Source organism: Dermacentor albipictus, chromosome 10 (assembly GCF_038994185.2).
Source record: "Dermacentor albipictus isolate Rhodes 1998 colony chromosome 10, USDA_Dalb.pri_finalv2, whole genome shotgun sequence".
Taxonomy (NCBI): Eukaryota; Metazoa; Arthropoda; class Arachnida; order Ixodida; family Ixodidae; genus Dermacentor; species Dermacentor albipictus.
The window spans coordinates 10,977,621-11,224,452 of record NC_091830.1 but is presented as its reverse complement, the minus strand read 5'-3'; the positions used below and the strand labels follow the sequence as shown (position 1 = coordinate 11,224,452).

The 246,832-nt window shown below is 45.4% G+C and overlaps 7 protein-coding genes and 3 long non-coding RNA genes across 18 annotated transcripts; 6 read left to right on the top strand and 4 right to left on the bottom strand.

The window, feature by feature from the left end:
* Positions 1–5,328: 5,328 nt before the first annotated feature.
* Positions 5,329–19,004, bottom strand: LOC135917855 (uncharacterized). 3 transcript variants are annotated; one of them, XM_070527397.1, is made up of 4 exons: positions 18,675–19,004; positions 16,916–17,494; positions 12,722–12,940; positions 5,329–7,696 (listed from the first exon to the last, which is right to left on the bottom strand). In XM_070527397.1, exons 2-4 carry the CDS (start codon positions 17,477–17,479, stop codon positions 6,992–6,994), a joined length of 1,488 nt encoding a protein of 495 aa, XP_070383498.1. In that variant the 5' UTR covers positions 17,480–17,494; positions 18,675–19,004; the 3' UTR covers positions 5,329–6,991. The 3 variants fall into 3 exon arrangements, with proteins under 3 accessions (XP_070383498.1, XP_070383497.1, XP_065307514.2); XM_070527396.1 differs by having other exon boundaries at positions 18,759–19,004; XM_065451442.2 differs by having other exon boundaries at positions 16,916–17,489; positions 18,759–19,003.
* A 130-nt stretch (positions 19,005–19,134) lies between these two features.
* Positions 19,135–27,944, top strand: LOC139050721 (uncharacterized). 2 transcript variants are annotated; one of them, XR_011509049.1, is made up of 4 exons: positions 19,135–19,235; positions 19,377–20,374; positions 20,513–20,801; positions 27,836–27,944. It is a non-coding gene; the product is annotated as an uncharacterized lncRNA (long non-coding RNA). The 2 variants fall into 2 exon arrangements; XR_011509050.1 differs by lacking the exon at positions 27,836–27,944 and adding an exon at positions 26,477–27,753.
* Positions 27,945–45,041: 17,097 nt separating this feature from the next.
* LOC135917861 (uncharacterized) lies at positions 45,042–63,401 on the bottom strand. 2 transcript variants are annotated; one of them, XM_065451463.2, is made up of 5 exons: positions 63,174–63,401; positions 61,058–61,433; positions 57,736–57,952; positions 55,646–55,864; positions 45,042–51,345 (listed from the first exon to the last, which is right to left on the bottom strand). In XM_065451463.2, exons 2-5 carry the CDS (start codon positions 61,384–61,386, stop codon positions 50,629–50,631), a joined length of 1,482 nt encoding a protein of 493 aa, XP_065307535.2. In that variant the 5' UTR covers positions 61,387–61,433; positions 63,174–63,401; the 3' UTR covers positions 45,042–50,628. The 2 variants fall into 2 exon arrangements, with proteins under 2 accessions (XP_065307535.2, XP_070384031.1); XM_070527930.1 differs by lacking the exon at positions 63,174–63,401 and adding an exon at positions 62,526–62,648.
* A 339-nt stretch (positions 63,402–63,740) lies between these two features.
* LOC135917872 (THAP domain-containing protein 1 A-like) lies at positions 63,741–74,424 on the top strand. 2 transcript variants are annotated; one of them, XM_065451483.2, is made up of 4 exons: positions 63,741–64,237; positions 68,340–68,427; positions 71,775–71,915; positions 71,983–74,424. In XM_065451483.2, the coding sequence occupies exons 1-4, from the start codon at positions 63,908–63,910 to the stop codon at positions 72,081–72,083; spliced, it is 660 nt and encodes a 219-aa protein (XP_065307555.2). In that variant the 5' UTR covers positions 63,741–63,907; the 3' UTR covers positions 72,084–74,424. The 2 variants fall into 2 exon arrangements, with proteins under 2 accessions (XP_065307555.2, XP_065307556.2); XM_065451484.2 differs by having other exon boundaries at positions 63,744–64,237; positions 71,808–71,915.
* Positions 74,425–75,575: 1,151 nt separating this feature from the next.
* On the bottom strand, positions 75,576–96,459 carry LOC135917885 (streptococcal hemagglutinin-like). Of its 2 annotated transcripts, none has more exons than XM_070527100.1 (3): positions 96,325–96,459; positions 86,755–88,306; positions 75,576–80,304 (listed from the first exon to the last, which is right to left on the bottom strand). In XM_070527100.1, exons 1-3 carry the CDS (start codon positions 96,422–96,424, stop codon positions 77,799–77,801), a joined length of 4,158 nt encoding a protein of 1,385 aa, XP_070383201.1. In that variant the 5' UTR covers positions 96,425–96,459; the 3' UTR covers positions 75,576–77,798. The 2 variants fall into 2 exon arrangements, with proteins under 2 accessions (XP_070383201.1, XP_065307571.2); XM_065451499.2 differs by lacking the exon at positions 96,325–96,459 and adding an exon at positions 96,078–96,211.
* Positions 96,460–102,728: 6,269 nt separating this feature from the next.
* Positions 102,729–112,980, top strand: LOC135917877 (uncharacterized). The gene is made up of 3 exons (XM_065451490.2): positions 102,729–103,540; positions 105,746–105,840; positions 111,540–112,980. Exons 1-2 carry the CDS (start codon positions 102,904–102,906, stop codon positions 105,787–105,789), a joined length of 681 nt encoding a protein of 226 aa, XP_065307562.2. The 5' UTR covers positions 102,729–102,903; the 3' UTR covers positions 105,790–105,840; positions 111,540–112,980.
* Positions 112,981–121,740: 8,760 nt separating this feature from the next.
* LOC135917909 (uncharacterized) lies at positions 121,741–157,041 on the top strand. Its single transcript, XM_070527595.1, has 11 exons — positions 121,741–121,955; positions 130,133–130,302; positions 131,779–131,852; positions 132,886–132,960; positions 134,434–134,610; positions 136,592–136,674; positions 143,256–143,399; positions 152,267–152,436; positions 154,000–154,073; positions 155,300–155,374; positions 156,859–157,041. The coding sequence occupies exons 1-11, from the start codon at positions 121,824–121,826 to the stop codon at positions 157,035–157,037; spliced, it is 1,353 nt and encodes a 450-aa protein (XP_070383696.1). The 5' UTR covers positions 121,741–121,823; the 3' UTR covers positions 157,038–157,041.
* A 14,059-nt stretch (positions 157,042–171,100) lies between these two features.
* On the bottom strand, positions 171,101–178,922 carry LOC135917888 (juvenile hormone acid O-methyltransferase-like). 3 transcript variants are annotated; one of them, XM_070526943.1, is made up of 5 exons: positions 178,768–178,922; positions 176,675–176,767; positions 174,736–175,328; positions 173,211–173,370; positions 171,101–171,375 (listed from the first exon to the last, which is right to left on the bottom strand). In XM_070526943.1, exons 2-5 carry the CDS (start codon positions 176,742–176,744, stop codon positions 171,143–171,145), a joined length of 1,056 nt encoding a protein of 351 aa, XP_070383044.1. In that variant the 5' UTR covers positions 176,745–176,767; positions 178,768–178,922; the 3' UTR covers positions 171,101–171,142. The 3 variants fall into 3 exon arrangements, with proteins under 3 accessions (XP_070383044.1, XP_065307574.2, XP_065307575.2); XM_065451502.2 differs by having other exon boundaries at positions 178,725–178,905; XM_065451503.2 differs by having other exon boundaries at positions 171,101–171,403; positions 178,725–178,902.
* A 3,298-nt stretch (positions 178,923–182,220) lies between these two features.
* On the top strand, positions 182,221–186,264 carry LOC135917915 (uncharacterized). The gene is made up of 4 exons (XR_010569453.2): positions 182,221–182,424; positions 182,578–182,652; positions 183,464–183,558; positions 185,600–186,264. It is a non-coding gene; the product is annotated as an uncharacterized lncRNA (long non-coding RNA).
* A 36,001-nt stretch (positions 186,265–222,265) lies between these two features.
* LOC139050404 (uncharacterized) lies at positions 222,266–230,592 on the top strand. The gene is made up of 3 exons (XR_011508859.1): positions 222,266–222,408; positions 226,161–226,243; positions 230,505–230,592. It is a non-coding gene; the product is annotated as an uncharacterized lncRNA (long non-coding RNA).
* The last annotated feature ends 16,240 nt before the right edge of the window (positions 230,593–246,832 follow it).

Genomic DNA, 246,832 nt, shown 5'->3' with positions numbered 1-246,832 from the left:
TTCTTGCACCCGGCTGCAGAGAAACAGGGTAGGCTTAAGTTCAAGGTACGGTACAGTACATTGCTGCTATTCCTCAAAAATAAACGCCGTGCAAATGTGTCCAGTGCGCAACTTAGGCAGGGCGTGCAGAAGCAGAGTTGCATTAATTAAAGCGCACCACAGGGTCCAGGAGACACTATGGAGGTGGTCGACCATCAAATCAACACTTCTGTGCCCGCCACATTGGCTTTGCGGCTATGGCATTGCTAGAGGTCATGGATTTGATCTCAAACACGGCAGCCACATTTCGACAGGGGCGAAATATAACACGCACGTGCACTTAGATTTTGGGACACATTAAAGAACATCATATGGTGTCAAAATTAATACGGAGTCCGCCACTACGGCTTGCCTCATAATGCGGGTGTGGCTTTGGCATGTCCAGCCCCATAATCTAATTCAAGCTTAATACTTCTGTCACAATGCGACGTGCCACGTGAGAAAACGACAACGCCCAACCCTCTCAGAGGCAATAAAATATGGCGCACAACAATGCCTCAAGCAAACACCTCTCCCTGTGTGTTCTGTGTACTACGCAGACAAACAGCAGTGGTGCACGCAAGGTAACCTTTAACATCAAAGCACCACTCTCGTGTTAGACTAAATATTGAAGAAATTAAGCTTTAGCTGTGAACATCACCGCTAATTATCGTCAATCAAAGCATCCAACACGGAAAGCTTCGCTTGCCTTGATGCCCGCATTGCATGGGATCTGCAGAATTCTTTTGTTTATACCTCTACCTATTTACTCATTCTCAGGAACCTATTTAAGGAAATTCCTGTGGGTATCTAGGAAGAAGCACATCAGAAAAGCTTGACATATACAGCTGTGAGGAGTAGACTTGACAGTACAATGGACAGAATGGCACCACATAAATTTCTGTGCTGCTGCTGGATATTTACAGTTGGTCACAGAAAACACAAGGCACATACTCGTCTTTTTAGTGCTGGTATAACCATGAGTGAAGGCCTGGGTACAGTACAGTTCACATTTATAGGTAGCACGCAGATACTGAGCTACCAAATGAAACTGAAATATGGCATTAATCCCCATATTCTAGAACGTCCCTCCACTCAACTCGACTCAAGAAAATGGATAGCAACGCCACCCTTTGAGAGGAGTGATCACTGCAGTTCATTGACAAACTATAACAATTACCGATAATCACAGCGTCTTCATTTGAGGTGTTGCGCTGTGCTCAACACGGTGGAGTGGAGAACTTCGAGTCAAGGATTGTTCAAGAATACGGGTCTAAGGCACACAATTTTTCTATTGCACAGATGCGATTCCAATGCTTATTATAAGCCATTCGTCTCTTTCACCAAAGTGTCTTGAATTACATTGACTTTATCACCAACTATGGGTCCCTTTAACAGTAGACTGTAATGTACACTTCGGATTCGATTCTTGCCAAGTGGTTACTCGAAATGAAGCATCTCTACTGCAAATGTCTGCCATTCTAGTTGTTACATAAGAGCATGTCGTTATGAAACACCGCAACAGGAAACTAATTCCTAAAGCACAGTATAAAAACTAATTTACAATGAGCATGGTAGCAGGCAGATCTCCGGCTAACTGCCCGTCAAAATCTAACGCAACTTCAGTCATCTGCACGTCTAAGCTGGTGAGCAGTGGCGCACCAAATGCCATTTCTAAGCAGTATGCCAATTTCGGTGCATGCTGAGCAAAATTCTGCTGACTGTTGCAATCTTGTACTTTTTCCTTCTCTATCCTTCACCACATACAGCAGCACCAGAAAAAGAATATCGCAAGTGAACAGCCATAAGACTGGCAAAATCACGATAGACAGCACTGCAGATGACAGGAGGATAATAAAATGGGTATCAGGTCATTCCCACTCCTGACACTTGCAGGTAGTTCTGTAGGCAGTTGTGGTTTGACAAAAATTAACCATTATTTTGACAGTTGGTAGCATCACAAACATGTCACGGAGTCGCTATGACAACTCACCATCACTCAAATGCTCTATTAACTGCCGACTTCCTCCATAATGCAAAAATATGACGAGCCCAGCACTGTTGCTATTTGCCGATTTCTGCACAGAAGTGCCGCATATCGCTATACCACCAGCAAGGTCACCAGTCACCAGTTTTGTCTCTTTGACACTGCACATACAACAGTGCTAACATTCTGCCTGCCCTTGCTTTATGCAGTCTATTTTGGCAGGCTTTCTTTTCAACACAGAAGGATTTTCGTCTAGTCATACCCCCATCAACATCACACCAAAATTCTTGAAACAATTCAACCCCTGTACACTCCTTTCAATCCTTTGCATCAAGTCCTGTGCATCCACCACTATTTTATTCATAAATCCTTTATAATTTCTAATCCAAAATCTTTTCACATGCACATTCCCCAACAACTCACTGTCAAAACATGCAACAGAGCTAGCATCACCACTACCACAAATCTTACTCTTCTCATTTTCATCAGCACTGTTCAAATACTTCATAGTGTGTCGTGGCAGTCAGTGTGCTCATAGCTCCTGCACCCAAGTAGTATTTGGTTTCAACTTCACCCACTTGCAAATATCAGCTAGTGCTTGCATATGCTCACGTCACTCTTACTGCTGACGAAGAAAATTGGGACCAAAGGCAACTCTGTTGAGAAGAAATATTAGACAAGCACTCAAAATGATCACTGAAACGTAGTACTTGTCTGTCGCTTCTTCCTAGGTGAATTGTCTTTTGTTTGCACTAATTTTTCTCATCAGCAATGCAAGACCAACTAGCCCAATAATTATTTGTTCTACAGTACATCATTCTTATTGATGTTGCTATTCTCACACTTATTCTTATTAATAACCAAAAGTTGAAATGTTGAGTACCCAAAAGCTGCGGCTTCTCCCTGACCATTTGGGCTACAATTATTCCTACCACAACCTCCTGTATATCCTAATGCCTGCCCAGTGATGCTAAAGTCGATGATCACTTTGAGGGTATCAATTTCCCCAGTGTTACAGTATACAGAGAACAGTTAAGGGTCACAGCAACTGCGGTTGCATGTTATGCAGAAGTAAACAAATGGACATGGAGCGACAGCATTGCCTGGATAAGTTGCCATGCCTTAGCAACAGCAGATGCAAAATGTCTGAGTATGTGACGCTGCCACAGTGGACCATTGGCTCCTTTTCCATTGCAGTGACAAGAGGTGGTGCTGTACGTAACTTGGCGGAGTTGAGGAAAAGGTTCAAAGCTTTACAATAGTAACTATGATAGAGAAAAAAATGTCATCCACCCGAATGTAGCACAAAGCTACAAAGGAAACTCCACATGGGTTTCTCGGAAAGAACGCTTTCACAGTTGAGGAAAAACTAGTCCTGATTCAGGAATTTTTCCTCAAATGTGAAGCGTTCCTTCCGAAAAAAATAAAATGAAATTACAGGGTTTTAAGTGCCAAAACCACTTTCTGATTATGAGGCACGCCGTAGTGGAGGACTCCGGCAATTTCGACCACCTCGGATTCTTTAACGTGCACCTACATCTAAGTACACGGGTGTTTTCGCATTTAGCCTCCTTCGAAATGCGGCCGCCGTGGCCAGGATTTGATCCCGCGACCTCGTGCTCAGCAGCCCAACACCATGGCCACTGAGCAACCACAGCAGGCTTACGTTCTTTCCGAGGAACCTGTATGGAGAAAACAATTTTTCCTTTTTAGGACACTTCCTCCACCTTGTGGGATTCTGCAGAAGTGATTTGTTAAAACAGTGACTTTGCATGACTGCTGCAAGGCAAGGCTCCAGAAATAAATTTGCTTCACATTTTCAGTTAACACCACTTTAAGTGCTTCTATGTGGTGAACCCATGTTGTGGCTTCGAGGCAATTTGCAGACCATTTATAAATAGTCTGCCTTCAGGTGCACTCAACATACACATGTTACTGCAAACACACACACACACAAAAACGAGAACCCTAGGTACCACTTTACCACAATGTAAAGTATCGCAGAAAGGCTGCATCTGAAGTCAAGAAATGCCCTTTCCGGAAGCCCAAGGGTGGGACTGCCCAAAGTCATTTTGGGGCAATTTTCGGAACAATTTTCGGAGCAAGCAAAACTGCATTTCAGAGCAGCTTGGAGGTGACAAAGTAGCATTTTGGAGCAGCTTGGACCAGGCCAATGTGAATTTCGGTGGAATAACAGAATACAAAAAATGGCAGCACACTTCAAAACCACAATGAAATACAGAACAAACCAACATGAGAGCTGTACTGAAACAGTCTTAAGCAACATCTTAAGGTAAATTGTGAAGCTGATTACTCTGATACTGAAACCATCTAGTGCACACAAATTTTGGCAATAGTGCTTCTATATTTTTAATTAGCGGTAGCAATCACAAAAAGACATGCATTCTGCAATAGTGAGTCCGAAATTTCGAGAGGTAGGCCAAGACATTTTTTACAGATACATTTTTCTTTAATGTATTGACAGTGCAGGAGAAGTGCCTCGAAATGCACTTCACCAACAGACCATACCAAGAAGCCAGAGTTGTGAACAACTCTGGTTTATTGAAAGCCATTTCTACATAATATATCAGGGAAATTCCAAAGCACCTAATGCTTAATTTTGTGGTACTATAACACAAAACTATTCCCGTCTGATTTTATTCAAAATCTGCCATTAGCCCCTAGTGATAGGTCAGAATGGCCCAGGCCTCGTCTATAGGGGCATAAAAACAGACTGGAATAGTTTTACGTTATACTGACCCTGAGGACAGAGAAGCTGGCTGCTGAACCCCCTGCAGCACATGCCTCCCTAACCTCTAGCTCGCTCGCAGCACCCTCAGCCTATTTTTCCTTGTTTTGCATCTCAGCTAGGGAGCGCTGTGCCACTCAGCCCACTTAAACGTATTCTATTACACTTTAAATACAGCCACCCTGGCCATTCCCACAGTAGCGATGACAGTCGAAAGTGGCCTTGCGCGTGCCAGCCACTTGCTGCAAGCACCGAAAAATCCACTGATACAATTGTGAAAATTGCTAGAAACTGAGCAGGAGGCACCATCACGCGGTGTGTGGAATGTGAACGGCTGTACTCCTTTTCAGAGAATTATACGCTCGCTGTACACGCATGGCCAAGCCATTCTGGCACAGTGTGGCGTAATTTTAGACAATATTCTGTGGTTGGCGCAGTTTGTTGCAGTAATTTGCGTTTGTATCAAGATGGCGCAAATGGCACAGGAGTCGCACCCCTGTGGAATTTGAACATGCTTAAAATATAATATACTACTCTTCAGTGACACAAATGAAAAAAAAAAAAGAAGCACTAGTAGGTGTAAGGAGCAGGTTTACTTTCAGAAGTTGACACAACATTCGCGAATGCACCCAGCACTAATCATTCTCATAGTTACTTTTTCAGCTCAAAGCACATAAATTATGAATTATGTATCAATTGAAGTAATTCATAAGGACAAGCTTAGCACTAATCACCTTTATACAGCAATTCAAAATCACTTAATTTATAAGCATAGATATTATTTAAAGTTATCCATAACAAATCTGCACAAACAAAAAAAGGCACTCCTACACAGCAGGCACACTTTGAGACATGACATCATCTGGGGTACATCATTGTGCACAAGCTTCTCTGGTCTGTGTTGCCCGTCTTGGAAATGACTACGATTACAACAAATAGCTCACAGTGAGTGCCGTCTAGCACTTGAGATTCAATCAACTCCAACTCATTTCTAACATCTCGATGTTCCACCCCATGACAGCAAATGTGTCAATGCAAATAACAGTCTGTTTACAATGACAGAACTTGCAATAACCAGTTGTAACAAATTGTGCCATTTACTGCATCACTTTCTGAAGGTGCATAATGTTAGCCCACATACTACAGCGTGTGCTTACAATTATCTAGTTTTCTTATCATCATCATTGTAATACAGCATTGTCAAAATAGCAAAAACTACCTTGCAAGTCCACCAGTACACTATCAACAGCCTAGCACGAAGGCAGTGTGCAAGTATGCAAATGCCACGTGCAGTGCTTCAACACCTTACCGTCAACCAGCCTTCCACTGCACCGATCTTGATATTAGCAGCAAACAGGGACACCATGTCACTGTCACATCAACAAATGATTGCCATAGAAACAACACACATATAGCTGAGAGAACAAGTGCATGAGTGCCACACCTGCAAAGCAGTTATTTCCAGCTATGGGCACTATTATAAGGTAAATGTCTGCCTGCCAAAAAAACGAACAGGTGCAACACAAGCATTAGGTATGCTCTAGCCGCCAGGCACATTGGCGCCAGGCACATTAGACTTTCAAATGACAGTCTAAAAAATGAATGTCTCATGTTTCTCAGCTCTTTTAGTTAGAGACATCCTCACAGCCCCGGACAAAATCCTTGCTACCGCTTCACCTTGACAACTTGACAAGCACAACAATCCTGCTGCAAGAACACTGTGCACCTCACCATAGCAAGAAAGTTGGCATAGAACATAGCGTGCTCAGTATCAGTTCAACATCTGGTACCAGTTCAATGCCACCACTGGCAGGCAGCTTGGAAGAGCCACAAGTAAAAGTTGTCAGGGGCCATGTATTTTTGTGCAGGCAGTGGTGCTTGTTCAGGAAGATGTATCACTGCTGGTTAGGAGTACTGCTGGCACTAGCTGCCTGGTAACAGGCACCAGCTGCACACAAGGCACAACTGTGACCAAGATGAGTCCTAGTTCACAAGAGGAACAGTAGCTTTGCAGTTTGCCAGGACTGAGGTGGCCAAGCCAATGTCTTTTAGCCAGCAGGCAATCTGTTGCACTGACCAAGTACACTGTGGTCGGAGATAACACCAGAGTTCTATCACAAGCAAGATGCCGTGGGGCTGGAGCAGCTTGTGTCCAAGAAACAGCTGTGTCTGGCCAGGACACAAGCGATTGCTACTTTGCACCATTTTTGACCAGGGACGCAAGTTGACCTCACCATTCACCTCCCCCGCTTGATCGGTGTCACTGCCTTTTGCCAAAACTCCCTCTGAGTCTCATCAACACGTGGAAATTCAGCAGCACAGGTCGTACATTGGCCCCAGCCAAGTGTCACCCATGGCATGTAGTTTTCAAAAAACACTCGCAGGTCATAGCTGTCGGTTGCCACATACTGGAGCGCGGGCAATGCCTTGATCAGGTACCGCAAGTCATTTCCAGTTAAGATCAGCGCTGGCAGCGATTGCTTGGTGCCGAGCACGAGGCGTTCGAGCCTTGGCAATGAGCCAAGCGAACTTCGGATAACAAACGATGTCACTAGGAGGTTCCCTTCAAGGCGCAGCGAAACAAGCCGTCGCGTCGCCCCCAGCAGCGCCTCGAGTGAGCGGATCGTAATTTCTGATCCCAATCGCAGCTTGACAAGTCCCGCAAATGATCCTGGCAAAATGTCATCGATATCGTAGTCGACAACGGAGCACTCGGCGAGAGACAGTGTCTGCAGGCGTGGCCAGTGCTCGGCAACAGCGAGAAGGCTGATGTCCTTGACAAACTTGAGCGACAGGTGCTTGAGCTGGAGGCGCTTGAGCGTGTTCTCAACTAGCCCTTGGAATGAGCACAATGTGCCTTGTGCAATGAACATTAACGAGACATCAGTAAGCTGTTCAAAGATACCGATGGCTGCAATAGTCTGGCTGTGGGTTGTGGTCACCTGCACCAAAAAAAATATGAATTTCAGACCCTTTCTGGCAGAAAAGCTTAATTGCATCACTGCAGCCAATTTCATTGAAGGGAAGATGCTACTATGTGCCACATCGTTTGTCATGGACCCACAAAATTCCAGTCCCCCCAGCATGAGCACCAATATGACATGTGGAAGGCATGTCATATGACATGAAGCCATATCATCCTAACCTAATAAAAAATTTAAACTAGCCATTCCATGCAGAACCGTCACTTGAGCACATGGAAACACTTTAAAACAATCTGCTAGTTTCAGGTAGCATTATTGCATTGTTAAAGCATGACTAGTGCTTTTAACATTAGCTGCTACAACCTGCAACTTAATTAGAATACAGGGTGGCTCATGTTTCTGATGCAGGGCATTTCAAAACTGACATGAGATAAATGGGCCATTTTTATAAAAACGAGCAGGAACAGCTGTCAGCCTTGAAACCAGCCTTCAGAAAAATTTGTTTTGCATGTTCAGTCATCATCACTCTTACCCCTCTGAATGCTGCTCTCTGGTATACGTGATGCCTCTTACTACAAATATCACATTAACAAACTGTTCAGATTATCAATTTGTTCAATTTCTCTACTGCTTCAGAATACCAAACTTTTCAGCATAACAATCGTTATTCAGTTTAATGAAGGGAAAATCAGACATCCACCCGTTCGTAGCAATTGCTACAAAGGAAACCTTTGCTACAAAGGTTTCCTTTGTAGCAATTGCTACATGGATGTCTGATTTTCCCTTCATTAATTACTTCTCTCCACCTTGCGGGTTTCCGCAGAACTACTACGTTATTCAGTTTCTGCCTGTCTACTACGAATAATTATTCAAAAATCTGGGGATTGTTAGATTTTCATGTTTGCTTCAGGGCACAGTAGGATGGCAGACAACAAGGCACAGAAAGTGGAAGCTGCAGCGCATGGGTTTGGAAAGCATTAAAAGGCGCGAAGGAGAAAAACGTGGGAAGGGACTTTCTTTTCAGGTGTGAAGGTGAAAATGCATCGGGTTTTGTGATTGCATGCTCTGCCCAGACAAGCGGTGCCTAGCAACAAAGGCACGTCTTTTTCTCTTCTTTTCTTCGTGCTTCTTTCTGCGGCCGTACTAGCCACATGTGGAGAAATGTATGTAATCTTCATGCTTGCAGGGATGCTATATAATCACACGTTCTAGATGGTGTTGTTTACATGTGCTTGACTTCGGAATAGCTCATGTATCCGCTGGCTCGAGCGAGACAGCTGCGGTGCCCGTGGCAAGGAATGTGAAAACAAACAAACAAAAAGAAACAATGCACTCTGGAGCCAACATGTAGCTTGCTGTTGGTGATTTTCTCGATGGCAACACATTCCTTACAGGGCAATCCATATATTTTGGGGATACATATTGACGTCTCGTCCACTATAAATTCTGTGAAATATGCCATTGCATCATCGAGAGGAAGTGTACAGATATCATCCCAGGTTAAATCTGTGAGCTCCCTGTATCATGTCCAGTTGGCACAATCGAATTTCCACCGGGGGACATGTGGAGAGCAGTCATCACCTTTTGTTAGTTTTATAACAAAGGGGAAATGGTCACTCCCATACAAATTCTTAAACACGTTCTACTCCAAATGCAGCACAAGTGTACTCGATGCAATGCTTAAATCTATAGATGAGAATGTTTTGTTTGCGACACTGTAGAATGTAGGCTCTTTCCCTCTGTCGTCACAATTAAAATCTCCCCAAAGGGTGTTGTGTGCATTAGTATCTCCTACAACAATACAAGCTTTGGACAGTTTATAGATAAAGCCGTGAAATTCCGTTTTTGAAAGATGGTCACTCGGGAGGATGTATAGGGAGGTAATTGCGACCAGCTTGATAAGAAACACTGTACAGACCGCAACTGCCTCTAGGGTCGTTTTAAGCTGTAATTACCGGCAAGCAACAACCTTATCTACTACTATGGCAACATCGCCTGACGAGGCAAAGGCGTCGTTGCGGTCTTTTCAGTAAATGGCATACTGCCAGAGAAAGTTCATGTGTGAAGGATTAAGATGTGTTTCTTGGACACACAGCACCCTTGGATTGTACTATGTAGGAATACCTTAATGTTGTCTAGACTGTGGAGTAAACCCCTGACATTCCATTGTAATACCTGTGTATCTATGTTATATGTGTTTTTGTGCTGTGTGTCTATATAGATTAAGCTAGCTTACAAGAGCTCTCCAGGCCCTGTGATATGGGATTTTTCTTTCTTCTCGGCACGCTCAAGGGAGCAGTGCCATTGCTTTGGCGACTGAGATGTCGAAGCTGTGCTCGTTGTATTCATCCCCTCGTCTGATGCCGTGGATAGTGCCCACTCAGTAGGCACGTTCGTGGGCGTTTTGGGCCTACATACATGGCAGTGGCCCTGGGTCTGGCAGGCCCTGAAGTCTGCTGGCCCTCCTTGGCAGGGGCAGAACAGAGATAGCTCCTCCAGCCAGGAGAGCTGATGGCGTGACTGCCGCCACACTTCGTGTGACTTGGGCAGCTGCCGAATGATGTGGCCCTGCCCTCCAGCACCACATCAGTGTAGGAAGGACTGGACTGATAGTGTGAGTAGAAACGCTTACATGCCTCTGGAAAAGATAGACTTAGTTTGACTTTCAGTTCCGTTAGTATTTGTTTTTCTTTTTTTCACGAGGGGCAGGATCGCGAGTAGGCAGGATGGTCTCCTCCTTCACAATTGGCACAGTGGGTTGCTGAGTTGCAGACGTCAGAAGAGTGTTCAGTGGAGCTACATTTAGCAAAACTTAACACCCTCTGCAGCTTTGTGACCCATGCCCAAAACACTGACACTTGAAACATCAACACAGATTTGGGATGTATGGTCTGACACGAAGCTCACAGTTAACGGTCTCATTGATTCGGGATGGTTGCCGATTCCAAAAGTAATGATTACACGTATATGCCCAGTTGGTATTTCCTCATCATCTCTCCTTATTTTTATCCTTTGCACCTTGACAACGTTCTGGCCTTGCCATCCTTAATAAAGTAGTTCACTTTCACTAAGTTCAAGAAAGTCATCTTCCAAGATGACACTGCGCACTTTGTTCATCTATCTATGAGGGTCCACTGAAATCAGAGTGTCCCCAAACGCTGTGAGTTTCGAGAGCTTGTCATAATGTGGTTTGTCGCGAACTTCGAGAAGATTGCCACTTCGTATCTTCGTTACTTTATAACCTCGGCCGATTGCTTCAGTGAAAAATTAGGCTGCAAGAAATAGCGAGATCATTCTGACTGTGGACAAGGTGGTACTTAGGAAAAGACTTTCGTTTGTGTAAAAAAATTTAACCGCAGAGGTGGCTACAGCTGCCAGCGGATGAATGGGTGGCTGGATGGATGGATGTTACGAGTGTCCCCTTTGGAACGGGGCGATGGGTTGCGCCACTAAGCTCTTGCTATTGTACTGTCAAATGTGCTACCTAGGCTAAAAAAGAAAAAGGGAAAAGGGGGGAAAAGAAAAGTCACTATGAATTCTCATAACCAAAATTTCCTGACCCCCTATTGTGAACTTTGTTTTTGTACGTCTCCGTTTTTTTTTTTTCGTTTCCCTACTTTTCTTGTACTATTCTTCCAATCGCCTCTTACTAATCCCTATTGCGGACATGTTTACTTTCCTCCTGCTGTCGCTGAATCCAAGGGCTTCAAGGCACATATTTTCACATTCTAATAAAACCTGCTCCATTGTTTCCCTAGCTTTACCACAGCAAGCACATCCTTCTTCTTCCGTCTTATATCTCGCTTTATATGCGTGTGTTCTAAGGCACCCCGATCTTGCTTCGATAAGTAATGAGCTTCCCTTTGAGTTATCATAAAATCTTTCCCGATTTCATTTTTCCTCTTAAGTAGCTACTCATGGTATGTTTCTGTTCTATTGCCACCACCCATGAGATTATTTCAGCCTCTGTGACTTTCCACTTGACGTTCTTTGTTGCTGTGTTGCTTACCCTACAGGTCGCATACTTGCTGGTAAGCTTCCTAGTTCTCGCATGTGGATCTGCTTGCGAGAGCATCATTTTGAGGCGGCAAGGTAATCAAAATGGCGGCGGTGGTGGTTTTGATTAATGCCGGTTCGGACCTGCGGTCACGGCAAAAAGTCAGGAAAATTGGGCGGCGAAGGGTGCTTGCGTACAAAATTTCAGATGTTCTTATATAGCACAATGACTCTATGAGGTATGTGGTGGTGCCGCGAAGATGTCCGAATAATCGGGTGTCCACAAAGTCAGTCGTTGACTGTACACTGGCAATTCCTCCATTCGACAACACGGCGGCAAAGGCAATTCGTTTCGTTTCCTCTCTGTTACCTGAGCCCGCATTACCGCAACTTTCGTTCCCTTTCAATAATATTACAGCTAATTTCCCCTGACAGAAGCGCAAGTTCCCCAAGTTTTCCCCGAGTATTTCCAGACTATTCAAAATCCCCGAGAATTCCCGGTTTTCCCAGTTGGTAGCCACCATGTTACACAAATTGGATATTGTCAGCAGTTTGCTTGTCAACACTATATTTGTCTTCTGATGTAGAAGATGTTGACATAGCTTTCTCGACAAAAAACCATATGCAAGAGACAAGATCAAGCCTGTGCAGCTAACGCTCTGTCTTCATTTGAACCATGATAGGTGCTGCAACAGCTGGACAAATTCAGAATGCGGAGAGGAGCACTTGCAAATTAGGAAAGGAACATATTGGCTGCAACATCCTGCAAAAGCTCTTTGAGTTGGGACACATCTGTCCCATCTCAAGCGTTTTGGTAGACAATAAGTTAAGTATACATCTGCGCTTAACCCATTGGCTACCAAAACCGGCAGAGTCCGGGTGAAACAGCGGGGGCCATATTGTCAAAGCCACCGATTTGCTGATTTGCCACGCATATTTAGTAGCCAATGGGCTAATAGCAACTATATAGCGAAGCCAGCATTAAGTACACAAGTAAATAAACAACATAAACCCAAAACCAGGAAGTGAAGAGGTGGAAAGTCGAACCTCAATGCGCCGCAGGCTGCGGAAGAACATGTTGGCCTGGACCATGTGTCCTGGCGTGATATCCCAGACGACACCGGTCGTGCCATCCAGCCGCTCCACGTCTGCCCCGAGAATAAGGTTCCATGTCGTGAGGAGGGAGGGGCGCGCCGCCAGCAGCATGCTCACCAGTGGATTGGCTGGGCTCAGGATCTCGTGCATCGACGTCTGCAGCTCGCACAGCTGTAGAAAAGAAAACAAGATTCACCAGCAGCTCACCTTCGATTTTTTTTTTTACCAACAATGGCGCATGCCTGTTCATTTCTACCTATGAGCTTTGGATAAAATTTCAGGAAGGGGGAATGTTAAGAGGTATTCACATGAGCGAGAAATCTGCCTGCTCACTGCAAGAAAGGTGCATCAAATGACGCCATGCCTTTGTCAGGCAGTGAAGCTCGTGGATCTCCTTGCGAGCACAGGGGAGTGTTTCTTCCCATGCTAGAAACGCTCCATATGGCCGGGCAGGCAGAAGTGGGCAACGTTCACGCTTGCATCTCTGTGGCAGAAGTATGCAACCTTTGTAGCTCTGGAGGTGTTAGGGGGAAAATGGGGTGAGAGGAAGCTCACAGGGATGAACTTACGAATAATCCCTCCCTACATCCCCAGGAGAAGTACCCTGTGCAAACCATACTTGCTAACCACCTGTGAACTGTTGAATTTGTAAAGCCGCAGACGATAAATGGGGGTGGGGGGAGTGTTCAATGTATTTTGCAATTAGCACTCTTTCGATTGATTAGTATAATTAGCATTCGATTTGCATCACAATTTGTTATATACATATTTTGCAATCTTGCTCTGCCCCTTCCATTAACATCATTTAAAGCTTCCTTTCATGAACAGATTGTTTTTCACAAAACTTCATGCAAAATCTGTGAAATTATAGAATGATGCCAAATATGTACCTTCATGAAAAAAATTTGGGAGAGGGGGCAGGTATAGGTGTTCCCTTTATAGCCAAGGTTTCATATTGAAGTTTCATTCAGTAACTCGAATTTTATGTTAATAGCTTTAAACAGTCTTGTGTTACTGCTCATTTGTTTTTCCTCAATTTTCCCAACAAGATCCCTAAAAAATTTTGGGTAGGAGGGGGTCCACAGAGCTTAACAATATGCTTGGTAGTACATCTCTTTGCCTGGACATGAAAAAATCACCGTCATACATGAACACCACCACTGCAGAATGTTGCACAAGATCGGGGAAATGTGGCTCGTATACATTTTAAAGGCCTGGTGTCCTGGGCCACGCCATGATATGGTAGATAACATTTAGATTACCAGTGCCATTCTTTTTAAAGGGGCCCGAAAACTAATCATAGCATAGTCTCATAATAAAAGCGTGCTGTTTCACGAATCTCATGCTGGAAAAAATTTCTAGAATCCTTCAACTATAAGTGGAGTTATTACACCCGATACCTGGCTTTCTCTCCCTTTTTGTCTCTGCTATCTCTGGAAGCTACACAGGGCAAAAGTTTAGTGTCACAGTGGTGAAAGGGCTTGTTACGGCACCCCACGGCACCCACAGTAGTCTACGCTGCACAGCCCGGCGCTACCATCTTGAAGGCCATGCACAGCAGACGCAGCTATGCACAGTGCAAAGATAAAATACTTTTTCTATCTTTTTGATATCACAGACATACATATTTTTCATTTACTTACGTCAAAACTATCAATATTGTATTACTGGGAATGCTCTCATGATCATGAAATCAGCCAATAGCATTGGTTGGCCAGCTGCTTTCGATGTTATGGCATCGCGGAAGCAAGCGCAAGTGATTTTTCGCTGTGCTTGACACAAGACTGTAAAGTGCTGGCTGCATGCAGTGCAGTAATATCTAACTCGCAAGTTCACAGCAGCCTCTACTACAGGTTGGCAATGTTTTTTTACTCTGTTTGAAAATTGTTTCAGGGCCCCTTCAAGTATAGTCGACCAGTTTATTTATTTTAACAGAACAGTAACAATAAAAATGTTTAGGCCTTCATTCATTAAAAACTACATTTTTTTTGTAGCTTGCGTGCCTAGGTTGCATAGATGCCTTGGGTGCTGGACATTTACTTTGGATTATTGTATGCCATTTTGCTTGCAACGTAATAGTCAAATTCATTATGAAACTGCAGTGCACACAACAAATAAGGCACAAGACAATGATAACCACTCACACTTAACAAACCACTGCAAAAGCTGTCATTGTGAACCTCTCCTTTGTGATACGATTTTGTTTGCTCTTAAAAACAAACTAACATGCAAAATAACCGAGGCCTTTCATATCAAAAAGCGTGTCAATATCTGCATAAGCAAGCCATCTCTAGTACTAATGACAAGGGATTTGCCTTTTTGAGCACCGCGTGATTCTGATTTTTTTTAGTATATGTACAAGCTGTTTTTTTATATGTCTTATACCATATTTAGTCACATAATAATCGCACTCGCGTAATGATTGCACCCCTGAATTTTGTCGTCAAAATGATTTTTTCTTCCCCATGTAATGATCGCACCCTGCACTTGTTGCAGCGATATGTCGTGTGCCAAGTCTAGCTAATGATGATCACGCTTACCATCTGTCGAATGATATGTGAAGACTCTTGAAGACATGCCAAGCGGTCTGCACACACTCAACATTTTTATGCAGATGCCCCATTTCATTCCTTTCATCTCTTTCCGCACTTCCACGAAAAGAAAAAGCTACAACCAAACTTGCCTGGGCTTTATTACTTGTTGGCTTCATGATGGTTTTGGTCAACAACAACATAAAGGGCGCCTTTCGATTCTTCTCGTCTGCACTCATGGGCACGCAATCAATCACAATCAGCAACGATAGTGGCCACGTTTACACTGATACATTAAAAGTGTACCCTATTCATACGCCGACACTTGTAACGCAGCTACGATATTCGCTCACCCTTAGCGGAAACGTGCCGTATTAGGATAGCAGTGAAAACAAATGCCACAGTTGCCGCAGCACACCCACCATGTGTTTTTGTGTCACTGGCAGCTAAGCGCGTCCATCTCTGTTTCTGTCCCCTTGAAGGGGACATGGCTACGTTATAGTCGCAAACTTGCCGATATTAATGATAACATTCATTACTGATATGGAAGAAAATGTTTCCATGTGCGTAACATACTCACAAGAAAAAAAAAAATCGCGTTCGGCTTGCTCCTCCGGCCGCCATTTTTGTTTTGGCGTCTCACACTGACGGCGGCAGCCGCCTGCTTCTCAACCCGCAGCAAATGCGGGATGAAAAAAGAAATTTTTTTTTTTAGGGGAATTTAAGCCGCGTAATGATCGCACCCTTGAATTAGCGTCAATTTTTTTTTTGTCAAGAAAGTCCAATCATTATGCGAGTAAATACGGTATTTTATTTTTATCCTGAATGCTCTTATACATGCTCAGTTTATTTAGCCTGGATATATATACATATTATAATATGTAACTTCCTCTCCAAAAGTAGACTGAGTTGCAAGTCAGTGCTTGTGTTACCTTTGCCTGGTGTCTCGTTTGTTTTGCGTGCCGCAGTTTCATAGTGAATGGCTACCAACTCACCCAACTTTCACTACGTTTATAATAGTCCTAAGCAAGCACAACAAATGTGCACTCGCAAGATTCTGTTTCACAACACATATTCTTTCACATGTTTCTGTTTGACAGATGGCATGGAACAAATGAATCTAATTTCTTATTTTCCCTTCATGTTTACTTTTTTCATACTATGTAGTGCCATATTCTTACACCACACTTTATCTATTTATGATATCCTTGTTCTATCACTATCATGTTTTCCGAATTCTACACTGTGCTTTCTTGGTGCATGTTTTACACAAAGAACTTGCGCGAGTCCAGCACCTCTGAAAATTATTTTAGTGCAAAGCAATTATATTCTGCCTTCTGACAACCTGCAAACATCCAGACAAAAGTACTGAAGCATTCTAGAGAATTCAACCACCCCCAACACGATGCTGGTTCTGGAGATTGTACACTCGACCAGAGCTTCAAGAACAGAGGAAAGTTTTCTGAAATAAATCAATATGCATTAGTTGCCAGGAGTGCTTTTTCTGTGCGGCATTGAAAGCACGAAATAGTTCTTGACCAGAACGAATGAGAAATGGGTAAAAACGCTTGAACACTCCATCCACTGTTTAACCAGCCAAAGTTGTGCAACTCACATAGGGGCAGTCACCAAGCAGGCCGCAGATAGTCGCCGCACTCAGGAAAAGGTTGTGCGCCCCCAACGCCGGCGTGCTGCCGATGAGGCGCTTCAGCTGCGGGGGAGCACCGCCAATGTCACCCCACTCGTCCTCTGGCATCTGCAGCCGCATGTCATGGTGCAGGACAAGCACCTCCACCGAGCGGAACAAGTCGACCAGGGTGCGCACAAAATCCCGGTTGTGGACAATCACGAGCGTTTGAACGTCGGAGAGCACAGCATGCGCAGCAGCACCCAGCGGTCTGCATTCGTCAAACGAGGCACAACCAGCAAACAGTGCTCCAACTACACGGTGCTCACAGAGGAAACTACGGTTCTCCACGAAGGCGTCAGAAGTGGTGGTGATAAGACAGCCATCGCCGTTAAGGGACAGGCCCTTCGGGAGTTGTGGCAGTGTCGAAGATGACGATGAGGACGTCGAAGTCGGCCACGGATTCTTGAGCTTGAGCACAATATGCTCCTCGTGACCGCATACGTTGTCAGGGTCTTCGCCCAGTTCGCGGATGATGTCTGTGGTCATCATGTTGAACAAGCTGCACTAGAACAGATAGTTATCAAAGTGATATTAAAGGAGATAAGTCAAGCTAGGTGAATAGGCTACAGAAGCTGCAACAAGGCAGAGGGGTATAAAAGCTACACTGAATCGAGCTATGTTGGCCGAATTACACTCACGACGTAACAGATAAACCACTTTTACTGAACATACAACTTCAGTAGAAGTTCAGTTCAGAGATTCGAAGATGGTGCCACCGGCAAATTTCTTAAGCAGTAATCTATGACACAGAAGATTTTGGCGACAATAGGTTGAGGGAAGGATTTCATAAAGATTAAATTTTTCATTTATTTAATAAAACATTACATCTGAAAGTCTAGGAAAGGAACCTGGACATTCATATCCTTTTCAGCTCAACAAAGAGCCCAATTAACTAACAGACAATATTTTCAGTGCCTCTATCAGTCGCCAATTGGCTTGAAGTATCAGGGTGCACAAGCAGGAAGCTGAGGCACAGTTGCAAAACTATATTCATCGGTTGCTACTAGTATCGCACACGTAGGCCCAACACATTAACAAGATTGTGATGCATAATTATTCATGGCATACATACACTGTTATACTGTTAGCCATTTCCATCTCTATGATTGCTGCTGACAATGTGTGCGTTTTTATTTTACTGACTGTCAGTCACTGCAAATGACAGACGTTTTGTTGCGACAGCTAACTAACAATAACAAAACGAAAACAAGAGAGAAAGGTTGACCAGAAGCTAGGGGCTTGAAGTTGTTAACAGTACTAGAAAAAGGAATGTCGCTGAAGCCAATGTTTCGACAAGGGCTTCTTCATCGGGGCAGCAACTGCCTGTTTAATTGCTGCCCTGATAAAGACAAGTCCCCTTGTCGAAACGTTGGTTAGAGCGACATTCCTTGTTCGGACACTGTCAATCGCAAACAAAATGAAGCGCACATAAACGAAATGGTAACAAGGAATGTTCTCAAATACTGACTAGTTTCATTCACTTCGTTCGCAGCCACACACACACGGGGTTTACGAAAAGGTTCATGCCAACATCGTCAAACAGTTATATTCGTTCATTCATTCGGTTCGCGCTAAACGGGCTTTTTAGCTCTTTTTCCTTTTTCGTCTTCTGTATTTTTAAACCAGAAAACATTTGTGGCACTCTCTACACCGGCAACGACATCCCAACATAACCAGGACTCACGTCAATTTGAAAAATCGATCAGCCAAGCGAGCCACCAAGGCACATTTTGGAATAAGCACGCCCCTGGATGCGACGAAAACTCACACGTGTATCTGCAGGGCCCTGCAGGGCTCCAAGGGGGCTGGACGCGTGGGCTACGACACTTCAGCACTTCCAACAGTGAAGTTCTCCACTGACGCTTTGCGCAGCGAGAAGACTTCGTTTATCAGCGACAATGTGATAGCTTCGCGGCATTTTATTTCGCTTTAAATAGCATATGCGACCGCTTAATATCCTTCGTTGCAGCTCTAGCACGGCTGTACAACCAAGCAGAGCGTAGCGGCATGTATCGTCCGCGTCATGCGGCAAAAAAGAAAAAGCAAGAAAGTGTCTGCGTTCACCCGGTGAACGCAGCGCAAGCGTTAGGTTCACCCAAACGTCACGTCCGGGACGCCACATCCGGTCTTTGTTTTTTTACGTCCGTGATGTCACATTCGGCCTTTTTGGCGGCATAATATGGCATATGGCAGGCTCGGAGTGCACGAAGCGGTGGATCGCTTATTTTTCGGGCTTTTGCTTCTCGTAAGTATACTTAGTCTTTGCGTTTGATGTGCATCTACTACGCGTAGCTAATCTTTCGACTGCATGATGCCGTATATAGGTGTTCTGTGATGATACTTTATAGCCAGGTTCCTCACGAGCTTTTTTTGTGATGCATTGCAGGGACCGCCACACCGGCCAGCCAGTGCTACAGTGTCCTAATGCAGAGAACGTATATTACACGGAACTGCGCTCCTTCAGAGTTATTTAGAGTCTTTGTCAGAAGCACGTAACAGTAACATTACTTGGTTACGGTGCTGCTACATGGCAGAATATTTGAATGGCAGATGTCCCGAGTGCGGCATGTAAGTACGTACGTACGCGCGCTTGTTTAGCCTAAATAAGAGTTTCTATTGTTCCCCAATGGAAATGCACATTCCTGATGCATGGTTCAGATCTGCCGGCTAAGGGCGGTAGTGAATAAAGTCACCAAATTGCGGCCTCGTTGCGGTCTCGCATTGCGGCCTCATTGCACGGTCGGGAAAAATTGCTTTAGAACCAAAATTTCGCTGCGCTGTCAGTAGCCATTCACTGATAAGCTTTCTCCGCAGCGTAATGCTCAGTGCAGATGTGATGGGGGTTGTGTGTGCGGTCGGAATGTGACCGATATTCCTGAACGCAGTGTCATTCAGCGATGTGCACAGCTGTGGCTGATTGTAGAATGTGGGCTGTGACAGGAGTGATGGGGACCATGCTCCTGCCTCGGCCAAGGTTGCAGCGATTTCAGAGCTGCAGGGAGCGCCCAGGCAGAACCTAATCTCGGCCCTATGCTGCAGCTCCAGCTTCTTGAGACGGGCACGTGGTAGTGCCACGAGTGGGAGGACGTACCGCAGGCGTGAGGTGGCTACTGCATGGTACAGCCGCAGAGCCCACCTAGTGGTGCAGCTCTGTCCTCGGGCAACAAGCTGGGAGACTGCCTTGTGGACCCGGAGGACCTGGACATGCAGGGTCTTGACAGCAGGCAGCCAGGTCAGCCGGTGATGAACGTGTAGCCCCGGGTACGTCACTGCCGGGCTTCAAGGTCGCCTTCCAGTTGCAGCTGTGCAGCGGGCGGTTGCTCTTGGGTGGAGCAGCATGGCCTCCGTCTTCCTTGCCGAGATGGCAAGGCCAATGCAGCTCAGGTAAGCAGCGGCGGTGTCGAGGGCTCTTTGCACAGCCGAGCGCGCACTGCTGTGGCTGTGTGGTGGATTTCGCACACATAGGGCGATGTGGTCCGCGTTGATGGAGGTATTCACGTGGTTGTTGGGGTCACTCTGCAGGACAGCAGGCAGTCGGGCCAGGTTGAACAGGAAAGGGCTCACCACTGATCCTTGTGGGACGCCCTCTACCAAATAGGTCCAGGGCCTGCTGAACGACTGGATAGGGCAGGGCGTCAAAGGCCCCCTTCATGCCGATAAGCACCAGGAGCACGGCGTCACCGCAGGCCTTGGCCTCTTCCAGCGTGGAGACCACGTCCACGATGGAGTCCGCACTGCATCAGCTCCGCCGGAAGCCTATCTGCTCATCGGCCAGAAAGCAATGGCCTCCATCAGCTTGCAAGCAGCAGAGGTGAGTGAGACTGGCCAATAGGAGCTCACGTTTTTCAGCCGGCCTTCAGGATGGGGGCCACGTAGGCTGTGCGCCATGACTCCGGCACCTGCCCTGACTGCCAGATGTTTAAGCAGTCAAGCAGGTGCAGCTGCTCGCTGGCGGCCAGGTTGCGAAGCATTTGGGTTCCTGGTGCACTGGGCTCCTGGTGCACTGCGATGCTTGGAGCTCGTGCAGCGTCAGCGGGTCCTGGTAGATAGCCATAACCTGGCTCGATGGCCACCTTGGGTGGTGAGAGAGAAGGGAAGACGGAAAGGCAGGGAGGTTAACCAGGCTGAGTCCAGTTTGCTACCCTACACGTGGGGAGGGGAATGGGGAGTGAAAGAGGAAGAGAGAGAACTTAAGTGTAGGATGTCTATAGTCGGGCACTCAAGTCTGTTGCCCTCAGGCAGCGAAAAAGCGCTCGGACTGCTTTCTGGGCCAATGAACTGTGAGGCCAGGCTCCCAAGACTGGATGACAGGCCATTTACAGAAGCGAAGACCCTGTGTGGTGGTTGTGCAGGCAGCTAGGCAGGCTGACGGAAGGCTGCCCTACCTTCAGGATGGCTGCAATGCGTGGTACAGCCAGTGCAAACTGGTTGGCGAGGAGCTCCGCAAGGGCCTCTTCGCTGATGCTCAGCGTGATGGCCACGGCGAGTACAGGTTGTAGGCTTCCTCTCCTGCTGGTGAGGGATTTGAGCAGTCTCCAAGCCAGGGGTCCCCTGGACCTGCCCTCGATGGCAGAGCAGAGGCTCCTCCTGCGCCGGGCTTGGCGACTGCAGCGGGCATCTGCACGTCTGTACTCGGTCCAATGCTCTGCCTTGCCCGTCCGGATTGCTCCACGCTCCATACGGCGCCTGGAGGCACGAATGTTGAGCAGGTGGAGGTCCGGAGCGGGGGTATCTGGTTGGGTAGAGCACTGAACGGTGGCAGCCTGAGCACAATCCACGATGGTGCTCAGAAAGTCACGGCCATCGTCCAACTTGCTGCAGTGCTTCCGGAACAGGGACCAGTCTGTGACGTAAGTTCTTGACCTAGGCCTTCTCCCAGACCTGGGGCTGATCACAATAGGGAAGTGGTCAGACCCCCATTTGTCCGAAGTTGTGGCCCAGGAGTAGGAGCACTGCTCAGTGTTGAGAGAGAGGTCAATGGCCGTGCGAGCTCTGCGGTAGACGTAGGTGGGCTCCCTGGTGTTCCAAGGTCAGCAGGCCAGCTCAGCTGATGGCATCTGTGAGGCCTTTGCCTCAGCGGGTGCAGCTGCCGCTTCCCCAATCCGTGTGGTGTGCGTTGAAGTCACTGCACAGGACTGCATGCCCACCAAGGCGAACAGCCAGCTGGATGAGGCTGGAGGGATCCCACGGCTTTCCTGGACGGATGCAGATGCTCGCCACAGCCGTGTCCTGGCTGCCAAGGCGTACCACAACGGCGCATGACTCCAAGGGGCCACCGGCGATGTCAGCAACAGGTAGAACAGCACGCGCCAGGGTGCTGCGGACATAAATTGCCGTGCGTGGCTTTCCTGGCTTATGGACTCCATCTAGGCAGGGTGCCGCAGTGCAACTGCGTGTGGCACAGGTGGTGGCACCCGAGTAGTCGGGAAGCCGTAGGTTCTCGGCCACGGCATGTCTCCAGCAGTGCGAGTACCGTATAGTGCAGAATATAGGTTGAGGTTTTTTCCCAAAAATATTACTAAAAGTTCACCCCTTGACTTACATACCGGCCCTTGGCACAGCATGAATAGTCGTCTGGCAGCATGTCTGGAGCGCAGACCTTTCGGCATCCACATTGTTATCGCCCCCTTGGTGACGGACGCGGCCCAACTCGCGGGCGCTGCGCGGTTCTTTATTCTGACGAAGTTCTTTATTCTATGGCGCAGTGCACCCGGAGCTCAAAGACAGGGTGGCGGATTCTGTCCGCGAGCATCGTGCCAGATCTTTGCCAGTCACAGCAGAACTCATCTGCATCAAAGCTATTGAGATCGCCCGAGAATCCGGACTGCCCAAGGAACAATTCAAGGGCTCCATTTATTGGGTTCGTCGCTTCATGCAACGCAAGGGATTTGCACTTCGACAGCGCAAATCAATCTGGCAGAAGCAGCCAGGGGCATACGAGGACGAGTTGGTCGAATTCCAGCGCTATGTTATCCGTCTCCGGCAGCAGCATGGCTACATGTTGGTACAGATCGGCAATGCTGATGAAATGCCGCTGTGGTTCGACATGCCGTCGCTCACCACAGTGTGCGAACGCGGCACAAAAGAAGTCGAGCTTCTTTCTACGGGGAACGAGCATTCACGGTGATGCTCGCGTGTACTGCAGATGGCAGAAAGCTGCCCCCATACATAATATTCAAGAGGAAGACGCTGCCGAAAGAGGCTTTCCCACGGGATGTCGTTCGCGTGAATGAAAAGGGCTATATGGACGAGGCCCTCATGCTCAATTGGATTAAGACCGTCTGGAATCGGCAACCAGGGGCACTCTTGCGGTGTCCGAGCATGCTCGTCTTGGATGCCTTTCGCGGGCACTTGACCGCAGGATTGAAGCTGGCACTCCGCGACGGGAGGACGGAACTCGCCGTCATTCCGGGAGGCATGACGTCAACACTTCAGCCACTGGACGTCGTGCTCAACAAGCCTGTTAAAGAACGTGTCCGTGAACAATATAATCAGTGGATGGCCGGCGACAACCTGATGACCCCAACCGGCCAGCTGCGCAGGCCGCCTCTCGTCACTGTGGCCACATGGGTGTCGCAGGTTGTGCTCGCTGCCCGACGATACGGTGGTGTGGGCATTCAAGAAGTGTTGCATAAGCAAGAAGTGTTGCAAAATTTTTTGCATAAGCCAGGAACGCACACAGGAGTCCAAAGAACTTTGTCACCAGGAGAAAAAGTTACAGCACAGTGGGTCGAGTCGTAACGAAACTTGCAAGCGTCCTGGGAGACGTCGGTGTTAAGCGGGGCGAGGCGTCTGCACTCTGCGAGGCGAGACACAAACTGTTCCAAGAAAGGAACTGATGGGGGTACAGGAGTCGAAAGGAATGATACATCAAGAATGAAACTTGGTGAACAGCCATAGATGAAGAAAAAATGTTAAAATCCAGTGGTACGTTGCGTAGCCATGTTATAGGCGAATGTCATGCACGACAGGATTGCATCCCCGTTCGTGTGGCCAGAGTAGATGTACAGTCGCATGCAATATGACTTGCAACACTCTTGTTCATTGTTGAAGGGGCTCCACGGCTGCGCAGCAGCTCTGACATTCGAAATAGCGGTTTAATAGACACCACTAATTGAAGCTGTGTTTCGGTCTGGAACTTACCATGTGTCTGCACAGCCGTACAGCCTTGGAACCCCTTCGACCATGGGCACCGGTGTTGCAATTCATATTGCACGTGACTGTACATCGCAATCATCAAGCTGTTGGTCTGCGGATGGTAACTGGAAGTCGTCTTGCGAATTGTGTTAGAGGCGCACAGAACTTCGGTAAGGATAGAAGAGAGGAAGACTGCTGCGGTCACTGAGGAGAACGCGCGGAGCGCTGCGGTGTAAGATAATGTTGTGTAGAAAGAAATCGGCGACTTCAGCAGCAGTCCAGGATGGTAGAGATGCTGTCTCCGCATAGCGTGTTGGATGGTCTATGGCCGTTGCAATCCAACGATTTCCATGTGAGGTCATGGGAAGAGGACCGTACAAGTCTATTCCAACTACTTCAAAAGGCGAAGCGGGACAAGGCAGAGGTTGTAAAGAGCCAGAAGGAGCTGTTGGGTTTGCTTTGACAATGAACGCAGGGTGCAACATACTTCGCAACGGCTGAAGATGGGCCAGGCCGGGAGCAGCAACTTCATATTCTGTTGCAAGTCTTGTGGTAGCCTAGAGGACCAGTCGTCGCATGATCGTGAAAGGCTTCAAGCACCTCACATTGCAGAGAACATGGTATGACCGGGACCCATTTGTTGCCATCGATGTGATAAATGTTGCGATGTAAAACCCCATTGTGCAGCTTGAATTGATTAAGTTGTCGACGAAGTCAGGCATTTGGAGGTGACGAAGAATCTTCCATGCGTTGGAGAATAGTTCAGCAGTATGGGTCGATGCGTTAGTGGGACACAAGGACAGATGGGCTGTTGTGTCTTAGCCATTCGAGGGCTACAATGGGTAAAGCCGATGAAGAGGACTCAGGACGTACACAATCGCGGAGAGGTTATGGTGAATCGTCATGATTCGGCAGAGGGTAGCAAGAGAGAGCATTGGTGTCTTGATGCTTCTTTGCAGCCCTGTAGGTGACATTGAAATCGTACTCCTGTAGGTGAAGCACACAGCAACCCAGGTGACCTGATAAATTCTTTAGCGATGAAAGCCAGCACAGTGTGTTATGGTCGGTAACAACTGTGAAATGGCGGCCATGAAGACATGGGTGAAATTTTTGCACGGCCCAACAGCAAAGCACTCCTGCTTGGTTATGGTGTAGTAATTTTCTGCACTGGTTAGTGCACGACTAGCCTAAGCAATTACTCGTTTGTGGAATGTGTTGTCGCATTGTAGTAGAATGGCACCGAGACTGACTGCTAGCGTCGGTGTGAAAGATGGTGGGCGCGGTTGGATCAAAGTGGCGCAGTACTGGGTCTGACGTCAGGGCATGTTGCAAAAGCAGGAAAGCATGTTCACATTCGTCGGACGAAACAAAGGGTGCATTACTGGGGAGGAGTTGATGGAGCGGGGACGTAAGTGTAGCGAAGTTGCATATGAAGTGCCGGAAGAAGCAAGTCCAAGAAAACTGTGCATGTCTTTTTGACGCAGTGGACACAAAATTCGAGGATGGCAGTAAGCTTCTCGGGGTCCGGACGAATACCTTCTTTGCAGACTATGTGCCCCAGAACTTTGATGGCCTTGCTGGCCAAACTGCATTTGTGTGTGTGTGTGTGTGTGTGTGTGTGTGTGTGTGTGTGTGTGTGTGTGTGTGTGTGTGTGTGTGTGTGTGTGTGTGTGTGCGTGTGTGTGTGTGCGCGCGTGTGCGTGTGTTGAGCTGCAAACCAGCATTTGCAAGACAGGCAAGGACTTCATCAAGATGTTGCAAATGTTGTGAGAACATGGTTGAAAACACAATGTCGTCGAGATAGCACAGACAGGTTTTCCATTTCAAGCCGCACAAGACTTATCGATCATGCGTTCGAATGTGGCAGGCACATTGCAGAGTCCAAAAGGCATCGCACTGAACTCGTAGAGCACATCAGGGGTAGCAAATGTCGTTTTTGCTTTGTCGGATTTGGACATCGGTATTTGCCAGTAGCCTGGTCTAAAGTCAAGGCTAGAAAAATACTCAGCACCATGGAGTGAATCTAGTGCATCATCCATCCGTGACACGGGGTGAACATCTTTGCGCACGATTTTGTTCAGCGCACGGTAACAGACGCAAGAACACACTGAGCTGTCTTCGTGACAATTGCAACGACATGAGTGTCAACAGCTCAAGTGACAGTTGATCCACGAGGCAACAGTTGGGGTTCGATTTGGTTTATTGCAGTAAGCAATGCAGACCCCTCAGAGAAGCGAATAAGGCCAGGGGTAATCAGAATTGCTTGAGATAGGGTATGGTCATAGGGTAGAATGAATACGCCGCCATCCACAATGTTACAGGAGTTGACACCTATAATCTTTTCTCTAGGTGGCCAAAGAACGTAATCGGAAGAGGTGACGAGACGAATGCATTCTTCGTGGTTAGGAAGAGAATTGCCAGTGGCATCATCCAGTTGTGTGAGGTGCTGACGACAAGAGATAGAAGCAAACGCCAAAGATAAGAAGTCCCACCCCAAGATGAGTTCATGGGTCACTCACGAAATACCGCAAAAACAATGTGGTGAAGAATTTAGTCTATGGACACACGAACAGGACACGGTGCGATTGGACGAATAATAACCTTGGCCGCTGCACAAAGAGAAAGGCCGGAGTAAGGCAATTCTTGTGTTTTATAGAGTCCCAAACAGTCACATGGCAATAATCGCCAAGCGTCTTGTAACATGGAGCCACCTCAGAATTGCGCCAAACAAAGATGATGGATGCAGCCAGTCTTGCCAGATAACTACATTTTGACTATTCTGTATTGTTTGCATTTTTTGTGTAAAAGGAATTGTCGCAGAGAGTTTTATCTTCAGTGGCCTTCATTTGACGTCATCTGCTACAACTAGCACATAAGTTAACTCCATAGCACCACTAGGATGGAGACATTGTGTCGTGGGGTGCTTCCTTAAAAGTGGACAAGAAGATTCTAAAGGAAAAGTGTGAGATGGTCACAGTAATAACCAAGGCATTTGGCATGGGAATGACCCAGCTATGAAAGTATTATCAGATGTGGACAAGCATATAATACTAAATGGCACCTTGCACGAGTCCCAAGTGTCAAATGTAATGAGTATTGTGCATTGAAAGGGCCAAAAATGTTTTGTACATGCAAGGGAACACTATGGGCATTTGATAACAGTTGCTTAGATGTACTACATTAACAGGAACCAAACGAACTCCCTTAGACATAAGCATGCAGCAAATTCAAGGACTAGATGAAGCTTCAAAGAAGTAACTGCATTTCATGTAGGATAGGTGTGAATGACCTTTGTGCACGAGATCAGTGACAAAAACACTAAATGAATGCAGTACAGTGTCTGTATCATATCTTGTGCAGACCAAACTAGCCTGGAGTTTCAGCGTTCCTTGTCAGTTCATTTAAATAGGCACTACATTGTTCAAAGTGCAATATTGTTCTACAAAACATAATATGCAAGATGTAGCATGCTAACCCTCGTGGCTCAACAACTACTGAACCGAAACCTCAATGAGCTGTGAAGCTTCCTTGTAATTTTCATCGTAACCATACTTTCGCTCTTGAAAGTGAACCTCTTTAGTGAATTTGCTTGTGTATTAATTTTTCTTTAGGCAAGTATTTTTTATACATGTTAATGTCTCAATCCTGCTTTTTCTTTCCGGGGCTAAAACAAAATGCCTCTTATTTCACTTTTATCTTTTGACCTAGGAAGCCATCTGGTGCTGTGTACAGCAAGCACATGCTTCGGGCAAGGAGGGAGCCAGCACCATATCTACATCAGCAAGAACCTCGGTGCTCAAAATAAACATTTTCTGTGCAAATACCTGTCTTTTTATACTTCCAGCATGAATTAATAAGTTTCTTTTGCCTTCACATGCAGGAAGGTTTATAGGAATAAATAGTGACTGTTGAATGCCCAGGAAAAGCCTTGAAGCCATTCTACTTGTACAGTGATAAAGTACATGTGTACTTGAACTTGATAGTACAGAAACGAAAGGCAAAGTAACAGGCAAAATGCTCGGGGCAGCAGTCGTATAAATGGTAGATGAACACAGCTAATTGTGCTGTCCAGTTTCATTCAGTTTGACCAAATGTTGCAAGAATTGCCTTCAATATGAATCATTCAGTTTAGCCAGCTAAAGTCGAACTCTTACAAACTTTGGAATGTCTGCTGGGAATTTTAGCATAAATGGTATGTGTGCATCCTTCAGCAGCACCACAAGCCCAGTAAGGTTTTTGCGTTACTGTCCCCCCTCCCTTGGGGTTATTGCAGTGTCTACTTCAAGTGCTTGAGGGTATAATGGAAAATGACTCCATTCTCCAATGAGAAGGCTATATAAATATGCAGGACAAGAGCTTGTAGGCCTGGTTATAAGCATGAATTAGATATGTATAGACCAAAGGCAATATGAATACAATATGTTAAATTGCATCCATATGGGAACTGCCCACATCAAAGGAAAGAAAGTGCAATACTTGCAACCTACCAACATAAACATCAGTCTAGGGAAGGATTCTGTAAGAATCCACTAAGTGGACTGTTTCAGCACACACTGATTAGGTAGAGCTATAAGCTGGTAGAGCATGTGGCAATCATCACCATGGGCTCTCGTGCTCTATTCATTCAGCGTGTACTGGAATGGACAGTCCACTTAGTCAACACTTACAGACTAGCCCCGTAGGGCTGTGGAAGCACGCAGTATATTAAGCTTAAGTCTGGAGTGCTACCTTCTGCTTATGTGGCAAGTCCTCCTGTTTACCTGTTCCTTTCAACTGAGAGCTGAGCACTGCCTAGGTTAAGTCAGAAAAAGCAACCAGCATCCATAGAATTCAAACTATTACTATTTGCCCTATATAAGGGGACAGTGAGGCCTAAAATGACACTTGACTTGGGCCATATTTTTCGCGATATGCCCGAGAATATTGGGATTTCCCATCAATTTTACCCTTCCTACATCACATAGTGAACAACCTGAAAACTTAACACTGTTGCGCAGAGCGATAAAAAGTCAGGATTTGAGCGAGAAAACAACACATGACACCTGAGCGCAAACTATGAACTGGTTTATTTTTCTGCAAGTGAAGCGTACATAAAGCCTACACGCATGCACAGGAGTCCTCTTCCCGGCCTACCTACACCCTCTATTGTCAGTGATTATGCTAATCTCTTTATTGCTGAGTGAATTAGACGGCGGGCTGACACATGAGCCCTGTGGGTCCACCTTGAGGTTGTATGCTTCCACGACTTGTCTTTTCCTTTGGTTCCTACTTTTCAGCAGAATCATTGCCTTGTGATAATCACCAGTTGATAGTTTGTGCTCAGGTGTCTATTGTTTTCTCGCTCAAGTCCTGTCCCTTCGTCACTCCGCACAACAGTGTTAAGTATGTTGAACCAACTAGCACACTGCACAATTTTCCTGATCTTGAAAACAATTGTAAACTAAAGTCCGTGAGAAACAAAGTGTTCTGTCATGACATACAGATTTATGCATGATCACTTTGCTATAAAAAAATACAATTTTAGCCAATGTTAACGAAGAGCTTCACTTCTGGAGTTCACTTAAATAATGTCTGTGATGCATTGTGACAGTACGAGGTCCTGGAGATCCTACTGTGGAGATATGTCAACATTGAGCCTATTCCTGTTTAATGTATGGATAGATGCCTTCACGAAGAGTTGGAGAAACTGCACAATACAATGTTTTATATCACATGTAATAATTATGCTGTGATAAAGTGTACACGCTGAGCTTAATGTTTTAGAAAAGCTCAAGAAAAGGCTCCAGAATAGGTATGATGGATAGGCAACCTTTTATTTGGCTCTCTTCATAGTGAAATCTAGACGCATCACCTCAGCCACACTTAGTAAAATCTGTGGGCTCATACTGCCCATGCCTTTACTGCACAAGTTGCCTTGGTGCTCCCAGTCTTGACAGGTAACACTTAAGCACACTCTCATGCACGTGTTTGTTCCAAAGCTACAGCTGCTAACTAAAGTAACTCCCACATGCGATTCTGTAACTCTAGACCTAACTGCAAAAACGCATGCAGCACTACGAGTTTGGCATGGAGTCCACATGACATGTGCACAACTTCAAATTTCGTATAGGCAACAGATAACTGGTAACCTGTTAGAGTAACAAAATGGATGCCAAAGAAAATTCACCCAAAGCCTTAGGCAGGAAAATGAGGTGTTGTGATGAGATAAATAGCAATCGCATTTGATCGACTGACTAAAAGCTGGCAGGGGTATTGCATTTGACATGATTGAAATGAGCTGCAGCATGGCATGGTAACTGTGGCAGCCTTTACAATGCCGCGCTCTCTGAATTACACTTATGTGCATCCATATGCTGCAGCGACCAACTGTTTTTATTCAAGAAAGCCAGGTTTGTGGTTCAGCACACATCATACGCTGGCAAACTCACTGATGAGTCAACTCCCTGAGATCATCCCATGAGTCTGAGTGAGCCCAGCTGAGCAGTATTTTGGCGAGTTTGAGCCCGAGTGAGCTCGGCTGAGTCAACGTTAGGCTGAGTGGTATATTCTTATGAGTTCAAGTGAGCAGCTAATTATAATTTTGGCGAGTCTAAATAGTGAGTTCCGATTATTTTGCCAACATATATATGGTCCGTGTACTTTCGAAATTCAGCTACGACACTTGCGCATAGGTTGGAAAATAAGCTTCTCGCCAAGTGACTACTGCATAAATGTTCATAGAGCTAGCGAAGAACGATACGCCTTAATGATGCAGCGTGCCGCGCGGGATCCATGTGTGCAGCGTGCCAGTGGATGGGTGCGTGTTTGGGAAATTAGGGGGTTTCCACCCATCCACAGATAATTTACATAATACCTTTCTCCATAGTGTATTATTGCGATAGCAATTTTTGGACACCCTAAGCGAATTTTCGCCATCGCTCTGATGTTTGGTTTAAAGTCCAAGTGTGACAAAAATTATAGTGCTCCGTTGCATCCCACATGCTGGGGTTAATTGCGAATGAAAGGGTGCGATTGTGAGCCGAGAAGGATGGCAGCTTTATGCGCGCTGTCCACGTCCCGTGATCAAGTGCGCGCTAGGGTCAGAGAGCGCGCGACGTCTCTTGCCTGGCCGTGCCCGTGCATATGGCTGTCCGCGCGCAGCAGAGTGCATATACACGGCCCGCGCGTGCCACATTTTTTAAAAGTAATTTGCGGCCGGTGTAAAGGCGGCAAGCCGACGTGGCTGCTGGTTTCACGAGTGTCAATTGGAAGTAGCGATATCTAAGTTTCGGGCGAAACTTAGAGAACAGTGACTTCCTTAGAGGGGCCAAAATTTTGGGGCGCATGAGCGGCACGTATAGTAGAATGCAGTGTTCCATTGTAAAAAAAAAAATTGATGTAACAAAATAGAGTGCTGAGTGTTACGTCTTTGTTACATCAAGGTTCAACAAAAATTAAGCGCTGGAAATCAGCACTGGACGCACATGCAACTCCTTACTCCACACTGAAAACATTTGAGAAAACATTTTTTTTAATACTTTGTACATTTGTATAAATACCTGCGGATATTCCTCTGGTTTAGCCTAATTATGTGCTGCCTACTTAACTTACTGACGCAGCATACGTATCATTGCGAAATTTATAATTTTTCGCTTTTAGAAAATGCATCAAGTTATTGAATTTTGCGAACAGAAAAAAAATTGCAACTTCCAATATAGCGCGCTTCCTAGGCTATTAAATAGCTACAATGTTCAAGGAACGTACTGTTTCCATGAGTGGTTTACTCATGCAGTAAGATGTACTGCTCCTACACCTTGTAATAAAAAGCATATGCATCGACACATAGCAGCTGATATTCTTGCTTATTTTCTCATCACAGAGGTAGATGGGGCACATGAACCAATATGCTCACACAAATCAACGTGACCAACTACTGCGGAGACATGGCAACGAATTCTTTGTTTACCTTGTACACCACAAGTGCGAGGTTTGCGCATTAATTTGACTTCATGAAACCCTATTTATACAGCAGGCTTTACGGCAATGCTTGCATGCAGTGCGGTGAAGCGCTCGACGAAACTGCACATATTATATGATTTGTTTGATATTAACTCGAGATGCAAACGTTTGTGCAGGCAGGCAAGCAATGTTTCCATTCACGCAGCGCACCAAAATAGCGAGGTATATGCATTGATCTGGTTTCATGACATCGTACTTTTGCCACTAGCTTTACGGCAGTGCTTGTGTATAGTGCTGCGAAGCACGACGGAACTGCACGTTATTATACGGTGTGCTTGAAATCCACTCGAGATGCAAACGTTTGCGCAGGCAGGAAACGAATGATTTAATTCACGTAGCACAACACGAGAGCGCGCTCTATGCAGTCCTTTGATTGAATAAAACTCTATTTCTGCCACAGGCTTCACAGCAATGCTTGTGTAGAGGGCTGTGAAGCTCGACGCAGCTGTAACAACATCCCACAGTACACCCGATTTTTACCGAGTTTGTTTTAAAGGGCCCCTCACAGGCTACATAACAAATTTTGGTTATACACTGAAAGTTGTTACGTGCCCTCTAAGAAGTGTTCTACCGCAAGCATTTTTCAAATTGGTTCATTAACAGCAGATAGAGAATGATTGAAGTGCCGCGAACGCATGATTTCAGGAGGCGAGCGTCGCCGCCTATATAAACACTCTCTCGACATTCCCCGTTTCGCCTGTGTAAGCAAATTTCCTTCACTGCGTTCTCCCATACCGGAGCCGAGGGGTCGCGGCGGGTATACCCTGCCGTCTTCTTTTTTTCACCGTCACCGGCACACTTCCGGTGACGGTGTCGCGCGAGCTGTTGCGCTTGTCTCGTTTCCTGTAGCGGACGATAGTGCGCGCTCTACACGAGAACACGTGATTAGCGGTATAAGTCAGTGCCCCAGCACTGAGGCAAACGCGAGAGGATAAAAGAGCATTCATGATCGCAATGCTGGAACACATGTAGACAATGACGTATAGTTTCGTTCTCTGCGCGCGTGCAAACGTCGGGAAAAGGAGACGAAACGGAAATTCATCTCTCTTGCTACAGTGCGAAGTAAAACAAAAGCACCCAGACATTTGGGTTGTATTTTTCATTATTTCTCTAAACTTTAATTAGTTCACTGCAGCAACAGATTCAACAAATAACTGATGCTGCCTTGAATCTAAGTCACGTGTCACTCTGAGTGCCATCACAGCACAGCCTGTGCTCCTATGCAGCAGCAAAGTTACGGGCATTCATCTGCTTGCTGCTGCGATAACATTATGACACTTTAACTCAGAGGTACGATTTTTGTTGTGTGAGATTATAGATAGCCAGTAGACTACTTGTCTGATGTTAAATGCTATGACCCACTGGCAATCCACGATGCACTCAACGAAAACGTTTTTATGCTGTGTGTGGCGTGACTCACCAGTGACCCACACACAAGAATTCTTGCTCTTGTGTTGCCATCTGAGGTTTGAAATTGCAACTAATATATATTTTTATTGCATTGGACATGGGGTGGCATGTTTGTTTTGGAGAGTGGAGTGGCGGCGCATTTCTCAGTTGGGTTTCTTGCAAACTTTCGCAGCAGTCTTTGAAATACGTGCCATTGGAATAAGTACCTGCATTTTTCTTGCTACTCCCAAACTTTTCAGCGTGTCATTAGATAGATCCTCATGCCCCTTACGGATGAAAAAAAAGAAGCACAATGCAGAGGAAACAAATAAACTTAGTTTTGGGCCAGAAGAATGCACCAGCAACTTCGCGATCACCAGCGGATGAGTCAAGTGCTTCAGTGTCAGATGTTCAGCAGTGGAGAGACAGTGAAATCAGTGAGAAAGATAGTGTTTACGAACCATCACAGACCTCAGCCAGCATGTCGAATGGAGAGTCAGACCTGACTGATGATTCTGAGGTGAATGATTCAGGATACAATGCTCTCATTTCTCTCAGCCCATCCCTAGAGAAATGGACACCGGCAACAACCACTTCGCCTAGTGTGACACCACACGTACTCTAGGCCGCCCACTATTATTCAGTTGCCATCTAGCCGTTATGCCCCATCTTTATGTTCACTGTTTATTACGGATGACATTTGGCAAATGATGGTCAATGAAACAAACAGGTTCACACAAGTGTTGAAGTCAACTACTCCTAAATCTAAATCACGCTTGAAAAATTGGACGGAAACCAATGCCAAAAAAATTAAAGCATTTATTCAAATACTGATTTGTATTGGTCTCCTCCGTCTTCCTACTCCCAAATCTAAATCAAAGTTGAAAAATTAGATGGAAACCAATCTCCAACAAACGAAAGCATTTGTTGGAATACCAATTTGTATTAATCTCGTCCATCTTCCTATCCGAGTCACTACTGGGCAAAAAGTAACCTGTATGGTGTTGAACTCATTAATCAAAATATGAGCCGTGACCGCCTTCTCCCTACTTTTGAGGTTCCGGCATTTTGCGGACAATTAACTGGTTGCAGAGTTGCAGGATCATGCTTTAAGATCCATCCTCTGGTAGAGAAATTGAACCAAAATTTTTGCCACTGTGCTTGAGCCAGGAAAGGAGGTTGTGATAGATGAAACAATAGTGCCATGGTGTGGCAGACTTTCGTTCTTACAGAGTCAGGCTGTTCAAGGCATGTACCAAAGACGGTTACAGGCTAAAGGTTGATGTATATGCCGGAAAGTGTGACTGAACAATTGGCAACCGTCATGCCGAAGATGTATGCTTGAAATTCCTGCAAAATTACAAGGAAGTTGTGTGCCCGCTGTCCGTAGACAACTTCTACATGAGCTTGCCGCTCACTTTTCGCCTTCTAAAGGAAGACACTTTCATTCGTGGCACAGTTCGCTCAGTGAGGAAAGGGCTGCCAAAAGATCTCACTGAAGTAAAGGTTGCAAATGGCAGTGTTACCGAACTTCAGTCCAAAAATGGAGTGAAGGCACTGAAGTGGATGGACAAGAGGCCTGTTCTGATACTCACATCTGTCGCCAAATATGAAGCAACTTTGGTGGACAGTGGGAAGAAAACAAGGGACGGTGCACCAATCATGAAACATCAGGCCGGTCTCGATTACAATGCAGCAAAAAAGGGCGTCGACTATAGTGACCAAATGACGTTATACCACAACTGCCTTAGAAAAGGACTCAAGTGGTACAGAAAGGTAGCTGTTGAGTTGCTTGTTGGATGTGTCATCATAAATGCGTGGAACATTCGTGGCATGCTTGAAGGAAACTCTACGCCAATTATAAAATTTCAAGATGAACTGGCTCATTCACTGTTTGGCCCTCGTCAAGACAACATCGAAGAAACTCGTGGGAGAAGTGTCCACATGCTAAGAAAAACTGGCACATCGGCACACGACACTCAGTGGCTCTGCACTGGCTGCTATGCGGCCAACAGTACCAGCAGTAGCCCAAACTCTATGGAGAGAGTGAGAAAAGTGACCACTTTCTGTGAATAACGCCCCGGCAAGCCATTCATCTGTTTGTTGTGCTTTAATTCTAAGCACAAGTAACCTGAGAAGCAAGCTAGCTTCAACTGTAAAATGAGTAGGATGAAAACTTCAAGACATGGCTAATGTTCATACTAAATTTTAGCCTTTCTCTAACTAATAAATATTTCTAACACAGGAACTGACTTCTTGTCTTTTTTAATGGCAAGCACTTTGTAGTTCAACATAGGTTTCTAGCATCTTGAATCCATTGAGGGGCTACAGAATGTATTAAAGAAAGCTAAAAATGCATAATGTTGTGCTGAATGTGATCAAGACACATGTACAAGAAACTATAGTCATTAGTTCGATGAGGACAGTAATGTGCTTTAGAAGTTAGAACTTTGTTACCAACTTGCCCACATTCACATCTTAACAGATTTAACAATGTTTCCACTACGTGGAGAACCTTGATCTACAGTGCTTTTATCATACTGAAGAAGGTTGGTGTTCCTATTATAACAAGTGTACTTAAGAAGCTCAATCTCTGAGGATTTCATGTTGTTTTACTTGACATAAGCTTACGAGGCTTACAGATTACGTGCTCGTATCTCAACGTAAACACTTACTTCCTTTTCAATGATTTTCATTTCTGTAAAAGCACAGTAAATTTCGTCAGACGAGAAGTGCAAATGTGTTTTTTATTCTTTCATACTTGGTGCTTGCTATTATACAACTTACTTATATCAACTTGCTTGTTTAGAAAACTCATAAAAAACACTCCTCCCACCTTCTTCTTTCTTCTTTTACTTTCCATTGACTCTGACTTTCATTATGCTAATAAACTTCAGAAGAGCTTGCTCTCAGGCTAGTTTGTACACACTGCTAAGAATGAAAAAATGGAGAGAAAACGGGACAAGAAAGAAAGGCCTACAGAATGCTGATTTGCGCGCGGCAATCTATATCAAGGACGGGGTGCTGGACCAGGGAAGCTAAGAAGCCGCCACAACAAACTATGGGAGCTAGGTGAATGGCTTCGATGTCCACACAGAAACATAAATATAGGAATGTTATAGAATGCTGTGTCATTCAACAACCCCGTGAATGTTGAAAAGTGGGACAGTGATTAGCTGAAAAGAGTTTCAGAGAGCTCCAGGGAGTGGGGAGGATGATACAGTAAGGGGGCTAGGGTAGTGACACGCATTAAGGGCATCAAGAATGAAGTGAAAAATTGATTGTCTCATCACTGCTCGATCGCTCAACACCAGATAGCTGTGGCCAGTTGCCTTAGCTGAGATTCACCTACCCTGTCATAGCATGTGCTGTGCTTGCTGCTTTGCAGTCTTTAGAATAGGCAGGTGTCAGGGAAGCATGCCCATAATGCCTGCAATTAAGTAATAGGCGACTTGCAAAGTAGTGCCCGCTCTCTTCCATACACAACCATGGCTGAACCACTCACTAGCAAATCTGGTAAGAAAATAACGCTGACCTTCACTGTTACTTGGGCTGCAACAAGTCTGGGCTGCAAACAAGAAGACACAAGACAGAGCGCTGTCATGTTTTTAGCACAGTTCACTTTCCTAAGTAATGTACCAACAAGGTCATAATATACATTATATAAATACATCAATTTGTAAACAAAATGTTATTTTTAATATAGTCATTTTTAAAAACAGCACAAGGATGATAGCGTAATTTTAGGCGTAGTCTTAGCAATGAAAAACTTTTGTCAGAAGTTAAGCAAAGTTTTGGCAACGTAAAAATGTGCATCCTCATTGCTAAAGCATTCCTGTCCGGGGAGTGCTAGGAGTTTGTCTTGGTGTGATGTAAAACCCTCCACACATTTATATAGTGCTAGAGAGAGAGGTGATGGGGGAGTGGCAGTGACCAGTGGAGAATCCTTCCCTGAAATGAATTTCTGGCTACGTCACTGAATGTCTGCAATGCCTTGTAATAGCAATAGGTCTTGGATGGAAACACTATAGATGATACCAGTGAACCTATTGAGCCTATTCCTGTTTAGTGAGGTGATGTATGTTTTCCCAAAGAATTATAGAAACTGTACAATGGAATGTTTTGTACCACCTGTAATAACCATGCTGTAAGAAAACAGAAAGGCTGAGCTTAGATGTTGTAGGAAATCTCTTAAGAGGCTCAAGGATCGGTAAAGATGACTAACTTCTGTATTCTCCACTCAACCCTCCACCTGGATTCAAATGCACAGCAGCCCCACTCCTTGACACAGGCGGTTGCTTAGCTTTAATTAAACTTCATGTCAATTACTGTGAAACACAGCGTCGTCTTCAGTCAAGGGGTGGCACTGCGCTCATCTCAGTGGAATGAAGCTTCCAGTCATAGATGGTTTCAGAATACAGGGTAAGTGACCTCACATTTTACTCTCTTCGTCGTGAAATCTAGACACCAAAGCCTCGGTTTGAACAAGTAATGCTTTAAGCGCTCTCTCATGCATATGTTTGCTTTAAGGCAGAGTCAGCTTACTATTTCCTGCTTCTGCCACATGCAAACGACACAAAAATATCTCAATAAAATGATTGTGATTTAAGTGGTACACACTCTCTGCAATGTGATTAAATGTTTGTAATAAAAGAAGCACTATCATGTGCTGGTCAGCATCTGCAGCATTATGTTCACCAAGATAGCTTTTTTGTCTCAATATATTCAATATTGTTGCAAATTTAAGAGGTTTTGCAGCTAACATGTAGCTGTCAACTTGTGTCTCGAGAACATACAGCTGTAGTTGAGAGGAGCGCTATATTGCATGAGACAAAGGAGCATTTTTAGACTGCTTGTTTTATTTATGTGTGAAAAACAATTGTGAAGGTTTTAATAGCAAAGTAATACAGTAGGTGTTGGCAACGCGAACAAGCCATGCAAAGTGTATGCATTAGAAATGAACTATCCAGATGAGGACCCCCCACCCCACTGATATATGTCAATGCTATAATATCAAATGCTGTGACATTTAACACATATGGTGACTAAAAAAAAAGGATAACTAAAGCAAGAGCAGCATTAATAAAACAACAATATCAACTGCAAAATTTATACAATTTTTCTCAAAACTTTTATCTTCGCATAAACTGTGGCCTCACACACTGTGGGCACTTTTGCTAACAACCTTCACATTTCACTAGTGCTAATTCTAGCTTCCCTTTAGCTTCTAGCTTGATTCTAGCTTCCAGCTCAACTGCAATGTTTTGAACGTCAGGGCATGTGCAAGTGAAAATTAGTTTGTGATGGCCATGTGGATCTGTTTCTCTGCCTGAATAATAGGGAGAGGAGGGCAATATAATTGCCTTGAGAACTATTAAGCAGAAGCGGCATGGTGGATGAGGAGCAGTGGCCGGAATAAAACATTTCAGGAGTTCAATGTAGTAAGGATAAAGGAGTCATATGATTAACTTCGCAAGAATATGAGGCCATTATAACACTAAGGGAAACAGACTGGCCCATCACATTGAATTTTCAAATATCCTAACTGGTCTAGAACACCTTGCACAGCTGCTGTAATTAGGAAAAAAAAAATGTAGCATTGTCGTAAAAAGACAGCTTTTTTGTTTGTTTACTCTGCTATGTTACTGTACACATTATTACTATTACTTTTTTTTCTTTTGGAACAGAAAGTCACCATATGCCTGGAGGTTTTAGATCACCTTCTTGGTGTGCTCCCGATATATGAACAGCTCGAAAACATTAACATTGTTGCTTGGTTTATTGCCCAAGTAGAGCGGCACGTAACGACTGACTACGGAACCAGGCGTGTGAATATGCACACCCTGTATCCAATCAACCCCTATATCAATCAATTTTGTACAATTAGACCTCCATATATTGAACTTTAATGTAACAAACCGTTTTACTTTGCAGAACTTATTTGGTGTGCATATAGAAATCTTCAATTTATTGAATTCTGTTTATCTGCAATTTCAATTTACGGAAACTATAAATTCTTCTAAAATTTAAATGAGGATATGTGTTGCATTTGAACTGTAAATTCTATGGACGTACAAGCGCTTTCCGGGAGTAAAGCTTCACGATTTCCTTCCAAAGTTTATTCGACTTAAGGACAAAATTCTGCAGCAAAGTTATAAACGACCACAGGTGACAAGCAGCTGAATGCGAGGTATCTGGTACAGACCCACGGGGGAAAACTTAAAAACCACAATAGCACACATTCAGGCGAGTATGTAAACAGGCGAACTAAGCAGGGAACAAACACAACACAGCACTGCTTTCATAGGTCCCGAATGATCAGAGTTTCGTCAGAGTTGGTGCAAGCACGCATCCGCAGATAAAACGGGCTCCCACCGTGCATTGACGAATACTTCGAGAGCTGACTCCTACACAATAACCGGGGTAGGTTACAGCACTTGTTTGCGACAACGCAAGTACTTGCAATAGGGGCGACGACCTTCCACAACTCCAGAACATCACAAAAGACCGTTTGCACATGTACTAACCAGCCAAACAAACTAACCACGGCAGCGAAGACCACTTAAATCGAACATACAACGCAGAAGCACCTCGTAAAGTTTTCACCATAGAGAAAGGTTACACCTTGTTGCACAGACGCTCACAAGAAATTCAAGAAATGTCCAAAGCGCACTACCGCCGCCTTTTAAAAATCCAACGGGAGCCAAGCTAAATCAGTAATAAGTTGGCTATTTAGGTGAACGCAACGTACCCGTTAGAACCACCGGGTACGCCCAACGCACTCGTTCGAACCACCGGGTACGCCCAACGCCGGCCGGCAAAAAATGAGCGCAAGAAGCTCTGACTACGGATTGATTTTGGATTCTACGAAGTCAAAAACAGCTAAAGCACGTAAGGAAGGAAAAGAATCCTCCACGGTGTAGTGTGGAATCCTATGCAATCTCCCTAACAGAGTTAATATAATCCCATTAACATCACATTCTTCAAACCACGGTTCAAACAACGCCGTGGCTCAAGCCTGAATCAAACTTCCGGCGAATCGATCGGGCTGGCCCATGCGGGCAGCGCGAAATTTAAATTGCACTCGTGATTAGCAAGTGTGAGGAACTATTTTTAATCTCACAGAGATAACCCGCGCGCCGGGCTAAGTGTTTATTAGATCTAACCACGGCCATGACTCCTTGGGCAAAGTAACGCTGGGTGCTCCAGAATGAACATGACACATTTCGCTATTTCGCGAAATGCATGTTTCACATTCGTGTAATGGTCATTTCCTTTGGAAGATCGATTACCTTACTACAAGAAAACTATCCGCATATGCTTGAAATATCAGTTGAGTTGGTCTAGGTGTCGGCGCAGAGCTAGGCAGGGATGTAAATCTCACGGGAGATTTGTTGTAGTATTGACAACGGACAAGATGGCGCGCAGCTCTGTGTAGAGCAAGTATCCATCCATCGTGGAGTAGAGCGATCAGGCTCAATCAAGAAATGCAAGCGAAATATAATATGCGTATGCGTGGGCGTACACGCGCGCCTTTGTGACTGGTGATCACTGGAATACGATTCCCAGGCCGTTGGCTACCTCTTTCCTCACATAAGGCGGACTCCGCGTGGTTGTAGAGACACACAGTTACATCGGTAACCACCGGACCTAATAACATTCGATCATGTGTCGCGATATAGCTCACGCTGATACACCGCGCCTTCGGATACACGTGGCCAGGTACGGACGAGGGGACGCATGTGTAGCCACATCCGAATCATACAGCGTAAAATATTACGTACATCTAACGTTTATCAACCAACAAAGGATGAATGTATATCCAGTCGAGCGTGTCTGCAACCAAATGACCTGAACGGATAATGTTGTCCCAGTTCAATTGGGAGCTATGCAGTGCGCGACCATTATACAGCGATGCGACCTGATTACGAATTATTTCGAATACCCTAAGCACTTCGTTACAAAGGCGTTCGGCTAGTAATTCTCTTGCATATGCAACGCAAACCCGCAGTAAAATCCCATATTATCATGTACTTGGTTTAGACAAATATAGTCAGCTGGGCTAAATATAACTTAACAATTTGCGCCCTAACGGCCAGAGGAACGCTATCACCAATTCCTTACATATTCATGTCTGTCTCGAATAACTGGGCGAGAAGCGTATTAGTACACAACAGAGGAACGCTGTTTGTTTTACGAAACAATACTGATGTATTTATATATAGGCATTTAATTATGTGCCGATGCCTTACGATGCAAAACAAACAAAAAAGAACATTCAGCAACCAATTGAAGGCCACCCTTAAAACGCCTTGAGCTTCGTTTGCAGCGCTGTTCTCGGTCACCTGCATGTCACCATGGTCATCGAACCCGGACACGGATATAAACGGGAAACTCACACGTTTCAAATGCGAATCGCAAGTCCCGTCAAACTGCCTTTCGTGGCAACATAACGGTATCCGCCGGAAACTGCTACAAGGAAATGTATTCACGTCAGCTGCCAAAATAACTACACGACGAACAGGCAGCTGTAGAGCCTGAAGTGTGTTTGGCAATCTCATTATTGTCTCACCACTGGCGTTTCAGAAGTCTGGTCGGCGTTCTTATCACCATACTAACAAGTGACGGGGTGCATTCAACCTCGAAGACACTACAGACATTGCTGCATGTCTACGGTATCTAGTAGCTGGATCGTCAAGAAATACGCGGCGGTATCTTGTCCAGTACATGTCCAGGTGCGATATGAGACCCACATCAATCCTACCCACATCGGTTGAACATGCTGTCCTAACGGGCGCATTGCTTTGACGAACGACGTATGTTGTTCGCACTCGTAAAGGCAGCTAGACGACCGGATTGCAGTCGCCGTAGGTCCAACTGTGAGTCGGCGGCACTTTGCATTCTGTGTGCGGCACTCGCAGGATTGCTGCGGGACACTGGACAGCAAGCTTGGGTGACGCGATCGCCGGGTGCCAGCCTGTCAACCAGGTCGCGTCCTGCCCTTGAGCCGCTGGATCAGGACGTTGGAGTTGTCGAAGCATAACAAGAACGCGACGACAGTCATGGCCCACATCATGACGCCGATCGTGATACCGTAGAGAATGAGGCGCGTCTTCATCGTGACTCGGCGGCCGTTTCGTTTCGCTTCGTCTTCGTTCTCGTTCGTAGCGCGCGCGGCCGTGAACGCGACGCGTCGAAGAAACTGAAGTCGAATTATAGCCTCCGAGACTGCAGAAGCACTAGCTTGCGCACTTCCAGTTCTCGAAGGTCATAGTGCAACACGTGCGCGAAAAAATAAATAAGAAAAGTAAAGAGCAAATAGAAAGAACTCGCCAATTTCTGGCCAGTCCCCCATAGTTGGTATGAACTAACTAGAAAGGCAAACCAACCAACCAAGAGTGATTTTATTGTCCCGCGAGACCAGGGACCAGGGCGAGACCAGGACCAGTGCAGGGCCCTGTCTCACAGAGGAAAAATATTTATTGAGTGGAGAAGTTGGTCGGATGGTCCTGAAGACCTTCTTTTTCGTATTTGGAGGAGCACAAATCTAGTATGCTACTCCCCATTGGGGTAAAAGGGAAGGGGGAAAACAGAAAAGTTAAGGATGGTGGGGAGTGATGATGGGAAAATATACCATGTGATAATTCATATTTTCCATGTTTGATTTATTTCCCCTACAACAAATTATAAAATTCAAATAGCAAAAATACAAACTCACAATAATTACATTTATTCAAAATTTAATATGCTTTACGTCAACCATATACTTTAGGTATTTAAGTTCTTGTTACTCTACCTGTTTATGCAAGGCGGACTACCTCATTACCATTTCATCGCACTCACTCGTAGTTCCTTTTTTGACAGGTAAGTGAGCGATCTCAAGCAATTTCGGTTTTAAGCAGTACTACCGTTTAGTACATACTTTTTCCAAGCTCTGGCCAACTATGGTTTAACGAGGTTTCAATGTACATTCTGTGGGGATGCGCGACTCTCACGCATCCCCTGGCATCTTGTTTTCCCGCATAGCTCCCGTCTCCTGCAGTGCGGCTTCGCCGCGTGGCCTGGCGCCCGCGGCGGTCGGAGTGGTTGAAGCGCAGTGCGAGAGATGGCGCGAGTGTTGCACAGCTAACGCCGCCTCACGGCGGGGTTACTTGGGTGCGGGTAATAGACGGCGCTTCCTCTTTGGTTCGGTACGGAAAGCAGCGCGGACAGGCCGCGCGTGCGCCAATCCATGCTTGTGCGAGACCGTCTCGCGTGGCCGTCTTCGAACGCGCCACCGTACACGCGAACGACCAGGCGTTGGGATCCAGCATGGGGCGAACATATTCGCTCGCTATCTGGTCACGGTTGTCGCGCGCCCATCGGCATGTTTTGTGGATAGCAACTCGACTAGCAGGCATTTATCTATGAAAGGTGCAATAAATGCCCTTGTGATTGTTTGCACAACTGTGTTGTTCCTTTGTCCCAAGAGAATGGGTGTGAGAACCCCACAATTCATGCAATGCCAAATGTGTCAGAGCATCAACTATACAAGCGAAAGCCAGTTCGTGACACACTGTGAACTATGTCACACCTTAGACTGGTGGTGTGGCAAATGTGCAGGTGTGAGTAAAGGGATGCACTACAATACAATATGTGACGGCACTCTACATGTACAAGTCAGTCCAGAGGAGGCACTGGAGAGAATCATGCCACATCGATGCAAAAGCTGTAGGGAGTCACCCAAGATGTGGCTCTAGGGTGCACTTCTTGGCAGAAGCACACCACGCCTGTCAGTAAGACAGTCAACCAAAGCAAGGCATGGAATAAATTAACAGAGTGCAAAGAACACACAGAAAGAACAGAACAGCACAAGTGCTCACTAACAACTGATGTATTCCAGGAAAAAGTAAAGTTCATAGTCTTCCTGAAATACAGTAGTTGTTAGGGAATGCCTGTGCTTGTCCCTGTCCTGCCTGTTCCTTTTTAGTACTCTTTGAACATGTTCCCTGCGACATGGACCACGAGTGGTTCACAGCAGTTATTCCTCCTGGTGCGGATGTACAGGGCTTTCCTGCACTGCGAAAGCAACATCTTTGCTAGAAATCGATAGAGTAAAAATTCTTGTTGGTTCTGTTTGAAGTGTTGAGGCACCATCTAAAAAAATGATTATGAGGTTTTACGTGCCAAAGCCACAATCTGATTATGAGGGAGCCTTAGTAGGGGACTCCGGAAGTTTGGACCACCTGTTTTTTTTTTTTATGTGCACCTAAATCGAAGTACACAGGTGTTTTTGCATTTCGCCCCCGTTGAAATGTGGCCACCGTGGCCGGGATTCGATCCCGCGACCTCGTGCTTAGCAGCCCAGCACCATAGGCACTAAGCAACCATGGCGGGTGTTGTGGCGCCAACTCTCTGCACCTTGAGGAAGTTTCAAAGGAGCGTAACTTCCTGGTGGCTTACTGGTCTGTCATGACGCACCACATGAATATGACATGTGACTCGCGAGTAGGTCATCGCGCACAGGAATCGAGACATTAAGAAGTGATGCCGCAGTGAATGTGTCCGTTTATTCCGTATCATAAACCAACTGGCCAAACAATACACCTTGCAAAGAAAGGCACCAGCATGCCAGTCAATCATAAATATTGACCAAGCCAAGGCACTAACATGCCAGCCAATCACAACTCAACCGTGGAAAGGTACCAGCATGTCTACCAATCCCAACAGTCCAACATGTTCCGACAGAACGAAGTTCCAACATTTTAAAATAGCCCAACTTGCAACTAAATGCATGTGCATATCATTATTCAATTTAGTATTCAAATATGTATGCATATTCAATTTGTATTAGAAAATTCTAACGCAATAGCCTTAAAGGCCCCGTGTTGCAGAAAATCCATTGTCTGCAGAGTTGTTCGTGGGTGAAAATTTCCGTATATAGTAAAACCTCGTTAATTTGAACTCACGGATAATTCGAAGGTTTTCAGCGGTCCTGTATTTTCCAATGTAAATTTGACCGGATAATTCGAAACGGCGGCCTAGGTGAACCCAGTTAACTTGAAGATTTGGGGTGCTATGCGGCAATTTCTGATCCCCATTTCACCGCAAACCCAACGAAACGACGGCCATTCGGCGCCGCGAGGAGATGCCACATAGCAGTCTCTTGATTATTTATAGACGAAGCGCCTGACCCGTAGTACTGCTAGCACAAAAATCAGTCCACGGTATGGCCCGCGCACTGCCGAAATGCGCGCTTGAAGAGGAGAAGACGTGCTTCACTGCAATGCAGCGGGCATACGGTTTTTGTCACGTGCTCTCTTCCCCTACTCCACACACTCCTCGCAGTCGCAGCGATCCCAGCGTCAGTGCGCGTTCCGTGCCGCTGCCACTGGCTGCTGTTCACTCATCCTCTCTCCGCGCCTGCGGCGACGTGTGTGCATGCAACGCCGGTCTGCGCCATTTCTTTGTGGAAGGTGGTTAGGGGGTGTTGCACCTAGCGTGGCGTTTTTTTTTTTCTGAACTATGCAGAAGTACCAGTGAGCGAAGATGCCAAAGTATAAGACTTTGACGCTGCAGCAGAAGTTCTGCTTGATCCAAGAAGCGGGTAAGAACACGTGTTCTAAGACTGAATTGGCTGAAAGGCACAGCGTGCCCCTTTCGATGTTGACCACAATTGAACAAGTCGAAGGTACTGGAGGCCTACCGCAAGACATTCTTCGTAGCAGTCGTGAGTACAGGCTCCCATGTACCAAGATGTCGAATCAGCTTTACTTCGCTGGCTGCGGAAAGCAAACGCAGCCCACCTTCCCATCAGTGGAACAATACTGCAGGAGAAGGCCAACGACTTGGCTCTACAACTTAGGCATGAAGAGTTCAAGTGTAGCAATGGATGGTTCAGCCATTTTAAAGAGTGCAATTATTTGACCTTCGTAGCCATCTGTGGCGAGAGTGGCAGCGCAAACGAGAGTGTCATCGACGACTGAAAGAAACACACATTGGCTCCGTTGCTTAGAGAGTACGGTGCAGACGATGTGTACAACCTTGGCGAGGCAGCCCTTTTTTACAAGATGATGCCCACAAAAATGTTCGCAGCGAAGGACACCGCGGTCAAGGGTTGAAAGCAGGGCAAGCAAAGAATTACCATTCTGTTCGGTACAAACATGTGCGGAAACACAAGCTGCCGCTACTTGTAGTTGGAAAGAGAGAAGAAACAGTGAACAACCCTTTCCGAACAAAGACTTCGAATGACGTGGTGCAGTTCTTGCTTGGGAACAAGGATGTAGGTTTGGCTTTTCTGTTGATGTTGAAGATTTATTTTATTCAGTTCCACAGTGTGAACTCCTGTCTTCGGTACATGAATGTATTGAATATAGTGGTACGATCTCGTTCCAGAATCATGCCGGACTTTCACTGGATAATTTTTAAAGTCTTTTAGAATATTACCTTCGAGCTACTTTTATTGTTTTTAATGACCAACCATATGTACAACGGAATGGTATTTGTATGGATCATGTGTTGCTCCCGTCCTGGTGGATATTTTTTTGTCTAGTGCGGATCATTCTTTAGACTATTCTTTTATTGAGTGGAAAGTTTTAAAAGTCTTTAGGTATGTTGATGATTTTTTGGTATTTTTACCGCTTGACTCGTCCTACCAGGATACGATCAATAAGGTTTTAGCGGATTTTAAGGTACATGGACAAGGTCTTGTGTTTACTCACGAGAGTCCACAGAACAATATAGTATTGCAGTTCTTGGAACTGAAGCTTGAATTCTGTGAATGCCATGGGTGTTGGGCGTATCAAGCCCACGCGAAAAAGGAACTGTTGTCCTTCAGGTCTGTGCACTCCAAGATTGTGAAAAGAGGTATTGCTCCGTCATGTATAGAATTGGCTCCTAAGGGTTCGTGTGTGCACAAGATGCAAGAAAGTTTTGATAATCAGATCAGCCAACTTTTGGCAGCTGGGTTCCTATGTCGCTTTTGACTGCCGTGGTTGAAGCTCTGATCCAGAGAAGAAAAGTCACAAAAAGGCCGGTCGTCGAACGTGAAATGCGAAGGCCTGCGGTGGTCCCTTATATGCATAAGGTGACCCATCAACTCAAGAAAGTTGCTTGCAGGCATGGTGTTCCTTTGGCAATTTTTGCGCCAAATAAGCTTTCAAAGCTATGTTCCCGCACCTGCGGAGAGAGCAGAGGAGGATGCCAAATTCGGCATGGTGCCTCATACATGTCGTGCGCTGTCGGCGTGGTTTATGGCATTCCACTCTCATGTGGTAAGCCACATGTTGGCCAGACAGGGCGTTGCGTCAATGAGTATCTCAGGGAACATGCGCGAAAAGTAAACAAAAATGTAGATAAAGGAGCGCACCTTGTTGCGCATATAAACTCTTGCAGCAATTGTGAGGCGCGACTTCATCGGACATTAATTCTTGGAAAAAGCAAGAATGAACATGCACGGCTTACCTTAGAGGCCTACCACATAAAAAGACAAGGCAATAATTGCATTAGTGACACATCTTTGTCCCTGCACCCATTAGAATTTTAATTCCTATATTTGCGTATACGATAAGCTGGCAGATGTCAGTAATGTATTCTCTGCACCTGCGCAGTTGTGTGGCCTGGGTATATATATGCATCGATGACGAAAGAAAAAAAAGAAGTTGTCAGTCAGCGCCAGTGTGTGTCCTGTCTTTCTTTTTGTGGATCATCTTAGGTGTTTGCGCTGTAACGTTAAGGTGGAAATAGTGGGAAGCTTCGCTGCTTTAAAAATGCACGGCTGCCGCCAAGGGATGAGCCTATCTACCGGCACAACAAGAAAGCCTGGGTCACAGGGGCAATATTTGAAGGTTGCGTTTGGCAGCTTGACCGCAAGTTCCCAGCCACAGGAGGAATGTACTCCTCATTGTTGATAATTGCCTGGTGCATGGTGACATCTCACACCTGAAAGCTATCAGGATTTACTCCTCCGAACACCACGTTGATCTCACAGCCAATGGGCCAAGGTGATCTTCCCCACACGAGGAAGATTTAGGAAGATTTACCGCCACCACCTGCTCAAGCGCATGCTCCTTTGCTACGACAACGTCAAGGAGTACTCCATCGACCTCCTCGGAGCCATATGTCTCATTGTGTATGCATGGAAGCAAGCGGAACCCATTTTGATAATGCAGTGTTTTGAGCACGCTGGCTTCTCGAAGGAAAGCTCCGTCGATGTTGATGCTGACTATTCGTTTGCACTTGATGAAGAAGGAGCCGAGGATGGCGACCCCATCAATGTACTCTGCACAGAGGATAGCGAATCCGGTGCAGCCGGCTTCGCCACGTATCTGAACTTTGAAAACGATCAACGAACGTGCCACTCAGACTTGGAGAGTGAAGCTACTGCTGATGCGACCATGTGCGATGACAGCGACGACAGCAACGAGCCCTCCTGAGCATCTACTCTCAAGGAAGTTATTAGATTGCTGAACAATTGCAGTTTTGTTGAGTGCCACGGTGGAGATTCTCATATGGTGCACATAGTTGGCCAATTAGAAAACATGGACCCTCGGAGCCTCGAACTACAGGACGTGGCAAAACAGCATCTCTGATTACATTAAGTAATCCAAAGATCACCGAATAAAGGTAGCACATTCCTGAAGCAAAATGTTTTGCCTAGGTTGCATTTTTTGGCGTGTTAGGCTAATTCGAAAATCTGCTTAATTTGAAGATTTTTTGCGGTCCCAATGACTTCGAATTAATGAGCTTTTACTGTATATATTTAGGTATACGTACATGCCACGCCTTGCTATATGACATGAAGTATATGCGGGTTATATATTGTCGTACCATTCTATCACTAAAGTTGCTCATACCTTGTCTTACATTTTTGACGAAGTTATCCCACGGCATATTGAGAATGACAGGCCACAAACAAATGTCGTGAAACAGAACACCAAATGCGCATGCCTTTTATGTTAAATTTTCCAAGACTTAAACATTAAAAGTGCAAAACAATAACAGAAACCTGAAGAGTATGTAATTTTTTTTGTGCTGCTGTGCACTACATTTGGGATCCACCCATGCAAGAGGCCGCATTTCTACCAGAAAGCTTGCCTTCGTGCACAGCATTTGCTGCCAGCGTTTCCCAGTAAACATTACGGTTACATAAGCTGCAGTTGCAGGGAAGCATGAGAAGCAGTTGGGAATCTTTGAATGCTATCGCGTTCCACTCTTAAAGGCAAAGATTAAAACGTCCTCCAAATTTTTGCTACGTGCACACCCCTGCAAATTATAATTGGTCACTAGTGGCTCTGGGAATTTGATCAAGTTACATTCCACACTGTGTCAGCCTTTCACACATCATCAGTAATTTATGCAAGATTGTGTAGTTTCTTCCTGCTGGTTATAAGTGTCATTTTTGAGAGTGACATTGCAGAGAACTTGGCTTGCAACTAGGGACAAAGACTACAGAGTTTCGGGTGGAGGAATTAATGCTCTTCTCTGCTACTATGCACTGACAATGTGATCTGGTAAATGTTCTGTGCACCAGCCTCTGGGAACACCTTGTGCGAGCAGGCCATGTAGGATATCAGGTTTTTGTTGGGCATCCCCCCCCCCTCCTCCTCCTCAATGTTGGACAGTCGTTACACTTTCTGTGTTGAAGCAGTTTAGTACATCCTGCAATATGCCTTTCGGAAGCAACTATATGGCCACTTGCCAAAATGGTGCACAATTCCTTGATTCTGGTAGCCATCCTGAAGAAGAGCAACTCCCACACTTTCAAAGCACATGCTTGTTTTACAGTGTCATGAAGAGTATCTTTTGTTTTCACTTCCTTGGCCTGTGGATCAGATCTCTGTCTTGTACTGTGCTGCTGTTTCGAGCACCGTCAGCAGTTTGCATCAATGGTGCAACGCCCATGTTTAAGCACACAGAGGCTTTTCACATGAATGGACACTAGAAGACTTCAGAGGGGCGTTCATCGGTACCCTGTTTGCTTGCTTACTGTGCGCTACACATGATATCATTCTGTATTGCACCAAGCATCTGTGTACTGATGTGGAGGTGTTTGCCTGCCCAATGATCAGCAGTGCTCCTGTGACGCTGTTTGTTGTCTTTGTCGATAGAAACGAAGAGTGCAGAGCTTTTCACGGCTACTTTTTTTCTTCATCTTCCTCGTCGCAGTGCGCTATAAGCCAGATCTCATGCTGCATTATGCCAATCTTTGGGAACTCCGCCGTGCAGGTCGTGCACGTCGTCCATGCCACCGTCACGCGTGGGTAGTAGTTCTGCACGCACAGGCGGATGTCGTAGCTGTCCGTGCTCAGGCGCTTGAGCACCGGCATCGACTCCACCAACCTGCGCACTTCCTCGGGCACCACACACAATTGTGGCAGCGTCCAGTTTGTGACGAGGGTGAGCTGCTCCATGGCTGGATGGATGGGCCGCCGGTGCGACGTGTCGGGCGGCCCGCCGACATACGCCGAGATGATCCACTCACCATCGAGGTAAAGGTTGGTCAAGCCCTCGGTGACATTCAGGAGAGTGAAGAATGCGTCATCCATGATGGAGTCGCTGATCTCGAGCGATTTCAGTTTCGAAAACATGCCGGATTGAATCTTCTCATTACAGATGTTGCAGCCCAACAGGGAGAGGCACTCGAGGTTTTTGCAGGTACGGGCAATGGTTGAAAGATGTGCCCCTTCGAAGTACTTCAGCGTCAGGTGTGTCAGGGACAGCGCTTGCAGCATCTTGGTGATGTAAGGGTCGAAAGGGCACATTCCACCTTGAGCGGCGTACATTATGTTAATGCGCTTCAGCCTAGAGAACTCTGTGATGCGGGTAAGGACCTTCCGGGATGTCGTTGTTACCTGCGCAAGAGGTTAGAATAAATTGTGGCACTTAAACGGACACTAGAGGCAAATACCGTATTTTCTCGCATATAACCCACACCAAAAATTGAAATATATATATATATATATAATTTTGTTTAAAAAGTGGGGGTGCGGATTATCCGAGAATATTCGAGAATGTAGGGGGGATTGCTTCACGACAACACACATACGTGAAGCGGCTATATGCCCAGTGGATGACTGACAGTCTTTACACACTCAAAGCGACGGGACGTGTGTGAAGGCCAGGTATTGCACTGCCGTGGCAGTGGATCATAGATGCGGGGGTTATCCCGGCCGACATGGTGCACAAAAGCTTCAAGAAATGTGCCATAAGCAACAGCTTAGATGGTTCCGAAGATTATTACGTCTTTGAAAGCGGTGATGAAGCCTCGGATGGCAGCAGTGAGAGCAGCGACGATTGACAGAATCGTATTAAAGAGCTCACAACATTGTGGCGGTAGTTTTGAAATAAATCTGCTTTGAAGAAATGACTCTAAAGTTGTCACTTCCTATTCCTCATTTTTTTCAGGTAAGTGTGCAGATTATATGTGATAATATTCTTTCTTTTTGTTTTTTGGACTTCAAAGTTAGTCATGTCGGTTACATGCAAGGGCAAGTTATACACACGAAAATACACTACTAAGTCAAGCTAAAGTGACAGATTAGTGCTCGAGAATGTCTAAGGCGTTGGTATTATCGTGACTAGAGCCTTAGTAATTGAAAAGTTTAGGTAAATGCACAACACAATTTCAGACCCCACTGGGACATTCAAGTACCAGCCCGATGACGTAGCAACTCCTCATTATAGTTCTGGCACTAGTACTCGACCACACGTAAGAAAAAGAGTGACTGATTTATTGATTGAAAGCTCTAGTTGCTCTGTCACAGTACAGTGTAAAAGGAGGTGGAGTGAAAAGCCAATCAAATGACGGCATGAGGAGTCTTTTGCCCCTTTTGTCAACTATGACAGCAGCAGCTGAAAGACACAGCACAATATCACAGCATTGAGTTTTTTAAGTTGCACATTGTTTTAAATAATGATCGAGCCATAAAAAGAAAACTGAAAAACATAGCTTATAAAACAAACAAAGCCGCTATAATCTCCTACACTTAAATAAAACACAACCTAGTTTATACAAAAAAGCTACCAAGTCCTGCTGCACTTAAATAAGTTATTACATAGTTTGTACAATAAATAGAGCTGCTAGTGCTGCTACACTTAAATGGGACCCATCTATTCCTATGGCATCGCAATGATTTAGAATGTGGAGGAATATACTGAAGCATTTGAAAGCTATATTTAGTAAAGAAATAAGGAACTTTCCACATTTCTCTTTTTCTTGTTTCATAGACCTTTTTCGTTAAGCAACGATTAACCATCTCCCTGAACAGAAAGTGTGAGCTATTGCAGTTAGGACAGTACTCTCATAATAGTCTCTAGTAATAGCGGTTGTTCACTCTGATTATCTGATCATTGCATTGCTTTATAAGATGGAAGAAAATGCTAATTGTTTACTACTATTCATTTCTTAACGTGCAGCAGTGGTGTAAAGGTAGAGCACCCGCCTCGCGTGCAAGAGGATCGTGATTGCGACGAATCCCAGTGCCATGCAATTTTCCACCAAACTTTAAAAAAAAATATGCATGTTGCTAAAATTGCATAAACAGGCCTGGAATGCAGCCTGATCCCGGTGACCAGAACCGGTAACGCACTCCAGCACCAGAGCAGGATTGGCCAACCTGGTACAGTACTTGGCCACAACCTCCTATATGAATACAACAATCAAACCCCAGCCCTCAGTCTCCAGCAGCTGCGAAGCAAATGACCACGGCCTAGTGACATACAAGCTCCGCTGAGGTATCGCTTTGCTGGCCCCAAAAGGCGTCCTTTAAAAAAATGCGGGAACGGCAGCATCTTGGCTTGAGAAATGCAGAGGAGACACTGTGACGTGATTGCCACAGGCACCTTGCCACGTACTTGGAACTGGCTTGTACAAGTAAACTGCATGTCCGTCAGCCTTGCCTGCTTTACGCGAAGCTTGCAGACATCCTTCTCCGAGGCATCCAGCTGCTCCATGTAGTGAAGCAAAAGGTCCCTTGCAAAAACTTGCCTACGAGGGCATGAATCATCTACAGGACCTCCCGCGGGGACAATGTTGAGGCAACCTGCCCTACCGTGTCCGCGCTGTCGTCATGGCTGCCACTGTTGCTATCCGATGCAAGCATGTTTGTGACAATTGCCTCATCAGTTAGAAGCACTTCATTTCCAAATCTATAGCAGTGTGATTTCTTTTCCCTGGCAACGTCGTGCATTGCCGATGATCAGCGGGCAGATCAGCCATCTTCTGTTTCAGTGGCGAGTCAAAGGAGGCTGAGAAACAATGTGGCCAGGAACGATTTGGTCAGGAACGACATGGCCAGGAACAAAGACAAGCACGAGCGACTTAATCTGTTAGCAGAATTGCAAAAAATAAGGGCTGTAGAACAAAGAACCAACTGTGAGGGCCCAGCGAGCAATTTGGAAGCAGCGCCGGCAGCGTTGTTGGCGCAGTTGGCGTGGTCCATTTGTATTTTTGGAGGGTGGCGTGGCAGAGAGCTATGGGTGCTGACCATTCGTGTTCGGAGGGGTGGAAAGGCAACGAGAGAGATGCACACGAGGCTGGTGTGCATCTCTCATGGAGAGAAGCACGCGGCAGCAGTTGGGGTGGCGTGCAATTGTGCAGCGGCCCGCATTTCAGGTTTTCTATTTTCTTTTCAAGGATTTCGCATTCCACTACCTTTCAGCACAGACACCCAACAGCCAGACTTCATCATTATAAACGATAACACGGCATGGGGACATTGTAGTAAGTGGGTTATTTCCCCATTTGATGGTGCAGCATCCTTTCACTGTTATAACCAATATATTGTTAAAACCGGTATGGTTATAAGTGGGTTCGACTGTAGATGAATTATCGAGGAAAAGGTCCAATTTGAATTGTGATTGTGCGAACTGAGTACAGCATAGACTACTTATAGCATAGTCGCTTACAGTGCAGTCGTGTGATACGAAATACTGGTTATAATGCGGGAAAACTTCACACGCAAGTGTGGGAGCGATTGCACTTGGGAGAGTGACAAGGGCAATGCGAAGGAGAGGGAGGAGATGTGGAGCAAACAAACAAGGAACAAAAAAAAAAGTAGAGGCATTGTGATGCGTGTGCGTGGAGATTGCCTAGGCAATGGAGAAGCCTTTGCTCAGCTGCTTATCAGCGGCGCGCCTTCCAGACCGAACATGTGCGCGTTGTCTCTCCTTGGCACCTTTGGCTCTTCAGCTAGCCAGTCGCGATATGTGTTGTCGTCAAGTGCAGATATTGCACATGCAACGTTGACTGCTGTCAGTTTAAGCTGTGTTCCACAAATTTATTTCAGAGCTTTTAGGTTTTACATTCATATGCAAGCTTTCACCGTTCCTACCGGTATGCGCACCTACAAGCATGGCAGGCGTTTGCAGTAGTTGCCGCCTGAGAAACCAAACTGTGCTTCACACGAGCTGCTGTCAGTTCAGCTCGTGTATTGGCTGGTAAGGACCAACTAGCACGCCTCGCCAGGAGTAGCCGACCGAAGTTTCTGTTTGGTGCCGAGTTAACAAAACATGTCCCCGTGCCTCTACATGATTTGGAAAGTCGAGGAATCATCTCGACAATGAAAGTGTGCGCACGGGCAGCACAGGCAACACTCGAATGGTGGCCACTTGATTCACGGTCCCCGTGTTTTTGATATCGTGGATTGCGGCACCCGGATCAGCCGGAGAAATTGAACGAGACACTGTATGGCGCTTGAAATTTTGGTCGCCGTTCTACATTAGTTTTGTGGAGTTGGTGGTGGTGCCGTGGGGAAATTTGAGTAAGCGAGTGGGTCTGAAAATTTTGTCCGCGAATTCCTTCCCTCATCTAGTTTTATTGTGTGTTATTTTGTCTGCTTTATGCGAAGACTGCGCGTTCTCAGAACAAACTTTCAATGCTCGTAAATTTAAACAGATGCAAAGATCCCGATAGCATGCTTTGATTCTCAGATACATGCAGCTGCTTAGCCTACATATTTTGCATGTGTGCAACTATTAAAAATGTTTTGGTTATGGTACACTACGGCTAATAGTGTGACTGGTGACTTGCACTATAGGCAGTCTATGCACTATTTTCACTGTCTGATGCCAAGAATTAAAAATAAAAAGGAAATCTATGAAACAGGAATGCACCAGCAAGGTTCTGGCTGAGGCTGACTGAGGCACACTTACCTGCAGCTGCTCGAGGTGCGGATACCGTTCGAGTGCCTTTTCTATGCAAGCCAGGCTTGCATCGTCCATCATTATGGCATTGCGGTTCGGCCGTAGGAAGTGGGAGCCCAGCATCAGCTCCCGGCATTCACTGAGCAGGGGTGGCGGATGTGGCGACTGTATCCGAAACCGGTCCGCGAGCATCACAATCTCGTCCAGTGGTGCCTGGATTTCTGACAGCTGCGATAATGAGGTGAGAGAAAAGAGCAAGAAATGTTTAGAGGAAGACTAAAGGCAAATATTAGGTCATGCTAAAGCGATATATTAGCGCTCGAGAACATATAAGACGTCAATATTATCATGAACAGAGCTTTAGTAATCGAGAAGTTGGGGCTATGCTGGATACAATTACAGACTCCCCGAATACATTCAAGTACTAGGCCAATTACGAAGGCACTCCTTGTTATATCTCTGTTACTATTACTCAACCACTCATAATAAAAAGGTAGCTGTATTGCTTTATAAGACGGAAAAAAATGCTGCTGGTCCAGTTCTATTTGGTTTCTAGAAAAAAGTAATCATTGACTTTACCCTTGACAACATCACGGGCAGTCGAAAGGTTTCGTTCTGTTTACCCTGTGCCACCCGCGTTTTCACGATTCAGTGGTTGCATTATAGCGTAGTGCTGCGCTGGTTTTGCTGGCTCGCAAAACTCGCAAAAACTGCAAGTAGCAGAGAATGCCATGTCAATGTGATGTTGCGAGATTCCCGAACGGTTCACGCCACATGACCAGGAGCAGCTACTGTGGCGAATCTAATGCTCTGTCTCGGTTCTCCATGGCCGCGCATTTCCATTTTGCATAGAAAACCGCAGCGCCGTCTGTCGAGTACAGTTTTACTCACCGACAGCAGTAAAGGACAGCGATGGTGTATGCAATGGCACCACTCCCCGCTCGGGGGAGGGTGATTTGAACTGCGTTAAAGGAACGCGGACCTTTCCAAAGGAACTTTCTCGTAAGCTAAGTCTTTTCTTGGCTTGAAACAAGCGCAGCGAGGTTTCTGGAATGGTATTTGAACAGTCCACGTCAACTTAGCATTTGCCTTTAGTGTCCCTTTAAGGGGCAGTTTTACATTTGAAACTCCTATAAAGGAAAAACAAAATACAAAAAACATCAATGGTGATTTTGCAGCAAATGCGAAAGCTATGCATCAGCATTAGGTCACACAACTTTGATGTCCTGGATCAATGATTTAAACATTCTCCCTCATGTTTCAAAGTTTTCAGGAGCTCTCTACACATGTCCTGCCTCTTCGAGGAACAAAGTGCAACTGATAGTGGCGCAACTGACAATGCTGGCGTGATGAAGAGAGGCAGCAGCGGCAAGCGAATTCCCCTTCAAGCTGCCTATCACTTCAATGTGAACTAGGAACACGAGAACACAGCGCACACGAAGCCGTCAGCTACATCAGAACAACTAAACTTCAAAGCCCAGCGCAGATATTTCCCTCCAAGAGAGGACGCGTGCGGCTGCACTCAGCCACCGCAGCTGGAGTAGAAGTCGAGATGTGCACTAACATGCTCCCTCCTGCTCCTCCTCCCAGTGTGTGAACATCTCCCCACTCCCCCTCTTGCATATATGAGAAGACAGTGAACCCTCTCCCCACCTTCCTGCCTTGCAAGTGTGTGAAGACACCGCCGCAACAAGCCAGCCTCCTAATCGGCTCACCCTCGCAAGGTTTCACTTGCACCTACAGAATATGGCGTGCGGCCGTAGTGTTACTGCATTTGGACTTTATAGGAACGCCATGGTGATGCCAACGGCGGGCAATAGGGCGTGTGGGCTGCATACGCACTCAGCCGTGCTGACGGCCCTGTGCAGCCACAGCCAGGCTAAAGTAGGAGACCCGTGCTCACCTGCCTCCCTCAGCACGTGCTTGTTCACATTCTGCACCGGAGAATCAAGAGCTGTGGTGCAGCGCATCACGAATTGGTGCATGTGGTGCAGTGAACCATGTGCGAACTGAACAGACCCACTGGCTTGGATCAGTATTCAATATCACTATGTGATCCATATTCCGTAGAAGGCATCCACGCGAAAGATCATTCTTACCATGGGACAGTTTGCAACCAGTGTAGTGAGCGTCAGAGGGCAAAGGAAGAGCTCTTCGGTGCCGACTGCTGGTGTGGTGCCCCAGACCTGGCAGAGGCGTGACGTGTGTGCCATCTCCCGCACGTGACTTGAGCTCTCCATCTGCAGCATCAGGTCGTGGTACAGGATCAACCTAGTCACCTTGGAGAACCAGGACATCAGGTCTGCTACCAGGTCCCTGCATGGACCTAGCTGTTTAACACTGGGCAGGAACACTGTGCTCAAGAGGAAGGTTTACCATGGGGCCACCTTCTATGTCCTCATTCAGGTACATGTAAAAAGCTAAACTGTTCTCATTACACAACCAGTAAACTGATTGCAATGAAATTTGTTACATTTAAGGGAGAAAGCTAAATTCTACCAACTTTAAGAAGCAGAATTTAGGGCTTCAATAAAAGAACTGCCGAAGATCGACCACTACAAAAAAACTGAAGCACAAAGTTTGCAAATCCCTAACTCAGTATCAGCAACAGCCATTGCAGTTGTGTAAACTGCATCTGTTAGAGCATTTGAATTTAACTAATCTGATATATGGGTTAGCCAAATTGTTACAACACTTATGAGGGATTTGCAAAAGCTCCATCACGATCAGTGGTGTACAATACATTAATTTTTTTCAAATTAGATGTCTCCATATAAGTGCATGTTTCTTGCTGCCAAGTAAGAGTTCTGAGCTTGTCACTGGAGCTTTTTCGTATCTTGTGATACTAAAATTTAAAAATAACAAACCTGATGGACTATTAAAGTTATGCCCTTGCCCTATATGTTATATGCCCTACATATATATATATATAGAACGCTCCCATGTATTTAAAGAAACACACCTGAGGTAAAGCTCCCTCGTTCAACAGACATTCAGGTGTTGCACCATGAATTGTGTGCCTTCTTAACCATACTTGATGAAATGAGCGCTACGAAGACGCGGACGAAAGAACACATGTACGACAGACAAGGCGCTTTGTCTGTCGTACATGTGTTCTTTCGTCCACGTCTTCGTAGCGCTCATTTCATCAAGTATGCATAAACTCACCCACATCAAGCTTCTGCTCCTTCTTAACCAGGTGGCAGTAAGCGAGCTAGCTAAGACTGGCCTCGTTAAGTCATGTGGTGACATCACGTCATGTGTATGAACAGGCAAGCGTGAAATAAAGAGAGTTACATTTAGTCTGTTGTTTCATCAAGTTACTTCAGTCACTGCTGCCTCGGCGGCTGTGGCACAGTTCAGCTGGCCGAGCATGCCTGTTCACCGGCAACACATCAGGGTGTCCCTTTGAGGCGTAATAAATAACGTCACAAGAATGCTCGAAGCCACAAGTATGAAGATTAGACCAATCCTTGTACTATCACATTCAATATGAGCTGCAGTTTATGAGCTGTGGACGGAGTGGTGCTCTCGAGAAAAATAGTGGAAAGGGTTCATCATTCCAGTGGCATGTATAGCCCCGTGCTTCCTGTCATCTGCTTTCTTCATGAAGCAATGATATACTGGCCCACCGAGCAGTGAGGAAGTCCTTAGCCCTTAATTTCAGTGTGCTTCATCATGGCACATTGCTGCGGTATCCTCGTAATTGCTCTCGTATTTTTAAGCAAAGCTTTCTCTGCCCTTTTCTTTGATTTTCCTGCTACTGCTGGCCGCCTTCTTGCTGAATACTGGGCCATACTGAAAGTAATATCATAATCACACCATTGTCGACATAGCATTGTCGTCCCTGTTGGCTCCTAGTCACAGTTTTGAATGACTGGCAGGTACCGGATGCAGTGCAAACAAACACTGGATTTACTACAAATTAAGGCAGCCCGATTGGCCGGTACCAGACATAGTGCAAACAAGAACCAGATATAGCATGAATTAATGTGGCTTGTGATGGCAAGTGACACACATGAGCACAGATGTGAGCTGCAACACCAACACACCATAGCTGTCATGCTGACAATGTCATTTCGTTGCCTTCATGCCATTGTGATCATTCCCTTGCTGTCATGTCATCATCTTTCCACCGTTTCCACTCTGTCGTTGCCACTGAGTTATATTGTTGTCATCACACTGCCATCATCAATATGTCGCCAGCATTCCGTTAATGTCATACATTGTCATCATCACAGGGTTGCCATTGAGGTCGTTCTATCATCATTATTTCGTCGTAGTGATTCCATTGTCATTCCAGCTCTGTCACTCCCTTAGTCGCACCATTGTCGCCATAACATCAGCATTATGTTATTGTCACGCTGTTGTCACTTTAGCATCATCCCATGGGTGGTGCACCGTTGTCACACCATCGTCGTCCTCCGGTTAAGTCATCCCCATCAGACCCTCATCGTCATCTCATGGTCGACATGCAACTGTCGTCACACCATTGCCACACCAGTGTCGTCATGCTGTGGTCATCACACCATCATCGTCACTCCAGCATTGCTATCCTATGGTCAGTGCCACACCATTGTCAATGCGTCACTGCTGCCATTCCGTTGTTGGTGCACCATTGTCGTGAAACCATTGTTGTCACTTGAGCCTCGTCATCTTATGATTGTGATGCAATCATCATCATACTATCATCACCACTCCACCACCATCTCATGGTCATCATAACTGGCTGTCACACAGTCGTCATCATGCTCTTGTGGCTGTTCCATTGTAGTCATTTTGTCATAGTAATTTTAGTGTAGCTATGCTGTTCTTGTCATGCCATCATCATCTTTTTCTTGTCAGCGTAGTGTTGTCAAATGTGTCAGGTGCATGATCGAGCACAACACGTTTATGTTGACGAATGTGGTTCCCTGTGGAAATGTCCACGTGGGTTGTGTGGTCTCAACTTTCACACAGTCACCAAGCAGCAGCACCATTCTTCAGGAAAACTAATGAAAGCTTCCCTTAAACCAATTCTCACAGCGTGTGGAATCATGATGCAGCAATAGCTGCTCGGTGGGCGAGTTTATTATTGCTCCACTAAGAAAGCAGACGACGGAAAGAAGGGAGTATGTGGATCATTGTAATAGCAAAACCCTGTTGCATTGCTGTGGCTTGCACATTGAGACTCATATTGAATGCAACAGTACTACCCTTTACTCCCACGACAGCTGAACAACTGCCGTGTCAGGGTTCCCTTGCGTAATTTTTGCAGGAAACCTTATGGTGAGCACGGAGCACCAGCAGCACTCGGTGAAAGCTGTCCACATTCTAGCAACGACAGGTATAAAATGCCTGGGAGCCTGGCGTCACCAGAGTGCACGAGTGGAGCGACTCAACAGGCGCTGTAAAAGTAAGAGATGCCATGGCTGAGCTTGCCTGTTGTGCACAATAATCAGCTCCTGTGCCTTCCCGACGATGTCCTTTGCAGCGGCGAGGAATCCCTTCGTTGACTTCAGCGCGGGTAAACCGGCAAAGAGCACTGTGGAATAGCACTGCTTAATAAGAAAGCTTCGGCAGCCTGTAAGGCCTTCCTGGTCTGTTGTGAGCACAGAGCGGCTGGCGTTGGCTGTCACTTGTTGGGGGATGGTACGGCCACTTGGTAACGGCTTCTCAAGCTTCAACATAACAAGGTCTTCCCTGTTGGCAAGCTCATCGGGGTCCCCCATCTCCCCAACAGCTCGCATCATGTCCTCCCAACAGCTCATGGCTGGTAAGTTGGTTCCAAGTCGAAGTTGGAGACCAACTCTGATTTCTGCGAGGAAAAAAAACGAGAGGTATAATCTTAAAAATGTACTGGCACACATTTCCAATATTGTAAAGAATCTACTATGTGCTTTTTGCATGTAAGAGGATGACATTTAGCAGGCATTTTGGTTGGGAAACATAAAAGCTGTTCTAAATTGATACTAAAGTTGGTCTCTAGATGCTGGAGCAGGCATCTGCTAAAATCTCATGAAAAATTTTAGAGTTATGCCTTAATGAGATGGTGGAACTGGATGCACCACTCGTAACTAAGAAAATAGCAGAAACCATCTCACGATGACTGTCGATGGTAATGCGTTTAGCATTCAATAAATACAGTGACACAATGTACAGCTACCATAAAAATGAGTTACGTAAAAGGGGTGCACTGCAGCACAACTTTTCTTTTACACTTCCCTAAGGACACTCGGTGCCATCTAGCGCTGCTGCTGTGAAGTCTGCACGTGGCCTTCGAAATGCTTAGTGCGCGAGTGCTAGTGAACGCTTAGAAATGAGTAATGCAGCGACCGGGCTCCACTCTCTGCATCTTTTTGGACATGCTGCACCACCTAGTGGCACTGCCGTGAAGTTCTGGCGTGACCTCTGAGATTAGAAGCGTGGCATGCTGGCACCTGCAAACGCCGAGAATTGTTCCCTTGCTTTTCGCACACTCAGTGACCCAAGTTGGCCAGAGATTCAGTGAAGAGTGGCACGTACCGAGTACACTCATGGCAGATCTCTCTAAGGCATTGGCGTGACAGACATTCAGTGATAAGAGGCACATGCATAGCATAGTGCATTTGGGGCACACCTTCTAAAGCATCGTGTTGCCGTCCTTGAGGAACCCTTGTGACGTGAGCTAAATTCCGCTAAGAATGGGAGAAATTTAAGGGCTCTTTTTGGTCATTGTAGAGCGGCACATAACTATTTACCCAAGTTAGCATCAAAAACGCTTATTGAACAGTGGCACACACCTACTTGCACATGCCCAGTAACCCAATTTGTTCTCAAAGAGATTCAGTGAAGACCGGCACAGACCGCGTGGCATATATGCAGTGCTCTAAGTCGGCGTGAAAGACGTTTTTCGAACAGCGGTACCAACCCATATTCCCGCATCCACTGTGACCCATGTCGGCACGAAAGATGTTCGTTGAAGAGTGGCACATGTATACACATTGCCACATATTCAGTAACCCAAAACGAACCCCATTTTATCCTCACCACAGCCCGATGCGCTACCAATTCGACCATGAACAACCTAGTGACAACCTAGTGACCCAGGTAAGTGGGAATACAGTTACATACATTACATCACACTCATACATATTTGGCCCCCGGAATCTGCGAAAAATAATAATTTATTTGTGTTCAGAAATGTGCCAGGCATACAGGGCCGCGGAATGCATAACTGCCCATGCTGGAGTGGCTTACGTGAGGGCCATTTTCTCCGAATGCCACGATAAGATTACACTAAGGAAATACGAGTAAAAAAGAAAAAAAAAGAATACAGTCCACGCAAATGCGTGCACGGCTGCGACAATGTACTTTTAACTTTTTTTTCTTCGGAATGTCATTCTTGTTGGTAAAATACACCGCCAAGGGGGAATATCACACTCATTTTAAATCAAGCTCAAAAGTACGCAGCCACCAGTGATCGAGGCGTGTGAACGCGTAACTTGGGACTACAACCCCCGCTGTTGGGTCTTCACACCAAAATATATGAGCTAAGCTGAGCAAGTAACAAACTTACTCCGCACAGACACAAAATTGCTAGCCTTGCTGTCGACTTGATGACCGACACTGTTAGAAAATCCGCTTTAACGATTCGCGTCGAGCAGTGGAAGACTGCGGGCTACTTTCGTATACTATAATTTTAACTACGCCGCACGAACCGCGTGGTTCTTTGGCGTGCAAACTGCAGTTGGCCTGCGTGTATCCGCGGTCACGCTGCCACACCACTTCCGCGCCATGCTGCAAACCGCGCTTGTCAGATTTGATTGATGATTGGCTTGGATGCGCGCGATATTTGTGTGGCTTGCGAGATTGCTCTAAACATTAGGTCACTAAATAAATATTTACGTAAAAACGATACTTTATAAAATTCAATACTTTGCGCAGAAGAAGAATGGCTGAATCTGTATTTTAGGCACGTGTTAAAACTAGATGACACATACCAAAAGAGGGCATCGCTTGTGTACGCTTTTTTTTTTGTGCTACAAATACTGGCTTGACACGTAATTTTTTAATACAACAACCTTATGAACTTTATGTACGGCGGGTAGGGTTACAATGCTCTAGCTATTGCTGTAGCATGATGGATATCAGCAGCAGACGACACGAGCACCTAGCGGAAATTAGCGTCAACAGCGGCGCCCCGTCAGATGTGACGCATTGATGGGATTACGTTCAGGAGGCGTCTGTGTTGTTCTTAAGTGACAGCTAGCCGGGCGGGCCTTGTTTCAAGTACTCACTGAATATAGCGCCATGTGTACGACCTGTTCTGCGGTTGGGTGCAGGAACATGCCTCCGATGCCCGGAGTGAGCTTCCACACGTTCCCCAAGTGTCCCAAGCTGCGCAGGCTGTGGGTGCTGGCCATGAAGCGCGATTGCTGGCAGCCCACACCGAGCAGCAGACTCTGCTCGGCGCACTTCAGGGACGAGGACTACGTCCACGACCCGAGCATCGCCCTGCGAATGGGGTTCCAACCATTCACGAAGCTTCTGAAGCCCGGCGCCGTTCCCTCTGTGTTCGACCACAACCGCAAAAAGGAGCACAAGATTCGAGGAGCTTTCGAAAAACGCCAGCGAAAGGAGGTGCGTATGTCGGTGTACAGAGTGAAAGCGCGAGCTTCTTTTCAACCCTGTTTGATGCCCAAACACAGTTGTGCATCAAGGAAAACTGGAACAAATTATTCGCCTAAGTTTCTAGCCATGGAGAGTACATCTGCATTAATAAACGACAGAATGTTATTGTTGATTTTAAACTTAATCTGTGTAGTAAAATTAGCAATTGAATTGTTTACTAAGTTGCAGAAACTTCACTCTGGCGTATGAAAAAGCTAACTGTGGGCTTTGCGTTAAGTTTTACACGCTTAAGTCAGAATATTGAGGCATCAAACTCAGGTTAGCATATGTGATAGGCGGGGCATTACAAGGTTAAAGAATCTTAGAGAGGATTGACTGGCAGTGCACATAAGATGCTTCTCCAGATATGATGAGAAATAAAATAAGCATGGTGCACATTGCGAAGACACAGCATGCACAAAACATACCACAACGTGCAACATACAAACTAATTAGTGCATCCCACTAAGACCAGCGTCTTCAGAGTAAAGGGACCGACAACCAATTTTTAAAGACCTAGTTTTTTTATGGCGCAACGCAATGCTCACGCTCGGTAGTGTTGCACCTGCAGCAGTTACTTACAAAAGCATGTGGATTGAAAAATTCTGCTTCCACGTGCTTACTTCCACGATTTTACTATCTCAGCAGCCTCTAAAAGAAGTAAGAGTCCCTCCTCCAACAACGCTGAGAAGTGAGAGCAATGTCGATAGCCTGGCTCGCAAATTGTGATATCCACCCAGCGTTATGCTTTCACAGGAGTGAGTGTAACTGTGGTTAACCATCTGCATTTTGATCTTTTCAACCACTTTTCGAAATAAAAAGTTGGTACAAAAAGTTTGCGTTGTTGTGCAGACATTTCCTATATTTGTACCCTGTTTTTGTCTATGTATAGGCCTATGTCATGTGGCTGGCCGGCCCCTGTCGTCGTTTTGTTGATAGACGAGCCAAGCCAACCTATCGAAAACAAAGCTGAAGGCAGTGCCTCTTTTCTACTCACTGCAAATGAAGGCCTGTCTGCACATTGTAAGTTAGAAAAAGTGGTAGGCGACCCTAATCTTTGACTTAGGTGTCTCTTAGTGGCCCTTGCACCTTGGCATTGGTGTTCTTTAAGTTAAGTGAGCGAACGCCTTCTTCCTGGCAAGATATACGGGCGAGGAGCGAGGGAGGGCGAGGAGGAAGCACAGCATGTGCCACCTGGCTGGTCATAGCCCCCTAGTGAGCGGTGCATGAAGTGCACCTTATGCGCCTTCCCCGGTGGTGATGTCGGAGCATGTAACAAGCGCGCATGTGCAGCTGTTGTGAGCGAGCGAGCAGGTGAGCACGGGGAGAACAGAAAGCGACGTCACATCCGCTCTGCTAGGCAGATGTTCAATCTATGCCAGGCAACTATTTTCCATGAATTAGCCGGTTAAATATCATGTCACCTTCTTTTGTGTGATGTCATCAGTGACGTCACTATGCCCACTTTCTACTTCGGGTTTCCAGGAATTTCGCCAAATTTGTGCTCATGGGGCGGGTCTCTAAAGGCTATGATTCTGTGATTCGGTTTGCGGTAATCAGTGATTTCTAATTAGTTCTAATTATTCCAGACACTTAAGTAACTGAACTTCTAACTAAAGTTATGCTCTGATATATGTATAATGAAACCCATGAATTTTGTACTGGGCTATTATTTTTTCTATTTCTTCCTGATTTATTTTGGATTTTGTTCCCAATCATCTTGGGGGGTGAATCAGAAGTGCTGCGCGAGAAACAAGAGTCACTTGCTGCTTGCACCAATAAAAAAACTTATAACAGAAAAAAGTGTACTGCATTTCAATACTAATTAAAAGGACAGGAACTGCATATTTTAATAAAAGGTCACGTGATAGGCCTCTTATGCACCATGTTTTTACAGTATGGGGTGCCAAAGGTCATTTTTCACGACCGTCAGTGAAGAATAAAAAATATAAATCCACCTTCAATGAGAAAAACGTGATTCATTTTAGCCACTACAATACGCAATCTTTCCATCAGTGAGGTTATCTCGATTCATGTTCTGAGCTGTTGTTTGTTGCTTTAAATGTGCCCAGTGTTAAAATTAAAAGGCTGTGAATCATGTCAGTTCCTTTGACATAAGCAGTCACAAAACTGCACTCATAAATTAGACTACAGATATTTTGAACCAGCCACCATGACACACAGAAGACCATACAGGCTGGCATCCAGACATGTTGCCCAACTTGCAGCTATGCAATAAGCATACGTTGGTAATTAAATGTGGTACAAGTGATAGTGCAGGTTCAACAGAAAGATGAAAGCCCATGCCACTCTAAACTAACCCACGCGTTCTTAGTAATCATATTAGCATGCTGAGAACGAAGGAAAGCTGTCAGCTTACCTGACTTGAGTGACCTGATTCTGGTGTGGTTTTGAGCCAGCTACATGTTTGAAATGCTGTGCGATTGTGCAGCTTCCTGGCCTCCTGGTGTGTAAGTCTCACGACATGGTTTGTGTGACCATCATGAAAAGCGTACTGCTGCAGAACAGATTAACAATTTTCAATTCTCCAGTGAGTTTGTCACATTTACAGGATGTGAACGCCATTTGAGCACCATGTACAGGAGTGCCAGATACAAGAAAATGAACTACTTCGTGTCTAGCATGCTTGGAAAGAACCCACCCAACCACTTAGAAATATGTGTGCTGGATGTGGAACATTGTACAATCCATAAAAAAAGTGAACCTGCTACATGATGACATACTGATACTAGGGCTATTTTTTTTACCTGCGCTTCGTGCAGGCTCGTGTAGACGAGTGTAGTGCCGGACAGAGGTTATTACGTTATGCCCTGCAGAAGGCTTACTGATCCGTAGCCAATCAGAGCAGGCTATGCGTCGTCTTCTGCATCAGCAGACGAAAAGAGCCTGACTCCACACTTTGCCTCATTTTGCACTTACTGGCTGTGTAAATGCCCTTGCCTGAAAATAAATGCCCATGTGCGAGTTTCGTTTCATGAACAAATCTGGACAAACTGCAGCTGAATACATTGTGAATTCTAATTAAATAATAAAGATGAGGTCACCTTCCTCTCTGACACGTGGTCACGCCAGCACTTCGCTACCGTCTTTGTAGCGAATATTCACTATTGTCGCTATATCAGTGCCGACACTATGAGACAGAATGGCGCCATGTGTTTGCAGTGCCAACCTGCTTGCCTGTTGTCTGCTGCCTATGACTGTTGGAACTGCAGTGCAGATGGTGTAGCTTTCATGCTACACTGCAGTTATAAGAAAGTGGCTTTGTATAGGTGAGCGAAGCTACACTTTTGTACACCAAGTAAAAAAAATGGTGACTTTGTACACTAGCTATGCTCGTGTAGCCAGTGTAGGTAAAAAAATAGCCCTACTGAGAGCGAACATTCAAACGTCTGACCTCCACCTAATTTTACGATAGCACCTTACACATATTATTCACTCTTGCAGCTCAGGCCCGATCATAACTTTTTCAAGATGCTTCCGACAAACTTTAAATGTCATTACCTTCATCAGTGCATCAGGAGGAGCATACACTATCTTGGCTTGCACAGCTGTGCACACAGAGCCTGGAGGGGTCATCCACTGTTTTGTGAGAGCTGCTTGTTCACTTAAATGCCATACTTCAAAAACAAGATGCGGACCAGAAAGAGTTAATGGAATCCAGCGTTTCACTGAATTCCATATGGTTGAGAAGAGGCATGCTAAAGAAAGAGACAAAAAAAAAAAGAAGAAAAAATCCACACATCTTTTTTTCTGGTCTAGGTCATCAAAAAGCTGTACATATCAGAGTGTTGTCTATTCCTGTAAGAGTACACTGGGCCACATGTCTTATATACACTGGGCTGCGATTCTGTAGTAATGCCTTTTCTCGATGCTGATGCCTTTTGTGCTTTTCGCCTTCGTGGATGCTTAAACTGGGGCGGAGCGTCAGACGTGGCCACTCACTAACACGAAAAGCACTGAAATGCATTAGCATCGGGAAAAGGCATAGCTACAAAATCGTGGCCCTGGTTATCATCAGAAGAAAGCAAATGTTTTTACTATTTCTCTTTAGATCGTCAAGGAGGCCTTGGCAGCTTACGAATCGTCACCTGCAGCACTTCGAAGCACCACGTCACACTTGTGCCAGAAGCATATGAAATGTATGTCATTGACTATTATTTATTTATTTACGTGTTTATTTGTCTGATATCTAGATACAAATGTCTTAAGGACCCTGCAGAAGGTACTGCACAATGGGGGGTACAAAACACGTAATCATACAAATGCATATGAGAAACAGCATAGATTACGAAGAAGGCAAGTGCATATGAAAACAATCTAAATTATTTATGCAAACAATATGCATTGCGCAAAGCTTTATCGCATGACCTAATTGCAATAAGAAGAAAAATGAAGCCTGTGTACTTATTTGTCCTGGCAAAAGTCAAGAATAATTTAAATTCATGGTCAGCAAGGGCAGGTAGGACACAGAACATTAGGACAAAAGTAATGTAACCCATGGCACAATCTGAAGAAATTGAAAAGCAATGACGTGTCTTGGCATTTCACATTTTGGATGGTCAAAGTGGAGTGCAATTTCTGTAACACTGCCATACCTATAAACTTTCAGGGTGAGCTGGGATCCTGTAATATTCTAGGGTGTCAAGGAATTGGGATATGTGGCAGCTATGAGGATTACAAACAATAGAGGTGTATTTTAACTGTGTTCTCACAAATGTTGTGTATACAGTAAACCTCAACATTGACCACGTACAGTGTTTTATGCAAAAGTCCCCAAGTTTTTTGTGCATGATGTGTCTAATGTGTGTAATGATGATGTATTTATTGCGTGTAATCTGTGATAAGAAAAGGAAATTATAAAGTTTAACTAAAGCAATTGCTCTCACCTGTGAAAGCCTCGGTGTTTTTTCTTTGCTGAAATGTGACTTAGCTGCTGCACGAATTCTGACTGGAAGCAGCATGTCTCGTCCCCCAATTTAAATCAGGCAGGAATGCATGTGGAGTTGTGCTATCCTTGCCAAATATTGGCACATTATGCGATGCCTGTGCTACATAGGCAAAATGATGAGCAAAACAAGAACAAGGTGAAAGCAGGAGCCAACGTTTCAACAAGTGGGCTTTTCTTAAAGGCGACATATGCTTTCCTCGCCATAGTATATATAAGGTGGAGTTCTTTTAAAGAGGAGAGGGCGTAAGATGGGTGGGTGTGGCAACGAGCGAAGGTGTGTTAGCGGCGAGGGTGTAGAATTCAGAATAAAGGAGTGCTGTGCACAAGGCCAATGACACGGCCGTCTGTCAATCACGTGTCAACAGCTGTGTGTCGCATATGTTGCCTTGAAGAAGACAAGTCCACTTGTCGAAACGTTGGCTCCTCCTTTCACTTTGTTCCCAATTTGCTCATTGTCTTGAATTTTCATCTTCCGCCTTCCCTGTGTTTTCCCTGGACATGGCAAAATGTCACTCAATATGGACATTTGCAGTTGATGCTGTAAGTTGACTTAAGTAACTGGAAAGTGATAGTCGACACTAATATTACTACACATTATATTTGTATGACTCCCAGTATAGTTCACTGGTGTCATAAAGGGGTGCCGAAGGCAGACGTTGACGTTGATCAATATAGATTTGTTAGATCACCCTCCAGGAAGTGCTTTAAACTGGACATATTATAATTTACTTGCAGGCAATATATGTGCTATGATTATTTGTACTGTAATTTTAGCAGGACAGCTGTGTGTTGTGAATGTCGAAAAAGAAAGAAAACTACTATAATTTTGCATGACTTGGCATCCTTTCTAATTTCATTTGTGCAAGCAATGCTAAGCCAATTCACTCCCTTTTGCACTGTCATTCTTTACTGAGCAGATTAACAGTTGGTTTTGACAAAGCACGATAACTTTTTCAATATTCTGGGCCCCTTTACTGGCAGAATCAGCTTGAAGGACGTCGCCATGCACTGGAGAGTGTTTACTTTTGAGATTGAGATATTCTCACAGAGTCTGGTTTGCACTTTCTCGTGAGAGACAGCTTATTGTAGTATGTGTTGGAATGCACCGGTACAACAGAAAGCAGCCACATTCACGTGAACAGTGGCAATTACATGCACTTCTGTGTAAGCTAACACATGGAAGTGTGCAAGGCCAGTCAGGAGACAGCAATAGACAATAAACATTGTACATTTTTCACTTGTTCGTTAGCCATTATAAGTGGGCAGCACTGCCCACTTATGCCAATATTTGGCAAGGATAGCTTAATTCCCCATACACTTCTGCCTGATTTAAATTCGGGGATGAGACATGCTGCTTTCAGTCAGAATTTGTGCAGCAGCTCCTTCAGCAGGCGTCGGTGTGTTGAATTCGAAATATTTAAGTCTTGATTACCACACATCAGCTTTTATTCTTTAATTTGTATCCACTTTTGCTTCTTGAAGCCGAGGATGTTTCCAAGAGCTCTGGCCAACGACCCTTCATGTGTAAAGTGTGGAGGTTAACTTGCAGTTAAGGACTACTGACATGAAATTTTTGATGTCATATTCTGTGTGTTACTATATCTTCTACGAAGCTCCAAATCCCTCTAAACTCTGGAAAAAATACCTGCTTGCAAATTAAATAGTTTACTGTAATACTTCATCCTACGAACGATTTTTGGCTTTGGTACAGTAGAGGTAGACGAGTAACAATATTGTTACACACCTGTCCACATTGTTTTGGTGATTGCTGTGGCTGCCATAGATGAGCATAGCCAGAAACACAATGTGCACTGCCCGTTTGTTTACTACTTTATTAATACCATCATCAGGGCTGGCCCTTATCACCACAGGTCAGCAAATTTTGAGGTGTCGTGATGTCAAGATAATTGCAACAATGCCAGGTGGGGCATTTCGAAAGCATCTATATTATCAGATGAAGATATTCTTCAGGTGTTCAACTTTAATAGTTGCTGTCATCGTTTCATATGCGAAAAGCTTCTACAAATTTGAAAATGTGCCAGTACTTGTAAGTTGCGAGGTCTTACGAGCTCTTCGAATAGTCGAACCATGATATAATGAACACAAATATAACAAATTATTGGTAATCATCGTCATTGCGATAATGATAAATAATTGGATATAAACGAAGTAAATGAAAATTGTCCCACTGCTATTACAGTGCAAGAGACACATGCCTAAAACAAATATCGGATATAGTGAAGCTATTTTTGTGTCAGATGAGACTTTGTGAAGTTTGACGTGTATTTAGAATGACTCTACTCAGTTATAGCCATAGGCATATCATATTGACCGCAAATAAAGACGGGGACAGAGGGAGACACACATAAACAGCACAGGCGGTATGCTGTTTATGTGTGTCTCCCTCTGTCCCCGTCTTTATTTGCGGTCAATATGATATGCAGTAAATACCAACTAGGCCAAAGTGAAGTTCTTCTATAGCCATAGGAGTGAGGAGCATTCTTGTATTGATACTTGCGTTTTGCTCATGCTTCACAGACATCACACATACAAAAAGCGTGAATTCTGCAGGCTGTGACAAAGTGAACCAAAAAGAGTCCATCTCCATTGGAACAAACACACACCACCCAAAGCGCAACCAAGGCCTGATGACAGAGAGGCCCATGCTTCGGAATGCAGGTAACGGTGTCTAGCATCTCGTGTTTTTGATTGCATCCACTGCAAAGTGCCTCTTTATTCCTTGCAGCCGTGCAGACTGGCAAACAAGTCATTTCGACGACGACCTTGTGTGGCATCCAGCTCACACATAAAAGAAAAGGAAAAAGAGGGCATGTGCAAAGGAGATAGAAACTGAATGGTTAACCTGGTCTAACGATAAAAGGTTCATACGTGTTTCTTTTGAAGTGTGCTGCAAATGCCCCCTTCCAACTGTAAGTGGTGATAGACTGTGTGAAAGTCTACCATTACATAAGCATTTGTCACACATGTGACACATTTATCAAAGATAAGCATGTTGATGTATGACATAAATCTGTCAAAGGTGTATAATTTTGTTGCAAGGCATTCATATTCTATTAAAATAAAGTAAGTGTGACAAGATAATGCCTTGTGCACCTTCTAGTGTGTCATTGTAATTACATAGCAATGCTATATCAATTTAGCATACTGTAAATCAGGTAACTTTTGCTTATAAAAATAATTGAGTTTACGACCCAGACATGTCCACAAGTTAGTTATTAGCTGCAGACATTATGAGAAATGAAGAACTGTTCATTCATCATTGGTGATGAAAGTAATCAAACATGGCAATGGTTTAAGTAAAATGGTCATGTGAAACAATACTTTGCGCATTTAAGTAGAATGAGGTCATATTGCATATGTACGAAGTTCAGTTTATGTGCATCTTATTATCTGTGAATTTTAATGCATTAGGTTTAGGAGAGTCAAAGTGGGAAAAATATGTGTGCGAAATGTGGGAAGGCGGTCATGTGGTAGAGGTAGAGAGGAGTGTATTAGAATGTCAGAACTGGTTTGGGGCCCTTGACGCTATCCAGAAACATGAATGAAATAAGATACCTTGACAAGCAGGGCTTCAGTCAGTGAAACCAATCTTTATTTTTTATCCCCACAAGAACTATACAGATTGTAGATCTGCCCACATGATATGACAAAAAATAGACTGATGAGTTCGCCTTGTCATCTGTTTGCAAGGGGTCGACAACCTTTCACTTCTGGCCAAGCAGTAGCGCGATCGTCAAGTCATCAGTACAAGCAACAGGAGAGGAGTGGTTGCTTAATAAGGGTGTTCATTTCAACAGAAACATGTATTCTAAAGACAATGGAATCATTCTTAACACTGTAATAACAGCTGTATGTTATGAATACAATCAACACTTTATCTCTTTCCTTTTCCTAACACTGTAGCCTTTCCGATGATATAATAATTGTAACAGTGCTTGATGAGTGCACGGGTGCTTTTATAATATAATCAATGCAATAGGAGGAGTGTGCTCTATCTTGACATTCCACAGTTGTGCGTATAGAGCCTGGAGCGGTCATGCAATGTTTTGCGACAGTTTGTTCACTTCATTGCGGCACTTCAAAAACAAAATGTGCACCGGAAAGAGTTAGTTAAATCCGGGATAAGTCGCCACTTAATTGTTTACCTTCCCGCCACTGGGAACAACTGCCTGTAAAACAAGTTGAGTACTCAAATGTTATATCGATTATACACGTTACACATCACCATCCTGGACTTCTACCCCGACGAGGCATCCCCTTCATGTGGTGACACTCGCACGCATGTTCTGGGAGTGTAAAAACACTTCGCCTGGCTCTACCTCAGACAAGTGGGAGAAGACCCTACGAAGCTTGCTACTCCGACCAGCAATGGGCCGTCTAGAAGGCCTGTGCAGTGGCTGCTAGGTACTCCCCGTCGGTCCCTGCGTGGGAGATGCCCAATGCATGCCGACGCGCATCCTGCAAGAACTTTAATAAAGTTCATACAATCCAATACTCAAACGTGTACACATCTATGGAAGGTATGCACATTGTCACATAGTATATAAGAATTGTATTTGGGCACCCAACCTGTGTGGTTCTCTTGTCAATCTGAGCTTTTCTTTTCTTATTGAATTCCATTAAGCTTACCTTGCTCCACCTTGACAAGCTGCATTACTCAAGACTGTAGCACATGTTCTAGTGAAACGGTAAGCCTAATTTGTGGGAAAATGAGATTCGGTATGTGTTGTACTATTCCACAACATTCTGTTGCGCGCATGTGACGGTCAGTGCTAGCTATCTTTGATTAATGAAGTTAGGGGCTCAAATGTGGATTCGAGCCCCTTCTGGGATCTTCACTATGCTTGGAACTACACTTTTGTTAAATTGTTTTGGTGTGCCAAAATCTTCTTTACAGCAATAGCAGGATGAGACACACCTAGTGGTGGTATGCTGTTGGCTGAACATTATAGCTTATTGTCAGCTACTCTAAAAATACGAGAAAAAGGAAACTATGAAGGTTGTTGTGGAAACTATCGGACTAAAACTGAAATCCCATAGTGAACACCAGTGAGTTAACCCATGTTGCACAAGAAATGTGTGCTCCTTTTGCTTTCTTTTTCTTCTTTAATGCAGACTCTGGAATTGAAGCTATTGCCCTTCAAAATAAAAGGATGTTGCTAGTCACTGTGCAGTTTTCCTTTCTTAAATCTGCCGTCTGCCAGTCGGACTACAAGCAGCGACATCTGTGAAAATTCAAATAAAGATATACCGCACCCCATGTAGTCCTGTGTTTGTACAGCATGCATCATGGTCGGCTGGAGTTGGTCCACCAAAATTAAATGAAATGATCTTCCAAGCTATGGTAATGGTAGTGTTTTGTATGTTAAATGAAAGTGCGTATTTCATTTTTTTTAAAATTGAGCAGGAACCATTGGAGAAACAATTACCCTCCGGGACGCTTATTGTACAAGTCAAGCAATAGCTTCCTGTTCTACTGAGATATCCTACTGGGACACTTCTTGGTTAACCCTTTATCGAAAAGTGTTGCCTATAGGCAACAGACCAGAAATAGCCTCCCCCCCTTTCTTCTTCTTTTGCGGTGTTTCAGTATTAAGTAGTTTTTTTTTTGCTAAATGCCTTCTGCCAACACTGAATCACATCATTTAGTGGTTCAGAGAAAGAACACGGTATGAGGAAGAAGCAGCTTGGCACGCAGCTCGCCTTCTTTTGAAAGCAAAGGGGACAGACTAGTGCAGTCTCCGACTACAGTGGCGGTGTACACATGTGATGTAAAGCTAATGAAATGTATACGTATGGATCACGCAAGACGAGAACTGGCTGTGCAAATTCCTGACAAAGTCATAGGTGACTCAGGGTGAAGCCTGTTGTGTCGTCGCCCTTTAGGTGAAATGTGTAGTGGCGCTCCATCACTGAGGTCCTGAATTGTATCCGAGATAGTATGCACGTGCCTATGTGTGCGTCTCCGTAATGTCACTGATTAGTAGCTCTGTATGGGTATATAAGACAGCCACATAAGTACCTTGGGGTTCTTTCCATTGCATTGCAAGTGGCAATAAATGTGTTCTAGCAAGTCGGCTACTGCGTACTTGAAGGCACAACAAAGCCCACTTCTGCTTTCCTCCCTGGTGTTTCCCTCTATTGCTAAAAGTTTTTCTGCAAAATATATTTTTTTTTCTTTTCCTTGATTATGCTCATCCTACATGTATTTTGCACACGCTAGTGGTTGCTGTGATGTATCGGCATGTCGGAGTGAAAGCTGAAAATAGTCTTCAACCTTACCATACGGCGTGATGAGACATCAGACTGATACACTCATTTTTCCCACACCTGTTGGTCATTTTATTTCAGCATCAATGCCACTTGGTGGGTACAGAAGAAATGCCATCTATCAGGCTTGATAGGATCTGCAGCCCTGAACATTGGCAACACAAGCAAAATAAACTGCATTAAGAGTGTATAGAAGCCAGAAGTTGAAAAGATCTTAAATCGGTTAACAATTCCTGTAATACGGGTCAAAAAGGGAGCATATTAACGATTTGTTGTGCAGGTATTCCTTGTACAATGAAACAAGTTCACACAAGTACACAGACAACATACTGAATTGCAGATTGTTTTGCAATGCGATAAAAAAAAATGATGCCATGGAAACTTGTATCATCACAGAAGGACACAGAAGTGTTACATGTAGAGCTCAGAGTTATTAAGCAGTGCAGGAAACTAAAGTTTTAATTAAAAATTGGCTGTTAATTAAACATAAACTACGGCTGGCATGGGACAGGAGCCACAGTTGATGGCTTTTGCTGGTGTTATGACATAGGTCCGTGAATACTGCTGGGGCAGCACAGGAATTGGAGTCCGCCACTGCCATGGAATTAGTCCACAGCTCCACTACCCCAAAGACTTAACGAGTAAGGATGAATAAACTTTTGCACACCTTACAACACAACGTGTGATAAATTGGACTTTGATTACATGACCATGTGCTAATTTTGTCACCGAGTTGAGTAGAAATAGTGATATTTTCATTTTGATATGTCACAGGCGTAGTCATCAGCCATATCGCCAGTGCCTCCTCAATACCAAACCTAGCAAAGCCTTGTATATATAGTAGCTGCCAATGAAGATTCTGAGCATGTGATTGACTGTGCTTTCGCATATCTGTAGCAACGTCATGACAATGGTCGAGATACAGGCCACGATTTTGTAGCGTTGCCTTCTGCCCAGTTATATGCTGCTCCTATCTACTGTTAATGGACAGCTGATTCCAATGATAACGTTTGCGGAACACCACTCTGGCCACTGCATGAAAAACAACAAGTGTGAAAAAACAGCATAAAAGACATTGCCGGAAAATCATGGCCATGGACAGTCGAGGCCTAAAGGAAGCACATGTGGGTGCATCAACACACATTGACGAACTTGCAATGTATAACTGGATGACCACTTTGGAAAGTACTTTCAGCTTCGTAATATTTCACATGACTAGAATCAGACAGGCTGGCAGGTGGCAGCGTTTCCACGCTGTGATAAGACTGCATCCTTGGCAATGCCAAGAATGCCATTGCTCGCAGTTGCTGATATGTCTTGTGCTAGTCACACGAAAGTGAATTTATCTCCAAAAGTGACGATTAGAGATTACAGCACACCATTTTTGGCCGGTTATAGAATAATGTCACTTATGTTTGAGTGGATCCGGTATTTCAGACCCAATTATTTGACTTTTTGTCGAGTCCAAATTGAGTACCTATTGCAAAGCGTCTGGAATGAGGCAAAGAATGCTTCAAATTAAAGAAATCCTTCACAGTTGCATGCCAATCTGACAAATGATACATTAAAGACACCTAAGCTGTATAATCAAGTTCCAGTAATGTTGGAGAATGCAAGTCTGACCTACAGACTTGCAAGTCCATAGGTCCACGAGATTCAGCTTACGTGTCCGATAAACATTGAATGCCAACAGTACAGCCATATGCACAGAGGCTCCCGTCTGCATCTCTACTGGTCCCAGTTTAATCGCTGTGCAACACAATGCTTCCTCAATGCACGTTCGTTTGACTACTGCTACAATTGAAGCACCTTTATGCTAGCCTTTATTGCAGAAGTGCGAGGACCACCATAACAATTCTGCATACACGTGTAATGCAACAAATTCTTGTTTGAATGTAACAAGAAGCTCCACAACATGATACAAAGAAGGAAGATTCCTATGCACAGTTTACAAAATGCTTCTATATGCAGGCACAACCACAACGTTCGGAATACTGATGATGTAAATGTGTTCCAAAGACAGAACAAGCACACACATTAATAACAATAAATATTTCAACAAACAGGCACACACAAGCACTCCAGTCACGTTTAGCAATGTCCACAAACAACAAAAGGCACCTGCAACATGTCAATGCTTCTGGCTTTGGCTTCGTTTATTGGCCATGGAGCACTACATGTGCTACGAGCTGTTCCGTTACTGTTTCTACATGGCCGTTTCTTCCTTTTTACTTGTGCTTGAACCAGACTGTAAACTTAAGGCACTTGATACTATGGGTTGGTGCCTCTTGTGGGAACCCAGACAACTGTGCACAAAACAGCGCTCGAGCCAAGTTCATCTCCGTCTTGCAAGACTTCTTTCTTAAGACTGTACCTGCCTTGGGAAGGATCAAACAGATGACTTGCAGTGGCAGAATTTGTCGGTTTACTCTTCCCTGCTTCTTCAGTACTGTTGCCACCAGGCAAGTCTGTAGGGTGCCTCACATTGGCTGAGCAAGATGCACTGGGTCCCTTTGAAACTTTTGGACAGTTTTTTCCATCTACTGCAGCTTTCGAAACAGGCACATTGAAGGCATGGCTCGAGACAAGTCCGTCACCCCTTTGAACATCATAACCATAGCTCTGCGAAGAAAACTCAGGCAGCCCTCTTTTACACATGTTGTCCTGTTTATTTCTGTTCATTTCACTGTTGCTTGAATTGACAAGGTTACTGAGATTATGGCTCAGCACAGCTACATTAGAGACTGTGACTTCTTTTTGAAACAGTGGCTTTGCTGGTACATCTAATGTGTGACAGACCTTGGCAGCTGTGCGGAAAGCAGTGATGGAAGCATCGTTTCTATGACTGCTTTCAATATGATGAGGAGGATCAAGATTGTGTCTTTCAGTGGTGACTTTCATTCCCTCTTTGTCAATTTGGTCACTGCTGGTATCAACAAGCTTACTCGTAGAACACATCTGTGCAGACATAGAGGACGCTATAGCATCTTTCGATACTTGTGGGGGTGTCTCTAAGTCAATTTCTAATTTGCCGACCATGGCATCTGCTGTCTCATTGTCAGTAACTAAAACAGGTGGAGTCAAAGCACTGCACATTTCCTTAGGAACAGACTTCACCAGCCCACACACATCTGCATTGACATCAGAGTCATGGCTGCCTTCCTGGCTTGCACAATGGCTAACAGTAGTGCTGCTGCCTGTATCATCAACAGGACCACAAGTAACCAAAGAACAGGAAATATCTTGCTTCTGTTGCTCCAGCTCATTCCACACATTGGTGGCCTGCATGGAAACTGATTCGAGGGCACATTTCTCCGACTGAGTGCCTGAGGGCAGAGGTTCGCAGGTTCCAGTGTTTGTATCTTCTGTCTGAAGAGGGGACACTGTGACGACCATGGGACAGTACTTGGCTGCTTCCTCAAGACTCCCTGTATTTACTGATACTACACTAGCACAAACATTGTCCTTGTTCTGCTGTCCTGCCCCTGAATTGTCCCCTATCAACTCTGTTGAAGCTTGGAAAGTGGGCCCCAATTCAGCTGCAGATCTTGAGTTACTGTCTGATGCTAATTCCGGTGCAGAGGTGATAGCATTTGAACAGTGCGGTTCTGAGTTCGTGCCAGCAGCAGTCATGGTCTGTGATTCCTGTGCTGTGCCAACAATAGATATAGGCTCAGATTCCTTTTCTGTGCCACTCATGGATTGAGATCCATAGTTCATTGCAACCACAGTCACTGACTCTAGCTCATTTCCCCCATCAGCGGCTGTAGTGGTCTGTGATCCATGTCCCATGTCAATGGAAATTGTGGACTCTAATTCCTGTGCTGCTTCAGCAGCTGTCATGGTCTGCGATTCCTGTGCTGTGCCAACAATTGACATAGGCTCAGATTCCTTTCCTGTGCCAGTTGTGGATTGAGATCCGTGGTTCATTGCAACCACAGTTGTTGACTGTACCTCATTTCCTCCGTCAGTGGCTGTAGTTGACTGTGATACACATCCCGTGTCAATGGAATTTGCGGACTCTAATTCCTGTGCTGCTTCAGCAGCTGTCATGGTCTGCAATTCCTGTGCTGCGCCAACAATAGACATAGGCTCAGATTCCTTCCCAGTGCCAGTTGTGGATCGAGATCCGTGGTTCATTGCAACTACAGTTGTTGACTGTAGCTCATTTACTCTGTCAGTGGCTGTAGTGGACCGTGATCCACGTCCTGTGTCAATGAAATTTGCAGACTCTAATTCCTGTGCTGCTTCAGCAGCTGTCATGGCCTGCGATTCCTGTGCTGTGCCAACAATAGACATAGGCTCAGATTCCTTCCCAGTGCCAGTTGTGGATTGAGATCCGTGGTTCATTGCAACCACAGTTGTTGACTGTAGCTCATTAACTCCGTCAGTGGCTGTAGTGGACCGTGATCCACATCCTGTGTCAATGGAATTTGCGGACTCTAATTCCTGTGCTGCGTCAGTAGAGGTCATGGATTGCCTATGGTGGCACTTTCGTGGCATTTTGGAGGGGACAGCATTAGGCTTGAGTCCAACTAAACGTTTGCTTGCCAAAACAAAGTCCTTATGTTGGTCAAAGTGCTTGAAGCACACGCGGGGGCTCAGGGGCCTGTTGATACTGAAGTCAACAGGCATGCTTTGTAGCCATGCAGAATGCAGTGATGGCTCATCTTGTTTGTCGGGGATTGGGAAGAGCCAGAAGCCAACAAGACCCTCGTCACGTGTGTGCGGGCATCCTGTCACGGAGCACTTGTATTGACTGTCCTTCCTCTTGGTACTGCAGTGAGAGTAAACAAAATGAGCAAAGTGGTTGTGTTAAATCACAGCATGGTGTACGTACAACATGGACACTACTGACAGTCTACCGTAACTGTAGGCGTCAGCCAAATGATGATAACTGTAGGACAAATCCATTTTCCAACTTGTAGTTAGTACAAGTTTTGGATAGAAATACAGCAGATTTCCTTTAATATGAACTTGAAGGTACCAGAAAAATTTGTTAGTCTAATCAGAAGTTTGGCTTATCAGAACTGTCCCTCCAAAAAGTGGCATCATGCCAGGTGCATCCAAATATCTGTTACTTGAAATAGGAACTGCGGTAGCCTTACAATGGGGAGGTAATTACAAAAGAGCATTTATTTCGGCTTGCACATTTGAAAACAGTGGCTTCAAGCACTGTTGCTCAGTTTAATCGAAACTGTAATTCTTGCCCGCTGCTGCGCAAACTGGCATGCTGTCACAAATGAAGTCATTTCTCGTAGTGAATTTAAAAACGCATTGGTGTCTTTATGCTACTGAAGAAAGTGTACTAAAGAATTTTGGCAGGTTTCTGCGTCACATGTCATTGGTGCAGGTGCCACGCTGTTGTCATTGTCATCAGCAGCATCCTCTAAGCACCTCTTCAATGAGTGTGCTTATGGTGTCAGCTCTGCAGGTTGCTATGTCTTCGTCCACGCAGACATAGGCACTCATGTCTACAAAACACTTTTATTGCCCAGTTTCGAAACCAGACTTGCCTCGTTTATGTCGTCATCACAATGATCCTGTGCCGAGTGGCCAGGCACCACAAACCCCGCATGGTGAAACAAATTAACGACGGTTGTTTCGATCATTTGGCTCCAAGCATTCGTTAGCAGGTGCAGAGCATTGAGGAGGTCAACTGTGCACACACTACCACTCTACATGCAAAGCAGCATTCTCCGTAGAAGTGATAGGCAAAAGCGCTCCTTCAAGCTGCTATCGCTCCTTGATCCATTGGTACGAGCTTCGCAATGGAGTTCATGGGCAGGAACTCTACACGGATGGCGTGAAGTCTGTTGACGTGACAATGCTCAGGGCAGTTGTCGACCAAGAAAACGACCTTACCCTTCTCTCTCAGGAAATGGCAATTCCCGTCCCACTGCCACTGCTAAAGGAATGACTGCATCATCCACCATTTGGCATTACCCATGTACAAAGTTGCCTCATAAGTTATCAGCAGCATTTGCATGTTTTTGAAGCACTGCAGTGCTTTAGCCTTGCTGATAACTAGCAGCTTCATAATTAAAACTGTTGCACAATGCGACAGGACATAAGCAAGAAAAGAAAATGCGACACCCGAGCATAAACTATCAACTGCTTGTGCTCGGCTACCGTGTTTTGTCTTCTCGCAGTCCTGTGCCTTCGTCAGTTTGGGCAACAGTTTTAATTACCTAGCCAACTAGTCAACTGTGGATTTTTCCTTAGCAGCTTCAGCTTATCTGTTCCAGACACATTCACGCCAACCAGAAGGGTAATTCTAACCTTGCTATGCTTCCCCCTGTGCAGCTGTCACCAGCAAATGCAAGCGTTTTTTGGGGAAGCAGGTGACAGAAAGGGCGGTCCCGTACACATTGTAAATGTTGTCCAGGTCTGCTGCTGCAGGCCACTTCGTTGACAGCGGCAGCCTCACAGACAATAGACTGAAAAACCAGTGCATACCTTTTGCACAAATGGTTGAGTCATCCATCGTTGCATGAAAATTCAACATTGAAGTGGAGTGCAACTCCCTCTGCCTTGGCTTTCAAAACAATGCCATTGAGAGGTAGACTGGTACTTCGAGCTCATTGCGTCCAGGTGAGACAAAGGTCTTCTAAGTGCTTGTGAATAGCTGTTCGCATCTTCTTCCCCTTTGGTGCATAATCGCCATTATTATCGTGGTTACCTGAACCTCATCCTTTATGATACTTGTTAGTGTACAATTAGGTATTCCAAACTTGAGAGCTATTTCAGTCTTTGATAACTTGCTGGCAGTCACCTCAAACAATACTTCCGCCTTCTTTGAAAGTGAAATGGCTTTCTTTGAATGCTCGACTGACCAGACATGGCTGCCCTTATGAGGAGAACACACTGCACAGTGCACCTTCAAGGGACGGCAAGCATGGCACATACAAAGAAGCTTATTTTATCAGGAATTATGGGAAAGCATTTGCTGCGGGATGAAAGCTGGACAACCAATCTGTGGCAGCTGCTGCCGCTCTGTGGGACATCAGAACAAAAAAGGCAGCTGATGGAGTGATGCTAGTAATGCTGCACATTATTTCATTTGACTTCTGAGTACTACATTATGCCCATTTAAACAGTGTCTTCTTCATCAGCAAGGATGATACTGACATAAGTGAGTTACTTGATTCGTGGCATTAACGTAGCCAGGTCCCCTTTGAGAATATAGAAGCCAAGATGGCCATGCTGGGCTACCGCTGGACCATGGCAACAATTGCAGACCCATGGGGAAATTTTAATAACCCGATAGAATACAGTATGTTCCCGCAGAATAAACGAAGCATAAATTTATTCAAGCTGACAAATTAGGAATTTGAAGGAATGTAGCCAACACCTGAGGAGGCTACATGAGGCTCTCTCTTTTTTTTTTGCAAGCTCTTTTGAAGAGAGCTTGCAGAGGCCGTAACAGCTCTTCGAGCATTCTTTTCCCTCACTTCTCTCGCTCCCGCCCTCCATGGAGCGAATTTGCCTTGCACCTGGAAGTGTTCTTTTTTTCTTTCCCTCCAGTACCACAGATGCCCCGCCAAGACTTCAATCAGTCGCAGAGTCGCCATTGTTGATGGTCATTGCGAAAGTACGCTTTAACCGAACAGTATACGCGAAGTTGTTTGCACTAAGTGGATTTTTTTGTTTTGTTAAGTCAATGGAAATGCCAATCAAATGTCCCCACATTGTTCGGCATATCTGAAAATTCTGCTTAACCAACTTCATCTTTACAAGAGTTTACTGTATTGCAAGTAATTGGATAATATGAATCTAAATAATATATGGTTTAAAACAATACAAGCTACTATATGAACATACACACGTGCATGCAGACACAAAAGTTGCACATCCTTCTTGCAAACTTTACAGGTAATATGGTACATAATAAAATAGAAATAATATATAAACATAAAATAATAATAATTGATGTATAACGAGAAAGGAGAGTCTCTGAGCACGTACATTTAGGAAATTGGACACATGAATAAGTCAACGAGATGTAGATGGCTGCTATTGCGTATGTAACCTGTTAGTCAACATACGCAGTAGCCTGAATATCCCAACACGGGCAAGTTTTCATCATTGACATTACTGACAAAAGCACCCACTCACCATCTGTTTTTGCCATGTCACTCTACCCGAGGAACCAAACCAAAAAAAGTTAATATGCCTGTCACTCTTTTACCTCCTTTACCACAGCAGCCTACCGCTAAAGATTATACCCACGTGGCACCTCACATTTCAGCGTGTGCCTATAATGCGTGTAAGCAAAACACATCTTTGCATGAACAAAAATGTTCCAGAACTATCCCCTTGAATTGTCCATTGACAAATGGAACCTGTTATTGGCAAATACAGTCACAATGACTGACATCTCCTAATACCAAAGGCATTTCGTGACATACTAGCATGATGAAATGAAATGTGAACAGTGTAATGCGCAGCTTTCGGTAGATGATACACCAACCAATAGGGGCAATGTTGAAGTGCCGCACATGTGCAGTTAAGTTAGACTTCATAGCTGTGCGTCCTGCTCTGATCTCCTCGAACGTTTGCCAACTTGTTAGCATTTGGATAACATGCCATCAGTGCTCTGCAAGCCTCTGCTTTACAATGTTCGCCAGAGGATGAAATCTTGGGCAAGAGAGTGCAAGAGAAAAAAAGAAAATGAAGCAGATCCCACACACCGAATTGATGTTATGCGAGTCATTTTTCTGGTCATTATGTCATTATGCAACGCATTACCATGTGGACCAATACGTTTGTGTAAGACAAGCAGCTATGTGTCTGATGCAAGCGGGTGCATGACAATAGCAGCAGAATGACGGTGACAACGATTGTGTTTTGCCGATAGCATGATTTTTGCTTTGCCGTTAGACATGAGCTTATGTCACGTCTATTATTGATGGGTTCTGCATAGGTACCTGAAGCTTAATTGAGATAATGCATACTTCCCTTGTGCCAATACCGCACAGCTCTTTCAGAATATTGCAGAGCACGTCTGTGTGGATGCACATGCACACAGGATGGCATCCATTTGGCTACAGTTGCTAGACATGCAAATAGTAAGTCAACTTTACCACTGCCTTTTGCATTATTTTTTCCTTCGAAGAACATCCAACATTGCCTTTGTCGTCATGACATCACTGTGTCGAGGTCTAGCAGTCTGTGCTTGCATGAACTGCTGTCTCTGCATTTTTGCGTAGCTTGCAAACAAACGGTAAGGATTGCATGACAACAAAGTCGGGACCTATGCAGTGTATAAACACTGCATGAGAGTCAAGTTGCAAAGAATGAAAATAAAACCCAATTTTACCCATCTAATTTAGCTTTGCAGCATTCAATTACCCACTTCATAAAAGCTTCGTTTAACGTAAATTCCAACAGCTGCGCTAAATCTACATAATCTTTCCTTTTTTAAGTTTTACGGGTAGCTTTCCGGGTATTGGCACAACACACCATATATTCCGTCCTTTCCAGTGCTAATAATGAGCTGTTACACCATCACAAGGTAGTGTTTGCCAAATGTGCTCTAACCTCATGTTAACCTGTTTGCTTGTTAAAATCTGCATCTGCTGTAAACTGCTTAACTAGATAACTACTCCAACTCATTAAATACTTCCTGTTATAGAGTTTCGAACAAAGTTTACTAGACAGCACCCTTGTGCCAGTGTGTTATAGGAGCTGTAAAGATGGTGGTTCTGCAAGTCTGCAAACGTGGGGTATAGAGCACAGACTTGCCTAAACCTCGTCCTTTAGGCATCGGCTGGCTTTGTGCCTTAGCAAACTGATTATGTGCAACAAAATATTAAGGGAAAAATGTCATCCACCCTAGTGCAGCACAAGGCTACCTTGGCATTTCCGCAGAAGTTATTTGTGAACAAGATATTGCATTATGAATGCAATTCGCAACTGATGCATGTGTGAAAAGACTTGTTACCTTGCCATATTTATAATGGTATAATTTCTTGAGAATTTAGAAAGATAAAGTGTTATAGTTAATGCTACAAGAACATACAGTCACAAGCACAGAGATGAGACAAATTCATGTATTGACCATTATTCCAATGGCAGCTGAGTGATGAGCGGCGTTCATGTTGTCCACTTCTCTACTCTTGTGTCCTGTCTGCACGCCTCACTTCTATTTTGCATAATGAATCCTTACCAACTAGCTCAGCTATCTGTCGTTCTGAGTGATAGCAGTCACAGAGTTCCCTCTGATAATTTTTGCAGTAAACTCCATGCTTCTGTCCAGCTCACAGTTATGTCCATACGCTGAATGAAAGCTGACTGGTCCTGATAATCTCGGGTCATTTGCTGGCCAAATGTGGTAAGCACTGGCCATATCCGATAGCACTGTACTAGAAAACAGACAAGTCTGTATCAGGCAAAATCAGCGAGAAGCCACAAATTGCTGAGAATCACTGAGTAGCCAAGTGCACTTTTACAGGGCTAAATGTGAAATATTCAGGTTAGGTCATGGCAGACAGCTTGAAACAAGTTGGTTATGTGCTCAAAGCGAATCGAGCTGCATGCACAGTTCACTAGCATGCAGCAAAACAGTGTTTAGCAGCTCTAACTACATCTGTAACCTTTAGTATTGCATGAAGAATAATTGGGAGGCTTCTTTAGCAAGGACCCTTTAGTTTTTTAATATTAGTAATGGTAACAATCAACCGATGCTAGGAGTACAGACCAACCTGGTCCTGACCCTAGAATCAGTGTTTTCTGAAATGTTTTCAAATGGCACTAGTTTGACACACCTTTGATTTCATGTTTATGAAAGCATGCTATCCTGAGAGAGATATTCCGGCACCTTTGAAGGCTTTGGTGTCCCTTTAATGTATGTTGCGCCTGTCTATCAACTTGACGGCACATGGGTGCAGCTAACAGACCCTCTCAAAACAGTAAGGCAGCTTTCCTGCAGCACATCATTACCTGTCATCATGGTGACCTGCACAGTGTTGAAATGATGATTACATGGGCAACATCCAACTTTTGCATCAGTTATCAGTGCTACAGCTGTCAAAGCTTAGAAAGCCAACTTTACATTTTTGTATTACTGCACTGACAGCTGGATCAAGAGACAATCAAATCCTTCCAAATAACTGCAAGATGAAGGTACCAGCAGTCATTTCTATTTTCTCATGTTTATGTGTCCTGTTAGACAGTTCATGAACCAAGCTGCAACAGCGTAATCCCAAATCTTATATCAACTTACATGGGTTTCCTAAACTTTGGCGGCCCAATGGAAGTCATTCTTCTAATGTGCTGGATACCAGCACGGGCTGCAACCCGCTTGTCTGCTTGCTGGGTGATGCCTGAACTGCTACTGATTGGCTTGAATGTTGCCTCATGAATTTTGCTAGCTTGTGCCTTTTCTCCTAGGCTGTCTTTATATTTCAGGAAAGTGTTCTGTGGCTCTTTCAGCGGCCCAGCAAGCCTGCTGGCTCTCTTAAGGTCCACCTTCCAAGGCTGTCTTATTTGCATGCCAGGATTGGATCTGGCATTCGACCTGAGTGTAGGTTTTCGTGGCAGCACCTGATCATGCGGTTCCTCTGATGTTAACTTCTTGTGGTAGGTTGGGTCATCAACGTCATCAGAGTCTTCAGTGTCTGACATGAGCATGGGTTTCTGTTGCACCGTATTGCGTAGTTTCTGTAACTTTGCCTTCTTGCTTTGGGCCAGGTCATCAGCATCATCAGAGCCTTTGGCGTCTATCTTGAGCATGGGTTTACATGGCACATTATCAGGCGATTCCTGGCTTCTTGTTTCGGTCTCTGGCTTCTTGCTTTCGGTCAAGTCATCAACATTATCAGGGTCTTCGGTATCTGACTCGAGCACGGGTTTCTGTGGCCCTCTATCACGTGATTTTTGTAACTTTGGCTTTTTGCTCTTGGCCAGGTCATCAACACCATCAAAGTCTTCTGTGTCTGACTTGAGTATGAGTTTCCGTGGCCCCCTATCATGTGATTTTTGTAACTTTGTCTTCTTGCTGTGGTTTGGGTCGTCAATGTCATCAGAGTCTTTGGTGTCCGACTTGAGCATGGGTTTCCGTGGCACCCTATCAGGTGATTTCTGTAACTTTGGCTTTTTGCTCTTGGCCAGGTCATCAACACCATCAAAGTCTTCTGCGCCTGACTTGAGTATGGGTTTCTGTGGCCCCCTATCATGTGATTTTTGTAACTTTGTCTTCTTGCTGTGGTTTGGGTCGTCAATGTTATCAGAGTCTTCCGTGTCTGACTTGAGCATGGGTTTCCGTGGCCCCCTATCACGTGATTTTTGTAACGTCGTCTTCTTGCTGTGGGTTGGGTTGTCAACATCATCAGAGTCTTCGGTATCTGACTTCAACATGGGTTTCCGTGGCCCCCTATCACGTGATTTTTGTAACGTCGTCTTCTTGCTGTGGGTTGGGTTGTCAACATCATCAGAGTCTTCGGTATCTGACTTCAACATGGGTTGCCGTGGCACCCTATCAGGGGATTCCTGCGACTTTGGCTTCTTGCCGCTTTGGGCAGGGACATCAATATTATCACCAGGGTTTTTGAGATGACTTCCAATGGTCTTGGGACCTCTCCGAGTGGAGGTATCACCAGTGGGTCTTGGTACCTTATGCGTGGCATGTTGCAAGTTTGAAGGCTGGGACACACCTCTCTGGCTGGAAAGATCTTCGCTGCTCGGCTGCTGCGAGCGTTTGAACAGCAACTTATACTTGAGGCTTGACTGCTTGCTCGTGGAAGTCGCAAGTTGCACCGCTCGTTTGGGAACCTTCACTGGACAGGAAAAAAGGATTCAGAATGTGAGGGATTGATTTCTTGATAAAGAGAATCAAACATTAACACACTATCTCCTCTACTTCCGTAGGCGAGTCTGTCACTCACTCTTTAGTTCCAAAGAATAACTGTAATGTGTACTGAAAAGACTGTAAGCTCTCTGTGCAAAAGGGACAGAGAAAACATGCAATAAATACGCTGGTCTGGGAGCACTGCCATCTTAGAGCCTAATTTGTAACCCGTCATATGCACAAAGTTGACCATATTTTGAGACAAGGGTACTGAAATTCCACAGGAGGCCTTGCCCCAGCTTACAACCATGATGCACTTTTACCACTTCTTACTACTTGGTCAATGTGGGAACTTGTGCATTATTTATTGGAATTTTGTTTTACAGTGAAGATTTCTTTGCCAACCCTCAAAAACATTCCTGGCAGTGGCTGCTGGGAGCTGCTGCCATCTTGCTGAATAGCTCACACTTGAAAAGAAAATTGAATTACGCACTCTATGGTGGGATCGAACTTCAGTCCCCCAGCACCGCAGCCAACTATTGGGTTACAATCACATGTATACTTCCATTGAGTCAGTGCCAACTAGCTCTCTGAGATGATTGCCGAGTATGTCGCATTGTGTAGCACAGGTGCACGAGAGCACATACACACGTCAGTTTTCTTTACACTAATGACGCAAGAATGAAATGGGCAAATTTATAGCATTTGATTAATCGCTTCACGATAGCTTGGCTTCACAATGATTCCAAGATGTTCACTGGATCTGCATAATTTTTTACATTTGCAGTTGCCTCTTCCCCTTCTATTGATGACAGTGTTACCTTTTTACTCTGAAGCATAAATTAAACACTAATCTGAGGAATTGTCGTAAACTTCTTTAGCATGATTATATCTCATCTTGACAAAGTTCAGTACGAAAGTGCTGTGACACAACTTGCATATTTTTTCTTTTGTATTTTGTATGTCCATTGAATACAGTTTAACCCTGATTCTACGTAGCTGACGGGGAGTGGTCAAACCTTTGTAAAATCGGGAAGCTCGTAAAATCAAAAAGTACAAGAGCACCGAGATGAAAGGACCAATTTATTTCTAGCAAAAAATTCAGTTATTTTGGCTTGCCTACGCTTCTTTAGTAAGGCAATCACGCAGCTCTCGTAGCTCACAAGAGCGCGACGAGTCTGTTCGCCTCCTTCTTCAGACCCAGCAAATTGCTTGAGGAAGCTGACAACATCCATGGCCTCACTAACTGTCAGCACATGGTCTATGTTTGCCTCCTTGTCGTCCTCTTCTGACACTTTTTTTTGCGTCGGCAGCAAGCTTCACAAGGTCCTCGTCATCCAAATTTTCTGTTGCGTCCATGTCTGTGCTGATCAAGTGCTTATGCAGTCAGCAAAATTCATGCCATGCAGGATAGCATCAAGCCGGCTGAGCTGTTCCCAGAAGCTGGCAGCCGACTCTTCAACCTGCTGCTCGGGGCTGGCATTGTCGTGGTACCTTGATTCCACCATTCCAAAACTGGCATGCCTAAAGCTTTGTTCGATTCCAGGCTGCCACATGCAGAGATCCTTGTGCCATCCCTTAGCTGTTTTTCTGCCCATTTTATTCGGGGCTGCTTCGTAAAATCGGGAGCAACGGTTAATTTCTTTCATAAAAAAATCTGTAAATACATTATACTCAAGGAAAAAACATTGGGAATATTAAATTTTTTCATAAATATAAAAAAATTCGTAACATCAGGGTCACAAAATTGGGGTCAAACTGTACTTTGCATACTACAGAATTAATTATGATAGGCAAATATAGCAACTGTGTAGCTAAATGTTGTGCAGTATAAATTAATATTAGAAAGTGGCCAGCCATACCAGTAAGTAAGGTTGCAAATCTGTATGCATTATATTAATGCAACGTTTTGTATGTATGTACTACAGACTTAAACTACAATTGAACCCCATTAAACGAAATAATAGGTATAACGAGGTAAATAAGATTTCTTTTGAAATCATCCATAGGGATCTATGTATTTAAAGCCTTCTGCTAACAAAGTGAAATTCTTCTGCCAGTGAATAGAACGAACTACACTCATCTCCGAAGCAAAAAAAATACCCGACTGTTGCATGCCGCATATATCGCTTTCTGCAGGATTCTGCACTCATTCGCTGCAGCCGTTCAAAACTCCTGTGCCCCGCGTCCAATACGTCATCAAGCAACACTTGTCTTTCTCACCGCCGCACATAGCTGCACACCAGTGAACAAGCAGCTTACTATTGCACTTATCCACAGACCTCTCTCTCTTGCGTGCGCCTGGCTGCGCGAGCTGTGCCACACTGTGTGGTGGCGCGAAAGATGAGTGGATTCACTGCTGTGCACCGCGCTGCGCAGGCAGGTGCAGTTGGGCGTGGCCCCAGAGATCTCCCCGGCACAACCTCAGGGGTCACGGCTAGGCCATACATTCGCGCGCCGCGCGGGCAAGCTGGCATGGCGAACTTCGCTTGCCTCCTCGATCACACCACGGAGTGCTGTGCTGTGTGCCACATGCTGCTCGAAACTGACGAGCCAAATGAAAAGCGGATGTGGAAGCCATCGCAATGGAACAAAAGGCAGCTATGTAAAGGCTGTCGTGTCAGGTGTGAAGTCATGCATTGCAGAGATGGAAATTATTTTTGTTATATTCAAATTTCATCACAAGACTGGCTGTGTAGCAGTTTTATGGGCCGCAAAGCCGTATTCTTAGTTTTATATTTACAATTGTGCACCCCATTGGGCACAAACTGCAGTAAATGTCAATAATGGATGCAACGAAGTAACGGATATAAAGAATTTCAACCCTTCTTCCAACTTCATTATAACGAGGTTCGAGTGTATTCAATACTCTCTTTAATATTGTTATGCGAAGGACGAATCAATAAGACGAGCAACTATTTACAGGGTATATTTACAAAAGCGGTTGCAGCGCTGACCGGTTATATTAACAGTGTGAGCCCAGTTTGTTCTTCCTCCTCTTTTCTCGAGTGATGGTGCACACGCGCCTCGTTCAAACAAGCAAATATCAACCGCTTGTAGCATAATCCCCTGGAGGCAGAAGAGACATCCCAGAGCGTCTAAATGTCATGACTGAGAGGGTGATACTGCTTCAGTTGTGTAACATGCACGATATCACTGGACTGGGAAGCAGATGGGGCGTCAAGTGCGATCTCATAGGTGATGGGAGTCACGGCACGAAGCACTCAGTATGGGCCTGTGTAACGAGACAGCAGTTTTTTTGACAGGCCGACCTGATGCGACGGAGACCACAGAAGCACCAAAGAACCAGGCGGGAAGTGCACGTCTTGGCGATATAGGTGATATAGGGCGGCTGCTTGGTCAGATGCGAGGTCTGGAGCGACCATGGGACGTAATAGGCTGTCGAGGTTCAAGGCATCCTGCGGGTAATCAGGAGGATCTGGAGACGCGTCGGCTGCAAAAGCAGTGGCGTGGTCGTCTGTCACTGACCCGAGCGTGGCCACTGCTAGGCCTTCAGGTAACACTTGCTTCGTCAAGCCAAAATTTATAACGGGGAGACACATCCTATTAGTGGCAAGGGTTACGACGGATTGTGGCACAGAGATGTCGAGCGCCAGGAGGACATCATGAATAGGTGCGACGACATAGTCGCCATCAGGCACGGTTGTCATTGAGGCCAATTCGACGAAGGTTAGGGCTTTTGGAGGTAAGTGAACAAACGCTGTAGTGCAGAGGGTGTTCTGTTGTTTGGGGCGAACGTCTGAAAGAAGAGGAAACTCTAGGCACAACATGCCAGTGGTACAGTCGATGAGGGCTGAATGCGACGTCAGAAAGTCGAGCTGTAAGATTAGGTCATGAGGGCAACTGGTCAGCACGGTGAACAGGACTGGAACTTGGCGGCCAGCAGTTCCTAGGCGAGCAGTGCACATACCCCCGACGGCAACAGTGGCACCATTGGCGATGCGTACGGCTCGAGTGATGGCAGGCGTAAGAACTTTTTTTAGGCAACAGCATAGGTTAGTGCTCATTATGGACACTTGGGCTCCAGTATCAATTAATGCCATCAACGGAAAACCATCTACGTCTACTTCAATTAGGTTCGTGTTGGTGAGGAGCATCAATGGAGGATTTGGACAGGACGAACGTGATGCAGCACTACCTCCAAGAGCTGCACGGCCTAGTTTTTCGTCGGCCGGTTTGGCGAAGAAAAGTGGCGAGGCTGGGGTGATGGGGAGCGATGGCAATGAGGTGATGATCATCACATGGATGAGTGGCTGTCAGGGGTGTCAGAAGCAGGGTACAGACGGTGAGGTGAGTAACGGCACGCGTCGGTGTATGGGTGAGGAGCAGGGAATGAACTCCAGTACGGCGGTATCCAGGTGGTGCGGCAGTGCTGGGATACATGACCGACGCGGTGGCAGTGGAAGCAGATGGGTTTGTCGTCTGGGGTTCGCCATCCGGCAGGATTGTGTGGTCTGGGAGCGAAATATTGGTCATTACAGGTTTTGGACATGGGAATGGGTGCCGAATCAGGTCAGGAGACAGAGCAGGCAGTAGGAATGCCAAGGTTTGCAATTTCTTGCCGCACGACTGCTTGGATAACGGAAATAGTGGGGGCCGCTTGGTCAAAGGTACCTTCAGGGGGTCGTGGACGAAGGGGGGGCCGGACTCGCCACTTAAATCTCACAGCGAACGATATGGGTGACGTTCTTTTGAAATGGCCATGTGGTGGTAAGAGCGGAGTAAGAGGACGTGGCAGGGGTTTTGGGAGCCGGGAAAAGTGTAGGACGACGCGGCACCTCTTGGCTACCTCGAAGCGGCGGCATTCTTTGACGATGGCGTCGACGGTAGAAACGTCGTTATAGACTAGCAAATTGAAGGCGTCGTCTGTGATGCCTTTTAGGATATGGCCCACCTTGTCAACCTCGGTCATGTGCTTTTCGACTTTCTGGCAAAGTGCGAGCACTTCCTGTATGTAGGAGACATACGATTTGGTCGATGACTGCACACGGGTGGCAAGCTCTTTTCGCACAGCCTGTAGGCGACCTGACGAGTTGCCAAATAGGTTGCGAAGCCGCTCTTTGAAAATGTCCCAGCTGGAGAGCTTGTCCTCATGGGTGCGAAATCAGACATGTAGTGTCCCGTCCAGATAAGAGATCACATTGGCAAGCATGATGGTAGGTCCCAGTGGTGGCTTTGGCTAACATGCTCATACATGCTGAGCCAGTTGTCGACGTCAACGTCAGTTTGGGCAGAGAATGTCCCAGGATCACGGAGACTAGGAACCGTAACGTATGTTGTGGTAGGCGCTGCAGGTGTAGGTGGCGACGGGGTGGCTCCATCGGAAGCCATGGCTGAGAAGACGACGGTGCGGGCACTTCGGTGTTCCGTGGTGAGGACGGGGAACGTTCCACCTCCACCACAATGTTACGCGAAGGACGAGTCAGTAAGATGAACAACTATTTACAGGGTATATTTAAAACAGCAGTTGCAGCACTGACCGGTTAGATTCACAGAGCGACCCCAGTTTGTTCTTCCTCCTCTTTTCTCGAGTGATGGCGCCCATGCGCCACATTCAAACAAGCAAATATCACATGCGTGGAGCAATATGTTCTGCTTAGGTTATTTTTTCTTGCATCAAAATGTGCTGGTTTAGATGTGATTGTTACAAAAGTGCCCATACTGGCCAGCATACAGCTAGCCTGCACAGCATACTTGAAGCAAAGGCCTCTGTCAGGCTCTCAGCCTTTTGCTTTTGCTCCAGTTTCTGTTCCTGTACAGAACGAAACAAAGAATCTCAGATTCATCACCATCATCAATCCATTTTGCATCCACTGTAGGTCGAAGGTCTTTCACAGTGATCGCCGGTAACCCATGTTGTGCGTTAGTGCCATGCCATCCTATCCAGGTCAATTTCATCTCATCAGACCACCTCACCACATGCCATGCTTTAACGGCATTTCCGTTTCCTTGGCCCTTATCCTGTTAGTCTTGAAAACTAGCGCTTACTTGTTCTGTGCATTGAGCTGCCAATTTTACTGCTTTCTATTTATCTCACCTAGTATTCCAGCCACACCCACTTGCTGTATAATCTATGCTACTGTCTTCCTGTCTTTTCAAGGCAAGACACTCCTCGAAACAATTTTTTTTACTTGTACTAGAGGTTTCAAAGTTCGGACAATTATAGAGTTTTCTATGCAGATTTCAGCTCTGTCATTACTTTCTGTGCAGCTGTTAAAGTTTTTGAGTTATGTGATGTACAATGGTAAAATATAGTCATCTTTGTGGCACTTGTTTATGTACTAAATTTTCACAAAAGCATCATGCTGTAATGGTAATTTATACAAGCCTGTCACAGGTTGCTGTGAAGATACCACATTGTATCATTTGGAGACACTGAATATGAAACATCAAGGACTATCTTCTGGTAGACACTATCCATGGCATAACCCCAATGAAGAGTTCATTACTTTCATTGTTCAATAGATGCCCCCAACCTCAGTTTTCAAGGAATTCATGCAGCACCTTTATTTTTAAGGGCTTTTAAGGGCCCTTGAATCTCTTTGTTTTTGTGAATTTAAGGGTGTTCAAGTATTTCAAGTTCAAGAAGGCGTACGAAGCACGCAACCCATTCTTATTCATTTAGGGATTTAGTTCCTGTGATGGGCGTCACCTCCACGTACTTAGCCTAGATTAACATATCCCTACACAGCTTGGAGGGGCTAACTATTGAGCACAAACCTGTTTGTTTACCAAGCTATTGAACATTGCCGATATGCTAAGCGTAGAAAATATGAGCTTTCTAGAAGATTGGTGGTGAAAGATTTGAGGCACACAGGTTGTGGCAACACAACAATGACAATATAGGAATACGATCACAGCAAGACACGAGTATACGCTAAAATGGCGCGGGCACGCACTCACACGCAAAATATATATATCTATATGAAGAAAATAATATAAAAACAAGATGGGCTAACATTCCACTTGCAGTTCATCGTTTACATGGCAGGCAACATCTTATCAGCAAACTAACACAAAATAATACCCATTCGCACGGGGCATTTTCGACCACGATCGAGCAATTCTATACATATCGGATGTAGTGGATGTTATAGTTATCTTTACGCTTTTGTGGTGGAACGTATACATGTCACTGTGTGAGGGGCTCAATTAGCTATATTAAAGCCCCGTTACCGAGTTTATCTGCAGACTCCAGCAACGGCTCTGTGATTGCATGTATCAGGCCAAAAATGGCTGGCACTAATCCTCTTCAATCCGTACTGATTGCCAAATCAGTATCAATTTTTAACATATTGGATTCAAGTTAGCTGTTTGCATCTTTATATCGCGTTATATCGGCGTACACGCCACAGACACTTCTTGTGAGGTTCTACGCACCGTTTCATGCGAAACGCAATAACTTTAGTGCAGACGAACACCAGTTTGTTTCTTTTCAAGCTACACAAATTTTAACGGGGCGCACCACAAAAAAAGACGGCAGCCTGCTACATGGCTCCAGCTTTACATCGTAACAACCAGGTATTCCGGCGCCGCCTTTAGGTAGCACACGTGTCACGCGTTTTGGTTACTTTTGGTAACACAACGGGACGTTTGACACGGGCAGCTTTTTTTTTTTTTTTTTTTTCCAGGCCCACGGAAAGCGACCACAACGTGCTGCGCAGAATGGACGTAGCACTGCAACCAACTACCCCTCGGCACTCAGTCTAGCGTCATAAGCGAAAACGTTCGCAATTTACCTGTGCTGCGCAGGGAAGGGGCCATGTCACATTGTTTTACGACCAAAAGTTCAAAACACGAGCGCACCAAGTACGACCGGTACAACACCACAAACAAGGCAAACGCACAGAGATGGCACAGAAACCATGGATTCCGTGACTATATTTACTGGAGGCACCACACACCATGCTACTACCGAAGCAAAAAAAGAACACTCTGGAGTAAGAAAGCCATTGCATAGCTGAAGCAAGATTAACGCTATCTTACCAGGGGCGAAAAAAAAAGGACTATGGCGACAGGCAGAAAGCACAGAAAGCGCCTTGTTAACGTTTAATGTGGATTTGATTAGAAAAACATCTGGCCGCATGCACTTTGTCAGGCATCGAGCTTTCTGAGAATAAGGTTTCAGGTGATATAATAAATATAAGAGGAAATAGATGAATAAATGAATGGACGTTTATGAGCGTCCCCTTTGGAACGGGGCGGTGGGTTGCGCCACCAAGCTCTTGCAATTATACTACTCAATGTCCTACCTAGGTTAAACAATAAAAAAATGAAAACGCTATGAACTCCCCACAACCAAATTTTCTTATCCTCTATTGCGAACTGTGCTTTTGTACGTCTCCGTTTTTTGTCGTTTCCCTACTTTTCTTCCACCAATTCAACAGCCGCGGACATTCACTACTTTTCCACTGCTCTCGCTGAACCCAAGGGTTTCAAGGAGGCCAGTGGTACCTAAATCGACTGCTGGGTAGACGTCTTCACATTCTAATAAAACGTGCTCCATAGTTTGCCTAGCTTTACGGCAGCAAGTACATGTTTCTTCTTCCTTCCTTTATCTCGCTCTATAGGTGCGTGTTCTAAGGCATCCCGATCTCGCTTCGAAAAGTAATGAGCTTCCCTCTGAGTTATCATAAATTGTTTCTTTCCTGATTTTTCGTTTTTTCCTCGTAAGTAGTTACTCATGGCAGGTTTCTTTTCCATTGTCGCCACCCATGAGATTATTTCGGCCTCTCTGTCTTTCCGCTTGACGTTCTCTGTTGATGTGTTGCCCACCCTACAGCCGCATACTTGCTGGTAAGCTTCCTAGTTATTTCCCTTCATTGTGAATCAATGTTTTTCCTGTACAGAAACCTCAACACTCTCCCAGCCCATTTACTTTCTTCCATATTCCTCAGATCGTTCTTTACACTCAATTTTATTTCGAGTTTCCCTCACTTCAGAACTAGTCCAGCCCATATATCACCCTGCACAGCTTCATTTGTAGTCTTCCCATGAGCGCCCAATGCGAGGCGACCCACTGACCTTGGGTTCCCATCGAGTCCTGATTGTACCCCTCATTTAAAGCAAACAACTGCATTTCCAAAAGTAAGTCCTGGAACCATTACACCTTTCCACGCCTCACGACTGCCCACGCAAATCCACGCCTCGGCGACTGCCGCCTCTGGCTATCAAATACCGATCTCAAAGGCCATGCTTTTGCTTGCTGCATGCGCGGCAGAATCGATTGTAAGAGCCAGAAGCAGGTCAGGGACGCGTTTTTTTTAACATCGTGCAAAAGGGACTTGGAACACTGGACACTGGAAAGGAGACTAAAAACAGGAACCATCTCCTGACCAATGACTAAACATTAACGTTGTTCGCGCACATGCGCCAGCCTGTCCAACGTTTACAAACTATAAACGTTTCGCCTATAAGCGTAAGCTGCAGCAGGGAACGGAAAAGAAAAGTGCGAATTACTATTATGAGACCTGTGTCGTTCGGTCGTCAGCCCTCTCCTGCAAGAGCGTATTTCGGCCGCCTTTTAGAATAGGCGGTGCCCAAATGTTATTCATACCTATATGGTCGCGTTCTTTGGATTTAAAGGGCCCTTCACTACGTCTGCAGCCGGAGAGCCGACGTCATGGAGGATGGTCGACGTCAGTCACGCAAGTGCGCCTACGTACATGGTAGTGGTGTGACGTCACTCATATTAACACTTGACTTGGAGAGCTATTAAGGCAACATCAGTTATTTGCTTAATCTGTTGCTTGAATAGACTAATTAATGTTTACAGAAATAATGAAACATGCGAACAGAATGTCGGCATGTTCTTGCTTTTTTTTTCGCTCCATAGTAAAAGAGATGTAATTCCGTTTCGATCCCCAGTTGAAAAAGACAACATGAATTCCTATCGCAACTACGGAAATTTCTGTTGTACGAGAGAAGTTCCTGACCTTTCTGTAGTTGCGACAGAGATTTCTGACGTTACGACAGAAATTCTGATGTCGCAACAGAAACATTCTGTCGCGAAGACCAAGAGTTCTGCAACAGAAACGTTCTGTCGCGACAACAAGAGTTCTGAAGTCGTGACAACAGCTTTCTATCGTGACAGCGATATTCTGACGTTAGGACAGAAATTCTGACGTTAGCGAAGGGCAAGACGCCCGGACCGGATGGCTTAATTTAATCAGTGTTTTCGTTTCCTCTTATCGCCATTATTACTTCAGGTATACTGATGCCTTGGAAGTAGGGTACCCAACCGCCACAATGTACGAAGGGCACACGTCCTTATATCCAAAAGCGATGTTGAGACAATATTGCAAAAAGTGGACGGACATCGGCCTATCGCCTTATGCAATATGTGGATTATAAAATTTTTGCAAAGGTATTAGCTAACCGTTTGATGATCACCGACCACATCACACACACACACGGTGATCATCAAACATGTGTCATGAGAGGCCGGTCCATTCAGACGAACGTTCATGTTGCGAGATCGGTGCTAGAGTGTGTGGCTGAGGGGATTGGACAGGTGACAGTTGCACAGCTAGATCTGGCTAAGGCGTTCGACAGGGTCAATCACTCATTCTTGTTTACTGCACTACAGCATATAAATATTGAATCCCTGCTCCTTAGAGGAGTCAGGATATGTTATGCTAATGGCTCAACGAGGCTGATAGTGAATGGCTATCTCTCCGATCCGATTAGGCTTGAATTATCAGTACGACAAGGATGCCCTTTGTCACAGCTTCTGTTCTACTTGTATTTAGAGCCACTTTGTATGAGCATTCTTAAAGGACAAGATTTCCAAGGGTTTAAATCACCGACTAATGAGGTTAGGGTTATTGTGTATGCAGAGGACGTGTCCTTTTTTTGTTACCGATAAAACGAGTGTAAAAACTGCTCTTGCAATTACAGAACAATTTTGTGCGGCTTCTGGTGCAAGCGTTAACATTGAAAAAAGTTGAGATTTTCGGTTTGGATTATGGGCCACAATGCCATCACATGACGCAGGCATTCAATGGGAAGAAGATCTGCGTTATTTAGGTCTGCCTCTCTCACAGTATAGAAATAGCAACGCTCATTGGTCGGGAGAAGTTGGCAAAATTCAACGTAAAGTGAATTCATGGCGAGGGCGGAATTTGTCAATGTTCTTTCGTGCTGAAGTGTGCAACGTGTTCTTAGCTTCCCGTCTTATGTATGTGCTGCAAGTACTGCACTGCTCACGACTTCGCCTTCATGTACTGCATCGTATATCTGCAACATTTATTTGGAGTTCGAGTTGTGAATCGACGCGGCGCAACAATCTGTTCCTTCCCCTTGAACGTGGTGGTCTAAGATTAGTCCACCTCTTCGTCAGGCAAATTGTTTCTCGCCTGTTTTTCTTTCGAGACAGTGACCATCCGTTCTTGCGTGAAATGTTGTAACTCCGTTTAGTTCATTATGTTCCTAATATAGTAGTGTCATCAAATGCCAAAGATGTCTCACAGGCTCCTTGGGGCTTTCTTAAGGTTGTTGTTGACACATTACTTTTCTTGAAAGTTGAAAGTCTTGAAAGTTTTCTTGAAACACTCCCTGTTAAAACTTGGTTGAATTCGAGGGGTTGCTCTGTGCCGTGGTCAACAAACTGTCGGCTCTGTCCACGTGCCGAAACCATAGATCACTGCTTCATAGACTGTAGGGACGCTGTATATTTTTGGGACATTCTTCAACGGACGCTTAAAAAGGACGTTGACATGACTCCATATACAATTAGGTTTCTACCGTTTAAGGTTACGGGTGGTCCTCCCTATGACATGTTCATAGTACTTGGTTTACATAGCCTATGGAGAAGTAGACTGTGTGACCGCCATGCCGAAAGCCTGCGATCTACAAAGTCCTTCTTTCGCGAAAGGGCTGCTTATGTAAGAAGTGTCTACGCTGCGCAGGAACCTCCGCCAGACTGGATGCACTTGTTGGATGCACGTGTGTGTTTGCCTGAGTTTTAATTGTGTAGTTGTGTCCACTTTGTAATACACCTTCAGTTTTCTTTTCCATGTAATACAGAAAAAAAAATTCGGCGTGATGCAGTGGTAAGATGCTGGATTCGGGGTCCTCAGGTCCCGAGTTCGAATCCCCGGCGGGGAAGTCCTTTTTTTTACTTCTGATTTTTTATTTTTTGTACTAACAAATTTACATAGCCTTAAAGAAGTATCTGTCAATTTTTAAATAAATATTGATCAAGAACTACAGAACTTTCGACTACAGGATGTCACACTACAGGACGTCACACTACAGACAACAGAACGACAGAAACAACGTCCCAAAGTACGACAGACTGAAATTTTCTGCTGTGTTTTTCAGGTCGTGCAGTCGCGCGCGCGGAGAACGAAACTATGTCATTTTCTACCGTGTTACAGCACCGCGATCATGGTCTTTTTTATGCTGTTAATCAGGTGTTCTCGTGCAGTGCGCGCAAAATGGTCCTATGCGCGAAACGACACAAACGTAACAGCTCGCGCATGAGCCCATCACGGGAAGTGCGCCACCCAGCAAAATGCATTTACCAACACATTTCTTTCTGCGGCAGGTGTTAGAATCTTATTGAATATTATTAGTTATTCACGCCTAGCTTACGTCATGCATACAGAAAAATTACTGTCGAACTCATCTCACGATGACTATCGACCGCAATGTGAATAACAATAAAACAAGTTAGCGACAGATTACGTTCCTCAAGTCTCGCTTATTTAACATGCTTAGTGGTAATTATCAGACTTCTTTTGCTTCGCCTATATGCCACATAGACCTATATCGTTCCACTCTGCTACGGAACGCGCCTGTCAAGGTCGACCACGAGTATGCAAGCATGACGACGACTGTACGACGGCGATGCAATGACGATGGAGTGACGTAGCAGGCATGATGGCGATCGACTGACAAAGGCGTATAACGACGACCACATGCCGACAATGAAAGGTCGTTCTTCGAACTATGATGACGGTATACGACGAAACATGAAGACGACGACAGCAATATGACGACAAACCAGATGAAGGAGAGATGATGACGACGATGGCATCACCAACAAGGCGGAACGGCGACGATGTGACAACAAATACGTGATAGCGTGTGTGTGACGACGTCGCAATGAGGACGCCGGCATGATCCCGATTGAACGACGACAGCATGGATGCGATCGAATAAGGAACAAGGGAGAATGTCAATGAATCAACGAAGGTGGTACGATGACGACAAAACGACAACAGTGATATGACGACATTGAAGTGATGACAATGCTCCAAGGACAACGTGGTGACGATGGCATGAGGACAAAGGTTTGACGACAACCGCATGACAAGAGCCGGATGTCGAAATTACAATGATGACGATTAAACGACGGCGGCAGCATCCTAGCGAAGACAGGATGACGAGGACGCAGTGACGGATGGTTGCACGACTACGGTAGGACAATGGAATGACTACGAGCGTACGACGGCGATGGTGCGGTGAAGACGGCATGGCGAGGGTCGTATGACGAAGTTAGAGTGACAACGATGGCACGACCACGACGGCATTGCGACGATGGTATGACAATGGAGGCATGATAGCGGCTGTCTGACCTGTCACGGCACGACAAAGGGCAGTCTAATTACGATTCAATGACGACAGTATGATCAGAGTACAATGACGAAGAAAGATTGACGTCGATGGAACGAGGCACGTGGTATGACAACTACTTCATGACAACAAGAGCATTACGTTACTCAGGTGGTGACAATGATACAATACAAGATAGACCGCTGAGTGTCACGTTCACTTAGATTTCAACTTTTCAGCGCATGCGCAAATCCGAAAGCCTTGCACGCGGAAGCTACGCGGATTATAGTATATGTGGTATGAAAAGCAACCCGTCACCTTGGCTAAGGGTCAATGACATTAAACTACTAAGCACGAGGTCGCGGGTGCAACTTCCAACCATGGCAGCCGCACTTAAATCGGGGCAAAATGCCATAAAAGCTCATGTATTTAGATTTAAGTGTGTGTTAAATAACCCCAGGCAGTGAAAGTTATAGCGATGTCCCCAACTACGGAGTGCCTCATAATGAGATCATGGTTTTAGTAGGTAAAACCCCAGATTTAGTGAAACCCCAGATTTAGTAAAACCCCAGCGGGATGCGATACAATTTAACGTCTGTGGCCAACAGAGGGTGCAGTGATCACACAAGGGATGCTCGATAAGGACGATCACTAATCTTGTATTTGAGAAAATGTGACCGTGCAAGATTCAATTATTTCCATTCACGGTGGTAAGGGCTTGCAAGCTACGATGAGTGCGCTTGCTTGCCCTTACGACAGTGACACTCACGGAACAATCTTTACGAGATATGTACTCTGCGCATGCGCAACCACTGTCCAGCTGACAACGGGGAGTCCACCAGACGGCGACTCCGCTCGCTCTCCCGCGGCAACTGCCGACGAGACGGAACAAAAGTTCCTCGGCGTTGCCAGCAAACCATAGTGCCTGTACGCCGGCGGAACGTCACAGCCGCCAAACGACGCCATCAAGGTAGCCAAGTGCTTCCACCACCTCTAGAATCTCAGATGACAACCAAGGACGTGGAGGCTCTCTGCGTTCGTCTCGGCCAGCTGTCAGCGGACGAACTGCACTCTCTCGATGACGTCAAAGCGCCCTGGCTTTCTCGGCTCAAAGGCAAAACAGTGGTAAATGCCGTCAACAGGATTCAGTGCTCTCTCGATGCCGTCAACTATTGGGAGCATCGGCTCGCTTACGTCGCCTGGCTGTATTGCTGGCTCATGCGGCGGGACAGGCTTAGCCCTTGGCTTCTGTACCGCTTTGACGTCCCTGCCGCTACAGTTGACTGTTCCGAGCTTCTGGGACACTTGGTTTCTTCGATGATGGAGCCTATCTCCAACACGACGGCCATGCAGGCTAGTGAAGGAGGTGCCTTGCACGCCTGTCTTCTGACCATGGAGCCAGGATTTGAGCCGCACGACCACAAGTTACTGTGCTTGTGCCTCTGGCCCGGATTGCCCTTCGTGGCCGCCCATTCGACGGGACTGAGGATCCAGCGCCGGCTGATGATCACGCTCGGCCGTGCGCTGCGCGAAATTCCAGTCGAAGTGGTGGGTGGTGTTTACAGAGACCTGAGTTCCGTGTTTGGTGCGGCCATGCGTTATTGCAGCGACCCGCTCGAGCATCGGATGACCGACAGAACTGGTAAGCCGTCACGTAGGAGACACTACGTCTACGTAGCTGTGGTATTTTGTTCTGTAGAGTGCACAAGTGGTCTGCCCCGTCATGACAAATGCACTGAGCAGGTGCCACCTCTTGCAAACATCAACGTGCGCCATCTTGCAGATCTATGTGGCCAGTGCGCGTTATCTCTAACCAAGAAGCCACCGCCAGACGTCCACCGCGTCCATCGGAGCTAATCGGAGCCGCCTGCTGGTGCACTCTAGACAGAATTGAGCGGGACTGTACTTGGTCCCCGTATAAGGGAGTTGTATAAAGCCAACAATCTGCCCAGCAGTCATGTCACAATTGTGAGGGACTACGGGTGAGAACGATGTTGAAAGTTTGAGTTACCGCCGCAGCTTTCATTCCGAACCATGACCGCCGCATTTCAAAGAATACGGATTTCGAAAACAAGAAACGCACCTCGAAGCATCGATTTCTTCGAGACCCTTCACTCAGGTGCTTTACAGCTTGAGTGTCGATTTACTACTTTAAGAAGAAACAGTCACTGAGTCAAGCAAACAATCAACCATTGCCTGTGCTTTTAAAAGCAGGATTTTGAATGTCGCCTGTAAGGGGCAAGGAACATGACGAGAAGGTAGAACTTCGCGGGCTTCCTCGAAGTGCGCATTTAAAGAGTGGGCATGACTATGCCTTCATTGCCTCCACCTTCTTGACCACGTGTGCTAGAACGCGATGCCACCTGTGGTCGTCATTGTGTAGAAGTGCTACAGAACCTACATGGCTATGGCCGCACGTGGACGTCTAGCATTCGGCTCGTATAGCTTTTGAACTGAAATGGGCATGCTCGAATGTTTTGCGCTCAGTCATATTATTCGGCAAATATTGGTCGAACAAAACTGATAGACGTGGCATTAAGAGACGGGAAGACGGCGAATTGAACTGGAAGTTTAAACAGAAAATTCACGGTCCCCGTGGGCGGCAATCGCAAGGTGACAGGAGCCAATATCGAAGGCCATGCTTCTTTGTCGGCTGCGTGCAGCGGAAGGAATTGCAGCAGCCGAAAATACTTCAGAAACGTCAGGTTCGGTATTATCACGCAGCCGAAAGAAATGAGACAAGAGAAATTGCCCAGAAATAGAAAAATAGTGAGCCTGCTATTTGCCCCATCAAAAAAAAAAGATCCTCGTTTTTCACTTGATATAGTACGCAATCCTCCACAAGCTAGCTCTTGACTAGACAGGTGTGAAGTTTGAAAACAGATAGTTCACTACGGGGTTCTCCCAACCAATACTGCACCGTGAAAATGAAATTCCGGCAAGCTCATAGCAAAGTTCAAACTATCAGCGTGCGTATTTCCCCCTTAGAAACAAGCACATTTATTGAAAACTGCACAGTACTGTACATCAAAATTCAGCACCGCTCTCAATTATATGCGGCATGCCCAGCCAAGAAGTACTGATCCGGTATTATTGAGGAACCCATAGTTCGTGGGTTAACTCTGGGTGCAGATGAGCATAGTTCGATAGAACCGTTGCGCACGTGTACGGTGAGCCAATTCCTCTAAACAAGTTATTGTGCCCGATTTGAACGTTTTTCGTCGCTGCGCAATCGTCACCCTCCGAAACCTTCCCTCGTTTGCGAGGTTGGTCGGTGAACTGCAGAATCGCCAATTTCGACGCGTCGCAAACAATTTTATCGAGCTTAAGGAAAAACAAAAAAATCATCCTAGACACGCACATTACCCTTCTCAGCTTTTTTTAAATCGAGAGATAATGGTGATATGCTCGTGAAAAAAAAACGAAGTATGGATTTCTATTCTTATTCTCGCGCTCAAGTTTCGACAGTCTCAAGAAAATTGCCAGGCGGCGCGCGAAAATATGTATTTGTGCGTTTACGGTCCTCTCTTCTCTGTCTCCTCCCTTCCCCTAAATTGCACAGTAAAGTTCTACGCAAGCATTCACTTTGAGTGAATGGTTATGTTCAAGTCTTGTTCTATTTCTTTTTTTGTATGGAGAATTATAAAGTATGATGTTAGGTGGGAGGAAGCCGTTTGGGCACGCCGCCACAACATACCGAGGTGCGTTTCATGTCGGTCTCGTTTCATGTACTAGAAGACGAAATTCCTAGTTTAAGATAGGCTCCTTGCGGTTCCAAAACTTAATGGATTTTAAAAATGTTTGCTCTTGTCGCTTCAGAATATCTACCTGTTTTCCATTGATGCAGAACGCCAAACCACCACCGAAGAAGAGCGGCAACAGGGGCGATAATTGTCCCGGGAAATGACACCGACGGTCAAGTTGAAGGCCGCCACCTTCTAGGTGAGGATGACAGCCTACACTCGCGGACAACTTTTTGTGGCTATGAAGCGAAAGCTACGGGGGCTGAGCTTCTGCACATGTGTTACAAAGAGAGAGAGAGTAAACGTTTATTGTAATAGAGGTTGTTTGGTTATGGTGGGTGGAGCCCCTCCTCCTGGGCCCCACCGGTTACAGCGCCTCGCCGGGCCTGGTCAAGGGTCGCCAGTGGGCTTCCCAATTCCACTTCCGCGAGTCGCGCCTCCCACGACCAGTTATGTAGAGTGTTGTCTACCAGCGGCGAGGTGGCAGCCGCCGGACGTAACGTGTACTGGAATGTTATGTGTTCCAAATGTCGGTGTTCCTTCGCACCACGGGCATTTGTTGCTGTATTTGTCTGGGTACATTTTGTGTAGCTTGTATAAATGTGGAATAGTGTTTGTTTGCAGGCGGCGCCAGTACCGTGCTTGCCTCCTGTCTAGGTCTGGGTGAGGAAGGGCTTTGGTTCGCCTACTTAGCCGTTGTAATTCGAGGATTTCTCTTGGCGCACTGGGTGTCGAGGTTTTCTCTCGGGTGGTGTGGCCCGCGGCTCGGCCTGTCATGCCTCGAGCCAAGCGGTCCGCCCGTTCATTCCACGCTATCTCTGAGTGCTCCGGGCACCAGGTCACGCAATGATCCATGGCGAGTTCCGTTCCTAGGATGCAGAAGACACAGCCCGGTAAGGCCCCCCCAAGGAAGAGGCGGCAGGCGTCCTGCGAATCTGTCAGCACGTATGCCGATTGGCCCTTAGCTTCCGCGGCGCGTAGGGCCAGGGCTATGGCCACAGTTTCGGTCGTTGCAACCGATTTTGTGTGTATAGATGCTGCTACGGTTGTTCGTCCTTGGCTAGTCACGACTGCTGCAAATGTATTGAGGGTGCCTGTATCCTCGTGATACGAACTCGCGTCTGTAAAGTAAGTATCCGGATCGCAGTAAGATGGCTGCCCGCGCGCGTCTCCGTGCCGCATGATGGACTGGGTGCATATGACGGGGGAGTGGGGCCACGTGGATCCGCTCTCAGATTTCAGATGGCAGTAGTATTGCTTCGTCGCCGCAATATTGTGGTGTCAGTGGATAGTGAAGTCTTTGTAAAACCGAGCGTCCCTGAGGTGTCGTGATTAGCCGTTCACGCTGCGCCATTAGAGTGGCCGCTGCATATTCCTCGAAAGTGTTCATCATTCCTAATTCGTTCAGTCGGATCGTGCTTGTGCTTTCAGGCAGGCCGAGTGCTGCTTTACAGGCGATTCTTATGAGCTTATCCGCATGTTCGATGTCGTTACACCGCATGGTTTGGAAAGGCAGAGCGTACGTTAGACGACTAATGACGAAGGCATTTACTAGCTGCATGGTGTCTGCTTCGGTCATGCCTTCTCGGCTGGGTGCCACTGTGCCAATAAGCCCGGTTACGCTCCGAACAGTGCGTCTGAGATTGGAGAACGCTATGCTAACTCTGCCCATTTCTTGAATGCACATTCCCAGTACGCGCAGGTGGGATGCCCTCTTGATGGGCTCTCCCTCCAAGGTGAGCTGCAGATCAGGAGGCCTGGTCGCTAGTGTATGTCTAGGTCTAATATGAATATACTCCGATTTTGCTGGTGCGCACCTCACGCCTGCTGGCCTCATATAGCTTTCAATGGTGTTGATGGCCTGTTGAAGCGTTTTCTGTCGGTTTCCATGGGACCCTTTACAGGCCCAGAGTGTAATGTCTTCTGCATATATGGCGCAGCCAAGGTCCCTGTTCTTCTGTAAGTCCAGGGCCGTTCTACGTAAGCCGATGTTAAAAAGTGGTAACAATATGGATCCTTGAGGAGTGCCCTTATCTGGTAGGCGATACAGGGCAGAACGTGCTAAACCCAGTCCTATGTTCGCGGAGCGGCTGCTCAGGAAGTCTTGAACGTAATGAAATACTCTTTCTCCACACCCGACATCTCGTAGTCCGTCTAGTATTGTAGTTTGTGAGATGTTATCAAATGTCTTATGGACGTCGAGTGCTAGCAGGATTCTGTCCTGCACATGTGTTAGCGCGCGAAGTAGTCCACCAGCGTTTGACAGTGCTTTTGGTTGCTCGGAAGAGACGCTGAACCGACGCAACTCCCACGTGTGACGGTTTCGCGTTTCCCTATACGCGGAAGGGAAAAGCTGCAAAATAAGCAAGATTTTACATTCAGTGATGCATTTAGACTTTTTTGACTGTTGCTAATAAGGTGTTCCCAATTTAAAATAACGTGGATGAAATCGCGGCACTTTTTCAGAAGCGCTCTCACTTGTGCGCCCTTTGCCTCCGTAGCTTTCGCTTCATAGCCACAGAAAGTGGTCCACGAGAATACATGTATCTGGTGCCCGTGTACTTCGATCCTGTATGTGCTATTGCAAGAAAATCGACTAAATGTTCTTGGATTCTGTGCTCGCATGGGCCACTTATTTTTTTTTTTATAACGAAGCTGTATATGGCTAGCCGATTCGTCCGCCTGTCTGTCGGTCGCTTGTACGCCGGAAACTTCTCCAGCGCCACCCCATGCGCACGCGCGAAATAAAAAGACAGAAAAAAGGCGCGCGATTAGCCAACACCACCTACATAATAGAAGGCCTGTTCACTCCGGTCCATGACGTCACACTCCCTGGCCCGAAGTTTCCGTTGACATAACTAGCGTGATGAAAGCGGTGACGTAAAAATCGCTCAATGGCGGTCGGGCCAGGTAACATGACGTCATTTATAGGAGTGAAAAAGGCCTTGTGATATCTGATGGTGTTGGATTATCTGGGCCAGTATTGACGCCGTTGCTTTCCGTCGTAGCCGAGCGCGCGCCCAGCAGTTTCTCTCCGGCTTCGAAATGGCTAGACCACGCGTCATACGTACTCTTTAGGCGCAGGCAGCTTTCGATCAGCAATGCCACCGGCAGACCCGGAAACGAGCTCGTCTACGCCGTGCCGATGCTGCTGCCCGTGCACAAGAGCAGGCATGTGCAGCCGAGTGCAAGCAGCGACTGCGTACCGGGGATCGGGCAGCCTGCCACGCCGTCATTTAATGAACAGTTGGAATAATATCAGTGATAAACACCGCGGTCACATGTTTCAGAGTCGCTGGTCAACCATCTGTACAGACTGCTTCGGCAGTAATTTTTTTTCAGGCACCAAATGCAGGGAAGGGGACATGCGTATTCTGATATTTTCGCGCCTTGGGAAAGCTTGTAGTTTTCCTTGGTATTCGAAGCAGTGACACCGTAGTTGGCACCATATTATGCACAGTGAGCCTTGAGCAGCTCCGCCCGGTGTCCGCTGGAGTGAATACTTGTACGTAGGTGCCAGAAATTTAATTCGGAGAAGAAAAATTACAATGTCGTCGAGTCGAGCCTGAATCGTCATCGTATGTGGATGCCGCGCCGCGTGGTGGTGAAGCGGAGAGGCAGGGTTTTTTCTGCCTCCTTTTTACGACTACGGCTTTCGCTTCACAAAGTTATGTTCATTTAAATTATTTGCGCTTTGAGCTGCATTGTGAAAAAACCTCAGATCATGACCTCAACTGGTAAGGCCACGGTGTTCTGCCTGATTTTTCTTCACCGCTTTCGCACTGGCAGACGCAGTATATTGTCATGAAGTTTCACACCTTTTCGAACGGTACGCGTCAGTTTTGAATGAATCCTAGCAGATGAACGCTCATGTCCCACTGCTGCCTGCGTGAAGCTGTCCAACGTAAAGGAAATTCATCCTGTAGCTCAATCCAAGCATTATCGAAAAATTTTGAATCTTCTTTGTTCCGTCATTTTCGCCACAAAATGTTGATTGTTGATGTTCAAGGTATATTGACAGCGCCGGTGATATAGCGGGTTCCAGACCTCTACGAAATGTACAAAGAAAGCATCTACGGCTGACCTACTCGCTGCCGCTGAGTGGTTGCATGAAGCCAGGGATCTGTTGCTGGGAAGGTGGTAGCGGGTTGGAATAGTGATCGCAGCAAGAACAATTTGTTTTCGGGCTGCGTTCATAAGGTGAAATCATGCCGTACACTGATGTTCTTTTAAAGCCTGTGTTGGGGGGTTCAAATTAATTGCGAACTAGACTTCACGTCGAGCCCTCTTGCAGCTTTGGTCTTTTGCGTGTCTGAGCATTCATAATTTCGCAGACGAAAAAAAGAACTATAGAACAAAAAGCGGTTAGAACGTATTGTCTCAAACATTTCAGACAGGTAGTCGTAAAATATGTGCAAACCAAAATCGCTGAGTAGTTTATATTCGTTGGGGTTGTTGCGAACAATAACCTAAAAGTGAACGCTAAAAGCTACGCGCTTCATTCTCATAGTCAGGGCACGCGAAGTTGACTCAATCGCGATAAAATATAAGACAAGAACTGTTTGATGACACTGACTGAAAGAAAGGCCGGATATACGGAGATTTTGTTCCGTCATTGTTGCTGAACAGTTGCTGATCTGCGCTTCGTGCGTGTGTGTAATGCTTTAGTTCTTTGCGTCTTTGTGTGACGTACTGTTTCGCATAGAAGTGTTCCATCATGAGTGTATCACTTGTAGGCGCCGCATGCATGTGTTGAATGTGCATGGGGGTGCATGAAAAGACATCGCGGCATCACTGAGTCATGTTTTAGTCGACGTTTCATATTAATAACGTCGAGTGAGCTTTCAAGTACGCAAATATAGCAATTATGAAATCCTGTTTTCAAGGAAACCGGACAAAGCAGCCCTTTAATTGCTCTGCAGTCAAAATGGAACTCGATGCAGTTTTTATTGCAGTTTCCTTGCAAGGATGAATTTTATTTTTTATTTATTTATTCATACTGAGCAGGAGTGGGAACAATATACATTATACATCATACATTAAATACACGCACAGACACAAAAAATGAATGATTAAAAAGAAGCGCTTTACATGTTGGCGCGGTGGTTACCAATTGGTAGCTGTATAATCTTTTAGTGATAGTGAACGAACGTTACCGGGTAGAGAGTTTCAAATCTCTGCCTGACATAGAGAAAAACTGTATTTTAATGTGTTGGTACGATCAAAAATAGGAGTTACGTTCAAGACGTGGGAGCTACGGTTACAACTTGCGTTAGTAAATGTGACATATTTACAGTAGAAAAACCAGAGGTGAAGTTATTAATTGCCTATAAAAAATTTAAGGCTTCAATGCGATAACGTTCAATGTTCAAAGATTGTTGAGCCTGTGATGGTAAGAAACTGTGGCTGTAACTTTGGCAAATGAAGCGCATAGATTTTCGTTGAACGTCTTGAGCGAGCTCATTTCACCTTGTTTTGAAGGGGAGCCAAACGACAGACGAATATTCTACAACAGGGCGAGTTAACGGTATATATAATAGCTTTTAATTATTGCGGGGGGTCTTAGCTAAAGTGTGGCGTAAATAACCTAATATTTTGAAGGCGTTCCCGTTTACATATGAGATGTGTTTAGACCAAGAAACATGTTCGATTAGAATGACACCTAAGTATTTATATTGAGATACTCTTTTAATTTGGATGCCATGCAGAGAATATTGGCTTTCGAAGCGGAACAATACTGTGATGATCGTTCCTTGTCCAAAATCAAATTTAGTTTTCTGAGTGTCTAGTTCAATTACAGTGGGTAATGGCCCTTACAGTTCTGGCGCCTAGAATATATATTGCTACTGTAAGTTACCTTTATGTGTCGTTTTATACTGGTCGTTTCCTTTCCTCCAGGGGGTGCATCTTCACGCACGCAACCACCAGCGACAGCATTGAAGGCTTCTCTTGAGTACCACGTTTCTCATCGATGTCACCACGAAAATATCTTATGTCCAGAAGGGCGGCTAGCGGCTCATCCTGAATGCATTTTATACATTTCATGAATGCCCCACAGAGATAGCTGCACAGTCTACGCAATAAATAATTTGAAGGAGCAATTTGCATTCGCGCCCGCATGAACATTTAGGACACTGTGGCGCACGGCGCGGTCAGGGTGCTTGCTCACTAAACGCTCTACCAAGAAGCACACAAGTCGTATTCTTGCCATTTGTTGGGCGTGTTGGTAAATTGACATCATATTTAGCGCCAGCAGACAAGGACGGAAGGGAGACGACAACACAATGCGCTAACTTCAACAACTTGATTTTCAGGTGTGATTTTCAAGTGTGTACTTCCTGAAAATCAAGTTGTTGAAGTTAGCGCATTGTGTTGTCGTCTCCCTTCCGTCCTTGTCTGCTGGCGCTAAAAGTCGTATTCGACACGACTCTCCTGGCATGAATTTGCACATCGAAACCTACACGACATGCTGAGGTACTATGCCTGCTTTTAGGGTTAGGATGTGACCATGCTGCTCGCTCTTCACTATAGGATGACCTGCAAAAGCTCCCTGCCATATCCAAATGCGAAATAAAACGGCATGCTGTCACGGAGGAAGTGTAATGACAGGTGGATGTGCTTGAATCAACACTCCTCAAAACTTGCAGTCTCAAACAAAATCATTTCAACGGACCCTTTGCCTTCACCATATATGAAAATTCAGATTGCGCGCAAGCTTTATCAACGCAACGCCAACTTAATTGTCAGAGACAGACATCGTAAGCAGGAGTGCAGGAAAGCTATGTTCTAGATACCGGATGCAACTACGCCATGTAGGCTCGTGTACCTTAATAATTTATCAAGAATTTGGAGTCAGGGACAACCAAAGACGCTTATTCAGTGATAAAGGGTAAAAGGTGACAAGCTTTGGCGTCATTGGAATGAGAAAAATTATGTGGGTGTCCAAACAGCGATCTTTCATTTTGTTATTTTTTCAAACGTCGGAGTCAACGGACTGAAGTATTTGAATGATTTCGTTTGCTACCTAATGTCATCTGTTCTTTTAGTTTTACTCACTCATTCATCATGCTCACATTCTTGTATGTTTTTAGTACTTGTTAAACCTCCATACAACCTGCGCTCCTCTAGTTTTATGCTTTCGTCTTCCACTATTCCTTTATGTAACGTGCGCAATATGTGTTTGCGTTGTTCTCGGCACCCATAAATTCCTCCCATACTGTCATAAGGAAACATCGCTTCTGGTGCAACTGTATAGCTGACGCGTTTTTTTCCCATGACCTCACTTGGCTGATTCGCCACACTGTGTCCTTTTTGCAATAAATAAAGGTATAACCAGTTAGTTCGCCACATGGGATCTTTATTAATACAGGGTCACGCGCCTGTCTTGTTTGCTTCACTGTCCGGTCTTCTTTGCTTGTATGGTCTGTATGACTACGTACGAGAGGTTTTTAATTTACCATAACTATGCGAATCGGTCTGTGACGGTGTTGTGCCTATCATCGAGGCGACGGGGGCTTCCACTTCTCCGTGACAAATCAAGAATTCGAAGAGGGGGGACTTCAAGAAGCACCCAGCCATCTCCGCGACGAATCAAGAATTCGACGCGAGTGACGTTGGCACCTGCCGAACTGGTTCCTGCCGACGAGGCGTGGGTCTAAAGGGAGAACTGGCCCATTGTTAGGAGATACACTTCCAGCCGGTCTGATGCGCTCTTGCAGCTACATGTACGCTACCATCGACTATCTGTAAATAATGCATAAAGTTTTTCGTTTCTTCGTCTGCGGAAAGAGTTCGTTTTTTCATGCTCCACCCCGAAGTCACAACAGCGGTGACGTGCAAGCGTTTGCTCGAGGGAGCTGCCTGGTCATGTTAATGCATTTTAATGATCGTCATTAGAGCGCTAGTCTTTATCGGGGAACGTACGAAAGGCCAGACGATGGTTCGTCATTCACTTGCTTGTAGTTGTGTGCAATTGGTTCTTTGAATTTTAAAGCAGGTGTTTAATTTCGGTTTCTGTTGATCACAAACTGATCACATAGAACGTGTAGCTCCAAAACGCGCAAATGAGTATCCACTATGTGATGCTTTGCACCATGGTAGTCCCCGTTAAAGAGGCCTTGGGGAACTTTTTGAACATCGTACGAAAACATTGCTTATCTGTCGTAGAGGCGGCGTGAACACGGGAGCCAAATATAACTGCACTGCATGCGACAGGGCATTGATAATCTCGTGTCAGGAATTGAAAAATTGCTTGCTATGGCTTCCGCATTGTCGTCAGGCAGTGCCATTGCAATTATCCTCCTTTGTCATAACCACGTCGTCCATACAAAGTTGAACGCCCGGTATTCCCCACAGGATGGCTTCCATGCGTCTCTGGAAGGATAGAGCGCTGCTAGAGCGCCTCACCGAACACAGTCTAAAAACTCGACCCTCTGCGGCACGCGATATGTCATTTCTTTCCATTTTTGTAGTAGGGCTACTACATAAGGGATGGGATACAATCCTGCTGTCTGTTGTTGGCAGTCCTGCTGCCTAAGACCAGGCGCTCTTCTTCATTATAATGGCCTCATCAGAAAAAGGTGTCAACCTGGCGACTTAGTCTGCAGGTGAGACCACAGAATCGTAATACGGCTTGAGCCGCTGGACGCGAACGACTTCGTGGTTGCGACGACGCAGATCAGATGGTGGTGTGAGCGGCTCTATGAGGTAGTTAGCGGGAGAAATTCACTGCAGAATGCGGCTGTGGTCCATCGTATTTGGGAAGAAGTTTTGAAGCGAGTCCTGGTGTGTGGTTCCGTACGGACAGCCAAACGAAAGTTCTGAGTGGAAAAGTTGGAGTTGTGTTGCAGGCATCGTATTTTCATTTTTGATGATTCTGATCGTCGGAAGGAAGCGGCGCGCCAACTGACGACATTCTTCAGGTTCTATCGCGGTATGCAAAATTGGCAGGCATTCTGATGGGTCTGGGTTGTAGGGATGAGTGGTATCGATTGTATGAGAGGATGGCAGCCGTAAAGAACATAGAAGGGGGAGAAACCGAAAGGGGCTTGCGTTGCGGTATTGTAGGCGTAGGTGACGAATGGGGGGAGAACTAGGTCCCAACTGTAGTGGTCGGATGTGATAGTAAGCATGTCACCAGGGGCGCGGTTAAAGTGTTCCGTGGTACCATTCGTTTGAGGGGGACAGGTGATGCACGTGCGATTAACAATAGCACATTCAGCAAGCAATTTTTCAACGACTTAAATCAGGAAGACGCGGCGTTGGTCGCTTAGGAGTTCACGAGGATCTTCATGACGAAGAACAAATCGGCGCAGTATAAAAGTGGCGATTTCCTGCGCTGTAGCAGCTGGGAGGGCAGCAGCCTCTCCCAGCTGGGAGGGCAGCAGCGTGCGTGCGTGCGTGCGTGCACATAACGTAAGTATAAGCGCCCTTCTCAGCTCTCCCATCCCCTCTCTATCCTTTATCACGTGAGCGGCTTCCTACACTAGCAAATTGCCAGCCTTCGGCACTTCAAGGCCGGCCTTACAATGTACGCAGTCGCTTCTCCGACGAGGGACTCTCGATCAACTGACGTGCGAATCGTGGCACTTATCCGCCAATTCAGTGAAAAAAGCCATGACATCTGTTTTCAATGGTTAGCAGGCCATTGCGGTATCATCGGAAATGATGACCCGCATAAGTATGCTCGAACGTCAAACTAGGAAAAACCGCTGCACCCTCCTTTATATCTCAAGGACAGACGCTGTGAGACAGCTTCACATTCTCGCACGCCCTCTGTCATTAGCTGAGTTGAATACCACACATACAATGTGCACCAGACGGCACAGACTAAAAAACCCTTCGCTGGAACTCGGACCTTCGGCCGGACTGCACCGACGCGAAGTGCATCTTCTGTGTTGGTTGTGCCTGGAACTTGCCGTTCGGAAAGCTAATTGAGCACTAATTGGAATGGCTGACAATCTTGCATGTGATGTCTGCGGCTGCGAAGAGAACATTCACCATCTATTGTGCCCCTTTCTTCAGTTTGAAGTACAAACGCAATCTCTGTCTAACGCACTCCGGAAACTAGATGATCGTCCTCTCAGCGAACAGGCAATACTTGAACATCGTCCCCACCGATCGTAGGCTCAGAGGGAAGTGAAGGTACTTTTATGCTTTCTGAGAACTTCTGGCTTGAGCGAGCGCCTTTGACTCCGTAGTGCTGTCCGTGCACGTCTCTCGCCCATTCTCTCTCCCACTTCTTTCTCTACGTTTCTTTCCTCTTTCTATTCCCCTCCACCTTCCCCCAACGTAGCTTAGCCAACCGGGCTCTTGATTGGTTAACATTTCTTGCTTTCCTTTTGTTGCTCTGTCACGCACATTTTCGTACTTTGACCTTCCTATGCTAACATATTTTTCGGAAAAAGAAGAAATGGGAGCAAGGAACAGCAAAATCAGGACAATAGAAGATTACTATCTATATTTAAAGGAAATGTTCTAGTGGCCTGTGGTATCGGTAGTGTGCTAGCTGGCCAACAGCATGCGCGAAATCACATGTTTGTAAGAAGTATGAGTTATAGAAGCGTCAAATTGATGAATGAGAGCCTGCGAGGTCGCCGGGGGCACACGGGCGCGCACCTGTCGTGATGCCACAATATAACTATATATATACTTAGCGCGACTATGTTCGGAGTGGAAAACAAGCTCGACTTCGCGCTTGTTTTCCACTGTGTGCACAGCTCGTCGTCGCATTCAGGTGCTCTCGCACTCGAATTCAATAGAATGCGACAGCACCGGAATATCCCCATTCGCCACGATATGTTTCGGGCAGCAAACTAAACACTTCTAGGAGGCGGGGTCGTCTCAAGCATGTGGAGACATTACGGAGGTTTCAGAGAAATTGAAGTAGTTCCAACAATTGGCTTTAACAAAAATTTGTTCAGTAGAAGCAAACAGTGCGCCTTCTCTCCCTCTCTTTCAGACACACACACAACGTTACAGGAGGCCAAGGTGAAATGCCTCCTGGAATAAAGAGGCCGCCCACCACGGGCAGAGATTTCGCTTGCTCAGAAGAATAAAGTTTTTCGTCATCATTATCATCAACATCGCAATGTCATGACTGGGTTCTCAGGCGCATGTGCCTTTTAAGACTGCGCTAGGACTCGCCGATTCCGTGCAGTGCAGCGAGGGCTAGGGCTCGTGTGTGCCAATGAATAACCAGAGCTGGCTGCGTGTTCCAGGAGAGGGAATAAGGCTCGCCCATTGCGCCCTACCAACCATTCCGTAAAGCCTGCATTCCGTAGACCTGGACGGCACGGAAGAAGAGATGTTTCAAATAAAGTTTTATTCATTCATTCATTTTTCGTGGGCCTCACGCGGAAAGCGATCAGAGGCAGACAAGGACTTCTGCTTCTCTTTTCCGATTGGCTGAAGAGACTCGTAGCTTCCGCTGGAGTGCACGGTGTTGGCGAGACGACGCGCAGACCAGATAAAGACATGAGTCATCCACAAGAGCAGCTCGGTCACTGCCCAGAAGAAGCTTAAGCGTACCCACTCCAGTGTTGCCAAGGGCAAGGTAATTACCATACCTGGACTTTTGGCATTTTCATTGCTTGGCCAGCGATTTCTTGCCAAAATGTAGTAGCGTTCCATTACAAGTCGAGCATTCTTTGTTGACCGCGCAGTAAGCCTTCGAAAACAAGGCTATGAATACGTCCTGTCTAAAACAAGTGCGCTCATGTTTTGATGCGCGTACTGAAGTTCCGAGGTATAATATGGGTAGACAATTGTCGTGCATAACCTTGTCCAACCAGCCACTGCCACAAGAATGAGTGACGGTGTGTCATAAATAGGCAAGTTTACACCAAGTGGAACGCATTTACCTCGGAAAGACGGCTGCAAGTGCGGCCGTAGTGTTCTGTTATGCTGTCCCAGGGATCGGCCAAGTTTACTTGGAGATACAGCCCTGAGGAATCTTGCCAAACCCTCAGGAGGTGAGCAAATAAAGCTTCGCTGTAACACTTCGCTTTTTTGTAAAGTCGTATATAAATAATGGTCAAGGTAGCCTTCAGCGACGATTCGAAAGGATGGCCCCACAAGTATTGTAAGCAATAACTGCGTTTTTCGATACACAATCCGCACATACTACGAGTGAGAAACCAACTCTACTCACCGTTTGGTGAGCAAGTCATTCTACTAGCATGTTCTCGATGTCCCCTTATCTATAGTGAACCATAACATATATTCTAGTTCACTGTACCCCTGCCCTACTCCCGCTCTCTTCTCATGATCTTTCTCGTGCAGCCGGGGCCCTATAACGTAAAACTATTCCGAACTGTTTTGTTCGAATCTCCTAACGTCAGATTTACGCAACCGCCGACGTTTTAACCATTGTTTGAAGCATTGTTTGAACCGCCCAATCAAACGCTCTCCTCGTTTATAGGAGGTCGCTTTTGTTTGGTTTGTTTGATCGACTACCTTAATTGACAGGGCTTTCTTATCCAACTGGCTTACAAGAGACGAGGAGCACGGAGAAGTGGAGATGATTTCGATAGGGCCGAGCTAACGCAACGAAATAATTAAACCAGTTGAGGAGGCGGGTGTTGCCATAGTGGAAGATTAGCCCGTTCCCCCTTGATTTGATTGCTGCAGCTGATCGATAACCGTGGTGGCATGTAGCGGAAGGGTAAAAACGTCGTTAACACGGATCCTCAGAGAAGAAGAGTTGGCATAGTGATCCCTTATACGTGCCGAAAAGGCTCGATAACGTTATAGTGCCACCTGAAAACATTTACGTAAAGGAATTCAATTTTCCCGGCAGCTCCGAGTAGCCAGGGCCAGAGTGAACAGTGGGTAAGCATCTTCTATTCCTTTCGGAACGGGGCAGTCACCAGCTATCTGGAAAAAAAGTTTGGTTGCGCATAATAATGCATAGTTAGTTCGTACACGTCAGTTTGACGTGGTGAGTTTTCGAGGCTTTGTGATTTCGCGTGGCCGAAAAGCGAAGTGAGCGCAGTCCGAAAAGTTTTGAGCAATACCAGAGGGCTAATGGCGAAAAAAGTGTGGCCCCAGTAATAATTTTTCTTTTGTTTCGTCTAATCATACATAGTCAGTGGGAATAAGTAAAATCAGATTAAAAGTTTTCGCGGTTTTCGTGACATAGCGCTACAGACAGGCGAAGTGGGGATGACCCGAAAGAAGTTTGACCAATCGTCTAGGACTGATTACTGCAGTCGAATAGAAATGATTGGAATAACTTTACGCTATAGCACTCGAGTAATCGTAGCCAATATCAGGCACGAGACATGGTCGTCGCTTGCGGGGCTCACAAACAGAAAGACGGGTCACGGCCATAATTGCAGTATACATGAACACAATGGGCGCTCTTTCGGGTGCAGCCGCGCGCCCCATCGTAACAAAATAGCGGACAGCCAAAAAGATCACATCTCACGAACAAACTTAGGTATCGAAAAAGATATGCGGTTATACACACTAGAGATCCACTGAGACATTCTGGCGATCTTCCATGAGGGTGCCGCCAAGACAAAACTCAGAGAAAGCCCACCTTGTGGAGTGCTTGCTAACTGCACCAAAGCCTTGCACGCCTTACTGGCTAACAGAGGGCGCGGCGGTCAAACCGCGTCTGCGTTTGCATGCAAATTCACTGTGTCTGCAGATTTTGGCAAACCAGTTCAGCGGAAGCCCACGAGGTGGGGGAATACTCATGAAACAGAGAAGTCGTCATCCGCCCGTCTTGTAGCCCGAAGCGGCAAAGAAAACCCATATGGCTTTTAACAGCGGATCTGTTTAAGCTTTTAGTTCCGCCGTGGAGCGCTACCAGAAAACTAAGCCCAGCTGTCCGCCGCTTCGCGTTGCCTAGCAACCACCTGCGAGAGCACCAGGCCACGTAACCTCTTCGCGCCCCACGCGCATAGGGCGGAGTCGTGACGGCACAGGCGAGTAAAAGCTCGGAACAGCCGGCGCGGCGACACACCTGTCGCCTCCTCTACTCCGTGCGTACGTGCTACTGCCATGAGAAGACCGACGAAAGTCCGGACGCTCGAAGAAGAAGCGGCTTACCAGGAAGAGCGCCGTACTGCCAAGCGAGAAGCGATCAGTCGCCGCCGAGCTGATCCGGAGCACCACGCCGAAGCTGCGGCTGAGAAGTGGCGACGCCGAGTCGAGGATCCCGAGCTTCAGTCCAGGGAACGCGAGAGTCGGCGCCTGAACGCTCGACGTCGCGGAGAAAGCGATCCGGACATGCGACTGCTCGTAAACTTCCAGCGTCAAGCCCGCCGAAACATGGAGGGTGTGAACGGCTGATTCCAGCGCTAATTTCTGGGCACAGAGTTCGGGCACAGCTGTCGCGCCTGTGACCGGCTCTGGTTCGACGTGAATCTGTCCACGGTAAGCTCGGTGCAGAACTTTGAACAGAAGAGCTATGCTTTGCAAGTGCTTCGCGAAGCCTTCCCCGACGCCACCGACCACGACGAGATGAAGGTCTGCCGGACTTAAGCAAAACCTAGCAACACTTAGCAAAAGCCGGACCTAGCTCCACTGTGACCCAGCCTAGCATCACTAGTACAAACTGCCCACATTTTTCAGTAAGAAAGCGTTGTGTAGTGGCAGAAAAATTCACCCTGATCGTTTGAACCTTTTCATGCTTACGAACAGGCTTCCCAGATGATGATGATGATGAAAAACTTTATTTATCCCTCTTTAAAGGGAAGGGGGCAATGGAATAGAGGGTGGGGGAGGAACTACTTGAAGTAGGCCTCCTTTATCCTCTCAGCCCACTCCAGGATGGCCTTCTGAAGATCGGGCCTGGAGCTGTGCAAGGCAGCCTCCCACTGCTCCTCACTAGATATTAATTGCTTGAGGAAAGGCGGAAGGGGGTGCTTAGGGCATCCCAGAAGACTTCCGGTTAAGCTTACTGGAAGAATACCAGCTACAATAGCCTATAAATTTACACAACCCTTCAGCTGGCATCAGTTTTCCTGTAAAGTTGGAATATTCGACAAGTGTATCTTACTGTCATTATTCAAAAAACTAGCGCAAAAAAAGACCATACATGATATCGACACATGGCGCACTTTCTGTGTATCTGAACACATGAAGAATACCTGCCTGCAGTAAACTATGCGACAAAATACTTCCGTTTTCTTAACTAACTGACTGACAGAAATGCATGACCAGAAGTTTTCTGGGGTCATGGATGCATGCCGCCACCATGCGGACAAAAAGGGTTGTAGGTGGTCGCTCTCCAGTCTAGGGTAACCAAGGGGCTACCAGATTACAGATGCCGTAATAATCCACAACCGGAAGCGAGCAAACATAGAACATGGCAAATCAGTTCTGTAAGCTTTCTTTTATAGTTTTGCCCTGCATTTCGATGGAACTCAGGAAAACCATTTCCTCAGGTGGAACTCCCTTAAAAGTTTTGCAGGCGTACAAGAAGGAGTCGCTAAATATTGGGGAAGGCCACAGTAATATACACATATGCACTAGGCACTAGGCATTCATGTGGAACAATTAACTTTCGGAATTTCTATACAGTTAATTAAGGCAAAATACGGGAAGTCTGAAGGAAATCAGCGTGGACGGGCGGAAGCATGGCACTAAGCTTCCTTGCGTTTTTCGCGCGCCCGCGCTTTAGGAACGTATAATTCACTCTAAGTGAAAACTCAGTTCGCGTTCTGCCATCGGCAAAATCTGTGACATGAAATGATATAAAGTCCTTTATATTGCAATAAGTTTGTGTGTTGAGTGTACTGGTACGTATATACAAAAATACGCGAGCACAGCGTGACAGGGCGAAACCATATCGGACAACGCCAAATCAGACGTGAAGAGACAGGACAAGGACACACGGCACTCGTGCTGTTTGTTTTTGTCCCGCCTTCTCGTTATGTCCCCGGGATGCCTTAACCAGTATCTTTCTATAAATAAACCTGGTTTTCGCGAAGTAGACGAGACACTCGCCAATAGGGGTGAGCGAGCGGGTGAGGTACTCGAGCATCCTATTTTTCTGTACAACGCTCGAGCAACATCTGGCCTTTCATTTGGGCATTGTTGTTTCACCATATGGCTTATGGGAAGCGGCGCAACATGTTAATAATGAGACTTGCCGGGGTGTTTCTTGGCGGATAAAAGGAAGCTTCTTTGAAGCGAGCTCTTGCCATTCGTCGCTGACCACAGACGACCATGTCGACGCGCAAAGGTATTTTGCTTGCAACTGCTGCCATCTACGCTTTTTGCTTTTGTCCCAGCTTCACACAGGCAAAGTATTACCCAGAAGTGCCACCGGACCTACAGAAGTATGAAGATCCATTGACGGTAAGTGGTTTCGTTCCATATCGACTGATACATGGTGTTAATTCACGGTCTGATATCAAGGAGGCCAACGCGTACAGTTCACGGTAATAATAGTGTGCTAAACCGCTGTGGTATATACTGAATTCTCGCGTATGTCCTATTTGAGCAATGTCAACATTCCATGCAAAGGGCCGATGCTGCGTGTAGCAATGGTGCAGTTGGTCTTTATTTTCGTTTCACGCTAGCAGGCGATGAAGGCAGATCAACACATTGTTAACCACAGTTTTGCTAAGTTCGTCATGCAGGGCAATGACTGGGTCATGAGTTACATGAATTTGCGTGTGCTAGTTAGCAAACCTTGCATTTCGCCTAGAGTGTGTTGATCTTCTTAATTCCACTGAGTAAAAAAAAAAAAACCACAAGAAAATGTTTCTGTGTTTTTTTTTTGGTGTGCTTGCGTGTGCTTTTTGAGGCTTTACATGATTCCTTCCTCTGCATAGTGAACCACAACTTCAGCACGCTTTCCCAAGCAGCGGATGTTTACTCTAGCTGCAGCTTTATGGCATTTGTATCGAGCGTCTTGATAATAACGAACTAGAAACCATGGGAAATACACTTTTAGCACGTTGGCGCTCACTTGTTTGCGCTTCATCAGTATGGCGAGTTCATGCGCAACATCTGTGATGTTGCAGCCAACGTTGGCGCTTCACGTTATTCGGGAGCTTTTCAATAACTACCACAACTAACACCTGCTCAAAGCGCGATGCATGTACTTGATGCAATGAGTGCAGTGCTGGTGTGCCCGAGTGAGCAGTGAAAGGCTCCACAAGACAACATTCTTCAGTCTTCTGCATATCCAAACGCGGCCTCATCGAATCCAAGTACGAAAGATTGTGCGCTTCCATCGAATAACCACCTGTATGAAATGCTACACACTTCAGCATACTTTTTAAATTTGCCATTGCGTTGTGCTGCGTCCTATTGGTGCTGCACAATGTTTGCTGCTCTATATTTTTTCCTTTCTTCGCAGCGTAGAGCAGCAAACCGCAAATTCCCATTTCGGTAACCTCCTTTGAATTCCCTTCCTTCTTCTATCTCAAGGTGTTTCATCTTGATGATAAAAAAGTTGAATAATGTGCTGTCTAGTACTGACAAATTTGAGGTGGTTGAAAGACACGTTATAGCTCCCCACGTATGCGTGCAAGTGTGGTTTTCTTATTTAGCACTGACTACGAAAAATACACATCAGCTTATGGACACAACTAATCTGGGTCGAAATTCCGGGTTTACTTAGGCCACTTTGCTGGAGCTAAAGTGGTGCAGCGGCGAGCAATATATTTGCACGGGCATGTTTTTGATCCTCGCTAATGCAGTGTATAACTCATAGATGCGGCCATGTTTTCCTGTCATCCGCTTGTACCATAGCTTTCTGTATCAGCTAGCAAAGATGGTCGAACCGCACTGGGCACAAGCAGTACAGAGGATGGTTTCTGATTCTGCAATATCTTTCTGACGAGTTCTCATGGCATCATTGTTTTTCACCAAAACGAGAATGTTGCGAGTTAAAATAACAAAGGTTGAAACTTACCGGGTGTTCCATTTCTAACGTTAAGATAATTTTTTAAGCTCACCATGTGACAGAAAGCACAACTCTGCTCGTGGAGCTGAATTACCTCAATAGGCGGGCATTGCACTAGAAATCAAAATGCATGATTGAAGATGAACAAAATTTAACTTATCAGCTCGTCAACAGGAACCCTAACGCACATATTGCAATACTCGAATATAAGCCAGTGCTTCGAGAGGCACATCCGCTTCGAACTAATTTTTAAACTTGCATTTGTTTTTGCATCAGTGCTGCAAAAGTTGCGGTAAAATCACAAAAAATTAAAAAATAAATGTACCTATTTATGCAATGAATCTCGAAAATGACTGGAACGCGAGTGCATTTTATTGCAACACGATGGGAACATATATCTTAAAAACGGTGTTATCCTCAGAAGGCAATATTCAGCCTGATGAAACAAATGTCTACAGACTTCCGACACACGAAAAATTTTGTCTAAATTGTGCCTCTGGTCGCGGTTAGAAGAAATTACTACGGCGAAATTATTTCACAATGTTCAGTAATAACAAGTGAGTATGAAATCCTGACAGTTAAACTAAAAATCACAGCAGTTGTTGTGCGCTACCACCAACCAAACGGTTCAACATTTCGCTTTTTTAACTACTTAGACAAACTATTTACCTGTATCACTAATAATAACTTGAGCCTCATCTGCGGTGGGTACATGAATATTGATATGATGAAAAATGATACCACAAAAACCAATTTTGAGATCCTGGTAAATACCAATGGGCTTAGAAATGTAATTAACCTCTCGATAAATGTATAATGTGAATTCACACTCGCTTATTGACATGTTTCTTACCAATATATGCCAGGATAAACTTGGGTTAGGGGTATTTTCTTTCAACGTGCGTGACCACTTATCAATATTTATTTCCACTGAAGGATACACACACAGTAAGTTCTCAAGACAGACATCAACACTCCAACATACTACAGAACAGAACCTTCTGATATTCCGAAAAAAAATAGAAGTATCCTGGAAGTAGGCCTTAGAAAGTGACGATGTCAATGCGTCTCATGATATGTTTCTTGAAATACTGCAGCCTATATACGCAATAAGTTTTCCTGAAATATCTGTTAAACACAAGAGAAAGACAAAGAAACCTTAGGTCACAGCTGAACTGAGTGTAAGAATAAATCATAAAAATTACCTTTACAATCTCTCTAACAAAACTAAAGATCAGAATAAATATAAAGATTTTAAAGTTTATCGAAATCGTTTGGGCAAGGACTTAGCAAGAGCGTGACGTTAATGTTTTGCAAATCTTCTAGATTTTAAAACAGGATCAACAAATGTCACATGGAAGATATTAGCTTCATTACTGAATTATAAGGCCACATCAAATGTGATCCGGAAACTGAATATAAAGGGTACCGAAATAACGGGGAAACCACTTGCAGATGCGTTTAATAAATATTTTGTCAATCTTAAGGTACAAGATGCAATCCACAACAATCTGGAAAAGATTCGATGGAATAGAGAAACAACTTTTCTCAAGCCGACAAGCGAGACTGAAGTGTTTACAACAATACCTAGCTTAAGTAAGACTAATGGCAAATATGTCGATGGTTTTAAAACTAAACCTCTTATGTATATCGCTGATCGCCTTGCACGAGTTACAATACATATTTTTAATCTATCTCTATTCTAGCTATTTTATCTAAAGCATTCTAGAAAGTTAGATTAAGCCGATTTAATAAATTTGAAGCGAAACACAAGATAACTAACTCTCAGTATGGCTTTCGGCGAGGGTTAAGTACAGAATTTGTCCTTCTAACACAAAAGAAACATATTTTAATGTATTTAGAGCAAGGTAATCTTGTACTTTGATTATTTCTGGACTTTTCCAACGCGTTCTACCTCAAGAGTCATGGAATATTTCGAAATTTTGAGCCGTATGGTTATTGTGAGAAATCCTTAAGTTTAATACAGCGTTACTTGGAACACCCGAAACAAGTTGTTAAAATAGATGGCTCTCCGAACAACTACGGGTTTCTAGTGGTGTACCTCAGGACAGTATTCTAGGCCCATCTCTGGTCAATATGTATATGAATATTACAAACATTTCTCCTATAGCACAATTTATTATATACGCCGACGATAGGAGCATTTTCCTAATAGGAAAAGATGTTGAAGGATTCTGTAACTCCGCAGAATCTACGCTGCTTGCTTTGGAAGACTGGTCTGAAAAAAACCGCCTGACAATCAATGTGTTCAAGACGAAATGTATATGGTTCAGGGAAAAAGAAAGAAATATAACTGTAAATATAAATATAACCTTGCAACTCTATTCCGATCGAAATTGCGTCTACATTTAAAACATTAGGAGTAATTTTTCATCAAGTTTTATCCTGGGATCATCATATTAAACATCTAGCAACAAAACTCTCTCTAGTTTAGGCCTCACATATCGCAACCATAGTATTCTGTCAAGGAAGGTTATGCTGGTCATTTATAACCCCCTGTTTCCTCAAGTTTAAACTACTGTCAATTAGTGTGGGCGTCTACAACGAAGGGAAATATACAGAAGGTCCATAGATTTCAAGAAAGGTTTCTTCGTGCAGTAGATCATGTGCGCAGTCGTTTTCACACACATGAAATATTTTCATAATACAAGGTTACGCCTATTATGATAATATACGATTACCGAGTAAGTAAGCTTTATAAACAGGAAATAAATAATGGCGGCACATTCTTAAAACAATCAGCGAACCTACATAGTGACGCCCCTAGCCATGTCACCCGTTACAACGAATGCTGGAATGTAGAAACATACCGCAGAACATATGGTCTTCAAACACTGGAAAATCATTTGCCGAGATTATTCAATAAACTGAATAGGGAAAATATACAGCTGGAAATATATACATTTATAGAACTCCTAAAATATTATATGCCTCAATGATCATGTCTTTCTTAGTTAAGGTCCTCAATCATTTGTTGTAACTCGTCAGCATTGTTGCTGAATAGAACAATGTCATCGGCAAACTGAAGGTTGCTGAGATACTCGCCGCCGATCTTTACTAAGCCTTCCAACTTTAATAGCTTGAATACTTCTTCCCAGCCCGCAGTAAATAGCATTGGAGAGATTGTGTCTCCCTGTCTGACCCCTTTCTTTATAGGTGTCTTCCTGCTTTTCTTCTGTAGAATTAAGGTAGCTGTAGAAACTCTGTAGATTTTCCAAGGTCCTTACGTAAGCGTTTTGTACTCCTTGATTACGTAATGCCTCTATGAGTGAAGGTATCTCTACTGAGTCAAATGCCTTTTCGTAATCTATGAAAGCCTTATAGAGAGGCTTATTGTACTCTGCGGATTTCTTGAAAGCCCGCTTGATGACATGGATGTGATCCATTGTAGAGTATCCCTTCCTGAAGCCAGCCTGTTCCCTTGGTTGACTAAAGTCCAGTGTTGCCCTTATTCTATTGGAGATTATTTTGATAAATATATTAAATAATACTGGGAGTAAGCTAATGGGCCTATAATTTTTCACTTTTTTAACGTCTCCCTTTTTGTGGATTAGTATAATGTTTGCATTATTCCCGTTTTCTGAGACCATTGCAGTCGATAGACACTTCATATAAAGAGCCGCCTGTTTTTCGAGCATTATGTCTCCTCCATGTTTGATTAAATCGACCATTATTCCATCTTCTCCTGCCGCTCTTCGTCGTTTCATGTCTTGCAAGGCCCTTCTGACGTCATCGCTAGTTATAGGAGGAGTTCCTGTATCCTGTTCCTCACTTTTCCTAATTAAGGCATCCTGACATCTCTGGGTACTGCGCAGGTCAGTATAAAATTCTTCCGCTGCTTTTACTATATCTTCGAGATTGCTTATGATATTACCCTGCTTATCTTTCAGTGCATACATCTTCGTTTGTCCTATGCCAAGTTTCTTTCTCACCCCTTTCAGGCTGCGTCCATGTTTTACGGCTTCTTCAGTCTTTCTCACGTTATAGTTTCGAATACCATTTTTTTGGCCTTGTTCATCAGGTTTCACAGTTCCGCGAATTCTATTTTATCTCTTGAGTTGGACACTTTCATTCCTTGTCGTTTCTTTATTAGGACCTTGGTTACTTGGGAGAGCTTGCCTACTGGTTTCCTTAGTGCCATGGCTCCCACTTCCATTGCTGCCTCTGAAGCCAGCCTAGTTGCGGTTTCATTCATTAGCTTTATGTCATCATTATCTCTCTGTCCTAAGGCTGCATATTTGTTTGCAAGTACCAGACTGAATTTGTCTGCTTTTTACCCTGACTGTCTCTAAGTGGACCTGTTTCTTCTTGACCAATTTTGCTCTTTCTCTCCAAATTGAGGTGACTCTTAGCCCTCACTAACTTATGATAACTGCACTTTACCCTACCTATCACTCCTACATCCTGCACTATGCTAGGATCAGCATAAAGTATGAAGCCAATTTCTCTTGTTTCGCCATTAGGACTTTTCCAGGTCTACATTCTGTTTCTAGGCTTCCTGAAAAAGGTGTTCATTATTCGAAGTTTATTCCTTTCTGCAAATTCTACCAGCATCTCTCCTCTAGTGTTTCTCTAATCAACGCCGTAGCTGCCAATTGCTAGTTCAGCAGCCTGGTTTCCCCCCACTGTGGCCTTAAAGTCGCCCATTACTACAGTATACTGAGTTTAAACTTTTCTCATCGCTAATTCAACATTGTCATAAAACTCATCTACTTCCTCATCATCGTGACTGGATGTTGGAGCGTAGCCTTGTACTACCTTTAATCTATACCTTTTATTAAGCTTGATTACGACTACAGCTGCCCTCTTATTATTGCTGTAGAATTCGTCAGTGTTGCCCGCTATGTCCTTATGGATTAGGAATTCTACCCCGTATTGCTTCTTATATAGGAGACCTCTATAGCAGAGAACATGTCCGTTATTCAGCAATGTATAAGCCTCACCAGCTCTTCTAAACTCACTAAGGCCGATGATAACCCAAACCATGTCTGATAGTTCCTCAAAGAGTCCTGCTAAGCTAGCATCACTGGAGAGAGTTTGGGTGCTAAACATTGCAAGGTCAGTTTCCATTGGCGGCCTGTCCAGACCCAGATATTCTTAGCACCCTCTGCTGCGTTACAGGTCTGATCGCCACACACCTTGGTCAGGTGCTTCGCAGATGCTGGGGACTGAGGGCCATTGGGTAATTGATTGAGTCATTTGGGAGGGAGTGGCTGAATACTGCATCAGGGAGGCCAATTCCTCTTCTGGTGAGGGAGTGTCTTGCTGAAGCTTGGTGTGTCTTCCTAATTTGGTTGTACCCGGATTAGTATAGCCCCACTCGCTCTCGTCATCTTTTGCCGGTGACAGGCGTCACTCCAAGCTTGCAGATGTTGTGCACTGGAGGAGGTGAATTTCAAGCCCACCATCGCCAAAAAAAAATAACAGCAACCTTATAGAGGGATTTGAACTTCCGACTATGGCAACCGAGCATTCGACATAGCTCAGTGAGATAATCCCATAGGCGGCGAGGCTACCTTATTGCCGACAAATACGGCCCAGAGGGCCTACATGGCTAAAAACTTTTGTTTTATCCGCGATAGATGTGTAACTCAATATAAAACAATTTCTAAATGGTTCTGGCCCTGTAGGTCCGGAATCGCACGTACGCAGACGGCCATGAACTCGGCTAGGCAAGCCCTACAGGCTTACCGACGACCATTCACAGTTGCGAATACATGATCGTGATCTACAGAAGTACGAATGGAAAACCGCAAAAACGAATATATGCGCCAATGTAGAAGAAATAACTGGACGCAAACTACGACTTTTTTTTTTACTTGATGAAAATTTTTATGTGATCTTTGCAACTGTCGACCTTACGTTATTTATTTCTTATTGTTTGCGTGCTACTGGAAACATTCTCATCACTTTTCTCTTTTTAGCATTGCAACTTTTTTTGAGGGGGTGGGCGGAGGCTCTGATTAGAAAGTCAGCGCGAGGCACATCGGTAGAGTTTAAGTTCATTTTGCATATCCCAAATGCCTGAAAACGTGCTTGAATTATCGGTGGTATACGAGTGTTGATGATAGCGGCAGATACAACGGCATAATATATCTCAACGGTTCTGACACATAAGTATCAATAAGCCACTAAGTGGAACATCCTGATCTCGTTCCACACAGATTTTTAAGTGGAACATCTTCGCCAAAATATTTCACTTGCTCAGCGGAACATACGTAGAATGAGATTAAGAATGTGCACTTATGTTTAGGTGGACGCGAAGAATTTTATGAGGTCTCGTTTATTCCGAAGCCTTCCCCTCTCATATAAACAGCGGGACCTCTTATAATGCGTGAGTTCGTTCGTGAGGTTAAACATCATAATTTTATTACTTTCCTCCTATTCAAGGGTGCGGGCATGGTATTCCTTTCAAAGGACATTTAAGAGCGCGCTTCTCATTATGTTATTGCTGATATGTGTTTGCGTAAAGTAATAATGACGCTAATATTACGTAAAGTCAAATAACCATCACCCTGAACGTTCAGAACATTTTATAGTGTATTTCATGGCAAGGCTTTTTATTCATCTTATTGAAATTTTATTCTTGCCTACGCAGTGCACAGAGACACCAGACAAATGGTACATGATGTACAGAAATTACCCGTACGATCCATTCTACGGCGGAGCGGCGAAATGTGTCAGTTTCCAGAGGCTTGGACCAAGCAAAGATTTTGCAGTTCCATCAAAGTTCTCATGGCACACTAAGGGAGCTGGAACTCAGTCAGTGTAAGAGCCTTCGGCGATTTTCTGCACGAAGCTGTTCCAATGCGAAGCATTCTTCGCCTCGTACCAACTATTATGAGGTAGATATAGTTAGGTGCCTATCTCGAAGCGCATGGCACTTCTTCAGTGAAGAACATTACGTGTCCGGTGATAACATTTGAATCAGGGTTCCCCAGCGCAACAGCTCGATGCTCCAAAGCCATTTATACCACACACAGATGCATGGAACGGCACAATTACAATCTCGCTACTTTCCTTCTCGCACACAAACAAGCGCTTTGAGACGGTTGACATGTGCCTCGCGTCGCATAGCAACAACTTGCCTGTACAGGCAACAAGTTTCCCCCATAGCTCTTCGAAACTCTATGTGGCATTGCACGGCCTTCGGGATTGATGCAGTTTACTTTCGCCGTGAAATGTCCAGGTAGGAACGGAAGTGGTCGTGGCGTATTTTCTCTGGAGTACAATGTCACACAAACACTTGCGTCACACACACTATTGCTCACCTTAAATAGAGATGCCGCAACATCTTGCGGCACTTTTTGGAGCCCCGAATGATGCTAGATAGCCAGCTACCTGCAAAATGTTTCGAATAGAATAGGTTGATTCCCCATGGTACGGGTACGGGGTGCGCTGGTCGTAATAAGAACCGTTCGCTAGCCTATTCCATTCAGCCCGACCTACTGCTTATCACTTCAGATATCGCTTGCAATTGCTTACTGTAAGTACTGTGCGTACAATAGGTCCTCATATCGAAACGTTATCCAGCCTTTCTGAGGCAGGTTGTCCCTTTTCGTAATCATTATGGTACATATTTTCTGTGGTGGGATTCGTGACACGGCGTTGATCATCAATTCGATCCACGCTCATGTAAGATTATTATAATTTCGAGCTCTCTGCGTTATTCGGTGTCCTTAACGAACGTACTGCTTACGTAATCTAAATAATAGCGTCGTTCAACATGGCGACACCCGTAGCTACCTCTTCAGTGCGACCTCGATGCTTTTCGTTGCCAACAGTGGAATTCGTTAGGTGGTGCTTTCTTTGAACTTACCTGATCCACATTAACATGAACGGCCAGCGTGCCATGTTTCGGAGACGGTTTGGGGATGTTAACGACCCCCCACCTGTCGAGACAGGTTGGTATAGAACGGCAGAAAGAATGCTTTTTGGATTCTGTTGGCTTGGATAGATTCCCACAAGATGGCGCCCTGTTTGCCTAAGCTTCCTTTACGATAAAGCTTCCGCACTTTGAGCAATTACTTCGAGTAACACGTATTTATTGTCCTGTAAGCTGCTTGTGTTTACAAGTTACTTTTCGCTATACATTAAAGTTCTCTATGAATCATAGAGACATAGCCACCTGCGTCCAACAGTATTTACGTTGGTGCGTGTACGTGAAGCTGTGAAGGCCAAATAATTTCGGCGACGAAGCAATATGTGTAAAATATTCGGAAATGTACCATATCTCTTTTTCAGTGTCGGCACGTATGTTTCCACTTCGATGCCCGGATACAGAAACAAAAATTTGCACACCTTCTTTCCTAAGAATGGTAAGTTAACACTACCAACTGTACTTGAATAAGGTCTAGTTGAACATATCTTTTTTTTTTGGCCGCCAGCTACCGCTGGGTGTTGAAAATTTTAGTTTTAGCACGCTGTTTGCATCTGCGGAATGTCTATAGGAACACACAGCAGCCGAAGCAATAAATAATGCGAATTTTGGAGGGTGGTTGATGCCTCCGCGAATATGGACTCGACACCCTTTACTCCCAGAAACACTTTAACTATGGAATCACAGTTGGCTATCTCATATGGGGTGTAATTGGGAAACGTACACGCCGCTTGAGCAGATCACCAGGCGTAAGCTATTATTGTGAATGACGAAATACTAGCACCAGCTGTATGACCACACTGACTGCGGGATAAAACACACACAGCCTTCGTCAAACCCTGTATTCTAGCACATTTTGTGCATATTACCAATACTGAGCTCCGACCCATCTCCTACGCTGTACACTGTATGCCATCAAGGGCATTATTCATTAAATAAAAACGAATAGCTTTCCAGAACCATTTGGCGATTCACGTAAATTGACTATCATCATCATAAGTTTCTGCGCAATATTATTTCTTTAAAATATTTCGCGTCCTGTGGCGACGTTGACAAAATCGCCTGCTACAGCTGTTCGAAGTCGTAATGCCCGACAAATGAGCGCAATTAAGTGTGTTAGCCATTTGCAAATTGTGACAAACCAAACAGGCAAATGGACGTTTCTCTCTGCATGTTCGCGATAGAGGTTGGGTGTATCAGACCAGATAATAGAAACACTGCGTGAGTTGTCTAATTCCGGTAAGCAGTATGAACCCTAATGCCCGCTTTATGCCGTCAAAAAGAAACCAGTCGGCGCTCACATTACCGCCTTTTCTTACGTACAAGCATGTTCCCACTGGTAGTGCCGTGTGAGCGCATCAAAGTTGCACTTAAAAAATGGTGCCAGCGATGCGGAGGTCGGTAGTGTGTATCAATTTTTAAATAAAAATATTGATGACACTTGGACATTTATTTTGCTTCTTTTCTTTCAGCTCCATATGCTTGGCAGAAGTATACGGTGTTTGTAGACTGCGGCAACTGCTACATTGGTCGTCATCCTTATGCCGGTAACGCCAAGTTTAGCAATGGTTCCAAGCAAGAGACAACTGCAGGAACTGATTGTATTATTTACAAACAATATTCTTCGGATAACATCAGGCGGCAGCTCGCATATTATAAATTGTCTCGAGCGAAATATAGATTGTCGCACGGAATCGTTACTGCCTTTACCCATTCAGCGATACAGAATAATATTAAATAACTTGTTTCTAAGTTTGCTCACGTGTAGGAAAGACACATTGACGCGTGATAACACCCGCACACGAGAAACACTGTGAAACACCCACGTTGTGGATTTCCTAATGGCTGATCTTCTTCAGTAAACCAAAAGAGTAAAGCCGGCTTTACTTATTCACATAACAATAAACGAAGTGTGTTGGTTACCCTATAATGATCGCAGCTATTTCTCTTCACATGATATTAGTAAGTAAATGAGGTAAGATAAAAAAGAAATAGCAGAAATTAAAGAAACTCGAGAGCGAAGCAAGATTAAGAAAGTAAACGAGGTTTCTATATAGTCTGACACACACTTGAGCATAGAGACATGAAAGATCGCGACATGGTTTCGCAGGACATTATTCTGAGTACAGATGAATTGAACAGGTACACAATGCCGCGATGCGGGATTAGACAAATAGAGCCACAAATGACGGAAATACAGAGACGAAATATTAAGAGCACATAGAAACGAATGACGAAAGCGGGCTACGTCATCAATCATGTGGGCAGATGAAGATGACTCACATATGGACAACACATTCATGTGCATACAAATGGTAAATTTGGTTTCTCGCACACAAGAGATGTAGGCTAGGTTGCACGTACAGCTGCTTACTCACCTCCGGCTGCAGTGTCAAAGTACACTTTCTCAAACTGGAGTGTATGGTGCCTTGCTCTACTGAACAGCTTTCGTTTCCTGAACAAAATATGGAAACTCTATAGCCGGAGCTATATGCCCGTCTCTTCGGTTGATGTATGGCCGTGCAATTGATACCTTACCCCCGTAAGCTTGTAACCGTGGCCGACAAATTCCTATTGTCTATGGACTTCCAATTATAAACTCGAAATCTTACTGACAAAATAGCTGTAATTATTAGGCAAATGTAGGATTATGCCTTCACTTCACCAGGTTCATCCCACAACCACTGAGCAGTCTAGTTATACAGTATATAAGTGATTAGTAGCGATTAGCAAGTCCAGCGCAAGCTTCACGACTACTTTATACCGCTTGGAAACGTTAGTAATAAGTGGCCCACTTGTACGCCACATTTAACTGTGCAGAGTGTTACCTGTGCAGACGTTAAAGGGACAAGCTCTGGTGGAGAAATTGCCCGCACGCCTTTGCATGGCTACGTTCGCCTGTAGCCAACACAGTCTTCACCATATTTCCAATGGAGACGACTTAGTGGGGAAAATTCAATTTTTCGATACTCTAAGAATGGCGGGAGAACTAATACCCTCCATGTTCATTTTCTCGGCAGGACACGGCTGCACGTTGTGGCGTCGTGCAGAAAATGGCGGCGTTAAAGGCACCGATCACTGTGACTTTATCTTCGTCTTACTCTGCGGCTCATTTCCCAAGTACACAGTGTACGAGCCAACCTGTCCACGTGAGGTTGGCAAAGGCGCAGTGGAAGCTCTCGAGGGGATCAGTGGCTGACGAGTTTTCGACGTCGCAGATGCAAGCAATGTGCATGACTACTGCAATAAAGCACAAACTTGTTTCCAATATACATCGTAAACTACTACTGTGGCTTTGATCGCCACGTTTTCGCAGCAGCTCTACCGTTGTGCACACAATACTTACCTAAAAGACGCGTGGAATGACCTACATTCATCAATCCACGAGCGGCATCACCATGAGTCAACCTTAAGGGGACAGGGAGATGCATCCTCATTTCTCTTTTTACATCGCGATTCCTTCTTTAACAGCCTTCAGTATGTCTGATGAGCTTTCCGAATGTGTTATTGGCAAATTAGTGCCTAATTCTTCTGCTAGCCCTTGCTGCGGTATTCTCACGGACCCAGATGCCTCCTCGCTAGCGCATTTTTCACTGAGTTCACTAGCTATGTGTGTTGTGCTTTATGAATATCACTGTAACGAGGCATAATTTTGGCTGCGTTACCGTGGTTTATTTCTACCGCATCGGCAGAGATAAAACTCACCTCGCATCGGGGAAGCTCACCTCGCATCGCATGGTGAGTTTCCCCACATCGTGCCGTGAGCCTTAATATCTACCACGAGTCTGTAAGGCTCAGGAAGCTGATCAATGATGTTATAAATGTCTGTTTTTTCGATATGATGGTTCGGGTGTGTATAAACGAGACACAGAGCGACCAATTCACTAAAAGAATGGTCCAAACTGACACTGCCTCAAGGGGCGTCTAAAGGACGACGTGTCACCACGATACAGACTTCTCGGCTGCTATTCCTACACCACCGGAGGTATTAGCCTCGTGGCGGTGTTTTCAGATGGTGGTTCAATTTCGAAGAAAATTAGTGTTGGTCGGTGTCACTTGTGTCTCTTAAACGCACAGCAACTTTGAATTATATTTGTGTAGGAGTTCTCTAATATTGTTGAGGTTATCAATGAGTCCTCTGACATTTCATTGTAGCATTTGTGTCTCCATAATTAGGCAGGTGTTTGTACCGTGTGCTTAAGAGATGAAGATTACCTCACGGGCCTTTTCCAGGTGCTGTGACGGGACGTTTGTCTTTTTTGGAGAGACCGTGGTGAACATCGCGGGTCCTTAGGCGCTGGTGGCGCCGCCTGGATGGTTTTATCCATCGTCTGGCTGTTGTATGCATTGCCTCTTACGAGGCGCTGGACACGCGTTCTTGCGAGCGTTGCGCTTGATGTGAAGGCCTCGATAAGATGGAAGAAGCCTTGGAGGCCAGCAGCCCTGAGGTTGATGACCCCTTCTCTTGGGGCGGCGGAGCGGCGTCAACGCCGGTTCATTGCATGTGGGACGGACAGCAGCCGGAAGACGTTATGCTACCGCCCCTGGCGCACAACTTCGGCAAAGCTGTTTGTTGGCAGGTATGACACCCGCCGGTGGGCCTCCTTGAATGTTTTTCTGTTCCATTACTTTGATTGTGACGATTTCTTTTTTTTCCAAGACGGGCACGACCGCCAGTATGCGGCATACTCGCCATCACAGTTGACACAGTGTAGAGTCTTCTGGCAGGTTCCAGAGTAATGTTCATTGCCACTACACTTGGCACAAGCCAGCCAGCCTCGACATCCTGTGAACTGTGGCGAAACCTTTGGTACTTGGAGCATCTGAGGGGATTTGGCACATATAGCCTAACGCGAGTCTTCCACTGCCCGGCCTCGATGGACTCAGGTAGTACACTTGAGACGAAAGTAAGTACTAGGTGTTTGGTCTGAATTTCTTTTCCGTCCTACCTCATTTTAATGCGTTTGACACTTGTAAAGTTTTGACCACACGAACCATGCAGGAGTTTAGCTCCAGACAGCTCCAACAAATCAGCATTGGAGACGACGCCACCTGTCGTATTGACGGTATAGTGCTGGGCCAGTGTTACTGGAACAGCCCCAAAGGATTTATTCGGTTTCTGACTGGGCAGCTCCAGTAGAAGATAACTGCTTGCCATTTTCGATGCTTTCTAACCAGATCCGAAGATTTCAGTCAGAGATATCGAGACGAGAAAGGACGAGATCATTCTCACCAGCTTCATCAAAATGGATGACGTGAAAGTAGGGAAAGTACTGCGTTGGGTTTCCCGAAAACTGAAAGATTTCGGTGGGCCCTCGTTTAAGAGTGCGACCAGGAAGTGGGGTAAAGAAGTTGCCCTTGATACAGATAATAAATTTCGCCAGCGCCACCAGCCACTCAGAACGGAACTTAACGAGAGGACACTGATAGCATTCAAAGGGTATGTCCATACGTCAGCTGTACGATACTACTATAATCAAATATGGTATATCCAAGGTTGTCTACCCACAAAAAGTTAAGCCTTGCTGCCCAGAAAACTGGAAGTAAAAAGAAATGAGGAGAAGACAGGAAAGCTTCAGAGTGAGGGGAAAAGACAAACATTGGAGAGAAGAGTAGGAAAAGGGAACTACTGATTTCCCCCGGGTGGGTAAGTCCAGTATTGCCGTTTACGTGAAGGGGAGGAAAAGAGGTATGTTGCCGTCGCCGAGAGGCCGGGAAGGTCCAAACACCCGGCATTTGCTCAACCTTTAGGATCTCCTTTTCCCCGGACACGGCTAAGGAGCCCACGGTTAGACGCGGGAGGGTCCAAACCTCGCGTGGTCGGGTACGTGGTGTAGCAACACACCAGACGCCTGCTGACACAGGCGTCCCTGCGGGGGTGGACCACTGTTAGTTGCTCTATACATGTACATAAAACATTCACATGAACGCTTTTCTCAGCTCTCCCACCCCCTCTCTATACCTCTACCACGTGAGCAGCGTCCCACACTGAAAAATGGCCAGTTTTCCGCTCTTGAAGGTCGGCCTTACAATATACGCAGTCACTTCTCCGAAGTGGAGCCCTCGATCAACTTACGTGCGAAATGGTCGAACTTATCAATCACTTCAGTGATAAAAGCCATGACATCTGTTTTCAATGGATAGCAGAGCGTCGCAGTATCATCGCAAATTATGGCCCACATAGATCAGCTCGGACGTCAAACCAGAAAAATCGCTGCACAGCCCTTCCTCTCTCAAGGACAGACGTTGCGAGACAGCTTCGCATTCTTGCCCGCACGCTCTCGTTAGCTGGGTCAAAATACCGCACAAAAACGGTGCACCATACGGCATAGAATAAACCCTTCACTGGAACTCGGACCTTCGGCTGGACTGCACCGGCATGAAACGTATCTTCATTGTCGGTTGTGGCTAGAAGTTGACTTCACGAAAGCTTATGCAGCACTTATTGGAATGGCTGACAATCCTGAGTGTGATATCTACAGATGCGAAGAGAACATTCACCAACTAGTGTACCCCTTTCTTCAGTTTGAAGCACAAGGGAATGTATGCCCAAGTTATTCAGGAAACTAAGTGATCGTCCTGTGATTGAAAATACAATATTAGAACATTGTCCCCACCGATTATCGGCTCAGAAGACTGTGAAGGCAGTTTTGTGCTTTCTGAGAACGCTAGGTTTGAGCAAGTCCTTTGACTCCGTAGTCCTGTTCTCGCACGTGTCTCTCGCCCCTTCTCTTTCCCCTTTCTTCTTCTGTCTTTCTTCCTTCTTTCTATTCCTCTCATCCCTTCCCCCAGCGTGAGACAGTGAACCGGACGGTGGACTGGCTGAAATTTCTTCTTTTCTATCGCTCTCTTATGCACTATTTTCCACTTTGAAGAAATCAGGAATATAGACGGACTCTATCCATATGTTTAAGAAGATTGTAGTAGCATGTGCTATCGTCATTATGCTAGCTCGCCTACAGCATGGGCGCCATCACAAAGTCGTACGAGATATGGGTTATAGAAACGTCAAATTGATAAATGAGAGCCTGCAAAGTCGCCGGCGGCGCCCTCGCGCACACCTGTCGTGACGTCACAATATAACTACCCATATAGTTCGCGCGGCTATATTCGGACCTATCTTTTTTTGTAATTTTCCGACAGACAATACTATTCACCTTCTTGCTCAAATTCGCGCTTGTTTTCTACTGTGTGCACACCTCGTCATCGCAGTCCGATTGTCATGAATTTCAGCGCTGCAGAAATGGACAGCGGCAGAATTCAAATACGTTAAAGGGCCCCTCACCAGGCCCCACAGCAAATTTTGGTTATACGCTGGAAGTTGTTAGGTGTCCTCTAATGAGCGTTCTGCCACAAGAATATTTCAGATCGGCTCATTAATAGCCGAGACAGAAATATTTCTGTGCCGCCAACCAATGATTTCAGCCGGTGGGCTCCACTGCCAAGCAAGACGCTCTCCCCACTCGCCCGTCTTGCATTCGGAAGCGAAATTCCTTCCCTGCATTCTCCCATAGCAGACCTCGAGAATCGCGTGACACATACGTCACAGGCCCCGCCTTCACTTTTTTTGTCTTCGCTTTTTTTTATTACGGCCCAATGCATTTCCGCTGACGACGTCGTGCGCTAGCTGAGAAGGTATTCTGTAGGAGTCCACCTAGTGGACTGTCCCTTGCGGCCGCTGCTGATTGGCTGCGGCCGCTCGTCTACACACACAAACACACACACACACAGTGTGTGTCGGTTCAGTGTGTGGAGGTTCAGTGCCTCTTGAAATGAAGAGGCCACCCACCACGGGTAAAGGTTTCGCTTACTCAGAACAATACCGTTTACTCAACCTCAACATCCCAATGCTCGTGAATGGGCTGTCAGGCGCGTACGGCTTGTGCTGGCTGCGTGCTCCAGAGAAGGGAGTAAGGCTCGCCCATTGCGCACTAACAACCATTCCGTAGAGCTTCCACTCCGTACGCCTGGTCGGCCCGGACAAAGAGCCGTTTCAAATTAAGTTTTATTCATTGATTTTCCGTAGGCCTCGCGCGGAAAGCGATCAGAGGAAGACAAGGACTCCTCCTTCTCTTTTCCGATTGGCTGATGAGTCCCGTGGTTTCCGCTACAGGGCACGGTGTTGGCGATATGATGTTTTCCACAAGAGCAGCTCGGTCACGGCACAAAAGAAGCTTAAGCGTATCCCACTCCGGTGTTGGCAACCGCAGGGTGATTACCCTACCAGGACTTTAGGCATTTTCATTGCTTAGTCCCCATTTTCTTCACAAAACACGGTAGCTTTTCATTACAAGTCAGACATTCTATGATGAGCTCGCAGTTAATCCTCGGAAATTTGAGACCATGAAACATCTAGTCTAAAATCAATACGCTCAGGTTTTGGTGGGCATGCTCATGAATTCGCCGGATAATATAGGTAGATGATCATCGCGTATGACCTTGTCGAGCCAGCCATTGAAATGAAAAGGATCGACAGTGTCTTATAAAAGGCAAGTTTACAGCAACTGGCAGACGTTTATCTCTGGAATAAAGCTGCAAGTACTGCAGCAGTCTTCTGTTATGCTGGCTAAGGGATCAGCCAAGTTTACTTGGAGATACAGCCTGTAGGAACCACATCAAATCCTCAGGAGGTAGGCAAATGAAGCTTCGCTGCGAGGCTGGGCGTCATTGTAAAGCCGTAAATAAATAATGATTGAAGTAGCCTCCAGCTGAGATACGAAAGGATGGCCCCACAAGTACTCTAAGCAGCAACTGCGTTTCCCATAAATGATCCACACATATTACGAGTGAGCAACACACCCAACTCGCCGTTTGGCCAACAAGTCATTCGAGTAGTATGTTTTCAACCTCCACTACCTATAGTCAACTAGAATATATATTCTAGTTCACTATACCCTTACCCTAATCCCGCTCTCTTTTCATGCTCTTTCTTGTGCAGCGAGGGACCTATAACGCAAAACTATTTCAAGCTGTTTTTATGCCAATATCCTAACGTCAAGTTTAGCTAACTGCTGATGCAAGCATCGGGAAGTGACCTGCGCCATTGTTGAACCACCCAATCAAACGTTCTACTCGTTTATAGGAGCACACTTTTGTTTGCTTTGAAATCGAATACGATTGCCTACCCTAAGTGACAAGCCATTTTTTTTATTTATTAGCTGACAAGAGATGAGGAGCACGCAAAAGTGGAAATTGTTTCGAGCGGGCCGAGGTAGCGGAGCGAAAGTATGACCGCTTGACGAGGGTGGTGCCGGCGTCGGAGGTTGGTCCGTTTCCCCTTTCTTAGATTGCTGTAGCTTATGTGTAACCATGGTGGTATTTAGCGGAACGTTAAAAACGCCGTTAACGCGGATCCTCAGAGAAGAAGAGTTGGCAGAGCGGTGTTTTATACGCGCAGAAAAGGCTCGACAGCGTTATACTGCCGCGAGAAAGCTTTTTTCTATACTTAAATAACTCCGTTCTTCCTGGCAGCTCCGATTAGCCAGAGTCAGAGTGACCCGCAGGTAGACGTCGTGTATTCATTTGGAAAGGGACATGCTCTACCTATCCGGAAAAAAAAGTTGTGTACGGTACTTTAGGCCATCTTTAATATGTACACATCAGTTTGACGTGATGAGTTTTCGAGGCTTTGTGATGTCGCGTGGCAGAAAAGCGAGGTTAGCGCAGGCCGAAAACTTTTGACCGATAGCAGAGGGCTAATTGTGAAAAACGTGTGGAATCAGAAAAAAGACCCAGGTGTCCTTAGCTATCAACTAACAGACGCCAAGTCAAAAGCCTTGTAAAGCCTACTGTAATTCATCCTAATCTATCTTAATCCACCCTAATCCACCTTTTTCCTTTATGTCCACTTCAGTAAGCTTAAACCACCTTAATCCTCGTTAATACACCTTCATTTACACTAATTCATCTTTAAACGCGTTAATCCAGTCACTAATTTATCATTAAATTACTTTAGGAATTATTAATCCTCTGTCATACATGGCTAGACATGCCGTCCTGACTTTCGTACTTCACACCATCCTGCCGTCCTGACTTTCGTACTGTGATTCGTATCTGACAACTCGACCTTGACACAGAGAGATGTAAGGCTTTCGCCTTAACTATTATTTTTATTTTGTTGTGGCTAATCATACGAGACATGGTGTGGAGAAATGACATCAAACGAAGAGTTTTCGCGGTTTTCGTGACGTCGCGTTAAAGTCGGGCGAAATGGGGATCACGCTGAAAACGTTTGACCAGTTGTGGTGGACTGATTGCAGCAATGCAATAGAAATGCTTGGAATGGCTGTACGTTACTGCACACGAGTAGTGGCATGCAATGTCATGCTCGAGACATTGTCGTCACTTGCGGGGTTTTGACGACAATGGTCATGGCCATAATTTCGGTGCATGCACACGACACGCTCTCTTTCGGCGGCAGCCGCGCGCCTTGTCGTAATCCAATGGTGAACATGCAAAAAGAAGACCACATCTCACGAAAAAAATTAGTTATCGAAAAAAAAATGCGCGGATATACATACTAGAGATCCACTGCGACATACGGGTGAATATTAGCAAGCCGTAAAAAGAAAACTCAGCGAAAGCCCACCTGGTGGAGTGCTCCCTTACTGCACCAAAGCCTTGTGTCTAATAGAGGGCGAGGCGGTGAAACTGCGTCTGCTGTTGCATGCGAATTCCGTGTTTCTTAAGATCATGGGCAATCAGTTGAACGGTAGCTCACGAGATTGGGGAAGACTCATGAAACAGAGAAGTCGTCATCCACCCGCCTTGTAGCACGAAGTCGCGAAAAAGACCCATACCATTTTCTCAGAAAGTGAGCTTTCTATAGTGAAAAAAAAATTGCACTGGTCAGATGATCAATACCGACATAAGCGTGCTTTCTGGACGGTCGTTCTCCAATCTAGGCTAACCAAGAGGCTGTGAGATTACCGAGGCCGTAGTAGTTAACAACTGGAAGTGAACACAGAACATGGAAGATTACTTTTGTAAGGTTTCTTTTGTAGCTTGGCACTAGAATTCGGCGAAAGTAATTTTTTCTCTTTCTTGTCTTCACATTCTGGAAAATCATTTGCTCAGGTGGAAATCATTTGAAGGTTGTCCAGGCGTACAAGAAGGGGTTGCTAAAGCTTGGGCAAGACCACAGTATACTACACATATGCGCTATACTTTATTTTGGATCAATTACACTTTGGAATTTCTAAAGAGCTAATTAAGGAAATACTGATGGGTGTGAAGTCTGAAGGAAATCAGCGAGAACGGATGGTAGTGTGGCACATTCTTTGTGTTTTTCGTGCGACTGCACTTTAGAAACGTATAATCTACTTTAAGGGAAAACTGAGTTCGCGCTCTGCCATGCGCAAAATATTTCGCATGACATGACAAAGTCCTTTACATTGCAGAAGGGATGTAAGTTGGGCTTACTGGTAAGTACATAAGAAAATGGGCGGGGACGGCGTGACAGGGTGAAAGCATATCAGACAACGCCAACGCAGACGTGAAGAGAGAGGACAAGGACAGACGTCACTCGTGCTGTATCTCTTTGTCGCGCCTTCTCGTTATGTCCCCAGGATGCATTAACCAGTACCTTTCTATAAATAAACCAGGTTTTTGTGGAGTAGACGAGACACTCACCAGTAGGGGTGAGACGAGCGGGTGAGATACTCGAACATCTTATTTTTCTCTACAACGCTCGAGCAACATCTGGCCTTTCACTTGGGCATTGTTGTGTAACCATATGACGTACAGGAAGTGGCGTAAATTGTTAAGAATTAGACTTGCCGGGGTTTTTCTTGGCGTATAAAAGGAAGCCTTTCTGAAGCGAGCTCTCGCCGTCCGACACTGACCGCAGACTACCATGTCGACGCGCATAGGTATTTCGCTTGCAACTGCTGCCATCTGCGCTTTCTGCTTTTGTCCCAGCTTCACACAGGCACAGTATTACCCAGAATTGCGCTACGATCTGCAAAAGTATCAAGATGCATTTGCGGTAAGCGCTTTCGTTTCATATCGACTGATGCACGGAGTGAATTGATGTTCTATATCAAGGAGGCAACCCGTGTACTTGAGGGCCATAATAGTATGCTATACCACTGTGGTATACACTGAATTCTCGCGTACGTCCTACTTTGAGTAATGTCAACATTCCGTGCAAAGTTCCGATACTATGTGTAGCAATGGTGCAGTTGGCCTTTATTTTTCGTTTCTCGCTAGCAGGCGGTGAAGGCAGGTGAACACATTGTTAACCAGCGTTTTGCTAAGCTCGTCATGCAGGGCAATGACAGGGACATGAGTGACATGAATTTGCGTGCTCTAGTTAGCACACCTCGCATTCCCTTAGAATGTGTTGATCTTCGTAATTCTACTAAGCAAAAAAAATTACAAGAAAGTGTTTCTGTGTGTTTTTTTGTGTGCGTGTGTGTGGTTGTTGAGCCTTTACACGGTTCCTTCCTCTGCATAGTGAACCACAACTTCAGCACGTTTTCCCAAGCAGCAGATGTTTGCTCTAGCGGCAGCTTTATGGCAGTTGTATCGAGCGCCTTGATCATAGCGAATTACAAACCATGGAAAATATACTTTTAGCACTTTGGCGATCACTTGTATGCGCTTCATCAGTATGGCGAGTTCATGCGCAACATCAGTGATGTTGCAGCCAACTCTGGCGCTTCACGTTATTCGGGAGCTTTCCAACAACTACCACAACTAACGTCTGCTCAAAGTGCGATGCATGTACTTGATGCAACGAGTGCAGCGCTGGCATGCCCCACTGAGCACCAGAATGCTCCACAAGACAACATTCTTTCATGTTCCGAATATCCAAAAGGGGCCTCACTGAATGCAAGTACGAGATATTGCGTACTCCAGTCGAACAACTATGTGTGAAATGTTACAAACTTCAGCCTACTTTTAACAGCAAAGCTATTTCAGCTTTCAGTTCCACCGTGGAGCGTTACCAGAAAACTGCCCAGCTATGCGGAGCCTCGTGTTGCCTAGCAACCAGCTGCGAGAGCACCGAGTGACCGCCCTCGCACCCCATGAGCGTAGGGCGGAGTCATGACCTCTACTCCACGCGTACGTGCTGCTGCCATGGGAAGACAGAAGAAAGTCTGGACGCCCGAAGAAGAAGCGGCTTAGCAAGAAGAGCACCATACTGCAAAGCGAGAAGCGATGCGTCGCCACCCAGCGGAACCGGAACACCGCACCGAAGCTGCGGCTGAGAAGAGGCGATGCTGAGTCGAGGATCCCGAGTTTCAGTCCATGGAATGCAACAGTCGGCGCCTGAACCCTTGACGTCGCCGAGAAAGCGATCCGGGCCTGCGACTGCTCGAAAACTTCCAGCCGTGATGACCGCTGTGATGTGTGGGGGGACCGACGAGAGCGTGAATGAGACTAAGTGCAGCCATGCATAACTTTACCAAGCCTATATACAACTTTGCAAATCCTAGCATATTCTCGCTGAAATCTGAAGAAGGCACAGCAACTCGAACGATGCTTACTTGGGTCACGTTCATTTATTTAAGCACAAAAAACTGCGTTATCGCGGCCTGCTTCTTTGTGTTGATCGCATACCGTATCACGCCCTGTTCCACAGTTTGCAAACACTCAACAAAGGCAAACCCACTGCCCTCAATAGCACTGCACGTTGAATAATCTCGAGCATGGTCTTTAACGTCAGTGCCACTCTTTTTTTCACATTCATCGCCATCACAGCACTACACACACCCGCGCACCGCACTCGACACGACCACCGAAAGAGCCTCCACACAACGCTACGACGGCCACGCCACTGCTAACACTAAAACGCAAAAGCAACATTCGATCACGCCGCTGCTGAAGCGGCGCTGTCAGCGGTTGTGAGATGCGGACGATTTCTTTGGCTGTCAACTCTCGATGACGACGTGGCATCTGTGGAGCTGCCAGCGCCTGCGAGGTAGTCCTGAACGTTTGCTGCACCGCACAATAGAGCTGTAGTGCAACGAAGCCTGCCGCCTACTAGTAAAGGGAGGTAGGGCTTGGCGTCGCGAAGTTCGTTATATCCGTTTTATGCCAAACCGCGTTCGCTAAAGGAAGTTAAAAATACATGTGTTTGACAGAAATATTTCGGGAGAGTTCGATATATTCAATAATTCGTTATATGCGTGTTCGTTATATCGAGGTTTGACTCCATATCCCGTTGGTGTGAAAACTGGCTTATGTCCCTAAATGTTTCGAAGTGCTGCTATATCCGTTTCGCCAGAAAGCGTAAACCCATGCACCCAAATTATCACATTAATGGTCAGCCCCTTGCCACAGTTAACGAAAATAAATACCTTGGAGAGACCTTTTCTTCAGATTTGTCATGAAATCGTCACGTTGAATGTATAACTCAGAAGGCGGGTCGCGTTCTTAGCTTTATCAATAGAAATTTCAAGCATGCCCCGCAACACGTTAGGGAAACACTATACGTAACCAATGTCTGGCCTATCCTTGAGTATGCCTGCGTTGTGTGGGACCTCACACACAGCTTCTCATTATTAGCTTAGAAGCTATTCAGAACCGCGCCGCTCACTTTGTAACTAGTTACCAATTTCCCAGCAGCATCTCCGATATTAAACATCGAATGAGCTGGGTGGACATTTCCTTGCGCCGTGAATGACTTCGCCTCCTATTTTTGCGGGACATACTGTGCAATGAAACACCGTTAGCTAAAAGTAGATATTTACAGGCACCGAGTTACATGTCTGAGCGACGAGATCACAGCTTAAAGATTAAAGAAACTTTGACCCTCACGGCTGTTTATAAGAACTGTTTTTTTCTCCGCGCACTATCAGTGAGTGGAACCGGCTGCGTCCTGACATTGTTGTAACTGCTGCTCATCGTGCAAGGTTTTCCGATATGCTTAGTGAGTAGATTTAGCTTGTTCATTTGTTTTGTCCAGTGACTGTTTGCCTGTGTTTGTTGCTTGTGTTTATTTATTACTTTGGTGCAATGAAGTGTTTGTCTACCTTGCCACAGCCTTTACCATAATGCCCATCAGGACGCTGTATTTTATGCGCGTATTTATTAAATTTACAACTTTGGTGCTGTCAAGTGTTCCTTTATTTTGCCTCGTCCCCCCTACTGTAACGCCCACTCAGGCGATATGCAGGTACTTGAATAATAATAATAATAATAATAATAATAATAATAATAATAATAATAATAATAATAATAATAATAATAATAATAATAATAATAATAATAATAATAATAAAATTGACATTTCTAGTATTTTAAATCCGGTGGAGCCCATCTCAATATAGACGTCACATTAATACGATTGACATTGAAGGAATGTAGCAACGTGCCATATTGCCAGCACCGAAAAGCGTATGCAGCCAGCCTGCTCTGTCGCGCGTAGATGGATGGATGGATGGATGTTATGAGCGTCCCATTTGGAACGGGGCGGTAAGTTGCACCACCAAGCTCCTGCTATTATACTACCTAATGTTCTACCTAGGTTAAAAAAGAAAACAAGAAAAAAAACCCTATGAACTCCCACGACCAAATTTTCTGACCCCCTATTGAGAACTTTGCTTTTGTACGTCTCTGTTTTTTGTCGTTTCCTTACTTTTCTTCCCCCAATCTTCCCATCTCCTCTTACGCCGCGCCATCTAGTAGTGGTGCCGTAAAGCCCACACGTGGCACGGACCTTACGGTGTCAATAATTTGCTATCGCAATTGAAGCTTCGGCGTTCGGGCGAAACTGCGACATTGTTTTTGTTTCTCAACTTTCGTAATTGCTAAGCGCCATCTATTCTAAGGGCAAGAAGCGTGCGGTAGATTTGGAAATTGCACAACTCGGAAAACGCGTGCCAGCCCTCTCCTAAGCCTATTTCACGAGCCGCGTTTCTGTGATACAGAAAGCTCCTGCTCGCCTCTCGCCACTGTCACGAAATGTTTGCTTCATATACTGGGACTTTCAGCTGGGCCTCTGAGCTCAGGTGCTGCAGCAGTTCTCAGTGGCAGTGTTACAGCGTCCGCTGACGCATCTTTGGAGCCGAAAGCTGGCCTAGATGCCGTATATGCTTAGATGTCGTACATGCCCAGATGCTGTAGTTGCCCAGATGTCGTATATGGCCAGATGCCGCATATGCTTAGATGCCGCATATGCCTGGAAACCGTTTATGCCTAGAAACCGTTTATGCCTAGAAACCGTTTATGCCTACATGCCGTAGATACGGCATATTGTAATGGAATCACAATAGAGTAGAGGTTAGTCTGCACAGATTCATTGTTAAGGAGTTCTAAGAAACGGAATGAGAACGCTCTTGTAGTGTCTATGGTGTTTTGTGTCCCTTTGTTCACGCTCGTTAACACCAACACGGCCACTCTGCCAGCAGCGAGGGCACGCTCGTGCTGGGGCGATGATATCTCACGTAATGCACAGTATGGTAAACGGGAGCCGCAGACCAATATAAAATTTGCATTTACAATAACCTCATCGTTCATCTGACTCACTCTTGCTCCTGGTAGCATTTGGGTCACGACGGTATCCGTTGTGTACTCTGCGAGGATGGTTTAACGCTCCTTCGCGTTATATTGCCTTTGTTGCTTACTTAAAAACTTCAAATGGCAAGTAAACTCACATAGGTACGCGAACACCCTCTCACACACGCAAGACCCTCTTTTCCCACAAGTACTCTCTGCCAACTATTTATTCAACATATTGGTACCATGGCGATATATGCGCCATTGCCGTTCATTCTCGATACAGCATGACGCACTGGTTCTTTTTCCTATTTGTCAGAAAAACCTCCAAGACCAAACGTGGAGTTCATTTTAAAGTGACAATAAAGCCAGATATTAAGTCAGGCAAAACAGATAGAATAGCGCTTGAGAATTTCTAAGGAGTCAGTATTATGGCCAAGAGGTCCTTAATTATCGAGATATTGAAGTAAACGCAGAACATGAAGAGAGACTCTCCCGGGACATTCAAGCACTTTCCAGACGACGAAAGCACTCGGGTAAATTACGTCACTAGTACTCAGCCATTCGTTGCAAGACATCATTGTACTGCATTATAAGACGGAATAATACGTTACTCATCCAGTCCTATTCCATTTTTAGAAAAAGAAACTCACTGAAATTACCCTTGACAACGACCAAAACGGTCGAAAGGTTTCGTTGTCACTCGACTCTGCATCGCCCACGCTTTTGGGCTTCACAACTTTCCTGACCGCGTAGTTGCTGCGCTGGTTTTACTGGCTCACGAAACTCGCACAAACTGCAAGTAGCAGAGAATTGAGCTTCCGTGTGATGTCGCGGGATGCCCGAACGGTCTACGCCACTTGACCAAAAAGCACGTGAGGCGGCGAATCCACTGCTCTGGACGGATAGATCGATGGATGTTACGAGTGTCCCCTCTGGAACGGGGTGGTGGGTTGCGCCACCAAGCTCTTATTTTATTGTCTAAAGTCCTACCTATGTTAAAAAGGAAAAAAAAAGAAAAGGAAAGGACAATCACAAGCAATTCCCATCACCAAACTTTCCTAGCCTCTATTCGGTACTTTGTGTGTGCCTCCGTTGTTTGTCGTTTCCCTACTTTTCTTCCACCAATCTTCAAATTGCCTCTTATTATTCTCTATTGCGGTGATGTGTACTTTCCGCCTGCTCTCGCTGAACCCAAGGGATTCAAGGAGGCCAGTGATTCCTCAGTCGACCGCTGGGCAGATATCTTAACATTATAATAAAACATGCTACATCGTTTCTCTAGCTCTACTGCGGGAAGCACATGCTTCTTCTTCATTTTTATATGCCGCTTTATAATTTAGTGTTCCAAGACATCCTGATCTCACTTAGAAAAGTAATGAGCTTGCATTTGAGTTATCATAAATTGCTTATCATAAATTGCCTGAGTGTGCTCTCTGCATGCTTTCTGTCGTTCAGCGATCACTTCTCGAATCTCCCTGTTCCATCAGCTTTTCGGTTTCCTTTTTTCCTTTCCAACGAACATGCTTTTGTTCTCTTTCCGTATTTCTGTCGTTATTACACATAGGAGCTGACTATATTCGCACTCTATTTGGCCATTTGCCAAGTTCTCCCTTCACTCTCGTGACCATATTTGTTATTTGTTCAGCGTTCAAATTTGGACTGGCCATTTTGAACTGCTTGCTGTCTTTCCCAACTACACATACCGTTTTCAAAATGATGCGTTTATGGTCCCTCCATATGCTGCTATACCCATCCTCGTCAATGAGCATTTCTCTCAACTTATCATGAGTTCCTTCTGTAATCAGACAGTAATGAATGGTCGACTGCCGGTTTCTCACTTCCCACGTGATCTGTCCTTCAAACTGAGGCCCTGTATTCGCGATAAGGAGGTTATGTTGCTCACAGAGATATAACATTGACTTCCCGTTGTAGTCGGTATAACCATCTAGATCCTGTATGTGGGCATTCATGTCACCTAATAGGATAATTTCGGCATCATTCCCGGTCTCTTAATCTCAGCTCTTTTGGAGTCCATTAACTCTTGATTCTTCTATGTGCAATTATTTCCGGTCCACGAAAACGTTACGCCGAGCCAAGTTTTTTGCCCACTCATTGAACCTGATAACCAAAGATGCTCTTGACATTCTGAATTTACTCTTTTCCATTTGGCTCCATAATGGATGAGCATGCCGACTTCTCATCCCTTTCTTGGCGAATTAGTTCTGTTGCACCCTTTCTAAACATAATTGTCAATAATTGGCGGCTCTTCTGAGTCTCTAAGGTACGTTTCTGTAACCGCATACACCCCTATTTGTTCGCTATTTAACTGCTCCTAGTTTTCCTTTCTTCTGCCGCCCTGCATATTTATGTAGCCTACTAGGAATTGAGAAAGAGCATCGACCTCGGTGTTTCCGCTTTCCCTTTGTGGCCACATCAAGGTAGGTGCCGCTCATTCCCGCTACCCACTTCCCACGTTGCTCACGTTCCACGTGCTATGATGACACGCTATCTCCTGTCACGCCAGTAGACGGCGTTCCATCGTCACTGCCATTCTTGTCCCGATGGAGGCCCTGCTCAACAGCTTTATTTCTGTGTTGGCTCGGTGGCGCTGCTTGTAGGGCGCGGTTTTACTCTGACGAAACTGTGCTTTACGTTATTTTACTCCTTACTTTCTACGCCTTACTTTCTTTCCTTTCGTGCTTTCAACATCTCCTGCGGCTTTGACAACCGCCTGCCCTGAGTCAAAAGTGATCAGGACTACTCGCTTACACTTACTTACAGAGGGCAGCAAAGAGTGGTTATGGCGTATGCAAGGTGACCACTCCCCCGGTTGGGTGGCGGGAGAATTTATTTTCGAAAAAGGTATTCCGACGCTTCAGATGAAATTTTCTCGTAAACAAAGTGATTTTATGACTTGAAACATGCGTTGCGAGGTTTCTAGAATTGTATTTAAATAGTCTACGCTGACCTATTATTTCTGGCGAGAACACGCCTATGACTAAATTATGTCTCACTCCCACGTGAAAAATCACACATGCAACAAGATGCGCGTATTTACTTTCTTTTCTGTTTATTCTTTTAGCATGCTCCCTTAACTTTTCTTTCCAGGCTTATATAAGTAGATCAATTTGACCGAAAGATTTTCTACGCTCCGCTGAATATTGCCGCTTCAATTCTTCCACTAGTAATGTACCGTCTGGAATGACGACAGAACTCTTTTTCAGATTTGAATATATTTGCCAGATTTGGTAGTCTGGAAAAAGGGATGTATGGTATCGATTGTATGAGAAGCATGGAAGCCGTAAAGAAGATAGAATGGGGAGAAACCAGTAGTGGCTTGCGTTGCGGTTTTGTAGGCGTAGGTGCCGAATGGGAGAACTAGGCCCCAAATGGAGTGGTCGGATGTGATGTGCCTAGCGAGGATGTCACCGAGGGTGTGGTTAAAGTGTTCCGTAGTCCATTTCTTCTTCCTCTTCGTTCCTTCTTTCTATTCCCCTCCTCCCTTCCCCCAACGCAGCGTAGCAACCTGACTCTTGATTGGTTAGCATTTCTTTTTTTTTTATCGCTCTCTCACACCCTTTTTCCCACTTTGACATTCATAATGCTAACGTACTGAAAATCAAGAAATGGGGGCAAAGAATAGCAAAAGCACGAGTAGAGATGGGAGGATAATATTCATATTTTTAGCATGGTTAGTGGCCTGTGCTGTTGCTATTGTGCTAGCTGGCCCACTACATGCAAATTATCAAAAAATCTGAGATGTACGGCAGCAAGCGTTCTTGGAACAAATGGAAAGCTCTTGAGATACTCGAGCATTCTATAATTCTGTGCGACGCTTGACCAATCACTGGCCTTTAACCTGGGCATTGTTTTTTTAACCGCATGGTTTCTAGGATGCGGCGTAACATGTGAAAAAGCAGATTTTCTGAGGCCCTTTTTGGCGTATAAAAGAAAGCTTCTTCGAAGAGAGTTGTCGCTGTCCTACTCTGACCATAGACTTCCATGTCTGCGCTTAAGAGTACTTTGCTTGCAACTGCTGCCATCTACGCTTTTTGCTTGTGCCTCAGCTTCACACAGGCACAGTATTACCCAGAATTGCGATTCGATCTACAAAAGTATCAAGATCCATTGGTGGTAAGCGCTTTCGTTTCATATCGACTGATTCATTGGTGAGGTTAAACATCATAATTTTATTACTTTGCTCCTATTCAAGGGTGCGGGCATGGTATACCTTTCAAGAGACTTTTACGAGCGCACATCTCATTATTGTTTTGTTTATATGTGTTTGATGCTAATATTACGTAAAGTGAAATAACCATCGCCCTGAATGTTCAGAACATTTTAGTGTATTTCATGGCAAGGCTCTTTATTCATCTTATTGAAATGTTATTCTTGCTTACGCAGTGCCCAGAAACACCGGACAAATGTTACATGGTGTACAGAAATTACCCGTACGATCCATTCTACGGCGGAGCGGCGAAATGTGTCAATTTCCAGAGGCTTGGACCAAGCAAAGATTTCACGGTTCCGTCTAAGCTCTCATGGCGCGCTAACGGAGCTGGAACTCAGTCAGTGTAAGAGCTTTCGGTGATTTTCTGAACGAAGCTGTTCCAATGTGAAGCATTCTTCGCCTCTTACCAGGTAATATGAGGTAGGTATAGTTAGGTGACTATCCCGAAGCGTTTGGCACTTCTTCAACGAAGAACATTACGTGTCCGGTGATGATATTTGAACCAGGGTTCCCCAGCGCAACAGCTGGATGCTCTAAAGCCATTTAGACCACACATTGACGCATGACACGACGGAATAACAACCTTCCCACCTTCCTTCCCTCGCGAAAACAAGCGCCTTGAGACGGTTGACATGTGCGTCGCGTCGCATAGCATCAACTTGCCAGTACAGGCAACAAGTTTTCCGCATAGCTCTTCGAAGCGCTATGTGGCAATGCAAGGCCTTCGGGATTGATCCAGTTTGTCTTCGTGAAGGGCCCAGGCAGTAACGAAAGGGCTTGTGATGTTCCTTCTACGAAGTACAATGTCGCAAAAACACTCGCGTCATATGTAGTATCGCTCACCTTAAATAGACACGCCACCCCATGTTGCGGTACCTTTAGGAACCCCGAATGACGCTGGATCGCCAGGTACCTGTAAAATGTTTCGTATACAATACATTGATTACCCACGGTACGAGGCACATGAAGGGGCGAAGTCGCATGTGAGTGGAAACCCCTTTTGTTTCCGAACACCTGCCAGGACAGAGAGTCAAAACACACCAGACGACCAGAACCTGCAGCACCTGTCTTTGTCTTCCGTTACCCGCTGGTCTTGAGAACAATCGTTCGCTAGCCTATTCCTATTCGTTCGCTTGCCTGAATAGTTCAGCTATCGCTTACAATGGCTTATTGTGCGTACAACAGATCCGACTATCGAAACGTTGTGCAGCCTTTCTGAGGCATCTTATTCTTTTTTATAACCGTTATACTGCATATTTTCTCAGGTATGATTAGTGACACGGCACTGATCATCAATTCGATCTGCGCTCTTGTGAGATTATTATAACTTGGAGATCTGTGGGTTAGTTCGCGTTCTTCTCGAATGTACAATTTACCTACTCTAAGACGCAGTGTTGTCCAACGTGGCGGCAGCAGCAGCTCTCGATATTTTTGAGCGCCAATAAATGGTGATTTCATTAGGATTTTCTGGCATTAAACTTTCCTAAATAACATGAAGACAAACAGCTAGCGTGCGAAGTTTTCGAGATGGTTTGGTGATTCTGACGACACCGCACCTGTCGAGACAAGTTGGCATAAACACGACAGAAAGGATGCTGATGCATTCTATTGGATGAGATAGATTCGCAATGGAATGTGCTCTGTCTGCCTAAGCTTCTTTTACGTTAAAGCTCCCGTACTTCGACGTATGACTTCAAGTGACGCGCACTTATTTCCCTGTAAGCTGCTTGTATTTAAAAGTAACTTTTCGCTATACGTTAAAGCTCTGTATTAAGTATGCCGGCATAGCCTCCTGTATCCGCAAGTATTTATCTTTGTGTACGTGCGTGAAGTTGTCAAAGCCAAATAATTGCGGCGCTGAAGCAATATCTGTAGCCTAATCGAAAATCAATCATTTCTTTTTCAGAGTCGGCACTTATGCTTTCAGTTCGACGCCTGGGTACAGAGTGAAAAATATGCACATCTTCTTTCCTAAGAATGGTAAGTTAACTCTCACCATATTTTCTTTTCAGAACATATATTCTTTTCGGCTGCCAGCTATTTCTGGTTGTTGGAAATTTTAGTTTTAGCACACTGCTTGCATCTGCGGAATGACTATAGGAACACACAGCAGAAGAAGCAACACAGAATGTGAATTTCGGCGTGCGTTTGTGTTCTCCGCGTCTACAGACTCAACACCCTTAACTCTCAGAGACACTTCAACTATGGAAGCACAGTCGACCGCCTCACATTTGGTGTAATTGGGAAACACCCAGCCCGATTTAGAAGATTACCGGGCGTAAGCAATTATTGTGGTTTACAAAATACTAGAACGTGCTATATGATCACGCAAACTGGCTGCGTGAGAAAAAAAAACACACCCAGAGGCGTAAGCGTTCCTCAAATCCTGTGAACGTATAAGGCGTTCCAGCAAGTACGGACAATAACAAGGTTTATAGTCATGCGTGGCGGAGATTTGTGGAATGTATGCCCAAGAAACTGCAGTTGTATGTCCAGCGTTGTCCTGTCCATTTCTTTTGCTTGTGCTCGCGTCCGTACTTGCTGGAACCCGTTATACGTTCACCATGCACCGATTGGCCCAGCAAACTACACTACTCAAATCCTGTATTCTAGCACAATTTGCGCCTGTTACCAATATTGAGTTCCGAACTGTCTCGTCCGCTTTACGCTGCATGCCATCAAGGGCATTATAAAGGGCATCATAAAACGAATAGCTTTTCAGAACCGTTGGGCGATTCACTTTCGTTGACTACCATCATATCTGGTGTCTGTGCAATATTTTCTCTTTCAATTATTTCACATCGTTGACGAAATCCTCTGCTAGTTATGTGCGAAATCGTAATGCTCAAATAAATGTGTTAGCCATTTGGAAATTTTTGCAACCCAAACAGGCAAACAGGACGTTTTTCTCTGCATGACTTGCGATAGAGGTTGGGTGTATGAGACCAGCATATGGAAAGATTGCTTGACCTATGAAATGCCGGTAAGCAGTATTGACCTTAGCGCCTGTTCTTCGCTCAAATACCATGAAAGAGAAACCAGTCGGCGCTTGGAATAATGCCTTTTCTCACGTATAAGCGTCTTGCCACTGCTAGGACAGCGTGAATGCATCACAATTGCACCTCACAAATAATTGAGGCCGGCATCAAATTCTTGATGAAAATATTGATGACACTTGGTCATTTCTTTTGCTTCTTTTCTTTCAGCTCCATTTACTGGGCAGATGCACACACTGTATGTTGACTGCGGCAACTGCTACATTGCTCGTCATCGATACGCTGGTAACAAATGCAGTAACCGATTTTGTTAATTACATGCAATATTCTTCGGATAATATCAGGTGGCAGCTCGCATGTCCTAAATTGGCTATAATTAAATATAGACCATTGCACATAATGGCTACTACCTTTACCTGTTCAGAGGTAGAGAATAATTTTAAGGACCTTCTTGCTAGGTTTGTTCACGCGTAGGAAAGGCACAGTAACACGTGATAAGACCGACGCACAAAAAACTACTGCGATGGTTTTACACGCCCATGTTGCAGATTTCTTAATGACTGACCGTTTTCAGTAAATCAAAAGAATAAAGCAGGCTTTCTTTATTAAAACGACAATAAATTAAATATATTGGTGACCCTATAATGATGGCGGTTATTTCTGTTTGCAGGATATTAGTACCTACATCAGGTAAGGTTGAAGGAAACAGCAGAAATTGAAGAAACTCAAGAGCGAAGAGAGATTAAGAGCGCAAAGGAGTTTTCTATATAGTAAGAGACACACTTGAGCATAGAGACATGACAGACCACGACATGTTTCCGCAGTGTGTTATACTGAGTACAAAAGAAGAGAAGAGGGACACAATGCCACGACGCGGGATTAGACAAATAGAGGCACAAATGAGCGAAATACACAGACCAAATAATACCAGCACATAGAAACAACCGGCCGAAGCGGGATACGTCAGATATGACGCACACAGATCAATATAACTCACATGGACAACACATGCATGTACATACAAGTGGCCAATGTGGTATCTAAGATGCATGAGGCACAGGCTGGGCTGCACGTACAGCTGCTTACTCACTTCCGGCTCAGTGTCAAATAACACTTTCTCAAACTGGAGAGTACGGTGCGTTCCTTTACTGAAAAGCTTTCGTTTCCTGAACAAAATGTGGAACTCTATAGCCGTAACTTTAGGCACCTCTCTTCGATTCCTGTATGGCCGTGGAAATGATACATTATATCAGTAAGCTTGCAACTGTGCCTGACTGTTCCTACTGTACTGTGCTTGTACTGTACTGTTCTGTGCCTGCTGTTCCTACTGTTTATGGTCTTGCAATTAAGACTTGCATGTTTACTGATGAAGTAGCTGTAATTAGTGAGGAAATATAGTGGGTCCTCACTCCACCATATCAGCCTACACGCAGTGAACCAGTCTAGCGAAACCATATATAAGTTATTGGTAATTATTGGCGAATCCAGCAGAAACATCCCCACTGCTTTATATCTCTTGGCAACGTTACTAATAAATGACATACTTATGCACCACATTAACTCTGCAGAGTGTTACCGGTACACACGTTGAAAGGGCAAGAACTGATGGAGAAATTTCCCGCTTGCCTTTGCATGGCTGCATCCGCCTGTAGCCAACATCATCTTCACCATTTTTTCTAATGGAGACGACTTAGCGTACTAAATTCAAGTTTTCGGTATTCTAAGAATGGCTGGTGAACTAATACCCTTGATGTGCATTTTCTCGGCAGGACACGGCTGCGCATTGTGGCGTCGTCCGCAAAATGGCGTCGTGAAAGGTGCCGACCACTGCGACTTTATCTTCGACTTACTCTGCGGCTCATTTCCGAAGTACACAGTGTACGAGCCAACCTGTCCACGTGAGCTTGGCACAGGCCCAATGAAGGCACTCGATGTGAACAGTGGCTGACGAGTTCTTCTCGACATCGCAGATGCAAGCTATGTGCATGACTACTGCAATAAAGCGTGAACTTGTCGGCAATATTCCTCCCAAACTACTCATATGGCGTTGATCGCCACGTTTTTGCAACACCTCTGCGGCTCTTTACACAACATTTTTATAAAAACGCCTGTGGAACGCCCTACACGCATCAATGCAGGAGCGGTACCACCATGAGTCAACCTTAATCTCATCGTTCATCTGATTGTCTCGTGCTCCTGGCGGCATTTGTGTTCCGATGGTATAGATATTCTACACTGAGAGAATGGTTTAGCGCTTCAAGCCATTATGTCGCCTGTGTTGCTTAATCATCAGCTTCTAACGGCAAGTAAATGCACTGAGATACACTAACACCCTCACACACACCCCAAAAAAGACCCCTCTTTTCCCAATAGTACGCTCTGCGGGATTGGGAAAAGCAGCTTATTCGCCAAAATCGTACCATCGTGATATAGGCGCCATGTCCACGCAAGCTCTATATAGAGCATGATGCACTTCTTTTTTCTATATATCATAGGCGTGTCTAAAACCAAACGCGCCGTTCTTTCTAAGCTTGTATCGAGAACACGCGCGTTACCAAATCGTGGCTCACTCCCACATAAAAAAAAACACATGCAACAAGACGCGCAAATTGGCCTTCTTTTCTCTTTAGTTTTCGAGCGTGCTCCCTTAACGGTTTTGTTACCGCACTTACAGAAATCAATCAATTTGATCTAAAGTTTTTCTGCATTCTGGTAATTATTACCGCTTGAATTCTGCTTCTCGTTACGTCATATACCATCTGAAATGACGACATAACTATTGATTGCATTTGACCGTTTTTTACAGATTGGAGAGTGGAGAAACAATTTCGAATGGAGGTATTGCCGAAGCTAGCTTCCAGTGCTCCAGCCACTTCCTGACAAAAAAAGAAAAAGAAAGAAAGAAAGAAAGAAGGAAAGAAAGAAAAAGAGCAATACAAAGCAAAGGTCTCGGTATGGCCGACTCTGCAATATTACATTTGAATGACACTACGAGTGAAGACAAGCTTCTCGTGGTTGCGAAATTTTGCGATTCGACGTCTAGGCTGTTTTAATAATGTCTCAATCAAAGGCAGTTGCTCATGAGTGCGTGATATTGTGATAACTGTGTTCGGTTAACATCAAGTCAAACTTTAATTTTCCCAGAGTGGGTTGCTTTTATCCATCAGCGCTTGGATAGCGTATGCACAAATTATTACGTGGAATCCTTCCCGTTTTTTTGGTTTTTTCACTTATAAAAGAGCACAGTCGATCCACGACCAACCTTCGACCGAAACTGAGCTAGCAGTCTAATATCTTACATTGTGAACGCGGCCAGTGTAAGTGGCCTTATCTATTACTGTACAATATTGTACAACATACCACATCACACAACAGCGCTCTAAATGAACTAAACAAAGCACGTGGAGGTTCAAGCAACAATTTACCACACGCTAGCTTCCGCAGAATAGTTGATCTAACGTAATAACTGGGTATGAGGAGGCTTCTGCATACCCCTGACCTGCCAACGGCAGGTGAGGGGCATGCAGAAGCCTCCTCATACCCATCGCGTGCGTTATTGCTTCTCGAGCAGAAAGAACGCAGAAAAAACGACACAAGTGGCTCTGCAGTAAGTAAAAACAAATGCTTCCGTACAACAGCAGCTTACCCGTTTTCGCCCTTGCGAAGCTACTGGTTTCTCTCATAGCATCGAAATCACTAAGGCTAGTATTGCTGCCAACAAATCTGGAATTTTTTTTTGCCTGATCTGACATCTAAAAGCTGGGAACTTGGCAACAGGTGCATCTCTTCCATATTTCGGATCTCTTTTTTTTTTTACTCCGAGTGCTTATGCTTAAAATCACAAATTTTGCTTTCCTGCGTGTTTGTTGATGTGATCTGTTGATGTATCACATTTTTGATAATTCTCAAAAACTGTTAGAGAATTATCACTGCTTGACATTAATTCAAAACAGAAGTAATCGGGTTGTAGTGTTATGTAGCGCAGTATACCTTGCGACCACTACGTGGGGAAATGAAGCGTTGAAAAAACATATATTGTACCAAAATGAGCACATTTGCAGTGATAACGAAAGTCTTAATCGGACAGAACAATCAGCGGGGCCGATTTAAAACTGGCCGCGTGATAATATAATCACTGTATAGTACAGAGCTCGCCTAGTCGGCACAGATTCAATGTTAAGGAGCACGAACAAACACACACAGAGAACTCCCTGCGGCATTGAGATGTGCCGTGTCCACCTCATCGAGTGGGTTAAAATGAATAACGGAATCGAATTCACAACCCACATTTTCAGCACCCATGCTTTCTGCCGGTGTCCATGCGCACGGGCTTAAGTTTCCAAATGTCTCGGGCAACAGAAACAGGTATCAGCTGATGGCGAGTACTCGCCACCTCTTTGTAGTGTGCGAGGCCTTGCTAATATATGAGGCGCCGCTATTGGTTTCGGTGTTGTACGCTGCATCGTAGCTGTCTCCGTCCGCGTCTTGCCCTTGAAATTTTGAATCCATTTCTATGTAACCAGCGCAAAGACCAACAAAGAGAAGCCAGCAGCCGAAAATCGGCGTGCTTGATTGTTAAAGGAGTGCATCCTTCATTTTTTTCCTTTTTAAGGCCAACGTACAGGCATCTAGTGGGTACATGATTTGTTCAGTGTCCAATCCTGGCGTAAAAACGAGGCACCTTTCTTTACAATCTACAGTTCTCGAATGAATGAAATTCGGCGGTAGCAGGTGCTTCCTTATTTGGGGATACAAAGATATCCAACCAGCTCAACTACAAGTTCTCTCATGCCGCCTGGTCAACTGACTGACGGGCGTTTCGATGATTAGATCGACACTGAAAATGCAAGTTTCATTATGGCTCCAGCCAGATTTCTCGCGTGATAAATAGTAAACATGAAACACTTGACTAAGGCAATGTATGTGAACGAGCAGTTCCTACATACTATTTTGGTGTCAACACATCGTGGATAACATGCACGCGATGTGAAGATGCTTGGGTCAGTGCACTTTTCAGAGGAACCCTGCCAACGTCATGGCTATCGCCATGTATGTCTTCTACGCTCTGAATAGCGAAGAGTCTCGAGCTCTCATTGCTTGCGTTATTATGCGATGCATATTACGAGAGCTCAACCCAGCTCCTCAGGCGCGGCGGTGTCGCCTTCAATACCACGTGACACCGTGACGTCACGACAGAGGAGAAACGGGGCTCCAACTCGCGCCGTCGCTCGCGCCGTCGCGGCGGTATATAAGCAGCTGCGCTTGCCTCTGCTACACACTCACGAGGTGAGATGCCTCCTGGAGACCGAGCTGCTCGTTGGAATGAGAAGCGAAGGTTGCGGCGTGCTACAGAGACTGATTTTCTAGGTGGCTTTGGCTCAACTCTTGCAAGATGGGCTGGGTGGGAATCGAACCAGGGTCTCCGGAGTGTGAGACGGAGACGCTACCACTGAGCCACGAGTTTTTTTTTTCTTTATTCACAAAATGACATACATAAAAACACGTTGGACTACTTGGACCAACGTGACAAGCTAAAATTTCTTGAAATTCACTAATTCATCAAGATTACCGAACCAGTCAGGCGGATCTGCCTGTACACGATATATCTCACGTATGAAAATAATGCTTTCAACAAAATTTTCTCGCGCTGGGCGCGCATTCACATCGGCGTGCGTTACCGCCATCCGTGTCTTCCAAAGACTATGGAGGCCCAGGAGCATTATCATGTCATACGGAAAGCCCTGATGGCTGTCTACCGGCAGGAAACGTATACCCTGTGCTGTTATCGGCAGTTCCTTTTTAAGAGTTCTTTGCAAGACATCCCAATAAAAAATTGCATCCCAGCACTCAATGAAAGCGTGCTCAATGGTCTCCGGCTTGTTACATAGCGCACAGTTGGTCGTCCATGGTACAGATATTCCTTTGTCGGCTATCCATGTTTTGACCGGAAGGGTAGATGTATGCAATTTAAAGAAGAACGACTTTACGCTTGCTCTCACTGGCATCTTTTCAACTCTTTTTAAAACATCTTGTCCTGGGCCTCCATAGTATTTCCTTCGGTATAATGGCACTGGCATCATAACGTCAACTAAATCCTTGTAAAGTTTCTTTCTTGTTACTGTGCTCAGGTACTGAAGGGAAAACCGAGCTTTTAATATTCGAAGGGAGTCGACTACCTCTCGCAAGTAGCCTTTAAGCCGGTAGTGTACAGGCTGTGCACTAGACACAATAAATTCAGGCAAAACGCTTTTCAAACGGATCTGGATCATCGTACGCAAGAATGAATCACTTTGATCTCGTAAGAAGACAAAACGAGAAACAATCTGTCGTAAGAACAAATGCGACAATCCAAGACCACCATGTCGAACAGGACGAAACAAGTTGGTACGGCTGACCCTTTCCCAAGTGGAACCCCAGATAAAAACAGCAAAGACTCTGTGTATTTTCTGTACATTCACACGGGTCATCGACAAAAATTGGAGGACATACCACACTTTGGCAATTAAAAACAAATTACAAACAGTTGCCCTTGCAAACATTGACAAATCACGACCCTGCCATCCTCCGGTTTTCTCTTTTACGCTCGACGTCTCATCCTCCCAGTACTGCGCGGCACTCTCGTAGTGCTCAAGCGGCACCCCCAAATATTTCGGAGGAGACACGGTCCATTGTAACTCGGCAAAGACAGACGGTGTGTTGTCCCAACTTCCATGCCAAAATCCGATGCTCTTGTTCCAATTGATCTCGCATCCGGTTTGCCTGCAATATCTTTTAGCACCGCTTATCGCCTCTAGTACACTTTGGCGATCTGTACAAAAGATTGCGACGTCGTCAGCATATGCAAGCACTTTAACATGGGACGATTCAAGCTTATAACCATTGATTTTTTCGTTACTTATTAGAACTGAGCCACGAGTACGATGCTTCAAAGCGGTACAAAAGCGCCTCTAGTGAATGCGGTGTTGCCTTAGAAACGAGCTGTTTCTAAGGCTCAGGCGTGCGTCGCTTGTTCAGGCGCACATTTCGTTGCCGCGCCGAACGCTGCGTTGCTCGACGCTCACCGCGTCCAATGCGGGACGCGTAGTCGCTGCGCAGTAGCCCATTGTCTAACACCCCTTGGCGGGTCGACGGGAACGCTGTCGCATTCCACTCTTGAAGGCGAAGCAGAGTGACGCATGAGTTGTTTCTTCGTCTAGCCGAACCAAATATAGCCAAGCAACAGCAGTTCACCAGGCTAAACAGTGGTTCAACAACTAAAATAAAGGCTAGTATGCTTCGCATCCTGGGCTTAACTTTAGCTAAGCCACAGCCATTTTTTTCCCTATTAGGCTTTCGTCACTATGAAGGATTACGAACTTTTTTTAAAGATGTGGAGGAATTCGCGGTGCATGCAGAGCTTTTAGCCGCCGTGGGTTACAAACAAGCGAACTTTCTTCAGGAGAGCGTCACGTTTTGATGATTAGAAATCACGAGAGCAACTCAGTGCAAATGCACTGCATTGAAGCGTAGCGCGCACATTTCCATTTAATGCACTACGAGTGCACTTAGAAAGCACATGCATTAAACACGCCAAGCGGTATATTGACAACGAGCGGTAGTTGAAGGTTTTTCGTAGCGCAAAACATATTCCAAATGTTTTTGTGAAACTGTACTTTATTGTAGAAGCAGGGTGTGCGCATAAAAAATCGAGAACCTTCCTACAGTCAGGCCGTAGCCTCGCGGGTGATGTAATGCCGTTGCAGTGGAACTCGCTTGCCGCGAAAAAAATATATTCGAAGAAGATCGTCATCGGGACGCATTGGCGAACGTTTGGGGATGCACCAACTACTCTGTGGAGATGGCGGAGCTTCTACACTGATTTGATATATACGCACAGGCAGCAGCCTTGCCGGAAGATAGAGGCTCTGCAGGTCAGTGAAGTAACCATCACCTAACAACCATTTAGGACGGCGTGGGAGACCTCCTGCTCGCTTGCGACACTTTATCAAACGCAAGTCTGCTTCCCTACATTATATAGTACATGCTGAGGCAGCACCCATATATATGTATTCTGGATCGGGCGTAACTGAGACCCATTTGCCCCAACAATGCCACTTAGTACATGTCGACACGTAGCCTTGAGATAATTGACAGCAGGCTGCTACACATGTGGGAAGCAAAGCGAGCACTTCTAAAGAGATGGAAATGTCAAAGACACAATAAGGCTTTGCGCAAACGCATAGCACAATTAGACAGAGAGATCGAAGAACACGCACTCCAGGTATCCAGGGCACAGTGGGAAGACACGTGCAACGGCCTCGAGAGGCAGATGGCCGGGGCGAGCGCCTGGCGCCTTTTTCGGCACCTATTAGATCCGGAGGAAACTAGGGCCGCTCAAGGCCACAAGACTCGTAGACTAGTAAGAGATTACAAAGGTGATAACTTCTTCGACGCAATACGTGATCGTTACTTTAAGAAGGCCGAAAGCATCCAACATGCCGAATACGACGGCGTCGCAAACGAGACATTGGACACGGAATTTAGCGAAGCAGAAATTCGGATAGCCCTGTTCGAACTAAACACCCGATCGGCGCCCGGCCCGGACCGGGTTACCAACAAGACTCTCCGTAACCTAGACGATGAGTCGATCTCCCGCCTCGCGACCTACGTCAACGAGTGCTGGCGAGGGGGCTCCCTTCCCGAAGCGTGGAAACGGGCCCGCGTTATCATGATTCCAAAACCCGGCAAACAAGTTACCCTCGATAATCTAAGACCGATTTCGCTTACGTCTTGCGTTGGCAAAGTCATGGAACACGCAGTTCTCACCCGCGTGACCGACTTTCTCGAGGATCGTGACGAGTTCCCGCACACCATGCTAGGATTCCGCCGCAACCTCTCCTCACAGGACGTATTGCTTCAGCTTAAACACCAGATCGTAGACGACACTTCCAGCTCCACTAAGGCAATCCTCGGCCTGGATATTAAAAAGGCCTTCGATAACGTTAAACACGAAGCAATCTTAAAAACAATTAGAACGTTAGGACTTGGCCAAAGAACGTATAATTACGTTAGAGATTTCCTCGCGTGCAGGCGTGCATGCATCGTCGTTGGCGACGAGGAATCGCCGGAATTTGAGACGGGTCCGTCCGGCACGCCGCAAGGATCCGTAATATCACCATTACTCTTTAATTTAGTTTTACTCGGTCTACCCGAGAAATTAACAGAAGTTGAAGGATTGCATCATAGTCTATACGCGGATGACATCACCCTCTGGGTTCCCGGGGGAGGATGTGACGGTCACGTCGAGCGAACGCTACAGGCAGGGGTAGATGCGGTCCAGAATTACTTGCGTGGAACGGGCCTCGAGTGCTCGGCTACCAAGTCCGAACTGTTAATCTACAAACCCACAAGGAGAGGTCGTAAAACCCTGCGCGACGAAGAACGGGAATACTCCAAAATACGTATTATATTGGCAGATGGTACTCCCGTACCGCACGTAGACAAAATTAGAATCCTGGGGTTACACCTGCAGGCAAATGGCCATAACGGAGAGACGGTGCGAAGACTTCGTCGTTCGATAGATGACACGATCCGACTCTTGCGTCGCATCACGAATAGACGCAATGGTATGCGTGAAGACTGCGCGATCCGTCTCGTGCAGGCGTACGCGATAAGCCGCATAGCGTATGTTGCCCCCTACCTTAAGTGGATAGGGTGCGAAAAAAACAAGGTCGAATGCATGATACGAAAGGCTTTTAAGAGGGCGGTCGGCGTTCCACTCAACGCGAGCACCGACAAGTTTCTGGAGCTCGGGCTTCACAACTCACTTGACGAGTTAATCGAGGCGCACGACATTGCGCAGTACGAACGATTATCTAATTCAAAGACAGGTCGATGCATCCTCGAGACACTCGGCATCGCGTACCACACTCAGCATGGAGAAAAGATGGCGGTTCAGGCCTCGGTCCGCGACCGCCTGATCATCCCGCCGCTTCCCAAAAACATGCACCCGACGCACCACGCCGCGAGGCGCAACAAACGAGCCAGAGACCTTCAGAAGAAGTTTGGCAACAACAACGAGGCGGTGTACGTAGACGCTGCGCGATATGAAGGAGAGAAAAGTGCACACGCGATCGCGGTTGTAGACCGCACGGGTAAGTGCCTCGCGAGCGCTACAGTGACCACAGGACACACGGAGGCGGCCGAAGAAGCCGCAATAGCCCTAGCACTGGCCACGGTGACTAGCGCTGCGATCGTGATCAGCGACTCGCAGGCGGCAATCCGCGGCTTCGCGCGCGGTCGCGTCTCGCGGGAAGCGGTCCGCATACTCCAAATTTGTGACGACGGCGGCTCGTCATCGCCCTCGCAACCCCAAAATTCTACAGTCTTCCTCCTCTGGACCCCGGCACACACCGATGTCCCGCTCGCGGGCAACGAGGCGGCCCACGCCACGGCTCGAGGACTCACACGCCGAGCCGCCGCTGATTATGTGGCCGCCTCCGCCCCCGAGAGCGGGGCATCAGATATGCCGGATCGGGACACTACAACAGAAACACAGCAACAAGAACCACAATGGGCGTGGGGTGATCGCCTGACCACGTTCAGAGATCTCACCCAACACTACAGACTCCAAAGACGCACATTCCCGCCACCACACGACAAGTTAAACAGGAATGAGGCCGTAACTTTACGCTTGCTCCAGACGCACAGCTACCCTAGCCCCGCGGTCCTACATCACTTCTACCCAGGTTTATATCCCACAGATGCCTGTAAAGCTTGCGGACAGCGAGCAACGCTGCGACATATGCTATGGGAATGTGCCGGCAACCACGGTAATGGGACCACATCCGTTCGCGACGCGACCGTAATCGCGGCCGTTACCACAGTACGGGAAGCCTCGAGCTCGCTTCTCACCGACGCCGCCCCGGCTGCGGGTCCCGCCGGAGACCTTCTCCATCGGCGCCGCCGCCGCTGTGAGGCGGCTCTCAAAAGTTCAGAGTTGGCAGACCAACTCTGGGCCGTCCGGCAAGCCAAAGATGCCGCCCGAGTCCAAGGACTTGGAGCCGCCACCTGAGGCCACCACAACGAAATTGCCGGCCATTCATTAATAAAGTTTCTTCTCTCTCTCTCGACACGTAGGATATATACATCAGTAGCATATATACAGTAGTATATATGCAGCATATCATCTCATCTTACAATGGCATGTCGCCTATAGAGAGCAATGTCGACAGCCTTTCTTTTGAGAGAGAGAGAACAATTTATCTCCACGCACAATAGAACACCACTTACAGTGAACGGCATGGTCGTGACTGAGAAAGAGAGAAAGAAAGATTTATAGTTAGATAGACGAGCTGCTCAGTGGAATGCCTGCATTCTGGACGACTTTCTGCATTTTCTCTAGCTTAGTTTGTGTGGAACGCAACCAGCGTCGGAAACAAGCCAAATGGAGAGAAAGAAAATGAAACCGCAGTTACGACAGCGGCCTCGGCTTCGTTCCCCAAACAGCTATCGGTGTACGCTAGTAAATCAGACAGTGCATTCACTTTCACATCAGCTTAGAATTATATTACTATAGCCAACGACCACCGAAACTATTAGCCCTACTTTTTTCTTTTAAAAGAAGCTCGAACTTAGAGCCACATTAAGCCCCCGCAATACGTTCGACAACAGAAGTCCTTTCGTATCTTGCGAGAATGCAAGTGAACAATTGCGCGCGCACGCGCACACGCACGCACGCACGCACGCACACAGTGGATGAAGAGTAACCATATGCTTACTTTAAGAAATCTGCGCTAAAGATTGTAAACCGATTGTCGTTTCTGCCGGACCGGAAATTTTCCAAAATGTTATCAATAATCTGTAGTGAGAAATACGGGCGCCAACAGAAGACGAACAGGCAGCAGACGGTTGTTCTTGTTGCTCGGGCTCTCCCCGGTCGGCCGTTGCCTCCTTCTGTGCATTCATATAAAACGCCGAGCATATCTGGCCTTAAACACACAATATAAATTGGTGGAGCATGCTGGTTCCCTTTGTCAACCTGGAACTCTGTACCCGGACTTTACCCCCCGTCTGGGCCATGCCTGCCGACGTGCCTAAGCAAGGTGCTACCGCACCACCCAGCGGTCGCCTGCTCCGGAGTACCAGGACAACGCGACAGACATTTTCAACGGCACCGACGAGCACGACGTCGAGGACTGGCTCACTTCGTATGAGCGGATGAGCGCCCACAAAAAATGGGATGACGGCGACAAACTCAGCAACGTCAACTTTTACCTGGTGTGCATGGCACAGCTGTGATTCCACAACCCCGAAGGTGATATTGTCAGCTGGTCGTCTTTTAAAACGAGCTTCACGGAAGTCTTCGGCCGACCTGCGGTTCGCAAGCTCCGCGCAGAACAGCGCCTACGCGGTCGCGCCCAGCAATCCGGCGAGAACCTTACATCCTACCTTGAGGATATTGTCGACCTCCGCCGTCACATCAACCCTGTTATGTGCGGATCTAAGAAAGTTTGGCACGTAATGAAGGGAATCGAGGACGAGGCTTTCCAAATGCTCGTTGCCAAAAATGCCCGAACTCTCACAGACGTCGTTCAGTACTGCCAGAGCTACGAGGATTTGCGGAAACGGTGCATTTCTACATGCCTCCTGAACTCTCATACGGCCAAAATGCCAGCATTAACTCGCGGCGCTGCTGCTTTTGACACCTCAATGTTAATGCAGCTAATTCAGCAGCAAATTTTGCCGATTCGTGCGTAATTTCGCATCCATAATCACCCCCTTAACGCAGCTACTCGCCAACAGCGAAGGCATCTAAGCATGGCCTACCACTTTTGAAGATGCGTTCGCCACATTACGTCATCTTTTGATATCCCCACCTATCCTACGCCACTTTGACCCGAATGCACCTACCGAAGTCCAAACGGACGCTAGTGTAGTAAGCCTCGGCGCTATTCTTGCCCAGCGTAAGTCTGGCTTCGAAGAGTACGTCGTGTCTTACGCCAGCCGCACCTTTACCAAAGCGGAAACGAACTATTCCGTCACCGATAAAGAATGTCTTGCAATCGTTTGGGCAATCACTAAATTTCGACCTTACATATATGGCTGTCCATTTGACTGCGTGACCGATCACCACGTCCTGTGCTGGTTGTAGTCATTAAAAGACTCATCTGGCCCCCTAGCTCGTTGGGCGCTTCGTCTGCAGGACTATGACATCCATGAAGTCTACCGGCCAGGCCGTAAGCATTCGGATGCCGGCGCTCTTTCGAGCTCGCCACTGCCCGATGAGCATGGTACTCCGTCTGTCTCCAGCTACGATTCTTCGTCTCATTGATTTGCCGACATGCCAGAAGAGCAATGCAGATATCCTTGGATAGCCTCTCTTCTATACCACCTCAACCGTCACCACGCCCTACCGACCACTCGCTTCGTCGCATTGCTCGCCACTTTGCCATCCGCGAAGGGCTCCTGAACCGCCGCAACTGCTTACCTGATGGCCGTAAATGGTTGCTAGTGATTCCTCGCCATTTACGTTCCGACGTCTGTGCCTCTTTCCATGCGGATCCGCAATGATCCCATGCCGGTGTACTAAAGACGTATGCACGCCTACGGCTTCGATACTACTGGCGAGGAATGTACGGCTTCGTTCGGCAGTTTGTCCACTCGTTCTCCAAGTGCCAACGCCATAAGAGCCCACCTCACAAGGTAACAGGGCCGCTCCAACCATTGCCTTGTCCCTCCCGGCCTTTCGACCGTATCGGCATTGATTTGTACGACCCTCTACCATACACCGGAGATGGCAACCGCTGGGTCATCGTCACCGCGGACCACCGAAAGCGCTACGCCGTGTCTTCAGCGCTCCCGGCAGCCACAGCACCTGAAGTCGGCTTGTTCATCCTTCGCAACCTTGTTCTTCGACACAGTGCACCTCGCGAGCTACTGACTGACCATGGTCATTCATTTCTATCCGAAGCTGTGAAAGCCCTCCTTCGCGAATGCAACATTGTCTATAGAAGTACAACTGCCTATCATGGATGACTTCATGGATGTCATAGTCCTGCAGACGAAGCGCCCAACGAGCTAGGGGGCCAGATGAGTCTTTTAATGACTACAACCAGCACAGGACGTGGTGATCGGTCACGCAGTCAAATGGACAGCCATATATGTAAGGTCGAAATTTAGTGATTGCCCAAACGATTGCAAGACATTCTTTATCGGTGACGGAATAGTTCGTTTCCGCTTTGGTAAAGGTGCGGCTGCCAATGGTATGATTGAACGCTTTAATCGTACTCTCCCTGACATGCTCACCATGTACGTCTCCGCTGACCAATCACACTAACTGGGACCGCATCCTCCCTTTTGTTACGTACGCTCACAATAGCGCCGCTCAGTGTACCATGGGATTCCCTCCCTTCTTTCTTTTTTTATGGTGGCGTACCTTCCTCGTTTATGGACACAATTCTTCTGTATCGCCCCTACGCTTCCGAGTCTACGACTATCTGAAGCCACCACTTATGCCGAAGAATATCGTCAGATCGCTCGCTAACTTACCGCGCAAGACCAGGCCAACCAGAAACATAACCGTGACGCAAGCTTGAATTTTGCACCATATTGACCTGCAAAGCTGGTATGGTATGGTATTTCGTCCTTTACTCCTGGCCTTTCTAAAAAGTTCAGCTCAAAGTATGACGGCCCTTACCGGGTTCTACAACAGACGTCCCCGGTCAACTACGTCATTGAGCCTATTCAGCCATCTACGGACCAACGGCGTCGCGGACGGGAAACTTTTCATTGTCGACCGACTGAAGCCGCGCTACGACCCACCAGTACTGCCTGTTCCATAGGTCGTCAGTATGGCTCCTTTTTCGCCGGGGAGTGATTGTATTGAGAAATACGGGCGCCAGCAGAAGACGAAGAGACAGAAGACGGTTGTTCTTGTTGCTTGCGCCGCTCGGCCGTTGTCTCTTTCAGTGCATTCATGTAAAACACTGAGCGCACCTGGCCTTAAACACGTAGTATGAATACTTTACTGAGAAAGACCGGCCCCGACAGAAACGTCTTCCGCCATTTTTTTCTCTTCTTCATTATGGACTTCTACAAATATATAAAGACAACAAAGGCGTAGGGTGAATCAATGGTTAATTTGCATTATGAATAAGTGAAAATGAATATGGACGAAAGGATAACATGCCGACGGCATCCCACCAGCGGAATGTTTTTTTCGTCCATCTGCATCGCGGATTTAACAAACGCGATAGAAGTCCCCTCTCGTAGCTTTTGACCTGAAAAATATTGTAAGCGATTTCCCTAGCGATTATTAGGCAAAGAAAAAAAACCGACCTACCCATTTTAATCTTTGGTTTCCATAGTGCCAAGCCTACAGACGTCAGTGTGACATTACTGATCTCAATTGATTTCTGATCAGGTGGGCGATTGTAGTGCGAAGTTATGAGGTCGAGTCTGCTTACTGCGCAGTTAGCGTAACGTAGCTAACGCAATTTTCGTAGCTGCGAGCAAGTCACTAGAGGCGTGCAGATGCTGCTAAAGGGTGTCACGTAACGAATACGTGGTGCCAGTGTGAAGCATGTGTCCCAACACATGCTTGAGTATCATCAACGAATCATTTATGATAGCTCGCAGTCAGACGGATTGAATCAAGTGGACGAGGGTAACCAGTAATCTGGCGGAGCCAACTGACATTTAAAGGCTATTTTCAAAATTTATATATGTAGGCAGATAGGGTGCGTGTGTGCCCCCCCCCCACCCCCCTCCCTGACGGAGGGGTCAGGGTAACTTCAATATGTATCTGGGCTTAAGTGTAATAAACCATCCTGGTTGGATAATATTTGGTGCGACTAAGTTCGTGTGTACGTGTGGTATTCCTCCATCGTGAGCCGGTTACATAATACTCAGTACAACCGTCGACAACGTAGTCAACTAACGGAGCAGCTCAGATCAATTCACAATGCTGCGTTGAATTCGAAATTTTCTGAGGGGAAAAATTGCATGACTGAGAAAGTGAAAGCAAGTTCGTACAATGCCGCAATAAATGTATGCTTTATTAAAACCGTGCTATCAAAGGCAAAAGTGTAAAAGGATTGTTAAATGCGTGCACATCTTCGCAGCAGTAGCGGTGCAACCCTCTCTATTTAGGTTTACAACATTCAATGTTCTAGCTCTTCGACTTCGAGGCTTTGATGATGTACATGCGGAAGCGTGACGAGTCCGTCTGGGGGCCATGAAGTTCTCGCACGATTGCTGTGACGTCAGCGCGCAACTGATCCAGCTCGTCGTCAGAAACCAGCTGCCTGATCGGAAGGATACTCATATGAAGTCCTGCGAGAACAGTCCGCATAACTCATAATTTCGACGTAAGAAGGTAAAACGCTTGCAAAACTTGTTCTCGGACTTGTCCGTTCATACCTCAAGCAATACTTCAGTGTTAGCATGAGAGACACAAAAAAGGTGAGTGTTAGAACGCTACAATCACGACTTCGTTATAGCATACGCTTTAAGCTTAACACGGAATGTTACAAAAAATCGAAGGAAAAGGAAAAGCGTGCAGCAAAAGGTCACTTTTCAGAGGGCTCTCATATTGTCCCCAAGTATTGCAGGTCCTTCTGGCCGAACGATGGCAAGGAGGTCAATGTGCGTCTGCTGCTGCTGCTGCATGTAACTTCCTTGTGTCTTCCCATCATGGACAATTTATTCTGCGGATGCCCATGAGGTGGGCCAAGGTTCACCAAACAAAGAAATTGTGATCCATCCGCCTTGTAACAAGGTGCCGCGATGGAAATTCATAAGGACTTCTCAGAAAAAAAAAAAAGATTCGTCTAACTAGCCAGCTAACCAGGCAGCTGGCGGATAGCATAGCGAGGCCGAATTCGTTGGCTACTCGAGACACTGAAAATGGTAAGTCAGTTCTGCGAGTTTTCTTTGTAGGTTGATGCTACAAGTGGCTGGATAGCAATTTGTTTCTAGGCTTCTGATTGCGGGGTACCATCGTAATGTTGTGCATGCACTTCCAGTAATTCCGCAGGTGGCATTGTATTTCTTCAAAGCTTTCCAGGCATGCAGGGGAGGGAGTAGACAAGAATTTTTGTCTAGGCACCTCTCTTTGTAGTTACACTAATTAATAACTGTAATCCGTACTACTGATTTCAGTGCTCCACCTGCCAGCTAAATTGCAATTTCTTTTTGCGTTAAGTAGGATGAGCTGTGGTGCGTTAAACTCACTGAATTAACAATCAGGTATTTCGTGTAGCTTTAGTTCGAGGAAACTACAATTTCCCCATTAAAGCAAATGTAAAACGCAAGTACGGTTTTCTGAGAAAAAAGCTGGATCAAATTGAGTGACATTTCTTGCACTTTAGAGAGAAGCTGAAGTTCTAATTGCCCTCGCAAGCGTAATTTTGATTTAGGGCCTGGAATTATTTACCAATATTACGGAACGGAACTTTTGTATGTTGCAAGAAGTTGTTGCAATATGTTGCAATAAATTGAATCTCTCGGAGCAATGAAAACGGTGAACCTAACATGAATTTACAAATTGCATGATATCATTGTAATGTTTACGAAGGTTTTACAAAAGTGCTTCTCGAAAATTAATGGTACACTTCAATGTAGTGTATTAAATTGTGGGGTTTAACGTGCCCAAACCACTTTTTGATTATGAGGCACGCCGTAGTGGAGGATTCCGGAAATTTCTACGACATGGGATCCTTTAACATGCCCCTAAATCTAAGTACACGGGTGTTTTCGCATTTCGCCCCCCTCGAAATGCGGTCAAAGTAGTGTATTATACAACAATGTTGTGCACTTTAGGAAATTGTGATGTTTTTTTTTATTGCTGACTGTCTTAACAACTTGATACTCCAAAATTTCGCGAATATTTCAATCTCTAACATTTTTTGTAAACAAATTGGTGGCGTAAGTTAGAAAGTCAGCTTCTTAAGTGTCACTCCACTTTAACTTTTTCTATTTATTGCTAGTAACTTCCGAGTCGGCGCAGTGGTTGCCGACGTAAAATGTTTCTCCGTTTCCTACTAAATACACAATAGGTCCTGAGCTAAAGCTTCCTTTAGGAGTATAATTTACTACACCAACATTTAACACTATCGTAAGAGCTAAGAGTGCGACTCACCGATTATGTCCTTCTCGGTCCATCCATCGAAGGTCGCCATCCTCGGGATAACGAAGATACTGGGCGTAAGTCCCGCGTCGTCCAGCAGAGAGCGCATGTAATCAATCTGCTCTTGTTTTTCCACCATGTCTTCGCAGGGAGCGATGTACGCCAGGAGTTTCTGCGCATGCGTCAAGAGGCACCGACTGATTATCCAACCCTAAAACGCCCTTGGACGTTTCGGTCATTCAAAGAGACAACTGAAAGTCCCATGAATCGTGAGATAGAAGGCCAACGAATGCCCACCCATCACAGCCGGTGCACTCGATCGTGTCGGGTTGCGTTGAAAAAAAAAATAGTTGGCTTAGAATTCCAGTTTTCAGCAGTATTATTTTATATCTTCATAAAATGCATTCTAAATTCTCTGAAGGTGAGGAGCCTTCAATAACAGCTTATTACCCCCCTTGAAAGATGTCATTGCATGCATTACCTACTCTTTCCCTACACACGTACCTTTGTGACGTAATGGAGTGTTTATTTGATGCATGCATGATATGTAGCTGTATTTTTCAAGTTTATTTGAGATGCACTATACTCATACATACGAGTCTCAGGAGATGTGGCATAGGGCAGCACTTTGACTAACTGGGCTGCATCAGCCACGTTTCACACTGTTCCCGGTGAAGGTTGAAAAGCCTGTACTAAATACAAAATTCCAAATGTCTATGAAATACATTTGCAAACACAGGGAATAGCAAGGCTGAAGTGTCTACGAAGTGCAACATATAATCTTATTACAGACAGCCGTGTCTTCTCTCACACGACCAAAATAAAACAACCGTTTGTGAAATTGATGGGAACTACCCTTGAGTGCGTCCCAATATTCATTTTTCTGTAAACTATCATGACTAGCTTTGTAGTTCTATGTGTCGTGACGTACAGTGTGCTTGTTCGAGATTTCTGCAAACTGTGCCAGGACGTTTCCAGATTACGTTCGCTCACTACTGCATTCGTGTGTCCGAAACCATCTATATTTAGTCAGAAGGTCAATTCACGAGTGTTACAATTGTATAACTGTTCCGAGTCAAAACAACGAAAAACTGCTTTTAGTTAAGCTGTTATATGGGGACACTCGGGTCTAACAACACGCATTCCTTAACTACCTGTTTTACTGCTTGTCTTCCACTTCAAATGTTGCTTGGCTGTTGATTTCACACATTTCAAGTCCTTTGATTGTTAGTTTACGCATTTTGTGTTAGGAGTCCTTGCATTTCCGTGCTCTACATTTATTACCGCGAATATACGAATGAGTGTGCCATATGTTTCCAGTTTGCATTGACCGTGGGCCTTAACTAGTTCTCGCTAATCCCCCTGCAGGTTTGTTGTATAGGTTTATTGTAGGGCAAGGGGTCAAGACACCACCACCATCGTAAAGGCACTGTTTTACAAAGAATGTGCACCAACTATTCCCGCTCTCCACTCACTTGCAGTTTCATTCCTTGGAAATTTCAATGAAATGTCCGTAAAAAAAAGGGCAAAGATTAACCTTCGAATACTTTGCCCAGCGGTCCATCTTGGCGAGCAATTTCCAGCCCGCGGTGGCCGGGTTGGACGCCGGAAAGAGCAGCAGGCACTCTCCTTCGGGCTTCAAGAGGCTGGCAATGTTCTTCAGCGCGGCGTCCTGGTTCTTGACCCAGTGCAGGCAATAGAAGGAGTAGATCCTGTGGAACGGGCCGTTGATAGCCAGGAAGTCGGTCACGTCTGCGGAGATATCGAGTTGCTGGTAGTGGATCTTCGCGTGGTCCGAGTGTCGCTTGGCGTACTTTATCATGTCCAGAGACCAATCCGTGCCCACGATCCTTCGGCAGGGCTGGCAGCGGGGCAGCAAGCATTCGCGAGTGAAATCCCCGGTGCCGCAGCCGACGTCGAGAAACTGCATTTTCTCGTGGCACTCTTGCAGGAATGTTGGCTGGCAGAAGTCCAGCACGAAATTGCTGTCCTTCCTTTGAAGCCTATTGTTGAGGGCGTACTGGTCGGCCTGGAAGCGAGGAGACATCCCGGCGTCGGTCTCCTTGATTCTGTCCTGGAGTGCCGTTAGAGCTTCGCAAACGGGCGCCTTCGAGGAACCGGCGCGTTTCGCTGCAAACGAGAAATTTGGCGGAATATTTATAGATAGCCCTTCTTGTCTTCAGTCTCATCATTATGGTTCGCTCTGAGTGATGATTGACATTTCACGGCGCAAAGCAAATTGTTTCGTTGTATGATAGGCTATCCTGTTGTAAAATTTGAGCTGCTTACCTTCGGCCATGGACGATAACCCGGAGCTGACGCAGGAGGCGCCTTCGTGTGCGCGTGCTTGTTTCAGCCATCTCTTATTCCCTGTTCTAGGTTGATTTTAACCCGCTGTTGCATGCTGTCGGCCAGAGTGGACAAGTGTCCGCGATTTTTAGAGGAAGTTTAGTGTTCCAGTGTCAAGTTGAGTGAACAACAGAAGTTTTCTATAGCTGCCCTGGAAGGTACTCCAAACCACCACCTTACCCCAACTCTGCTTCAATGTTAGCGTCCTGTTGTTGTCGCGAGTAGGCCAGACACGTCCCCACTTTTTTACTTGATAACGCATGACATTGCGGCTTCATACGTATAATTGTCTACACGGGACAAAAAAAAAAAGCCTTCGGAGGCAGGACCCATAACTATTGTGGCACAGTCACGCAAAATTACTTTTGCAGAACACATTTTCTAAGATCTCCACTGCAGTCGACACCATCCACGACAGGAACGAGAAAACTTGTGTTGAAGCATTTTCAGCGCAGTGTAATCCACACTACGTTCTCTTTCAATTGGTTTGTTTTTGTTATTTGTTTTATATTTTCATATAATGCCAGTTTGGGGATATTATTCAGCGAGCTCAACAATATAATGGCCAGGAACACAGGGCATATGAAACCCTTTCGTCCTCTTACCTGATTATCTGCATATAAGTGTAGTGGCGTAAAGCGATGCACGACAACAATCACCTGACCCCCCTTCCCCAAATACTTTGCTGGCTCGACCGTACGCGTGCGGTCGCGCGAAATATTGCACGTATCAAACACTTGTGCAAAATTTCGGTTTACAATGTGTAAGGCATACACTGCACATAGTGTAAATGGCAATTTGTGCACAAGAGCTGGGTACGTGCAATTTTTCGCGCAACCACAAGCGTGCGGTGCGGCTTGCGGCGATGGGCGGCTCGAGCGTAAATCGGCCCTAAGGGGTTTCGGAGTCGCTCCTCAGGACCTTAATAAAGTTCACTGCCTGCCTGCCTGCTACTCCATGTCTCGGGAGAAGGCGCTTGCTTTGGTAAAGGGCGCACGAATGCAGTTTGGCATGCGCTCGGACCCCCGCCGGCTCAAGATTAGATTTCTTCTTTTTTCACTGCCTTCGAATCTACGTATTTGAAGATAAAAGTGATAGATTTCACGATTTAATGTCATCTGACTTACCTGGCATCCTTACGCAATTCGCCAACTTGCTGAGTAGCGCGAAGTTTGCACTCTTCACGTGAGCTGCCATAGAATTTATTCTTGCCTCGCCAGCTGAAACGAAAAGCAGCAAGACGTCAAAATTTTTTAGATGGCACAGTTCAAGCAAGGCAACAAGCATTTGATCGAAGCAGCCAAAGTTCGAGAAAATGATTGTCATTGCATTAGGCCCATTCCCTGAGGAACGAAGAACTGCGCGAGACAGTACTGGCGCAAAAGAAAAGTGAGATAGTGGCGACCAATTGGGTTTATTCCACGCAGTCGTGGTGAATACATTTGCGCACATGATCTGTTTTTGACTAATTTTGCCCAGCAGAGGCAAAGTAAGTCGCAGTCTCGCCTAAAAGGCGAAGCATCTATAGCTATGGGAAATTAGTAGACAGCTATACGGAGTAAATATAGTAGTTTTATCGGCCATATAAACATGCAACCATTCGCTTCCCGACTAAATTAACAAGCACGGCGTCACGCGCGCACAAGAAAACATCAACGCATCTCCCTCGATGACCGCGGAAACTCGCTGTCTAAGAGCTGGAGTGACGAAGCGCGGCAGCAGCGAACTGACCTTCGCATTGCCTCTAGCTTCAACATGAAATGAGCGGCAAAAACAAAACGCACACGAAGCTATCAGTACTCGGTGGACTCTGTCCCCATCGTCGCAGATCGCTTTCAAGATAGGGCCCGCGCGGAGGCGCCATATGCAGCCGTCGTCAGAACAACGCTCCGTCTTTCCTCCCCCTCCTTCCGTCGCCTTGTACGCGACGGAAGACGGCGCGCTTCCTTCTCCGTGTTTATCCTTTGCGCGCGCGCGAGATTGAGCTGCCCACATTCTCATGATTTCCCTCGCGCATACAGCATGCGGCGACAATGTTACTGCCGGTGGACTTCATACGGAAGATCACGGTGACTGAAGGAACGCGCCTGGGGTGCTCATATGGTTGCTATCGCAATAAAACGCTACCAGCATCGGGCTACGACTAAACCAAACCCTCTGCATACTGAATGTGCCTCCATTTCACTTCACTATGCTGACTATTTAGAGGACGGTGAATGTGTCAAGGTCCGTCAGCAATGGTGAAATAATCGTTCTTTCGCCCGAGTGCCAGAAGCCAATATTTAACTTGCATACACGTCGGTATTTTATTCATGTTTACAAAAAAGAAATGCGACCATCTGACTGTACAACAAGCTGCAATGAATTTCTTTAATTATGACGACTAGTTAAAGATACGCAGAGAGCACCTTCCTACGAGCTTGATTTTGTTTTGAACTCATCCTCCAGAGTTCTTATGAAGATGTGACATTGACCCATTTATCGACAGGACACCGTAATTTGTGACTGAAGGGGTTACAGATAGGAAGAAGGTGAATCTGGCCTGCGAGTCAACGATCGCTTTGAAAATTTAGCAAGCACTTCGCCATTTATCTGATGTTTTCGTGGATGGACGCTGCTGACAGCAATTGAACCGGTGACTTCGCTATCATTGCCAGAACGACGACAGCTGCGGCTGGTATATATGGAAAAAAAAAGCAAAGAAACGGCTGGCCTATTTCCATAGCTTACTATTTCCAAGATTCACGTTTACAGCAGTTTGTCGGTTTACTACCACGAAAAATTCGTGCCATTAAAGCGGTAGCGATGGTTAATTCCTTATAGTCCAGTCAGCATTGTCCCCAGACAACGCACTCTTACGGCTCTAATGAAATAACAGTTACAACAATAAGAATACAGGGCAAAAATATGCCTACTTGAAGTTTTAAGTTCATTTATTCCCGCGACGATATAGGAAACAGCACCTCGGGAAGAAAACGCACAAAAGGCAGCTTGACTGTGCCGAAGGCCTGCCAACAGGCGCTGTTAATGGCAGCAAATAACTGGCCGTTGCTAGTTCTGAGGCCTGGCAGGGCCTCAGAACAGGGCATTGACGAGAACATAATTACCGAGGGCAAAGTTGACAGCTTGTCACTTGTGGCAACGTATTTTTTTAACAAGAGTCAAAGGAACACTTACCAACTTGAAATTCGTAAAAAAGTTATTGCTGGAAGAAACTCACGAAGTCTTGACACCACGGGAAAGCCATGACTACGAACACAGGCAGTCGGGACCGTCGATTCCGAAAGACGGCTTCACTACTTCTTTCTGATATAGCTTGCGACACAGTGGTTGCACTCTGCCACGCCCAAGCGCCAGCGCGGAAATTTAAAGGATTAGGATCGCTAGCTAGTGCGAACCGGTAGATGACGTCAGGAAGATAGGCCGCTCACATGAAAGTTCACGCAACAGAACGTCAGGAATCACGGTGCGCGTGCGTCTGCACCGGAATACGTGACGAGGATGACGTCGCGCTCCCGTGCTACACTATTTGTTGCCACCGGCATACACATATCGTAGTAACAAGAGCAAAATGTGCGAGGGTCGGGCGTCTAAAGTGCGAATCATATCTACTGCCGCGGCTGTATGTTGAAGGCGAGAGCGTTTTCCCCGTCGCGTCAATTCATCGAACCACCTCAAAGCAATGTCAGTTCTTTACTCTAACAGGAACATTGAAAAAAATGATACATTTCCGGACGGCGGTACCAAAGAACCGCTGATGCCGACAACGAGAGCTGGTTCAGTTATTGCGATTGTGCTTCGTTTCCCTGACCGTGAAGTGTAACATGTGCAGGCTGCGGCTAAACCTTCACGCAAGCCTTTTAAATCAACATGGCATACATTCGCTTGATTTCTTTTTCGTAAAGCTTTTCTTACGCCATAGATGTTTATACTGAAAAGCATGGAGGCAATTAGCACGCAAGAATCACAGTAGTGAGCCAGTGAGCTTCTCAACCGTGAGCCAACACTTGAGTCTGTCTCATTGGTTCTGGCTCCCTCAAGCGAGGGCTCCTCGAGAAATGATACTCCGTATTCGCAAACAATCGTCGACCCGAAGCTCTTCCTCCACTCCGCAGAGGTGATCACAGCGCCGCCCCTTGGCTCAAGAACACGCTACACTTGTCAAGAATTGCCGTGAAGCCATAATGGAGAGCAGGGAAAGCTTTTGTCGAGAGGGCGGCCTTGTCATCCACTGCCAGGGTGCTCGGGTGTTCTGTAATGTGCTAGAGTTGTGATGGAGCAAATTCAGACTATAGAGTGATTGAATAGCAGTCTTGTCAAAGCGTAGGAAAGGGTACAATATAGAAGTACCGGTTTTAGATACGAACTTTAAGATTGAGATCGATTAGGCAGAAGGGGAGACTCGATAGTTTTGGTAAAAACTGATCAGAACAAGCGGGTTAGGGAGGATTTGTCGCCTCCTAGTTTCAAAGGGGATGCCAATATGCATCATCACCGAGTCGAGGTGGGGGGCTGAGTGGAGTAATGTTACAGAATAGGAGGGTAAGATCCGCCAAGCTATGAACGAGTTCACTTGATTTGTGACGACTTCGCGCAGATTTTGAATGGTCAAGTTTAGCGTGACAATGCGGCACAGGAGCGATGAGAGCCGCCATAATAGATGGCTCCGAATGAAATTGAACTACGTGGTTCTTCAATGGAGTGATAATAATTCTCGTTAGATTAGCGCTATTTGTTTGTTTGTTTGTTTGTTGGTTGGTTGGTTTATTAATTCAATCCACTTCTATTGGAACGGGACAACCATGGTCGGGAATTAAATTATTGAGGTACGTTTTCAAAGTATTAAATGGGGACAAAAAAGTGGGCAAACACAGCGCTGATGCGTTCATTTTCTGCAAATATTTGCGGCTGATCCCCTTTTCTTGCCCCTCCTGTCGGTTCTTGTCTGCTTTTTCATAGTCATCGGCGGTGACAGCGTTTCCGTCTTTCGTTTGTACGACAACGCCATCCATCCCACCAGTCACTGGCATTGTCATCTTGCGAGTCAAGAGGACAAATGCACATACATTTTGTAGCTATGAATCTTACGAAGCTATGAACCACTGAATTTTTTGCTTGCTTCCGGGCGTATGAGCCATTGATGAAGACAGTTTTCGACATGCTATTCTCTCCGTTGTATGCGTGATTAGAAAGAATGTGAGCACCGTTCGCTTCACTTTGCTGAGTGCTTGTAGTCAGTGCCTTACGGGGGTATGAGCCATTGATGATTATAGTTTTCGTTGGCGCACCCGAAAAATACAGGTAAACCTAGCCATAGACAGCTGCGCTTTACAAATAAACACCATGTTTTGTTGTTCAATTGTTGTAATTTGTCCACATGACCCCGACTATATGTTTGAATGGGTGCAACGTAGAGTTTAGCGCCAGTGGTAGTGTTTTTAAATTTATATAAGTGGTTTTGAAGATTGGCTCTATTAAAATAAAGTGAGGCAATTATGTACGCTCATGACACAGTCATAGTATCTGCATCCAGTTCACCGATTGAATGAGTTGGCGCTTTAAACAATAAAAAAAAAAACGTCAGTCACTTTAACTTCACAGATTAGTGGCTCTCCCAAAACTAGAAAACGAAATATCTTGTTCGTTGCTTTCAGATCTTCTTACATATACTTACCGTTGGACCACCTAATAGGTCAAGAATAAAAGATGGTAACCGGAACGAACCTTACGTTGAATGGCGGCAAACTAAATGACATTTGAGGGACATGCGTGAAAACTATTGTGTAACCTGGTCTCCCACGTTAACTTATAAAAATTTACCAGTTACAAAAACTTCGGAACGTAAGTTTTCCATGTGATGGAAGCAAGTTCTCAAGGATATCACGATCGCCCGGAATACCTGATAGCGTGTCTCATGCTACTAGCGAATTGTTAAGAAACGCCAAGAGTGGCCCCGGATAAAAGGTTTCCTTAAGGTGACAAGGGGCTTTGAAAGATCAGCTTTCAAAGAAATTCAATAGAGCAGACGGAAAAGCTGGCACAGTGTAAAACGAATATATCCTCAAGGTGTTGTTCCACAAAGCAAGCCATCATGGATTTTACGAGCGACCGTGTAGGGATGTTCGCTGTTCGCAATAATAACTCGACACTGTCTTTAGTGAAAGAGAAACACTTTTCTCCGTATTCGTTCCCGTCATGGGAAACTGATTTCAGGCCCCACAGCATTTTGAAAAGAGCAGAAAAAATTTCACGCGCACAAAAAGCGGAAACAGAACCACGTAGGTGTGCTCCTCTCTGATGAGGGATATAAGCCTCCTGTATTAGGGCTATTTGCTACTGCGCGTTACTATAGCTACAAACAAAGAAACGCGTGCCTGATATAGCCGAATCCATGTTTTGTAAAGGTGCGCCTTAGGAGAAGTCTACTGCGTCATGGGAGCTCTGAAAAACAAGCATGTTAACAGCTCTCTCGCATGGTACAAATAACACTTGGTTTTCAAGAGAGTTGTAGGAAATTATCGCGCCGCTGCGTAGTAAAATCTGGTGCTCCATCATGTACCTGACAGCACTCGAGCGGCAAAGCAAAATGTCGGAGGCGAAGGCAAGCTGCGCATCAGAAAAACGCTCGAATCCTTGGCTTTCGAGGCGTAAGATGCGCAGAATATAGAAACGTCGGTGGCAGGCCAGTACGCAGCATGTCTCGCATAGGAACTTCTGCCTATGGAAATTTTCTAATGAGAGGAACAATAGCCACGTTCCTTCTACTGGCACACATAGTACTGCACACTGTTAATGCTGGATACTGGATTGACCCAAGCAGTGAAGACGTGACGTTTGTGGACGACCAAAAGCCATGGCGAACCAGACCGCAGGATTTGTGAGCGACGATCATACCTTTTATTTGTTCTTAGATACTGTGTTTAACATGAACGATTCGTGTGTATGGAGAACGCAATTTTATTTTATACTTGGCTACTGTCAAATTATAAGTTGTCTACAATATTTACATAATTAAATATGTTTCTTGCAGATATTACGATGGTCTTGGTTTCATGGGTTTGAAAACGCTGCGACTGACAGAAACTGAGAAAGAAGTTCGATCCCCGTGAGTTACTTCCTGTACAGGTGTTTAGAACAACTTGCGAAAAAAATACCGCGTCGTATTCAAACTTCAGACTGCAGGAATTAGGTAGAAACTCTATTCAAAGCGGATAAAATGGCAATAGTTGGTTGATGTGCTTCCTGGTTGCATAGTATAATTTTTTTTTTCTGTGTAAAAGGAGGAATTCCATCGATTTATGCATTCAATAGAGAGCCAAATAATGCTATCTTTAGATGCTTTAAGGGGACCCTACCAACTAGTGCAAGGACGCTTACGGCCGGAGAACTACTTTTTAAATATAAGCTGCTTGATTAATTTTGCATACCTATGTCCATTACTACGATATGGACAACGTTAATTCAAGGTGACGTGCCTCAAGGATGACAAAGAATTTTCTCTTTCTTGGACTGCTTTGGATCAGGAAGAGTTTCCAACAAATTCTAGGTTAACTCTTTCATTACCTTTATAATAAAATGTACTAATTAATAATCCGTAAGCCGCTAATTAAGCTCTAGTAGACGCTTCAGAATTCAAGACATCACGGTGATATGCCGCAGTAGCTCTACGGCATTGTTTCTACGCCTCGTCTGTGCGTTTTTTCTGTAGCTAACTAATCGCTTGATTATGCTAACAGTCACAAAGTTGTTAATGCATAAGCCGAATTCACTAATAAGCACTAGATTGTTATTCTCCTTGTAACGCAGATATTACTTTTACAAGACGGTAATTTGGTAGAATTTGTAAAAGATTCCGCTACGCAAACTCTTGATTTTTTGCAGTGATAAAGGCCGGCTGATTTATGTCTCCTTTTCAGAACGAAGTCTAGGATGAAGTCATTACTGCAAGAATACGGATATATTGACTCCGGTACAATGTGTGAGATTCTTGCCCTCAACACTACAATTGAAGGTGAGAGAAGGGAGCAATATGATATCAAAACTTGATAAAAAAAGTTGTTCCATGCACCCTAACGCCGGCCGAGATTCTTCCTCTCCCGTGCATCTAGTTTTTCATTCTAGACCACGAATAACCGTATTGGTAGTATTTGCTGGCTAGCTGCTGCTCAAAATGTGTCGCTGCAGCATGTTGTTACAGATCAGAAGAACGACGAACAAGGAAAGGCAGATAAATTACTAAGCATAGTTATGGTTTAGAAAATATCACTTGAATAATAAAGCGGACGTAATGAAAAATTTATTAATGATTAAGAAGAACGTGCATAATGTTGGGGGAAATGTCCAATGCTGGGAGCGCCTAGCCGTAGGCGGTTAGTCCCGCTGGAGCCTGCTAATCTGACACCATTACTTCGGCCAATCCTTCCTTTTCCGCCACTTGTAGTCTCGACGTCCTATTTCAAGCTTCTGTGGAGGGAAGTATGTGTGCCGTAAGCTTCCGAAGACTGATGTCAAGCTTTAAGAAATTGAAGGCACCATTTATATTTTTCAGTTTCATCGTTCCGCGAAGGCGTGATGCACAGTTAAGACTACAATGTCGTAATTTTAGGCATGATGAAAATACTGACGTAGACCACTCCACTGGCGCAATCGTTGAATTTATTTACAAGTTAAAAACAACACACGAGAAAAACTGAGCTTCCCCTACCTATTTGGGAATATGTTAAACGGTAGCACTTGCAATGAGCATTTGCAATGGGTATGCACTTGCTGCTTCTATTTCTAACCGCGTCTTAAAGAGTTCCGCCTCAATAATATTTCTTTCCATCTTTTCTCTTCAATTTGTCTTGCGTGTTGAAATTGCACATTGAGACTATCGTGCGGTGAATCAACAGCTCCTATGAATCCAGTATCCGTTAAAAACGTACCGTCAGTGTTGAGGGCTGTACTTGCGCATCGCTTTTATTGTTTTATTCAATGATTGCTATAGTAAAATTTGTTATTTACATATGTGCAGGCACAACTCACATGCTAGAGTTCATATGACGTGAAGCTTGAGTAAAGCGTCGTACGTTAAGTTCGATGCAACCAACCGCAATGCATGCAACTACGTTTTCTTTGAAAATTCTGCAGCTTGAAATCTCGTGCAATCTTCGTGTTTGCGCACTACACCACTCACGGAACTGTGCCGAAATGCAAACACCAAATCAGACGGATGCACACCGCGAGATTTTTATGCAGTAGTGTGACGAAGGTGAAGGCTATGTATGGTGCTTCCCGTGGGTGCCATAGTAAAGACATGTGTATGCGCGGGCAAGTAGGACTTGCATCTACAGCTGTATTTAGGGATTCTGCATCTCTTGTGCCACAGTGGCACAAACTCCCTCTGGAGGATTGGCCAATAATGGATACACATACAGTGGCACATACAACTAGGCTAAATGAAAAATAAAAGAAATAAAATAGAATTCTTAAATTCAATGCGCTATTTTATAACTTAGTGTGCCGGTAAGGTACATATAAGCCGGCAATATGTGTGTATATATGTATATGTGTATGTGCAAAACGATTTTTTATTATTGCGCCGAACAGAGCTGCGTTTACTGGCATTACTTTACCGTTCAGCATGAAGCCATTTGATTAACCCGTTTTCCGGCCCTAGCATTTAACGTAGGTTTAGCACAAGTATACCTGCCGAGATACCAACCAATTCAGCAGCACGCAGTAGCAGCAGTAGCTCAGGGAATACAGGCAAAGAAAGCTAATTCTTAAAAGACGTAAGTTCTTATAGGACAGTAGATTTCTACCAGGTTCGAAGGTCTTTTAGCACAAACCACAGATCCGCAGTACCGACAATGAGAATGGAAGAATGGTAGAAAGACAAAAGCGATGGCTACAGCCACAAGTTTGTTGCAAAGCGGATGTCCATAATGTTCATCTATCTGTCGAATTCAGTATTTGTGCGCTTGCCACATATTTTCATCTCACAAAGGTCATGACCCCAACGTTTTACTTGACTGCTCACATTTTCCTTGTTTTTTCACATTGCCTTTCAGAATGCCATCCTCTTTGAATTGCGGTTAGTCACTGTCACACACAATGTATATATGACCTTCGAAAGCTGAAGAAAAGGAACAGACGGCCCTATGAAAGTGCACAACGTAGCACAGCGTATTTGGTGTGCTAAGGCAAAGTATATTTGATCTGTGTCTTTTGGAGCAGTATGCAATTGTATTTGAATCGTGATGTATTCCATAGTTTACTCAGGAAAAAAGGGGCGCACTCTCTTTTATGTACTAAAAAAAAATTATGGTGTTTTACGTGCCAAAACCACTTTCTGATTATGAGGCACGCCGTAGTGGGGGACTCCGGAAATTTCGACCACCTGGGGGTCTTTAACGTGCACCTAAATCTAAGTACACGGGTGTTTTCGCATTTCGCCCCCATCAAAATGCGGCCGCCGCGGCCGGGACTCGATCCCGCGACCTCGTGCTCAGCAGCCTAACACCATAGCCACTGAGCAACCACGGCGGGTCTTTTATGTACTATATAGATAATACACGCTTTTCACTTTACGTAAATATCGCCTAAGTCAAATGTTTTATTAAGCAGCATCAGTTCATGGATAGATGTATCCGATAGGTTTGTTTCGATTAGCTTTGTTGATCTTGTATTATCACCTACCTGCTTGTAATAATACTCGCAAAATAAACGAATTTATTCCCAAGACGTTCGTGACAACGCGTGCTCTTTTGTTTGGTTAAAAGCGTGTGTATTGCTACGGAACAGCCGCCACAGTGTGGCTGCACTGAGGAGGAGGAAGACGACGTGGGCCCGCTTGATGAAGCGTCGCCATTTTGGCCTTCCGTTAGCGTCTCTGTAAATAGTGCATATAGCATTGGGCTTCAGCTACACGTAACATTAATTTGGTGGAGGTGGACGTTCCCCGTACCCGTCATGGAGCTTCGCAGCGGTCGCAACGGCGACAGTGCAACTTCGGCTCCTGCTGGCGGCACATCATCTGCACAACCGTCTCTGCCTGCAGCCCCGAACTACGTCGCCGTTTCCCCCCCCCCCCCCCCCCCTCGGGATCCTGGTGTTTTCAACGGAGCCGGCGGTCCTGATGTTGACGACTGGCTCCGCTTATACGAACGTGTCAGCACCAGTCACAGGTGGGATCCGACTATTATGCTTGCGAACGTTCTTTTTTACCACGACGGAGCTCCATTTGCATGGTTCCAGACTCACGAAGAGGAGCTCTCGAGCTGGGATCTCTTCCTTTTTGGCAATCTGTTCGGTCGCCAATTCAATGCCAAGAAAGCCCTTTCCACACGTGTACAGACGTCGACCGAGTCCTACGTGTCGTACATTCTCGACGTCTTGGCCCTTTGTGCCAAGGCTGACCCAACCATGTCTGAGGACGATAAGGTTAATCACGTCCTCAAAGGCATTGCTGACGACGACTTCAATTTACTGGTGTTTACCAACGTCACCAGCATCGATACGATCCTCAAGGAGTGCCGCCGTCTCGAGCATGCTAAAAGCCGCCGGGTATCCCAGCACATCATGCGACTTCCCAACACAGCTGCTACGTCATCCTGTGAGGATCTCTTTCACCAGCCCTCGCGATGAGACAACTTGACCCGCATCATTCGGCGTGAGGTTCAAGCGGCACAACCCGTGGCCCCTTCATTCCCGGCACCTGATCATTCTCCGGTGACAATCTCCTTGAGCCAGGCCGTCGTCCGTCAAGAGTTGTCCAACGTCGGCCTGCACTCCATTCGTTCCGTATGCTCGGAACCTCTCTCTACACGCACGGCCCCACCGCGCCCTTCTTACTCTTATGGACAGCGCAACCCCTCCGAATGGCGAACCGTCGACGACGAGCCGATCTGTTTTAACTGCCAACGCATTGGGCATGTCGCTCGCCACTGCCGCAGCCGCTGCACTTGCCCGACACGCTATTCTCCTAATTGCCACCCTCGCCCCTCTAGCGAGTCCTTTTCCTTCGCCCCTTCTATGCCCGCCCCATCATCTGACCCTGCGACGCCTTTGACACGACCCCGCTACACCCGCTCGCCTTCTCCCTCCCGTCGGCAATCTCGCTTGCCCCCGTCTCGCCGTGCTGCTTCTCCGAACTACTCGCCGCACCCCCGACCGGAAAACTAGACAGTGCAGCTTCTGGAGGTGAAGATGCTTGACGACATTGGCACGAAATCTTCGCTTCACCTTACCCACGAACAAGAATCTTTTGGAAGTTCTCGTCGACACTGTTCCTGTGCGCGCGTTGATTGACACTGGGGCGCATGTGTCAATTATGAGTGCTGCTCTTCGCCGTGGGCTAAAGGAAGTTCTGACTCCTGCGCCGAACCGAGTTGTACAAGTCGCCGATGGAGGGACTGTCGCTATTGTTGGCATGTGTTCTGCCCGACTCACCATTGCTGAGAGACACACCGTCGTTCTCTTCACCGTCATCGAGCATTGCCCTCACGAACTCATTCTCGGTCCGGATTTTCTTGCCCATCATTCTGCCCTCATTGACTGTTCGGCCGGCTCACTTCGCCTTGACTTGCCTCATCTTGCCGACCCTGTGGACCCGCCTCCAAGCCATCTGAGCTGCATAGGTTTTATTCGCCTACCATCTCACTCTGTGACACACGTAGACTTGTTGTCCTCACCAGCTGTACCTGACGGCGGTTACGTGGCCTCAGCAATTCCGGCCGTTATGCTTACACATGGTGTTATCGTGCCGCACACTGCTGAAAATTACTGGCAACCGCACCTGCCTTCCACTTGTCAATTTTACACATGGTGTTATCGTGCCGCACACTGCTGAAAATTACTGGCAACCGCACCTGCCTTCCACTTGTCAATTTCGCGCTAACCGCGCAAGTTCTGCCTCAGGGGACCTCCTTGGCTATAATTCGCGCTTTGCAGGATGATGAGGTCGAGCCATTCACAGTGGAAGATCGTTACAGTTCAGCCCATACCGTGACGTCATCGCACGGTACTGACGTCGACATTAAGAAGATGGTCTCCTCTGACCTTACACCTGCTCAAGCTGAAGCCCTTTCACACGTTCTTGAAGGCTAGCGCGACATTTTTTACTTTGACAATCGACCCTTACGTCAAACATCCGTCGTGACCCATCGCATAAGCACTGGCGATGCGAGCCCTATTCACCGACGTCCATATCGTGTTTCTGCGTCAGAACGAGCTGTTATTCAACAGGAAGTCAAAAAGATGCTTGCAAAGGACATTATCGAGCCTTCCTGCAGTCCCTGGGCTTCTCCCGTCGTACTTGTCAAAAAGAAGGATGGAACGTGGCGTTTTTGTGTAGATTATCGCCACCTGAACAAAATCACAAAAAAGGACGTGTACCCTTTGCCACGTATTGACGACGCTCTAGACTGCCTGTACGGTGCCACCTATCTTTCTTCTATCGACTTACGGTCCGGATACTGGCAGATATCCGTCGACGACATGGACAGAGAGAAGACTGCATTTGTTACCCCTGACGGCCTTTATCAGTTCAAGATGATGCCTTTCGGTCTCTGTAACGCGCCCGCCACCTTCGAACGAATGATGGACTGTTTGCTTCAGGGGTTCAAGTGGTCCACCTGTTTGTGCTATCTGGACGACCTCATCGTTTATTCGCCTACATTTGACACGCATCTAGACCGTCTTTCAGCGATTCTTAACGTGTTCCGCCGCGCCGGTCTCCAGTTAAACTCGTCAAAATGTTACTTCGCTCGCCACCAAATCACCGTCCTTGGACATCTCGTGGACGCCAGAGGCGTGAGACCTGATCCGGACAAGATTCGCACCGTCACGAACTTTCCTGTTCCGAAGTCTACCAAGGACGTTCGTAGTTTCGTAGGGCTATGCTCTTATTGCCGACGCTTTGTGAGGGATCTTGCGACCATCGCACGTCCCCTTACCGACCTCTTGAAGAAAGACGCCCAATTTTCTTGGGGACCTGACCATGCCGCATCTTTTCCGCATCTCACTACTCTCCTTACCACGCCTCCAATACTGGCCCACTTTGACCCATCTGCCTCAACGGAAGTTCTAACTGATGCCAGTGGTCACGGCATAGGAGCAGTATTAGCACAACGCCAGCATGGACATGATCGCGTTATAGCCTATGCCAGCCGACTTCTATCCCCCTCCGAGCGCAATTATTCAATCACAGAGCGCGAGTGCCTCGCTCTTGTGTGGGCTGTTGCGAAGTTTCGTCCACACTTGTATGGACGCCACTTCTGTGTCATCACTGATCACTACGCGCTCTGTTGGCTATCCTCGCTTCAGGACCCCACGGGACGACTCACTCGCTGGGCGTTACGCCTGCAAGAATATACCTTCTCCGTGGTATATAACACGGGACGCTTGCACCAGGATGCCGATTGTTTATCCCGCTACCCCGTCGACGAACCAACTGATGCGGACGCATCGCTTGCGTTTTCTCTGTGTCCCAGTTGTTTGAAATCGGCAACGAGCAACGCCGCGATACTTCATTACGAGCCCTCATCGACCATCTGAAGTCAACGCCTGGCGACGCCTCTCTCCGGATGTTTCTCCTTAAGGAGGGGACATTATACCGCCGAAATCTCGATCCACACGGCCTTGACCTTCTACTCGTAATTCCATCGCACCTGCGTTCGACTGTCCTCCAACAACTTCACGATGCTCCCTTAGCTGGACACTTGGGCGTCTCGCGCACATACGACCGTGTACGACGTCGATTCTTTTGGCCGGGTCTCGCCCGCTCCATACGGCGCTACGTTGCCACTTGTGAGCCCTGTCAGCGCCGGAAGAAGGCCTCCACACCTCCAGCTGGATGTCTCCAGTCGATCGACATCCCGCTGGAACCCTTTTTCCGTGTTGGCTTAGATCTGCTTGGACCATTTCCTCTCTGTGGCTGCAGAAATAAATGGGTCGCCTTCGCTACCGATTATGCTACGCGGTACGCAATCACGAGAGCCTTCCCGACAAGTTGCGTTACTGACGTTGCTGACTTTCTGCTCCATGACGTCATTTTAGTTCACGGTGCTCCACGCCAATTACTCACTGACCGTGGCCGCAGCTTGCTGTCGGCTGTCGTCGAGGACATCCTCCGCTCCTGCTCGACTAAGCACAAGTTCAGCACGTCCTACCACCCACAGACCAACGGCCTCACGGAGTGCCTCAGCCGGACCATCACCGACATGCTTTGGAAGTACGTTGCCACCGACCACCACGACTGGGATCTTCACTTACCGTATGTGACGTTCGCATATAATTCATCGCGTCACGACACCGCCGGCTATTCACCATTCTATCTCCTATATGGCCGAGAGCCCGTGCTGCCCTTCGACACTTTGCTGCCCTCGGCCACACGTTCCGCCACTGAATACGCCCGCGACGCGATCGCACACGCCAACCACGCGCGCCAGCTCGCCCGCACCCGTCTCGAGGCCTCACAGGAGCATCAGAGATGCCTCTATGATTGCCACCATCATGACGTGCACTTTTCTCCGGGTTCTCTGGTCCTTCTCTGGTCACCCGTTCGACGTGTTCGACGTCGTTCGACGTTCCGAAAAGCTGCTGTCACGCTACATTGGCCCTTACCGTATGGTACGACAAGTGACCGATGTCACGTATGAAATCATCCCCGCCGATCTCTCAGCGTCGTCATCAGCTGCAAGTGACATCGTTCACGGGGCAAGACTAAAACACTACCACACACCTTTCACCGCGGATGTGTAGATTAAGCACCGGGACTGTGCTTCTGCAGCCGGGGGTGATGCTACTGAACAGCCGCCACAGTGTGGCTGCACTGAGGAGGATGAAGACGACGTGTGTGCCGGCTTGATATAGCGTCGCCATTTTGGCCTCCGTGAGCTTCCCTGTAAATAAATTGTAAATAGTATTTGGCTTCAGCTTCACGTAACAATATTTAAAAATTAATGAAATGAAGGGAACATGCGAAAAAGCGACAGGATTCTCTTTTCGCGTTTGAATCAATTACCATTTCAATGAATAAATTTTAGATATGCGAATGCCTGCTTGAGCGGAAATCACATGTACTAGATAACGAGTAAATAATTGCGCAATGTTTTGTTTCACGCTTGGTGCTCAATTCCTCACTGCGTCCTGCGTTGCGGCTGCGGCACGTAGCAGGTAACGTCACGCAAACTCACGCAACAGAACAGACGGATTTTCCTTATACCGCAGTAAACCTTTTATTAAGGCTCGCTGCACCTTAGCTGAAACAGCTAAGTGTTTGCACCATTTCCGTGACACTTCACTTGGAATACCTGCATTTGCACTGTAACGCTTTATACTAAGAATTTGGTTTGTCTCTTTGTTGAGAAAACCAGTACCATATTCATAGATACGCATAAAAGTTTTCGTACTGTACTCTCGCCTCGCCTAATAATTTTGAATGCTTTCGTTTGTATCCTGATGCATCTCGATGGGCGCTACCCTGGCTTTAAAAGTTGAGGGTCAAATGGCGATGTCACCCCCGTAACACTTAGTGACTTAGCCCGACGAAGCGTTGCCGTGGCTATTCGCGCAGTTTTCATGACACTTGCCGTGACAACCCAGCGGCTGTGGAGCTGCGGTGCTGAGCTCAAGGTAGCGGGTTCCAATTATGCAGTGGCGGCTGTATGCCTAATGCAGCGGAATGCAAGACCGCTCGTACACCCCGCATGGGGTGCACGTGAAAGGGCACCAGGTGGTCATAATTCACCTGCAGTCCACCACTACAGCATTGCTCAAAACGAGATCATGGTTTTCACAGGTAAACCACTTCAATTTATGTAATTTAATCGCATGACGACCGTGAGTTGGACACCAACACGTCCCGAACAACAAAACACCGGGAAGAAAAAAAATGGCTGTGGCTTAGCTAAGGTTAAGCCCAGGATGCGAAGCATACTAGCCTTTATTTTAACGCGACATCGTTAAGGAGCTCGTGTCGCAGAAAAGCCGGTGACGTCGGCGTCGGCTCAGGCGTGCGGCGCTTGCTCAGGCGCACATTTCGTTGTCGCGCCGAACGCTGCGTTGCTCGACGCTCATCGCGTCCGATGCGGGGCGCGTAGTCGCTGTGCCGTAGCAAAGCCACCTAGAAACAGTCTCTGTAGCACGCCGCAACCTTCGCTTCTCATTCCAACGAGCAGCTCCAGGAGGCATCTCACCTCGTGAGGGTCTAGCAGAGGCAAGCGCAGCTGCTTATATACCGCCGCGACGCCGCGAGCGACGGCGCGAGTTGGAGCCCCGTTTCTCCTCTGTCGTGACGTCACGGTGTCACGTGGTATTGAAGGCGACACTACCGCGCCTGAGGAGCTGGGTTGAGCTCTAGTAATACGCTTCGCATAAAATATCTATGCGATGCACGCAAGGTGACCCTTGCTCACTTTTGTACTGCATGTTGCCCTCGCGTTACGTACACGCACAGGCCACCGCACTCATAGTTTCCATGAAGCGCGAAAATCTTGTACCCTTTACCAATTGCTATTGTGGCGCGATAGAGGAGTGGTTAGTGTATCCTGCCCGGAACTGCATTATGTTATTGACAAGGGTTTTATATCGAATGTCTCCCCATAACTCTTTCACGCGTCCTGGTCGTCGCTGGTAGTCAGACTTTCAATGACGGTACAAAAGCGCTGACGCAAAGTGCGTGTTTTCTCACTCAATTTAGTTACTTTGGGCCATTGAATGGCCAACTGCAACTTTGCTTCCTATACTTGCAGACCGTTACTCTTGGAAATGAAGCAAACGTTACTGGGGAAAAGGGCATACGTGTGTATGAATTATGAGAAGGAAGTGTTTTGCTATTTTGAAGCTCACCAGTGTTGAGAGTCGGGATTGTTGCTACGCCATCATGGAATCGTTTCGGTGTGGCAAAACCAGTACATGGAGACGTAAACGGAGATGTAGCTCTCAGATATGCCTACGCAGGAAATTGACATTTCCGAGTGACTACATGCATTTCCGTCAGTCCACAACTATACGTCTGCTAGATAAGCTGATCCGTTCATGCGCGTATCTTTGCTATGTACAGTGAAAGTGCTCGCTGTCTTTTTTTTTCAACTACTCTATCATATCTCCATACGTTCTTAATTAAACAACCCACTGTTTTAGTATAGTGGCTCTGGCGTTTCGTTGCCTATCAAGAAGCCGCGGGCTCAAACTCCGGCCGCGGTGGCTGCATTTCTACGGGGCGGAATACAATTACTTTTGCTTAACCCGCATTCGGTCACACGTTAAGGAATACCACATGGTCAAAATTATTCCAGAGTCAAACTACTTGCGGTGAGCCTCAGAATCAGCTCTTGCCAGAGCGAATGCAAACGTGGTACGGAGACAAAGAGACAAGACAGGAAAGATGCCGCGATAATCATATCACACGAAACAAAATATTATAAGTGTATCGAAGTTTTGGGACGTAAAACACCAGTTTTCTTAGTTTTCTAAATAGTCCAACTTTACAAAATACACATTGCACCTTTTTCTTTATACGGCAAAGGAAAAGTTGTGGTTACTTCAGCTAAAAATAATAGTGTTGTAGAAGGTAGCTCCAGTGCATCGCTCCAATTAAAGCTGGCTTCTCTCAAACACAGACAAGAAAAATTGAATGAATTAAAAATATTGTTTTAAATTATACCTCTATGACGTGTCCGAACTGGTTCGATTGTTTTCGCTGAGCTTTGTGATCGCAGAAAATGTTTGATGGAACATTAATTGTCAAGTTTGCTACGTTCCTCCTTAGTACAGTCGGCAATAAAGAGCACGGGATTTCTATTGAAGAATAATTATTGCAAACATTAGGCACGTAGCCCTGAATTCAAAGTTTTGATCTGTAGCAGTTCTTGTGACACACACAGTGACTCAATAAATTAGGTATTATTACAATAAATTATTTATTCATAAAATAACCAACTGAGTAGTTTTATTGAATGCAATAATATGGTGCCACTGTTGTATACGTTCTGATGAAGTTTTTGAGATGCAGTGACGTTGTTGTATGTAGTTATGCAGATACTCTTTGTTTCTTCGTTATTTTCTCTCGGATCGCCTACACTTTCACAGAAACATAAGAATAAGTTATGGTAATGCCAACTTTTTTTTACTTTGTTTTTGTTTTGTTCGAATTTGTTCCACGGCTTCAGTGGCTTACGAGGAGAATTTTTTCAATTTATTCTTTCTGTTCGAGCACTGCTGCATATATACCTCAATGCAAAGGTGTGTGTACCTTCTATGTTCATACCTGTAATTTTTCTTTTTAATATTTTTTATTTGACATGTATATGCATTTTTTCTCACTGTTTCGTGACACTGTGCCAGAACTACTGGGTCAGGAATTCCGTCATGCTGAAGAATAGTCACATTTATTTATATTTTTAACGTATTGTTCACTCTGTATGGGTTTCTCTGTTTTGTTTCAACAGTGTATCATTCTATCTATACCACATCTGCAGGCTTGGAGTGACGCCTGACACCGGCGAAAGATGCCGAGAGCGAGTGGGGCTATACTAATCCAGGTACAACCAAATTAGGAAGGCCCACTAAGCTGAACAAAGACACTCCCTCACCAGAACAGGAATTGGCCTCCTAGGTGCAGTATTCGGCTACAACATCCCTGACATGATATTTTTCAATTAACCAATGGCCCTCAGTCCCCAGCAGCAGCGGAGTACCTGACCAAGGCGGCGGTCAGACTTGCAAAGCAGCAGAGGGTGATAAGAATCTGGGTCCGAACAGGCCGCCAATGGAAACTGACCCTTGCAATGTTTAACACCCGAACCCTCTCTAGTAAGGATAGCTTAGCAGCACCCTTCGAGGAACTATGAGACATTGTTTGGGATATTATCGGCCTTCTTGAGATTAGAAGAACTGGTGACCCTTACACATTGCTGAATAACAGCCATGTCCTCTGCTATAGAGGTCTCCCTGATAAGAAGCAATACGGAGTAGGATTCCTAGACCATAAGGAGAGAGCGGTCAACATTGATGAATTCTACAGCATTAACGAGAGGGTAGCAGTAGTCCTAATCAAACTTGATAAGAGGTGTAGATTAACGGTAGTACGAGCCTACACTCCAACATCCAGTCACGACGATGAAGAAGTAGATCAGTTTTCTGAAGATGTTGAATTACGGTGAAAAAAGTGCAAACTCGGTATACAGTAGTAATGGGTGACTTCAATACAAAAGTGGGGAAAAGGCAGGTGGGTGAACAGGTCATTGGCAACTACGGTGTCGATTCTAGAAACGCTAAAGGACAGATGCTGGTAGAATTCGCAGAACGCAAAAAGCCGAGAATAACGAACACCTTTTTCAGGAAACCTAGCTACAAAAAGTGGACCTGGAAAAGCCCTAATGGTGAAACAAGAAATGAAATTGATTTTATACTTTCTGCCGATCCCAGCACAGTGCCGGATGTAGAAGTGATAGATAGGGTAAAATGCCATGATCATGGGTTAATGGCGGCTAGGATTCACCTCAATGTGAACAGCGAAGGAATAAAATTGGTCAAGACAAAACTGGTCAACTTAGAGGCAGTAATGGTAAAAGCAGACAAATTTAGGCTGGTACTTGCAAACAAATATGCACCGTTAGAACAGCGAGATGATGATGATGACACAGAGGTAATGAATGAAATGGTAACGACGCTGACTTCAGAGGCAGCATTTTAAGTGGGAAGCAAGGCATTAAGGCAACCAGTAGGCAAGCTCTCTCAAGTAACAAAGGACCTAATAAAGAAACGATAAAGAATGAAAGTGTCCAACTCAAGAGATAAGATACAATTCGCGTAGCTGTGAAAACTGATCAACAAAGCGAAAATAAGTGATATTCTAAATTATAACGTGAGAAAGACTGAAGAAGCCATGAAAAATGAACGCAGCTTGAAATCGGCGAGAAGGAAACTTGGCATAGGGCAGACCAAGATGTATGCACGGAGAGATAAGCAGGATAATATCATCAATCTCGATGGTTTATAAAAGCAGTTGAAGAATTCTATACTGACCTGCACAGTACCCAGAGGATTCAGGAGTACTCTATTCAATAATAATAATAATAATAATAATAATAATAATAATAATAATAATAATAAACAGTAATGAAAAGTATAGAGAAACTCCTCCTATGCCTAGAGATGAGGTCAGAATGGCCTTGCACGGCATGAAACGGGGAAATGCGACAGGAGAGGATGGAATAACAGTCGATTTAATTAAAGATGGAGGAGACATAATGCTAGGAAAACTGCCGGTTCTCTATACGAAGTGTCTATTGACTGCAAGGGTCCCAGAAAACTGGAATAATGCAAATATTATACTAATACACAAAAAAGGAGACGTTAAAGAACTGAAAAACTATAGGTCCATTAGCTTACTCCCAGTATGATATAAAATATTTAACAAATTAATCTCCAATAGATTAAGGGCAACACTGGACTTTAGTAAACAAAGGGAACAGGCTGGCTTCAGGAAAGGATACTCTACAATGGGTCACATGCAAGTCATTAATCCGGTTATCGAGAAATCCGCAAAGTACAATAAGCCTCTCTATATGGCTTTCATAGATTACGAAAAAGCATATGATGCAGTAGAGATACCAGCAGTCATACAGACATTGGGTAATCAAGGAGTGCACACGACTTATACAAATACCCTGGAAAATATCTGCACGGATTCCAGAGCCACCTTAGTTCTACACAAGAAAAGTAGGAAGATACCTATAAAGAAAGGGGTCAGACAAGGAGACACAATCTCTGCAATGGTACTCACTGCGTGGTTGGAAGAAATATTCAAGCTATTAAACTGGGAAGGGTTAGGAGTAAGGATCGACGGCAAATGGTAAGGTAAGGAGCGCTGGCAAAAACCAGGATATGTGCACGAAGCTTATGCTCCCGCGTGTCTGCTGGTATGATACCGCCGGTGCCTTGACAACGGTGCAGAAGCTGGCACAAAGCCATGCGCGGAGGCTAATCCCCCCCCCCCCCCCCCACGTTGTGGAACACCCAGAATACTGTACTATACCCAAAAAGACTCAATCGCATAAGCCGAAGGAATTGGAGCCTGATCATGGTGCATTTGCTAGGTCCTCAAATTTGTGTGCCAAATCCAGAGCTCTTATTTCGCAGGTACCTACCGCCTACCAAAATAGTCCTTTATGACATTAGCAGCATCCACTAGTTGAGTAGGTTCTTGCAATGATTACCGACCATCTCTCATTACAGAAGGCTCGAAATACAATAAAAATTGCCCCATAGTGGCTATCGAATGCTTCTTTTATTGTCACTCCTTCCGCTTACATGCTGCAGTTTACTTGAAGCGGCGGCATGTAGTTTTACCTGCTTCATGCCAGTAGAGTTATCTCCAAACGCTGTTGAGATCATCCCAATTGCTTCTTCTTGCTTATCACCAAGCTTTTGTACTTTTGTGCAGCTTCAATTGCCGAAAGTGGCAACCGCTTCACTATTCACTATCACGCCCCCTTAAATCTCCACAGGAATCAAAATTGATATTCAATTAAGCCACGATAAAGACGCCAGCATCGATCAAAGTGTGCTTAGGAGTCTATCGGTTATACACATCCGTGGGGGCCGATAAACCGATATATGAACTACCTGATTATTATGAATAATACTTTTCTCTTGGCGCATATGCGTTTTCCTAAGCTCGCTTTCATTCTGTGAGCTGAGACCAAGGTTACATCTCTGACGAGATTAGTGACTGCTTTCATTGCTTTTTACCGCATTCTAATACCTCACTGTGAGAATTCCGATGAGAACGAGCATAGAAAATCTAAAGCTCGTATATCATTAACTAAGTTCTTTCCTTTCATTTCTGTTTCACCAGCTCACTTCAAAACGTCATTGAAATTAAACGGGGTAAATGAGTTGTCCGGGCTTCGAGTTCAAGATCAACGTGTGCAAAAGACGTGCGCACACGGTGTTTCTAAGACGTCACTCTTTACGTGGCATCTACGTACGTCTAAAGAAGTGATTTAGTTCTTGAACCTAACTACGTTATTCGTGCCCTTAAAGGCGTTAACCTTTATTGTGTCCTCGATGCTGGTTTTGATCTTCTCGACAACTAGAATATATCTTGATGACAAGTCATCGGCCCCAGTATGGTGACTATGTCTCCAAAAGCAGATTTGCCTTAGAGCGAGCCACGAATGGCCACGCTGATGATGAGCCACGAATGACACGCGCGCTTTCATGAAACAGTTGAAACCTGACTCACACATGACACATGCTCTGTTCCGGTGGCTTGATGCTGTCGTTGCATTCGAGGTAATTCTTGAACCAACCAGTCTTGTAAGGGTGGAAGAGAAGCAGTGCAGTAAAAAATAAAATTGTCTGATGTTACACGGACCTACACCACAATAATAACCTCAAGTACATCCTAGCGTTTGACTCCAGATTAATTTTTACAGCCAGGAGTTATTTAACGGGAACAAACTGCATGGTACACAGGCGTTTTCGCACTTAGTTGCCATGGCAGGGCTGCCATCGTGGCCGGGTTTCGATCACGCCATTTCGTCCTTAGCTCCTCATTGTGTATTCACTAAGACACCATGACTGGTGAGTGATATCCAAAAAGAAAAAGGATGAGACATAATGTAACGAGTAATAAAATTGTTGGATTCCAAGCATTACTTGGAATAAGTGATAACTCAAACCTTATGCGATGCTTACAAAATTATATTCACTCCTTCCTCATATATCAGCAAACTTCCATTTACCGATGACATTGTCCTGTTCAGCAACACTGGGTACGAGTTACAACAAATGATTGAAGACCTTAACAGAGAGAGTGTAAGAGTGGGGTTGAAGAATAATACGCAAAATAAAAAGATAATGATCAATAGCCGGCCAAGAAAGCAATATTTCAGGATCACCAGTCGGCCTCTAGAGTCAGTGAAGTAGTCGGCTTACCTAGGTCAATAGCTCTCGGAGGACCCTTATTACGAGACGGAAATTTACAGAAGAATAAAATGGGTCGAAGCCCATACGGCAGGAATTGTCAGATCCTGACTGGAAGCTTACCATTATGATTTTTTAAAAAAGGTGTACAATCAGTGCACCACACTGGTGCTAACATATGGGGCAGAAACTTGAAGACTGAGAAAGAAACACGAAAACAAGTTAATGACCCCGAAAAGAGCAATAGAACGAAGATTATAACGCGTAACGCTAAGCAACAGGAACAGAATCGGTGCGGATCAGAGGGAAAACGGGAACAGCCGATATTCTAATTGACCTTAACAGAAAAAAATGAAGCTGGGCAGGTTCTGTAGTGTGTAGGTTAGATAACCGATGGACCATTAGGATTACAGAATGGAGAAGGGAAGTGCCGTCGAGGACAGCAGAAGACTAAGTGCGGTGATGGAATTAACAAATTCGCAGGCGCTAGTTGGAATCGGTTGGCACAGGACAGGGGTACTTCGAGATCGCAGGTGGAGGCGTTCGTCCTGCAGTGGACATAAAATAGGCTCATGATGATGATGATGATAATAATAATAATGATGATGATGATGATGATGGCAATGACTGGCTATTTCGCCATGCCTTTGCGGCCACGCACACGAGCACACAGAGCATTTTCTTCAAGAATGCACACGATTGCGCGGAACTTCAACTAGTTCCATGTTGAAGTGCCGCGCTTGTCCAGTGTGTTTTCTTCTTCGTCCGTTGTCGTTTGCGCGGTCACATTATGCATTAAAATATCGACCACCATATAGCCCACCTTTCTGACTTACCTTTGCAGTCGCCTCTCGTGCAGAGCGCCAAGAGGGACCATTCACTGAAAGGACACTGCCAAAAAGGACAAATAATTTAGCTGTCACGAATAATATAGTGCTGATTATAGAAAAAATATGGATATCCATTTTCCCTTTATTAATATGGATATCCGTACCGTTCATATAGATTTTGCCTAAAAATGTACCTTATTTCACATTTGGAGAATATTGGCCGTTGCTGCATTATGTGGCATAACAACACCTGGCAGCGATAAATTAGCCATCCACATTTATGTTGTAGAGAAAGCTTAGATGACAGCACCGATAGACTTAGACCGATAACAGCAATTGTAGCCCCAACTGCAGCATGGTTTCCCTGACTGTTGATTACGCAGAGGTATTCACTACCACGGCGTCTTAAAGATACTTAGGAATATGAACTTATATGCAAGCTACGATAATGTCTAAATGGACAAGAGCATCAATAAAAACGCGCTTAGGAGTGTATTGGGGGCAATAAATGGATATATCCTCTAGCAGATTAATTGGTATAGTACTTTGCTCTTTGACCATGCATTCTCATAAGCTTCCGTTATTTTTGTAACGAGACGAAGGTCAGATCCCCGATGAGTGCTTCCCTTGTTTTCTTTTTTTTTGGCGAACAGGATACAAATATTTTTTTGGCTCCAAAAATATGAATTGCTCAAATTGGGCATAACTTTATTGGTTTACAACACACCAGTTTCTCGCCTTTCTTGCATAAGCTCTAAGAAGGTGCATTTTGCTTTCAGTGCTGTTTTCGACCTCGAGGAAGAAGGAATATTTCTGTGATGTTAATGAACACCAGGAATAATAATGTAACCTTCTCATATATTTAACTACGTTGTTCTATTCCATTCCTCGTTCATGAGATAACTTTAAGACGTCATTAAAATTATCTTAAGATCGACAGGTGCAAAGTACGTGCGCCCCTAGAGTTTCTAAGACGTCAAGTTAATTATGCGGAATTATGCGTAATAAATTACACTTATGCGTAAGTGTAATTTATGCACGAAAAAAAGATTAAACAGGTAGATGTCTTTCAGTTCCTTGAACTTAACTATACCCTTCCTACCCTTAAAGTCTTGTACTTTATTCTGCAGCTTTCTCGGCACTTTCTTTCAACTTCTCGGCAACTAGAATACTTTTGAGAAGCCAAATCATGGGCACTAATACAGTGCCAATTTTCCAAAAGCAGGCTTGCCTTCATGAAGGCCACGAGTGACACGCTTGCTGTAATGAAACTGTTGAACACAGGCTCATTCATGTTGCATGTTCAGTTTTGGTGCACTAACGCTGTCACCGCATTCCAGATACCGCTTGAACTATTCGGTGTTGTGAGGATTGAAGTCCAACAGTGCAGAGAGAATAATAAATGTACTAAATTCTGACATTATGAGGACCAAAACCACAATGTTAATATGTAACGCGCCGTAGTGCGGCACTCTACATTAATTTGACCATTCGGCATTTTTTAACGGGTACCCACAACATGGCACACTGGCGCTCTTGCACTTCGCCACCATGAGAGGGCGGCTGCGGTGGCCGGGTTTTGATCACATCACCTCTTGCTTAGCAGCTGAACGCCTAGCCACTAAACTGCACGGCTGATGTGTGGTGTGTGAAAACATGAGAAATAATGTAATCAGTAACAATATCGGTGGATTCCAAGCATATGTTCGAATCGGTGATAAGCGAAGCTCTATTGAATGCTCACCTAAATATCTCCACTTCTGCTTCTTAGCTTCAATGTAAGTGTTAGCTCTTTCTAAAACCTCGGAAGGACGTCTCTGCGTTTCTGTAGCAGTTCGCACAGTAACATGCTTGTACGTGCGAGAGAGACGTTGACCTGCATTTTACCCCTGGGAAGAAACAATGAATACAGTAAAAGGAATGCATTCGTGGGTGCGGTGATGTTAGGGAGTACCAAACCGTGCATGCCTGGGATGTTTGTTACCCTCTTTAGAAGCTATCATGAACTCCAGGGCATCGCGTACGTAGCTCTTGTGAACAAAATGCGTCATTGGAGCTATGAAGTATTCTTTATGCAATCTTGTGTTCATTTGGATATGCTGTTGAAGATGAGCGTACATAGAAGCTTTCCGCTGTTCCACTTTTTACAATATATAGGCACACTTTTTCTACGGAATACGATGATTGGCTCTTTCGCACTGTTTTTGCGGTCACGCACAGGAGACCGTGGACCACCTTTTTCAAGAATGCGGAAGATAGCATACTCCATAGCGAGGACAAAAGGCAGATGTATTGTTGCTAGACTGTCGCACTTCAACCCTTAAAAAAAAGAGGACCTGGCTCATGACCAACAATGAAGTATAGAAAAGTGTCGTTAACATTATAACTCTGGAGAATTATACCCCAATTTTAGGGTGTAAATAACTTTCTGTGCTCGTTGTTACGAAGAAATCAGTACCAAGGATCACCAATTCGACGTTATTTGTTAGGTTATTTGGATATGTGTAGCTGGTTTGCTTGACCCGTACGCAAAACTAAACCTCTGACCGTGTTTTCTTAATCTTTCAATTACTTTCGTTTGGTTACTGATTGGTGCAGATTTCTGTGCTTACGTGCATCTTTACTGCGTTGAACTCGCTTCTGTGGGTTTGTCTCACGCTTTGAGTTTTGTGAGCGTTTGTTTGCAACAAACGCATCAGGTGACACGTCATTCATAATACGGTGGGGCAGGTTATTCCATAGTTCTATGAATTGATGAAAAAATGAAAATTGAATTAAGTCACATCTAGCAGCAAATGGTCGTATGCACATGTCGTGGTTGATTCTTTAGGAGCAGTGGTGAGGGGGCTTTAGGTACGCATCTTTAGTTATGCGTATACAATCATGATATAACAGGAAAAGAAATCTCATACATGCAGTAAGTCGTCGGGCATTCTAACGTCGAGATGCTAGCTCTTTTACGGAGAAGTGTCACGCTATCGTAGCGGCAGTAACAGTAAAAAATGAAATGGTGTGCCAGGGTTTGAATTCTTACAAGTTTCGTTTTCAGATAAGACTGATGGGGGTTCGAACCTATGGCGCTGTACTCAAGAATGGGTCTTACGAGAGTCTTATAGGCGTTTAGTTTTACATGCGGGGGCGCAGCTGACAATTTTCGTCGGATAAATCCAAGTTGTCGGTATGCTTTTGTACGTATGTTATCTATGTGGGATTCTCAACTCAATTTTTCAGTAAATGTAACCCCGAAGTATTTTACTTCCTGCTAATGCTTCACCATGAGCCATAATATATATACATATTGATACGTTTCGTGAAATGTTCGCTACGGCTGTTTTCTAAGCGCACGCACATCGAAAAACAAACTTGTTGTGCCAAGATGTCCAACTATATGTCTTCGGGGCTACCACCCTAATTTAAGAAGGGAAGACCCTTTGTTCTTAGGCAAAGTGTATATCACTTAAGCAATAAGCCTAACGCTAACAAACCAGCTTTATGCTTTGTTACTTCTGATTACACAAAGGCAACCGAAGATAAAGACACACACCGTGGTTGATCAGTGTTTGCACGGGGTTCTGCTTGGGAGATGGAGGATGTGGGTTCATTCAATTCACAGATGCAACGGCCATATTTCGATGGTGTCAAAATGCGAAAACACTCTTGTTCTTACTTTAGCAACATGCTAAAGAACTCCAGGTGGCCAAAAGAAGTTCAGAGCTATCCCTTAGTGAAGCAAATTGTCAGACTGGGCAAGTAGTTAATCCATTACGGTGTGCACAACGCAGTCGACAGACAAAGAGGGAAAAAGTAACGGAGAGGACAAGCGCTGACTTCCAACTGAACATTAATACAACGAACACACATATATGCCCCCGCACACGTACAAAAACAACTCTCCGCTGCTCCGACTCATATCACGAGAGTTGATTTGAGACAGAAACCCAGTCACCAATCAATGAATGAACACTAACACATCTTTATTAAGAGAAAGATGGGAAATTAAAAAGAAATTTGACGAGCCGATTGTGCCTACCATCCTCCTTAATTAAAGCAGAAATAATAGGACAAAAGGAGAAGAAATTTGTAGACGAACTTCAGAATAGTGGCCTGCCAGGCTTGTTGGTACGAACAGATTCTTTAGCGAACCGCGCGAATAACGAGAAAAGGAAAAGAAGCACAGGACACAGGCGCTCAGACAGACTATTAAACATAGCCGCAAGTTAAACACCCCCACATGATCAAATTATTCTTCACCCCGCGGTGTTAAGGTCGTTGTTCTTATCGGGTTAACGCCGTGTTAATGTCGGGCCACCTGTTCACCGGCGATGACCTCATGTTCAGATCGTCGCCCTTATTGTCCTTTCGGCCCACCTGCTCAGCCTCACAGTGATTGTGGGAAGATAAACAAATTATTCGCGTATCATAGCCAACAGCACCTGTGTCGTGTGCCTCTTTTTTTGTCCCGTTATTCGCGCTGTTTGCTAAAGTAAACTTGCAGAGCCACGTTGCCACCAAGGAAGAGTAATAATAATAAAAATTATGGGGTTTTACGTGCCATATACCACAATCGAATTATGAGGTACTCCGTAATGGGGGGCTCAGGATTTATTTTGGCTACATGGAGTTCTTTAAGGTGCATCTAATTCTAAGCACACGGATGTTTTTGCATTTTGGCCCGATAGTAAAGCGGCCGCCGTGGCCCGGATTTTATCCGCGATGTCATGCTCAGCTGCGCAATGCTAATGCCACTAAGCAACCACGGCGAATCGATTTCGGTAAATCTTCCTGAATTTCCCATTAGATAGTAAAAACAAATAAAGTTCAAAAAGGTCCTTTTACTCAAAAGAACAAATGAAGCAGTGAGTGGAGTTGGAAAACCTTTAAGATGACCACGGCTGCCTAAACAGTGAATCATCCAGGGATTCTCTAATATAACGACTGTGCGATCTCAAGAAAAGTGCTTATGTTTTCCTGCTAGACGTTTCGCATAACTACACTGCAGCAATCTCAATCAGAAGGTGGTAACAAGGCAACAGGCGTGTTTAGTTAGCTATATATCAGTATTTCGAAAAGTCTGTGGCACTTTTAGAGGCGCCCGCCACAGTGGATCAGTACAGTGTTGGTAAACTACTGAGCCCGAGACTTCGCGTTCAATTCTCAGCCGCAGACGCTGTATTCCGACGGGGGCAGCAAGCAAAAAGGCTAGACTATTAAACATAGCTGCATGTTCAATGCCCCCACACGATCGAATTATTATTGACCCCGCGGTGCTAAGGTCGTCGTTCTTATATTGGCGGCCCACCTTTTCACCGGCGACGACCTCATGATCAGATCGTCGTCCTTATTTAGCTTTCGGCCCACCTGCTCAGCCGCACATTGGTTGTGGGAAGAAAAACAAATTTTTCGCATATCATCGCCGCTAGGAATTCAACACGTGTCTCCGAGGCAATGCACAGATGACAGCAGGACGCTATATTCCGGAGCTTCGGTGGTAGATGGTCTCCAGATGCATGCCACAGCAACGGGTTCCTCTACCTACTAATAGGGACCCCGTACTCCATGTTTTTGCTGGCTGCATGCGACAATGCTTTTGCGCAAGCCGGAAACACGTTATGAACATTGGGGTCTGGGTACCACCTACAGCTATTGGCGCGATATACTTGCGCAGCCCTTAGACCATATGTAGGGTGGCATTCGTTGTGTATTTCAGAATCCACAAGAGGTACCGGTGTGGCTGTCATGGAGGAAGTTGTCGCATGGTAAAAGAGATTTGAAGTGGCTATGGTGTTGGGCTGCTAAGCACGAGGTCGCGGTATCGAATCCTGGCCACGACGGCCGCATTTCGATGGGAGCGGAATGAAAAACAGCCGTGTACTTAAATTTCGGTGCATGTTAAAGAACCCCAGGTGGTCCAAATTTACGGAGTGCCCCACTACGGCGTACCTCATAATCAGAAATTGGTTTTGGCACGTTAAACCCCATAATCTTTTAAAGAAGATTTCACATGACATCGGTGTATCAGGTATAAGCCGGCTGCTATCGCAGTAAATGAGTTCAAAGTCATAAAAAGTTGAAGTTCGCTCAATTCTTAAGCTTATGTGAAATGGACGGACGGACGGACGGACGTATGGATGGATGGATGGATGGATGGATGGATGGATGGATGGATGGATGGATGGATGGATGGATGGATGGATGGATGGATGGATGGATGGATGGATGGATGGATGGATGGATCGATGGATGGATGGATGGATGGATGGATGGATGGATGGATGGATGGATGGATGGATGGATGGATGGATGGATGGATGGATGGATGGATGGATGGATGGATGGATGGATGAATGGATGGATGGATGAATAAACATCGACAAAGCAGGCAGACCTTGGGCACTGTGATAGCCAGTGTAAGCAAAGCATTGTTTGGTCCTACGCTCACGTAAAACTTGTCATTATTTAGCCCTTTACCTGCACAAAACAGCGTTTCCATTCTTAATAGCGCAAACTCTCATGAGCATACAGTGACAATAGATGGATGGATGCAAAACTTTAATCAAGGTCCTGAGGTACGCGACTCAGCGCGCTGCGGGCCGCTCCCACGTTGGGACAGTCAGGCCATGCCCGACTGTCACATCGTGGGCCCTCTGGACAGCCCATAGTTGCGCCCCGGCATCGGGGCTCTTGATAGCGGAGAGCCTCTTGTCCAATTGGATTTTATCAATTATACAGCGCCTTTAGTCGCGTTCGCACATTTCCAAGCGACAATTAAGGATTTAGTCGCCTCAATGTACTAGGTGCCACAGCCGAAGAAGGATGACCGAGGTCAAAGGTAATGTCGAACCTTTGAAATCTCTAGCGCACTATTAGACCATTTTAGCATAGTGTATGCAGTACCATTGTGTACGCTAAAGATAGCGGGTCGTCACTGCGCATGCGCTCAACGCTAAACGAAATAGCGCGTATAGCGGGCGTACGCAACGCAAACGAGTTAGCGTTAGCGTATTTGCTTGGTTTGCAGAGTTTGCGAGAAACATGGCAGCGGTCCCGGCTGCCCACTTCAAATTGAATTTGGCGTTGCTTTTGTAAAATGCACTTCGATCGTAGCAAATGATTGTGTAAACGGCTTTCGCTGTTTACACTCACGTCCCTCCCCTCACGAGTTGCACTTTACTTGCACTTTACTAAAGCAGTTTTACCTGCTTCATGCCAATAGAGTTATCTCGAAACACCGTTCAGATCATTCCAATTGCTTCTTCCTTATCACCGAGTTTTTGGACTTTCGTGCTGTTTCAATTGCCGAAAGTGGCGACCATTTAGGTTTTCTACATCCAGTTCTCGAATTCATTGTACAAATAGCGACGAACTATCGGTGGCATCGTGTGTTGTCGATTGGTCATGACCAGCGGTACTGCAGTTCTAGTTGTGGCTGTCGGCTTTGCCTTCATATTGCTCGCTTAGTTTCGTAAGGATGCGTAGATCTGCAACCTTCCTGCAGCGTTCTTGTCTCCATGGTGCGAAACCGGCTCACGACTTGCCGGGAGTGTTCGTAAAGAAACCGAAAAGCACTTCCAGCTTGTGTCGCATTGCAGTGATGACACAAAAAACGCAACACCTTGCCAAAAGGGTTAACTAGACAACGAGGACTTTATTCGACCAACCATAGTACAGAAAAGCAACCAAAACTCAAAACGCAACGATAGCGGCGAGCACGATCGTCCATCATTGAACCCAAACTCATGGGCCAAGTCCAAATGCTTTGTCTAAATATCTCACCGCCCATTTCCGAGTGATAGCAAGACAATAGGTGCAAGACTTTTCGCGAGGTGCATGCAATGCGATTAGACAGGCTCTTTTATGGTTTGGAATTGATGACACGATTAACAAATTTCAGACTGCAGGCGCCTCTGGTGCCGTAAGTCAACTTAATACCAGTGACCATTCACCAAAAGGAGGGTCTCTGGCAAAAAGTAATAGACAAACGTCTTTTCTCAAATATATCATCGCAGAATTTTGCCATAATGTCCACATGCCGTTTCTGACTGTGAAGGCTGCCTAAAAATGAGCCTTATTTCATATTTACAGAGTATTCGCCGATGATGTACAACGTAGCATAAAAATCATTGACTGAGGAAAATTACCCGCCGATATTAAGTTACACAAAGAGTTCAGAAGATTGACTCATGACACCAATTGTAACTTCAGGTATCCCCTGTTCTCACAGAGTGTGGATAACGAAGGTGTATTCACTATCAGGGCCCCTTAAAGGTACACAGGAATCACAATTGATATGTAAGCCCCGATAAAGACGCCATCATCGATCAAAGCGTGCTTAGGAGTCTATTAACAGTTTGTGCAAATCAGTGGGGGCCGATAAACCGAAATTATAGTTAAATTAATTTATGGAGTTTTACGTGCCAAACCACTTTCTGATTATGAGGCACGCCGTAGTTGGGGACTCCGGGAATGTCGACCATCTGGGGTTCTTTAACGTGCACCTAAATCTAAGTGCACGGGTGTTTTAGCATTCGCCCCCATCGAAATGCGGCCACCGTGGCTGGATTCAACCCGGAGCCCAACACCATAGCCGCAAAGAAACCACGGCGGTTGGCGATAAATTGACTACTACACTATTATGAATAATGGTGTTCTCTTAACGCATGAATTTTCCTAAGCTCCCTTTCGTTCTGTTAGTTGAGACGGAGGTCCCACCTCTGATGAGATTCGTGACTGCTTTGTTTGTTTTTCACCGCATGCTAATATCTCACCATAAGAATTCCGATGGGAAAGAGCATGACAAATCTAAAGCTCGTTCAATCCTGTTTTACGAGTTCACTTCAAAACGTCATTCGAATAAACTGGGGCTAAATGCGTTGTTCGTGCTTCAAGTTTTAAGATCAACACATGCAAAAGACGTGCACAATTGGTGTTTTTAAGACGTCAGTTTTTACGCGGCATTTCCTTACGCCAGAATAGCGATTCAGTTCTTGAACCTAACTACGTTATTCATGCCCTTAAAGGTCTTGACTTTAATTCCGTCCTCGACGCTTATGGTTATCTTCACGACAACTAGAATATCTTGATGACAGGTCATCGGCACCTGTATGGTGGCTATGTCTCCAAAAGCAGATTTGCCTTCGTGCAGACCTCGAGTGACACGCGCCCTTTCATGAAAATTTTGAAGCCTAACACGCATGTCACATACTCTGCTCCGGTGGTTTAATGCTGTCACAGCATTTGAGGTTTCCCTTGAACTAACCAGTGTTGCGAGGATGGAAGACAAGTAGGCCGTTCAGCTTCAGCGCTGGTGCATGTCGTGTCCTGTCATCTGCATCTTCTTTTGCACGACAGCCTATTAAATTATTCTAGCAATTCTGGACGCTCGTGCAACACAGTAAGTGTTGCGGTGATGATGGTTCTGCTTTGTTCAAGTATATCGAACCAAAAATAGATTGACATCATATTATCGCCACTGAAGAAGCCGAACTGAAAACACAAGGAAAGTGATAAGTACTGGAGAGAGTCTAATAGCACAGCTTTTCTGAAGGTCTGGCGTTGTCATCCTCAATGATCGCTTTATGTATTGGCTGTCATTCCTTTCGCGGCAACAGCCAAGTTTAAGCTCACTTAGAAGCTCACTGCAATAAGCAGAATTGATGGCGCGACTATTCTGCAAAAAGTTCATCTGCGAAATGTGGTGCTGGTTTGGAGGACACTTAAGCATCACCTTTAAGAATGAAACGCGATAGCATTCGAAAATCCCTGAATGCTTCTAAAGCTTCCCGGCACCTGCAGCGTTTGTAACCATAATGTTTACCGAGAAACGCTGGCGGTGAATGGTCTGCACAAATACAACCTTTCTGGTAAAATCGCGGCCTCTTGCGTGGGCTGCGACGTGGCTGAGGCGAGCGCCATCTGGAGGTCTTGCAAGGAACCAGGCGTGCCGCTTCATGGCCTTCAAGATTTGCGAGCGCCGGCTAACGCTAATCTCGGAGGCCACGGCCGCTCTACGGATGGTAGAAACGCCGGAAATGGTGTTTGTCTTATGAGTTCCCGCGTAACAGGATTATCTTTTCTCATGTGTTCAAATAACAGTCGGGCGCTATACCATTTGTAGGTTGTGTGCAATTCGTACTTTACTATTTTTCTGACATATTTTCCGTTGAGAAATTCGATTATCTCAGTAACTTCCTTGCGCTACATGGAGTGCCTGCGTGTTTTGATATGCGTGGTTAGTAATTATTTTTGCCGTAGTAACAACTTGATTTGAGCGAGTTGGTTCATCTTGAGTAAAACTTGAAGCAGCGCGAAGACGAAGACAGAAATCGAAAACACCCGCAACAGGGCGAGTGCTGTACTGCCAAGTCGAAAATTTAGTGAAAGATCAACCACATTTTACAACATGTTAAAAAGCAGCAACAATAACCAAAAGGTTGAAACGCATGCGTGCTCCCTACAAGTGGAGGTACTTATCTAGCAAATTTATGTCATGTTTTGTTAGGCTGGGAGATGCTGTACTAATGCATTTATCTCCTGCTTTGGTAGTGTAGTAAGCTGCTACGATTTCTCTTTCTTTTTCCTCTTTGCATGCTTCAAAAACCCGGTTTCATTCGAGATTGACGTACACAGACATTTTTTGTAATTAACAGGGACCGTGTCTGCTTTTTACATTATTTTTAAGCTGCCTATCTCTATCCTTAAAACATTGCTCAGTTTGTCGGACGTACACTTTTCCGCAATCTATATGTATTTCGTAAACGACGTCATAGGTGCACTTGGTGAACTTGTTCCCGTGAGAAACAGAATTGAATTGGAAGAATTGAAAAACAGAAGAATTGGAAACACCAGGAATGCACCACAAATCCTGAGATACCTATAGGCTGTGCCATGCGCGGCGAGACAATGGCGCTATCGGAGCACGCGACAAATGCATGATCCAGTAATAGCGTCGTTCGTCTACACAACGATGCCAAAGTAAAGCGCACGGCACTACTTCGCGGCATCGACAGCTTCCACGCTTGACTTATGAACCAACTGGTGGGAGTGCCGCCTTCGCAATAGGGAAAGGCAACGATACCGGCGAGCGTTTTCGCTGATCATCGGAACCAAACACTTGGTCCAAATCCATCTGCTATGCGTAAATGCATCGCCGCGCATGTCCGAGTAATAGCTGGTACATGACGCCAATGCGAAAATATACAGGTGTACAAAACTATTCGCTGGTAGGGCCGCAATCTGATTAGACACACGCTCTTCAGGACACGATCAAACTTTTTTTGAGACCGCAGTCGCCTCTGGTGCTGAGGGCCAACAGTGATTATTCACTGAAACGTCTCTGCCAAAAAGGACAAAGAATTTACCTGTCACGATTAATATAGTGAGCATTATTGACAAAATGTGACCATCCTTGCCGTGACTATGAATTTTGACTAAAATTAACCTTAGCTGATATCTGGAGAATATCTGCGGCGATGTTTCTGTTATGCTGACTTCAAATAAGTTTAGCCATGTCGAAGGAATTAGATGTCTGTATTTTTAGGTAGAAATTATTGTCTATGTGACAGCACTGGATTTAGTTTTTGTTCCTTGCACGTTTTCACACAAACAGTGGATAACATATGTTCGTTATCATAAAGCCTCAATAAAGATTTCAAGAAGTGAAATTGCACCATAAAGAGCGGCAGCGACCGGGAGAGTACCTTCAAGTAAACACGTACCAACCAGACCATTTATCAAGGCGATTTAGTCAAGCAAGTTGTGAAGTATGGCACTACATCTCACTGCGCAAGAATCTGCGCTCGCAAGCCTCATAGATTTGGCTCTGGTACGGAGAACTACGGTAAGAGAGTGTAGGTTGTTGTTATAAACACAAAAAATGTGCCTTCTACGTTGCAATAAATAGACATTTATATAAGCATGGCGTTTTTATTAGTATGAGATCCTATTCTTTATTCTAGCTGCTTTCACAGTAATCATATAACTTAATCCAGTCCTTTGTAAGTACTTCTGCGCGACAAAAACAGGGGCTGCTTTTGTGCAGTTAGGTGTCCAAGAAAATCATATGATTCATAAGTTTGCTGATCTATACAGATCACGACCTTCCGTGATAAACGTCATTAACATTAACAGTGTTCAAGAAAATGCATATAGTAGCATTTTGATGTTCTATTACTATTTTTTTGTTAACGTAAAGCTCATCTAGATAAATACAGCTTCGATAAGCGCGTTCTCTTTCACATTTGAAATTAACTTGCACCCAAGTTTATTGGCATTTTTGAATTTACTACATTCGTCAATGTATGACACCTGTGCGACTTCCACTTTTGTATATAAAGGGTTAACTTTAGGTACAAGGATACATCCACCGTAGCCACTTCAAAGGAGCAAGATGTTTTCTTTCTTGGTAGTTGCCTACGTGCTGTTCGCGGCAAGCACCGTTATAAAATGCGATCCTGACGCGTACGCAGAGGACTCGAGATACTTCAACGAACAGAAGCTCTCAGCAGTAAGTAAATGTAATGTTCGAGCCCAATTGCCTTCACTTCACATATTCTTAAGCGCATGTTATTATTTGGTGTCATGCCAAGCGCTTAAAGAAGTGCTGTGTTGACGTACTGCAGAGAACGCTCCCAGGTGTTTAGCACTATGAGGGCGCCGGGCATGAATTCGACCTTTTACAATTGCAATATATTTGACGCCGTTCTGCGGTATAACGGAATAACTTAGTACCCAATCATTTGGTAGTTAGATTGTTATCATCTTGAAAATATAGGGAGGATGTGTTAATTATATGTTTCGTAGACACCATTATTAACTCATTCATCCGCATAAAAAGAGGGAATTAGATTTTTTTAGCAACACCCTGTGCCTAGCGAGCGCCATAACACACGGGCGCGTGATATCATATCTTTCTCATCGCTTGGGAGCGGCACACATTTTCGCTGCACTTGTTTCTTTTACCCAATAGATAATTATGGTCCGTAGCGATCTGTAGGTCAGCGCTGTCGGAGTTGGCAGCGGCAACCTTGTTCTGGAGGCTGCCTGGTTGGTAGTAGACGGCTGCTGGCACAGCTAACGCTTGTACCAGTTATGACGTTGTCTTCATTGTAGGAGTCGGTCGTCGTGATCACGGTAAGTTCAGATTCCGGTACATGCACAATGTGATGACGGGGTCGCACCTATTCATAAAGAAACCGAGGGTTTGCGACAGTGACACAGTACGACACAGGACCTGTGCCAATGAGAATCGTACTGCTAAACCATCTTCGTCTAAGGTAAAGTTGTGCACTCGCGCGTGTTATCCTTGGATGTAAGAAAGTGAAGATGCAATGGCGCTTCACGCGGCAAGTTGCAACTAGACGTGTAATTTGCAGGAGATGCGGTGACACGCTCAGTGACAGTGTCGATGGTATGCCACTACACCTAGCTCCATGCTAGCGCCTTGGTGTGAACTATACCTGCAGGCCTTTGATCGAACTCGTCCTATATCAAATTACATTTTTACGAGACATACGTACACGCCCAGCATAATGCATCTTCCACGTAAGACAGTTCGACTCCTGTAAAACAAAGGTTTGCTCTCATCCATACCTATGTATGGCCCGCCTGGCCTAATATGCCGAGTCCCGGTACGCAGAACAGCATCCCGCGATGTTTCTCGAGCAGTGTCATTTGTATTAATTGGACTCTCACCGAAGCGTATATCATGCAAAATTCTTCCTACTCTACAACAGTCAGCAGATTTAACGGAAGCATGGACAAGCAGTCTGTATCAGCGTTCTGTGCCGATGGCCGGAGCTTTGAATAAGACGGATAAGTTGGCAATCGAAGTGCCCAGCTTTGGGGTCTTGCTATGGCAATAGCTGGTTTGCCAGAATATTAACTATAGCCTAGCTGAGCAGGACCTTATGTGCGTGAGGCGTAAACTACTGGCCTTATCTGCCCTTCGGAATACACTCTAAGAACAGTTTACACCCTTTGGCTTGCCCCTTCTGCCACACAAAAATAATCGTCATCTGCCTTGATGCGTTTCCTTTCTTTATCGCTGCAAGCCCGGAACTTTCCAGTGACGAACGGCACGCGCGTTATCAGCATAGAACAGTTTACACCCTTTGGAGTGCCTCTTCTGATAACGCGCGTGCCGTTCGTCACTGGAAAGTTCCGGGCTTGCAGCGATAAAGAAAGGAAACGCATCAAGGCAGATGACGATTATTTTTGTGTGGCAGAAGGGGCAAGCCAAAGGGTGTAAACTGTTCTTAGAGTGTATTGCTACACATGCAAAAAAAAAGACGCCGCAAACATGCACAGCGAACCCCACGGTGACGAAGCACAAACGGAAAGAGCGCGAACGCTGCGATTCCCTTCTCCGACCACAGGCGGCTTCCACTTCCGGCCCTTGCTTGACTCGCGGCTTCAAACATTATCTTGCCGATTTCATAGAAGGGCCATTTACGCTTACGTGTAAAGTGCACCTACCCCGAATGCATGCAGGTGTATTTCAAGACAGTTGGAGCGGCCGGCTTTGGTCGTACTGCGCCGCTGTCGCAGTGCGCCACTATCGTAGTGCACTTTCCTTGCCCTTTCATCTTTTCTTGTTTGACCCAAGCGGCCATAATTTTTTATGGTCTACTAAGGAATATGAACCGACTAGCCCAGCAACATGTACTTCTGTAGTGCGCCAGCTCAGGGGCAGACGAAAGCATATGCTTGATATGCTGAAAGCCGCAAACTGCATCCTATTGAGCCCGTGCATGCGTCCTTGCAAAAGAGCCTGTTCAAAGAGGAAAGAACAGTGGACAAATTTCGAACCGATTTTCCGCGTTGATAATGCCCAATAGCGAATTAAATTGGTTTGTAGGCAGGTGCCGGTGCGTTGGCTATCGCGGGCAGTTTTCCATCCGTTGTGTGGATACCGTGCATCTTAAATACGTGGGCCAAATACTGAAGCTCGTCTCGAACAAATTCGAATTCGGACGGCTTAATGCGAATTCCACGTTCCGACAGTCTTTCGAGAACTCCGTCAAAGTTAAGAAAATTCTCTGTCCTTGAGCAGCCAGTCATATGGATTATTATTATTATTATTATTATTATTATTATTATTATTATTATTATTATTACATGTTTTGGAAACATGTACACTAGACAAGAAAGAAAGAAGCAGGCAGGCAAATGCCACCGGAAGGGGCGCAATGCCTGCCTACTCTTCAGAAACGAGAGCAAAACATAGAAATGGAAGGCAGGAATGAGGGGAGGGAAGAGGAAAGAAAGAGAAAGATTACAAATCTGAAACATTAGGCACAACACACACAATACAGGTCGCACAAAGTAGGGCCGGTCACTGCAGGTCACGCAGCTTAAGAATGTCGAAATTGAAGAAGTAGTGTATGTGGTCCCGCCACCCGAAAACAGAAATAGGCTACAAACCCGAACCGAAGTCAGTTTTTTCTTTAGAAAAGTAAAAAGAGCGTGATGCGCCTGATCGCCTCGAGACGCACTACCACGGTGGTATAAGCATTCTTGGAGTGTCGTACAACCCAGGCCAAGGAGGGGATGCCTCACTAGCGACCTGCGCTGCGCAATGAAAGCGGCACCTCCAATATAAGGTGTTGAAGTGTCTTGCACGAACCTCAAGACATACACGGTAGACTGGCCACACGTCATTGTCGGTTTAGACCTATGATCAGGATGTCGCCGATATAGCAAAACACGCAAAAACGCACACAAGAAACATCATTCATATTTCTTTTAATATTGCGGATGAGCAGTAAATTGATCGCGGAAACACACTTTAGCATAGAATACTGCTTTGAGTCTCTAGTCATTTCTACTTCTTGTTAAACCCTGTCGGTGTCGATTTTGGAAAAGTGTCCACCAGCGATGGCTGCAAACAGCGTATCAGGATTCGGAACCGAGAGTGGCGCACAAGCTGCTAGTTACTGGTGTTAATATGGCCATCCGATTCCTCCTCAACAGGTGTCCTGATATACAATGAAAAGCTCCTTAAAGGCTTTGCCTTCTTTTCATCTTCAAAACAAGGATCGCTTTCTCATCTTTAATTCTGCTTAACTCGCTTTTGAAGACAACCTTGTAGCGTACCAACATGGTCTCGAACTGAGGAAGTCGTTCAGGGTTCTCCGATGACTTGAACTGCCGCTGCTTCAGAAAACGAACTTGCTTCGAGTCGAGGCGTATTTGCTGACATTAATTGCATCCTAGCAGCACCGGATCGTTCCAAAGAAGCACATAGCGGCAATCGCTAGACCTGATCCTTGTGCTGAGTTTTAACAAAACAAACGTGGCATGGCTTCACAGCTTCCGTTCACAGGTTCCCGCGTCCTGAGTATTTTCTATTTTATATTATATATTTCTTTGGAATTGACACTTTGCAGGGGTCTTGGGACTGCAGAACCAGGGCTTTCTGTTCTTCTCGCCTTCGCTTCGGCTGCAATTTTTCTTGCCGCCACCAGCAGAGATTCCGAATGTGACCTTTCTTCTTGCAGAAGAACGATGTCACATGGTTAGAAAAACAAAGAAAGCTTTTCACCGCGCACTGAGTATTAGGCAAGGGAGGCACAGCGAACTTGCTTGTAGACTCCGAATAAGTATCTGTAGTGTTAGCAAGCGCAGCTGTGAATGTAGTAGCATGGTCAATGGCTCACTGAAACGTTAGGTGCTCTTCTTCTGAAAAAAAAAGCTTTTTTATTGTCGACCTTGACCAAACAGCACACAAACCATCTCGTAACGATTCGTCGAGAGATACACCCAACTCGCATATTTGCGCCAATGACCTTAGCTCCGCAACGTACTGTGTTTCGTGTTCCATTTGCACTCGATGATGAAACTTTGTTCGCTCGCCTATGTCTGAGGGCTCTGAGACCAAATGTTTGTGAAGCAATTCGGAGATGCCTTCAGCTGACTTCCAGGGCTGCTTATCTGTAATGGTAAGTGACTAGAAGAGAGCAAATATCTGCGGTCTCAATAGGCTGTTAAACGCCTCTGCATTCCGCTTCTCAGCAACATTGTTGGCTCTAAGGTATACCTAAACGCAGTCTTGGCAGCTGTTCAATGGTTTGTAGAGTTTTGGGAAGGTTCGACTTGCCCTACCTGCAGACTTGTGGTGGGTGTTGCCTAGTGTCCGAAGAGGCTGCCCTTGGCTCTCCGTACGTTATTCGCTATCGGGTCAATTTTGTTGGCAGGTAAGGGCTTGTTTGTGGCCGTCAGCGTCCCATTTTCGTCACCAGTCTATGTCGTGCCTCATGGATAGACATCGTAGACAGAAATTATTTGTTCAGCCACCAACTCAACGGTGACTAGCGGACTGCCTTGTTCTACATTACAAGTTAATTAAATGAATTATGGAGTTTTTCGTGGCAAAACCACGATCCGATGATGACGCCCGCCGTAGTGGGGGACTCCGGAAATTTGACCACCTGGGGTTATTTAACGTGCACTTAAATTTAGGTACACGGGCGTTTTCCCATTTCGCATCAATAAACATGCGGGCGCCGTAGCCGGAATTCCATCCCACGATCTCGTGCTTAGCAGCCCCGCCCCATAGCCACTAATCATCCACGGTGGGTGCACATTACAGGCTAGAAGATGAGCATCGGCTTGGTCGCCGCGATATTTAAGCAGAAGAAAAGTGTGATAACGCGTACACCACTGCACCACTGCAACCTCGCCTGCCTAGCGAAGGCCATAACGCACAGGCCCGTGACATCCTTTTCCATTGCATGGGCGCTTCTTATAACACGTGCATTGCTTGCGAGGATACGACATCTATGGTTTCTCTTAAATCTTCCAACATTTCAAAATGTTTCGTGATGCCTTTTTGTTTTACGATAGGAAATTGTAGGATGTCGTAATTGCAATGTTTTCATGGTTACGAAAATAGAACGCACACACCAGGACATAGAAGAAAATGTACGCCATGAGCGCTGATTTCCTGTAGTGTCTTACTGCAGCCCAATTATCAAAGCACTATTCATGCCCGGAAACATTACAATATTACGTTTGCTGTGAACTTTTCCTATGATATAATGAATAACTCATACAAAACCTGGGAGACCTATTTGACAATTACCATTGTGTATTTCATGACAAATAACTGATGCAAACAGCTTGAATTTATTTGGCCATATATTGCATATATTGGACAAAAGAGTTACGGAAAACCTCTATCCTAAATTTTATTAATTATCTTTGCAAACAAGATGGTGACACACCGAGGAGGCACACGTAATGCTCGCGGGTTCTATGCACCTGCATTCACCTTAATGAGTGCTAATACGTTTAGCTATTTTCCACCAGCGTGTAGTTGGCGCTCGGCCTTCATGTCACTAATGGCCAGTACAATTTATTAGCAAGACATGCAATTTGAGTCAAGGGTAGCTCTTGTATCTCGTCACTTTAATAGCTCTTTTGAAGGAGTCCATGCGATATCTTATACGTGATGCGGGCATTTTCAAGCATTCTGACATTGCGTGATACGCATTAATTGTTGCACTGTGCACTAAGTACCAACGGAAGAACGGCACCAAGTACTCGCGTATGTTTCGAAGTTGGCGGCTGGGTGGATGGCGCTGTCGCTCGGCGATAAGATTAATCAGAGCAACGGGAGGAGCGTATCGTATTCATCATCTGAAAACGTAGTCAATGTTTCAAGTAATACTCCGTTGCAGTTATTCAACAATTATGAGGTAATTCAAACTAGGTTTTCGCAATGCCTTTAATAATTACTGTTAGCGAGTCTTTTTTAGGATGAAAAAGTGCCATTGCAAAGCAGCACAAGTAAAAAAAAATACAGCCTTCAGGATTCACATTTAGCTGCTGTTCATATTGCAATTCCAAAGGGCGTAGCGACATCGTCAAAACTGTAGGAAATAGCCGCTTAAGCAAAACTGTCACACTATCGCTTTGCCGGGTGACTTAGCTTGTTAGCTTTGCCTTCATCAATACTAATTTGCCTAGTGCAGTAAGCACTTCTAAGGAGAACCACCGCCTTCCTCTTCTCACGTATGTGCTGCCATTCCCATAAGTGTAAGCCTACTTGCTGATCTGTGAGCATAAAAATAATTGAAAACACTCACAGGCATAAGAATGTCAGTAGGTGAGCAAGGGGGGAGAACCTTCAAAGATACGGAGTGTATTCGGCTGCAAAAAAACGAAAGGCAGTGGACGCTCCGTCAACGCTACCCTAAATTCCCTTGGTGACGGAGCCATGTACACGACAGCGCTTTACCTTCTGCGGCAGACAGGAGCATTCTGCGCCAGACATTATAAGCGAACTAGCATTCCTGGTGAGCTGCTGCTTGTATGCACTATTCTGAGCGAATAGGACAGTAAAAGTCAAGCTAATGTTATCTAATAACTCCCTGAGAGCTGACTTACGCCGACGGTTTGTCATCAGCCTCATGTTGTGCACCATCAAGTCGCGACGCCTGCAAGGTCACTGGCAGCACTCTTCACAATGCCAGCATTGTGAGACACATGGTAGTCGCGAGGGTGCTGTTCCTTTTACCAAGTCGGAGTTGTTTTCGTGCTGCGTCGCACCAACATGTCGACCTGCGTATTGTTAGAACACCGTCCTTGGAGTCCAAACGTTACGCTAAACTGCTGCGCCATGTGGACAAACCTGCCAATTATTTCAACAAAGCGCGGGAGTTTCAACTTCTTGATTAAAAACAGTTAAAGAGCAGTTAAAGAGAAAACGAAACACGCCCATTTCAGTACAGAGTAGCAGACCGTACTAGACCACACGCTACTCAAAGAGGAGAAAAGCTTACAGGCGGAGATGAAAAAAAAAAAAACAATTGGCAGTGGCTTAGCTCGGCTATGCCAGGATATACGTAGCGAAAGCTAAGGCATAGCATGGAGAGCCTTGGTTAATCTTGATTGCAAGTCCAGGTTAGTCTTGTTGTCTAGCTATGTTGCGGCGTTTAGCCAGTCGTTCGGCGTCCTGTTCGTCTGTTTCCTGGGCGATTCGTTTCCTCTTCATCTCGTTTCGATGTCGATCGCCGTCCATACTGCCGCCTCAACTGGGGTTGTGGCGAACGCGAGCTCACCTTTTCAATCCTCCGACATGTTATCAGGCATGCGACGCAGCTGGCGAAGTGGACGGAGGCGAGCGCAACGACGAGTAACGCAGTGTAACGTCATATCAAACGGCGGAGGCGGAAATGCGCGGCGCTGCGCAGTGACTAGGCAATGACTTCTTTCGTACTGAAGAAGCTGCCTTTTCACCAATTTTAGTTCTCTCTGCGTAGCGGTTGTGCAGCGTTCGGCTCACTACCAACGTCATGTAATGACAGCCTTTAACGGAGGTACTGGTGCGAAATGCAGTGAAGTAGCAAGTGAATGAATACTGCTAAGTATCTGCCAGACGGAAATGCCGAATTCCTGATTGAAGACACCAAAAAACATCGATTGAACCCGCCTAATTATAGCAAATAAATATGTTTAAAAACCGGTCATTACGAATGCGACTTCAACGGGAAAGCTCATCGAAATACCCTTCGCGTTGAATATACATCTCGTTGTGGGGACCAAACCTTCAATTTAGTTTCAGTTTTAGGAAAGTTGATTGACCATAGCCTCCCTACTAGTTCGTATTTGTTGCTCTTTGAAAAAAAAAATGGAGATCCAGCGTTCTGTTTCTCTACTTAGTTTCTTACATTTACTTTGTCGCCTTCCTATGTAGTTTCCCTGTAAGCGATGATTCGTTATATATAGGCAACCCAACCATTGACGTTAACGCTACGCGCGGTTAGAGCAATACCTAATTTCTTTCCCTCTCTGTGGAAAACCGACATACCCTCATTCAATACCGTCGCCTGTTCTTTCCACACTCAGAATGAATCAATGAATGAATGAGCCACCAATTTGAACAGTAAAAGGAGGAACTTTACCCTATGCCTGCACAAGTTCTATTTTAAATCCCTTCCGCGAACACTGCTGAGCCCAACCGTTGCTGTTTGCACTCCGTTCAGATGACGCAGTCGTCTATAGAAACAATATGCCATTCAAAATATTTGCTTCTGAACATTTGTTGGCAGCGGGTTATTAAAAACAAGTAAATTTGAGCAACGACGCTAAGTAATACGAGGGCGAACCAGAAAGCCTTTTCCGCTATTTTTTGTTAACCAAAACAAGGTACATAGAAGTAAATACAGATATAGGTAGTCTTTTACGTACCTTACATTATTTTTCCGCATACTCCCCACATCGATTCAGACATTTTTCAGACATTTGTCCCACCGCAGCACAAAATTTGAGGCGCCCCTGTGGTGGAATTTGTCCGGCTGACTGTGCAACCACCGTCGGACTGCTGTCTTGGCTTCATCGGTGCACGTAAATCGCTGTCCTGCTAGGAGCTTTTTCACCGGACCAAAAACACCTGTCCGTATACGTGGGCTGCATTTCTTTGTGGATTTCGATGGGTGTTTGTTCCTTGCTCCATAGAAAACCAGTCCCACTTCGTTGCTCGTACGCCGTGGACATGTGAATCCCAACATCCATCTTCAACAACTGGCAGCAGCGCCGTGCGACGGTGCAACCGGCAGATAAGGCCGGGGCGGTTCGATAAAGGTGCACCGCTGGGAATCGATATGTTGACTTCACGTTTCCAGCCGTAACATGGCTAAAAAAAAAAAGGGGGGGGGGCGAACACTTGTTGATTCGCCCTCGTATAATCTCATGCGTAGGTACATTTTCCTTATGAGTGCCTTCCCGCAGGTGAAAATTTGGCGGTACCTGCATGATTTGTGTAGAAAGGCGTTCCTTGCATAATATTATTAAAATTGTGAACTATACAATGTCATCCGCAACATGAGTTCGTTGTCTCTCTTAGCGCTCTAAATGCCGGTAGGCCACGACAGCTGCTTTTCAAACTAAACAATACCTCTAGGACCACTGCACATTACTGACCACACCAAATTTTCCGCTGAGTTTGATTAATTTTCTTTGCAGTTGACCAGCCTTGAGGGCAAGCTGTTTATTCAAAGAAGAAACTACAGAACACAAACTCAGTTTCACTGCCACTACGCTGAGAAGGTTTCGGACAACGAAAACGGAACCATCACATACAAGCTAGGCGCCCGAACAAGGGACCAGCAAGAGTAAGTAATAAAATAGCTATTTTCATGCACGCATCAAACTTGCAGCAAATGCACGAGCTCTTCATTTGAGTAAGTCGCTATCGTTCCTCGCTAACCTAGAGAAACATGGGACTTGCCGACGAAGTTAAAGCTTATAACTTCTACATAATTGTCAGTTTAATGTCACACAAGGATGATTGACTCTAGCATAATTTACAGAAATGCTGTCCAGTATAAACAAGTATTTTATTACATTTCATGTAAAATTCCTTTAGAGGAAACAGGAAATGAAGCACCTTAGCGTCGCGTAAGCATTCACTGCGAGTTTAGCTTTATGTGGTTTCTGAATGGCTTTCAAAGCAACCATTTTCAATTTCCACTATGATTTGTGTGTGCATATTACTCGCCACCGGCAGTTGAACCTACTCAATGGAATCAAGAAAGTGTTACGTGTACGGAGGATAAAAGTACTGTACTCTAAGCACGCAGCTGAAATTCAACGTCTTTTGTTGGAAAAGCCATGTATCGAAATTGTGCATCCACGACGATCGTAATTACAAGCGAAAAACCGAAAGCTTCCGGAAAGGTATTCGTTTTGTAAAAGGAATTGTGTGCTTGAAAGCCGCTATTTGTATCAGTAAAATATTGAATAGAATTTTATTATGTTTAATTGAGTAATTTTGAAGAGAATAGAGCCGTTAACCAGCACTTCTGTAGCACAGTATCGGTGGCTGCGCATAAAAGCCGATTCGTAATGTGCGTTGTCTTTTACGGCGAGAGTGCCGGAATGAACAGTGAATGCGATGCTCCTCTCCCTCTAGCGGAGCACCCTCTCACAGTCATCACACAGGGAGACGCTGGCTGCGGGAGAGGAGAGCTGTGATACTGAAGCTTATACTAGATATGAATAACAGAAAAATGTTGCCTCTCTGCCAAATTTTAGCATATACAGGTAACCAGCTTAGCATAATAGACATGTACAGCACGCGCTCTTTGTATGTAACAATAAATAGTGCACCGTCTGGTAAACTTTTGCATAAAATAGCTCTTCACGAGTGATGCTGCGAAGGCGTAACAGCGACAAATAAACAGTGAGACCGGGCCATGCCGTTTCTGACAATGAAGGTGAACATTATTAAATGATAGCACACAGCTAAATTATGTGCAATTGAGGTTCCATGCAAATGAGTAGCTAGACGGCTCACTCTTTCTAATAAAAAAGTCTAGAGAAAGTTCGAAAAGTACTTTTTGCATTGAAAAGTATTTTTGTTTCTAATTTTTCCGGCGCTTGGCTAGGTCATTGCCCTAGTGGCTAGGGCACAGGTGTTTATTTAAGGCCTTTGGGCTGATTGCTACAGGTATTTTATTCTTAAAACTTTTTGTGCGCAAACAAACAGGGACGAAGAATAGAAGAAACACAAGGACAAGCACTCGTCCTTGTGTTCCTTCTATTCTTTGTCCCTGTTTGTTTGCGCACAAGACGTTTTGAGATGAATCTGTTCCAACTAGGCCGACTCGCAGTTATTTTATTCCACCCTGGATAGGATAGCACTTTCAAAGTAATGAGTATTTCGAGCTAACTTGGAATCTGGACCTTCTGGAATCAGTGCTAAAAATTCTTGCCAAGTATTATTTTTAACGGCGTTTCGTTAAATGATCTTCTTGTGCCTAGTATAACTTTTATCATTACATAAAGCTACAATAAATAAATTAACAATAGCTCACTTCATTGCATTCGTTTCTCCCGTAGAAAGTGAATAAATACCCAATTATTCGAAACACAATATAACGTTGTTGTCAGATAGACACTCTGACTATAACACCACGATGATATTCTTTATTCTGTAATAAAAACGTACTTTTTTCTTCTGTAAACAGGGATAAGACATACGTTTAGACCTTCTCCAAAAGAACGCAAACGTCTTTTACAGAAATAACCACCTTCATGCTGTTTCTCACCGTCGCATTCACAACGCACTTACTTTCATGTGTATTCATGGTCAAACACAGGCTTTTAACTCGTCCTCTCTACCAAGAGCTATTGCACATTGTAACAGTCTTCCGGATCACATTGCATCCATCTCCAATCGTGAAACATTCCGTGATAACCTGAATTCATTGCGTGTTAATTTTGTGTAACGATGTTGCACTTTACTATCATTGTCATGTATTTACTGTTGCCCGGTCCCCTCACTCATTGCTCTTCAATGAGCCTGTAAGGTAATGGCAATAAGTAAATAAATAAATAGGTACATAATTTTTTCACATAATCATGAAAAAAAACAGGAAATACGCTAGATAACTTAGTGTGGAATGACCCTTTTGAAAGTGCAGAGGTTTATTTATGTACGATGATGATGAGGTTACAGGTGACACCACAGTCACCTCTCTCCGTTTGCCTTTTGAGCGAAGGCCATGCCACTGTTTTATGATTGAGGTTCAGAGTTGCAAGCCTAGTTCTACAGTGAGAAGCGCTAGAAAATTTTACCTAGATTTATGTTGGAGCGCTATCAGACAATTAACACCACGATTAGCAACTGCCAATTGACTGACACTGTCGGTAGCACCTTCTTTCGCAGCGTGTAAAAGCCGTGTAGAAGAAAAGTTATTCCCTGGACCACTGGTAATGAGTACGTCGTTTTTGCACGAGTTACCACGCTACGATTTTAATACGTAGGCATTCTTATGGTACTTAGCGCATTTTGCGTGGGCTATCTACGCATATATACATACCTAGCTGTGTTTGTATCTACACGTTTTCCCGCCTACGTGGGACACTGGGTAGTCCGTGGTCCAATGGGTAGAGCATAGGGCTGCTGGGCTGAGGCAACAGAGTTAGCCTACCATCGGGACGACTTGGGTAACTGAGCTTGTGACAATGCGCAGGCGCATGCCTCTTTTCAACGCACCCTTTTCACGCCGGTATTGGTCACTGTCGATGCGGACTGCGTAGATACCGCTGTTCGAAGAAACTCTGACGCAGATTTGGATTCCTGGGTATGTGCCGTTCCATCTGTGCTGGTCCTCACAGCAGACGCCTGCCGCTCCTCGATGAAGGTGAATGACGACAAATTTGGTAACTAGCTTTGTACCACTGGGATTGTGCCGCTCTACAATGACGAAAAATATCCTTTACTTTCTCTGATGCTCAGCGGAATCGAACCGACGTCACAAGACACTTTCACGGACAGCCACCCGATGCATTAGCAGGCTCCGCTGCAAGTACAGTGACTATGTGCTAATTTTCAATCAACGCTTTTTACGCCAAAGTTGCGCCGAGTTGCGCCACGAATGCACTGCGTATGTACCGCCATTCAGTGAACCTGCCCTCAATGTGGGTAACTGAGTATGTGCCACTGGGCGTGCGGCTAGCGAGAGCACATACGACAGCGTTCGCAGGCGCCGGGGCGCGCCAGCGTTCCCATCTCGGAGGACATGCTCGCACTTATGGGCAGCGTCCCTAGATGGCGCAGTGTGTCCCGGAAGAAGCGCTAGGTAGGATCCAGGTGTCGGCAAAGCGCTTTTCTCAGCCTTCGCACGCACAGTCACGCCGTGCATATTGTATAGCTGAGGCGCAACCTTAGTGGCGTTGCCGCTATGTGGCACCGAGTCTTCTTAGGGAAGTGTGAAATAGGAGTCCTCTTGCCGTACACGCGTCGTAGATAACCCATTTGCATGGTCGCAATACGTTGTGTCGCTATGCGGATTCAATGCTAAACGAATTACCATGCACAGTAATGATAAGACGTTCATCCGATGTTTTTTCTTCGCAGAATATCTGGCAACGTCCTCGTGACTCCAAATAGAACGGGTACGCACAACGAAAACAATGCCGCACTATACGAAGAAGCCTCAGGTAATCAAAATATTTCCCGAAAATGTTCCGTATTGCAGACGAATAAACGCAGACGTTTGTTAAACCATAGGAAAGAGCATCATTTGAAAATAAAGACACACAATGTAGAATATTGAAGAACGCTGCATCTTATGTTGCTATCTGCTTTAGGTACTTCACAATGCCCTCATTCGCAACCATTTTGAAGCGATGACTGTAGCCGTCTCCTTCAATGGTAAAAGCGCTATCACATATCAAATTGCCAGAGTGTGCTTCCTAAAGGGCGCACTCATGATATTAAAAAAGAAACGGGCGCAGTAGTTCGCATTAGTAATATCTTTATGAGGGCTAGTTGATTTATATTTAGAACTGCAGTAGTTCATACGTGTGTTATTAGATTTCGCAGCTACTACATGAGTACCGTGACTAACATTAAATGCTAGATATTGCTAAAGAACAGTTCAATAATGAATTCGAATTAGGCCATCAGAATACCTAAGCATTAGAGAATTATGGAATCTCCCTTTATTATAGAGGTGTTATGAAGGATTTTTTTCTATAAGGGCGCGTGGCACTTTGAGCAATTAACAGCAAGAAAGGTTATTATTTTATTGTGTATTATTCTCAAGGTAAGCTTCACATGCCCTAAAAGTACATTATGTTAATTTCCGGTTATTTCCGTAGGTAATGTCACAGTATGTATCCTTCTTTAGTTCTGATTACATTCAGTTACTGAAGACATTACATTAGGTAATGCGCAGCAACATTTTCTCTTCAGCATCTAAACATACCTTCAATTGTAATGATAGCAGCGCACAATAAATGACTATGAATGCTTTTGCATAAGAAATGGCCTTTACTGCATGTATGCCTATCTTCGATTCCACTGCCATATTATTATTGGCCATGAACCAATACAGTCAAATCTCGATACAACGAACCTCAAGGGACCACTAAAAATCGTTCGTTATCTTGAAAAACCGTAATAGTGAAAAAAATATTATTCTCATGGAAAATCATAAACGCAACAAACGCTGTCGCTTAACTTTGCTGGGAACACATCCTCACACTCGTTAATGTCTAAAATCACGGGAAAAAAAGGTGCGATCCCTCACACCTTTGCAATGTTGAGTTGCCTTTTTCCAGCGTCCACTTGAGAAAGAATATCCACTTTTTCTTGCAAAGAGAATTGCCTACGGTTTTTTTTTTTCGTGCTGCTCCCAGAGCACATCGCGAATGTAGAAACGGACGTCTAACGTTTAAAGCAAGCAAAACAGCCCTCTGACAAACGTGCCCAGGTACCCGGTTGACGGAACAAAGGGGGCGAGGGCCAGCGAGGCGCGATTCCAAGTGCGGGCGATGCCTATAGGAGAAACGCGCGTTTAAAAAGGGCAGGATCATAGAGAAATATAGGAAAGCATACTGATGATGATGGCAGTAGCACATACGTAGCATTTGTCGTCATTTGTGCCGTTTCGAGCAGATTCTCACGTTCGAAATTCGTTATTGTGATGTGTTATTAAGATACGATGACGACGAAATTCAGTGCGTTATTATGAAAACTTTGGTATTCTGAAATTCGTTGTAGTGAAAGATTTTTACATTCAACCAATGGGCACTTGGTGGGGGATTTTCGTAATGTTCGTTGATTTGAAAAAAATTGTTAATGCGAGGTTCGCTCCAACGGCATTTCTCTGCACTAACTTTCTCAGTTTTCTGTTAACTTCAGAAAGAATATGTATCTGCTTTAGTTGCACAGTTCCGGCCGTCCTGGGGTCGTATATCAGCTTTTATTCAGTTCATCTACGCCTAAATGAAATTGTAACATTTACTTAGCGAAACGACTCTTACGAAAAAGATGACAAAGAGTGGGCTTCCTATCCAGAGTAAAAGTACCCAGGGCTTCCTATCGGAGAGTAAAAATTTATGCCACGTACTATGTTCCGAAAACTGCGATTACAGAAGTTTTTTGCCTTCATAAAGCATTCAGGTGCAAGTGATGTGTAATATTACTGACAGCTTTTTACGGGCAGCTTAGTGGCGCCTCTGTGATCTGATTACAGGCCTTACACGACGTGTGGAAACTTTAACGGTGCCACTAATTTGGTGTACCCGTGCATGTCGCATCCTTGTTAATCGGACCCATGTATATTTTGAATAGCATACAAGAAGTTTAATAGCAACATTAAACCTTGCCTTCGCGTTGGACGAAATTGACATTATTTTTTTTTCGATTCTAGCCAGTGGCAAGGCATGTTCCTGGCCAAGATGCATTGGCAACTACGACACTACGCTACTTTTAATAATAATAATATATGGGGTTTTACGTGCCAAAACCACTTTCTGATTATGAGGCACGCCGTAGTGGGGGACTCCGGAAATTTTGACCACCTGGGGTTCTTTAACGTGCACCTAAATCTAAGTACACTACGCTACTTTAAGGCGCCCTTAAGCAATAACGCCAAAAAACCACTTCAGATGTTTGCTTTATTTAACACACGAAGCGATGGTTACTGTGCTTGGCCGCTTATAACGTCAACCTGGGACGAGTTCTCACGGCAGAAGACTAATATAGGCAAATTGCGGTGCACAACTGAACGTCTTGCTATCGGCTGAGTCAGAGTTGTGTTATGAGTACAAGGCATTTTATACACGGACCGCGTTGTCCGATGCCGATTAATGATCTGAATTCTCTTGTTCACTCTTCTTGAATTCCCCATCCACCTCCCCACATGCAAGGTAGAAAACTCATTCTTCTCTCTATCTTTTTTTGAGTATTGCCGAAGTGGTGATCGCGAACTTAGGCGAGGAACCTGAATGATGGCAGTCTGCTACTATGGCGCAAACGAATATGAACTTCGTAAAATGTACATTCAGCTACATCTTCATTTGATGGCAGGACACGGGAGTGCTCAAACCAACGCTTTCAAACTTCAGCTCGGCATCTCATATACAGCACAAGGCTTCCAGTAACAAGCTGTAGCAAAAAAAAAAAGAAAGATAAGATAAGGGGGTGGGGCGCACGCGTTTGTCCACTCAGATTTCATATTCCTCCCCTCTCTACCAAAGTGGTTTGCATCCGCGCTGCTAGGTGACAGATGCAGTCAAAGCAGACTACGGCGGGCAAAAGGTGCCCGTCGCTGTCTCTTACCGGTAGACGAACAAGAAAAAGGCATGGTATACTGTCTCGCGTTAATTTTATTCGCAGCAGTGACACTCCTTGCATTTTTTACCATCATGTGCATGCAACTTTCTCAAAGTCGTTCCTTACGGATTCCCACTGTTAAGTTCTATACATGTCTAAGAATGTTTCCATGTATGCAGTACACTCTTCTTACACAACAATCAAGCATGCTTGTTATTCGAATACACGAACAGTCACATTTAGCAGCGGGCAGATATTGATTTGACTAACGGTAAATAATGCACCACTAACAAGAAAATATGCTTTCAAGAGCGATATCGCCAAGTTACTTGGTAAACAAATGTAATATCCCATTATAGAGGCCCAGAACGAACACACTGTCGTAGCAAAATCCCGCAGCCGGCAAAGATTTAAGGTGTCGGCGCTCTGCCTCACAAACTTCATTATTGTGTGCTCAATGGCGCATCGCACCACAATTTTCTAAGCAATCTCATTATGCAAGGTCACTTTAGGTACGCGCCATGGTGCACTAACTGTTAAATGAGTCAATCGCATTTTGCCGTCAGCAACATCTATGCCTGTAACACAACTGTAAAAGTGAAGGCGTTGGTGCGTCGCACATCATTCATTCATCAATATGCGCGTTTTAGTTGCCCTTTAAAAACAATTTCCTTCGGAAAATTGTGCTGAGCAGATAAAGGGCGTTGTACGCAAGGTTCACTTAAATGGGCTTTCTGACGATACATCATGCGCGATATTCATGGCAATAACTTCATTAAGTGGCACATTTGCCTTTTCTTTTTCTCACCGCCAATCGAAGCCAGATACGATGTACCCGACACTAGGGACTATGCCTGCGATTTACACACGTTCGTTACGTCACGTGCTGGCTATATAAGTGACGACGTTTTCCTGTCCACCTCAGTGAACAAGGAACCCGTACGCGGTTCCGAAACGTCAGATTATTCATATGACTTGGTCAGGGACCGTGATTCCCTTCCTTTTCTTTTTGGTATAGTTCACTTCAAAAACGGGCAAAGGAAACTTACAGCGCCAATAATTGGCAAGAAAAGAACACTTAGTAGTAACAGGAGAGATTCCGTAAAATAAACGCCATTCTTTTTTTTCAATGCCCAGGTGAGGGTCAAACTCTTCACAGGCTTATGACCATGAACAAAGAGCATACTTGCTTCGTCATCACTGTGCCTTATGGAGGAGCAAATGGTAAGTAGCTGGGACTCAGTACACTTCTCCGTCATGGCGTAAGGCTTTTCAAGCGCAGACGCCTAGTTTGGTTTCGGTCAAACAGGGGCAGTAAATATCACCCACGAAACTAGTTGAGCACAAGCAGCTGACCGCTTTCCGCTTTCATAACACGTACGGCCATGCCTACCTCGCCGGGTTCTCGGTTTGGCTGCTTAAAAACTTCTGTCTGCTTGGCAGTGTTAACCGCAGACGAACATAGAGGCATAATATGCATTTTTGGTGGTCGCGTGCGCACCGTACATATTTGTAAACAGTGCTTTGTTCTCATGGCCACCCACATTCACAATCGTATCTGAACTCGCGTTTCGCAAACATGATGCTCCGTCACCAACGGGGTTGTAAGGTATTGATTTCTTTTATATTACGGAAGCAGTGTCTGCGTGATCGCGCCACAAGCGACGAATGTGTCTCTTATGTGAGAAGTTCAGAACAGTTCACTGCAGTTCCGCAATGAACTGTGGTGTAGCGAGGAGCTCGATTATCTCGACAAATAAAAATATTACTAAGGAATACTAGCAATATAACCTTATTCACCCATTTAAGTTCCTTTTTTAGGCGCATTTAGAGATACCGGTAGAATGAGTGCCGCACATTCTTCCTTTTCTTTCAATATTCAACTATACGAAACACCGGTGTACACAACAATACTTCTGCACCGCTGGAACAAACATGCAGAGAACCTGCTCTCATGTAAATTTACCTATTTTCTTTTTTCTATTCAAAAGTCTTTGAAGCTCGAATGTTGCATATTGTTTTATCAGTTCCACGCACTTCTTAAAGTGTGTTTGGAATATTCTAAATCAATCCGAAACTTTAGGGGCCCAAAATATACTAGAAAACTTCAAAGGCATGATACAGGCATGCAGGCTCGTTCAGCTTGTTGTCATAGTAACAAAAGCACTCGGCATTGCAGGTCCCATAGCTAAAGCAGCAAAAGTTTGCCTAAAGGCCAACAAACGCAAAAAAGATGATTATACATATTTTTATGTCCCCAGATTAAACACCCTGCTGTGAGCAATGTCAGGAATCACAATTAGTGCTTTTCTTTACTGATCAGCTTGCATGTTTCCGAAGACAAAAAGTGTGAGGTCTCATCAAAAAAGAATTGAAAACTCACGGTATTTTATATTACCTACATTACAGGCTAAAGACAAAGAAACTACCACAACGCAATGACATTGTTTTGATTTAGTCTCGCTACCCCCGTCTTGAAGAACCACCAAAATTAACCCGGTATAGGTATATCCAGCACTCATTTCAATACCACCACCACTTACATTCTGCGCAGCTCTCCGAAAATAGCAATACGAAGGTGTTATTTTTTTTAAATTTTTTGCTGCGTTTTGAAAGACCACAAATATGGCTGCACTGCTTTGACACAAAAACAAGATGTGGCTCATGTGGTTTGTCTTTATGCAGGCTGCTTCCTGTTGATGACAGAAGACACAGCAGGGAAGGACATCCCGCCCCAGTGCGACAGTGTATACAATACGCAGTGTGGGAATTCAAGCATCGAACTCTATAACTCAAGCTGCAAGCAGCAGGCATCCGCGTAGAGCGCGAGCACCTGTGTAAGAAACTTGCATGTAGTGTAGACCACGTGGAAATAAATACATAGTTACAGGCTCATATTCGTGCGTTCCGTTTGAATTTTTCGCATATTTCACTTATTTACTGCGATCACATCCTCCTGGCCCCATCAAACTTTGTTTGAGTTGCTAAAGAATAAGTGGGTGAAGACTAAGCCTTCCTATCTGCATGGAGTATCTAGTTTAGTAAGAGATGCCTGAGACAATATAAAAAGAACGCGCACGCACGTACGCGCAAACACACGCACACACACACACACACACACACACGCACGCACACACACGAAATAAGTCAAGTTCAAAAATAAAATTCGAGAAAATGTCGTACATTTTAACTGGGGCAAATCGAGCAGCCGGGCTTGCCTAGTTCATATTGCAATCTGAATTGGTTCGTACAAACTAATTTTGTCTATCTTGCCGCGAATAACAAGTTCTGAACTAGCAACGCTCTTAAAGAAGAGAGTGGTTACGGTCTTTTGGAAACCATAGCGGCTATGGTGTTTGGCTGCTAAGCGTAGTGGAGGGATCGAATCCCGGCCATGGTGGCCGAGTTTCGATGGGGGCGAAACGCGAAAACACCCGTGCACTTAGATTAAGGTGCACGTTAAAGAACTCCAGCTAGTCTAATTATTCCGCAGCCCCTCACTACTGCGTGCCTCATAATGACATCGTGCTTTTGTCACGTAAAAACCCGTAATTTCTTTTCTTTATGAAACACGGGGCGCAATGGCAAATTGAGTATCGCCATCTTAGCCCTCTAAGGCGCACAAGAAAATGAAGAATGGGAGACCTATTTCAATGCTTCTTTGTTTGTTTGCTGCTCTGTTTTTACCCTCGATTTACCAGAAAACTAATATGTCAGCACTGAAATATTTTACCATTCTTAGTTTTGTAGTAGATAGAGGGTAAAACCACAGCCGGCTAGCAGAGTGACCTTCAGAAATGAACATGTTTCGCGCAAAACGAACCCCACGAATAAAGACAGCGAACACAAGAGAGCAATAATACCAGCTGATTTTAATGATGCTTGCTCAGCACCTATACATACGAAATCCTAGCACGGAGTAAACAAAGCACAAAAAGACAGATAGCCTGCTTTCCTTCGTGCCTATTTGCGCATGATCGTCATTTTCTCGTTGTATGAAGTCACAGAGGTCTCACTGATGCATTGGTTTCCGGCTTACTTGACAACGTAGGCTTTTAAAATTATGTGTTTATGACATTTCTGACATTTTCACACAAGAAAGAACTTCAAAGAAACATAGAACATGGAAATCATGAGCAAGGCTCGAACAAGGAATGTCGCTTTATGTCAACCTTGTGACAAGGGTACTTGTCGTCGTCCGGGCAGCAACTGTTTTCCTTTGCTGTGTTTCTATGTATGCATAGCTCAATCCCCCCCCCCCCCCCGTCAATGGATGAGGAAGAGGATCGGCCGAAGCATGGTACGGCATAGATAACCTTTAAAAAGGTAGTAGACTGACAGAACTGACAAGGGGAGGAGGGGGACAAAGCGACGCTTGTAGATATGCGACTAAAAGTGAACAATGGCGGTGCTGCTTTTCGGTTCTACTGAAGGCTGAATATAAGCAGAACCATTAAATAATTTAAGGACTGAGGCAGGTGTCACCAATTAAGTTGTCTGGTTCTCTAGGAAAGGAGAACCTCTTCAACTGATCTCTCTGGAGTTCAAAAAAAGGTAGGGAGAGCGGAAGGGGAACACCTGGTGGCAACCTGTGTTTGGTCTGAGGTTTTTCATAGCTTCAATATAAAAAGGCATCGGGGTTCTTTGCTTCTGCTTAGAGCACAAAGCGATTCTGAAACATCATGCATACGTACACGTCTGTGAAAAAAATAATTACGGGCGTTGCTGAAGTATGAGTCATAAGCTTCAGCTGCGTTCTGAAACCAGGCTCAGTACAAGATTGTAAAGCAACCTACTTAGTCTCACCATTGACATATTAAGGTGAAGCATAGTCTGCGCCTCTTATTTTGCGAAGCTCTGTCCGCACACCGCAGTACATTGGTCCTGAAATTATCTGTGTCATCATCATCAGCCTACTTTATGTCCAATGCAGCACTAAGGCGCCTTCCAGCAATCTTCAATTATCCCGTTCTTGCGCCAGCTGATTCCAACTTGCGCCGGCAAATTTCCTGGTTTCATAACTCCAGTTGATTGTCTGCCATCCTCCACTGCCCTTCCGTTCATTTGGCAGTCATTCCGTAACTCTAATGGTCCACCGATTATCTGCCCTACGCATTACAAGGCCTGCCATGCTCCACCTTCCTCTTTATATGAACTACAATGTCGCCTACCACCGTTTGCTCTCTGATTCACACTGGCCTGTTTTGTCAATTAATGTTACGCATAACATTTTTTCGTGCCAACAATCTTTGCGCGGTTCTTAACTTGTTCTGGAGTTCCTTTGTTAATATCCAAGCTTCTACCCCATATGTTCGTGCTGGTAGGCTGCAGTGATTGTCCCCTTTCCTTTTTACGGCAGGGGTAAGCTCCCAGTCAGTATTTGGGAACGCCTTCCGTATGCACTTCTACCCATTCTTATTCTTATGTGGATTTCCTTCTCATAATCGGGGTCCCCTGTAGGTAAGTGACCTAGATAAACGTACTCCAGTGGCCTGTACGGAGTCCAGTGGCTAACTGGTGATCCTGAATTCTTGTCCTCTTGCCAGGCTACTGAGCGTTTCCTCGGCCCTCTGATAATTATTCTCAGCCCTACACTTACACTTTCCATGCTCAAGTCCTCATTGTTGAAACTAATCAAAAGTGATGTTGCAAAGGACAATGTCATATGTAAATCAAAGTTTAGTGAGATATTCGCTGTTGACCCTCACTCCTAAACCTTCGCAATCTAATTTCAGCGCTTCTTCTAAATGCAGTGAACAGCAATGGACAGATTGTGTTTCCTGGACTCGCTCCTTTCTTGGTTGGTAATTTTCTATTTTTCTTATGGAGAAACAAGATAACTGTGCAATCATTGCAGGTATTTTAGAAAATAGTACCGTATACCTTCTCTACTCCTTGCTCACACAATCCCTCCGGGACTTCAGAAAGACAGAAAATTAGGCCGAAAAAAAAGCGAAAGTGCGCTGTGCCAAAGACCATACAAGCGCAAACTTTCAACTAAATTTTCTTTCTTTCAGAGGCGTCCGTACAAGGAGTTTACTCCACATGGCCAATGAGCTAACAAACAAGCGATCTTATTGGAATAGGAGCCTGATGATTATCTCACCGCAACCTCCAACGCTTTAGGCCCAAACAATGAAACGTTCCTTTCCTTCGAGCGCTTCCTAACCTTACGTGAGGCCTCCTTACAGCGAAGGACCGATGGAGGAAGCAAGCATACTCTGAAAGCTCCCTTCACCCGTCCTCACGTAAGGAGCGGTTGCCGCCATGCCTGGGTTCGAGATTATCTCTTAAAAGCTTTAGGCGAACACCAGAACACCACTATTCAATAAAAAAGGTTGTATCGTCACACAATCTTTAAGTTGATGAGCTAATATAGAGAAGCGTGGACGCTTTTTTCTAGTTTTGTTTATTAAACCAAAAGAAGTAGCGTATTACGGTGCAAAACTTGATGTGATCCAGCAACGCTGGTACGCCGGCGTCGTGCAACGCCTAGCAACGCTTCCATGCCGCACGCGTGACTGAAACGAACGTGCCTGGCAAAACGTACCGTGCTCGCGCTTCTCCGAAGGTGGGCGACAGCACGCACGCGCAAGCAAACGTCACGTGGTTAAGCAGTAAGGCGAAGCGCTCGTTCAGGGCCAGGAGCAGCGTAAGGACGCATGAAGGTAGCTTGGTCCAAACAATAAAACGTTCCTTTTAGGTGTGTGCGAATATTGAAATTTTCGATTACGAATCGAATACGAATAAGGCGAAGAACTCTCTTCGAATATCGAATCGAATATCGAATACATGTGTAGTATTAAAAAATTGCAAGAGAGGTAACAATAGCTTTATTACCCTTTTAAAAATAACATTGCATTTTACAAGGTTGCTTCAAATTAAAGAGGTACTCAATTATAGATAATGGACTCAGGTAATGCCCTCAGTCAGGTAAAACGCTTGTTACAGATTGTCGTGAAGGAAAATTAACTGCTCAATATGGCCAGAAAGTAAACGCTCTCTATGCACTGTCACATTTCTACCGGTAGAAAAGACTCTTTCACTAGGAACTGAAGTGGCAGGGATCGCCAAGTACTTCCGGGCGAGTGCACTTAAAAGCGGGTACCTGAAGCGGCCAATGGACTGCCACCACTCACAAGGATTCATGCCCCTTTCCAGAAGAGGCTTTTGCGCGTAGTCTGTAACTTCCCCCTCAGGGGCAGATGCCAAATGTGTCTTCTCTTTGTTCATCACTAGATCGTCAAAAGCATTCCATACACTCGATGCCACCAGTGGACACGAAGTCGACGCTGGCACGGCGGTGTCCCCACGGTGTTCCACGACGGCTTCCTGGAGCTCCCTTGCCACAAGGTTTTTCAGCCAGATCATCTGAACAGATGCCTGATGAACTGTGGCCATAAAGCGCGGATCAAGAAACATGCCTAGGCTGGCCACTTCATCAAATTTCCACTCCGCACAAAGAGCCTTGATACATTTTGAATCAATGTTAGCAAACCCTGAGTTGCCTTTGCAACCTTCAAGGCAATGGGGCATTCCAAAATAATTGGAATTATAAAGCTTGGTGAAAAAGAAACCGGAACTGATCATGTCTCAAATGCCTGAAGCAGATAGACTGAAACAGAGCATACAGATAATGAGCGGATCATGCGAAGTTCTCAGTTAATAAACATGTTCTTAGGAGAATGCGGAGCAAGCATACAATTGGTTAATTGCTCAATTATTCGCAGTCAATCCGAATATTCGCCGTTTCCACCGTTATTCGGCCGTCCTCGGATATTCGTGAATTTCCGAACATGCATTTCTCGAATCGAATACGCTTCGAATATGGAAAATATTCGATTTGTATTCGAAATTCCGAATATTCGCACACCCCTAGTTCCTTTCCTTCGAGCGCTTCCTAACCTTACGTGAGGCCTCCTTACAGCGAAGGACCGATGGAGGAAGCAAGCGTACTCTGAAAGCTCCCTTCACCCGTCCTCACCTAAGGAGCGGTTGCCGCGTGCCTGAGTTCGAGATTATCTCTTCAAATCTTTCCGCGAACACCATTATTCTATTACAAAATGTTGTCTCATCGCACAGTCTTTAAATTGAATAGCTAATATAGAGAAGCGTGGACGCTTTCTTCTAGTTTCGTTTACTAAAGTTAAAAAAAAGTTGCGCATTACAGCGCAAAACTTGATGTGCTCCAGCAACGCTGGCACGCCGGCGTCTTGCAACGCCTAGCAACGCCTAGCAATGCTTGCATGCCGCACGCGTGACTGAAACGAACATGCCTGGCAAGACGTACCATGCTCGCGCTTCTCCGCAGGTGGGCGACGGTGCGCATGCGCAAGCGAATGCCTCGTGGTTAAGCAGTGAGGTGAAGCGCTCGTTCAGGGCCAGGAGCGGCGTAAGGACGCATGAAGGTAGCTTTGGAGCTACCTTATGCTGAGGAAGCACCAAGGAAGCCTTCACCGAGGGCCCCTCAGTAAGGAAGCTTTCAGAGTGACATAAGGTAGCCTCACCCCAATGAAGGCTTCCTTAGTGACGTAAGGAAGGTTTCATTGTTTGGCTTCTTATGCTGAGGAAGTACCAAGGAAGCACCAAGGAAGCCTTCACCGAGGGCGCCTCAGTAAGGAACCTTTCAGAGTGACATAAGGTAGCCTCACTGCAATGAAGGCTTCCTTACTGAGGTAAGGAAGATTTCATTGTCTGGCCCTTAACCTTTCTTCGGTGCTAAACAAAGAAAGTGTGACCAATACATGCGCTCCATCTCGAGGCAACATAAAACGGCACCATGGCACCTCTGGCATTGCACTTCTTGATTCTGTCTAGCATCTTGATCCTCCAAAGCCGCGGAGCACGCTTTCAAAATTAACAATGCACAGGAACATGCCCAATACCCTTGTTTCTTATGGAAAGTTCATGTTCCCTTGCACGATCAATAAAGCAGCGGCTCGTTTGCCGAATACATGACTTTCTCTGCTTGCTACGTTGTGTATTGGCTTTTCTTTTTTAGAGGGACGCGTTTAAGTTAGGGCGAAGTGCAAGAAGGCCCATGTACCATGCATCGGGTGCGTGTAAAAAAGACAAAGGTGGTTAGGATAAATCCTTAGTCCCAACTATCACGTACTTCATAATCATATTGCCGTTTAGGCACGTAAAACCTCTGATTTTCCGTTTGTATTTATTATCTTAAACGTCAGTTGAGGTGAACAAGTCGCACAAAAATACATTTAAAAATCCGGAATGAAAACTTCGCTTAGTACAAGCTCTGCATTGTTCCAAGAAAGCCAACTTAGTAACCCATCTAGACAAAACCACAAGAACGTCGATTCAATAATTCCTGCCTTGTTGAAAGGCAGAGTAAATATCGTTTGCTCCATGTGCAACGAGGTCCAGTGTTGGATATCTGTCAGAATTGCCGAGCCGATATTCGATCCACGCTGTCAATTTCAGTCCTGTATTGGGCCAGCAATCAGAATGGCACAGCCCATATTGGAATTCCGCTATTAAACTCAGGTCATTATTGTGCCAGGAAATGCCAACGTGTATCGGACGTTGGCCCGAGCTGAAGTGCCATTTGGGAAGGCGCTGTCAGGAAATGCAGTCTTCATTATTTTAAGCCAATTCTTTCTTTCTTTCTTTCTTTCTTTCTTTCTTTCTTTCTTTCTTTCTTTCTTTCTTTCTTTCTTTCTTTCTTTCTTTCTTTCTTTCTTTCTTTCTTTCTTTCCATTGCTAAAATACAATGACGGGGGCTAAGATAAAAGCTGCAATGAGGCAGCTTGAGGTGCCCTTAGCCCCCGTGTTACATGGTGGCAGTGAGTAGCGCAATCAGCCGTACACAAAGAACAATACATATAAATAATAATTACAATCATCAATCAATTCAAGAGAATTTTCTATAACGGAACAAACAAAAAAGGAACAATGAAATGGGATAAGGACAAATAAAAGCAATGCAGTTATTACGCACCACAGCATTACATACACTTGGCAATACGTAAGTAAAAGTGAATATCGCGTACACTTGACGATGCATAATTAAAAGTGAAAAGATACAAAAGTGAAAAGTGAAATGTACTACTCTCACTTTTCGATGTCCTCTTCTATTTCTTCCTCTTCTAGAGTCTGCTGGACACGCCAAGCCGGCGCCTTTTGCCAGACCTGTTCAACTCGTGCGCGGCGCTTGGAGACAACTTCGTGGTCGGTCGACTCGCACTCTGCCTGCCGCCGCTTGTGTCCCTGGGTTTCGTTCTTCTTGCTCAGCTCTCGGTCTCTCTATCACGAGATGAAACGGTACGTCCATGGCGCACACAGAACCCGTGGCAACTAGCAGAGCAGGTCAACCCAGCGCGCCCGCAGCTGCCCTCCTGCTCCCCGAAACTTTGCCTCCTTTCTCCTCTCCGGCTTCGCTCGACGCCTAGACTTTCCTCTAGGTTGTGTTGGTTTGCCGCGTGTTCTAGCACGCTCAGCGCGCTTCTCCGTACTTTGGCGGGCACGCAATTCTCTTCTCCATGTCCAGGCGCCTTCTTCCGGCGTTCGCTTCCCTCTTAGCGACGCACATAATCTCACCTATTTCGCAGACTGGGCATGTACGCTTGCGCGTAAGAGAGGTTAGCACAATATTGGCACCGCTTACTCCTCTTTGCAGAGCAAGCAAAGCTAAATGTGCAAAGTGATAAGCACTGGAGACAGTCAGCTAGTACATTTCTGAAGTTCTGCGCACAGAAGAGAGCAAAAGAGTATGAAGGGATACACACAATTACGTAAACAAGTGAAAGCGTACAAAAGTTTTTGAAGGCACACACATAAATTGAGTTTCGCTTATACGGCTACTACTATACTATACGGCTTATACGGCTGCTATACTATACGGCTGCCGTATCTGCACATATCTGCACAACAAGGCGACTAACAGTATGTAACAAAACCAGACGTGAGCCGCACGCATGGGACATATAAAAGGTGTGGTATTGAATAATGTAATAGTGGGGTCCACCACTGACACTTATTATTTGCCAGTTATTTTGGTTATTGTCAAAGAACAAACAGGTACAATTAAGTGTTTCTTCTTGTTGCCCTATAGTTGACCATAGGGCAAGTAACGTTTTTTTTTAAATGAAAGTTGTGCGGTCTCACATCATTACAGCAGCCTTTAGTCATGTCATCACGGTATCTTGTCAACGGCATTCGAGAAGGAGGTGTCACACGTCTATATCAGCGTTACCACAATGACACTGAAAATTAGCAATATGCATTGAATCATGGTAAAAGGTGACGCGTAAATGTTGTGCCAAGAAACGGATGGCGCAGTAAAATTGGAAAATTCATATTGTCACACGACTTCGGCGGAATAGACAAAATATATTACGGTCTATAAAAAATATAGCTAAGTACTGTCGTTTATAACCAAGCCAGCAGTTTGTGGTAAATTGAAAGGATATATGCCTCTGCAATAGGCGAATTTAACTCTGGTTAAGAAAGGGGCTTATTGTCGTTTCATGTTCGCGGTTTATATGTTGCCGCAGCGCCTGCTGCAATTTTTCAGGGACTGTTGGAGTGCCTAGAATGTTATTGCTTCCAGAAGTTCTTGTGTGTTCCTTCATATTTTAGATACAAATAGTCTTTGAAAGCATTTTTAGCGCCAGCGAACAAGGACAGAAGGGAGACGACACCACAATGCGCTAACTTCAAGAACTTTATTTTCAAGAAACAACCACGTATTTAACTCATGCACAGTGGCGCCAGCTCATCCAAATTTTAACCATCCAAAAAAGCCGTCTTCTTATCTAACAAGTCGACCGAAGGGGCCCTAACACACGTATCGCTATTCCGAAAGGTAGCCTGAGCCTCAACAATCTCTAGCACGTCTTTAGCTTTGAGCTTCGCAGGAACACGGCAGGACCCATACACCGGCGCGATGCCGCATTCCTGACAATGAGTTGACAGATGACTGCATTGCTTACTTCTCCCGTTTAGACTATGTTCTCGTAACCGGCCCTTAAGATACCTTCCTGTCTGGCCGATGTATTTTTTTTTCCTACAGGACAGCAGAAGCTCATAAACAACAGCTTCTACGCAACCCACTGGTAATTTACGATGATTCGTAGGGCGTCCGGCAGCTTGCCTACGGTAAGGGTCTGTTAACCGACATATGTTCGTGAGTTTTGCTGGCTCTGAAAAGACCACTTTTGTGTCCACACGGCTAGCCGTTCTCTTAAGGCTATGCGCAGTTCTGTGCAGATAGGGCACTACAGCTACCTTCCCTCTCCGTTCCGTCTTGATTTGCCACGTCCCTAGTTGTGGCGTCTGAGACGCATTCTTTAGGAGCACAACCATGCGAAGCACAAAGATAAAAACGTGCGAGAGATTATTGAGGCTCAGGCTGTCTGTCGGAAAAGTGATACGTGTGTTAGTGCCCCTTCGGTCTGCTTGTTAGATAAGAAGACGGTTTTTTTGGACGGTTACAATTTAGATGATGTGGCGCCACTGTGCATAGGTTATATACGTGGTTTCCTGAAAATAAAGTTGTTGAAGTTTGCGCATTGTGCTGTCGTCTGCCTTTTGTCTTTGTTCGCTGGCGCTAAAAATGCTTTCAAAGTCAGTTTACCAGCACCGCCAACAAATGGAAATGCATAAATAGTCTATTCAAGAAATTTAGATTATTGCTCTTTATTGACGTGACGCTGCTTGGGAATCCAATGAAAAACCATTTCTATTTGGTCTCCGCTGACGCTGTGAAGCGCGATGAATGGGAATGTAGAACAACTATTTCAGCGTGATCTGTCTGTATACACAGGATTGGTTAGGAAAAAGACCATAAGTGACGGCGGGAAAACCTGCCGAAAGACTTCTATGCTGCAGATATATGTAAAAAGGCCCGTTGCGACGAAAAGATCACAGTACGCAGCGGAAAAGGCAAAAAAAACTGCGTCCTCGCTCGACTGCCGAGAACACAAAATCATAGACAAGAAATAAAACATCAGAACGTGTTATTCCGGCTTCTGCTGCGAAATCAATAGCAAAGATAGAGTCTCCGGCCTCTTCCCTGTAATCTTGTGTATTTCCGGTGTGCGTCTTTTTTTTGGCTGGTTTTTTTTATACAAAGATAGACTAAGTTACCGATTTTGGTTTGACATTGCTTCGATAACTGAGGTTGTGTTAACAAAACGTAATACGCGTTTAACTTACTGCATGGTTGAAAAAATGCGCCTGTCCCTCACGCGGCTGTCCATGTACTTCGTTTTTGTGTACAGTGTTATTATTAATAATATATTCGTAACAACTAGGTCGCTGAAGTACAGTTCCTTAAGTGGAAAAATATTTGGCGATCCAGCGATGCGTATCATCTGCGCTGCATTGGGCAGTTAGTTTTTTTGTTGTTGTTGTTTTTAAATGCAGGGTGGCTTTCTGTTGAAGTGACAATGCATTGACGTGCATAAATGCACGTTCACTGAGAAGCTGTCTATCGCATGAATAGGTAAAACTTGAATTGACGTCTATGAATGCTGACAGATCATCCGTGACAAAGTTTACAACGTGCCGACTTAGGGAGAACCGTAAAATAGAGCAGTGGCTTGCTGACGAGGGGTTCTGACCTGCAGCCGACAGAGCAAGAGAAAAACGGGCCAGTTGCCAAACATACGGGCTATCTGCAGGCAAATTAACGGACGCAACAGGGGAGTATGAGCAAAGAAAACATCGTCTGCGACAGAAACGATAAACAAAGGCAAGCTATTTAAGGTGGATCCGCATTATTTGTTTTTCAGACAACAGGGAAATCACCCGAAACACAAATCCACGGGGACGGCTGTTTTCGCAGAAGCGGTCGATGAACGCAGGCGGTTGAGCCGATGCAAGACATTTAGACATTCTCTTGTTTCACAAGTTTGAGTGCGCACAGAACTGCCATCTCTGCTCAGCACAAAGAATGCGAGACGCATCGCAGTTCCTCAAACATCGGCCAGATGTCGCGAGTATTATACGTGACCTGGGGTGTCTCGACATCTGCGCAACCGGCTTGGTAATGAGGCGGTCTAATATGACATTTAGTTTAGCAGACTTGCCATTTTTGTTGATCCGTGCATCTGAGGCAGAAAAGCAGATGATCCCGGCGGGTTTTGGTGGGGAGCCAACAACGTTTCTAAACGCTGGAGAGTGCACTTCTCGCGAAACCGAGGCCTGCGTACCTACCCACTGCTGACTGTTGCCACTATGTGGTTGTCTTCCAATTGATCGCAGATGGGAAGGAGGCACCAGAATAACAAAAACTAAAGATAAGCATGTCAGTAATGGTATGCAATGTGAGTCCAGCGAAGAAAGCAAGATTGATTCCCATCTGAGTTTGCTGGCAAGCAAGCGCACAAACTGAAGCAGGAGCACATCACGAAGAATTATTCGTTTTGGGATGTTTTTATGTTTGATGCGTGACAACTGGTGTGTGCTGAATCCACGCGCTACTAGTAAGAGTATTGAATCTAGTACTTCTAATAAAATACTCACCACCACAACGGTGCCAACACTGCCTTGCACTCTGTATTTGCCTGAGGACGTTCTGCGCAATAGTTAAGGCTGGTACTCAAATTCATTTGACTGCAAGCTGGCGCGGATACCTCAACACCAGTAATAGCTCAAGTGTTCATTCCAAAGAAACATGCTGGCTAACCTCTTTTGTACGGAGAATGTTCATAATCAACTAGAAAATAAGCAATTCATAAAAGGAAATTTTCGCTTTGTACATAAGCCATGATGCACATACCCACAAAAATATCAGAAGTGCATTGCGAAAGAATGATACATACGCAAAATATGTCAGATGCAGAGACTGGCAAGAAGCACCAGTGCCTAAACAGAGCCCTTGAACCGCAAGGGCCTGACGGCTTGGGCTATATAAAGCTAATATATGCGGTATCGGCTGGCGAGAGGACGTGTTACAACTTTATTGGGCAGATAACATGTAACACAACTTCGTTCAAGAAGCCTAGGACTGTTTTGTTGTCGAAAGCGGTTTTGAATCAAAATTCATTACCGAGTGAAGAAGGTGTGGGCCGGACAGCTGCCTGAGGCCGTTGTGTAGCCCGGCCTAGACGCGCCACACCGGCAAAGCTGTTCTTGGGCAGGTATACCCGCCTACGTACGTGCCTCCTTAAAATATATTTTTTTCTTTGACTTTGATTGTGACAAAAACTTTTTTATTTTTTCCAGTATGGGCAAGAGCGCGACTATGGTGGTGCTCCCCATCACAGTTTGCATAATGGAGAGAGTTTTGACATGATTCAGAGAGGTGTTCGTGAGTACTGCATTTCCCACAAATCTGACAGCCTCGGCAGTTCTGTGAACTGTGGCTGTAGTGGTAATGTGTCGTTCTCAGTTTTAAAGACGGCCTACATAGAAAACGGAAAACAGAACGACACTTTATCGGAAGCCTACGGATAGCCAGCAATATTTAGACTACGACAGTCATCACCCGCGACACTGCAAGCAAGGAATTTTTGTCGGACAAACGAAACGAATAAGAAGAATATGCAGTGAAGACCGCGATTATATTCATTCCCTAAATGACCTTAAAACAACGCCAGCAGAAAGGAACTATCCCCAAGTTGCTCTCGATTGAGCTTATGATATTGCGTCAAGATTGAAGAGACCGTCGGAATTGGCGAAGAAACAGCCCACACCCGAATCTGACAGACGGCCGGCCTTGATAACAAGATATTCTAATGCCCTTCCAAACATAAACAACATCCTACGAAAATACCACTCAATATTATCAAATATCGAGCGTCTGAGAAAAGCGTTCCCGGATGTACCTAAGGTTACCTATCGCCGCAACAGGAACATAAAAGACATCTTATTGCACACAAAAGTCAGCCAACAGCACTACCCCGTAATAAAAGCATGTTGTCGCCCAAGGTGCAAAACCTGCAAGCACCTTTAAAGTGACATTAAAATTTAAAGCACTGCAAATAGTTATACACACGAAGTCAAATCTAGCTTCACTTGTACAAGTTTGGAGGTGTTTATATGCTTGAATGTTCCTCCTGTAAGAAACAATGTATCGGTGAAACAGGACAATCACTGAACGTCAGATTAAACGGACATCGCGCGGACACAGCTAAAAAGCTTCCCGAAGCCGTCGCCGAGCATTTTAACAAACCAGGTCCTAACTTTGATCAGCTTAAACTCTACATCTTACAGTCAAATTTCCGTTCTGAACGAGAAAGAAAATGCAGAGAATCATACCTTATCGATAAGTTCAAGACATTGCAACCAATAGGCATAAATGTTTCAGAGGGAGCTTTGGAATCTATGCGCTATGCTAAATTTCAAGCTATAGGCAACAACACTTAGTTTGCTTTGTTAGAGTTTTTTTCCTCTTTTTGTTTTCTTTCCTTCTTTCTGTTCCCCCCTTTATTTATTTATACCATTTCAGTATTTCACTTTCTATTTTCCTTTTTCTTGTCTATTTTGTTTTTTCGAGCACCGGTTTATGCCGTTCCTTCTATTATCTCTTTCAGAGACACGATAGCCTACGACCACCAGTGAAACAGATAATAGAGGGCTGCTGCACGCCGTCGACACGCCGGCTGACAAAAGGGCGTTGACACGTGATTGACAGACGACCGGGTCCCTGGCCTTGTGCACAGCACTCGTTTATTCTCAATTTAACACGCTAACACACCGTCGCTCGTTGCCACACCCACACGCCTTACGCTCTCTCCCCTTTAGAAGAACCCCACCTATACATATTGTGGCGAAAAACGCATATGTCGCCTAGAAGAAGACACGTCCACTTGTCGAAACGTTGGCTCCTGTTTTCACCTGTTTCTCATTTTGCTCATCACCTTGAATTTTCATATCCCGCCTTCCCCGTGTTTTCCCTATATATATTGATAGTACGCGTTTAGATGAGCTCGGCGTTTTATATTCCTTAGGCAGCACATCCGCCATCGTTCACAACATCGACACTGCCACCCATGCACCCCTACGTCAGCGTCCATATCGAGTTTCCCACGCTAAACGCTGTGTCATTGACGAACAAGTCAACGACTTGCTTCATCGTGGCATTACCCAGCACCTCCACCATTTGATAGTACGCGTTTAGATGCGCTCGGCGTTTTATATTAATGCGCAGAGACAGGCAACGGCCGAGCGGGGCGAGCGCGAGCATTAACAAAAACCATCTTCTGCCTCTTCGTCATCTGCTGGGGCCCGTATTTGTCACTACTGTCCGTCCGTCCGTCCGTCCGTCCGTCACTATTTCCATGAGGCACACAATCTTAGACGAGATTCTTCCGCTACACAATCGGCGAGTCCATTTAGGAAAGTTAGGATGTGTCTAAGTCCCTCTTGCAGCGAGCGATAACATTTCAGCAGCAATGAACCAGCGGAAAACGGTCACCGGAAACGGATAACCAATCCACGGTTGTTTGCATTCATTTAGGAGGCACGCAATTCACCTGTTCACAATTACGTCAATTACG

Coding starts and splice junctions, on each gene's coding strand:
- LOC135917855 (XM_070527397.1), bottom strand. CDS start 17,479: ATGATGACCACAGACATCATCCGCGAACTGGGCGAAGACCCTGACAAC. Junction 12,941..16,915: donor TGCTTGGTGACTGCCCCTAT/GTGAGTTGCACA, acceptor TCTTTTCTACAG/CTGTGCGAGCTGCAGACGTC. Junction 7,697..12,721: donor GCAGCCTGCGGCGCATTGAG/GTTCGACTTTCC, acceptor TTTTTGGTGCAG/GTGACCACAACCCACAGCCA.
- LOC135917861 (XM_070527930.1), bottom strand. CDS start 62,607: ATGTGGCAATGTGTATACATGTGCCACTCTTCAACGAACATCTTTCGT. Junction 57,953..61,057: donor CTGATTATTGTGCACAACAG/GCAAGCTCAGCC, acceptor AGGTCCATGCAG/GGACCTGGTAGCAGACCTGA. Junction 51,346..55,645: donor CGCACCTCGAGCAGCTGCAG/GTAAGTGTGCCT, acceptor CCTCTTGCGCAG/GTAACAACGACATCCCGGAA.
- LOC135917872 (XM_065451483.2), top strand. CDS start 63,908: ATGTGTACGACCTGTTCTGCGGTTGGGTGCAGGAACATGCCTCCGATG. Junction 68,428..71,774: donor GTGCCAGAAGCATATGAAAT/GTATGTCATTGA, acceptor CATGCTTCACAG/ACATCACACATACAAAAAGC. Junction 71,916..71,982: donor GCCCATGCTTCGGAATGCAG/GTAACGGTGTCT, acceptor TATTCCTTGCAG/CCGTGCAGACTGGCAAACAA.
- LOC135917885 (XM_070527100.1), bottom strand. CDS start 96,424: ATGCGGCCAGATGTTTTTCTAATCAAATCCACATTAAACGTTAACAAG. Junction 88,307..96,324: donor TCCTTTTTTTTTCGCCCCTG/GTAAGATAGCGT, acceptor TTTCCTGTCCAG/TGAAGGTTCCCAAACGAGCG. Junction 80,305..86,754: donor CCAAAGTTTAGGAAACCCAT/GTAAGTTGATAT, acceptor CTCTCACTGCAG/TACCAAGAGGAAGGACAGTC.
- LOC135917877 (XM_065451490.2), top strand. CDS start 102,904: ATGACAACCAAGGACGTGGAGGCTCTCTGCGTTCGTCTCGGCCAGCTG. Junction 103,541..105,745: donor TCGGATGACCGACAGAACTG/GTAAGCCGTCAC, acceptor CCATTGATGCAG/AACGCCAAACCACCACCGAA.
- LOC135917909 (XM_070527595.1), top strand. CDS start 121,824: ATGTCGACGCGCAAAGGTATTTTGCTTGCAACTGCTGCCATCTACGCT. Junction 121,956..130,132: donor AGTATGAAGATCCATTGACG/GTAAGTGGTTTC, acceptor TTGCCTACGCAG/TGCACAGAGACACCAGACAA. Junction 152,437..153,999: donor GGAGCTGGAACTCAGTCAGT/GTAAGAGCTTTC, acceptor TTTCTTTTTCAG/AGTCGGCACTTATGCTTTCA.
- LOC135917888 (XM_070526943.1), bottom strand. CDS start 176,744: ATGGCAGCTCACGTGAAGAGTGCAAACTTCGCGCTACTCAGCAAGTTG. Junction 175,329..176,674: donor GAATTGCGTAAGGATGCCAG/GTAAGTCAGATG, acceptor TCTCGTTTGCAG/CGAAACGCGCCGGTTCCTCG. Junction 173,371..174,735: donor GCTGGGCAAAGTATTCGAAG/GTTAATCTTTGC, acceptor ACGCATGCGCAG/AAACTCCTGGCGTACATCGC.